Source organism: Fringilla coelebs, assembly GCF_963513975.1.
Source record: "Fringilla coelebs genome assembly, chromosome: 7".
NCBI classification, from domain to species: domain Eukaryota; kingdom Metazoa; phylum Chordata; class Aves; order Passeriformes; family Fringillidae; genus Fringilla; species Fringilla coelebs.
In genome coordinates, this window is record NC_140035.1 from 31247724 (window position 1) to 31536081 (window position 288358).

At 38.6% G+C, this 288358-nt stretch overlaps 1 protein-coding gene across 3 annotated transcripts; it reads right to left on the reverse strand.

Annotated features, from left to right (window-relative positions):
• Nucleotides 1-75599: 75599 nt before the first annotated feature.
• Nucleotides 75600-218162, reverse strand: GULP1 (GULP PTB domain containing engulfment adaptor 1). Of its 3 annotated transcripts, XM_084209279.1 has the most exons (13): nucleotides 218085-218162; nucleotides 198880-198933; nucleotides 149404-149492; nucleotides 138959-139020; nucleotides 116412-116483; nucleotides 107111-107209; nucleotides 104831-104968; nucleotides 103383-103499; nucleotides 102941-103033; nucleotides 93512-93736; nucleotides 90557-90695; nucleotides 83958-84052; nucleotides 75600-77630 (listed from the first exon to the last, which is right to left on the reverse strand). In XM_084209279.1, exons 3-13 carry the CDS (start codon nucleotides 149429-149431, stop codon nucleotides 77559-77561), a joined length of 1140 nt encoding a protein of 379 aa, XP_084065405.1. In that variant the 5' UTR covers nucleotides 149432-149492; nucleotides 198880-198933; nucleotides 218085-218162; the 3' UTR covers nucleotides 75600-77558. The 3 variants fall into 3 exon arrangements, with proteins under 3 accessions (XP_084065405.1, XP_084065407.1, XP_084065406.1); XM_084209281.1 differs by lacking the exon at nucleotides 93512-93736 and having other exon boundaries at nucleotides 90557-90620; XM_084209280.1 differs by lacking the exon at nucleotides 93512-93736.
• Nucleotides 218163-288358: the final 70196 nt, after the last annotated feature.

Sequence of the window (288358 nt, forward strand, 5' to 3'; positions counted from 1 at the left end):
CAGAATATGAGTCACTGGTGTCATACTGCTAAGAAAAGACAAGCATTAAACTTGCAGAGAAACAAAGGGCTAGGTTATAAATCACAGTGAAAGAATTATTTCACCTAAGCCAAAGAGCATTTGAATTCTCAGAACTGTATTTCAAGAAATTTGTGGATCATTTGGAAAAAGTCAAAAGGGAAATGGCATAAATTATATGAAATAAAATAAATTTTTAATCAATGACTGAAGAGAACAGGATAGAAATTTCATTTCACGCTTTACTCCATAACTTAGAAAATTACACTGAAGGAAATTGAGAGATTTAAAGGAGAGATTGATTTAAAAGGTAGAACATGTAGAAATGGTCTTCAAACACATGAAGATAAGTAGAATATATTCTTGATTCTCTATGGATAGAAAAGGCCTTAAGTGGAAAAAGGTGAGGGGGGGGGGGGAATGTGGACTAGACAATAGTTCCTGAAAATAAAGTCATGAAACAGATGGCCTTGAAAGATGATGCAGTGTTCAACAGCAGAAATCTTCTCAAAGAGACAAAGGAGAACAGTACCAAAACCCAGTTCTGTCCAGTATTACATAGATGTGTGTCATCTTAGCACGACTTCTAGAGTCCTTTTAACGCAAGGGATTTTATATCTCCAGGGCCTCATACCTCCTTGAAGTTTCTTTGCAACGCAGCTCCTCTATGTGCTGCCTGTCCCTGGTCCTTGCAGCAGTCATCTGACTCCTCTTCCTCACAGCCAACTCATCCATCTCTCTTCTCAGCGTGGCCAACAAATGCCATCTCTCTTCACAACTAGCCAGCAAACTGCAGCAGCTCTCCTCACAGCTAGCCAACCTGCTCTTTTGTAGCACTTGCCCTTATTGGATACAGGTATGGCTTGTTAAGAGCTGGGCCTGTTTCTAATCTTTAGTAATTGGCTCTGCAGCAACTCCTCAGGTGTGAGATTACCTGCTGCACTATTTTCTTACATTCCATCTCCCCACAGATGTGCTTTGGCTCAGCTAACTTAGGGGACTTGCATTTCTTTTCCTGGGACTCTGAGGTGGGTGTGTTCCTACCTAATTACACTTTATAAATTAGTTAAGCTGGATGAGAAAGTAAAGTTGTAATTAAAAAATAAGTACTTCAGAATAAAATTTAAATTTTCCTCTTAGATTTATTTAGCTACTAAAACAAAGCCAACCAAAATATCACAACAATGGCCAAACTTCAGTGTTCTAAAAGGCAGCAAACCTGCAAAGGTTTTCTTTTTCCCCTTGAGATGTATTAAAATATATATTGAGTGCTAACAAATAAGAAGATTCTGAAAGCATAACAGTAAATAAGGTACAATAAATTGCATTCACTCAACATACAGATAGACTTCTACTCTAACTACTTAGAGCTAGAGTCTTCCAACCATAAAGGGATCAGTCCTGCAGAGAATCAAAAGCTAAATATTTCCTGTAGTCTCTTCAGCTCTGTTTGGAACTAGCTCTGTTGTGAAGAAAGGCACTGGAAAAAAATCTGGTTTAGTGAGGACCAGGGAACCTCCTTCCTATTCTTGGCTCTTCTAGCCAGTTTTCCTAAATTGTGCTGAAAGCTAAAAATACCACACTGAAAACATTGAATGGCAAAATGAAATGAGGTGGTGAGATTTGGCTGTGCTGAGAAAGAGAATTACCTATCACCAAAGGAGTTTAAGTGGATTTCAGGAGAGCAGAGAGTCTCGTAGCACTCCAGCAAAACAGGCATCTTTTTAAAGTGTTGTGCAGCAAAAATACTGCTCTGGGATTAACCAAGGCTACAAGAAATTCCATGTGTTTTTAATAAGGAAATCTAGAATAAGAATCAGGCAGAATTTTAAGTTTTGAAGTTGTTAGGCCATTTCAAAATCATTAAATTATTGTTTCTAAACCAGCTATGGAGACTACTTAGCAATGACCTTTTTCTTTGATACCAGATGATGGTGTTTTCTTGTCTATTTTTAGGCTCACTAATATTTATCAGGCTCAGTTCTATTATAAATATGGCAATATATAATTTTATTATTAATGCCAATGATAAGGAGATAGGATTGCAAAAACCTGCGTCCAATAACTAGCTGGTCTGGTGTCAGTTTGGAAGTACAGGTCATAGAATTGCTACACTTGGAAAGGACCTCCAAAGTCATTGAGTGCAATTGTTAATTAAAACTGCCATGTTCATCACTAAACTGTGTCCCCAAAGGCCACATCTACATATTTTTTTGACACTTCCAGGTATGGTGACTACACTACTTCCCTGTGCAGGCTGCCCCAAGGCCTGACCACTCTTTCAGTGAAGGAATTTTTCCTTATATCCAATTTAAATGTCCCCTGGTGCAACCTAGGGCCATTCCCTCTTCTGCTGTTGCTTGTTACCTGGGAGAAGAGACCAACTCCCCCATTCTTACAACCTTGAACAACATAATATGAGTATGAGACATTGAGCTGCTGTTTTTTTCTTGAAAAAAAGAAGAAACAGAGATGCTCTTTGCTCAGGTTCCAGAAGAAAGTAGCAAAATTTTCACTCCACACACAATTAGAAAAGCGAAAAACATTTTGACTCCAAAAATGTGGATTTTTTAATATAACCAGTGCAAAGTGTGTAGAAATATTTCATGAAAGCCTATGTCTGACAAAACTAATTATCTGTATTTCCCTTCCTTCTATTACAGCCTATCAATCATTTTTACCCTGATGACAATGTTGAGAAAGAACCACTAGATTTTTGCAACACAAGTTGCACAAACATCCCATTGCAGGTGCAATCTTATGGGAGAGAGGTAAGGAAAGTCAATACCCCAAGACTGCAACTAATGTAAACCTCTGATGACTCAAATTACATTCTGGTATTTTATCTCCTTGTAGCAGAAAATTCTTAAGCCTGTAATGTTAACCTCCCAGTGCTGCAATTGGCCCAAGTTAAGTGGAGAATCAAATCCTTAACCTGACATCACAGAAAAACAAAAAATCTCAGGCTATTTTATTGTCAGCATTATGCAATGCTGTTCTTTCATTATCCTGGAAGAGCAAAATAGTTGATTTTATATGCCCTTCTAACTCTGCTGCGTGTGCTTTGGCTGCAGGAATAAACAAACTAGAAACATTCAAATTTTTGTTGCCATAAGTTTCAGAACAAATAATTTTTCTAACAGATAATTTAGCAGATTGCCACATCACAAGTGTGAGAGTGAAAGAAAATGCTACATTACCCTTGTAGTTGACATACCATGACACAAATGAAACTTTTTCCCCCATCATTTATTTTTCTACTGATGAATTGTTATGTAGACTATTTCATCTATATCCATATCCCCCTTGGAATCTAGTAGAGAATTTCTGTCTGGATTCAAATTAAGAAATATTTTCTTTTAATCATATGACTGCACAAGTGAAGTGTGATTTTCCCCTTTGGGGATATCCCCTTAGGTACAAAGGCTGACTTCATTTAGGAACGTTCCAGATATGCAACAGGATATATTACAGATTTGATTGGTTCTGCCCCCATATTTTGGTGTCTGATCATCTATTGATAAGCAAATGTCAATTCACAGTTGACTCTGAGTACATCCTTATTCACACCAGGATGAGTTGGTGTCAGCTGCACGATTTGAAGATGTTGTATTCTTGCACTTGATAGTTGCTACAAAGCCAACTTCAACATCATCTACAATTTTCACATATTCTCAAATATTTGTGATAAATAAGTCTCTGCCTTTAGACAAAGCATTAACATCTTCCTTCCTGATTGATTAAGCAAATTTCCTTGCTGTCACCCATCCCCAACAAGTCTCGAAACAAGTTGGGTTTGCAGTGTGGACTCAGCCCTCTATTTCCAGTCAAAAGTGTCAAATTGAGTGAGTCTGTCAATCAGACACTACTGAATGAACAGAGAGAATGGGCTGGGATAAAGCCAGAAAATATTTCTTTCATTGACATATGAAGTAATTAGCTTTTAATTGACGGAGAAATCCAATAATTTTTAAAGCCCTTTTAAATTTTCTATGCAAGGGTCCTATTCATTATTTTTTTCTCATTGCACGAAGGGATCAAAGCTTTTAACAAGTAATACAATAAGCATTGTGTTCACTGTTGCTAGCTTAAGGACTTATCTGACAATATAATGAAAAAAAAAAAAGAAAGAACCCACAAAGCTGCTATAGTAAGATAATTCAGAAAACTATTAGAAAATTAATAACCCAAGGGGAAGAGCCATACATGATTGATGGCAGTGTATTCTTCTGAAGAAACAGAAAGCTTGTTACTTTGCAGAGCTCACAGCCCTGAGTGCAAAGTTCATCAGTTTGCTTTTGACTTCATTCCCTCTACACTGATTCTCACTTATGACTGTCCCAGTGTTATGCTCAACAGATGAATAGTCACCCCTGTGCCAAAATATTCCACTGAGATTGCTCTCATGCACACACACTTCCAGAATGTCTCCATCTCACATGCAGTGCTCTGGTTCAAGCCACATCCTTCTGAGCATCAACAAAAAACAAAAACCTATAGAGAACACAGAGGTTTTTATAGGATTGCTGTATGGCCATAAGTAGGAAGAATAAATACAATTTAACAGCTACAGTTAATGCTTCTTCTGTAATATTGTGCAAAGGTTTGTTCATAGGGAAAACTTCCTAATGCCGTTCTTGATGGAAGACTGAGAAAGTTACAGAGTCCAGGCTATGTCAGAAACATCATGTTAAGGATTTGTGCATACAATTTGTACATTAAAGAAGTTTTTGGAAGGACTCTGAATTCCACCTCTGTCAAGCAGCAGAAGCCTAAAGGGAGAGTTGCTAGAGGAAGAAATGGTTTGTGCCTTTTAATTTCTGTGAAAGCTGTGATGCAGAATAGTGTCAGTTCATGGCAAAAGTGAAGATAGTGTCTCATTTTATCTCACCTGAACATACCCTGCTCCCCAAGGGAAAACCTCTTAATCCAGAATACGTGAACAGCAATTACACTGCCATGCATGAACAAATAGATATTTTTTTTTTCACATGAATAGATTAAAAATTAAGGAAAATTATAAAAAAAAGGAATATACCGTTACAAGAATCCCACTGTTCCAAGAAGATTATAAATTCCACCTTATAATTATCCTGGCAGACCAAAACTCATTGCAGCTATATTGGTACAAATATTTATAAAAGTGTCAAGATAATTTTGTTCAATGAAATGGTAGTACAATTACTTCATTTTTTCCCCCTCAAGTTATCCAAAACAAAACTATTCAATAAAAAAATAGGAATAAGACAGATTCCGGAGATAAAGAAAAAAAAATTAAAAAATAGGTGGCCTTGAATTGCTTGAGAGGAGAATAAATTAGATAACAAGGAATTTATTGATTTGCATTCAGTTATCTTAAACAGTATACTTGTAAAAGCAACTATTCAATATGTTTAAGCAAAGATAAAAGGAATATTAAAACTACAAGATGTTTGGAGATTTTTCTTCAGAAGTAAACTTGCCTCTTGACAAGGTAAAACAGAACATATTTAAGAAATGCAGCTCTTACCATTTGAGCTTTTCATGCTGCCTTCACTAAAATCACAGCAGAGCTGGATCTTTTCCTCTATAGCACAACTTAATTTTCAGGAGTGAGTTCCTACACCTTGAGCACTGATGAGTTTCATAAAGCAAACAATTTCAACTGTTTCTTAATTTCAACTCTTCATTAGAGCTATTACTCAGACCTTATTCAGCACCTTCAGCTTCTTGAAGCTGTGAGGACCAAGATGAACAATAACACTAACAGCCAGAACCCTACCTAAGTGCAGAAAATCCTGTAGCCTGCTTTCTGGAGATTTGCCTACCTAAAATCCATCAAGTGTCATACACTGAACCCAAAGTTACACAACAGGAGATGGCTTATTCTGGTGTCCCACCCATTTTGTACCTTGCCATAGCAAACCCCAGCAAGCCTACTCTGAATCAGACTGAAAAAGAAAGATAAAACACAAACCAAACCAAGAACTTCTAGCCAAGCTAAGTAGCTGGCTTGCCTACAAGGGCAGAATATCACCACTTTTTAGGAGCTTAATGACAGAAGAGTGAAGCTGCAGGGTTTAAACCTACAGAATCCAAAGGAAAGCATTAGCATTTAGGTGCTCATCTTCACCAAGGGTAAACTGGTGATGTTTCAAACATCTTTCAATCCAGACAGACATCCTTAAGCCCCAGATTTCAGCTCAGACTGGCCAGCCTCTTGCTGATGTAGACCAGCTCTCAGCCTAGCAGAAGCCTGGACAGCACGTCACCTCATGTGACTGCACAATGCAGACATTGCTTTGCATCACAGCTTCTCTCAGCAATTATCATCTCTACTGTCACACAGGTAAATTTCAACCAAGACCACAGCAAAAGTACATAGCAAGTTATGAAATTAATTACAAGAGAAACATTACCTCTAAGGGTGAGGAGCCTCCTGAAAACCAGGGCCAAAAGCAACAGATTCAGCCTGACTTCATGCTTCCTGACCCCCAGCCCTCTCTTCCTGGGATCAAAGCCCCAGTTCCTTCTCTTCCCTTGGCAGAGGGCCCTGATTGCTTGATAGATCCCAGCTGCTTTGATCTTACCTCTTAACTCCCTCCTCCCCAGTACTCCAGCAGTAATGAAGCAGCTGGGGATGGTTGTTACTCACAAATGTGATAAACCTGGCCCCAAGTATCCTTTCAACAAACAGAGGATAAGTAAACATCATAGCAAAAGAAGACAGGAAAACTTTCAGAACATTTTTGTGTAATTGGACCCCTCTAAGCTCTGAGGTGACAACATCTCTGAGAAGCAGCATTTTACATAAACATGGATAGAGGGAGCACATGTTGGCTCAATACAGCGGCCAGAAGTTTCTAGAGCAGCTATTTTCCCTAGTCCTCAGTGTTATTAATAATAGCAGAGATGGCTTGTCTAGCCCTCTATTTACTTCACTGCCCTTCCTCTGGCAGTTGTGGGAGAGACATAGAGAGAGGCAGGGGGAGGATTTTCTTGTTTCTGTTATCATGGCCTAATGGGTAGTTTGAGATTCACAGCAACATAAACAGGCAGAAAACCAAGAACAAATTACACATGCAAACTAACTTAGGCTCCAGAATTAAGAGTTGCTCAGGATGTGGCATATGGAGAGGCAGAACACAGTGCAAGTTACCTTCCAGCTGACTGGCAGACACCAGTGGATCATCTTTAGGGATGAATAAGTCTAGATCACATCTCCCATTTACTGCAGAACTCTATGTTATACTCTGCTACTGACTACAGTGGGGTTACACAGGGTTGAAAGACAGCGATTTGGGCACAAATGTGGTATTAATTACACCAGCTTTTGGAAGCTCTGGTCCTGCTACTGAAGAAGAATGATTTCCACAAGCCTCACTATTACATAAATCACTGAGTAGGTGCTTGGGGCTGGACAATCTGTGCAGAAGTACATGCTGGCTTTTCATCTCTCCAATTTTTCCTCTATGATACTTTTTTCCTTTAAAATTTGGAAGAATGGAAACTATTTTTGCAAATTCCTTTCCAAGTTAAAAGATTCAAGCATTCCATCATTTATTTTTTTACCATGAAATTTAATTTTCTTCTTAAAACCTGGATTAAAAGTGACAAGTATACTGAACTCATGGAAATCATACACTGTTGAGGAGATATTAAAAACCATATGTCATATTGCTTCTTAAATCCAGAATCCAAGTCATGGGAACCAGATCCTTGGTAAGACTTGAAATGCACACGACATATGCAGGGCTCAGTAGTAAGAAATATTTCCCATAGTCTGTTATGAGACTGGTATTGCACTTGTATCCTCCTGTGAGCTCTGAAATGGACTGCTCAGGACAATGAATTTATCAGACCTGCCTGTGCACAAAAGCTACAACATTTTTTCAAGTTTTCTTCAGTTACTTTGAGAGATCTTGGAATATCACGGGGATTTTGAAAGGACTAGAGGCCAGATTAGAAGTACCCATGGGAATGGGTGAAAAGATGCAGTTTGTGAAAATTGAACTCACCTTGAATTTTGTCATCATTTCTGGCATAAGAATCAGTGAATTCCATAAACACTGGTATTACCAGTCTGTACTTGCACAGAATAACTTCAATAATATCAGCAGAACTCTCAGTAGGACCAGGGATGATACAGCAGTACATGCACTCGCATTTCTTCCAAGTGTTTCTTTCTGGGGGCAGCTCCAGGGGAGTGAATATTTCAGTGTAAATGATAGTTATCAGGAAACAGCAAGATTTTACAGATGACAAATTTTGACTGTGACATCTCAAAGATCAGGTGCTTAGTAGCATAGTCCTAATGTTCCCTCAATAGATGACACATGAGCATTTGCACTTATGAAGAAAGAAGATTGGATAGATCAATTCTGCTCTTTAATATAATAAAATGTAGTTATGGACAGTTACCTTGCAGTAGGAAAACCTTAGAAATTCAGTGGACTACTATGAAACAATAATTTAATTCTCTTGTTAAGATGTTTCTATCTTAACAGTACTGGCTATTTCCTTAGAATGTCCTGATGTTGTTAACTATTATTGTATTTAGTATTGGACTAAAAATATTTTTTTTCCTCTTTCATTCGGATAGCAAGTTATTACAGGCATATGGAATCAAAAGTCTCGTTTCACCCTTACCCAAGGCCAGCAGGGTACCTTTATTTTCAAATAGGAATTGCAAATACATCGTCTGCCATCTTGGCCCACATACATGAGGGGCAACCAAGTTTCAGAGTGTGATTTATTCAAGCAAGCTCTTAAAACATTATATTGTTATGAACTTTTTGTTAGCTTACTGCAGTAAGCCTTGGTGTCAGCTGAAAAGTGATATCTGGAGGTTTCCTTTGAACACAAGGAAATCTGCATGCCAAGAAATTTATTTTCTACAGTATGAATTCTCAGAGAAAAAAAAGCTCTGCTATCACTGCAGAGTATAAACAAGTACAAGTAATAGGTGGAAAGAAAGACAACCAACTTACTATACGTGAAGTATTCTAAAATGACTTTCACACCTTACCAGAACAGAAGTCTGCTGCTTACAGGCAGTTCAACTCTTCCACACCCAAACCTGAGTAATGACTGCTGCAAAGCATGACCTCCCTGCAGCGAAGGGTCCTGCACAACTTGGGATTTGCTCCTCTATTGCACAGTAAGTGTTAAAGAATTCTGAAATGTAAATCAAGATTAACTAAGGCTTGTAAGAACAGGACTCACATCAGCATCCTGTCCATGCAGTTACTTAAAATCAACCACAGGAAGTACTAAATGGTTTAAATCCTACTCTTGTCACACTCTCACTAAAGATTCACAGATGAGTCCTATTGAGGGTGAGATCTCACAGGTATTATGTACAAAATGCTAGGAGAACTTGTCCCTCTCTCAAATTTAATTCTGCTTTTCCTCCTTACCAAATTAAATACAAAGCAAATGACTCATAAATATATGTGTTTCAGCAAAATATGGTACTGGCTGCTGCTGAGTCTTTGGGAGAAAACATTAAAATGGGTTGAGTGTTTTAAGGTCAAATCTGTTCTGTAATTTTTGAAATACAAAAAATGGACTTATATTTGCTTTTAAAACCTTAAGATTGACATGAATATGAAATAACATTGTAGCAGTGGAATTGTTTAAAAACACTCTTTATAATTGCAGTTGGATTTTTCATAAACAATTATAAGTGAAAATATATAATCACACTAGGAGGTAATTTATCATTTACCATAAAACCACAAATGACAACTCCCTATGTAGAATCTTCAGTCCACTGGATTACAGTTTAAAGCCTAAACAAAGAAAAGTTGCTAATTAATCAGGTATTTAAACAAGTTTGACTGGTTTTATATGGAGTAATCTGTATATTATTATAAAATTACTGCATATAACTTTGTAAGCCAAATGTAACAATTACAGATAAATCATAGAGTGCAGGGAGATGGCTAATATAGTAACTTCTTTTATATAAGACAATGCAGAATCTGTCCAAATATCATGTTACTGGAAAAGTGCACCAGGGCAAACCCTAGAGATGAAGTAATAGGGTAAGTGAGCCAAGGTTTCTCTTTCCTAGCCTGCTGTAAGTGATGTTTTTGTCACAGATGTACCTAATGACACACACTATTGGAGTGAGTGTGGAAAAATCTTCGCACAAGAAATGTTATACTTTTATTTTTCTTGCCAGGCAGAAATTGATTCCATACAGTGTTATGACAGATCCTGCGAATATTCTGTTCTGCACAGAACCATACTTTTGTGCCACAGATATTCTGTGTTCTAGTTTTGCTGGTTTTATTCAAAATTAAAACTACCCTTTGTTGCTTGAACTTTTATTAGAGACATAAAGTTTGTATGACTAAAGATGAAAGCTTAGCTTGTACCGCTATAAAAGCTTGAGAAAATCACTCAAAAGTAAAAAAGGAAAAATGCAACAAAATAACCAAACTTATTTCCCTTTCAGCAAATCTCTGGTTCAAAGAAGGGTTCAGCATAAGTGCATGTCAATTCTGTTTTAACACAAAGATATTGAAATCAGGGTCAAAGGCTTAGACCCTGATTTGGTTGGTTTGTGTTTGGGTTGGTTTGTGTTTGGGTTGGTTTTTAGTCACTAAACAGGGCTAAAAGGCCTCCTTGGCTTTCCTGTGTGCTCAAAGGGCACTGCAAAGCTCTGCTTTTCCCCTTCCCTTTGCCTCCAGGTCCCATATAATTGATTCTGACCAAGTGTTAGCAGTTACATCCAACTCCCAGAAGTTTTTCCTGAACTACGGTTATTCCTGGTGATTCATACGTCTGAGAATCTTTCTGAAAAATAAACTATTGGAACCTTAAAAATAATTAGCTTGGCTCTTCTAGCGCACAGGATCTTTTGAAGAGATTGCAGGGAAGGAAGAAATGTAAGAGAAGTGGAGGGCTGGCCCTTGTGCTTGTGGAATCCTGGCATTGGGAAAGCAGTTGTCTTTATCTGCTTCCACTGGGGACAGATGCAGAAAGCCAAGGGCAACTTACCTCCCAGATGCAGTGACTAATGGCATGTAAACATATCAAAGAGGTCTCCTCTTTTCCAGTTAAACAGAGTCCAACTGCATTTTTATTTCTTGAGAGTGAAGGGGAATTTTGAAATAAAACTAAAGGTACAGAAGGCTTGCACCCTTATCTAAACTGGTCAGTACCTTTCCAATAAATATTTTGAAGTAACTTTCCTTTGCCTCATAGGTATTCAGTGTCCTCCACACTGAGTAAGGTTTTAAGCAGGGCAATAATCAATAAAAATTCAAAATACCTGCTGCTAAGCTTGTTGCTGACTCATTCACAAAGGTTAGCAAGCTGTCTAATCTGTTCCTAGTTCTGTTTATTCACCTGGAAAATTTAGGAACAAGTCATATTTAGAGTTTATAAAGCACTCTGAACCACCCCCCACCCCCTCATATAATTACTTCCTCATTAAAAGCCTGTATGATTTGACTCTCTACACCACCAGTACCCATGTGTGTCCTCCTGACTCAAGGATGTCCTTCTAATCAAATATTAAAATTTCAGAAAGACTTACATAGTTTCTTTCCTGATCTCTTTTAGTTCTCTGATTTTTCTGGGATTTGGTATTCTCCATGCTATATTGTATGATGGCTTTAAAAACTGAAAGTAAAGCTGAGAACCAACATTTATTCCCTCAAATGCTGAAGTCTAAATATTGGGGTGTTCAGAGGATAAAAAGAGAATTTGCACTTGAGTCATGTGCATAGCAGAAATTTATCAAGTAGAGAAGAAATGTCTAAAAAAAAGCCCCCTGAGGAGGGGCTTGCTTTTCCAAGGAAGGAACTGGCAACTGATTTGAAGATTATTGACATGAATCAAGAGTTCTCAAATTTCAGGAGAAGTCAGATTTGGGAATAACAGGAAAAACTGAGTTTGGTGAGTCGTTTACCAAGAATAACTCATTTTCTTATCACCTGATACAAACTCTGTCCTCTTTCACAGCCTTGTAGGGTTCCCACTGGCTGGAATTGTGAGTCTGCTCTGTATAGGAGCCACTCCAACAGCCAAGTGTTTTCTCAATAACAGCTTTCAGCTCCTGCTTTTCCTGTAGCATGCACTGAAGGCAATGACTTCCCTGTTTCTTACAGTCATCAGAATTGTACACCCTGTCCTAGATTTGCATTATCCAGGCTTGTTCTCCCTGCTCCCTGGAAGTCTGAGCAAATCTGCTCTGAGAGCTCAGTATTTATGATTGAAGACAAAAGGAAATTAGATTAAAAAGTTTTGCCTTTCCCTAGTCAGCTGGAGAATATCTGAGTGCATTCAGATACACAAATGTATTAAAAAAGGACTAGCAACTACTTGTCTGCTTGCTTTGCCTCAATACTCCTGAGCCTTCTTTTGGCTGTGCTTGGGTTTCTTGAACTGTTTGTGCATACTCTGAACTGAGATTCCTTCTCTGTCTCTCTGACCGTTTGGGTCAGTGCTCTTCCGCTCTCCTGGCCACTTCATGCTCTCCCTCTGAGTCTTTATGTCCTAGCAATTAGACATTATGTCTTTGTTTCCCCACCAGGGAAATTCCATTGTTCCAACTCCTGGCTCTAGGGAGGATGGGGAAAGACTAAGATTTTCTCTCTTGTCTTGTTTTTTTCTGTTTTTTTCCCCCTTCTTTTTGTCTTAGGCACATTTATTCAGTGTTAGGAACTGACTGGTTCAGGGATGTGCCTGTAAATACTCTCCTGCTCCTTAACTCCTGAACACTTAGGGAATCTTCTGTATTATTTCTGTTTTGTTTCCATCTTAACAGAGAACTCAATTACAAACAGTAATAACTAAACTAAACCACTTCTCTCGCCCATGCAGTGAGTCACCAGGATTTTCCATAATATTAAGATGAATAAGCACATTTTTTTGGCTTTTAATACTCAACTATGCTTCACAGAAAAAGGGAGCTTTGACACTACTTCTGGACCTAGAATCTTCTCCCCCTGCAAGCTTTTTGCCCTGTGGATGATAAAGGGGTTATGCACTTTTCCATCAAACTGGATGTTGTACATCTTGGTCTTATGAGTCAACACAGCTTTTTAACTAAGCTGCCTTGTAAGCAAGATAGCATCTGCAAGATGAAAATGAGAAACAGCTGTAACAGAGGACTAAATAGAACCTTGTTGAGACACTGTGTGGAAATGCATATGGTGACCCAGGGATATTCCAAAAACTACACCAGCCTCCCAAAAATTGAAGGCCACTATCACTTTCATTAATTTTTATGCTGGTTTGAAGCAAAATGTGGTACATCATCAAATTGATCCATCCATAGGCTAGACAGAGCAGGCAGTGAGAGCTCACAGGGTTGTAGAAATACAGTTCTCTCTCTCTGGCAGGGCTTTACAGGGAGTTCAGTGTACTGTTTCATATCACTGGAAAAAATGACTAGTGGAAATGTAAAGCTTGCTTAAAAAAAGGTTTTCTCAGTATAACTGGAGAACTCAAATATATTTCTGCTTTTCATAATGTGGTATTTTCCCCAAACTGTGAGATGATTGTGCTTTGTACCTTAGTTCAAGCACTTTAAACGAATGCAATTTCTGTAACAATCAGAAAAAAAAGAATGGAATCCATCAATTTAACCACTTAAACCATATTTGAGAAGTTGTTATTATTTATACCAACATTCTGTAAAATAACAAGGAACCAGTGAAATTAAAATCCCAATGCAACATACTCTTTGCTATCAAGAGCAATGAGTGGGGTCATTGAGAGTGCAGCAGTCATGAGGGGAAACCTTGTCACTGGGATACAGAAACTGATATTTCATATGGGTTTGAGAGCCAGGCCTGCTCTTAAAGCATTTCAATTCTGAAAACAAGCTCAAGGAATTACCAAAGTCCAGAGGAGGGAGGCAGAGCCCCTGGCAGGACTAATCAGTGATGCTGCGTGATTTCTAAGGGATGGAATGACTGCAAGACACACTACAAATACCTAAAGACTGGTCTTTTCATCAATGTCACCCCAGAACGTGTTAATTTAAAAATGCATCCACCAGTAGGCCACTTAAGGTGACAGCACAAAGCTCCTGTTATTTTGTGCTCCTATTCTTGTGCTTTACATTTACGGTGGGTTAGTCTGGGGCACACCAAGGTTTCTGACTTAATATCATTTGTGCGCCTCATTGTTAAGACGCTGCTTCATTCCAGTTTCAGATAATGCATAAAGTTGTTAATGGGGGCACAATATTAGCTGCTTTTGTTTCTGAATTTTCACTCTTAACTGCACATACACATTCTACTTTAGTCCTATTTATTGGTGTTTCTCGTCCTTGTGATTTTTATGATCCAGACAATTTAGACTGAGAGCAGAATTTTAAAAAGGTACAACATGAAATAGATTGCAAAGTAATTTACTCTATAATGTATTCCATAGAGGTATATTGTGCCTATAATAAGCGTAGATAAATTAAATTTGATGTATCATGCTTAGCACAGAGGTAAGTGGGCATGTAATTAACTCATTTATTTCATGTCTCTTCATCTAGTAATACTGTAATTATTTTTCTTAGCAATCAAGTTATTACAGCACAATTTGATTTCAACCTAGTATATGATCTTCTGTACCAGATCTTGTGATTCTGTGAAGGCAAAGAAATTTCTCATACCTGACCACTTCAGTCCCCCCAATATCTGCCCCATTTCAGCAGGTGGAATAAAGCTGCCTGACACATCACTTGCAAAGTCAGACTGAGCAAAGCCCTGGAATGCGCAGATGCATGTTTAACCCTTTGCTAGTTAGAGGGTGTGGGTGTATGAGTTGATTTAAAAGAGCTGTGAATACCTTTTGGAAATCTATCCTTAAACTGAGAAAGCAAAAGAAACCTAGCACAAACTTTATTAGGTTTTGGTTTAAGCCTTTGCTCCATACCAAATCCTCTCCTGAGATTTCAGGTTTTCATCTGACAGGTAGAGTTGGTATTCTCCAAAGACATCTTGGAGATGTGCTGGATATTAAAATGGAACATAAAGCCAAACTACTGAAGCTTGCTGCAGTCTCATTGGATGTTTTGGCTGCATAGTTGTGTGACATAAAATGACAAGTGTGTCTTTAAGACCAGAGAGTCTTCAAGGTCATCTTGGCTGGATGCTTTTCTGTCCCCAAGGAATTTGGCAGATTGCAGAAAATCATGTCACATATGCTTCTCGACATGTAAATTGAGTACTTTCCCTTTAGAAATCTAAGCCATTGTGCCTGTGCAGTTAGGGAAAACCTACTATGTCCTCAGGAGCACAAAGTTCTGTGAAAGGACTCTTCCCTTACTGTGTGGCAGAGACCTTCAATCAAGAGGGACATAGCAGAAACATTTGATAAAACAGGACCAGTCAGTATCAATCTCACAAACACTTAAAATGCAAATAGCAAGATGACTGCGGCTCATTTGCATTGTTTGAGAGAACACATCTTACCCTGCAAATGCTCTCTTTCTGCCTTGCAAACAAATGTCAATGTTATTTCAGTTGCTACCTACACAAATCAGTTTATTTTACAAAGCAGTTGAAAAACTGGTGTGAAAACTAGTCTTTGTAATCAAGGATGTCATTTTCTCTTGTGTCTTTGCAAAATCATACCAAAAAAACCCCTAGGACCCCTGGTTTGTTTGTATGTAAAAAGATGCTGGTGATGTTTCCTGTTTTCCTGTTTCATATTCCATTCATATTCCATAACAGCTTCTCAAGACTCCTTTCTTTTACTGTAAAAATTATAAAGGCTGTCTTATTACAGTTTCAGAATCCCATTTCAAGAGGTTAGAAAACTCATAATTCATGTGGCTGGCAGCAGCCTAGTTCTCATCCTTATATTGCTATGCAAAACTTTGATTCATATGGCACAGTTCACCCCTCACCCTGTGGACTCTTGCATCATTCTGTGTTCTGTGAGATCCATAAGAAAAATCTTTATTTATTTGCACTTGCCTCACCCCTGGCAGCAGCTGTATGGAATCAAGTGAATGAAGTATAAGATTATCTATGTCCTGAAAAGAAACAAACCAGAAAGGATGATGTCAATCATGGCAACACAGTTGCACCCTAAAAAATAATATAAAACCCACTGACACTCAATGTACAGTGTATATGGCTGATCCTCTACTTATGCCAGGTGTCCAGTGAGGGCACGAGCATATCAGAGATTATTTAGTCTGGAAAAGACCTTTACGATCATTGAGCCCAAAATCAATCTGAAGAACTGCAGGAAAGCTACAGGAGACCCTTTTCATACTTTGAAAGTGCAAATCTATGCTTGGAAAAGAATCTCTGCACTACCTGAGACAATGAGCTGCTCTGATATTGCACTGTTTGGTTAATTTGTGGAAGTCTGGGTAATAATTCTGCATTCTACTGACTTCAAGGGAGGCAGTCCACAAATAAATTCATAATTCTGTATTTTAGGCAGCATCTAACAAGACCACAGTAATAACGATACAGGTCACCATAGGAAATTGCTTTTTAATGGGCAAGCTCAATCCTCCAGACAGAATGAAGTAGCAATCAAATATATGATTTTATAATGAAATGTATAAGCAAAAAGAGCTAAATGAGAGTTGGAAAGGCAACTTCTTCACCTCTGATTTAAATCCTTGACTTTCACAGCTTGCACAGTCATTCCAATATACTTTTAAAATTCAGTGTGTGATTTTAAAATTACTTTCTTTTCCTGATACATCATTATTCTCTTGTAAAGAATAGGTGTAGGTACAAAGGTAGATGGCAAAATCCAAAGAAACATTGTGATGCTCCTTCATTGTTCAACAAAATAATTGATTTGTTAAGCAGAAATTATTGTACTTTGTTCCTTTTAAATGTCATAGCCTCCTATCCCTTTAAATGTGACGTTTCAGCTAATTGCTCAGGAATATATATATAACATATATATTATATATATATAAAATAATGCTGCCTGCTTGAACAACACTCAATGTAGATTTAGAGCAGTACAAATTGATTCAGCAAATGAAGTCTTTTCCTGACAAAGATGATTCAGAAATGGGACTCACTGGCAATAGGACTGGAAATTCAGTCACAAGCTGGAAAATAGCTCTTGTCTCACTTTAAATATAGGTGTGAGCAGCTTAGCTGGCTGCTACATAGGACATTCCCTTTTCTCAAATACCATTTTACAGTTACAAATGTGATTTCTTGTTTAAATTAGGGAAGAAATACGACAGTGTAGCTGCCCAAAGTGCAACAATTAAAAACACCAAGGTATTTTACTAGAAAGATATTGTGAAAGTTTGCTTATCTCTTTAAGTCACATGCTTCCCTACATGAAAGCAGCAGGAAATATAGTCCATTAAGCTGTCCCCTGAGAGTTCTGACTACAGGCACAGTAGTAGAGAGAAAAGGCAGCATGCTTCATATACCTGCATAAGAGGAGCTGGCATTTCTCAGGCTGCCAAAAAGTCCCTGTGTGCCAGCAAACAGATGTGGCCAGATTTATGATGGAGAGTGTGCTAAAGTTAAGAGAGGGATGGAATAAATTACTCTGGTGTTCCGGCAACTGTGAAACAGCAAAAAGGTCGTGTTTAAGTCACATTTTTCTCCTGGTGCTGCTCCCAAAATGATACGCTCCATAAACACTTCATTATTAAACTGATGAGCCTATCATTAATTCTGTGGCAGCTCAAGTTCATGAATATGAACCTTTTCTGTATCCCAGACAGGTATTTATATATTTTGTATCATCCATAAAATGAGAGCTCTTTTTATGTCAAGAAAATTATTTTTACACCAAAACTGCTCTAGTTCCTCTCCACATCTCCCAGATTACAGATTAAGTTTATCCAGAGATTTAGTAATGTAAAAGACTTCAACAGCGACTTCTAATAAAAATGAACAAAGTATAAACCATTTCCTTTTTCTACATCTATCATAAGTTATTGACAATATTTACTACTTGGCCTACAAGTTTTATTTTCTTTTGAGTGAGATTAACCAATATTTCCTAAAATACCTCAGCCTGGAATACCACATAGAGGTTTTGGCTTTATAAGGCAACAATTAACAGTTAATTAAATCTTTAAGCCGATCCCATGTCCCTTCTTCCTCTTGAGAATATGAAAATTAAAGCATAATCTTTTTCTATGGATACCTTCAACTTCAGATGATTTACTTCTGGCATGTCTTCCTGCTTCAAGGGACTATGAGCTTTTGGAAAGGGAAATGAGATGTTTCTTGTGGAAAGCTTTATGCCATTATTTTTAGTCCTTGGAGATGAGTAAACAGATTTCCAACAATAAAACTCTTCTGTACCTTGTAATAAAAAAAGAAGAAAACGTATTCCTGGTTTCAGGAATTCTGCCCTCACAGTTTCACAGGAGAGAAGCACGATGTGGTACGGTACAGTGCTCATTCCCACCCTGTGTTTCTGGCTTCTGTGACATAAACCCTCTGTGCTCAGCACTCACCCATGTTAGAATTTGACCAATTGTTCAAGAATTATACTCATTTTGTTCCAGGGGACAGCACCAGTCATCTTGGTAGGCTGAGTACAGGTTTCTGAAAAATTCTGTGTATCCAGTTAAATGGATGTCCTGCTGGGTTTTTTACCTGGGAGAAGAAAACCAGCATCCAGGCATAAAGATTCTCTTCTATAGAATATGACATGCACATATAAAGGACAAAGGCCATTGCATTTCTTTAAATTTGATGGCGTGATCATTTCTCAGCCTCTAACTGGTTACCTAACTTTTTCTCTAAATGAACATTATCTTTTTGCTGGTTCTTTTAAGCTTGAATTCTACTCTGAAATATCCTGTAGTACAGTCTGATTTTTACTTTATTCACCATGTCTGAGTCAAGTTTCTGTTGTCTCACTCTAGGGTAAAAGAGAATGATAAATTCCCAAATTGTTAGTCACAAAATGAGCAGTCCAAAGACTTTTTATTGAGTCAAAAATTCAAATCTTGACATCAAAAATCCTGCAACTCTGCTGTCACCTACTTCTGCTACCAAACTACTTGTCTGAATGAGGGCAACTTTTCACTTTGGCCACAAGCTTTCAACTAAAACTGATCCATACAGCAGGATCTAATGTGGTCTGATTGTTCCACATCAGACCTATGTCTCTAATTCTATAATAGATCCCTTAATGACTTGTTCATTTATGTTGCAAAGCAGTTGTAAACCTTTTTGGTCTTCATTCTTATCTCACCTGCACACCTGCAACTGTTTTCTTTGAAACTGAGTAACATTATTGCTGAAATTTCTCTTTTCCTTCAGATGTATGAGTGTCAAAGTTTACAGCAAATAAAAAATCCTTGAGTTAGATAGTAATCACATGAGGAACACTGATGCCTTACTCAAATAAATAAAATATAATTTCTTCAGAGCAACTTGCATTGAACAGTCTTTGCCCTGCCTTGATTCTCTGAATTTGTTTCACACAGTAGGAGTTGTAGCCTCCAAACCACCCAAAATGCAAATTCTGTTACACTTGACTCCCCTTTCGTCTTGTACCTGATTGTAAGCTATTCAAACTCTAATCCAGATCTCCCCACTCTCCAACTCAATTTAACATACGTTATGCAAAATGCCTGCAAAAAGGATGTACAATTGTTCCAGTTTCTCTGCTTTGAATATGCATTTAAATGAACATATTCAAGTAAAGTGTTACTACTGCTGTCTGTCCAAATACGTGTGACAAACTCTCTATTTTTAAAATTACTTCATGACAGAAAAATCTTTGAATTCTTTCCAATTAGTTGAAGTCTTTGTCAATGCATGCCAGTTATTTGGCATAAATTAAATTTTGCCTCATTTCAGGTGAACAAGGCAGACTGTACTTCAGCAGCAGGGAACAAAGATTTCAAGGACAGGCTAAAGAACTGCTTCTAATTTGTAGGAAAAGGAGGGCTTTGTGAAAATTACTTTTGAGATACACTTGATAATGCATAAAATCCACAAGTTTTATTTTGTGTCAGCAAATTTTGACTGACATTTCAGAGCAAATATTTTGACATATTTTGACCTATTAACTCAGAACATTCTGATGCATTATGAAAAAAGAACATTTTCATTTGACTTTTTCAGAAAGCCTGAGCTATACTAACAATAAAAAAGTAAACATGACCCTTTTTTTCAGTTACTGAATGAAAAATGATATGTTAAATTAAAACTATCCATTGACATTCCTTGAAATGTTTACACTTTTTGTGTTCTCTAAAACATGGCATGCTGAAAAGCTGCCAGTTTAGTTAAACGTCACACACAGTTTAAATATTATCCAAGAAAAGTTTAAATTTAGGATTAGATGGGTAAATTTCTCTTATATTAGTGATTATGTATACACCAGGTCTTTAAGTATAAAAAAGCAAATAAAGTCTGATTAGTTTATTGTAGACCAATAGTATATAGATTCCAGTCATATCTTTTAAACTTCTTAGGCTTAAAGTACCCATTTAAAAACCTGAAAAATTTCACTAATTTTCATTCTTTGGGATTTTTTTCACATCTGAGGGTTTATACTAGCCTAATCCTAAAAATGCAGCTTAAAGTGATAAAAATTAGCTGCTAGTAAATGGAATGTTAACATTAAGGGTTTTATGCCAAATTTGACATCTAGACTTAAGTGGAAAATGTGCTGAACAAAATGCAGTGTGATTTAGGCTTCTGAAAATGTAGTGATTGAGATTTTCTTGAAGTCTACAAGAAATACCCAGATCTAGATACAAAAACTACAATCCATCCTGGGAGAAAAGGAAAAGGAACAAACCTGGTATTGACTTGAGCACATAGCTACTGTTACATCAGAAACCATTCAGGGGAAGAAAGATATTTACCAGTATTCTGTGGGAAGAAGAGACTTTTTCCCCTTAGACCAAAAACACGAACCACCTCACTTTGCTTTTGAAAGACTCTGCCTATAGGCCTGTGACACCCATTAGACTAATTTTAGTCAGCTGCAATTTGGATCTCTTCCCAGTTCTCTTTTGTGAGGAGTGCCCATCACACAGACTCCATATGGACCTCACTGAGTCAGGGTCTTTATGGGGGTGGGGAAAGGAGCAACGTTAAAATGTTATCTTGTCCACCTGATTATCTCTGTCCCCCAACTATAATGTAATTTAGACAGTTCAAAACCTGGGCCACATTCCAGCCTGTGCAAGAGGATTATAGTGCCACTCCAAACATCTGCAGTAGTGCAAAGGTTGAGTTCTCAGCATGTTCCTCCAGCCTTTATCCTTGGCTCCACTCTGTTGGTGGAGCCTAGAAGGGCTTCCCAAGGGAGCAGCCTGCAGCTGTCTTGCAGAGATCCTATGCCAAGGCAATTTTCCTTCCACAGGAAGCAGGCTTTCAGAATACCTTATACATCCTCAGCCCTCTACTCATTAGAAGGACACTGGAACAGACTTGGAAGTGTTTCTCAGCCACTCTAACTGCACTGTTTCCCTTAATACTGTACTAATGTACTGTGCTCACACATTAGCTCTGACTTGGAAGAGTGATTGATATTTATTGAATTGCTATTTCCTCTGCAGTTTTGTCTCTGAATGTCCTTTCCTGTCAGATTTGAAGGGATTATAGTCTTGAGTGTAGAGACTGAATATTATCCTGTATAAATGACTTCCAACATGCAGCACAACTATATATAACTACTAAATTACTGGAAAGTGCATGCTTTTTCTTAATTTCTGCTCTAACAATGGTTATGTACAGAATAGTCATCAAGAAAGAATGCAGTATAAATCACAGATTACTTGAACAACTTCCTTAATATTTTCTATTTCCTTTTCTGAGTTAAGACAAAAAACTGTAAAGAAAATCAATGATCAAGGGGCTTAAAAGTGTCGGTGATGTGCCTAGGCTAGAGTGTGAAGCTATGGGTGTACCCATAGCACTCAATGGAACATTGTACAGAGACCCCTGAACATGGTCCACCAAGCTGATGGGACATTTCATAACCTCACTGAAATATTAATGAACTTTCCAAGCAGAATATCTTCACAGGTGCATTTTTTTTTTTTAATAGACCAACTATTGTTCTTGGCCCTACAAAAAAACTGTGGAATGACTGGCTTGGCCTTATCTTCTCTTGCACTATTTCAATTCCTGTATTTTCCTGCTGCTGAGCCTAAGATCATTCCCTAGCTTCTTAAACTGCTACAGTCGAATCAAAGAGATTACAAAAAAGCATACATCATTAATACATAAGTAATTGAATATATTTAATGCTATTTAGGAAACAATAAAAGCAGGGGCACATTTTTATAAAGCAAAACAAAAAAATATCAAAGTACTTCTTCATGTGGTGACTAAGAGTGACTTACCTATTATGAATTCCTGTGAAAGAAGTATTGGAGATTGGGTTTCAGCCTGTTTCACCACAATAATAAATAAATCACCACCTTTTCACTGGTTCTCAAAGACTCCTGTTCTGGTGTACTTCAACTGAAAACGGAATAAAAAATTTCCTCCAAAATCAAGATTCCAGAATGTTTCTCCAGGGCCTTGAACTTCTTCAGAAAATGAGTCATCCACACGCTTTCTATCATACAGCAGTGTGAGAACACAGAACAAATGTCCGTGTTTCAAGAGAGCAGCAAGGTACCTGAACGTTCCCCAACCCGACCATGGCCCCGAAGCCAGGTGTTTCCACTTGTATCTGAGGCATGTGAGGCAAAGTCCACAAATTAATCTGACAAACTAGTAATGATCTTGTTCCATTTTAATCTAATGCTTATGAAAACCCTTCCCTTGTTCTAGTTTGGTATTAGTTTCAAGGAAAGATAATTTACTAGCTCTTCACTGTCTGAAATGAGTACACTTGTGAGGGCTTCTGCATATCCCACTAATGAGGGCTCAGTGACAGAAGCATTTCAGTGTATATACTTTGGAAAGTTTTTCTCTCTTCATGTTGATAATCTGAGCCAAATATCAAAAAGGTTGTTAGGGCTGATCTGTTTTTTCCCCTCCTTGCCACCATTGTGGGTGTTGCTAAAGAAAGCAAAAGCAAAATTCTGCTATGCAGTTTGTCCTGCACCTGTCTGCTTCCTATACTGTGTCCTTCCAAGGCAGGGAACACTATGAGTGCATAACTTTTGCTTTGAGTCCAGCAGGAGATGTCATGATGCAACTTTTCTGGGAATCTGTTCGGGGCAGACTGAACAAGCTGGGCTAAAACCTGTTTGGAAATATGTTTTTCCTGTCTTGAGAAAATGAACCCAGCAGCTTCCTCGCAAATGCTGCATTTGGAGGCTGGAACTATAAGTATTGAATGGTATTCAGTGTGTGTAGGAATATTTAGGCCTTCAGTGTATTTTTGGATATTGGTCCCTGGTAACAGGCTGGGAGCTCCCATGGATGCTGCCGGTTGCCAAGTTGTACTCTGCAATGGCACTAGGCTGTGATGGGTTTTGCATTACCCTTAAAAGCACTGCTGGAAGAGACACTACACTGCTGGCTAGCAGTGTGATTTCTGCAAACACTGATTCAGAAGTGGAGCAAGCCTCCAAACATGCCAGCACTCCCCCTTCCTCCCTGAACTCCTGTTCCATCTCCAGTAACAGGAGTATTGGAGTATACTCACTTCACAGGTCTGAATTTCTGCACACAATTTGTGCGCACCACTCATGGATGCCAAGAGATTCTAGGCACAATTTTTGTGCACCACTCATGGATGCCAAGAGATTCTAGGCACAGGGACATAATGCTGCTTTTACCCATTTCCAGGCCTCTTCTTTGTTTTACTCCATACAAACAAGCAAAAACGTGGTCACCCAATTTCAGGGAGGATGGCTCCTGTGCCTTTGATGGAATGCAATGCAGATAGAAGAAATTTCACGACAACCTTGAGAGGAGAGCAGGAGCCAGTGCTGTGCTCCAACACCACAGGGTGCTGTGGCTACCTGGGTTCTTCCCTGTGCCACCTTACTTCCTCTTACTCAGGACAGTGAAACTCTGAGTTCACAAGAAAACAAGAGGATCCTGTTGGGCTGCAAGCAACCCTTGCACCAGGCAGAAATAACAACAGAGCTGAAATTTAGAAGGTCATGAACAGAAGAACAGCATGAACAGAATACTCGAAGGCTTGGAAGTCTCACCTCCTTTCAGCAGCAGGGATGCACACCTGGGAAGGCAGCTCACCAGCAGCAGGAGCCACAGTGCCTCCAGCTGGAGCAATTTCTGCTGTCAAGCCAAGCAGTGTCAATTTTTCAAGGGACTATGGCTTTTTGAAAAGCAAATAAGGTTTTCCGTGTGGATAAAATGAATGCTGCAATTTCTAGTTTTTGGAGTTATGTGGATAGATTTCCAAACAATTAAACACTTCTGCATCCCGTGGTGAAAAAGGCTCCCTTTCAAAATGTGCTCTTGGTTTCAGGATTACTGAACTCAGTTTCACAGAAGAAAAGCATAATGTGGTACAGAACAGGGCTTCTTCTCACACAGTGTTTTCAATATTTTCACTGTGTTAGAACTTCCTTTCCTTTATCTGTATGAATTCAGAGACACACTTCAATCTCTATAGTTAACTTTGCATGTTTCCCAGCCATGAAGTTCAGCACAGTTGAAATGCTTAAAATCTTTAACTGACAGCTTGTGTGAAAGTTGTTCCTTACCTCTGTCTTAATTTTTGAGGAATTTGGGATTCCTTCTCCAATAATTAGTGACATCAAACAAGGAAGGGAATGAGAAATGAGTGAGAGAAAAACGTGTGTCTTCCGGGAAACATTCAGCATTTGAGACCAACACAGAAAGCTAAAACAAGCTCTGCAGATACTTGCACCAAAGCAGAGGTGTGGAGAAAGGCCACAATAAAGAATTTATTACCTTGGGCTTCCGCAGTACATTTTCCCGTACTACAGCAATTTTTTGTGGTGAAGAGGAAGACAAAGAAACAGGGCAGAGCTAAACACAAGACAATTTTTTATGATATAAAAGAAGAGTATAAAAATTTTCTGTTGACTGAACCTGAATCCAAAACTATCAGCCTTTCTCCTTTCTGGAAGCCATTTACTGTCATGTGAAGAAAAAGTGGAGGGACAGGAAGCAGAGTTATAATGATGTCCAAAGCCTGGCTCAAAGACCACTGCAGTAAACAGAAAGATGAAGTGCTGCTGCCTCAGCAGGTATCTACTCAAAACAGGATATGCAAATCCTCATAGTATTGAGTCAGATCCATGATGTAAGTCCAAACAAAAAATGCAGCTCAAAACCACATCTTCCAAACAATCACAAGAGCTAGATGTGTTATAAATGGTAAAGAGAAAATAGAAATTTATACAATCAAAAGGAGTGTTAGCGTCAATAATGTCTTAGTTTTAGCCTGACTAGTGGGAGCTGCATGAGGTCTAAACCCAAACAACATTTAGCATTTTTTTTCTATTCCAGGCTTAATTTAATATTATTTCTTTAAAGGAAGGAGAAAACAAGTTTCTTTTAATCACTGATCCTGTCTGCAATAGAAGGGTGCATATGCATTAATAAAGCCTGCACAATTATAACCCTATTTAGAAGTTTTATTAGGAATAAAAGTTTTAACAAGTTTTCTATCTGGGAATCCTAGAGCTCCTGGTCATCCTGAAGTTATGTGGCCCACATTCCTTCAGCTCAGCACAGCGAAAGCCTGTCGGCCCATTTTAGAAACGGTGCGGCAAATCCACTCTTCTCTTCTGTATTCAGAACAAAGTACACCACTGTTGCCTTTTTTACTATTATTTTTATTGTTCTGCACTGTATGAATGCCAGATATATATTGTCAGGAAGATTAATCTAACTGTACTTTGTTCATGTTATTATTCCTTCCTGTCGCTTTTGGACAGCTGGCAGACATGAGTAAGCAAATAATTCTGCTTATGGAAAAATTATTTTTATGGTTATTTATAACTTACAGTCTCCAATACAGGGAGTCAAGTATTCAAGATGTGGTAGCACAGTCTAACTGATCTGGTGTATGCTGTTCTGGGATGAACTCCTCATTTTTCCCTGTCTGTCCTGTCTCCTGTAGTGAAGAAGTCATTAAGATGGACTGAAAATGACTCAATACATGGGTGGGCTACATTGTGAATTTAGGAATTGAGTCCTGTTGAATTCTTGTCCTTTCTCTTATGAAATCTTCATTTATAAATGCAAGAACAGCATCAAAAGAAAGAAGAAAGAATTTCTCAAACCACTCCCAAAACTCAAGGCCTGACACTAAGCCTCCCTACTGGGTAATAGGAAGCATAATTTCAAATCCCCATATTGAGAGGAAAGCTTATAAATAGGTTCATAAGATAGTTTCAAGATGAGAGCAAACCTTTTTAGTTATTTAAACCAGATGAAATTCAAAGAATTTGCTCAACTGTAGCCTCATAATTCATGCCAGTTTTTCTTACCCACACAAACTAGAAAGGAGAAAGTGAATGCCAGTTATTTGTCACATGCCTTGGATATTATAGAACTTGCTTCCATGTAACTTCAGAGCTGGTCAGGATGCCTGTTTGCTCTGACAGGCCCGTGCTCTTTCTTTCAGCAGAGCTATTAGAAGAATCTTTTTGATTTTACCACCTATGCAAGCCTACCACAGATGTAAAACAACTGTACAAGAATATTTTTAGTGCTTTATTAGGCCCCCTGAGCCAAAAGGGTGTTCTTAATGTGAAACGGGAGGGTTCAACAAGAAAAGCCCCCTTGGAGGTCAGAAATGCGAATAGGAAAGGAGAATTGATGGGTGGGAGCACAGCCCAGGTCTGCAGTGCCACAGTGCATTTCATTTGAGTAATTGCTGAAAGCCGGGCAACATGGACTGAGGGAATAGCTATGGCATAACTTAACTGACTTCTGAATTCCATGAAAAATTTTAACTTGACTTGCATCCGTTTACTTGCTTAATTTTGGAATTTTGGGCCAAATCCAGCTGAGATCTTGGCACATCACGCTGCTGGGATATAATAAATAACAAGGATGCAAGTCCTGAGGAAAACCATTTCTCATCACACATACATATCTGCATATGCACAAAAGCAGAGCTGTGGGCCAAGCTTAAGGCGAAAGTACAACTATCTTTTACTTCCAAACTCCTGCTTCCTTCTTCACAAATTCAGAGAGCTCTGCTAAACTTTGAAACCTTTCTGTCAGGTTTTCCTTTTTTTCCCGAGTATTCTGAAGTTTCCTTTCTACTTTTGCTCAGATTTGACCCACACAGTACCATGGGGATGTTCAAAACAAAGCTCAAGAAAGAAGACATGTTATAAGACATTCTGGCTTTCAAAGAACTATATAGCTTAAAAGAATTTTAAAGATTCTGAACAGAGCATGACCCTATGTGTGCATGAAACTAGATGATTTGACACTGATAACCTGTGACTTTGCAAGTTCTAAGCATAACTCAAGCCATTAAGCAGTCCCATAAAGTGGTTAAATGTGGAAGATTGCTGTGAGTAATGCAGCATTGCAGAGTATAGTATTAAAAACAAAAAAGAAAAAAAAAAAAAGAAAGCCCCAAAAATTTTCCAGACCAAAAAAGGAATAGCATGAAAAGCGGCATGTTGTAGACAGTGGGCCATAAAGCTCTCATAAGTATTTGCATAAAGCAAATAGGAATGCAAATACAGTAAAATGGGAATTATTTCCCTTTGTGGAAGAGACAGGGCTATCTAGCCACATATAATTTGATACTGAAAACTTCAGTCAGCTCCAACACTATCCTCACTAGGAAGTAACAAGCCAGAGGGGCCTATAGAGATCAGCATGGCAAGTTTAGCATGTTAGAAAATACTCTTAGGAACTGTAACACAAACCTGCTAGAAAATCCTTAAAATCATCAGTCACTTTGTTAGAGGAAAAAAAAAAAACCCAGAAAGAAGTTGTAAAGCCTCCTCAGTGACTTGTAGCATGGGGCCTGATAACAAAGCATTGCATTCATGAAGATATACTGGTCTTTAAACACATGCCACAGATGTATTTCCACATTACACAGCTAAGTATCACTTCTTAATTTTAGGGTAAATAGGCATTTATTAGTTTCCTTTATGGGATTTTGATTGCCTCCACAGCCCATAATATTTATTCCTTCCAAACCAAAAGCATTTGATTTGCATTGCTCTCAAGGCCCTTGGGTCTTTTCTAGAGGAAACATCCCTTTGTATTTTGACTCATCTACAGATATTTGTTTTTTATTTTAGGGAAGAGGTTTTATTGGAGACATTGGAGATGGAAAGGACTTAATTAGTCACTTAGGACTGACTTAGTCACAGCCATAGTCTTTCAGTCCAGCCCATTATCAAGTGGCCTTGGTTCTTGCTCTATTTTCCCATATTGCTGTCTCCTGGCACTCCAAACAGGGAAGTTCCCCTGAGATTTACAACGGAGTCTCCTTTCTCAGCTTTTTCCTTCTCTCCTTTGTCATTGACCATTTGTCCTTTACTCTTGTGTGCATGGTTTCAGCTCCAAAAAAATGCTGTTTTAGGCATTCAGCTTCATTTCTTCTCTTTTGTTTATAGTGTGCCCCTTTCCTTGCGTGGACAGATCGCTGTTTGGGAAGTAACACTAAACAGCTCTGCCTGAGAGGCTCTGTAGTGCAATGAGGATACTTGTGTAGCCCCCTTTATTAGGGATTAGGCAAGACTGAGGCCTGCACTGCTGTATTTGAGATAAGTGGTTATAGCTGAATTGATTAGCTTTCTCTTCAATGCTCCACTGTTTTAACCAATCCCTGGTTTGTAAAATGTTTGGCATTACAAAGCCCCTTGCTCCTTGAGCAGAGAATAAAAATGGTATCTGTACTAAAGACAGCAGTTTCCACCTTTCCTTTCATTAGGGACCCTACACATGATATAATTTGGATTTCAGGCTGAATTGAGGGTAGATAATTGCTTTGTTTTTGTCTCATCGATTACTCCTTTTCCATCAAGTTTTCAAGTATGGTGTGTGTTCAATTTGTTCTTCCCTTTGCATGTATGTTTTAAAAATCCCTGCTATATTTTCTTTCCAAATGACATAATTACTTCATGATGTCTTTACTTCTCTCTTGTTATTTTTGCTGGAACCAGGGAAAATGTACTTAAACAGCTCTTTGGCAGACATATATATCATACTGACCCAATTTATAGCATCTGCCTTGCAACTTTGTGTACCATCATTTGCCAAACATTCTGTAACTGCAAAATAATAAGAAAATAATAGTGGAGTGTTCCTACCCTTTCATGCTCTCTGTTCTGCAGCCCACATGTCCCACAGAGCCTACATAATGAAATGTTTGCTAGGTTGTTGGGTCAGCACAGAGGAACAGAGTAAAAGACACGCTGGAAATACTCACTGAGATGGGCTCATGGCTCCCCAGGCCAAGGTTCCTGCTGTTAAACGTACTCTGCTGCCTCTGCTACTAAGAACAGCTAGAGAAGAGTGGCCATTAAAGCTGCAAAGCCTAGTGGCAGAACAGAATAACCTTCCAGAAAAGTAAAAACTGAAAGGGCAACAGAAAACATTTGTAAAAAAGGGTACCTAAACTATTTGGATTATGTTTAGCTTTGAGTTATGCATATGTTGCTTTTCTTTTGCATTTTAGCACACTCAAATTAGCCCTGGGATTTTTTTGGACTTCTAAAGCTGTATTTGTGAGCAGCAAGGGTCCAATTCAATTTGGTGCACTCGAATTACAATACAGATGGCACTTCTTCTAGCATCTTACTGTGCATTTTGGATTATTAAAATAAAAAAAGGGGAAAATATTAACTGAACTTTAAAATTACCCTTTTCTTTTTACCTCCAACTTTGGGAGGCTGATATTAAATGAATATGTGCATTTCTTTCTTACAGCTGTAGGTAGAATACTTCCGTTCATTCCTCTTCTACCTTCAATTTTATACTGAAAAATGCAGAAAAGAATTGAAGAATTACACCCCATTGGTTTCTGAGAACTCAATCCTTCATGTCAGCTGTTAGGTCTGTTTTGTGGATTTTTTTCTATAATTGCCTCCTCCTCAATAGTTTCTGTAACTTTTCCAGTACAAAACGTGTTATCCAGATTCTCAAGAACTTCTTCATTTCCCTAGACATTGTGCAGCATGGCTATTTTTGCTGGGGCATGTTAAAAATAATGGTCTATGTGGCCTCAGACAGGAATGACCTAGTTGAAGCCTCAAATTAATTCTTTGGAGGATATCACTTGTCCTTATTTTGAGTGATACACTCATTGCATAATTTATGAGAACCAGCAATCTTGAAGAAACAGAGCGATGCAAAAATGTGATAGGAAAATTCAATAGCAGGAAACATGTTTTCAGATGGACAAGCCATAGGGTGTGCAAGCCTAATCACACCCTGACTTTCTTGTTTACTATTGATCTGTGTTTCAGAAGGATGAATTGCAAGATGACAACCAAAGTACAGCATGAGCTTATAACCACGTAGGCATGAATGTTAGACCTACAGTTTTCATCAGGATATATCAGACTCCTTAGTGCCACAGCACATGTAACCAGGACACACAGAGTATCACCATACAGCTTCAGAAAGCTCCAACCCAAACAGAGTAGCACCTTACCTATTCAGAAGGCTTCAGGTGACTGCCCCAACAGAGTAACGCCATGGCACCTTAGAAGGCTGCAAGCATCTGCTCTTTCTTGCTCTCTAGCCCAACCTTTGATCCCCTCATGCTGATGCATTGCACCTGTGTGCCCTCTGTTCCCTTTGGTGGCTGGTCAGTGCCCCTGGGCACTCCATGGCTCGTTGCTGTCAGTGCTGCTCACCTGCTGCTCACAGCTGTGCCCAGTGGGGATGAGGCTGGGCCAGCCCCACTCCCAACCACCACAATCTGTGTGCCTACACAACAGGATTTTATTTAACAGAAATTGTTTTGCCATCCAAACTGTATCAAAATTCCACAGCACTTGTTTAGCAAGCAAAACAGTCATATAGGATGCAAAATACTTGTAAAATTCTAATGGTTTTGGTATTCTAAGTTAGCTGAGTCATAACAGGTGTGGAGAGGTCAGAGCCATTAGATAAAAATGAAATCATCAGGTTTCTCTTAATACACAGGAAAAAAAAAAAGGCATTTTAAGTCATGGACCTGGGCCTAAATAAATGTACCTTTCTCTTTCTGCATGACTTGGATTTGCAGGTGACACACTTGTAACAGAAGCCAAGAGTGGGTGGGAGAAGCTGGCATCTTGTAGCTCTCCCACATGGACTCTATATTATCTCTGTAACTATATTGTCCTCTCAGAATAGTCTGGCACCTCCCACAACCAGGAACTGTGAAGTGAAAAGGGGCATGCATAATCCATTTTATTATCAGCATATTTCCTCCCCCATTCTTCAGATTTTGTTTCCATGCACAGTCATGTCTTAGATGTCCCAGCCCTCCACTAGATCGACTGATTTTCATGGGTGTTGCCTTGTGTCTCCTCAGTCCCTGAAGCACTTTGAGTAGATCAAGAATGGGTGAGAAGATGTAAAAAACAAGTGTTTCCCAGTATAGATACCTGGTCATGGCCATTCAAAGATGCACCATCTGATAAATTCTGAAGAAATGGATTTCTCATTGTGTAACAATCAGAATAGGAGAACAGATTTCTCCAGGCCTAAGGTTCTGAAATATTTCAAAACCACTTTAATTCCATTACAGTAACTGAGCATTTGAATCTATTGCCTAAGTGAAACTATACTTCAAAAATCCCTGTGTACTAAGAGAAACATCACTGCTTGCTGAAGATGGATAAAATGGGCAGAATGTGTAACATCCATTTGATGTACAATGGATGTCAAACAGTTAAGAAGTAAAACAGTGGCTTTTTACTTATTCTGAATAGCTTTCTAAATTTACCCTGTGAAAATGCTTTGCCCTGACACTAGCACTTTGGAAAATGAACAGAACTCAAAAATTGACATGAATATATCCTACAGCATATATTAAAGAAAAAACAGTGAAAACTTCTGGGAAAAAGGAGTCATGTTCTGCCTTAGTTTTGGTTTGGAATTAATGAGCATCCACAACTATTTGTGCCTTTGCCTTTAGAACTGGAGACTGCTCACACTCACATTGCATTTATTTCTGCTGTACATCTGAGGGCTGGGAGGCTGAAAGGGCCCCTAACACATCTCCCTTCGTTCCAGAGTGCACTGCAGTTGTACTTAGAGTTGGTATCAGCCATGGAGCACTTAGACACTGCACAAACAGAAAGCACATTTTTGGATGCTTTTCTGTGAATACCTCACTGAGCTGTGAGAGTTTGTTTACAGAGTTGCTCAGCAGCTTCACTTTCCATTGACTTCAGTTGCTGGCTCCTCAGGTCCTCGGTTTACAAAGGGAGGAGAGATGGAAAAGAGAGTATGGACACTGTTACAAGAGCTATACTGTTAGAGTTTTGTAATATCTAGATCTATTCAGAACAGGTGTTTCAGTTAATTTCTAAATATTTCACTTAAAAAGATTGATCTGTTTACTTAGTAAAAGCAAAGAAAATTATGTCTTGGGATTTTTCAAAGCAGCAGAGCCAGTTCTGTGTCCAGCATCCACTGAAATTTATTGATATTTAAGTGTCTAATTTCCCTCAACTTTACTGAAAATCCAGCTTTGCGTGCAGCTATGGAAAAACTGAAGCATTTACTGATAGCTATGCCATCATCTAAAAACAACTTGCTTCTGCATTTTACTCTCAGCAACTTTTCCTTTTTTTACTATAGTGTCCTCAAAGTGATGAAAGATTTTATCTCTACATGACACGGAATGAAATGATAGTAACTCTGAGGTTACAGATGCTTAGGAGTACTCTGGACATCCTTAGGATTAGAAACTTGACAGTAGAAGTGAAGATTTATGCTGCAGGACAAGTACAAAAACCTGATCATTCCTGTACTTTGGGCATTTTTCAGATAGTTTTTAGGATGATTTTTAGACTGTGGAGGACTGCCTTGGGCATGTTCTTGTGGGAACCCCATGTATGTTTATTGGAGCAAATTTAACTTGAGAAACAAGATAACTCTGTTTATTGTGAGAAGGGATTATGGTGAGAACTCTTCTGCTGCTGCTAAATTATGTTGTTTCTCACTATCCCAATAATAGGAAGAGGAATAGGAAGAGGACATAAATCCAAACTTCTTTCTCAAAATTGCTTCCTGAGCCCATCATTCTTCTTATAGGGAAGCATGAGGGTTGTACCCCATCACACATATGGCACAGTAATTCTAATGCATCCACATGGAGAAACACAATACCCACACAGAGAACTTTAGTCTCAGGTTTACACTACAGAGTGTAAATCTGCCCCTATTGCTCTGACTTAATAGAGTGTATCTACTCTTATAACTCAAAAAAAATGTAATACTAATAGCCATAAATAATTATCTAATACCACAGAAATTTTCAAGATACTTCACATAAATGTGAAGATTTGTTATGTTTGAGTTGTATTGCTGCTTTGGGAAGGGAATATCACATATCCAAACCAGCAATATTCCTAGTGAAACAAACTTTCTTCTAGATTCACTAAAGAAATTATAATAGTTGGCTATGTGCATAAAATGGCAATTTTTGCAAGTCGTGTTTGACACAAATACACTTGGCCCTCTCAGCACTAGTTCTAAATCTGCATTTTCACTCAGACATTAGTCCATTGCCTAACCTTGGCGCCCATCCTCCCCTTTACTCCAGATGAGATAGACTCGAGATACCAGAGCAGTGTGACTCACAGAAACTCCTTCCCGCATGAAATCCCCAGTGCTGCTGCCTAGCATACAACATGGATTCAAAAGCCCTTCTAGGCCACTTGCCAGCACTACAGTTAGCCCTGAGCTTAAGATCTCTGGTCAGAGAGGAAAGCCAAGGAGCTATGACTAAGCCAGAGTTAGGAACATCTTTTTCTATCACCCACGTCTAACCCCATAGCACCAGCCCCTGCTGACACTGTCAACCCACACCCGTTAGCTCCTGGAAACTCATTAGCTACTACACTGTGTTGCTAATTGAAAAGTTAATTCTTAGTTCCCCCAACAAGTGAAATTGTGACCCCTAGTCGTTGTCCTGTATTTATCCATAAAGCAGTTACTCTGTCATGAGATCCAGGTTTGGCACTAGTTAACATCCATGTCCAGAGGCTTCACGAGTCTTTCACAATACTGGTTAGGTCCTTGCTGTCATGAGTCTTTAATCATAGCATTGCAGATAAACTAGAGAGACTGGATTCAGGCAAGAGGCCTGATTTATCCACGTGGACAGCTTTTCCCTTTCATGGACTTCTAGTTCTGCAGCATGTGACTTGTCTGAACACTAATTTCTATCCAGCAATATACTGATTTTCCTCTAATCTGAAATTCTTGGCAACTAAAAGAACCTAATTAGGGTGTTTCTGTTGGCATTTGTTCTTTTTCTGTGAGAGGGAAACATATTTCAGTTTTGTGTAGTTCGAGCTCCTTAAACACCGCCAGTTAAAATACAAATTTGAACCTAACTGATCATCCTCTCTGGGCAATGGAATTATTTCTAAGTCCAGCATTGTGACACAAAACTAGGCAAGCAGCTTCACATGGAGCTGCTCCTTGGCCCTTGTCTGCATTGAAGTTAACCCCATTGCTAATGTTAGCCTTAACCTTAATCATAGGTCAGCTACCACTAATCTCATTCTGAAAAAAAACCTAAAAAATCTATCTATATCTATTTCTATCTATCTTTCTATATCTATATCTAGTTTTGAGGCTCCTCTCAGTTCAAGCACTGTCCCTGACTTGATCACTAGCCCTAAACTGAAGCTTTATTTCACTAGTCCTCTAGAGGATATAAACTAGAACTAGCCCTACTGTTGCCAGTTTCTAAACTTATATAATTACCTCAGTTTATAATTTCCTGACATCTGAATCCAAAACCTCAGCAAAATCTCACCTACATTGATTGAACAATGTATGCTAAACATCTTTACTCCTGGCACCTCATTAAAGCAGCTGAATAAATTGACTCAAATTAAAAGAACTAAGTTTTGAAGAATCTGCCTTTCAGACTCAAAATCACAAACAAACTAAGCATAGGGAATGAAAGAGAACTTCCATTTATCTCACTTGTTTCCACCTCTGACAGAAGCTCACGGGTTGTGCAGCCTGCTGAGACCTCTGCATTGCTGAGCTGACAGGGCTCATTGCTCTGTGGGCTGAAAACCTCCACTGGAAGCCTCCAGATCTGCCTGGGAGCCTTACAAAGAATGAACCCTACCAGCTGGCTGGGGTCAAAGAAGTGACTACTTGGCAACCTAGCTTGCCAAGGTGACTTTCTGATTTCAGGTGATTCCTCATTGGGATTTTTTCTCTTACTGTTGGCAGTTTGAGTAGTGCTGATCAGACCAGCTGAGAGACACGTGGCTGTAAGGTTTTTTTTGTAAGATATCAATGCAACTCAGTTCTTTATACAAAGTAAAACTTCAAGTTGAAAAAAGTCAGGTGAATGATCAAACAGAAGGACCACAAAATATAATTATTACTCTTACAAGCACATGTCTTAGTCCTTTCCAGTGCCCTTTTGGATCTTTAACAGGAAGATTTTAGGCATGAAATCTTCTAGTCAGCGACAGTCACTAAAGTAGAATTAACTGCAGAAAAGTATACAAACCCCTTGAAGCGTAAGATCATTTGAGTTCAAGAAGGAAAAAAATAATTTAAATACAAACAGTCAAGCCAAGCCAATTTGAAATGTAGTGACAGGGAAGCAAAGCTTTATAGACTGGACTGCTGCATCTAGAGTAATGAGAGGCCCAGCAGAAAATACAACAGCGTTCTTAACCACTCCACTCCCCACAGTCCTAAGGGTCCATTCAGACATTGCAAGGTCCAGATGCATTTTGCTCTTTTTTACTCTAGAACATTTCTGGTGATCGACTACCTCATGAACAGCTGCACTGTAGTGGGAAACCTCAGAGCTGATGGCATTGCAGTCTGCAGGGATGGCAGAACAGAGAGGTCTAGACAGGAAAAGGATCAGTATCCAATTTGGTCAATAGATGGTCCTCTGATCCTTTCAGAGGTGGGATTGATGCTTTCTGCATCTGATGCCCAGTGTTTTCTGAGGTGTATCAGTTTTGGTAAGTTGATCATTAGTGCCATATTTCTTTTGCTGTAGTTCCTTTTCCTTCATTTGTAATTATTTCAGCCATTGGCTCACATGAGATTAGTCATTCCACAGAGCAAATGTTACACACGCCAGGTTCAGACTGTTCTAGTAAACCACAGGGAAATGGTTTATTGTGATAGAAATGCTAAGTTTACTTTGACCTGATGTCATTACTGAGTAATGCACAAGGACAAATTTCAGTACTATTCAAGAGTATCCAACAGAAAGGTGGTAGGCAGCAAAACCTGAAATTTAAGTAAGACTTGGTGGAGTTTTAGGTCATTATGGACAGCAAATCTATTTAATGGGGAATGTCCTTTTTGGTATGTCTTTCATCTTGGAAGCGGGAACGCTTCCCATTGAGATCAAAGAGAAAATGTTACTGGCACTCACGACACATAGCTAACATCATCAGACCTTCAGGGCTTAATTAAAAGAAGAATTTTGTCCACAAGAAAAGCCAGTAGTCATCCAAACCGTGGTGTGTTTCACAACTGGACTCTCTCAACAGATTCCCAGATACTGCTGAGATTAGTAGCCAAAGCCAAATGCAATGCTTAGATAAATACCAGATGCCAGGTGCTTGGTGTCTTTGGGCTTAATATTCCCTCATACAGGGCTGCTTTCCAGTTTGTGGTTTCTGCTGAAGAAGGTCTCATTTTGGCTTGCATTTGGCAATACACACATGTACTGCTCTTAATGAATAAATCCCATCTGGAAAACTGCCATCATAAAGCTCCAGTAAGAAGCCTCTCCCTTCAACTGTAAGAAAAATTGTAGGGTGGGACAGTACCTAGAGGGTGCCTATTAAACCAAACTCCAAGCACTGGTTTCCCTCATGCAATAGTCTGTTCACAGTAATTGTTGTGACAGACCCTTTAGACAGGGAAGGTTCATCTCTCAGTTGCAGTGGTGCAACTTATGTGTGTTCCAGTTTTAAGAGGCAAGAGATATGCAAGGTCTTATTGCTTGCTCAAGAATGCATTCAAAACTTTGCACCTTTCCAAATTCTGAGTCACTTCTGACTTATTCCAACATGTTATTAATCACCATTCTGTTAGTGAAGATCATGAAAGAGATTTTGCACATAATGAATTTTTCAAGAGAGATTATACAAAAGCACCTATAAATTAAGCAGATGGCAGAGCACAAGGCCTTGAGGGAAGAGATAACGTGGAAGACAGAAGAAGAAATAATTTAGAAAATATTAGAACAAATTGTTTCCAACTTCTTGAATTTCTTTTACCTTTGAAAAAGGAAACCTGGGCAAGGAGTTCTGTTAGAAAAAGCAGATATGACAGGCACAGATTAGGAGGAAGATGGAGAAGCAGTTACAGAAGAGCAATCAGGAAGGGAGGAAATCATTCTCCTGGAAGACAAAACTAGAGCGTGACAATTCACAGGATTAATAAAAGATAGGAAAGACAGAAAACAGTGAAAGGCAGAAATAAGCAATACTGACATATCCTGAAAATAAGAAATAACAAATTGGCAGAGAGCAAACCAAACTCAAAAAATAAGGATTCAATACAACTCTGCTTAGAAGATCTAAAAAGACCTTTACACTCTTAATGCTGCTCTTGGCCCCAGAGTTTCTGACTCCTGCTAGTACCAAAAGGAGTGGGAGGAAGAGGCATTTTACTGGCCCTTGGTCTGAAAGCCAGCCAGCAGCACTGCAGAACTTCTACTTTTTTTTTTTTTTAATTGCTTTTGCTAGTGATTACAAATATTTCTCATTACATGCTTTCTAGGAGGAAGCTTGGTGTAAATAGCCCATTTTTTTTTCTCTCTGTAAATTCTTCCTCTTACACTTCTTATGTTTTGGTTTTCCTTCCACTAAATATTCTCAAAATATTCTCGCTAATTCTGTCCACCTCTGAGGCACAAATTATTCCGTGTCAATAGACTGGACTTTTGTTGGGAATTTTGTATATAGCAAACATTTAAAAATATTAATGTATTGTTTAAATCACAAGCTTGTACATTCACTTACCCTTGTCATATCAAGACTAGATTCTTCACTGACTTCTATGGGTGGTTTTTGTCATTTGGTTTATCACAGAAGTCTCCAAGTGGCCAATCTGTTTCTTTAACTATTTCTTTTTTTACCAGAGGTAGAATATGTCCTTAGTCAGTTAACTTTCAGTCAAATTTTTCCTTCTTCCTGAGGATTTCTAATAAGTTTGTGAATCTCCAAAGTTCTACTAAAAACTTTTTGTGATTTTTATTCTTTTCAGTACTGTGTGACCTACCCATTTGAGGCCCAATGTGTAGCCAGAGAAAGAGTTTCTTTTTCAAACACATCTTGCCCTGAAACTTCAGGATAATTTTAGTTTTTTCCTATTTCTCATTTGCAACAACAATGGAGCTCAGCAGGTCTGTGGGAAACTGAAATAAACTGGGACAGAGGCCGAGATGGAAATATTTCAGCTGAAAATCTGTTCACAAAAATGAGGGATCGGTTGCAACCAAGTTGGAGAGAGAACACTTTGTTAGTTTGGTATGATACCTGATATTATAAAAATCACAGAGAAGCAGATGTTCCTTATCCAGGAGACTAGGTGCTGAGTTTTCTTGTTTCCAAAATAACCTTCCAAGACAGCACAAGGCATGGGGAAATATCAATTTCTTCTGTTTCTGGTAGAAGTTCTTCTGGCTATATGTGCTCCAATAAATGAACTTGGCCTGAGACTGTTTTTGGGTCTAAATGAACTGGGATGGCCTTTGTCAGTGCTGAACAACTGCTTTCAGTCCCCAAAAGAAGAGGTTCCAGGAGGCCTGCCTGGAGGGAATGGCCACCACAGTAATTTAACTCTCAAAACACCAAAAAGTGCCCAGGAATTGTTTGGGTACAGCACAGTTTGTGAAAGGATGAACTCATGCCAGGCAAAGCTCTCTTTACCAGCACAGATGTTCTCAGCCCAGTTCTCAGAAATGTTTCCAGGCACGCTTGGATTTGGTCATACAGACACAGCCTGAAGGTGTAATAGTGTTTCAGGGGGGCCCATGTGTTAGAGATGTGTTTTATGACCTCTGTGTAATGTGGATATTCTCTTACTGTTGTCTTGCAATCTCCACGGGAACAAATAAAGATATAAGGGTGTTATTCTGTCTTTGTGTAACACAAAGGCAGGGAACAAACAAACGTGGGGTGTTTGGGCTTTTAAATAAATCCCTAGTTTGCATGAAGCATGTTCTGACTAAGCCACACAATGGGCAAATTAGAAATCTGCAAATTAAAATATATGTGATTGATTGTGGTCATTAAACAGGTCTTTTCAATCAATCAAGTACTAGGACTGTTCCTGCTCACCTTCAAAGCAGTTGTGAAATTTATCATCTTAATACATGCAAAAGTTTCCTTTTGTGGATCCAGCAAATACTGCTAAGCCACCCACGCCACACACATGTTCACAGGCTCTATAAATTTTGAGATGGTGCAAGTTCAGATCCATTCCAATTGCCAGAAAAAAACACTAAAAAAAGATCAGCAAATACAAACCAGAACAGAACCCTAAATAAAATACTTCAGAAGGTTCCCTTATCCCATTGTATTCCAGTAAATTATGTGTACTTTCCTGTGTGTTTTGGCACAAGAAAAAAATACAAATCTGTCTCTTAATTATGCAAACACAAGGAATATGTGAGTCCTTGAAAACAAATCTCAATGAGCTGTGCTATGAAACTTTTTAAGAGATTTGTGTCACCCTGACACCCTGTCACTTCAAAGCAAGAACAAAATATTTCAGCACAGGAAAACTGGTTTGTTGAATTGGGCTTTACAAGTTATAACACAAGCAAAGTGCTGTACAGCATCTTTCAGGATTCACCTTGATTTTTTTTAGAAGTAGAAGCACTTCAGAGAAATGCTTTGGCAAAGCCTCCTTAGTGCAATCTGGAAATTTTCTGGTATGAATACAGACATACATACACACGATTTGTGCCTGAATGTGGGACCTGCAGGAAATGGCTGAAGAAGAAATAGGTCCTTACTTAGTGGATTGTTATACTTAAACTCATTAACAAGAAAAATTAAATTATTTCCTACCTTCATCCTGGTTCATTTGAATGTTCTGCTAAATGAAATTGTCAGAACAACAGGCTAATTTTTGAAAAACAGGCTGCAATCAGTCTGGCTGCCATTCAAATGTATATAATTGTTTCAGAATGAGCAAAGAGCACGACAAGGCCATGTGAGGCCAGCAAGAGGAGAGAAGGGAAAGTTTGGATTAGAGGTTTCCTGTATGGAAAACATCTGCACTGTAGCTGGAGAAGCTGCACTTTCACTGGAGCCTGGGTTAGAATTACAGGGCTGAGGCAGCACCCACTGCTCACCCAACCTGTGCAGGGTCTTTGGGTGATCCAGAGGCAAGAGCAAGCTCAGAAGCTTGTCCCCTTTTCCAAAGGCTGTTACTCTATTTAGTGGTGGTAACTCAAAGCAAACTTTTGAAACAATTGTGTTTTGTCATCCTATCAATTTCCCCCTGAAAATAAAATCCTGTAAATGATCCACTTTATATTTCATTCAGGACAGGTACTTGAGACCTGAAGGTCTGCATTTACACAAAATGTAATTATCAGCTGAAAAATGAATATTTTTTGCTACACATTGTAGCCAGTTCTAGTGATCTGGGGAGAATGGTGTAATGAAATTAATGTTTTTAAGAACTTCTCACTTGTCTCTCACCCAAAGCAGGTCATAAAAATCAACTCACCTAACTTGAACCAACAGCAACAGAGGCCACAAGAACCAAAGAAAGAGACATACAAATCCAACAACTTTCCAAATTTCTCTTGAGAAGGTGTTGACTTATTTTGAATTATCAGAGTCCTTAGATTTCCATTTCATTGAGTACGTATTTCTTTGCTGATATAAACACTGTTAGATAGTTTCTATCTCTCTATAAAAACACTTTTCACTCAAGTGCTCTCCCCTTTCACCCCAGCACGTCCTCCCCACTCCACACAGTCTATCAAAGTAACAGGAATAGAAGACAACTTGCTCAAAGTTATGCAGCACTTAATTTCTGGAAGACTGTCCCTCAATCCCATAATTAAGTAACAACAGGATAAACAAGATGGATAAATGCAAAATAAGATCTAATAAATGGCTTTTCAACATTGATAATAACTAAAATAGAATAAAAAATTAGAATAAAATCAGCTATAAGAGCTGGATTTTGTTTTTCACACATGTTCAGGTCCTTGGAGATTTTCCAACAGCATTTGTTATCTCCTAGAGCTGATAAAGATGCAGCAGGAATCATGGACTTGCCGCTAAGCTCGCTCAGAACAGGTTGCAAGCCAGAATGATCATGTTGTTCACTTTTGACCTTACCCTATGCATAGGCAGTGAATCCCACATAAATAGCAAGATGCATCCTCTCCAACAAATGGACCATCTGCATGTGAAGGAACTCCCCACGTGCAAAAGGATAAGGTCACACCCTGAAAAAGAGCGTTAAGAAGGAGCAGGAGAGGGACTGACCCTTCCTGCACTTCTCTCTTTCCAAGGCAGGCAGAGATGTGGCTAAGAGCAAGTGCCTATTGCCAGGGGGAATAACCACATGGTGAGGGGAAACTGAAGGAATTGAAACAAATTTCCCCCCAAAGCCATGAGGTCCCAGTGGAAGGAGCAGCTGTTTTCTCATGCCCAGGAAAGGTACCTGAGAGCCTCTCCACCCTTTTTCCCATTGTGGTCAAGTGAGGCAGAAGCCTGTTCTGAGCCAGCTCCTTGTGGCCTCGAGTGACCCTAGGAGGGGAAGCTGATGAGAAGGAGCCTAGCTAGACAGAGCTTGCCAGTGGGTGCAGCCATGGAGAAATTCCGTGTCTGACTGAGTCCTTGAGTGTCTGCCAGGGATCCGGCATGCCTGGACACTGCCTCAGGCACGTAGAGTGCTCAGAGCCTTCGGGTGGGGGCAAACAAGATTGATGCAGCAAAGGATGCTATAGCTTTTTGCATCCAACTTGGTTTGAGTCCTCTACATCCAGCTCGATTTGCATAGAACAAATATTCCTCTGAGAACACTGCTGAATTCTTTCTAGCTGAGACAAGCTATTTATATAAATTGTATTGTTCTGGCAAAATCCAGCTAATAAAACATATTTTATTCCCTTTATTGTATATGACAATTACATACTGCACAACTTCAGATTAGTAACAGGAATATAAAATCTAAGATTGATTTCTACTATAAGTCTTTATTGCCATTTGCCATTTTTGGGTCATCATTCTATAAAACTGATACACATGCTTTTAGGCTGGAAGCATTTTTGTTTATATGGCATTAATTGTTTTTCTGAATCATAAAATCCTGTGAGGAAACCTCAATTTCTGCTATAATTCTTTCCACTTTAAAAACCAGGTTATTGCCAATCACTCTGACTTTGGTGTGTGACTTTGGTATTGCCTTGTAGGATGAAATAATACCTTGTGTGTTTGGTACACAAACAATTCAGTTTAAAACACAGGACAGCATCCTATTCCCTAAACACTGAATTACTGGACACCAAACTGAAATCCTTTGACTTGAATTCTCTTTGCATTTGAGTTCAAATTTATCTCCTTAGGAAGACACAGTAACAAAGAATGGAAAAACAACATTGCATCTAATTTTAACTTAATTAAAAATCAATACACATTAGCCTGTATCTGGGATCTTAAGACCTTTCTTCATGTCTCCTATCACATTACTTCTACAAATCTGGAGACTTGATTGCTCTCCTTCTGCATGGATTATAACTCTTGTCTTGGAAAAAGCCTCAGGAGCAGAAGTAACAGCATTAGAGAGCTGCCTGCTGATTCAGTAAAACTTTTATTTGCCCTACAGCTCCTCCACAAGCAGCAAGTGTAACCATATGATTAATCTCTTCTTTTGGCAGTCTCAAAAATTGCAACCAAAAAGGAACAGAAAGTTCTTTGCTGCCCATGCTCTGCAACATGGAATGTCCCTACACAGATTTGATTTGCTCTGGCTCTTCTTGACCACATCTGTCCATCTTTGCTGTGGTGAAAAATGCGATCCTGGAGAAAACATATTGCTAAAACTGGAATAGGATATTGCATATGATATGTATGCTTCTGAACTTAATCATGGTGGGCTGTGAGCTTTAACTTCAGGACACTTAGAAAAGGCATTGTTTCCTTCATCAGACTGAGGAAGGCTTCAGAAATTAGAGTGGACAAATCTTCATAAAAGCATAGTCTTTCATTTACCTTCACTATAGAGAGATGCAAATATTCTTTGTTCCTTCCTCTGATGAAAGAGGGTGGACAGCTTCTTTTTTGAAGCTTCTTTTTTTACTGGCATCTCTTGTTTTCCAAGGCAGTTTCCCTGTCTATTTTGCATGGAAACACTTATTTTCTGCAGCTTGTTCTGTTTTGAATGGAAGACTGAAGTGGAATTATCTGTGATCAGCAGACAGAAGCAGGAAGACCTTTTCTGCTTTCTCATGATCCATCTTGTAAATCAGACCTGTTCATTAGACTTGCAGCCTAGGAGTGGGGAGACTGGAACTGAAGAAAATATGGATTAGGAGTTGAAAGAAAATATTGCACAATTTGATCTCAATTCTTAAAGAAGCAACATTCTTAAAACCCGATAACTGGGATGAAAAAACTTCTGCAGATTATTTCTTAGGTTTATTCCACAAAATCAGTCATTAAAATGTATTATTATCTTGGTGAGCCTTTGCTATCTGAAGAAAAGGGCAAGTTTTAAAATCAGGCAGGCAGAGTTATAAATAGCTGCGTAAGAAATGTAAGGTTTTGTAGTAGAAGTGCTCTAACTATACTGGCAGAGTGTATAAATCACTAGCAAGAACCTTCAGGGCTGGCAATTTGTCTGCATATGACTACATCACTTGCAGTTGTCCTTAAATAACAGCAGAGAAGGAGTACTGGGACACAAAACACACGGGCAATGCTTCCCACCTAACACTGCTCAGGAAAGTGATCTCAGCCTTCTTACAGTAAAGGTTTCAATGAAGCAAAGCAATTGGCTGCTCCTGTGCTGAGAGCAGACGGTGAGCAAAGAAAGGCAAATGCAACAAATCACAAGATGTTGAAATAACCTTTCCAACAGGGAAAGAATGTGACACAGAACAAGTTAAAATGAGTAAAAGTATCTGTTGGGTGCTCTTTCTCCGTAGCGGGCTGTGCAAGCTAAAAGGCTAAAAGCACCCTCAACTCAAAAATAGCTCTGGTTGTCAGCACGCCATGAAAGTGCAAAAGGCTGCACAGCCTGGAAAAGTCAAGCCATGTGTCCCACCTGAAGCCCAGCACAAGGCTCAGAGCCTCACAGCCCTAGATCAGCACATCCAACACTATGGCAGGATAACTGCCCCAGCTGAGAGCAGAAGCAGCACAGCTGGACTCCTGCAGGGCTGTGCCCAAGCCCTGCCCTCTGGCTGCCCGAGGACAGAGCTGTTCTTAGTCCTCCTGAGCTTTGTTTGCTTCTCTGGAACCCCCACATGGGTCACCGTGTTCTGACTGAAGATGCATCCCAACTCTCTGAAGACCTCTGGAAAATGCTCTCTGTTTAAACACGCTGAACATTATGGGCCAGGATGACTGTCACAGGATGATTGTTATGATCAAAGCACTTAGGAATGTTCTTCAGCATTCATTTGGGTTGACCTGAAAGCTTCTAAATCCTGTTATCACAGGAAGGTTTAGGAGGCAGGACATCATTATTACTGCAGGATTAGGCTCCTCTGTACTCTATTGCCTCACTTTCCTGGTTTGCATGTAGAACACGCCTCACATACCAAAACATATTGGTTTGTTTTGTTTTGGCTTTTTTTTAATGTAAAAGAGATAAGAATATTTATTAGAGTGTCATCTGTCTTTGTCTGGGTAGCACAGCCCAAAAGTGAAAGCAGAATATTTACACTGTATGTTTCACTATTTTTAGAAAATGGACTATTGGAATTCACATCCTCTGCAGACTGTTGCAGGGAAAGATACCATGAAGTCCAAAACAAAGTACTATTCATGGTAAAAAGGGCTATTTTGCTTGTGCTCAGAGCTTTTTTTTGTGTTTATAGGGATGGCTGGATCACATTAGTTACTTAATAATATAAAGCTGAATTGGAATTTAACATGTCTGGAGGGATTTCTGGTTTCCTTGAAGTGCCAAGCATATTCACTCTTTAAAACTGAAAAAAAGAAGAATGACATTCATGATCCTATTGGGATCTGCCTTATTCAACACAATTTTTCTGATGGCAATCCACCTCTTTAGCTTGAGTTACTCTGTTCTCTGTAGTGATGCCTCATGCTCACTTGTCACTTCAAAGAGTCTGAGCCATGTTTTAAGGTGTGGGAGAAGACAGGCGTCGTGCTCCTGTTTGGGAAGCGTGCCAGGGTGCAGGAGGTAGCCCTGTGGGCTGGCACAGCAGCTGCTGGATCTGCTGAACATCTTAATGGGATCTCTCTGCACTGGAAATATAGAGGCACATTATGGCTGTCCATCTGTCCATTCATGCATCTATCCATCCCTTCCATCCGTCCTGATACTTCTGCTGGGTGGGCGGATGGATGCAAAGCTTTTCCTGTGACCCAGCCACCCCATGGCTGTCACCCCTGCAGCAACACCAGAAGATGCTGCCTGTACTCTGTGACCATCTTCCACTGATTTGCTAATGTTAAAAAGGAAAAACTGTCCCTACCACACACACACACACACAAAAATTAAGCCCACATTATAAGTAAATGTGTAATCAGACCAGGGGAGACCCAAAAGCACAGCCCAGACTATCAGCTCTGTGACTGTTTCATTGATGGTTTCCAACAAATGCCTTTTTTTCCTACTGAGTGAGCTCTCTCATTAATTAGGAAAAGGTTAATAAAACTGGCATCATGATTGAACATATCTCAAAATAGCATGTGCTTGGTCAGTCACACGTTGTTTCAATAAATGAAAAAAAAAGTAATAAAGTCTGAAGCATTTCCTCTATAAACTACATTACATTATTTTAAGGCTGTATTTAAAGACCATAAATTAATCTGGAAATGGTGGTACACATGTAGGGTGCCATGGTTTTTCATTCATAGCCCATATGAGATAACAGAAAACAGGATAATAGAGTAGTTTTAAATATGTTCCAGTTGTGCATTCTCCACACATCTTTTGTGTTTTTGTTTTGTTAGCCTGATGTTTGTCCCCTGGGAAATCTGTTTTATTATATTAATCAGGGAATGGTTGTCTTAGTCAAACAGAGAGGTGTGGAATGGCTCTCTCCCATTTCTTTTTCAGTGGGGAGGAAAGGAAGCAAGCACACCCAAGTATGAAGTTTGTTTTCATTTCTTCTGACCCCTTTTCTGCTAGTTAACAGGTTTTGTTTTTATGTACGCATAAGGCAAGAGATAAGAAAGTTAAAGTCCTGAGCTTTTCAGCCCTTGGCTACAGAGAATTGGTGGAAAATATATTAAAGAAAAAGAAGCTTGGAGTTGCGGTATACGCAAATCCCATATGAGATATTTTTAGAATAGGGAAATAAATGAGGTACTAAGGGAAAAAAGGCACACTTGATAAGAAAACACAAATATTTAAATTTATGATCTTTCAATGCAGCATTCAAAAACTCTCTACCAGGAATGACAAAATCTGTGCCACATCATTCAAGTCATGACTAGAGTTGGTAATTAATTCACCTAAGAAAAAACTGTTCTTTGATTTTACTTTTAAAGAGTGCTGGGGACTGCACTTCAGACATGGACCATTTTACTGGATTAAATTAATTTATAAAATATGCCTTCATAGATAATTTTTTTCTTATTACATAATGGGAAATGATTTAGGAAATATTTATATGTTATTATGGCATTAACTGAGGTTCAAGCAAGGATTTTTGCAGACAGAAAATTTTACCTTTTTGTGCTTTAATGATGGCAGCCTGTTTAATGTGCAGAGACATTCTCAGTAAAGCTGAGACAAGAGAGGAGCAGCAAATGTCCAAACCAGAAGGATATTTTATGTGCTTTATCTATCATTGCAGTTCAAATGATAACTTCTTAACTTGGCAATTACTTTTCAGGTTTTTAAGCATGTACTTATTTTTGAACTCTTGTTAAAAGCCTGTTTCACCCTTGTTGATCTGGTTTTGCTCTTTAATCTTCCACCAAAGAAAGCACCCCAAACAATGAACGAACCCCAAAAATACTCTCAAATCTTATCTTTTTACTACAGATATCCTCTTGGAAAGTCATGACAGATTGTAGAACATAGTACTACTGTTTTGATTTATCAAGATTTATTATTCATCTCACAAAGATGTGAGCTAGATAAAATTGTTAAAAGGTAAAAGTGGACACTAGCTTTAACTCAGCTGAGAGAACAGGAAGAGAAGGCAAGATGTAATCCAAGTGCCTGGAATTCTCTTTAGGTACCATAATTGCTTCAAATAGTTGAACAACAGGTTTTAAAAGAAATCAATAGGACAATTTTTTGTATGGATATTATTGATCCCTGACATTAATCTCTGATTTGTAATATCTCTGTTCATTTTGGGAGGATTTTATAGACCAGAGAACCCAAATACCTACTTTGTGAAACAATTTTCTGCTGTGGTAGCAGAACAAATGACAGAGAGAGTGTTCCCTGATGTGTGGAAAGGTCACAGTGGGCAAAGAGGTCTCATCACCTACAGCTCCTACACTGAAGTGCTTTTTTCTTTAGAGTATTCAGTTTGCAGGTTTAACACTTATATCTGTCAACAAATCATGTCTCTGACACTACTAGCTAATGGAATTTGACTCTTGCTCAAAAAAATGCAGGGAAATGTAGGAAAAAATCGTGTTTTAATCAAATTAGGACTCACTAGCAACAGGGGGATGGCTAGAGAAATTAAAATTGCAAATAAAGTACCATTTAGAGAAGAGACTGTGAGAGTGATCTAACAAGCTACACATAAAAATGTAAGATTTTGGCCCTCCAAATGCTCTGGAAATAGGAAGATATGTTCTGTGCTGATTACAGCATTAAAGTTTACAGCATGATACTGATAAAACTATCAAAGGTTTACACCAGAAGTGGAATGAAGCAATTCTGCCCATTTAATTAGGCAAGCCAATTGCAATGAGTACTTGGGAAATGCCTGTTGGTGGCTGTGATGGATGTTCCTGCTGTGTGATGATATTCCTGGGATGAGGAGTTCACCAGCAGAAGCCACCCTGTGTTTTACGCCTAGCACTGCAGAGAGGAGGCTGTGTGAGAGGCATGGGGCAGCAGACAGCACATTTCTGTCCCAAAATCCAACAACAGCAACTGATACAACAGCCATTATATGTTTACATCCTTTTAGTGCTCTGCAGAGGGCAGAGGCCATTCCCATCCTAAACACTTTGCCATCTCTCCATGGCTCCTGCCTGTGTGTCCAGTGGATAACTTCCCCATTGCTCCTGGCAGTCTGGCACAGCGCTCTTTGCCAGGTGCTTCCACACCTGTGTGAGCCTTCATTGGCTGCTTCAAGTCAAGAAATTCAGGGTGATGAAACTGCCTTCCCTGTGGTCATCTCTTTAAGGAAAGCAAGGAACTCCCAGCTTTAGGACCTATTCAGTCATACAAGGCAACAGCATGTGCTGATCCATGCTTGTCTCTTTGGCTGCCAGGCAGCTCGATAGAAACACAACTGCTGCGAAAAATTCCAGGATCATGCCAAGTGTAGCTGTCCTTTGCACACCTTTGAGTGAGATACTACCCAAATGAATGATGGATCACCTTTCAGCTAGCAGCCTTGTTGTGCAGGGTGCTTGAGAGCTCAGATGAAGCACTGCTTTACCAAGGAGGCTCTTAAACCAGATTTGAAAAAGTCTAATGTTGCTATGTGTAGCAATTTAGAATTCAGTGGCTGTAATGGAAAAGCAGGACACAGAACAAGCTCAGGATCAGTGCAGTGATCAGCACACCCCATGAGATGGCTGAGACGACACATGAGGTTAAACCAGGCACTTTAAAACACCATCTCAAGCAGAAAATCCTGCACAAGTTTCATGGGTGAGAGCAGGACAGCTGACTGCCAAACAGGGGATCTGCGAACACAAGCAACTCTAGCGTGACTCAGACTGGCAGGCACAGTGCTGCAACCCAGAAAACTCAAGTGCCCCATGGAAAGAGCAGGTGAATAATCCACACTGTGTCTGTGGGCACCAGGAACAGATTCCCAGCCCTGGGGCACTGACAGGTCTGCGAGTCTAGGCTCCATCTCTCACACTGGCCAAAGTGCCATCTGCATGACCTGCATGTGCTTCCAGCCTTTAAGCGAGTTGTTCTTTTGAGCCTCACTTTTATAGCTCAGAAATATAAAATATCTGTCACACACAACCGAGTTAGAAGTAGCAGTAAGCCAAATTTCCTATAAACATGCCAGCTATTGTTCTTTTCTTATACTATTTTTCATTAGGGTTGGCAAAGATTATCTGGGGAACTGGATGACTTTATCACACATTATTTATCCCACACCCAGCACTCAGCAACATGCTCACTGTTGTGGTCAGTGAATCCATGTTCACCAATTCCCAGAAAGAAAACTCTCTCAGGTCAGCTTGTGATTCTCCCTGGAAAAAAATTGTCCATCAAGACCTGCTTCTCTCCTCAAAGCTCTTGACCAGCTATAAGCCATGTATTATTCCATAGCCATCCCAAGACACAGCTGTGTCAACAGATTCATCTTTCCTAATATCTTTTTCTGTCTTATTTTTGGATTTTGCTGCTGCATGTCACCAATCTGTGACAGGATTCAGTCTGAAATGGGGAAGGAAAAAATGCCCTGTCCTCTCACCACAGCATTTGAGCAGGTCCTACAAGCGCCCTCCATGGTCCAGATGTTACTTGTGTGTGATGTCTCTTCATCTCTTTTTTGAATGGAACAGTCTGGGGAGTCTTTTTGCACACACCAGTGTTTTGCAATGTGTTTAAAACACAAGTAATGCACAGAATTAAAGAAATGTTATTTTTCAGACCAAAGGCAAATAAATCCCGGTGTCCTGCTCTACCACTGGTGGCTTGATTATCCATTTTACATCTTTGCAGTTTGTCATTCACACTTTGCACTCTTAGCAAAACAAGAAAGTGGAGATGCACACGTGGACTTTGTCATGAATGGAACATGAATTTATAGATTTTTTCATCCCTACTGAAATCCCCTATACATAAAAAATAAAAACAGCTGAGGAGGATCCTGATTAAGAGGTTTTAGTTTATAGCCAAGACTTCTCTCAGCTCTAGGACAAGATTTAAACAAAAGAAGTATCTAATTGGCTTTTACTGCACTAGACTGCTTAAGTTTTATAAACAACAATAATCATCCCAGATGGTGGGTTTGGTTTTTTAGAGCTTTTTGGGGTTTTTTAGGTTTGGTTTTTTTTTGGTTTTTTTTTTTTTTCAAATTAAAGAATAAAGCTGAAGTATCCAGTTTGTTAGTAAAATTTTTAATAGAGTGTATTTTTATATCAATCAATTTCAACGCAATTCCTAAAAATGCAAATTAAATGAAGCACAAAAATGAGTGTAGATGAAAGAAAGATTGAATTCACTGTTCCAAGATGTTCTATAAAGTGGATCTGTACATACCCTGAGCTTTCAATATGAGTTCTTTTCTGTGAGGTAGTCTGGGGTGAATTGTGTCCCTTAAAGCAATTTTCATGGAACTTGCAATATATGCAGGATTCTGATGCAGATGAGGAGGATTTTCTGCTTTTCAGATGTCTGATTTGGTCTCATCAATCCAAGCTGACACAAAGTACCTCATCTTTCCCATTGCTGGGTCTGGCCTCTTACACAATCAGGACAATTATGGGGTTTGTTGGTTCAAATTCTTGCCTATTTTCCATAGGGTCTGACCGTCATCCATGAGACTGAGATGTTTAGGGAGGAATTCCAAAAGGAACTTGCATGTTTATGCATATCTACTCATAAAAAGCTTTAGTGGCCAGAAGAGTGTTTTCTATTTACTCCATTTGCCAGTTTTCTATGAAAGCCAAAAGGATCTGAAATTAAATGATCTGCATTCAATACAAGCCAATAATGTATCCAAGCACTGTTGGATGTTGAAGCAGAAAATAACAGCTTTGCTTGGTAATGATGTCTTTCAAAAAACAGACACCATATTTTACTTAGCTGCGGTTGACAGAAATAATTGCTGTCGTGGATATATGCAACCTCTCACAAATACATTTCTTTATGCTTTTATCAACCTTTGAGCAAAAGATTTTCCTGATCAACAGTGCTTATAGCTATAAGTTCTCATGTAACTTAAATTAAAGTTAATTGAAGGTTTAAAACAGTTTAGTTGAGTCTACGGACTTAAGACCATGGAGTAACTATATTTAGCACGAGGATAAAATCCACTGTCCCCTTTTGGTCACCCAAAACCAATCTACAAAATAGAAGTAGACCTTTTAAGATCCCTTACTCACATGAGTATCATGCATGCAAGTGGACAGGCCTTTTGTTTGTTTTAGTCTGCAGTGGAAACCACTGAAAACTTAACAATGTGCTTCCAAACTGATGCCTAGCCAAACCCATTTGCTGGTTTTTTACTAGCAAACGGTGCTGGAGTGAGGTGAGTCAGTAATAAAGCACTTAGCAGGAGAAAAAGCTGCAAGTGACTGCAGATCACAACGTGGGACACTACAGTTGAAGACAATAAACACTAGCCTATTTTAAAAGTCAGAACATGTCAATTAAAAAACCTTCTAGTTTTGTTAACAAAGGACTAAATTAAGCAGAAGGATTATTTCGGTTTACGGGTTAGCAAAAAAACTACAGGAAAGGAAACCAGAGCTCAAACACAACACACCTCAAGAATGAGATGCCACACCAGGTTATAAAGCACAGAGATGTTTTTGAATTACCCTCTCCGAGTGACTTTTCAAAGTATGTTCACCAGGTCTGCCAACCTTGCAACTATGCATGTGTTTGAGATGGCCATGAGAGCTAAGGCTAAACAAAAGCACTCAGAACGTACATCTCATGAGTATTTTCCAGAATGTACAGCTGAGAGGAAAATCAAACAGATAAATAAATAAATAAATATACAGCCCAAATAAAATTTCACTGAGAAATAAAATGGAACAGGCTTATTACACATACTTCATGATTTTTTTCCTTAAACAATTTTCTACAGGCCAACAAATTATAAACACGCAAATTCTCATACTATTATCAGTCTATTTCTTTAGAAACAATAGCCTAAATACCTGTGAAATGACTGTGTACATTTATAGATAGCATTCTTTGGCCACACCAGAAATTGTCTACAGACAATTTTGACATCTGCACTTGTGTCCAAAGCAGAGCCAAGGCCCTATTTGGGTTTTCCATCTGCAAGCATAGAAATAGTGCAGTGAGCAATCTTCAGTACAAATAATCTGACAAGATGATTATTACAAATTTGGCTCAGGTTTTTTTCCTCCATTTTTGACAAACTAGAGCTGGTGACCATCCCCTCAGAGATGCCCAATCCCCACTTGAAATGCAACCACAAACAAAGCCAGGTAGTGTTTAACTTTGTGAGTTGAAGATAAGGGTGCTTTATTTCTAGTGTTGAAGTATAGAAACAAGACAGCATACCAAAAATTATGGCAAGTTTTAAGAGCTTTATTCCTCATTCCTCCTCCCTTGCCTTGGGACCAATGTGAAGCTTACCCCACCTGCTGAGACATTTACCCCTTGGTTATCATGTGTAGTAAGGCTTATTCCCACTTCCCCACTGAGGAGTGTGGCACAGGCAGTGTTTAGTGTTCCCCTGGCTGCAAGTCATGACTTTTCTGTCTCATTCCTTGGCTTTGCATCTCCAAGAAGAGTCTGGCTCTGTCCTCCCTGTGACATTCACCCCAGGGAGCTGGAGGAAGCAAAGAGATGCTCTCAGCCTTCCACTCTCTGTGCTGAGCAAGCCCATCCCTCTCAGCCCCTCTGTATATGCACTGGTCCCATCAAAACCATCTGGGTGGAGCTCTGCTGGATCCCCACCACTTGTCAGCATCCCTCCTGTCCTGGCATGCCCCAAATGGGACACAATATTTATGATGTGACTCCACAAGTGCCACATGGAAAGGAGTAATGACTTCCCTCAACCAGCTGGATATGTCTAGACTCCAAATATTGTCTGTTTTAGACTCCTTGAGGATGTGGGACTCAGCCTGGGCTACAGTCCAGCCTCTGTGTTCTCAACTTTTCTTTCAGTGTCTCTTCCAGCATTTTGTAAAAAAAAAGAAGCTTCTCCTTATCTGCCTCCTGCCTTGGGGTTCCTGCATTTCTTTCCTTCCTCCAGCCTGACCTCTAGCCTATCCCTTCTGGAGTCACTCCCCAATGACAATAAGTTTCAGCTTTCATCTATCTGAGAGAGTCCCAGCCTCATCACATACTTTGTAGTCATGCTGTAATGCATGACTACAGAAACTGTAAATGCACATGCTTGCTTTATGGCCACATCACATCATTTCATGCTAAAGCATGGAAGAACTTTGTTCAGAACCCAGACATAATACAGGGGTTCCCAGTACAAAAAGCATGTTTGTCAACAGCTTCCACACAATCCCCTTGCATTAGAAACAGGAAATTTTGTGGTATCTCAACTATTGCCACATGGAAGACTTTTCTAAACTCTTAGTTCTTAGTAGTCTTGGGTATTTACCAAGTTGCTATATTCATCTTGGCTCCAAACCACAGAAAATTCCTTTGTCTGATATGTGTGTTTTTGTGTCAATGTGGAGGACCTTAGGAAAGAGTCAGGGGAAATAGGTACTCTGCTCATCTGTGGTGATATTGCTTCAGAAAACTCTCGCAACAGAAATGGATGAAAAGTGTTCATACATTACCTCACACAAAATACATCTCTGTGGCTCAGTAACTGAAGAAAAATGCCATCTTTTTGCAATGCATCCTTGCTATTGATACTGAGATCTGAACAAAATCTGTCCCCGCTTCACCAGCAAGTTGTTACTTTACTTGCTACAATGCACCTCCCCTAGATGCAGAAACACAGCTGTGCAGGATAATTGTGGTTTTCTTGTGAACCTTAATGTGACAAAAGCAATGCCTGTACACTTAGCCCTGAGCTGTGGACAGAAAGGCTGGCCCAGTACCTGGCAGACCTTCATTTTGTCCTGCATGGATTGAACGTGCTAATCATGGTTATGTAAACCTTACACCAGGTTTTGCAGGTTTTTTGGTACAATTCTGGCACTGTAAAATGCTGCTGATGTTACCTTAAGCCACCAGAGTTTTCACTTATTTAGAAAACAGACATGCTTATTTATAATGCTGTTGGGGTAAATTCCAATGCAGTCACGCTGGCTCCCTCCACAAGGTTTGCAATATTAAAGCTACCTTTGCCTATCAACTATCTCTGATACCTGTGCTCTGCTTTGAACACTGTGAACATCCCCTTGTACCACCTGCTTTCCTGCTGTGCAGAAACAGAGATGCTCCCTCTTTTTCAGTGTTTCCTGTTCCTGCATGGGCCATCACTTGGGCCCATGCAAATTGGAGCCGTGCGTTTGGAGCAGAGGCCGCTCGCTCGTACGCGGGTGTTTGAGAAGCGCCTCTCTGCTTCACGCCTCTCCTGTTGTTTTGTAAAAGCAGCTGGCCAGGGAGAGGGCCCAGGCACTTTGCTTCTCAGTAATGAAGCCCCAAGAGGTTACATGACTCACGCCCTCTGCGTTCCTGCAGATGCTTTCCATCAGCAGCCATCAGGCAGGGATGTGCCTCCAGGAAGGCTCCCAAGCAGATGCTCTGCACAGGCTGTTTCTGCTTCTCCAGCACGTCCTTGCCTAGGAGTGTGGGAGGGGGAAGGAGGGCAGGGAGAGGCAGCTAGAACTCACCAAAGCCCCAGCAAACTCCTGTAAATCAACAGGCTGCAGATCTCACAGGCAAAGCAGAGGAAATCACAGGATGGCTGGGAGGGATTGTAGGGCTGCTGGTTAGAATCACACTTCCAGGGAATTGTGGATTGTCATGAGAAAACTGCAGAATAGTGCAAGATTTCTTCATTGCATTAGTCAGAATGCCTGTTCTGCAAATTTTATTGTCCTTAATTCCAAATCGGATTTTGGCTCACTTAGAAACAGTCTCCACTCGCTACATATTTGAGGTATGAATACACACACACACATATATACATACACATACACATAAATATTTGTATGTATATACATATATGTCAAAATGTTTTTACAATATTTTTGTTTGAACTTGCTGCAAAATGAAGCTATAAAACATCAGAACTGCACCTCAAGCTGAATGTTTTGGAGCAACCTAAACAACACACGTGCACAAATTAATGCAAGCTGCAGCTCCTCCTAAGACAGTTTCTATTTCTATTTTTTAAAGCTAGCCTGCTTGTTTTGTTTAAGTTTCCAAAATTTGAGTATTTTTTAGCAGTTTTATTCAGAATATGATGCTTAATAGGAAAAAATAATCACTTTGCATTTGTTTACTCTTTTTACCATTACACTTTAGTCAAATCTTGCTAATTAAGTTTCAATAGCAGCTGCACTTTCAAAAAAGATGATACATGCTTTAAATACCAGTTGAAAGGAAATGAAAGTGTCAATATTACATTAGCTTTTATGCTTCCATCTATCAATATTAATTTGCTTCCTGTTTTAACTAAGATTTACAACTTAAGTGATACAACAGCAAATATTTACCAACACAAGTTTTTCCAGTAAGCAAGAACATTTGACTCAGTTTTCCTTTCCCCAAGGAGTTTTACTAGATGGTGCTTTTATGTTAGAACTGATAGCTCTAGCTTTAACCATCAGAAGGCAAAATCTACTGCATCTGAATATGAGTCCAAAAAGTCAATTGACAAAATCTCATTGGTATTGAATGATTTAGGATCAGCCTCATTCCCACCTTCCTGTAGACATTTGACAGCCTTAAATTTCATCAATATTGAGTAAGAATAGTTTCAAGATTTGTTTCCTTATGTGCTTTCCCTTCCCCCAGAGACTCAAGAACTGATTTAAGCCTGAACTATTTGAAAGCTCTTACTTGCTGCATTGATCTGCAGTTCCCCTATCTGCTTCATAAAGTAAATTAGAAACCTTCTCATATCTAACAAATTTATGGAAGGCCAGCTTACAGAAGGTTGCTATCTGCATGACACCACTGTCATAATCTGGTTTATTTGGCAGTGCTGGTCTGGACAAGGCCTGGATGAACTTGCCCTTTTTATGTAAAGCAATCTCTTTCTTCTAAGAGTTAAAGTTGAAAGACAGGTCAGTGTGGTCCAGACAATCTCTGTGTTATCCCATGTCGTTAATTATGCTTCATCCTTTATCTCCTGAGTGATACATTCATTAGGCCGAAGCTTAATGAGATATCTCAACTTTATTACTCTTTCCCAACTGTTCAGGGAAATTTATATTTGTAAGTTTAAAGCACTGCCAAATTGACAGTGATAGACAGTTTGGCATTAGGCACTTTTTTCCAAGATTTAGTCCAACACTGTCTTATTGAATACAGCTGCAGAACTCAGACCTTACAGATGGTCACCACAATTCTCAGAGACTAGAAAGCCAAGACATTGGTGCCAGCTTATGTAATGACCCTTAAAGTACTGACATGTACAAGAAAATCCACGTGTCTTTACTGGGCCTTTTTTCCTAAGCAGGCATGGTTGAAAGGGGGACTTTAGCTGGGTGATGCTCCCTGAGAGGTTGGTGTTACCCAGGATGGGTGGGAGGGTCTCACTCTGGTCCTGTGCCCGGGAAGGAACAACGCCAGACTGTTAATGACAGCTTCCCCATGGTGGTGGGAAAGAAGGACAGCAGACAATCGTTGCTGGATTAGTTTCTCTCCAGGACACATTGACCTTCTCATGGCAAATAGTGGTCATTTTTTTGCAGCTGAACACATAAACACTGTTTTAATTTTCTGTGGGCTGTTCTGCAGGGAAAGGAAAAAAAAAAACCAACCTCAAAAAAATCAAGTTGCAGCCAGTAAACGGGTTTTTTATTCCCCTACTCTTTCTGCATGCATGGCTTCTTAGGGCTCCTATTTTCATGGAAGACCCATCCATAGACAGTAATCATTTGTGAAAACAAGAGGGGCAGCTGTTCCAAGGTTTCTCATTTTCCTTCCCTGCAGTTTAGAATCCATCTTCCAGTCTTAGTGGTCCCACTCCTCACCCAGCCACTGACACCTTAACATGCAGCTGATCACCGAGTTTGATGTCACAAAGGGACAGTTCAAGAGTGGCACAGAAAATAAGAATTGGAAAGGCATAAACTTGCATTAAAATAAGCAGTGCTAGTTTTATACATAAATAAGGGTTGTTGAACTTCCTCCTGACAAAATGTGATGATCTAATTTTGTCTGATGCTTCTTTGAGGCGTCAGCACCTCCCTGAGAAGGAGGAGGAAACTGCACAGTATTTGTATGCAGATGATCCAGCAGGCAGTCTCCTACAACCTCCATGACACACTTTCTCTAGATTTTCACTAAGCAAATTAGTATGAGTGTAGATTTTATATCAATACGATAAAATAATATTCCTTTGTTTGCCCAGTTGCAGAGATCTTATTAAAAAAATTCTGAGAACCGAATTTCCTGATGTTCTTTGCATTAATTAGTTGTATGTGGTTTAAATATGATTGTGAAATAATATTTGGATTACTATTAAAATTCAATATTCTATTTAAATGACATTTTTATTCTATCATTAAAAATGATAGAATTAAAAATTACATGGTCTCACCCTAATCTAATCTGGTCTATTAACTGGAAAATATAGAATTATATCTCTATATATTTTTTTGAGAATAATATTTTGAGAGCAGGAAGCAGGATGGAGAGCTAGATACATATCTAGATTTTGTTCAAAACTCAGCTGAAAAAAATCAAACCATGCCAATTTAAATCAGCTGCAAATCTGGCTTCTGACTATGTTGTTTCCCATTTGGACAGAGGGATGTGCAGTGCATCAACTGGTCATATTTAAAAATGATCCAAGGTTTTCAGCCAGAGAAATCATTAAACTGTTTGATTTAGCACTGTGGGTGATCATACATTTTTTATTCCCAGAAAGAAAATAAGAAAATTGGTCTAAATGCTATATCCTTTTTGTCTGCCCTATTTAAAATAGGTTAGCAGCATCAAAAAGTCCCCCTTGAACTAAAAGTTGCTACCACGGTGCAAGGCTGAAGGCTTTGAGGAAATCACTAGTGCCTGGAGAGGTGGATAATGTTTGGAAGGTGAAGGAGGAAGGGGATATGACTATTTGGGACAGAGAGAGCCAGGCAAGGGCAGAGGAGTTCTAAGGAGCTCTAAAGGAGTTTTAAGGAGGTCTAAGGAATTCTGCAAGCTCTAAAAGAAATGAAGGAAGAAATTTGGTGGCAGGGACAGCACACTTTGCAGGTAGCTAAAAATTAGACCTTAAAAGAATGTGCATTCAAGAAGTTTGCCAGAAGAATGTGCATTCAAGGAGCTTGCTTTCTGTCCTCATTGCCCTTCCACTCATCACCACTGAGCTCTCTGCACCTGCAGCCCCTGGACAGGTGAAATAGTTCTGACACCATGGCTCAGTGCTGACCAAAGTATGCACGTTGCTTTGTTGCATTTTTTTAATATTTTGGTAAGTAATTATTTGAACTTCTTTTTCCTACCAACCTGCTAGATTGAAGGTAAAAATACTTAGAATTTACCTCATGCTACACAGAAAACTGTGAAGTTGTTCACTAAACTGCTGCCATCTGCCAAACACTCATTTAAATACACTGCATAGAGCAAAAGTGGATTTGATTAAACAAGGTCTTGAAAGTATATTCTTACTGTCTGAGATTAAGCCAAATACCTCTTTTCTTTTCTTTCCCCACCCCCAGCCTAAGCTTATCTGTACTTATTCCAAGGAATTGTACTGACATGGTCTCCTTTGAGATTTTTTTATAATCTTTGGCACAAGCAAAAAACTTAATAATTTCCTTGACGTTTGCTGTTTATTTAGGGCCATTGTAAGCCATCTATTATATATCCCAATCCTTAAATGACCCCTAAATGGCAATTTAATCACATTTTTCTCAGAATCAATACTGTTGTTGGAAAAAAATCCATCTAGGACTGCTAGGGACTAATATTGTAGTCTAATGACTATGACTACTCTCATAAATTCAATCCATTTTACTGTCTTGTCCTTCACAGGGGTTCCAGAAATTGCAGTTTGGAGTCTAGACTAGACAGGTTTATAGTTTTTGCATAAACTGGAGACATGTAGTTTCTCACTCCTCAAGTCAGTACATTTTTGCCACACACAAAGAAGAGCTTCAGCTATCAGATATCTCACATCCTTGTATTCAACTTGCAATTCCCACAACTGGGGCTAAAAAGCAAACTTTTTAGGAGGTTTTTTTTCTTTGTCAGATGCCCAAAGGTCACTTAGAGGCCCCAGTCCTGTTCCAGTGCTCAACCCCCCCCAGATCTGATGACTTTCTGATTCTTCTTGTCCCCTTAATGTCATTGTTCCCAGCATCACTGACATCACTCAGGGTTGCAATCCCCTGTTCAGTTTAAAATCGAGAATTGTTATTCCATTTTCTCCTGGAATAACAATTGCACCATGCTCTGGAGCTCATGTCCATGGACCCCTGCAGACAGCCTGGTCCCTCCAGAGGCGTGGAGCTTTGTGTAGCTTGCTGGGCACCACAGGGAAGCCTTGGAGCATGGGCTGAGCAGAGGGTGAGCCCACAGCTGGGACAGGGCAGCAGGCAGGATGCTGAGCCATGGCAAGGCCTTGATGTCCCCCAAGTGGGGACATCAAGAAACTTTCTCCACAAGGGAACTCTGTAAAGTCCCTTGCAATAGAAAGTTTCTTAACTGAGAGCAGGGAAATGGCACACATGCTCTCTTTCAAGGTCAAAGAGGGCTGGCAGAGGCTGTGTTCAGATCCTTTTATTTTTATCTATGTCTTTTGAATTTCCTCTGTTCCATATATGAGCTAGTTCCAGATATTATACAAACAAATCTGATTTTTTGTTTTTGTCTGTTTGCTTTGAACAAGGATGCAGACAGATCTCAAAATCTTGGCTGGCTTGGGATCCTGTCCTCCTTCCTAAACTAAAAGTCCTCCTGTCACGTGAGTGCCAATGCACTGATCTCTCTTCTGGCACTTCCAAACCACCATGTGCTTCCTCCAGAGGGTGACTGCTGTTCTGGTTTGTGTATGCTGTGACAAACATGACATGGGATGTGTTCTGTGTTGTGGCCTCAAACTTCTGCAACTGGACTGTTTTGGATTCTCTATCATCTCCTGGATGTGAGAAGATAATCTGCTTTCTACACGTTCATTCTGAACTGCACCGACTGGCCAAACTCTAATTATTTTATCAGGGTTTTGTTCTGGTCCTGCAGTAGTATCCAACAAAACTTTGTCCTAGATCCCAGTTCCTGTCTTTTATTAGTATTTCAGCACCCTCTTTCCACATGGCCTTTAGAGAACTTTGCATTTTTTAACTTTCTTCTTCTCTTCTCTTTTCCCTCCCCTGATCGACATCACTAATTTCTTGAACAACAGGCAGAAAACTGTTACTAAAAAAGAAAAATGGGCTTTGTTTATTTGTTTAGTAAGGAATTTTCTGGAAGAAGAGAATTGTTTCATAAGAAATTATCTCAATAACTTTCATGAAAAAAAATTTTAAGAGGCAAGAGAAATCTGGAAAATAAATTATTTAAATTGAACCATGAGATAAAAAAAAAGAGAAACCCTGACCCAGAAACTGCAGATTTTCTGCATAGCTGTCTAAAAATTCTCCAAGTATTCAGTCTGTAAATGGAGATCTGGATGAAGATGAAAGATTGTATAGGATGGCTATTGTTATCATATGTGGCAATCTCTGCAATGCTCTGGAGTTTTTTTACAACTGACTCTCTATGGGAACTTTCTGTGGTTTTATTAAAAGAATAATAAGGTTCAACAGAAATGTTATAAGAATCTAAAAAATTTAATTTAGATAATCCTAGAGGATTTAATTCTTGCATATTTTGACTGACATATTTGAATACACAATTATGCAGAGTTCCTGTTTTAGTTACAAGATACCTCATAAAATGGATACAGCATAAGAAGTACAGACTAGCTTCCTAGAAGCATGGAAATGTAAATATTCTTATGGCTATATTTACTGTCTCACTTGTGATTTTATATACTTACTGCACTTATTTACAGTGCTTAAGTTGAAAGCAGATGCAACTGTAAGACTGCAATCATTATATTTCCTTACCTTATTTTACATTATCTAGTTTTTGGTACTCTCTGGATGTTACTCATCACTGCACGTGTTTTCTGCTGGGGTTTCTCCCAGTGTGTGTTCTGTGGCTCACAGAGTCACTCACATGCAATATTACAGGAACAGCAACCTGAAAGAGGATTAATGGAACAGTTCAGGTGAAGTATTCTTATTCAAGCTAAGAGAGATGGAAAATAATGAAAGAACCTGAGCAAAATTATTACTTAATGGCTCTGCCAGGTACTGGTAGAACCACAGATGTGAGTGATATATTGATATAAGACAGTAGGACAGGTTCATTAGGGCAACAGTTTACACTGTGAGATTCACAGCATAGAGGGAAGACAGAATTCCTTGCAGCCTCTGATAATGATTACTTGAGAAAAGAAATTAGAAATTATTATGGGGGAGTTTTCTTCTACAGATCTCAAAATCAAGAAAACACTGGTGAAATATCCCCTAGCATAACTATTTTATCATTACACTTTTTATTTTTTAACTCCATGAGCTGTTCCCATTATTACTTCTTTTTAAATTTCTTGTTTAATAGCAAGGTAGTCTTAATTATCTTGTTTACAGTTCTAGTGAGAGATATAGATGAATGGCAGTGCTGGTTTTTCAATTACACTTCAGTAATTTGATTTGTGGCATAATACTCCATCTCTGCCTCACAACAATGAAGAAATCCACTATGTACCAAAATAGATGGAAAAAGACCCTTCCATCAGCAGGATTAAAAAATAAATAAGTAACTAATACCTCATTTGGTACCATCAGGAAAACCCAAGGCTTGGCACCATGACACCCAGCCAGGCTGGGTTTTAGAAGACTCCTTATTGCAGATGCCTTGTTTTCTGAAGCTTTCCCTCAAAATCAAAAATCAAAGTGTCCAGCTCTATCTACTTCCAGCTGTATTCTTTACCCAGGAACTCTGTTTTTATTTTTAGGGAAAGCATGATCAGATACAAATGAGTTGACATCACCTCCGGCAGGTTTAGGGGAGCCCACAAATCCTGAATCTTGAAAGCAACCCTCAAAGCTTTTGTACAAATCAAAGAATTCTGTTCAGGCTTCAATTCCCTCTGTCCAGGAGTAGAAGGAGTTGGCCCAAACACCTCATTTAAGCATTTCCTCAGAAGGGCCTGGCACGGGCTGTGTGCCTGCAGTCAGTGGGGGAGAAGAGGAGGGGGTGAAATCCCCAGCCCAGAGCACCCAGCAAAAGGCTGACTGCGGCAGGAGGATGCACAAGCCAGTCCTTGAGGCAGTCAGATGAAATTCAGGGGTCAGGCAAGGACTGAAAGGGTTCCAATGGCTCAATGTACCCACAAATGCTCAGGTTCTGCCCACAGACCTCTGAGTTGCACCTCTCTCTCTCCACTGCCCTACCTGAACTTACTTGCACAATCTGGTATTTTCCACTGAATTTCTGTGGAATTTGGATACTAAATCCCCACTGAGTCATGAGAAAGCCACTGGAAGAACACAGAAAAAAATAAATCTACACAGTAAGGATATCTGAGTGGGGTCACACCTTAAAGGAGTATTTTAATGCAGTATTGATGATGGTAAATTTTCAAAAGTCTCAGGTTTATAACATAAGGACTTTTCCAGACAGAAAATTTTCAGAGTGAGCCACACAATGGCACTTTTAAAGAATAAAAGCAGGAAGCTGCACTTTCTCTTAACAGATGGAAACAGCAGATGTGCCCAGATAATTTAATAATCTGTGACAATATTTGTTTTAGATCCAAAGCAGTCTGAGAAAAAACACATCAGATTTTCCCCAAGGAGATCAATAAAATAAAAATCAACTAACACCCAAATAGAAGAGGCTAATCAGCACATCACTACATTTTTTCATGTGGTAGTTTGGTGCAGTGTGACCTTGACACAGAGTGCTGCTGCAGCAAAGGAAACCCCACAACAAGGGACATCTGCATGTAATAGAAATCAAACTGACTGGTTAGCATGTCACCAGGCAATTCTTTAGAAAGATTAGACTGGGGGTCTGTAAATGTAATTGTAATTGCAGTTCTGCGATGTGCTTTACTGCAGAGATGTGCCACAGTGGGATAAAATGGGTAATCCGTCCAGATAAGCAGAAACAACTCACTGAAGATCCTGGGTCAGTTTAGGATTTTAGCAAGCAGAACTGATAATTGCTCCTTCTGCTCCTTTCCCTGCTGTTCACAACTGTGCAGCCTCTTACTGAGCCTGCAAGAGAGTTTCAGTGTCAAAATAAGCTGCAACCTACCTACACATTACAGGGATTTTAAAGTAGTAGGACAAAGTGGCCTACAGATATTTTAGTGTCTTGAAAAAGCCAGAAAGACATACTGGACTCTTCTGATAGCAGTACTTCTAACTAATTCTTGTTCAATCTGCAATAAAATAATGACAGGAAGCACAAGTAATTTAAAACAGCATAAAATCATAAGAGATCTTATTAGGAAACCTTTTTCTTTCATTTTTTTTTCTAACTCCAAAGGCTGTTGTCTTTAAGAGGGTTTAAATTTCCTCATTAAATAGCAAGTGGTTTGAATTATTCTGTTTACAGCTCTAGTGAGATCTATAGATTAGAGGCAATGCTGTTTTTCTCAGAGCTCTTCCTAGCTGTCTGCTCCAACTCTCATCTTTCTTCCTTTCTGTCCTCCCTTCCTGTAAAGGAAACATTCCTGCCCAACTCTTCTCCTTTCAGACTGCTTTACTCCTAATCCCAAGGGAAGATCCCTTCCTCATCTGTTAAAACAAAAAACCCTACCCAAATGCCAAATCAACCCAGCAACAAACCCCACCACTGCAGGTTTAGCTCACCTGGATGAGAAGGGACATTGCTGCTTCCCAGTATCCCCTGAGGCACTCAGCTCAGTCCTGCTGAGCCACAGGCTGTCACTGTCACTCCCCAGGGGACACACTCCATGCTGCCCTGCAGAGATCAGGAGCCAGAGAAGCTGATGTCTTTCCTCACCCCCTTGTGCCTCCCCTAAATTCCCCTGTGCCTTTGAGCACTGCTGCTGAGCACTTCTCCAGCACAAACACCCAGGTTTTCTCTCTTTGCCATGGCAGGTCCTGCAGGGCCCCCCAGCCTGCCTCAGCCTGGCAGTGCCACAGGGAGGTGGGTGAGACAAGGTTATTTCTGTTTGCAGCTTTTGGGAGGCAGAGTCTGGGGCACCTGTGTGGCTTGGAAGGGTTTCTGTGGCTCTGCTTTCACATGGAGGTATCTCAGCCCTCTTCAGCCTCCTGCTGCGTGCTTAGATAAGAGGGGACATCCCAAAAAAATAACAAATCACTGCTGTGGTGCCGTGGCTGTAGAGTGAGTGATGACCAGTTCAGTATGAGCTTCTTTTTCTGCCAAAAGCTGTTAAAAGAGTACAGAAACAGGACAGGCCTGATGTGACTCCCCTGGTGTGCCAAAAGCTTGGGCAGTGACTAAAATAATCTAGGATTTTGGTAAGTAAAATGAAGCAGATGCTTGTCAAGGTTTTCCTAGCAGAGCAGCCTGAGATTTGCAAACTGCATGTTCTGACTTAGATCAAAACCACAGAGCATGTTGGAGTTTAGCTTGGATTTGAGTTTTCCCAGAAACAACGGAAACTTGGTATCACTTCAGATCACAGATGAAACAAAGAAGTAAAATCTTCATTGCAGAGTTCAGTTTGTGGTCATGTCATGTGAAAGGAGGTCAGATTACCAGTGACCACACTGAAAGCTTTATTCATAGCTGAGTTCACATATCATGAGAAGTAAAAAAGCTCTCCAATATCTGACAAAAAAAAACATTGCAGCCTAGATGTATTAATGAAATTAACTTAGGTTAAAGTTTGCTAAGTAGATACATAAAGACAGCTAAAATATCAAATCAGAGCAAAGAAATTCAGATCAACAGAAAAACCACCAAGGAATGTTTCCAATGCTTTTGATGGTTTGGGTTTTTTTTTCTTTAAAATGCTGGCTGCAAATGACCCATATAATGTGGCTAGATAAAATGTATTGTTAAAGGATAAAATTAAAATTATCTTCATGTCATTAGATTATAAAAAAGCCTTCTGAGCAATTTTTTAAGTCTTTGTTCTGAGTATATTTGAAGAAAGAATAACATCTTAATCATGCAATTTTCCTATTTCCCTAAAACACCCCTTCCCCCCTTTTCTTGGCTCCATGACTCTGCCCTTTCAGTAGCAGCCCTGTGTGAAGGAGAAAGAACAACCTTAGTTAAGGAGGTCTAGGGCTTACAACACCTTACATTTAGAAGTTGGTTCTGGCAAATTTACCAGTCAGTCACACTGAGGAGAGTCCTCACTTTGCTGTGGCACACCCTGCTCAGCCACAGCACAGGCTGTTTGGAACACGAGACTCTAGGGATGATTTGAGTGAGAAAACTGGCAAATAACTCACAATTTGTCTAATAAAACCTAAATACTAGGATGTACATATCTGAAAACAGACTCAGGGAACAGAGAATGTATCCTGCACATAATTAGAGCTAGCTTTGCTGAACTCGTGTAATGCACTGACTTGCCTTCCAACAAAACCTTTTCAAAATATGGTGTTTATTTTGACACAATTGCTCTTTCACTGTAACTCCCTGATATATAATATTTGGTTTTGTTTCTATTTTGTAAGGCTATTTTGTTTCTGTCTTGTAAGGCTGCATTAGCCAGTTCAGAATAACAGCATATGTCACACATCTTTCACAACACGTTTCAACCTGTAGCAAGAACTTTGCATCCCTGATCCCTTTCTCTCACATCCCCCTTTGTTCTTCACTGAAAATGCTAGAGTAAGTAAAAATATTCCAATTTTCTCCTACTCTGCCCATATTCACAAAGCAAAGTTGGCATAAATTGTGTATCAAATGTATATAAGAAATGCATGTAAGTGTCTATGTATATAGACAATCAAGTCATGAGGATTTCTTAGCTGGTAGATTGCAGCATCACTGATGTGGCAGCAAGGAAGGCCACAGCTCTTACATCTATTTCTTGTGGTTACTCACTCTGCTACTGTGGGCTTTTCCAAAAGTTCTTTTTTTTTTGGGGGGGGGGGGGGGGTTGGTTTTTTAATTTGTTTTTTTTGTGGGTTTTTGTTTGTTTTTGTTTGTTGGTACATATATATCCTATATAAAAGGATATATTTAAACACATGCATATATAAATATTTGCATAATTAAAGGCAAGAGCTGGAGCTTACTGTGTTGATTAGCCAGTCTTGCCATATTAGAAAGGAAAAAGGCTCTTTTTCTTTTCCAAACTGCAGGTTGATTTCACATAGGCAGAGATAATGATATAATTATGAAATGTATACTTAGTTCTTGTTTTCCCTTTCTGAAAGAAAGAAAAAATAACTAAATTTCCTGGAGATGGGATTAGAAACATGTTTTGCTAATTATTTCAGGGAGGAGCTGGCTGCCAACCCTGGAGGAACAAAGTATTTACATTATCTGTCAAGTATCTAAGGGTACCTATGGGACAATTACAGGGAGAACCACTGTCACACTGAAATTTATTATATTCTGTCAATAAAGGTTAGTGTGAAACAATGCCAATTAAATAACAATCCATGAAAGTCACATAAAAACATACTGCCATTCACCACCATAAATCTGTGTCCCTCTGAGCAAAGGGTTCCTTGCAGATAAAATTTCCACAATTTGGATGCACTGACTAAGTGGAGAAGGAATGCTTTCCCCATGCATTGCCCTGGGCTCTAAACACATCAATCACTGGATATGAAATCAGGCAGCAAGAATTGGGAAAGCAGAGAGGATGGATGCCCCAGTGCCACAGAAGTCCAATATCCCTGTGCTGTGCACATATAACCTCACACAGAATTTGGTTCATTGCTTCTCTGGCAGCTGCTGAAAATGCTGACACAAGATGGAAAGTGATTGTTCAATGGAATTGCACAGCTTTCCCTCCTGCCTTACCCTGCTCTGTCCTCAGCTGCAAGTCTTTCCTGTGCCTCTCCCTTTTAATGACACTAACAGGCTGCTAATGTGTGAACTCATCATTTTTGTCCCCAGCCCAGCCTCCTCTCCAGCTCTCTATGCTTACACTGCCCAGCCACAGTGTCCAGACACCAGCTCCAGCCACAACTTCCTAAGGGAGCTGACAGAGCTGTTGGGACCTGACCTGGCCCAGCCCAAGGCCTGGCAGTCTGTGCATGGACAGGTGGCATCCTGTGGCACCCACTGCCCTCTTCTCCACTGAGACATCTCTGACTAAAGAGTGTTTTACCCTCAGCAGAGATCAGGAGAGCCCCTGACCACAATGGCAAAGACCCATGAAAAACTGCTTATACCTAATGCAGCTGAAGAGGAAAGAAGATTGTGCAAAGACCTGGACCACAAAAACCTTCTAAGAACTACTTGCACTGGATCCTGAGTGTCCTGAAGTTACCAGGAATTGAGACTGCTATGACAGAGCCCATATGAAAATTAATTCATCAATCAGTGCTGGAGGTAAAACTGTAAGCATCCAGTGCTTGGCTGGGTGGCCTTACCCTGAGTTAAGACAAAAATTTGGAGAAGGCACTGCTGTTGGTCATTTTTCTGGAATTCCTAGGACATGGCATAGGGGGCCTTCAGCAATCCACAGGAGGATCAAAGTATTAACAGGAATATTGGTCATGGAGAATTGTGTGGGTGGCAGAGTTGGGATGGTGGAGACAGCCAAGTCTGTGGGGCAGCAATTCCCTTTTCCATGTGCATTCAATTTGCCAGAGCCACAGACTGGTCCTGAGACAGCCCTGTGGGCAGCAGGAGTACATTTGGCTTGGCCTCAAGCAGCATCTCCTCAGCAAACGAACTGCTGAGGACCACGATGGCAGCCACACAAAGAAAGTCCTTCCAGACAGACTTTAATGGGAAGCTGGGACTGATTCAGCAGAAGCATCTAGTCTGTCTTTCATGAGGTTTAAATGATCATGCTTCAAACAAGTCCTACAGCAGTGCTGCTTGGAAGTCTGGTTTCCCTCTCAGCAGATGCTCCACAGGAACCAATTTAAGCTTGAGGGGAAAAAAACCCCAACTAAGGCCTATCAAATGAGATTCAGGACAGGATTTGTTTTCTGGAGCAGAACAGAAGTCCTGTGTAAACTGTTCAAGAGCCCAGATTAATGAATGGCTGTGGCTATGTAAACATAATTCTGGCATGGGCACGGAGACTGCTGGGGGAGGAAGAGGAGAGCTGAAAGAGAAGAGAGGAATCCAGAGCTGAAACACCAAAGGCTTGGTTAAGTTCAGAGTGGGGTACATACACCCCACCAGTTTATGCAAGGCACCGTAGCACATAAAGGTGTCAGAGTCCTTGAACAAGGCTGGAATTTCTGGGCTTCCTCCTCTTCTTTCCCAGAGCTGGACACCCATGTGCTGAGCACCAGAGGGTCAGCTGGACAGACAAATCCAGAGGTCACAGCCCCAGCTGCCCTCGAGGTGTGCACTGGTGTTCCAAAGCCCAGAGTGAACCCCCTCGACACTGGGGCCTGCTGGAATTTGGCTGCACAGCAGAGGGCCTTGACTGCCCTAATCCTGTTCTTCTGGCAGTTCAAAGGAATAACCATCACTGCAGCGGAACAACATAAAAAGATACAATTTATACATGGAATCTTATTTATGTCTAAATCTCAATATGAAGATAAAGGAATGGCCTGACATCCAGGGACACCAAGAGACTGAAAAAGATATGGAAGCATTTTCCTGTTTCTATCTTACCATACCTACAGTGGTAACAAAACCTGGGAAACATCTGATATAGCAGTGCAAGTGAAAGGTAAACAGCTTCCCCTAAGAAAATGGCTTTGGAAAAGCAGTTTGTAGAAGACAATCCCAGAGCAGCACACAAGAATTCTGGTAAGAACTTGTTTTTATAAAATAAAGGAATGGCACTGTTTACCTGCTTTCTAAATTTGGCAAGGTTTTTCTACCATGCACTTCTTATGTACCAATGGGACAAAAACTGAACACCAGAATGAAAACAATAGTCATTAGCTGGTTGGATAAAAAAAGGTAGACTGCAAGTCTGTACCAACATTTTCCTTTAACAAAAGAGTTTGAGGCATCACTACATCTTGAATTTTCCCTGCCTTTGGTCAGGTCCACAGGAACAAACTCCCCACAAACTCCTGCTGTGCTCTCCTGGAAGTGTTCTCAAGTGGTGCTTTCCAGGAGTATAACCTTGGATCAGCTCTAGTCAGAGCTCAAGTCGTGTGATGCTGTTGCATAAGGTGTGGGGAGGAAAAGCACAGCTCTAAGGAAACAGGGAGCTGTAGATCACAAACTAACCCAGCATTCCTGGAAAACAGCAGGCTTCTTAGGGCCAACCACAGGAGTTTTTTTCCAACTTTTCTTGGAGGCTTATTTGCCCTTTGAAACACCAACATGCAATCTGTGATTCCCAGGAAGAAGGCTGGATGTTAGGTTTTAAGAAAAAACAGTCTTGCCACTGTTTCTAAGCAGAAATGTTGAGATATGCACCTACTATGTATTTCACAGCCTTCCAGATAGCTCTCTAGGAAGACCTAAATTGTGGAAAAATGAAAATTAATTCATTAAACCAAAGCAATTATGAAAAAAATAAGTAGTATTCAAACAAATAGAAGCCAGAGTACTCTAGGGGCTTGCAAATAAGGGCTTGCATTTATAAAACACAGGGATGTTACATTTTTTATATGGTTCATTAAACTCTCTCCTGCTTATTGTTTTGCTGCTTTTTAATCAAATTTGGGGAGTCAGAATGTGTCCCTATTTAATCTACATTTTGCCAGAATGTACCTGAAGGTACCTTTTCCCATGGGTTTCCCCTCAGGCTGAGGAAAAGCAAGTTTAAAATGTTCTCTGTTTTGTAACAGCTGAGAGAGGAGCGAATGTCTGGAGCACATTCAATGTCTGTCTGCACCTATTTGCCTTGTGCTTGAACTCCTGATGGAGATTGACTTGACATTTCCACAAACTCTGTCAGCTCTGTTAATCTGTATTCCTGTTCAGCAGCTGCAGGGCTGAAGCATCTCCCCACTGAGCCCCCCAAACTGCCCCTCCTGACTCCAGAGGTACCTCTGAGCATCAGCCTCTGAAGGAAAGCTTGCAGAGCCCCTGTTGTGCTTGTGTGCAGCAATCTCATTCCAGTGTGGACAGATCAATGAGCAAATATCATTTCAAATATTGTAAACAGTTTGTCCACACATTTTTCTGAAAAATGAAAGCCATCTGCAGCACAGTAGTTTTAGACCCTTGATAGAGACTGCTCAGTAGCATTTAGCTATATGTTCACAGATGCTCTAAATGTCTTCTCAGAGCAGTTAACCATCATGTGAGTGTTTTCTGTGGGCTGTGGGGTCATGCAAACTCAGGATTTTCCTGCTTATAACCTAACACTAACTTTCTGATTTTATATCAGCTTTCTCACTGCTTCCCTGTATCTTTTCCCACCATATCAGTTTGCTTATGAGCACACACCAAGATTCAGGATGACCCCTGCACCAGAATAAAATATTGCTTAGAATATTGCGTGGGATTTTTTTCCCTTTGGCATTCAAACTTCTAGCCAGGGAGGTCTGTGAGAGACTGAATCAGTGGTCCTGAGAAAACAAATTGCTGTTTTCCTAAGTTTCAAGTAAATTCATTATGGTTCTATGACTCATGTGTCTTTAATGGCCTTACTGGTTTATTTATTAGAATGCCAAGAGGCAGTTTATCTTGTTTACTTAGCTCTCTAGTCACATGTTTCAGACTTAAATAAGATTCCATTATTTTAAAATACCTCCTTTTAAAAGGGCTATTAAATAGTGGAATCTTCTATGAGATTATATTACTCCAAATTTCATCCATCAAGCCTTTGCCATGTCACCACAACACACAACTGTGATGACACAGATCACAGCCTTGTTCAGTTTTTTTACATCAAATATTACACAATCTACAGGTTCTGTCAAAATACACACAGTGGGTGATAAAAATCCTTAACACCCTCAGGGACAGCTTTTAGTGCAGACTCACTAAAACCTCAGAGATGTGAAAACAGACAAGCAACTTGTAAAGTCAATATTAACACTTTTTATCAGGAGACAATCTGACTCAAAATCTGGAAACAGCATCAAGGATTTAAATGTTTTTGTTAATTTTTTTTTTTTTTTTTGCTTCTCAGCAGCAGTACAGCAGATCATCAGCTAAGCTACATAAATACAGCCTGACTCATGGGTGCAGCACAGCTGAGCCCAGTCAGACAAGCAATCCCACAGAGCATTCCATGCTCCTGTGCAATTTCTCACTCACTTACCTTGAAAACTTTTACCTTTATTGCCAAGTGTAGTTGCTTATTTTGCATGCCAGGTTTATCAACCACAAATGATATGTGATCACGTCACTATTTTACAGGGTTGAAGTATTTAAAAAATTTATTCTGGCTTTTTCATAGTATATAAGGTTGCAAAAACAGGGGAACCTCATTTCTGCATTGTTTGCACTGTAGGTACTTGAACCTGCCATTATGGGGGCTCTCTTCCACCACAAAAACAATAGCAAAGTATGGACTGGAGTGATAATGTTCTAACATACTCTAAATATTAATGAAGAGGAGAAAAAAATTCTCAGATTTCTAATCTACCCAGGACCTTCAAGTAAGTTTTGTTGCTTTTCCCCCCCAATGAACTCTAATTATCTTAAGAGCCCTATCCTATTGCAGCGCACAGAAGGATTTTCTGTCTTTTCTGTGTGAAGGATTGCTTTATTTGAAAACAATGACATTTCTTTAAAAAAAACCCAAAATACAACACACCAAAATATTTAAAATGCATAATAATTTTCCAAAGCCAACCAGTTTAGATGCCTAGAGAATTCATTCAGTTATTTTCAGTGAAACATGCTCAATATATTCCAATTCTAATATGGTGCAGAAGTTTCAAAAAGCATCTCGTTTTTAATGAATAAAATGCTTACAGAATACAATCATAAAAGAAATAAAACTTGCCACAATTTGAATGTCACACATGGTAAAACCAGAGGTAGCTTTTAGAAGTACTCACATTGAACAGAATTTCTGAGTTCCTTTTTGGTCAGAGAAGCTTGTGTGTAGCATGAAGCTGCAAAGGAAACTGAACCAATGAGAATTTGAAAGGGTCTATCCTAAGACTCCTCTTTTGGGAAAGTTCTTATAAAGAGATTAATTTATATAAAGTTTTATCAACAGGCATTTAGAAAATATGGATGACTGTCATGTCTTCCAATCAGCATTAGAACAAAGGCAATTAGCTAAAGAGCTTTTGTGATAGCTTAGTACAGCTTTCTTCTGGAAGCCTTTGTCAGATATGCAACTTAACCAGGTTTTTCATATGGTACAAACTACTAGAAATTTGGATGAATGCATGGAAACTGGAGCTTGCAGCAAGCAGCATCGTAGACAAGGCTCACTGTGTTTACCTACTCTGTGTGAGGCAATATTCCTTGCTTCTGGCACAGTGCAACAGCTCCAAGAGCACTTCTTGGGGGCTGCAGACATGGCAAATCTGCTTCTTGGCAGCCCTTGTGCATCCCTGAGATAGCAAAAAAAGTGATGGGGCAGAACGAGAGTTCTCGCATCAGTGAAGTTTCACAAAAAATGCAGTGTGACTGAACTGCTTAACGCAGGCACAAGATGATATTTTGTTCCCTTTTGATTTTCCTCTATACTTCCTTCCTAATCTGTTTCTGCTCCTTCTTAATCTCTATTGCAAGGCAAAAGCTCTGCTGAAATAAACAGTGGAAAATGTGAGGGGAAAAAAACAACCCAAACAAGAAAAAAAGAGTCTAAAGGATGAAATCTGCTGACTTTGGTTACCGTCATTTATATGAGACTTAAAATAAGTTCAGTCCATTCCAGAGTCCACTTTTGGAGACTTAACCTGCAGGCTTTATCTCCAACTATATAGAAATTCGATTCCTGGGAAATTTCTTAAATACAAAAGTTAAACTACAGATATAAATTACATATTTGGAAAGCTTTACCCCATCACACAGAGAGACTACATATTCACTCTATGAATCCCACTGTGTCTTGTACTTCCAGAAAGTACTTTGGTCTGATGAATAAATAAATTTCTTTTATCTGTGCACCACCACTGGATGCATGCTGAAGCATCCCAGGCACGCAGCATGTATTACAAATGTCAGGCTCTCCCTCAGACACTGCCTCACCCCTCACAAATAACTGAACAAACCCACAGAGTTGAAATCCTGCTCTCTATGTCATTTCTGACAACTGCTCACCAGCTTTTCACCAGCTCACTGCGCAACTCATGCCTCAGTCTCTCATTAAGAATTTGTCTAAAAAGAAAGGGGGGAAAAGCAGGCTAATGAAGTACCAAGGCTGCCTTTTAGCTGAAGCTCACCAAACACCTATCAGCAGGCATTTTCAGTTGCATTTTAAAACATATGGCCAGTTATTCTGAGGGGTTTGTTATTTGTGACTTCTGCATCCTCTAATTTTAAAAAGCAACAACAAAACCCCAAAGTGTGAAAACAATTAAACTGAGAACTTCCCTGCAATTCTCATCACACCTCCTCTCTTTAGAGGGTGTCCAAAGGGTGACAATCTGTAGTGCAGGTAGGGGCTCTGTGTGTTTAAGCAGAGGTTTCTCAGGCAGTGACAGTCTCCTCCTCTGCAGAAGAGACTCTCTTTGTGAAGCAGAGTTGCTCAGTGAGAATGAGACCATGCTTAGTTCCACAAATTGAAAATTAATCATCATAATGAAGTCTCAGATCCAGCCCCGTTCCTTGGCAGATTCAATCACCTCTGGGATTACATGACCACGCTTCTGCAAGTGTGAGAATTTCTCCTTTTCTTCCTCTCCATCTGTGAAGCCAGAATGGAATAGAATTCCTTTCACCACATGAAAGATTTGGTCTTTACCAAATTGAGCAATTTGATTAATTTTCTGTTTAGCACAAATCCCATCTGTCACAGAGAAGGGCAAGAGCCACTTACAGACTCGCTGAAAGTAAAGATGGGTTAGGTCCTGCAATGATGCTCAGTAATTTATCAAAGGTTAAAAAAAGAAAACACCAACTCACCATATTTCAGTTGTTTGACTTCAGAATTCTAACCTAAGCAGATCATTCACTCAGGTATACCATGATAGGCAGGTAGGAAGAAAAAAATAGTTCATTTCATAGAAAAACAAGGAATTTAAAACAAGGAATCCTGCTTCTAGGTATTAACATAGCTTGGTATGACAGGCCAGGAGAGTTGCTGGACATTCAGGTGTAGCCAAAATCTACTATTACATGTCTAGATGATAGAGCCACAGTTAGCATGGTCAGCAGAGTGATTACAGTTTATTTACAGAAGAAAAAAAGAGAAATGGAAGGAAAAGCATCCAAAAGAAAGAAACAAGTGTCAGCAAAACGGGCAACATGAAGCTGAATGAAATACATTTTATTTTTGTTGCAATTTAAAAGTTAAAAAGTCTTGTTCCTGACTCATTAGCACCATATTTCTAGCCTAGTAGATGGTGTTTCTCTGTCTCTCTGTAGCAAGACAACTTCCACAACCAACACTACTGTGAGCAGCAGCAGCATCCCCCTCCCTCTGCCCAGAGCAAGAGCAATGGCCTGGGCTCCTCTGGCTGCTCCCAGCCAGGTATTTCAGAGCAGCAGTGCAGATGTGGCACGAGGTGCTGCTGCTCTGCCTGGGAGAGAACCCTGACAGCAGCAGGAGGGAGGGACAGCTCGTGCTCACAGCTCACAGCAGATGATGACATGTGCTTCTTACCTGCCAGCACCCATTCCCATGGGTGTTCAAGCCCCATTCCAGCAAATCCAAGTGCTTAGATGGGTTTTGAGCATTAGCTTGAAGGGAAGTTTTACAAGGGAAACAATTACCAGATGGTTTCAGGTCACTTCTCTCAGAAGCACTGACACCATCTGCAGCAGCCTGTGCCATTAACACACCTGGGTTACAGAGATTGTTTTCTATGGCTCAGGAAAACTTCAATTATTATCCCTCCCTCCTTAAACAGTCAGTCAGCAGCAAGTATATTGAGCAGAGAAGTATGGGGGAAGAAAAGGGCAAAAAGAAAAGTTAATTAAATCCAGGAAACACTGCAGAGAGAGTTACTCCCTAACTGTCAGTATTATACAGCTGCATTTGGAACAAGATTTTTCTCTGCTGATTGCAGATTAGCCCAAACTGTAAAATAAAAGGGACTGGAGTCATTCTACCCTGTCTGAGAGCAGATCCTTTCCAAAGGTGACTTTTGACCCATTCCAGACTAAACCCTCTTTTGTGGCAGATCCAGCCCAATATTTAAGCACCAGCCCACCCTACCTTCCAGCTGGGCATTTTAGTGAATGAACACTGTGTTCTAGGAGGCAATTTATTTAAAAACATTTATTTTAGGCAAAATTAAACAGACATTTGAGATTACATAGAAATACAGTTTCCAATTGGATCACATAAAAATTAAAAATGCACTGTTGTGTTGATTTAAGTATTTTTATATGTATTGACCAGGTATATAAGATTTAACCATGCCATTTGCAGTCAACTATCATAAAAATCAGTAACGAAAAAGGTTTCTTAAAATGTGCAAATATTATCTTAGTGTTACCATTGATAATAAATGACCACTAAATAGATGCTTATTATGTAAAGCTTTTTAAAGTACAATAAAAATACAAATTCTATTTGTTAAAAAAGGCCATTGCTATGGCTACTAAACATCCTCATTATACAAATTCGAAAATACTATATGACAAACAAAATTATAAAGACTTCTCTTTATGAAACATATACTATTCTATTTGTTAGTGATTTCATATATTTTTAATATATATTTCTCTATAATACTCTATATGAATGATGAACTCAGAATGAAAGAGAGGAAGACAAATGTAATGTGGGATGTTAAGGCCCCAATTCAGCAAGGTACCTGAGGATGAGTCAAACCCAGCAAAGGAACAATCCCATTCTTTTAGAGGACTCCAAAGGTACATGCACAAGTACTTTGTTGAACAAGGCATAAAAATACTCATCATGAAATTGAAAAATGTGGTTTTGGTGTAAACTGTGACTGTTAAGGACAAAACTATAAGTGTCAGCAAAAAGCCTCTCATTAAAAAAAAAAAATCTGAAAATTTTGGGGCAGGGAGGTTTCCACATTTTTATGTTTTGAAGAGAAAATACTAGAGGTTGGAAAGTTTTTGAATTGAATTCCTGATAATAATTTTCTGAGATAGGTTTAAGATGGTGTTTTATTGCTTATGAGAAAGATTAATGAAGAGTATGCATAGACATGTCAGCATTCATCTCACCAGCAGCTGAGAGTTTTGGTGTGCAGGTATTTCTGTAACATGAACAACCAGTGGGTACAAAGGACTTATACTTGTTTCTCTGCAGAAATTAAGGACATGGAACAGTAAAGAAGAGAGTAAAGGAATTATACTCAACAGAGCCTGGCTGTAAACACTCAGGTGTTGAAAGTAATTACAGAACTGAGCCCAGTGCCTGCTTATACACAAAATTACCTAAGTTCCTAAGTAAATGCAGGACCATAATCTTCCTTTTAAGTTATGGCTAGCATGTAATGGATTTCAAGGTACATACTTTACAATTCAGCTATAAAATATCAAAACAAAGGGCAGTTGCTTTGCCATTCTGCAATGTAGCAGTTCTTCTAGGCTCATTAAGCACTAATTAGCAGACTAGCAACTTGTTAGTTTCTAATACATGAATGAAGGACCTAAAATCTGGATTGTATAAACCAATGACAACAGATATACAGGGTAGTAACCACACAGAGTGATGGAAATCAATCACACTGCATCCAGATTTACTTTTGAAGCATATAGTAATGGTTAGTATTTTATGCTTTTTTCACTGCAAATTGAAATTTTTCTAGCAGATATTAATAATTTTACTGCTTGAATATTAAATAATACCTTAAAAGCATAATTTCAAAATGCTGTCAGGTAAAGTATTATGCAGAATTCATGCCTGCACATTTGCAAAGAGAGACAGAGAGAGAGGCATGAGTGACCTTTCTGAAGAACTTCTCCAAGCTAAGAATCATAAAGCATAGTAAACTCGGGCCAAAATGTGACAGAAAGAAACACAACAGCATAATTTCATCCATAATTCATAAACAAATACAACTTTTTACATTTGTACAGGGAAAGACTGGAAATAAGTTTGAATTTTTACAGAAGCAAGCCTCACAAGAGTTTACATGTTGAAAAAAGCAATTTTTGGCACATGGATAGTATCTGTGAGTATGTGTTCAGAAATAAAAAAACCCACTGTGAAGGAAATTCACAATGACTTTCTTGGCATCAGCACCTGCTGTCTAGTGGGTCAAGACAAAATACTGTGCCTTCAAGAGTTAATCCCATTTTGAACCCCTCCTGCAATGAAACAAGACATCATTAGTAAAGAGCCAAGTGAGTTCTGGAGATTACATTCTCCTTGTAAAAACATTTAAATCCAAGTATATCTTTAGGCAGACAAACTGCAATGATACTTCAGCCTGAATTCACAAATATTTACATTATTTGTTCAGCCACTTTTTAGTAAGTCTTAGTGGTTAACTCATAAAAGATGCACACCATACAACAGCATAGCTACAGTATGTACATAAAGTGAAGAAAATACTATAGAATAAACAATACTGAATATTCTTGTACATAGGTCAATAGAAATCCAAACAAATTTGACTAGCACCACATTGTTCAAGAAGATTTATATTGAAAAATACAGGTATGACATGAACATTGTTACTGATACAAGGTGCCTCCTATGTTCTGTGCTGCTGTAAGAGCAGCCCAACAAAAAGTGCTGACTACCCCACCTCAGAGGGCTGCTCTGAATTGCTCCCAGTGCAGTTAAACTGACAGGGCTTCACTGCCCACTGCCATCTGAGCTTCATCAAGAAGGCAGATAAAATCATGCTTGCTCAACTGCAAATGAAAAAACTGTGCATTTTGAAGGCATGTAACTCAGTAAAATAAAACACAGTGGTATTTTGAAAATGCAGTGAGTTGCTTTAAAAGTTCAGACCAAAATTCCTGAGTTTGCTCACATTTGTTTTATTAATAGAAACACAAAAAAGATTATAAGCTGGATGCTACCACCTTCTCTATGGAGAAGAAATTTATTCTACAAGTACTTTTTATTTTGTATGCTTTCATAGATACTTAGCTTGCTAAAGGCACTTAGTTCACACCACTCCTAAAGTAACAACTGCCCTTTTAATACAAGAAAACCACTCTTATTTTCATTTCACTTTTTGCATTAAAAGAAGATGAATAGTTGTGGCTTGACCCTCAAAAGTCACCTTGGAGCCAAGAAAATTTCAGTCTGTAGGGTGAAAGTACTTTGAAGGTTTAAGAATTGGAAATGGGGCTCTGACTAGAAATGCCATGAGAACATCAACTCCAGCAGCAGCTGTCTCAGTGCTCTGTTCAGTGAGAGTGCTGATTGTGTGCTATGAAATCAATAACAGCTCCTTTCATCAAGAAAACATCTTGTAAACAAGATAAATCTTTTTGTAAAACCATCTGTGTGGGGATTAGGCACAAACCCAAGTCTTTTCCTCACATGCAGAGCAGTACCTCAAGACCATACCTTTTGGGTTTAGAAGATAAATCCCACGTCAAACCAGCTTAATTTCAAACAAATTCAAATCACAGGCTAACACTTGAAAAGTGTATGAATATCTAATAACCCTGCCAGCTACTGCTATCAGGAGACTAATGTGGAAAAACAGAACAAACCTCCTGGCAATAGCTACTAAATGGTCTGAGAATTTCCAAGTAAAAGCTCCATGTTCCTAAAGGCAGATCCATACCATGAGATGCTGAGCAAGTAGCAGCACTGTGGTGTTAACATTCCTCAAGTGTGCTACCCAGTTTGCTCTACCTGGGTGACACAGTGCTGCCAAGGCTCACTAGTGTATTTAAGATTTTTCCTTTTTTTTTTCCTCTGCATTTTCCAAAGGATTAAAAAGAAGAACATTCAATACAGAGGATATTTCAAGTGAACGGTAGCTGAAATTCCAAGGGAAACACATCCTGTTACAAACAGACAGTGTTCATTTTCCCAAAGGGTAGATTAATTGATGTAACTGCAGTCAGAGGAGGACTGCTTACCCAGGAGAATTCAGAGAATTAACCCTGGGGTTCTAATCTGTTACATTTTAAACCCTGCAGTTACAGTGTGCCTAGGATGTTCAACTTTTGAAGTATCTGAAGGCTGCTTCCAGTTCTGAGTTTGTAAAGGGATACAGCAACAAGGGATTGTTGTTGGTGCTTCACCCTGAGGTTGCTTGATGAGCTCCAACAACAGAACATCACCAACAACTGGTTTGGCAAAGATAGAGACCTTCATCTTGAGCCAGCAGAGCCTTCACTGAACATCCATCCCATTCCTTTCCTGCCCACTCTTATTTTTATCTTATTTTTACTGTAAAGCACAGTTTGCTTGTGTCTTCAGTGGCTTCACTTCCAATGCCCCTTTTCCAGCAAGAGAAGAGCAAATCAGATGATGCATTTTGGAAATACACTCATCTCACTGCTCTTATGCTGAGCATGTTAAGTTTTTTCCACACAAACTGATATTCTGTCACTTAGCACTTTGCTTCTGTTTGCTATGACTTGACTTAGAGCTATATCCACTTTCTTGAAGAACTATGCCTCCTTGGCCTTTCCTTCTGCAGCTTCACTCCATCTGCTTCCCCCCAGTGCTGTTCAGTCCTTCTCAAGCTGTGATATTTTGCATTTAGAACAATTACATTTCACATATTTGCAATGTGATCAATGCTAATCTGTTCAGAGATTGCTGCTCTTTATGGATCATAATGATTAAAAAAGCTTTTTAACTTTATTACCAAAATGAACTGTCTGGGCTGAAAGAAATCAGTGCTGTGGTTGCCAGGGGGTGTTCCTGAGAACAATGGCTCATTCACCTTCCTGTCTGTAACAGGGACATGGCATTTCCATGGTCACTTCTGAGCCACACCAAAGCCACGACCATCAGCGTCAGATTCTGCACTTCCAAGCAGCCTCAAACTTCCCTAACAACCACTAGGCCAAAAAGCCCAACAGTATAGAGAGGACATCAAAGCAATCCAGGTGGCTAGATGGGCATTCCTTTCATTGAAGGAATGTAAAAATCTGTATTTTTTTTTCTCTTGGGTATTTAAGTGGAGGACATGAAGTGAATTTTCAGGGAATGCTGAAAAAGGCCACCCCATGGCACTGACAAGGAGAGGGAATGAGAAGGGCTATGAAGTGTGCATCTATCCTGTGCCTTGTTTTTCTGTGTTTATGTCCTCTTCAAAGAGCTTTTTTACTTTAGAGTCATTTTAACACAAGGACTGAGCAGGTTAGCTGCCTACAAAGAAATGGCATTGTACTAAGGGATGTGACTGATGCCCTAAAGAGAGGAGCAAAGCTTGTTTCCACTCAAAACAGCTCAGAAACAATCCCTCTTCCAAAACCAGCCTTTTTTTGCAGTCAAGGATAAAAAGATGTGAGCTACTCTGGTTAAAACCGGTAAGCAGTACAAGACAAAGAACTTTTACTTTACCAGAAGATAAATTTGCCAGATTCAATCTTATGGCTCAGAGGTTCACTCACTTATCACTTCACAGTGACTTCTCTCAATGAGCTTAAGTCAGCACAAACCCAATGAAGCAATGACAAATTTACATATCTCTGAGAAAAGCATTTAGAGGGCTGAGCATAACTTATTTGAGATGGAAAGATGTCAAGTCTACTGACTGCTTCAGGGCATGCAGGGAGAATGGCTTGCAGCTCCTGGAAGCTCTGTGATATTAACTACCTTGAGATTTTAATAAATTATAGCAGCTGCTGATGGCGTGATTCATGATCCAGGGAAACTTCTCCTCACTGCAAGATTTCTGGGAAAGTAGACATTCATTTTATTAATGTCTGGACACAGTCAAAGCAAAGATGAAAATATGTTTCAGCATAAGGGTGCAGGGAAACAGGAGGTTGGACAGCCATCAGAGAGAGGCCTGAGCTATAAAAGTCACATCTCGGCAAATGTTTGAGTTTTAAGCTCTCCAAAAAGATCAACAGAGACTGGACTGAGGAATGGAATAGCAAGCTTAACTGTGAAATTTGGATCCTCACTGAAGTTCAAAAATAAGAGTGTTCCCCTAGAGGCCAGGGAACTTTATCTGATCTCATTAAGTTCAGAATGCAGGATGCAAAGGAAAAGCACCCACTACTCAAGGGCTTATTGTCCAGTGCCTCTTCTATGCTGGGCTCTCCTCTCCCACTTTGTTCCCAAAAGCACAAAGCCAGATCAGGGCAGTTTTCTGCACACGGGGTGTGTGCTGAGGCACCTCATGTGTTCCTCGTAAGAAACTCTAACAGAATCCATAATTATTGAAATCCAGGCTGTGCTTCCATAATGCAAAGATGACAGATTCATTCACTCTGCATTACAGAAAATAAGAGAGGCCCACACTTCTCATTGCTGGATTTCCAGACCATGTTATGTTCTGTGCCCTCACCTTCCTCAAAGGCTGTTGAGACTAGCACAGCTGCTTCTGCTCCTTGAAAAGTTTTAAATCACTATGTCCAAACAAAGGCTTGCTCTCAAACATGATTGTACTAACACAATCTCTGTACTAAAGGTTTTGGTTAAACCATTTCACTAGTGAATCTGATACTGACAACTGGAGATTTCACAAGTTCACAGGGAAAACAAAGGCTTAGTATTAGCACCTGCAAGACAGAGTAAAGAAAACAACCATCAGCTGTCCTAACTTAAAGGTTGTAAGCCCCTAAAAAACCAGCCCTGACTCAGAGTTCTATACACAAACATAAATGTTGAAATTTTTGTACATAAACAAATATACATAAAAATAGAAACACAAGACAAACACGTGCACATTTCAATTGTAAATGCTTTAAATACCATTATTAAAATATGATATACCAACCATCGCTGACGCTGTGCACCCAGGAAAGCACAAGAAGATAAAAGAAACATTAGGAAAAACATGTTGTGATCTGTATTTTGCACCAATCACACAGTAAAATAACTGTACACAGTCTTTGCTTTGGCTCAAGCTAGAATCTGGGGGTTTTTCATCCCCTTGCAGCCGTACATTTGTTCTCAGCTGGATGATAAATGTCAAGTTTTGTGCCTACATAAAGGCCCACTAAATAATTTTTAGCGAAGGGCTGATATGCTAGGTGGGAGTGCCTTTCTTCACAACAGGACACAGTAACACCCTAATGCTTGGGGGTTTTCTTATAGATTGGTTGTCTCCTTTTTTTAGATCAAGAGAGCACAAACAATGATGGGAGGTTTTCATTTCATGACTTCAAATATCTTTGATAAATACATTTACTATTCCATTCCCTGATGTTTCATGAGGTCACAGCACTCTGTAGTGTTATAGGCAAACAATCCCAAATATTGTCAAAACATTACCTGTATAGGAACTCCTAATATGTGACATTTAAATATTGACACACCATTATTAGCGGCAACCACAGTTGCTACAATTTATTTTTCCCTAAAACAATGGAAATGCTGGTAATATATCAATGGGAGGTGCTGTAAGATTTGGGGTTTGCGTTCAAGGCTTGGTAAAAACATTATGGCATTCACAAAACACCAGCATGTTGTTGGAATTGCAAAGAAGACAGTTTTGGCTTTTTGCTGCTCTTTGAAATTATATGGAGGACCAAGAAGCTAAATTTCTTACTTCACTGTGAGCAGAGTTTGTCAGTGGAACCATCCTGAACTGACAAAGAAAAGGAAATTCACTCAGGAAAATAAAATGGTATTTCCATCTTCTTTAAGCCATTTTAAAAATCCTCTGCTGCTCTCTAGGCAGGAGACAGGACCAGAAGGAGCCTGAAAGCAAATGCTCTTGGACTTTGTGTGCTCCTAAGAGACAAGAGGGCTGAAAACCCTGGGAACATGTTCTGCTTAGCAGCCAGGATCCTAGAAATTCAAGTTTCCATTATTTCCAGCCTCTTCTTTTGCTGGCAGGCTGCTTAAAAAATACTAGAGATAAGCTGGCAAAGAACTAGAAGTTTTGAAAGTCTGACTGCAGAGCATCATTTGTTCCAAAACTTGAGGACTTTCTCCTATAATTGTTTCACAATTGGGTCAATAACTGAATGGACAATGTTGAGTGTTTCAGAATCAACAAACATTTTCTGATAAAAACACAACAGTTCAGAATTCTTGAATCAATTCTCAGGAGTTTAATTGCTCCAGGGTGCCACAGAGCTGTTTTTAAAGGCAGCAAAAAGTTGCCACGGTCTCAGAAGCACCTGTCTGCCCAATGCTGAGAGAAAACAAAGTGATGCCATTGAGGAGGGTACATTGAGATGGTGGAGATTGCTGCAGCTGAAGATCAAGGGATCTGGAGGGCTCAGCTCTCTTTTTCAGCTCTCTCAGTCCCTTCCCAGGTAACAGCTCCCAAACCATTTTGGTTACACTGCTGAGAAAACCTTCATTAGTGTAGCTGACCGTATTGGTACTAGTGGGGCTCTTGAGGCAAACCCAAACTCCAGCTCCAGCTCAAAGACCAGGAGATAAACTTAGAGAAGGAATGGTCAGAACCAGGGGTTTGTCTGTGCATTAGTGTGTGCTTCATGGAACACATTTTCAGAATATGGCAAGCATGTATTTCAAGAATAGACACACAGCCATCAAAATCCAAGTAAGACAGTAGTTACCTGCATCTCATCTAGTTTGGACTGAATGTCTGGAGGGAAATCTCCTGCTCCACAGCTAAAAGGGTCAAAAGGTTCTGCTCCAAAAAGGTCTCTCTCTGCAATGACAGAAAAGTGAGTTACTGGGAGAACAGGTATGGGCAACAACAACAGCGCTCTGAAAAAGCCACCTTACATCTCCTGAGCTGAGCAACAGCACCACCAGATATGCCACTCTTTAACCACAACTTTTAACATCCCAGTGTGCAAGCCAGCTCTTGGGCAGTTTCCCAAACCTTAATACTCAAATATTTTTCCAAGAACACCACTGGACTTCTGTTTAAGCCTCTCTTTATCTTCCTTTAATGCTTGTGCCTTCTAGAGATCCGGTGAGAAGTTGCTGCTCTGGGAAGAGGGCGCCATGTACTGACGTGTGCTCCGCAGTCTGTGTGCAGGAGTTTTAAAAATGAAGAGGAAGCCACTAGACATGAGTTGCCAAATTTCATTTCTACATAATGTCAACCACAAATTACTAACCAATTAATCTTCGTGTCCCCCCCCCCTCCTCAGGTTAAGGATATTTTTGTGAGACAAACAAATATTCTTACTCAGGCAAGGCCTTCGTTTGACACAGTTCCTCAATGAACAACTAGCAGTAATTAAAACTAAGACTCATCAGATGCTGAAAATCTTGGAGAAGATCACATTAAGAAAAAGTAATTTTAAAAAACCCCAAAACCACAACAGGACCATGAATTGTCATGCTAAAATTCCACTAAATTTGGGTGCATAAATAGAATGATTGCAAATTTTCACTTTCTCAATACTAAAGTTTCTCACTTTTTCTTAACTGTAGTTTATTGGTCAAAGGGAGGGTGATGTTTCTTTTTTTTTGTCTGGGTAAGAAGAAACACCTCCAATACAACTGGGTTCTCTTCTCATATTAGACCAGTATAGTTCTTTATATTTGCCTGCTCAAATATTTTTTGGTTTTTCTATCTCTAGGCACATTTCCCATCTCACACTAGATTAAACTACAGTAGTTTAAAAAATTTTTCTCACCCAACCCAACCCCACTGACTGCAGAATTTACAGAACCAAGTTCCTACAGCCTTGTCACTGGTGGAGAGAAAACCAGAACCATGAGGAGATATGCTCTCTCCTAACTTTCAGGGCTGCTTAGCAAGAAAGATGAGAAGCATTCTACCTGTCTCAAAACAATTTTAGTTTTAGAGTGTGACAGTAAGGGCACACTGAGTGACTGGACAATTAAGCACAAAATTCACCCTTAACACCTGAGTGTCTCGGTGACAATTAACTGCTGGACCCACTCCCCCCATTGCAGTGTTCCTAGTCCTATTATGAGTGGGGTAGCACCTGCTTACAGCTGCACAGTTGGTTTGGTTTTGGCATCCTTAGAGGCAGAATTTTACACCTGTGTTCTCTGGGCTATTCAACAGTTGTTGTGCATATCAGTCTGTCAGGGCTTTGCCCTTATCAATTAGGTGTTATCAGGCTGCACAGCAGGCATTTGAAATTACTAGCACCTACCATCATTTGCTCCTATGATAAAGTACAGAAATTCCCATAATAAAGTACAGAAATTTGAGCAGAACTTGATTGATTACATATTTAAAAAACTGTGGCTAAGCAGCTACAAACTGTCACACGGGACCAGGAGATGGCCCAGATAAGAGAGCCTTATTCCAAGAGTCCACTAGAGCCAAGAAGAAATCCAGTCTTTCCTGGCAAAGGCAGACCACCTGCGTGCAAGAGAGACTTGAACTCAGATAATCTAATGTAAAAATTAGGTTCTCCCTCATCCTTTGCCTCTTTCACAGCCAAAATGGGTCTGCTCCAGTATAACCAGTGTCCTGAAATGCTCTGATGCTCCTAGCAAATAACCTTCAGATGTGTAGCAGCTTTGGCTGGCAATCTAACCTCTACTGGGCAAAAAAATGATTCTACTTTATAACCCTCAACAGTCTATGGTTCATTATGTAGGTCCATTTTCCTTCTTTTTACCTTTAAAAGGAGCTGACAGCTTTCTCTGTGGTCAGACAATTGAAAGCAGACAGTTCCAACACCAAGGCTTAGCAAACATTCTATTGAATGTATTTATGAAAAAACAGTGAAGGACAAAGCTCCTGCATATAATTTGTACTGAATAATGGCTTATGACTATTTTTAAAAGCGAGTATTTTAGTACACTATTATGGCTATTATCTCATTCATGCCTTATTATTGGGCTTTTATTAATGAAAACCCTTTTGAGCTCATTAGCAGGAGAAGAGCAGAAGTTTTAACTCCTTTAATGTCACTCCTTCCTTTAATGTGAAAGATTTCTGAATTTATACTGCATACAAAGCAGAATTTAAAACAAACAGAGTGTGACTTATTCCAAGTGACAGAGCCTAGTAAACCCTGCACAGAATCAAATTCAAAATAAAGAAGCATTACCTAGCTGGGTTTCTGAGGAAAGCTATTAACTGGGGAATTCTCTCTATCATAACTTGCTATCCATTCCAGCTGAAGAAGTTCACAGAACAAATGCTTTTCTGCATTTAAAGTTTGAGTGCTATAAGCGAGGCTGCACTGCTAAGAGTCAGGGAGGCACAAAGTTCCATGGAATACTTTCAGTAGCACTGTCAGCATTTGCCTTGAGAGCAAAAGCTGAAGAACATGTGTAAAATGGAGAAATGTGAAGATTTCATCCCTGCAGGGCTGGGATATTCCTTGGGATATCCATAGGCTTTTCCACCATTGTTCACTCCACTCATTATGGAGGGGAGGCTCCTTTTTAGCACAGATGGGATAAATTGGTAAATTTTTATTTCAGGCCAGAGTATTTGCATGAAAATTAGCTATACCAAGAATATCTTGCCTTGCATACTCCCTAAAATTACTGTAGCATAGACAAGCATTTCTTTCTCCAATAAACAGCAACCAGGAAGCCTTTGAAAATTATCCATTAAAACAGTACAAATAATTTCCTTTTCCTTTCTCATTCCTTTCTGGATGGAAATAAATTCCAGGCTGCAAAATTGACCCACAAATTCAAAAGCCATGAAATGTTGATGTTTTAGATCCTCAGCTAAAACCACAGGATAACATGAACAAGTACTAAATTCTGGGACCTGACATTCGGGAGAACAAACAAATACTGGAGAATAGCAACCTGCACTCTATGGTAAATTCAAAATTGGCAATTACTAAGCAAAAATACAAATATTTGGTTTTTCTGCTGCACTTGACATCCCAATCTCTACCTCAGCTCTCATCCAGGCACATGGCTATGCTGATATATGCTTTGCCCAGATGGAGCAGCTGTGATGACAAAAATGAATCACACTCAGAGACAAGCACCCGAAGAAATATTTGGAATAAACTGAGACAGGAAAATCCAGAAAGCCTATGATTTAGCTGCAGGCTACTTCATATTTTTTCTTTGGAAATTATTACAGCCATTATTCTGACAAAATGCTCTTAAATATCTGCAGAAAAAGAGCACCTCGGAGCAGATTTCTGCATCTGCCTGTTGTGACCTTGGTTTGTTCACGATGCATTTGTGGGAAATAAATATTGAACAACTCAATAGAGAATAATCCTCTACAGTTCTTTTCTGAGATATGAAACGAATGTTGTGCTAACAAGAAACATAAGTTAATTCCTCCTTTAATGAAATAAAATTAATGAACTAATTCTGACCATTCAGATAACTTATAAGAACACTTGCAACTCCTTCCTCCATGAGGAAGAAGCAGCATGCAATCTCTAGCATTCATTTTTGGTTGCATTTCACCATGTTGCATTTATTACCTAAAGAGTCAGCATGCATTTGACCAATCTGCAACCTCCTGCAAAAAAATGATGCCACTTTCTCCTTTAAATAGGTAAACCCCATTTGTTTACTATTGCTGATACAGTCAGTAGTGAGCAGACATTTACTGAGTAGTCCTGCTGGAACACTGCTGAATATGAACTCAAAATCTCAAAATTTAATTAATTTTTAAAAGCCTAAATGCTTTGGAAATATCTGTGTTTAAAAAAAAAAATAAAAAAGGTCACTGTTGCTCTACTCTAGTATTAAAAGCTGGGGTATCTTAAACTCCATGCTGTGAGCTCAGCAATGCCAGAGGTACCATTTATCACCCCACAACTGTTTTTCCTGTGAAATTATCAAGGGAAGAACTGGTAAGCAAACTTCTAACTCTGGGCATTTGTCTGTATGGGAAGCTGAACTGTCATCCTGGTGCCAGTAATCACCTATGGAACTATTCCTTGGAGGAATGCAAAGCGCTTGGTATTGCTGCAGGTTTCCTACAAGTGTCCATGCCTTTCTGGTGCACTGTTATTTTGGGCTGGTTTCTCAAACTGGCCAGTGGATGAATAAGATGAATTTTGGCTTTTAAAAGCACATTCTGCTCGAGCAGCACAAGTGCCCTCCCTGGGTAACAGGCCCCACTTAGGCAAAAGGAATAAAATGAGGTGCTATTAACAAACAGATGGCAAACCTTCATCTTTCTCCTTCTTTACTACTGAATGTGAGAAAGGTGAAAGTTACAAAATTATAAAATCCAACAAAATCACCTTTATTTTCACCAAATCAACTCTGCTTGAGTGCTGTGACAAAGAAAGTAGAGATAGGAAGCGGAAAAGATGATCTCAGAAAATGGAGACTCCAAACTTTGGCTCCTCTTGGTTGATAGCCCTCTGACTTGTACTGGAGAAAGAAATGCCAGCTTGCTGGAACTGGCAGCAGTGTCACCACAAAGCAATACATTATTGCACATTGTTACAGTAAGGGGACACTACACAGCCTGAACGAGCTTATGGGAGCTGAACTTTCTCATCTGGGACAGTAAAGCCCTTGTTTGATGATAAAATATTCCTCTCATGTTTCAATGACACTCTGAAACATGCCAAAAAGCATTAATAGCTGATGAAGACAGTAATTTTTAACACAGAGTACCATGACACAGACTGAAAGAGCAGGGATCAAAAGTATAAAGAGCATGATGGGCTTTGTAATCTCTCCCTGAAGTAGCATCTCTGAACTACATCATCTCAGCTGAAGGCAAAGCAATGAAGTACAGAAGCAGCAACTATAAACAATAGATATCACTGTTAATAAGCGACTCTTTTTTTTTTCCTTGTATTACAAAACCCACTGCCTAAATAATTACAAATCCCATAAAGCTGGAATTTTCAAGATCTCTCAAGACTGAGGGCCAACTCCCACAAGATTTCTATGGAACTGAGGCAAGACAATATGGAAAAAATAAAATCTTGACCTATAATTCAATTCAAGTTAAGTTGCCATTCTTGAAGCTGTATATGCACATTTAGATCTATTTCATGGCATTGCTTGTAGTTTCAGAGAAGCAATCTTTCAATTATTTTTTGCAAATCCATAAAATTCTCCTCAACAGAGCTGTTCTATTCTATTATTCTATTAGAAGATTCAAATATTCTTTTAAATTATATGAAAATAGTTAATACTGACTATATTTGATAGACATAAAATTCTGTTAGTATACCTTTTGAGAACCCCACAGAAATTCATTATTATTTTACAATATTCTCTTTAAAAAAACCCAGGCTCTTTATTGAATTAAGAGTCTGAACATTTGCTTTCTCTTTAGAAGGTGACAGACATTCTGAGCAATGGAACCAAACAGTGCTTCACATATTGGCTCAGGGAGGGAAGACACTCACTGACTCACTGAAGCTATAAAATGCATTTTTGTGCACAGCTCCCATTCACAGCTGAAAATTCTACATCCTAGAGGCACGCCCCAAAACAGCACAATCTCCCCTCAAATGTGTTCCATATGGTGGTGGGCAGTAACATTAATGTCCTTTATCCACTCTAAAACAGGCATCAGGAACAGAAGATACAAACACAGACCCATATTTCCACAACCCCTTACGTCACTTGTGCATGCCCCACTCTCCTCTCCTTCAAGGGATTTGCAAAGCTTTTAAAAAGACTTTCTGGACTCCAAAAAGATTTCCAGTGAAGTCAAGAACCTTACCCTAGATGCTTTCAAGCCTTTGCAAAATAAAATTGCTGTCGTTAATAACCTTTTGAAGACCTTTTAGGAGTGGCTGGAGATCTGAAGAGGTTCATCAACTATAGCTAAACAAAGCTGTGCACAATATGAAAAGCAGTGTTGAAAACAGCATTCCAAGTGTCCTTGAAGGGTTTCTTCAGCTCTCCCTTGAGCATCACCATCACCATACTTACTCCACCTGCTGCCTTCCCCAGAAATGCAGGCTCTAGGTGCTAGAACCGTGGCTTGACAAGGAAAGAACTAACAGGAAGTAAAAGTATTCCTTGAAGTACAGAAAAGAGACTGCAAAAGAAAAGCCAAGTTAAAATCCCCAACCCAACTCCTTCCAAGTGTATATGTCACAGTTTCACAGTAAGTTTGTTTATAATGCAACTTGGCAGCAACATCAAGGACTTTGGGAGGATGGTATAAAGATGAAACAGCATTAGTGAACATGATTTACAAAACTGCATTTGGCTTTTCATGCAAAAAGTACGTCAAACTTTAAAGATGCTTTATTAAAAAAATAATGTAAGCAAAAAGTAGGTCAGTTGTTACAAAACTTACTGATCTCTGTAGATCTACTGGGTACTGGAGGAGGCTGTGTGCCATTGCGAGTAGGTGTTGATGACTGAGGGGATATGGGAGAAAAGGGAACCATATCAAAGATGTCAGTGGAGGGTGATTTGGGTGTCACACTGCCTGCCTACAATAAGGACAATAAATATTAGGGCAATGTTTCACATGAAAAAGATCACAATACTGAATTCTTCAGCATGCAGATAAGAGTCACATTTTGAAAAGAAAAGTTAAAAACAACCATCAGCATGCAAACCCCAGCTCTTGACACCAAGCAAATGGCATTTGCAGTACAGACTGACACATGCTAACACTCCCCAGTACAAAAGCAGCATTGTAATTTTTCCATTTTGAGTTGAAAATGTATCCCAGTTACACCTGACAAAGCTGTGACAAGCAGCTCTCTGGCAAACATGTGAGCACAGACACCTTCACGAGACCCAGTCGAGGTAATAGGGAAACAACAGCGTGCTCTGCTCTGGAGAGCACAGAACCAAGTTCAAAGATACAATCCCAGTATTTTTGGTTTGCTAATTCTTCTTTACATGATCTCTTATTTGGCAGCTTAGAGAAAACGGTATGATGAAAACTTTAAATGTGTTTTTCCATAAGTAATAATCTAAACATGATATACTGGATATTAATATCTAAAATAAACCTGTAGTCCTCGAAGGTAAAACTGAAGAGACTTCATTCAAAAGGCATAGGAATTTGGAAGGGTTCAAAAAAATACTGGGCAAAAAAGAAACCCCAAACCCACCAATTACTATAGCTCTACAGCCATTTTTGGTTTTGAATGGTTCATTCCTCCTGCCACCAGTCCACTGCTTCAGGGCACAAGTGAGGCACAGGCAAGTTAAAATATACTGAACACTGAAGACAGAGGCTGAAATAGATTAAAACTGAGACTAACAAGCTGAAGGCAAAACTAGTTTGCATGTTCATGTTATTGCTGAGACAATACAGAAACTCCCACACCCTGTGTATTAGAAGGGCCAGCCAGGCACAGCAGAAGCCTGAAGCTTTGAAACAAGTTTGCACAAACTCTCCACGCAGAGATTTTGAAGCAGGACTTAAATTAGTCACATGGATCCTTTTATTCAGAATACACAAATATGATAACCTGGCAATCAGGCAGTCCTTAGCACTGCTTGTCCATGAGAGTCCCATGGATAAGCCCTTATTTTGGAACGCTGCTTTCCTCAGTGCCTGTGCTGCAGACCTGCAGCTGCCCTGGGATAGCTCACATCACAGATCCCTAAGCCAAGTCTACAGGTGGCCCTGAACCACACCTATTTCTCTCTGGAGGTTCTCTGCACTGGCTGCTGAGAAGGAATATTGATCCACAGCCTTCCTCTGAATGCACTGTCAAAAAAGGAACCACAGGGCTCTCAAGTCCTACATTTCCTATTTCTTAGAGTTTCTGTGATTCTTAGGAGTTTTGAATTAATATTTTAAATTTAGATTAATATATTAAAACTGGATTAAGAGAGATCTATAACTGTTCAATATCTAAAACAACCTGGGGTATTTCTTCACAGATATACAGATGTATAGCAAGAAAAAAAAAATCTACATTTAGCATGCTGCTTTTAATTTCTGCCTTTAAAAACAAAAATCTCAGTCATTGCTATTCCAAATCATGATCATAGGTGAACCAACTTCATAAAAAAACAGTTTTCAAGTTTTTAACACATCCAGAACTTTTACTGTCCTCAACTTGAATTACTATTGGAATTTCAAAGATCATGTGTTGTAAAAAGATTTCAGTGCAGAGTTTAGACACCACAGGCTCCTGTTGGTGTCCATGGACCTTGCACTAACCCTGCAGGGAAGCAGGATAATGCAAGTCTGGCAGACTGCTGGATGTCATCCGCTCCCACTCCAAGCAGAGCAATGGATGTGCTGGACCCAAAATAAACACAATAAAGAAGCACACTCCTTCCTTCATCCAAAATGGTTCTGATTATAGATGGGGTTTTGTCGGCATCAGGAAGGTGGGATCAGGTTTAGGGCATAAATAAATGCTTACATCAACCTCCATTTCCATCAACACCCATAGGCAACCCTGGAATGACTTGGAGATCATATGTGCTAATGGAGAATCTTATTATTTGCTAAATAGTTATGGCTATCTAGAAGACAGATAAACAGCCCTAACATTTAGTTAGAAATGTGCCTTTAAGGCAAAAAAAAAAAAGAAAACCCAAACTTTAGACTCATTTCCCATTTACATTCAATGTTGTTGAAGTCACTTACTGACCATTTTGATTCTACTGATATGGTTTAATTAAAACTGTAAGTGAATTAAGAAATGTGTATTTTGAATACATATGAGCACAAGAAGCATTTTTATTTAGTGAACACATGCAGAAAGCCAGGATGGTCGCTAAATAAAGCAAATATTACTTGCAAATGGAAGAAAAGTTGAGAGTATAAGCACATGAATATGAAAAAGGAGGCAATAAGCCCATTTCATATTTGTGAATAATTTTCAACCTTCATTTTGCACAGTTTTTATAAAGTATTCTAAATGTTATTTAATGGCTCATTGCTTTTCTATTAATTCCTGGGGGGAAGAAGACCCTGAAGTTAGACCTTTAGAATTGTTTTGAATTGCTATTCTTCATCTAAAAAGAATTTAACAAAAGATTGACAGATAAGAGAGATCATTAATTAATGGATAAATTAAAACATGTTGGAAAAGTAAGAATTTATGTTTTGGTGATGGGAAAGAAAAAGCTCTGTAGAATTAAGAGTAATTCTTCACAAATTCCATATTTTAAGAGTACCACTAGAGAACCTAAGCTTCATCTGGCCTATCCTTTAGCCACTGTACAAAATGCACATTTTTAATACAAGTTAATATACAACAGAGAACAAAAGAAAGCCCAAAATAAAAAAAAAACTAAAACTGAAAAAGCTTTTGCACAGCAAGATTACACGAGGTCTTGGGCAGCTGTATTCACTGGCAGGCTTTGGAAGACCACTTTTTGAAGGTGGTGGTATTAACAATCCAGGTGGTAGTCTAGAGTCAGGAGAACTCCTAGGAGTAAGCGTAATGGAAGAGATATCTAAACAAGGAGGTGAATCCTCATTGTTACACCAGAAAAAAGTAGAGGGTCTTTGAAACATATGTTCATCATTATCACACTTTATGTGCAGCAGCTGAAAAGGAATCACAGAAAGAGAAAACATTCTGAGGAACAGAACGTGGTAACGTCAGGGAAAGAAGAAAAAAAGAAACACATTTCATATTTCAAAAAAAACCTTGTCAGCAACTTGCTATTCAGTGCTATAGTTACAAGATACAGAACTTGAAAATAATTCAACAAAATATAAGTATATGCCACATTACGAGGTAACCCAGTACCAATTGGAGCAAAGACAGCTTGATCCTTGATCATCACCAAATAAAATGAAGTCAGGCATCTTTTCAATAGTGTGTGTGTGTGAGATGCTAACAAATGTCTAAATCCAACAAGGAATCAGCAATCTCTCACATCTGCACTTGTAAATTAGCAGGTAGGCACAAGTCTGGGGAGAAGAATTACTGCGCTGGTTAATGCACAGCTCAGACTTTAACTGACTGAGGAAAAATCTACCATTTATATCCCACCAATGCTGAAAGAACAGCTCATTACTGAACTGCAATCTTCAGAGGACAGATTAATCTTTGGATCTTAACAGAAGGGATTGCACACTTGTGCAGAAAGTTCTTCTTGGCCACAGCCAAGAGTTCCACATGGAGAAGGCAGGAACGGCACCTGGGCTGAAGGTGTCCTGCCTAAACCCTATACCCAGTCCTGCTTAAACCCCTGTGACTGATCCAGCTGAGGCAGTGGCAGATGAGTGCAGCAAGAATTCTGAACCTTGCTTTTGCTCCCCTTGTAGTGTTACACAATAGATATGTCATGATTATTTCATCAGGAGTTTGCATAACTCAGTAGAGCAGGATTCAATTATTTTAAACCAATTTTTTTTCAGTATTATGTAGAAAACAAAACATTTCCTATCCTTTTAAAATGAGTCTCAGCTTCTTTCTTTACAGATTAACCTGGCTAAGGGTACAGGTGACTAAATGTAGTAACAAATGCCATACTTGAGAATATCAAAACAACCCACAAAATTCCCTACTCAAAACTTGCAATTCAGCATTAAAGAATAAAAAAAATTATTTTCATCCCAACTTGAAAAATTTCCATACTGGAATTGTGAAATGGAGGGTTTGGAATGGTAATCAATAAAAAGAAATAAAAAAACCTAAAGGAGAGAATTTTGATTACTATTTCAAGAGTATTACGAGACTACAGGTAGAAGAGTTGCTGCGCTACTGTGCATTACTGCCATGGAATCCTTGCTGCTATACATAACTGTGGGAAAAAAACCCCAGTCCTCAGAATAATAAATGCTCAAAAAGACTAATCACAGTGTAATTAAGAAAGCCAAATACCCTCCTGAAATGCAAATACAGCAAAGGATAAGTAGTTTTCATAAGAAGACATGGCTGTCACATGAAAAAGTGACACAGAAAGCAGTAAAATGCACATAGGACACCAAGCAGCAAAGCCATGAGGATGATGAACATATATCAAATCCAGGCAATGGAAAAATTCAATAATAAACCAGAATATACAGCTCTGGTGTCGTGTCTCCTCAACTGGAGCAGTCACAGGTCTCATAGTGACACTCAGGACACCACACACCATGTGGGGTGGTGAGCTTCCTACCACAGTTTTGCAAATGCACCTGCTCAGGAAATGGATTTTCCCTGGGAATTCTTCCTTTGCAGAGCAGCACAGAACCCATCAGGTGCTGGGGGTGCTGCTCTGTGTCTCATGCCAGGGCCCAGAAGACCTGCAAGGCAGATGGGTTTTCTGCTCACAGCCCTCTGGAGCCAAGCAGCCCACACACACCACAGGGGCAGCAGGGAAGTGTATTCGACAATGGAAAACAGGGAATGTCACCAGATGCACAAAGCGCAGCAGGAGAAAGGCAGAGACCCTTATTCTAAAGAATACAACCTGAAAAGGGTGTAGCTTCTGAAAATTAGAATTATAAAGGAAGAAAATATAGTAAAAATAATTAAATTGTCATTTTATACAGCAACTGTGCTTTGTCTGAGGTTCCCACTCAGACCTGCAGTAACGGTGGCATTGATACAACATGTTCCAATTTGGGCCTCATTCCATTAACATAAGAAAACAACAAGAACTGCTACTTCATGAAAATATCATACTAGTTCAGTGGACTTGGTCTCTTTTATGGTTAGATATAACTATGTGCTAGCAAAGGATTCATTTCTGACTCATTCTACTGAGAAGGGTGCTGAAGATTAGCTCTTGTGCTGCATCATATCAGAAAATGTAACGTGATTAAGGTTTTATTAATCTGGAAATCACTTCAAAATTGTTTCTTTTTACCAGGTGTCTCTAGACACTGATTGCAATCTCTGTGTCACACCCACATAGTAATCAATTAAGTGGGAATTAGAAAAAAATTAGGAAATGGTTTTGTTCCTTAGAACATTCAAATTGGTAACATACAGAACCACCACAGCAGGAAACTGCAGCGATATATCAGGGAATAGTGAGCAACCTTGAATTGAAAATTATGCATTTAATCAAGAACCTGCTCATTTCCTGATATTTGGGACTAATAAGAACACTCACTAATCCATAACTTAGTAATTCATAAAATACAGTATAAGCATTAGCAGTTCCATTAATTAACTGCTACATCTTCAGTTCATTTAGTACTTCTTCAGTGACATGATATATGCCATAGGGAATTTCAAATCTATTTTCTTTAACATTATAAATGCAACAGAATTTTATACCCTCATGAAGAAGTGCTCAAACAACTGAACTCAGAATATTATAAATCTAACCAAGCTGAAGATAGGCAAAAAAAAACCCCAAAAAAACATGTGCATCTTCCCACTTGGCAATCTTGGTGGAACAGGAATCAAGTGATATGCATAAACACGTTCCAAAATGGTTTTTGAAATCTGCATACAGCTCCAACATCTATCTTGGGGTTTTCCCTTGAGTGTGGTAAAACTTTCCAACGATGGTCACAACAAAACCTTAGAGCAGAGGGCTGATCAATCAGTGTCTTTAATGCCCTGCTTAAGGCTGGAGGGGTTTTGCACCACCTCCATGTAGGAGTCTGCATTCCACACTGCATCTTTGGCAATATTTACGGTGCATGGAAGAACACTGATCCTTCTGGGGCTGCTTCTCCCAGCTGCTTTTCTTCCTGCTGCCCTCCAGCTCTGCTTCCCCCACATTTCAGTGCTCTCAGGGAGCCCTGGCAGCTTTGGTCAGCACTGGCAATGGGAACAGCAGCAAGTAAGACAGGATGTGAGCCAAATGTACCAGGGCTGTGCTGAGCTCTGGAGGCTGCAGTTACACACAGCAGCATCCAAAGCCTCCTGGGGACACAAACTGCAGCAGTGTCCCCACGGGCTAACAACGGGATGAGAATCCAATAGTCCTCACATAATCAAGACCAAATGCAAAAAAGATCAGTGATTAAAGCATTGCCAAGCCACTGAAACAGATGAGAAGTAAACAACAGATACACAAGTCACAGAAACTTGAGCAGTGCGTGCAAAGGAGCGAGACAAAGGAAATATTCCATGCCAACATTTCCCATGGCACATGGAAGTGCAGCTCCAGAGGCAAACTAAGGAAACTTAGTTTGGGATTGCATGTCCTCGACAGAGCCACTCAGAGCACCAAAAAAAGTGATAGTTCCTGTTGCATAACACCCCTGCATTGGCAAACACACTCATCTGAGGGACTAACTTCTCAAAGTTCTAGGAGGACTGCTCAAAACTGTCGACTCGAATGCAGAGAACATGATCACTAAGCACTTTATTATTTACTGAATGTGCTGAGCAAATGTAAATCTAATTAGCTACAATATCCTGAGAGAAAAAGAGTGAAGATTGATAATTTGATGTTCAACTTTCACAGTAAATTTTATGCAAAAGTATTTTATTATACAATCCAGTTTTCTCTCTTTCATTTCCAACTATGATCTCATTGTCTTAATGGCTTCTTTTATAGGTTCAGAAAGAAATTTTATTTTTCCCATAGAGTTTATGAACTGACAGAAAAAACACCTAAATTAGATTGATGTTGATTTGGCCATATGGCTAGATTTAGAGCAGCTACAGAAAAATTTTCCTAGTGACACTAACAAACAAGTAAGGAGACAATCCTGATGGCAATTGTATCCCTGAAAAGCAGAACTTGATTGCTGTCAATGCTTTTCAGCTATTTACACACTGCAAAAATGCAAAGGGTAGGTAATTGCATTATTCACACACATATTTTGCACCCGTTTCACTCTGTCAGTATTATTTTAAAATATGTCCTCAAATAAACCCTTAGTTGGCCTGCAAAAAGCCTGCAATCATCAGAAAAGCAGTTTCAAACTGAATTTCCCTTTGTACATCCCAATCAAGCCTTTAAGTTGCAATACTTATGAACTGGAGAGAGTTAAGTCATCCCCAAATTTTTAAATTACTACTACTTTAAATTTTAATATGGAAGGTTTTTTTTGCTTGTGTTTGGGTTTTGTTTCTGATTTTTTTTAAGAGCAACTGAGGACTCACAATAAACTCCCTAATACTCCAATTCACTGTTATAACCTAAAACATATTAATTAAAACAATTAGTGACAGATATTTCAGCTGGAAAAATGTTCTCTCTTATGAAATTATCAACTAAAAATAATTTTGATTCTGTGCTTAAAATGAAGCTTTAAGTTTACTTAAAGTAAAATGCACTGCTTGCATTTTCTTCTCCTAGTTAGACCACGTATGGATTTTTGGATAGGTCACCAATTTGTACACATTTTGATGTGAAGGATTAGCAGATTAAGGTGTTGTAGTATTATGTTTTGCAAAGAAAGTGTTCAACTCTATTACTCAAGAATTCAACATGTGAGCACAGGGCAAACTCCTTTTAGAGAATAAATCTGTCAGCAAAGCCACACATTGCAGTCTAGCCTGGCATATCACATTTTGTCATAATTTGTGAAACTACAAAGACAAGAAGTTTTAAAAATATTTTAGAAATAAAAGAGGACATGAATCTTAAATATTGATAGTATTAATTTGATCCTGAGCAAATGGTTTCACCTCATATTTAGCTACAAACCTATTTTCAGTGACAACAGGAAGATAGAAATTTGGTTTCAAAGGACAGCCTGGATGTATCTGTTTAGAACTGAAACATGTTGAAACAATTTTTGTGTTTTTTTTAATGTGCAGTAAACCAGATGCTTAAACCATACATGTATTAAATTATCCATCCACAGTTTAAAGATGCTCTCACACTCTATTTTCTTTTGAGACTGAAGTGAAAACAGGAAATGTAATCTGGTCCTGCTTGTGGGAAAATGATCTGTGAATCAGAAGACTGAGCTGTCAAAAAGAGCAGAATTGGTTTGCTTTTTAAAAAAAGAAACCAAAAAAAACCCCAAGTCACACAAATCAGTGATATAATAACAAAAAAACTGCTGCACTTCAAATTTCCTGAGGTGTTTTCTCCCTTCTTCATTTCATTAAAAACTAACAGGAAGACTAATGTGTCTAGAATGATTAATCAATGCACCTCAGAAGCAGGAATAAAGAAATTATAGACTGGCACTGCCTGCACATGGTACCATGGCTTCCCAGTGTCTGCCAGGTGGGAAAGCCATCCTGTCCTGGATCAGTATCTTACCACAGAAAGCATGACAGTGACATCATGTGCTGTCTGTCACAGCACTGTGTCACACTAGAGGTGCAATAAACTCCAAAATCCCCTAAGTCTCCTCTCCCATTGCCAGCCTGACTCTGTGCCTGCTCAGACCCCCTGGCTTCACTGGGATGGGCTCTAAGGGAGCAGAGGACACAGCCCAGAGTGATGTCCATGTTTCTGCTGCCCTGTTTGTGCCCTGCCAGCACAGGCCCCTGCAGCACCCCCTGCTCTGGGAAGGGGATCCTTGTTCAGTCCCATTGCTGGTGGGGCTGCTGTGGCCAGGCACTGACCAGCAAGGGCTCAGCCACCAGCCTGTGTGACAGGGGAGCCCCTGGAGCACATCTGCAAACCTTGGGAGAGCACAAGCAGCATGCAGACAATCAGACACAAAAAGGAAAGCACAAGCTGTGAAAATCCAAGGTACTGTTTAAGCACAAACAGAAGCAACTTTTAACTGTCTGTAGCTTGCTTCTGAAATTGAACATTTCTTTACAAACTGCTGTGATGACACTTAAAGGCATGTGCTCTTTTATCACATAAGGTGTCAAGGATCAAGGCTTTAATTTTCCTTTGACCACTGAACAATCCTTTCCCTAGACCTCAGCACCCAGAAGAGCTGGACTGCCAGATAAGGACCTCCAGCCATAAAAGATAAAAAAAAATAAATAAATCAAAATGCTTATTATGGCTAAGAAAAGCTTCAGAAAGCTGTTTATGGTACTGGCATCCCTGCATGATTCAACAGTGTGATATGAAAAATGCAAGAAAACTTAAAACTTCAAGTTTAATTAATCTGTTCTAAATCACAAGGACAATTATCTTACTTTCACAGCATGCAATACCAAGACTATCTGCAGTGAAGGAAGCTTTCCCCATCCACCCAAAAGTGCTTAGAAAGGGGCTCAAACAAGGTATTATTCCCATGTTGGATATTCAGCTTCATTTAAGCTATTTTAGTTCAGAAAATATCAGCAGATCTGAAAAGTTTACTCTGAAAATAATCACAATATAGATCTGTTACTTTAATTTTGAAGACAGAGCAGCAGCAGTACTAATATTTTTTGTTTAAATTCAGAAAAAAAATCACCATTTTTTTATTTTAAAACTGAAGTGACCTTTTAGATTACAGAAATTATGTGGAAATAGGGAGAAAGCAATTTTTGCACCACTTTTTTTCTGATAGGAATTGAGACTTTGCAGAATCATACTTGAAATTAAAGTTGATCTGAATGAAAAGGGTAAAAAATTAATTGCAAGCTACAACAGGGAATCAATTGTCTTATGAATTGTTTGTAATTTTGTTCCTTCATACATATTTGTTGCTCACAAAGTAAAAAAGGAGATAGATGTCACCACATTCACTGCTATTCCAGGCACATTGACTGATATTCCTTTTAACGGACTCAAACTTCCCTTAAAAATTAATATTTATATAAAATATAACAATTTTATCTTTAATAAATACTATATCTAATAAAATATATTAATTTAATATAATAATTTATATTAAATATAATAGTTTTCTGGTTTTCTCTGCACTGAAGTCACTTGACAACCTCATCATCCCATTCCTTCATTCATTCTCAGCCTAGCAGTTGCACTGCCATGGAGCTCCTCCTACACCAGCACACTGAGAGCTCTGATTGACCATCTCCACAAGACCTGCTTTAAAAGGACCTGCCTGAAAGCTGCCTCTTGGTGAGCTGCCAAAGTCTATAGGGCTTGGTGGGAACAGCTGTGGGCCTGGAGTTGAGAAAGACCTTTTCCTAAAAATGAGCTTGGTTTCGGTTGGTTGGTTTTGTCTTGTTTTAATTTTTGGCTGCACAGCTGATGGAAGAATCCTGTACAAGGAAAGGAGCTTCATCCAGACTCCTGCTTGAAGCAGCATCCAGTTTGCTGAGGCTGTTGAGGACCATGCTCAGGGAAGGCCCAGCATCTCCAAGAGTACAGAGAGCTCGAACCTCCTGGGCACCCTGTTCCAACACTCATCCATTTACAGAAATATTTCATGCCAGAATGGATGCAGATGTTGAAGAGGCTCTTGGGTGGCTCTTACTGCAATTGTAAACATTTGTGACATGAAATGTTTGGAGCTTTCATTTTAAAGATTAAGGAGTAAATAAAGCAATAAAATAAAAATGTAAATTAATAGCCAACAGTGATTATTGAAACGAATTAATTAATATCAATAATTATCTATAGTTGTGTTACAGCACAAGTGCTATTTAAGCAATATGCCTATTCACTGTACCAATAGTAATTGACAATAAAACACCCTCCAGGGAAAGAGTTTACAAGTGGCCATCAAATTAACAAATTTAGATCTTAACGCTTTAATATGGAATGCAACCATTGTCTTAAAAGACACCAAAAATCACAAACTACTGGATATTTTTTGGGCATTATTAATAATTTTCTTTCTCTTTTTGCTTAATGAAATGACAAAGTTATTTAAATGAAAGAAAATAATTGCTTGCAATGCATTTAAGAGCCTGATTTTTTGCATTGAAATATACATTTAGTTATTATATTCATAAATAAAAACAAACTGCCATCCCAATTGAGGAAAATAAAAGATTAAAGAATTGACTAACGTGATATTAAATTTAGCATTAAAATTAATTACCTATCACTGAATGCTTCATAAGTGAGAAGACATTCATAATTTAAAATGTTCACTGTGGTGGTTGCACAGTATTTATAATTTATGGTGCTTTCTCCTCTACGTAGATTTCAGTAAAATGAAATGGCAGTCCCTCATGGGAACCAGCATCTCATCAACATAAACAGCGTACAGACCCTACTGAGAAACTGTCAGCACCACTGCAAACAGGCTTTTACACTGCCCACATTTTTGAACATCTATTTAAGGGGAAATGGTGAACATTCAAGGCAGGAACAAGGCAGTCCAAAATGCACAGCTGAAAAGCAGCTCCCCTTGTAACATTTTGTCACACATACATTAAGAAATTGGATGTTGACAGCTGCCTAAAGCTGTACAGATGGAACACACTTGTGAGAAGGGGGAAGTCATTGGGATCAGTCTGCAGTGCAACCTGCATTGTTGGAGGCCCTGCCTAGGTGTCAGGAAGTGGCAGCCAGCAATTTAAACAAGCTTCTGATTATCTAGAGGAACTGCAGAGCTGGAATTTGCAGAGAGGAACCCACCCTTGCTCCTCTTTCCTTACCACCCAGCATTAGCTCCCAAGACCTAAGGACTCCTTGGCAGGCAGGTTGTCATCACAGGTGACCACGTGCTATTGTGACAAAGGTGGGAGGAGCTCCCAAGCAGCATTTAGGAACTGGATCCTTTCAGTGCAGAACAGTTTTTCACCCTCAGCTGGCACATTCAGCTCTCTACTCGAGGGTGCATTTATTGTCCTCAGGCAGCAACAAATAGGTATGGAAGAGCCACAACTGCAGAGACTGCAATTTGCACTTCTGCTGGCTTGTCCCTCTGTCACTGTTACTGACACTGCCCTTCAGCAGATGTGCTCCTTGGTCACTGCATGTTAATGGCAATCTCTGGGAACAGCAGGGATGCTCAGAATGATCATCAAGTGATTATAAATACAGAGTGACCCCAGACACAAGGGTTATGTCAGGTACTTACTGGAGATGCGTGCACTTGTGTTATTCTTAACTGGTTTTCCAAATCTTGGACTTTATTTTTCAGTTCTGCATTTTCAGTTTCTAATTCTTGAATCTACAAAGCAAGTGGTTATTCAACAGCTATTGGGATAGTCATGGACTTCAACAACAGCATCCACTGAACATAAGTTTCATCAGAGATCTGGTGATTTAGAATCAGGCTTTAACTCTTTATCTGACTATAAAACACTTTCAGTATCCTCCATATTTCAAACTTTCTTTTTCGTGTCCTTGGAGGACAGCAAAACATAAAATATTTTAAAAGAGCTTTTTTTTCAGTCTCTTTTTTACCTTAGCAATCTGAGAATAATGCTGGAAATTATGCTTCCATAAAAAGCAGCTAATACAAATACAACAGCATGTACTTTTATCTCTTAGAAAAAACAAAATAGTTCACAACTTACTCTTTTCTGTAAACCTGCAATTTGTTTCCTTGTTTCAACATCTTTTCCTCCGGATTCCAGAAATTTCCTGTAAGCTAAGTCAAATGCTTGACCAATTGTTAAAGTTATCTCTTCTGCCTTTACATAAAACATAAAACTGAAATTAGTAAATTAGGAATATTTGCTGGAGATGCTTTAATTTCAGATTATCACAAGATAATTTATACCATGTATCATATCCAAAGGCTTTGCCCCATCCACCATGGAGCCAACACTACAAAGGAGCATCACAAACACCGTTCAGCAAAATACCTTGGCAAAATGCTATGAAAGAATGTAAAAATACTTTGGATAAAGAAAGGAGACTCAGCAGTATAAATTATGCCTTCAATTTCTATAAGCACAGATACCATACTGTACAATGGCTTTTCCTGATGATTTCTGAAGCATTTACAGTCTGTTCAATCGTGAAATAAAGTCTTTTAGATTTAATGAAATAATGTTTTCATGCCAATGGATATTTTGACCCCTATTGATTTTAAATCTGGATTTCAACACTTATTTTTGTGAGTACTATAAAAGCTCACTCAGGGTACTGCAGACAAGTATTTAACTGCCCAATTATTTCCAACTACATATATCCAGAAAAAAAATCCGCAGATATTGCATTTGTATGTGCAAAGTATAATAATTTACTAGTTCTATGCTGATTCACATGCTATGCTATGATGTGTTTATACAGTCAGTGCAGAATATCTGTGTCAAAAATGATGGGGGTAAAATAAGCCTACAGGAAGCTGATGGAGGACACCAAGGTTTCAGAAACAAGTGATTCCAAAGCAGGACCAATAAAAGGTGAACATATGGATACACCATTTGCTTAGAACTTTAGCAGAGAGGGTAAATAAACTCTCAGACACCAGAGAATGTCAGTTCTTGGTGCAATAACTTGCCTGGGAGTGCTTTGTGGTGTTAAACTTGAGAGATGTGACAGGGAAAGGGGTGGACAAAGAAGGGAGAACCTTGCTGTGATAAAATAATAAAAAACCCCAAAAAACAAACAACATGCAAAACCCCCAACACTAAAACCAGAGACAGACACATCAGCAGAAAAGCCTGCAAGGGTATCTCAGCCCCAGAGCTGCAATAATCTTTGCAAACAGCTGTGCAAACATCTCAAGCCTGGTGGGAGGGAGCCTGTTCTCCAAGAGTATTGCAGATGCTTTCCCCAGGATGGGAGAATGCTGGGCAGCAAGAGAAATTATCCCAGAAAACTACCTCACATCACTGAAGAAAGGGACTCTTCCTTAATTTAATGCACCTAAATTGCAAGACACCATACTGGCATGAAAAACTGTGTCCCAGTTAAAAGGCAGGCTGTGTGTTGTTGACCATTCCCACCTCATTTCACGGCAGAGCCACCAGCAGCACAGTGCCCTCGAGCCCTGCAGAGCGTCCCGTGTACTTACACACTTTTCACTGTCAAACACATAGCACAGGTGCTTATTGGATTCTGAGTCTTTGCAGATGAAAGTAAATATTCTCTTGTCAGTTTTGTCATCAGCACAAAAAGATATCCTGTGGAGCTGACAGTTGTGCTGGACCTCCTGCAAACAGACAGAATGGTAACTTTAAAGAAATTCCAGCACTCGCTTAGGATAAAGATGCACAAAGAAAAGCTCTGGATTTCCTCATAAGAGCAGGCAAGCTGCAGTAATGTTTTTGAATGCCTCTTATTGCACATGAGAGGACCCAAAAATGGACTTAAAGCATAACAGAAGTTAGCAAACTCATCTAAAAACTGCTCCTGTTTTTACTGAATGTAAACAGGAAGTTTATTTGGACAGCATTTATCTGGAAGTGTTTATTTGGATAGTAATTTTTGTTCTAGAAAATTGGTTTTACTGTTGCTTTGCATCCCTCTGCAATTTATTTAGGGCCTGATTATGTAAAATAATCTGTTCTTTTTCCAGGTGCACAAGATCTTTAAATTTCATCATCTCCCAAGATTTGTTAAAATGGATTTACTGAAATGAGTCCTTTGCTACATTAAATATAGAAAACAGAAATAAAATGACTTTGCTAATCAAGTAAAGAGAAATAAATCTGACACACAAATACTTGTTTACTTGGGGTGCCATATAAGCAGCTTTTAAGCATTATTATTTGTACATTTCTGCTACTGTATTTAATTTTCCATTAAAAAGCAATTTCCAGCCATTTAAAAAGTTGCAATGGCACTGCTCTTCAGTTGCAAGAGCTTGACAAGACTGAAATAAACTATCTCAGCTAGTTTTTTTTTGTTGTTTTTCTTCAGCAAGTCTCTTCTTGGTATTTTATTTTATTTGGCTTATTACATGGGAAAGAAGTATTTGCTGTAAAGGAAAATATGTCTTTTAGATGTGAACTATTGTCTATTAAAAAATGTGCAGCACTGGGGTTCCCAGCTTGCTGTAAGCCCATAAGCAAGGCCATGCCCTCTTTGCAGACAACCCCATAGCCAAGAAATGCACCCTGTGGGCAATCTTTTCCCCTTGCCCCAAGTGAGTTCATTTTCTCAGTCTTTTCAGCTGTTCTGAGTATTCAATTTCTGCCGTGTCCCAAATCCCTCTCCTGTGGTAGCTCTTTAACACACAGAAATAATAACGTGTGCTTGCCCTGGCACTGTGAGGTTTACAGATCCATATAATTATTTCATATCATTTAAGGACAGAAGCACTTTTCTATAATCCTTTTTTTGAGTGCTAAGCATAGAATCAGGTCCTGATAGATGAGCTGGCCTCCTGTTCCTACTGCCATTAATAGCCACTATCTGACTAAAACCCAATATTCCTACTGAAGTGCTTTGTTTGAAAAACACACTGCAAAAAAGAGTTTAATTAGTGCTGATAACATGAAATTGAATTTCCTAAAGCATTTATAAACCGTGCAAAAAGAAGGAAAGCTCAATTGAAATTTACATGCAGCTACAAGAAACAAAGTGGGGGAGATAAAAAGACTGCTCACAGTTGATTACTACTTGAGTTGTAATAACAACATTACTAAGAGATCAGAATGTTCCTACTCCCCCAGGAACATATATCCCACAGATTTCTGCTAATCTCTGCAGGAGGGCTAAGATCTTTCAGCATTTCAAACTGTTATTTTAAAACAGTTTTTGCCAGGATTTGGGGTTTTCCTTATGCCCTACTGCATAAAGAAGATGCAAAAACTCCAATTAAATTTGACATAGATATTTCTTGTCCCCTCTGCTTATGTGGGAACTGTTGAGTTCTGGTTGTGTGAAGAGTCTGAAGCAAAAATGGGCTGCAAGCTTTGAACTACAGCTACCATTTGAGAAAAAGCATTGTCATGACCTGAAGGCAGCAAGTACTCCACAATTAAGAAGCAGGAACAAAAGAATCTTCCAAATTCAACATATATAGGAAAAGATTTTTATCATATGCACTGTCAACATTTATTTAGCTCATTGTTTTCATCTTCCTCAAAGCCTAGCAGTCCTGATGTGAAAGGATTAAAAAAATTGAATGCCACATTAGCTACAGTGTGCCTTCAGGACTATCATGTACCTTCCTGGGAAGATGTCACCCAGGTGTTGTAACAAAATATGCTATTTTAAAATATTTTTTCCATCAACAGAATGGCTTTTGTTATAATACTTAAAAAAATACTAAACAATGAAAACCTTAAAACGAGTGAAACAAATATTTACTAGTTTAGCATGAAAAAACCCCATGTAGCTTTCTTACCTTGGTTTTTGGATCTAGAATTTTTACACCATAGATTGAGATTTGTAACTCAACTTTGGGGGTCTTTTGGCCTTCAGATTTCTTGATATGTCTTGCAAACTGAAACACAAAAAGCACAACAGAAATCACATAAATAGAAAGTTTATTTGTTTTTATTGCTTCTCCTTTTCTCTCAACTCCCTCCACCTGAAGTTGCTTCCTTCCTTCCTCAATAAACTTCCCATAAACAACACCAACTATTCCAAGAGTCTCACTTGGGCACAGACCAGTGTTTCTAACTGCACACTACAGATTGTTCCTAAAATTCAGGGAGAATTATTTTAAAATTACTTAGCATGTTCCCCTGAAACTTTATGCATTTAATTGAAGATCTTGCATGCATCAAATACTTGTCACTCCCACACTTGTGCATAAAGGAGTATCTGGAAGTACCCTACAAGATATTCCATCAGTTGTTTTGAATGGGGTCAGTTTGAAAGCACTACAGTTGCCAATGCCTAAGAAGTACTTGGTCTATTTTATTCTCAGAATTTATCTGCCTGCAGCCCACTAGATGGTGGTTAGACAGCACTTTACATGACTGGGTTGGGTAATAATTCCTATCCAATACATCTTCCATCCTTTTCCATCTCCTTTTCAAGACTTACCTTTCACTCTTTCTCTCATGAACACTATCTATAAAATCAGCACAGTATCTCAAATTTGCCCCTGCATGACAATTAAGAAATGCCCTGAATTTGGGTATCTTTCTTAGCAAATATATGTGATTGCTCTGTATTTTTCTGTTACCAGAGCAAAATGTTGCCCTTTTACTCCCAAGTCTCCCAAGCCTGGAATGGCATTTTCAAATGCATAAATAAGGTGATAATCCACTAAAGGCCAGAAGTTGGAGTCTCTGCTTCAGAGCTCTATGTTTGAACACAATCATCTCCAACATTCCCATTCAAGAATGAACTGGGTGTGTAATCCCCACCAGTACAAATGCTCTGTGTCAGAAGCCAGTGTGGACAATGGCTTTCAGTGCCAGCAAGAATCCAGGGTGTCACCAAGGGTGCTGTCCTATCAGACCTGGAAGACACAAGCCTGAGCTGCCTTGTGATTATGAGGTGCTCGGCTGCAGCCAACTGACACCTCTCCCACTAATCCTGAAAAACTCTGATTGCAATTAATTATTTATTTAAGTGATAGTTCAGGGTTTGGATTTTTGCTCTGATCCTTTTCCAACTAGTACTTGGAAAATCTTCCCATAACACAAGTGCTTTATACAATATGACTGTTAATCTCTTTTATTTCATTTTGCTTACAGGCAGCTTCATTCATGGCAAATTATTAACTAGTTTGCAGAACCACCCTAAAAGCACAAAATGAACCTGTTTTTCCCTTCTTCTCAATTTGATTCCTCATTTTGAAGGCATACTTATTGGAGCTTTGATTAATTTATAATTGATCCTATGAACTTCACACAGTAACAGAACTTACCCAGACACTTCATTACTGATTAATGCACCCTAATAGCTGATAAGTATCACACACTTGGTAAAACAAACAGCACCCTCCCACCTCAAGAACCCCAAACAACTATCCCCCCATCTAAACCACTCTGTGCCATTCTCAAAACAAACTCTTAAATATAAATGACTATTTTGCATTTAAACATCTAGAAATGCTACAGTCACAGGCCAAGAATTTTATAAAATATAAAGTATTTTATATTTCATACAGGATGACTTACTTGTGAAAACCAATTAGTTGAGAGTCAAGAAAATATAAATTCTAGTTCTGCCTCTTCAGCATGATGTATTTGCCTCTTGCAACTCATCCTTTTCCCATCTGTGAATTTAGCTTCAAGCCCATGTCTTGCTAAATTAACTTTTAACACACATTAATCCCTGTATCTTTATTAAGGTGTACCATTCCATATGCATATTTTATTTTTTTAAAAGAAATTTTTTAGAGAATAAAATTTTAAAAATCATAACTGCTGATTTACAGCATTTTGATCTGTTGACTTTAAAGTATTAAAATTAACTACAGAGCAAAAATATGTTTTATTACATAAAAATCACTCATTAAACCACACAAAATCTGTCCTAAATTTTACACTGCAAATTTAGCCTTTAGTCTGTGCTTAAATAAGAAAAAGACAGGGCAACTATTGCTTTATTTGCACAGGTTTTTTCCCCCCTCCCCAAGATGAATATAAAATTTAAAGTGTCTTTATATAATTTTCAGATCATGGATTTATTCATTAGCTGCACCCACCAGCTTTCCTCTCTGATTTGTAATTTCCTGATGTCCCTTTAGTGGGTGGGACTTGGAGGACACGTGTGATTCCTTTTCTCAGTGTTCTGTACTTTGCCAGGTTAAATTGAATCACTACAAGATCCAAAGATCACCCAGAAAGTTTGGACATCTCAACTCCAATGCACTCGCTGATGCCCAGGAAGACACCCATGGAACAGACAACCCTGGGACTCAACTCATCCTGAAACAGCCTGGAACTCGAGCAAATCCTGACCTTTTGGAAATTTTGTCCCTATGCCAAGAAGCCATGCACGAGAATTTCTGTGCAGTAGTGAAGAGAAAGCATAAATACTGTTGGATTTTACCGCATTAAACTCATGGTATATATTGAGAATGATGATGGAATGTCTGATTTTCCAACAGCAATCATCTCAGAGTCTCAAACAACAGCTACAACATGAAAAAGTTGTCATTTTTAAAGAAAAGAAGTTTTAAAGAAAAAGGTTTTAAAGTAAGTGATGTGAATAGCTTGCACAAGTTTTAGAACAGCTGGCCAAAGCTTGCTCCAAGTAGTCAAGAAGACTTACAACACTGAGGAAGTTCCAGAAAGCAGTTCTGTGCCAATTCCAAAAAAAAAAGAGTGAACAAACTGACCCTACCACGTCTCCACTCTCAAGAAGCAGAAATCCAGTTCAAGAACTAGATAATTCAAGCGAGATGAAACTAATGATGAACAATATTTTACAAAAAATGCAGCTTGTCCAAGTAGACAAAGCATCTGCATTTTGCATGCCACTTGTATTTAAGAAAGTGGAGCAACAGAAAGAAAGTATGAGTTAAGTTAGTTACATTAGTCTCCAGATGTAGTTATAAACAGGAAATTGTCATTGGGAAGATATGTTTCTAATGTATTCCAGCAGGGTTTATTTCTTAAGCATGACATTATTGAACAATGACCAGAAGAAAAAAAATTTACTGATAAAATCTGCAAGCAGAAAAAATGAGAGGGGGAAAAAAAGGGGAGAAAACGAACTAATGATCTGAAATCTAAAATTGCTACAGAGGAAGCTTGCAGCCCACGAACACTGATGAAGGGGCAAATAACAGAGAGAAGCCTCATCAACCAGAACAGCACAGGCTGCCATCCCAACAGAGCCCCTTGTTTTCCTACAAACAGCCCTGCAAACCCCACACGTGGCAACAAACTCTGGTTCTTAGGAGACTACTCTGTGAGGATGGAAGAATGAAGTCTGATAACATTGCAGGACTTCCACTAACTGAGGACGTCCTCATGAAACCAAAACTGGGAAGGTGTTTCAAAGAGATCCTTAAGATGACAACAGTGGCTGCACTGCATCAGCTGCTCAAATGTTATCTGCTGAGGGTTTCAAATGCAGAAGGATATTGACAAAAGGGAGAAAAAATTCAGAAGATATTTAGCAAAGTTAGCAGAGGGCTGGAAAACCCACTTTAAGACGCTCCACAAAATCAATCCCAGGCCAATGGTGAAAGAAACCAAGCACAAGAGAACCCCCTCCATACAGACATCCAGACAAATGAACTTTCTTTAATCAAAGCTCATTTGGGTGCAGTGAACACACAAAGATTGATTCAGAAAATCTGTGGCAGTTCCTTTCTTAGCATTTTCCCTGCCACTGTCTTGTGCAGTAACAGCACACAGATACTGATCAGCAATTTCTTTTATAGTTGACATTCTCCAGAGTGCCACATTCAGCCACCTCCCAAACTTGTGCAGGGTTTGACCAGTACATCCCATCACCGACTCAGGTATCAGGAATTCTCTCTTTTATTTATTTCTAGTCATTCCTTCTACCTAAGGAGAACCCCAAGGGACCTCTGGACCTGGGAGATGTTCAAGCATTATATTTTCCTAACAGCACGCATTTGAAACCAAATAATATTTGTATCTCACACAGTAACAAGATTATTTAAGAGGGTAAAAATCTGAAGCCTCCCATTGGCATAAAAATGGAAAATTATATAAAATTATAATGAATCACAGCATGGCTTGGGAAGAGACATGATGGGCCAAATTCTTAAACTGTTTGTACATATAATGCTCTCAGGCACAAACCCCAGGTTTGGTCCAGCTCAGTGGGATGGGCTAGTTTATGTTCAGCTGCTTCAGAAATAACATTATATTGTCATGGCATTTTTAGGGGGAGGAACAGATACAAATAAACCTATTTTCTATGGTCTAACTTAGCTTTAAAAATAAAAAAAAAAAAAAGGAAGAAAGAAAACCCGTCCATATATTTTGCAATTTATCACAGCAGCAGGGGAAAATGCAGACTCTAAGAGTGTTAGTAAAATTAAATTTGATGTGCTTAGATATCAAGTCTTATCAAACCAAAACCAACAAAAATGCCATGAGGAAAAAAAATCATGTTTCAAGACAGCCAGGAACTGGAGCTAAAGAATTAATTGTTAAGACTAATTACCTCTATAGATCTATAAATCAATTTAAGCCATGCAATCAAAACTATGTGCTGCTCTTTAATATTTACACATCCCTGCACAATTCAAGACTTAATTAAAAAGAGTTGAGACATGAAAAGGGAGATGTTCCTGTGATTTGGGTGCTAATCTTCACCCAGGGAAGAGAAGTTCAACTCCTTCATTTAATGCAGGTGACCAGTGACAAATCAGACACTGCACCTCACACCTAAAACAAGCCCTGGCTTAGGGCAGGGTTGTTGGATAAGCTGGGAAACAGCTTTATAACCTGTCTTGGAAAAAATGCTTTTCCTCCTGTTTTTTATTACAACATTCATCATAAGAAAGCATGTCTGAATAAAACCCAACAGGACCCGTTTTTTTTTTGCAGTGCCTTCATTTCATCTAATTGGTCATGTTATGGTCCAAACTTCCATGAGCATGTGATGTGGGCATAATGAAATGATGACCTCTGAAAAACAGCTGTCAAGAGGAGGAAAAGGGTGAAATAAGCAAAATTCAGTCTCTCAAGAATCATCTTGGCAGGGAAAAAGCCATCCAGAAGTGTATGTGTATGGAACAGGCTGTATTAGATTTTGCAGACACACACTGGACTGAGAGGAGAGCTATCCATCTATAATCCACAGCGTAAAAGACAATACAGTGCAGTCTTTTATCCATCTCTCATTTTTTGTGCTTTGTTTTATTAAGGGGTGGACTGCTTTGTTGTTGCTGTTTTGAGATCTTTTGGTCATTTTGTCTGTGGCATGGAGTTTTAGGGGTCTGTTGAGTGGGTTTTTTTTTTTCTGTGGTTGATTTTTGATTTCCCCCCCCCCCCCCCCCCCAGTTTGGTTGGTTGGTTTTGGTTGATTTTTTTGGGGGGGTGGGAGGTAGAGGAAGGGGCAGGGTTTAATTTCAGGTTTTTTGAGAGGCAGGGTAAACAGGTATTTTCTTATTCAGCTCTTCTCATCTGACTTGCTTTGGTCTTCAAGATGTCCTTGACTGGTCCTGAACCACAAATTCTGCTTTCTGCAATACTTCAAAGAGAGCAGTCATGGCTGGAAGGCTTGGCTGCAAATCTCTTTATCCCAATATTAAAGGCTTCTCTGTACTCCACCCTCCTCCTCTGTCCTTTTAACAACAAATTAAACTGAGCTTTAACGTGGGAGGGAGCTCAGAACAATATCCACAGATGGTCCTTTAAGGGCAGCAGCAGGACAGCATCTCTGCATGTGTGGAAGTGTGTGAACCAGCACTCTTCACTCTGTGCATCCTTAGAGGTCAAGGACATGATGAAAAATATTTCAAGTCGTTTCAAAGTGATTCATTCTATTTGCATTTTGTCTGGTCATCTCCACTTACAGAAGAACAGTGGAAGAAAAAAAGGATAATTAATTGAAAGCTGGGTAAGCAAACAACCTTAAGTTTGGCCCTAACAAAACATGCCTTGGAAGACTGTAAAAGAATAAAAGAAACAGCCCAAAACTCAGGTGTTTATTCTGGTTTCTCCTTAACACCCCTCCATGCAGCTTTCTTACCACTGCTCTGTTTATGCTGCTTCTTCCATCTGTCCTGCTGCTCTTTCTACCTGCTTCCACCTCTGGCAACCCTTCCAACACTTCATAAGAAGGATCAAATTCATTCTTACAGTCTGATTGAGAAGTGATAAACTTCACCAATCAAGGGAAGTAATCATTCCATTTGCTAAAATAAAGTGTGAATTGACAATGAGTAGACATTTAAATAGCATAGGCATGTTTGGATACAGCATCTGGGTGCCATTGCTTTAGTTTTTGTTTCATTCTAGAAACCACTTTGACTGGAAAACTTGAAGGAAAACATGTTTTGTGACAAATTTTGATTATACTTCATCTTATCTTACAAATAAATAAACAAAGACATTATAAAACATTAGTGTTCGAGTTTCTTCTCTCTCCTGCAGTACAGTTCCAAGCACTTGGAAAACACAAGAGGAGATCCCACCTAGATAAAGCTACTGGAGAATCCTCTAGAAAAATTAAACATAGTTGCTTGGAAAAAAAAAAAATCTAATTGCAGCTGTCCCAAAAAATTTGTCAAGAAAATATAAAAGTTGTATTTAGGATAAAAGTACAATGAAGCATCAAGAAAAAGTTTGTCCAAGATACTTTATGTTTCTGTAGAACATCAGCTCCATCTGCTGGGAAAAATCAGTCTGTGGCATGGCAGCTGCAGTTTCTGTGCTGGGCAACCCAAGTTTTTTTGCTGAGTTAAGGGCTTTTAGATGATTTAGAGAAGTAAACAGTTGTATATCAAATCTTGACTCTGACAGTTTGGTGACATGAGGGCTTAAGAAAAATGCTTTCTGGTGGCTGCACTTCGTGGGCTGTATATCACTGGAGCATGTGACTTCAAAAGCTTATTAAAGTGATGCATGTCACTTGAAAAAATAGCTCTAAACATTAAGAAAGTGTTTTCTTCCAGCTATTCATTTCAATTAAAACCAAATTATGATTAATAACATTGCAATTAAAAGCAAGTCCAGATAATTTAAATATATAAATATGGCATAAGAAGCCATATGTCTTCTAAAAACTCTCCTACCCATAAACAATTTTATATATTTTATATCTCTTCAACATTTCTTTCAATACGACATTAGTTTTTCAAGCTGTTTTAATTGCTTAAAAATTTTTGATTAGCATTTTCTAAAAAAAAAAAACTACAGATGTGTGCTTAATAAAAATATCCAGTACCTCTAGGCTTCTCTTCAAAAGCTATAGATGAACAATGTAAGTCAGTCTTCAAATGAGTATCCAATTCATTAGGGATTGTTTCAAACATAAGTGTTTTCATTCTGCTCTCTGAATTCTGTTCCAAGATTTTTCGAGTCCTTGCTAAAGTCATGTTTATTTACTTTGGAGGGTCTCTAATAATCTTGTGATTATGTAAGACCACATGCAATACTCAATATCTAAGCTACAAATTTCCAAACTTGAAGAAAATAATGTAATTCTGGCAGCAGCTACTCCGACTTCTATCTCCAAGGTGGTTTATTTAGGGAAGGTGTGTAGAAAGTTAGAGCAGGTATCTACATGCTCCAGTGACACCATAAGCACACACACCACATTTCTGCCTTTGCCCACACTTCTCAGAGCAGTTATTTGAAATACTTTTGGGACCCTCTCTCAGAGGGGAAACAATTTCCATGTATGAAATCAGGGAATTCAACCCACCCAAAGCCTCCAGTGATCAGTGAGAGCCCAGGCCAGCCTGGGGTTCCAGCAGTGAGACAGAGACACTCAGCATTTTGTTTATCCAGGAGTCCAATAACACACCTTTGAAACAGAAGCAAAGCTGCTCCATAGCAAGATATCACTGTGACGGATTTCTGCACAGAACTGATTTTTCTGGGCGTATTGGAATTTTATAAAGACAAACTACACAAGGTGTACACAAACTCACTTTGTTTCCACTGATAGAATGCTGCAATGCTTTAAAAAGGGTCAAACTTATCCTAAAACTCTTGAAAACAACTGGAAATAATGACACTAACTATCTGCAGCACAATAAAGTCTTTTTGGCATAAAACACTCCAAGAATCAGCTAAATGAATCTTTAAAGGCAGCTGTACTATTTTGGTAGAGTGAAAAACAACAGGAAAGAATGTGTTTCAATACCTTAATAAGATTACTGATCCATCTTGTAAAGATGGCTTTCTCCAGGGAAAACTGAGCCTTAAAAGCTGAGCTACATGAGTAATCGCATGTTTCCTTTCTGCATTTCTTTAATATCATAATAACACAACCAATTTTTTCAGTATTGACTCCCCACGTTTCCTGCCCATTTCTAAGGAACCTGTTCAAATGAACAATGAAAAGCCTGCAAGAAAGTTATGAAAAATGCAATAGCAGGGAGAAAGATTTTTTACATCTAAGTAAACTGAAGGGCCAATAGCTCAGAGCAGCAAAGCATGAAGCAATTCCACAGGAACAAGGCAGTGGAGTGGACTGGAACAATCAGCATTCCCTGCCCCAGCTCACGGTGTCTGAAGAGCTCTGAGCAGTCAAGGCAAAGCCATGTTAACTGAAAACAACCCTCAGCAAGTCATTGCACTCGGATATTTTTAGTTGTCCACCAAGTCCCTTGGTGCCCAAGCACATGTAGCCAAGAGGAAATTGAAAAAGCCTGATTTTCTCAGCCATAGCTGGGGATGGCAGCTAAAACAAATTCTTGCTCCCTCACTTTGTATTAATGGAGCCCTAAACAAGCCCAAAGAAGAAGCATTAACCACTGAAGTACTAACTTGATTGACTTTATCAATATTTCTTTTCACATATTCTTATACATTCATATATATTTCTTTTCATGTTCTCTTCAATATTTTTATCAATATTAACTTTAGCAATATTTCTGAATTACTGTAAAATCTGTAGGACAACTAAATATTGTACACAGCAGAACACCTGACCATACAGACATAATAAGGAAGAACTTACACACTAGAGATTAGTAAAAGCAGCTACTTCTAGAGCCAGTGAATTCACCTAGAAAACCTATAGAGTGTCTTAGAAAAGAGGGTAAGAGTACATTCCATTTATGTATCATTAAAAATTCTTACCTTTAATTTTCTAACAGCATCTCTTACAACTTCTGTGCCTTTGGGCTGCTCCACTTCTGTACTGCCTAGAAACTGAAAAAATTGTAATTTGTGAGCAGTAAGTTATGCATTTAAAGGCCTAATCAACTTGAGTAACCTTATTTTCCAATTATTTTCAAGCAGCATTTTGGAAAGGCAATTGTGTCAGCAGTTGATAAATAAAAAACCTTCACACAGCTATTTCTAATCAAGAAAATAACAAGGATTACATTCTATACTAATATTAGCATTATCAAAATTGACTTTAAAAAACCATCCTATACAAATCTGTAAATTAGAAGTTCAAGTACCTTTTTCCACAGGGAAATTACCACTTTGGTAATAACTCTTTTTAGAAAATAATAAAAAAATGCACACAAAATACAGATGGAAGATACTTCCCATGAATCAACATGAGCTAATCATTTGGATTCTGTCACTGAAACAATCATACACAATGTAAGAAATTAAAGGAACTGATATTCCTCTCAGAGCTGCTTGGTATAGTAACATGGATTTACAGAAACTAGGCTCCAACTTATGTAAAACAAGATTCATATTCAAGTAGTTTCTATTACAATTCATATTTTTACCAAGTAAGGCTTTCATGAACACCAAACATATGTTTTCATATGTAAAACATAATATTGCATAAGGACCTTATTTCTCTATTTGTACACTGAAATGCTTTTGTTTTCTGTACAGTCCCACTCATCTTCTACTGTGCCGTTACAAAATATACGATAATCCTGCCTGAAGCCCATCTGTGTGATACACTAATTGATTTTCTGTTATCCAATTTTCACACTGAGGTACAGTTAAGTCACATCATGTACATGTATATGCTAAAATAACTCCAAGAAAAGACACCCCCCCCCCCCCGCTTTTTTCCTAAAGTACAGTTTTCTGTGTACCATGACACACAGAGGCATGTACAATTTTTAAGTCCTAGCCATTTTGAAAGGGATTTTAATTTGCCAAGATACAGATAACTTAAACAGAGTAACTCTGGAGTTTTAAGTTCTGTTAAACATGTTTAGTGCAGCCAGTGTGTTCAAGGTACTCCTGCAAAGAAACTGTGCAGCTCCACCAATAATGAACCCTCATTAGATATTTGCTACTGACTCTGAAATATGACATGCCACCTTGAAAACAACGGTGTAAATCAAAACCCCACACACATCTGCTGTCAATATTCTCTGTGATGACACTTCTCCAGCCAGGAAACCAAGGTTTGGGAAGAACAGAGGAGAAGGCTCTGCTATTGATTTGATGTCCTTCACACAACATCTCTGATGACTTTAGACTGAGGGGGTGATCTTGCCTGGAAAAGTGATGGCTGCACAAAATGCATGTTGAGAAGGAAGAATGATTCTTGGACATGATGGATACTGCACGTGGCAGAGACAGAAAGGGAAAGATGAGTGAATACGTGTGAGCAAAAAAACCCAAACCAGCAGGTAAGATCCAATGAGAGTCTAAGAGGAAGGTTGAAACACCAACATTACCAGATATCTGCACACAAGCAAACTTGTGGCAGAACACAAGAGGCAGAAGTTTAATTGCTGCAAGTTTGTGAGCACCTCAAGGTATGTGAAACACAGAGCAGGAATCCTGCAGAAACAGAGGAAACAAGAGTTGCAGGTGTGGACAAGGCTCAGTGAGCAGAGCAGAGGTCACAGCTGCCCATGGAGAAGCTGATAGAGATGCTTCATCCCTGGCTGTTTCCTAATCCTTGTGCTGTTTTCAAACTGGCAGCACCAGTACCAGTGTAAGCTGCCCAGTACTTCTCAATACAGATTCAGGGCCAGGACTCTGGTGGAACTGGGTCATGCACACAAAGAGATGCCCCAGGTTATGCTGCCTTGCCTGCAGCTGCTTCTCCAGAAGGGCACAGGGCTGCCCTACATTTTTTATTTACTTACTTCCATCCAGATGACCAAGCTCTGATAAAGCTAAAAAAGAATCAGTCATTTCCTCAGAACTCTCCCCTGCTAACAGTCCAAGAAGGATGAAGGTATCTTTGCTGTATTCAGTAAATCCCAGCAGCAGACCAATCTTTCCACAAACTGTACCTTCCACAAATACAGTTTTCCCAGAAGCTTGTACCTCATGCTAATTCACACTACTGCCTCAGAAAATCAAATTCCCCAGCCACAGCTGGGGAATCTGTTAAATGTCACTGAATTTTAAAGCTTATAGCAATGTTCCCCAAACCAGAAATTACCATTTATGATCATGGAGGGGAGGGAGAAGTAGATTTCTAAGCAGAAAGATAAATTGCTGAAAGCACTTTAAAAGACTGACAAAACCTGAAGAAAAACTCATTGTGTTTGCTCAGTAAGTTACAAAAGAAATAAACAACCAAGACTCAGAGAATATAGAAACACCATGAGCCTTATATCAGCATTTACAGAACATAACCCACTAGAATTCCATAAGTCATTCACTCTCTTCCAGATGAGTGTTGTTTTTGACATTAAGCATCGCCACTAAAATTTCAATTGCTCTCAGCAGTTTTGAGCTGGATGTGGAATTCAAGCTTGTGTTTAACAAACTATTAAGCATAGGAAAATAATTAAGACACATTTAATCCAGATACACAAAGAAGAATTGTAGCTTAAATGTTAAGACCAAGAAAAATTACAAGGCTATATTATGGATTGCACTGTTTGCATCTATTTCTAACTCTTTCAATAGCAACTGTACTTTTTGTTAATTCAGGTCTGTTAAAATTGCTTACATATTTCATGCTTGACTTCCCTTTTTAATTTCTTGGTAAGAGTAATAAAAGGAGAACCAGCAATTAAGGGGAGATATTCTGAATATTTGTATTAGTTGGACTGTTCTGTTTGGGGAGGAAAAATATAGACAGAATTTCAGACCAAGACAGGTTTGTAACAAAAGAATGACAACGCTATAAAGCCTTAACAAACAGCTCATGTTTTAATGGGAGGCTTTTTATTGCTTGCTTTTTTATATGCTCTGTACCTTTTCCATCTCATCTATCATCACTTTCTGTTTAATATGAGGTACCAATTACTGTGGTATTACTGATGATAGTTAAGCTAAGCAAACAGATGTATTTGCAAAGCTGGGGCTTCAGCTGCCAAGGTCACTGTGCAGTTTGTACAACCCCTGGCACAGCAGACACACTGCCACCAGGGTTTCTGGGAGAAGCCACCAACAACTAACTCACCACCCTCATGAAATGGGAAGGTGGCCATTTCATCATGGTCCTTTCAGCAGATTTTTTCTCACCAAATCTCACAAATATTTGTTGAATCAGGAAGTTGGTCTAGCTGTGGCATGAACAATACAATTATTCAGCTTGGGAGAGTTTCTGCAAGAAAAATTCCAAAACAAAAGGGGTAAATGTGAAACCTCCCTTTCCAAGCCCAGGCTCCTTTAGGGAACAGTGCTGATCCATAGCTTTAGATGGGAACTTGGCAAGTCAGTGCTTGTTTTCAGCATTTGAGGTTCCCTTCTGCAACTTGACTCATGCAGAACAACCAGCATATGAAACCTAAGTGGTTCCTGAGAGTCCAGCTAACACAACTCCCATACTTCACTGCAGAAGAGGGAAACAGAAAATAACAGCTTCCCTTTAGATCATTCACTATTAATCCTAAATGCAAACTAATAAACCCATTAAGTGCTTAAGTGTTCTTTACATAAGTAACTTGTTCAAATACATAATACAGCTGAAAAATGTTTACATATGACTGCTACATCCATTTACTGCCTGCAGCTAGCAAAAAGATTATTCCTGAGGTTGGTGTATTCCATGCATAATATGCCTACTCAAACAAACACAATACATAATTTAGACATGCCACGAGACTCAAATATTTGTGTTGTTTACTATAAAGTTCATCATGATCATACTGAATTTTTGTTGGATACTTAAATTTGGAAGAAGATGACATTTAATATTCTGTATAACATAAAGCAAGCTAAAGCAATTTTCTTTACCACATATTTTTCACTGCAGTCTGCCATTCTTCCAAACATATTCCCTACAAAACTGACGAGCAGTTATTTTCCTAATATATTACTCATTCTTATTTCACTTGCAGCTGTCTGCAATCAGGAATAACTCTTATGAGGCCAACAGATCCTATCAGTCAGGACCATTTAAGTGTTCCTTTAATGTACAGTGATGTTTGCCATGAAGAAAGTGAGCTGTTGGCCAGCCACATACAAGACAAACTCCTCAGATCAAACTGTTTCTACTCTAATACTAGCAGACAACCAGATGCGTTCACTCCACATGCAAAGATTTGCAGGATAAGGCAGCTGCAAAGAATTAACAGACTATTTCAGCATATTAAATCAACAGAGGTTTTATCACTGACAGCAACTGAGAGAAAATTCAGCCCTGTAATGGCCAGGAGGGCTGTCTTAGACAACCAGCTATCAGACAGACCCTTTGTGGGGAATATCTTTGTCAGAATGCAGGTGACATTTCCCTATGCATTAACATGAACAAGACATTTTTTGGTCCAATTCCACTGTGAAATTATTAAAATTGCATTTAGAGTTGTACTTTGAATGGAGAACCTATTAAAATAAAAGGTAAATAATCTTTTACTTTGCTGGCTCAATTAAAAGTCAATTCAAATGTAAGACAACTTCAGGCATCCAGAATCCCTTGCATTTCTGACAAGGCTGCTCTGATGTGCCCAGTAGGTCTCAGTAAGGCCAGGTGAATTGTTAAGGTTAGCAGTGCACTTTTCTTCCTTGACATTAGCAGGAAACTCTCCAGTAATTTTTCCCCTGGCAGTTTAGATTTTGACCCTCAACATTTCATTGGCTTTACATGTAAAGCACATCCAGGTGCTTTTCATCAAAGTTTGGGGCGGGGGGAAACTCTATACATGCTTAGGAAAAGTTAGTTTTACCAGACTAAAAAAATTAATAAACTTGACTCTTGATTAAGAAAGAGTTCTAGGTGGACTTCTGAATATTTATTGTAGACTTCCACTCTTCCAGTAGAGAGCAGTGTAGGATATTTTAATAATAAAACAACATCTGTTTTCCTTTGTCATCACATTTCAATCTTAAAAAAAAAATAAATCCAGTCTTTTACAGTGCCACAATTTTTTTTACTCTGAAATTCCTGAACATGGAAGTTTCTCTTTTATGCAGACTTAAATGCAATTATATGAAAACAGTACTTACCAAATTCATACAATAAAGAAAAGGAAAAAAACCCAATGCAAAATGACTGGATACCTGCTGCCAGCTTTTGACAAATTAGCTTCTTCTACCTCCTCAGTTCTACAGGGATGCTGATTTACTGATGAAAGGAAGACAAATGTATCCACATTGAGAGAACACCAGAACAACAGTGTATGAAACAAGAATGAAAGAGAAGTGGGACCAGTTTTGAACAAATGTCTAAGCTGTTAACCACTCCATAAGACCAGGCTTTTTGCTCAGCCTTACACTCGTGAGCCTTCTCCATCACTCAAACAGCAGAAGGACAACAGGGACCATAAAACAAACAAAACTTTGTTTGGGTTCCTCCTCTTTCCCCACCTGCAGCAGCTTCCTTGGCTCTCTACAAAGACATGTGTTTGCCAGAGCACATAAATGTTTGGATTTTTCCCCTTTGAAGAGCACTTTCCTAGCACCACCTTAAAAAGAACTCCCAGGCATAGGAGAAATCCAACTCACCACATGGGAGTACGAGGCAAAGTGGCATCAGACAGACATCAGCACATTCCCTGAATATCCCCTGCTTGTCTGACAGCTAATGTTCTGCACAAATGGTGGCCCTGACACAGGAAAGAAATTCGAACTATTTTTTGAGGGAGTGTTCAAGTACTACTGACAAAGAAGAAAGATGAATGCACAATTAAAAACATCAAAAAAAACCAAAGGTTATCTAATGGAAATGAAATATTACCAGGTATTTCATCCATCAATAGAAAATATTTACAGTAATTAAGATATGATGAAAGAAAAATCAATTTAATAAGTTATTGAATTATTTGGGGAGAAAAAAGAAAGTGTTACAGAAAGGATCATAAAATAATTAGGTTCAAAAAGCCCCACAGGCTTAATTTGTGCTTTCTTATATTCTCTACAACTGCAGTAATTAAGAGCTCTCCATCTTCAAATGTACAAGCAGTCATTTCAGTCTTTCAGTCTTGGTCTATTAATCAGTAATAAAGAACATTATTTTACAACTAAAGCTCAACATATCTTTGAGCACCTGACAGAGACAACAGACATTTCTCTGGAGTAGTGCACCTCACCTGGATGGCGGCTCCTGCCCAAATGTCTGGAAACAGGAATCCCTAGAAATATTCTGTCAAAGCTACCTGAGAAACTGAGGGCATGTGGCAACCCTAATCCTGCCTACACCTGTCTCCTAACCCATGTTCAGATTTGCTAAGAAGAGAAATTATTGAGCTGCTGACTGGAAGAAATCTGATATGTGGGCCAAGTCAGCTGATTCCAGCTTGGTGTAACCCTAAAGGCCAAAGAATGGGATAATTACACAAGGTCACATTCCTCCTCAAGCCCCACTGCAGCCAGAAGGGAAAGTAGCACTCAAAAAGAAAAATACCATAGGAATACATATGTTTGTATTACCAAAACCAGCTTGTTGTAAAGCAGAACTTCAGAAGACTTTAGGACACACTTGGTCAATGATCTTCTCCAGTGTGGTCACATACTAAGAGGGCTATCAACAAGGATAAAATAAAAAATCAAATCCAATTGCAACACAGCTGTCAAAGCTGTGCTCTGTATTAAAGCATCTAATTCTAAAGACAACAAGATGCTAATAGAGCTAGGACCAACACAAGGCAAATAAGAGCAGGCTGGAATACAGAAAGAGCAACACAAGGCAAATAGGAGCAGGCTGGAATACAGAAAGAGCAACACAAGGTAAATAAGAGCAGGCTGGAATACAGAAAGAGAGTAAAGGTAACACATGTATGTTGTCAACTGTCACTACAGAAAACACCAGTTGTACAAGAGAAACCAGCCAGCATTTCTTCAGCCCATCAATCTCCCAAACTGAACCATGCCCTGAAGAGCTGTCACACTGCACCTGAAGATCAGACAGGCACTGGGGGTGATGTACCCTGTTCTCCCATTGCACACACCTCCAGCAGCCACCCCATAGCTCCCCAGACTACAGATAGAGGCTGAGAGCAGCACAGCTGCCCCAGCCTGGCTCCCACCTCAGGCACTGAGAGCAGAGAATGTTTCCCTGGCTCAGCTCCACACACTCCTTAGCTGGAGCTGACTGTTCACTCCACTCTGAGTGAGGAGGCAGAACCAGGAGGGTAATAGGGATATTTTTTAGGGATAGTGCAGCTTGGAGGAAAAAAAGGACAGCAAACTCAAGCCACTTTTAGAAAATTCTTAAAAAACTCTGATGTATGGGAAAAGGGCTTAGAAAGGGAACACTTTGCCAGTGCCCAAATGGCAGCGATGCTAATACTAGTAGTGTATCATGCTGAAGGCCTGTTTTCCTTTTAATCCCAGGTGCACTTCCCATAACTGATAAATAAAGCCAAGGATAAGATTTGGCATGTAATAAACAAGGGCAGGAGAAAATGGCAGCGAGAGCAAATTCATCACTGGAGAACATAATTTCTCATCATAAATTCCCTGGCTGTGACTGGGTCACACAGGTTCTTTTGATAGCATTCTTTCCTCATGTGTATTGCAATGTTCTTCAGCTTTCACATCCAAGTACCCTGTGCTTTGAGGCTGGACAAAATGAAGGACTAAATTAAAGAATGATACAATTTCAAAATTCATCTATTACGCTTAAATTTGGACATATTCTGTGTTTCCAGTTTTGGGTTTTGACACATGTGAAAAGATTTTTTATTTTTTGTGGAGAAACTGTCATATCCTTTTACTGCAGCAGGAGATATCTGTGAATAACCCAAAGACACCATCCTCAAGTTCTTTGACATCCTACAGCTCTTTTACTTCAAACCACACACTATTGACACACCAAACAATGGCATCTCCTGCTCCTCTGCCACTACTCATCAACTCTGTAGGGCCTCCTGTAGCACAGCTGGATATGGCCTCAAAGTTTAAGGATAACCACCAGGAGAAAACCCATCCAATAAGCATAGTATTGACAAATGTGATCTAGCTCGACCCTACATGTGGCTTGAATTGCTTCTGACTTGTGCAGGAAATGACTGAGCTATCCAACCACAGATGCTCACTAACATCCTTGTCAGCTCCTGCAACCCCATGCTGTTACTTTCATATTATTTTAGATTCCATTTAGTTTGTGGCCTCCAAGAATTAAGAGCTGGTAGCTCTAAACTGCAGCCCATCTTTAGTTCTCCATTGCTGAACCAATGTTCAGTGAAGGTATGCACAAGAACCATTCTGTATCAAGATAGGAGAAACAGACCTAATTATCAAACCTGACACTTTCTTTAGAAAGGACAGTCAAATGTGAAAAGCCTCTGATACTAACTGAAGACACATCACACTACTTGAATGCCCCAATTTAGAAAATTTATATTTCTGACTGGATTGTTTCCAGTAAAAAAACAAAAATAAATTAATTTACCTTCACTGAAGAAAGCCACCTAAAAGTAATTTATATTCACTATTTTATACATCAAATTTTTGAGCTTCAGAAATAAACAATAACAGAGTGGACAGATTTTTCAGCTTTACATGTTCATAATTAGACAGACTTAGTTCTGCACCACAGCAACTCGATTTAATTCAAGCTTAATTTCTTCATGAAAATTGTAAAGTCAAAGTAGGCCCTTGAATGTACTAAAACACTGTTTTTCATCAAGTCATTGATATTTTCAAATATCTTAATGTAACAAATTTGACACCATTTGCTGCTTTTTTCTTTTTATTTCCATGAACCAGATAACAATGCAGTGATTTAATTTACCTTAACCATAAAAATGAAAAATGGCAACAACTCCTACATACTTTCTACAGATGTGAAATGCAGTGTTAGAAACTTCAGAGCACAGAGGCCACTTTGCCTCACTTCCCCCTTCACCTCTGCAGATGCCAGCCAGAACTCTGGCCGTTCAGCAGGAACTTCACTCAAAAAACACACACCTCTCCAGTAAAATGCTACAATTAAAGGTACCGCAAGACTAAGATCCCAAGTTGCATCACAGCAACTTCAACACCCAGCATAAGCCATTCAAAGCTGCTGTCCTGGTTTGACAGTTTAGCCCTGCTGAATTATCACCCTGGCTTTCATAACCCCACTGCTCCTCTGAATGCAGCACCTACTGGTTGGCTCTGTATTAACATCCTGAAACCATCTCTAATTTTTTACAAAATACAGCAAGCTGAAGCTTGAACTCTGTTAAGCTCCATCTATCCTGCTGACTTTTTTTCCTGATACAAATATTAGGTGTATCTCCCCAAAACAGAGTGGAAACTGAACTGAGACAAAAAGCCCTTATGAAGAACCAAGATATGCTGTCAAGTATTTGAAAACAAAGCTATCTTAATTCAGAAAACTGACAGAACCACTCTGCTCTACCAATAAAGTGAAGCTTTCTAAAACCAGGAGCATTTTGATGCACTCAGAACTTTGGGGTGCACCTCTGAGCCAGGGGAGCAAAGAGGCCATGGCACCACTGAGAGCAGCTACTCCTTCCAAGAGATGTTTCCCAGATGAGTTCATTGTCAGGAAGGGCTCTGAGCACAGGCTTCAGATTCTTTCTTTCATAACAACACGTACCAGACCAGCCAAGAGTTTCCATGTGCCCGTTCAAGGTGGGATTGTGCAATTCTGAGCATTCAGCTTGTAGCAACTGAAGCTGGACACAAAATTCATGCAGCCTTCCTCTGCTCAATAAATAAATTCTACAAGTTCTGGAAGAAATTGTGATGTGTTTATATAAATAGTACATCTATGTTAATAAATACAAATCAAAAACTATTGCAGTTATTCTTGCAGTAGCAGAAAACACTAACAATATCTTATAAAAGCAGAGATGAAATTCCACAGACATTTCCCATTTTGTGGTTAAAGTTTATTTTGATCTAATTTCTACCTCCCTTGTCCTTGACTAACGTAATACTGAACTTGTACTATCATGGCAATACAACTTTTGCCATAGCAACATGCAATGACATTATAAACACAGAAACAGGAATTCCCTGTGGGACAAAAAACAGAAGTCACAGTTAGGAACAAAATCCTCATTCCAACACAAATAGCCTCAGTAATAGGAACAAATAACTATTGTCCCTGACTCTCAGTTTATTAAAGACCTTTTCCAGTTTAATGTGAAATAAGAAATGGCCTATTTTAAGGACACTGCATTGCTTCTGAATCAGGACTTTTAATACTGCAAGGCTTTCTGCTCCATAATTAGAATAAATGACTCCTGATTTAATTCTTGATTCAGGGAATCGATGTGCTGTCAAACAGGGACAAGCAGCACACTAGAAAAGGACTATTCTGAAGAAAGAGCCATGAATGTGTGCAGCTAATGCTTTAGCAGCTTGGAAATATAATCTAAATTTTGGTAGGCTTCTCAAAGGAGCCAAAATTTTGGACAGCGCCTCAATTTCTTTTTTTTAAGCTATCATTACCAGAGAAGATAATCTTTAAAATCTAGTATCTTAACTTTGAGTGCAGTAAATAATTTATACATACATTCTGTGGGCAAGATAATAGACACCATGGGGCAGATACAGGTGCTGAGGAGTATTAAAGGACAGGAACATGAAGTGTGAAACTTTGTTGCTTTTTTATGTGTTGGCTGATTTTTTTCCCCTAAACTAGATTTCCTACACTGAGAAGGATTTAATTTGTAAAAAAATAATAAGCCTAATGTTTTATTAGTAATGTAACTTCAGTGGGAAAATATGTTGAGTCAGTATGTAAAATGTGATTCACAATCACAGGGCTAATCTACATGAATATGCTAAATTAAATACTATATTCACAGAAATTAATATCAGCGTTTTGATACAAGTGGAAAAGAAAATGTCTGTGTTCAACTAAAAAAGGATTTTATTTTTTCCTTTGCTCCTAGAAACTACTTCCTAAGCTCCATTTACTTCTTTAAATGTGTTGGTAATTTCATACGAATTACACATATAGACATCTGTCTCACCTGCTATATTCACAGAACACTCAAATTTTCAGAGAGTATTTGCCTGGGATAGCCAGGTGAAAATCAAATTAGTTACTTGTGGAAGGAACTAATTCTGAAGGAAGAAAAGGTCCATGCAGCAAATAATACACAGAGAACAAAGGAGATGCCCTTAAAACTGTAACATGATTGAAATTCTGACAAAATGTCTTTAAGTGGGCATCTTGGAAAAAAAGAAAAAGGACAGGGCAACCTGCACTGGTTCTGAGTGCTTTGACTATTTGGACTGAAAAGGGGCAATAGCAAGAAGACAGCACTGCTGGGAGGCAAACTGGAAAAGCAAATGAAGAGCAGGGTCTGGAGAGGAAATGTCTCTGCAACCACAGCAGCTCAACAGGGTTTTCATCTGCTATGGGTTCATTACTACAGCACAAGGTAAGCTGGTCAAGGATTTTTGGGAATTGCATTCAAAATTTTTATGGGAAAACAAACATGTTGGAAATCTTCCTTTCCAAGGCTGAGAATGTACCCTTAACATGCCTCTGCCTCATTGTCTGTGGAAGTGCTGCTGCAGAACACAAACCCTGCTCTAAATCCCTCTTCTTCAACTCCAGCACAGATTCTGGAAGCAAGTACAACTCAGGCAGTGGGCCTCAACAAGAAAAGCACTTCTTCCATTGGTTTAGATGTACTGGATCTTCCACTTTTCCTCTAGGGACTTGGAAGTGTCTTCTCTGTGACGATTTCTGTTTTATGAGCCTGTCTATATTGTCTCTCATTAATCTGTTTTTCAGAAGAAACTCCCTTCTTTACACATAATCTCTCATAAAAGACAGCTATAAAGCAGATGTGACCACCAAAATTCAACACCTGGCCTTCAGGCACTTGAATATTCATAACAGAGTTTTTTTCAAAATCTGGCTAGGATGAGAGTATTTTAAAAAATTATTTAGAACAGAAATAACTGTCTCTTTATGTTATCATTTAACAAATGTGAAGAGTACTACTAAAACACAGGTGATAGTCCTCCCGCTGAAAAGTACAAAATAGAAAGCTGAATTTTCTTATTAGACTATTTTAGCAAAATGCAAAACTATTTCAACCTTGCAACATTAGATATGAAAGGAAACCACCATTACCATGACTCCAGATCAACCAGCAGATGAGATTAACATCTTGGATGAAATTTCTAGGACAACATAACTGAGATGGAAAGTAATCTGAAAATTATTTTACAATGGCAATTAATCCAATAAAATATTGGTTTTCACTTTTTACTTAATAAAAAAAATATGTTTTCCAATAAAAGGCTTCAATCTGGTACTGAAGTGGTAAAATTAATCTAGACTAGATCATTATAGTGATACTCATATTCATTAGGTGAACATGGAATCAGAAAAGTCTGATCCTGTATTTAAAAAATCCTTCACATAAGGATTTGGAGTCTTCCCTAAATAGCAACCTAATCCTTTTTATTAAGAGAGCAGGTATTGAGAAGACATTTAATCTTGAGCTCAAGGCATGAAAGCAGAGTTCAAAATTTGGGGTCTGATTTGAGAACAGAGATTTGGGGCAGATATGTGGAAAACCTTCCGTATTACCTCTGTTCCTTATCTTTAAGCTGAGGATAATAAGTCACCCATTTCTTATCTGCATTATCATTTAATTATCCCAGCTGAGAAGAAAGCTCATGAGAGAAGTCCAAGGTCTTCTGCTGCCTACTTATTCTGAGCTTTGATCTATGACTATTTGCATCAGGGTAGCACCTACAGCCTCCCTCTCATTATTCTAGAGGCTGCACAAACATCAAAAAGATAGCCCTTAGCTTCAAAGAATTTATGATCTAATGAACTGTGATAAATTGCAGTAACCCTTGGAAATGCACAGCACAGTTTCAGTTAGTACCTCTGAGTGTTACTGATGAAAATCAATATAAAACATCGACCCTATTCTTCCTCATACACATCAAACAGCCAACACTAACACAAATAAAAAGCTATAACCAGCACAAAATTAACAAAGTGTTCTGTCACACAGCACACACTCAGAGTGCTTCAGCAGATTTCAAAGATAAAAAAAAAACAACTGAAGAGGTCCCACCTTTCCCCCTGCCTCTCTTCAAAACCCAAAATTTAACCCCTAAACCCATACCTAGTTTTAAAGATTTAAGATTATTCTGAATGTTAAGTATGCACATGCAATTTTGGGGAATGCTTTTCATTTTGAGAATGAGTTTGCCTTTGAGAGTTTCAGGTCCTCAATGCCTCATAAAATGAGGACATGGCCTCTAAACTCTGACTTAAGAAGACCTATAAATTCCTGATGGTAATGGATTTTTCCACAATAAACCCGTATTCATAAGTAAACTAGATTTCCCTCCCACTCAGTCTTTTAGTTCTAATTAACATGATTTGTTGAGTTACTTATCTGTCCTTGTAGTTTCTCCCTACTCAGAAGCATTGGGAGCTACAGCAACAGTACAAGACAGGGTTAAAGGACCTTTCTAGGTCATGCTTCAAGTTATCTTCCCCTTCAAGTGCAACCCTTGGTTCTACACATTTCAAAGATTTATTGGACATCCTTCTCTCTACATTTTCCCTATCTTCAGTAATACTACAGCAACATATTAAAAAGCAACTAGTAAAACAATAGGACCCACTCCATTTCGATTTTCCTTAAAGATTCAGAATGAAGAGAATATTAGTTATGAAAATACTAAAGAAAAAAAAATGTTGACACCAATGTAACCCATCATTTTTTTAGTGGCACATAATAATTCCTAGTGAAAATGCAAAACATTTCAAACAACACTTTACAAATAACTTAATGCAAATATTTCTCCTCTGCTATGTTCCAAACCAGAAATTACTAGTTCCTCTATTAAGTTACACCTAACATTCTCATATTCAAAGTTCAAAATGCTTGTTAAAACAGGCCAAGATTAGTTTTACCCTTTCTGAGCCAAAGTAACCTGAAGAAGGCATTTCTGAAATATTTATTGCAGTCCAGGATCCACAGCTGACTAACGTACATGACTATTTCATGAAAGTTAATAAAGTCAGGGACTGCAGCTGGTGGTTTGTCTAATGGTTTATAGAGGAAGAATCCTCATGGACATCAGCATATGTGAAACTTTTCCTGAATGGTGAACAGCCTAGCTGTTGGACAGACTCCTGTAGCATTGGCTCTGTTCTTAAAATTGTATCTCCTTGCAGAATTTTCTGTTAAAAATATTGTGCCGTTCTCTTATTTTCTATAAACCAGTTCTGTTTCAGCTTACAGAAAGGCTGAGATTAAATATGGGAGATAAGAAAGAGTAATTTCATTAAATCTGCAGGCCTGATTTAATTTAAAGCAAACCAATCTAGAAACAGCTGTGGGCCACCTAGCCCACAAGGACAATAATCCAGATGTTTGAACCCTACTAATTCCAGTGTCAGACATGCAACTCACTTGATACTTGACAGTGCAGAGGCTGAAAGGCCTTCTTCCAGAAACCTCACATTCCCACAGCTGCCAGCTCTCATGGAAATAGAGCTGCAGAGGGAATCCCAGAGGAGATGCTAATGAGCCTAATTGGCACTTCCAAGCAGACTTAGGGAGAGGCAAGGGAATAAATATGAGCAACAGAGAAAGAACAGAGAGGGATGTGGAGGGTTGAGTAAATCTTTGTTGACCCTAAGGTCCTTGCACACTCTTTCTTGCTTTGCTAATTCTGACTGGACAGACCTCTGTGCTTTATTCATTGGTTTTGAGCAGGCAGATCACTCACTGCTCCTTATTCAGTGAGTGCCTGCTCTTATCCAGGGCTGAGGAACTCATGACTGACTACCACAGACTTTAGAAGATTAATACTCAAATAATAATTTAGTCTTTCTCTGAAGAATAGGAAAATGACATTGTAGAAGCTGCTATGAAGCTTCTAATGATTTTATGATTTCTAATGATTTTTTGACTTTTGTCTCAATCTCATTGCTCACCTCTTTTGAGACAATACCAGGGAAGGCCAGAGATGCAACTGTTCACAACATGCTTTTAAACTCATAGTTAACATGATATCTTTACAAATATGCTTCAGATGCTGCGTTCAATACTAAACCACAGAATCAGTTCGGTTGAGAAGGGCCTCTAAGATCATGGGATGCAACTGTTAACCCAGCAGTACCATGTTCAATGCTAAACCATGTTCTGAGTGCTACATTCACATAGTTTTTGACCACTATCAGGGCTGGTGATTCCACCTCTTCCCTGGGCAGCCTGCTCCATGCCTGACTACCCTTTCAGTGAAGAAAGTTTCCCTCATAGCCAACCTAAACCTTCCCTGACACAACTTGAGGCAATTCTCCTTGTCCTGTAACTTGTTATCTTAGAGAAAACACCAACCCCCACTTGTCTACAACCTCTTTTTAAGTACATGCAGCGAGCAATAAGGTTTTCCTTCAACCTCATTTTGCCCATGGGGAAAAAAGCTGGGAAGCATCTGGTGCTCCCTCAGCAGCTTCTCATGGGATTTGCGCTCTAAATGCAATATTATGAAGAATTGCTGTTGAGAGTTGCTATTACTATTACAGAAAAATCTCCACGTGTCTTTTCTATAAAAACAAATACATTCTACTTTTAGAATTTCTTGGATTAACACTTAAACACATGGCTGTTCTTCATTCCAACAAACAGCGCTTCTACACCAAGAATCACAATTAAGAAAAATAATCTAATAATCATAATCTACATGAAGAATAATGAATTATACAACAAAAATAACCTAAAGAGTGTACCTAGCATAGGTTGGGTCTCAGGTGCTATGTTGTTCGCCAATGCTCTCTGTTAATCCCACCATCCACATAAATCTTCCATGCCAGAGAAATCCACACCACAGAATGCCCTGATGTGGATTTTCCGACTCAACCAAAACATTATACATACTCAGGAACCCCAAACTTGTAGTAAAAGGCTGAAAAAAGCTCTGAGTCAGAAAGAAGTTTATCACACACGTATAAACTATGTGCCACACAATCTGCATCATTCCCAAAAGCATTCCTGCCTCCCTGAACAGCTGCCTGAGCATCCAGCTACAGCTGGCAGAGATACAGAGGGGAGGGCGTGGAAGGGAAATGTGGCACAGGCAACATAGGAGGAATACAGATATCTTTTCTAGGCATGCAGGGGTGAATTTAGAAAAGCCAAACCTAAGCTGGGGTTGACAGCAGTGAGGAATGTGATAGAGAAGGTGATGGTCAGGAAAAATGGAGCTGCACTTGTTCAGCCTGAAGGGGATGAGCCTGGTGTACACACGTCGATGTGTATGCATGGCTGAGAGTCACAAGCTGAACAAAATCACAACTAGAAATGAGGCAAAAGAAGTCAGAATGGTAGGGAATATGTCCTGGAACTGGCTGCCAAGAGACTCTGAATCTCTGCCCTTAATGGCATTTAAAGCTCAGTTGCATAAGGCTCTGTTTTGTACCACCTGGCTTTGAAATAGTTTCTCAGATGGGAATCAGCTGGATCCTCTCCAGAGGTCCTTCCAAACTATATTACACTAGATTCTTCCACTTAGTTCCCAAAGCAAATCCTAATCCAAATGCAGGACAGCCAAGTTCAAGGATATATAGGGCATTCCCCCTTCCTAAAATTGAGGGTGTTTCAATGTCCAACAATGACCTAAATTTTTGCATGTTTGTATTTTCAATCCAGATTATAGTAGTTAGAAATTATATCAATGTGTGAAATAACCTATTTTAGAACTTTCTACCAAAAAAAAATTATCTCAAGCTCTTAAACTGTTTAAAAATGTTTTTTTCTCTGATGGGAGAGGTGCAAATTAGACTGTTTAAATCAGAGATGATGAAAAAGTGTAACTAAGCATCAAGCTTGCTAAATAAATGGATGTGATGGCAATTTATGTGAGAGAAGCAAACTTTCTGTATACAAAGGAAACCTAAAACTTGCTCAGGATAGGAAATACTTTAGGGCTGTGGTGGATCACACATCAGCTTCAATGTAGACAAAGGACTCTGTCTCCATCCTGTTTTAGACATTTTCAACATCCTACTGCATTACTGAGAGAGAGACTCCAATGACTTCTCAGATCCTATGCTGAATGCCATTAGTTGGTATGAAGGATTTGTGGTCCCTGCCAAGAAACTCCAGCCCCCATAACTTTCTTGTGCTGCATATATTTCGTAATTGTAACTGAAGATGTCACACAGGACTCAGAAATTTCAAGGAAAATGGAGTTTATGAAAAGCCCAAAGGATGACAAGCAGAACTTAAAGTAGATGGCAGCCTTGGAGAACAGATCAAAACCTACCGGTATGTCCTTCAGTAGGAGTTTATATTGACAAATATGACCAGTGGTTTTTTGTAATTTTTTTTTTTTGGTTTCTAACTGGAACCTACCATAAATATTTCACTGAAACACACAGGCCCTATTTTTTCCTTTTCCAGAAAAAGGAAAGTAATGAAACACCATCCATTATACTAAAGTGCCTTGCATTACTATACACAAATGGACTTTAAAGAAGAAACTGGAATTGCTCATAAATTTGATTATTTTCTTGAAGGAGACCCTCTTCTGGAGAGTAAGAGCAATCAAACCAAGTCTGTTGAGAGTATGTGTTGCAGAATTTAAATATTTTATATTTCATTTGCATGTTTATTCATCTTTGGTAAAATGAGCCCCAATTTAATAACTGTAATGCATCAGAAATAACCAAGAAGTTCAAATTTGCATTGCCTTGTAAAATTGCAATTTTTTGCTTTCCTATCTCATTTGGGTATTTTCAGAAAACTAATTTTTCTTGTGCTTAAACAGTAAATTAATTATGATCACATGCAAGACATTTTGGAGCTCTAATGAAAGTTAATTGGTATTAAGTCATTAATTCTAATTATAATAAATTTAAAGTAGTAAAACTCATTATTTCTCATAATTTCTCTTCCACTGCAGTAGTTTCTAATTTTCAACATTTTTGTGCTCTGTTTGAAATATCTTGCTATATCTAACTTCATCACATATCTTAAATAGTGTGCCTTGCAACTCTGCTGACTTAGGAAAGCTACATACAATTTGCCATTTGATATTTTTTCATTACTTTTAATGACACAGTCATGATCATTCTGCTGAAATGACTGGATGGAAAAAGAATTTCTATAGCAATAGCAAAAAAAAATTGTAGAAGTGCAGTTTATGCCATAAAAATGTGGCTTTGATAATACTGTACACTAATGATAGCAAAAAGCAAATATTCAAAAGATAGAAATGCACCTAGAGCCCTGCAACCATAGTGGCATCATCTGACCAAAATGCCTGCTCCACAAGAGTATTATTTGCCACTCAATGATAAAAAATACATGGAATAAGAAATAGCACATAGTTGAGAATCTAAATAAACTGTTTATTGTCTTACAGTGAGGACTAAGAGTTTCCAGGGCTGCCAAGGGAGGTCTTTTATTACAGACTCACAGAATCATTTGGGTTGGAAAAGACCTTCCAGATCATAAAGTGTGACCAACACTAAATTCCTTTTTTGAATTTTTCATTTAACTCTAAGCTTTCAAATTGAAACTGCTACATCAAGAATCAAATCTGCAGCTGACAATATAAAAACTCTGAGTGTGTGAAGCAAGCATTAGGCCAGTGAGCACTGGGGAGCTGTGACATCTCTTGGTGAAACACCCTCCCAAGGGTTTAATGTGCCATCACTTGCCATGGAAAAGAGCAGCACTTCTGCCTCATGCAAGGTCAGAGCCACTGACCCCTGCCTTGCCAGCAGCCAACATAAACACCAGGCTGGCAAAGCACAACCTCTCTCTGCATAAATAGAAAGCTGTGCATGTGGAAGTTTGTTATAAGCCAAAAAATAAGCAAGTGACTCTAAAGGGGATTACAGACACAATTACTACAGAGGGACAGAGCAAACATGGTTGGGGCAGGGTTTGATTGGCAGAAAGGCACCACTCCTGGGATGACAACCATCAGCCCTTTTTTAAAGGTTGCAGTCTTATTCCATTGTAAAGTCACACTTTGATCACTTTTGTTTTGCAGAAAGGAAGCTAGCCTCAAATCAAAAGAATTGCCTTAAGGGCAAAAGAGAGCTTGTTCTTTACAATACAGAAAAAGCCACAAATATCCCTTCTTAATTAAGGACCATTACAGAAAACATTAACACAAGAGAATTTTGGGGTTGCCTTAGAATTTTATATCTGGGTGATATTAAAACTGTCATGCCACCACACCAAAATGAGTCTATATTTGGTACTGTATTATAAAAATTCTAAATTATCTTTCTGGGGTGGGGGAAGTATGACCAATATGCTTTCATTTGTAGTGAGACAGTTAAAAAAAATATAGGACTACAAACTGATGTCAAAATTCTGGCTTCATTAAACAAAGGTCCCATATCCAGAGCATGCTGAAGTGTGAGGAATCTTATTATCAGTGCCTTCTAATAGACCAAGATAATAGGAAGATATGGAAAAAAAAAAACACTAAACAAGAAAAAACACTAAACAAACACAAAAAAAATACAGTAATGGAAAAAAAGCAAACAAAACAAAACTGAAGAAGGAAAATAAACACCCCTGTCCAATCTCCCCTACTCCCTGCAAATAAAAAACCCCAAAGCCCAAAGCCTCATTGGTTTACACCATGCAAAACCAGCTAATTTCAAAACAGCAAAATAGGAGTGGGTGTGTTGGAAAAGAGAAATTCAGGACACTTCTATATTTCAGGGCTTCCTAAGGAGACTCATGTTTCCTGGATTTTACTTGCAGAAGAAACAACTCAGCTCATGTTTTCTTGCAAAGAGGATTACGGCCATAAATCATCCTGAGGGTGCATGTTCCAAGAGATAACATGACATTACTAATTCTCTGTTAAAAAGGTCCTCTCTAAGTGGTACAGAAAAGAGGCCAGTTGTCAATATTGCAGGTTTCTTTTAATTTCCAGTTAACTTTGCTAGGATTTTTTTTTAATAACAGTCAACTTATGAACTGCATTTTATCAACAAAAGGTCTTAGGAATCAACAAAACCTCATCTTTCCGAGGAAGCTCTGCCCATGTTCTGATCATCTCAGATTAGTGTCAGAGAAGCTATTTTTGTGTCTTATAAAGAACAGAAACCACTTTTCCATCCACACTAATCTGCATCCAAAGAACTGTGGAGTGGAATACAGCTCACTTGCTCATGGACAAATAAGATCTCTGGTATTACTTTCCATCAAACTGATTTGATTTTCTGAACACATCATTCTTCACTCACATGAATACTTTTTAAAATAAACCAGATCAAGTGTTGTCTTTTCTTTCCAACAAACATGGAAGACACATGAACTGAATGTCAGAGAATTGGAACAATTTGGGCAAAAAATCAGTGAGTCTTATTCAATTCTTGTGTTATGAAGGTTTTCTGAAGCTTTTAATCATTATTTCACAACATAGTTACAAGTCATTAAATCAATGAGACATTTCACTTAAAACCCAAAATACTGCAAACCCCAAATAAGGCGCTGATATATACATACTTTGCTCTTAAAGTGAAAAAACCTGCAAAATTTAATGAGAATGATACTTGAGAACTGAGGTGGAAATATCATCTAGATTTATTATAGTTATGCCTGCATATGCCAGCTGAGTTCATAAAAGCTGTGTGAATTTATTTCAGGTGTCAATAAATAAACAGGGAAGGGAATCCCATACCCCTTACACTCCAGTCACAGAGCAGAGCAATTTTTTGCTTGCTTTGAATCAAATGACTGATGGTTCTAAGTAAGAATTTTCTACTGTGATCCAAATGAAAAATGGGTTAAATTTCTTAAAAAAAAAAAACAAAGCAAATAACAGAACCCAACATATATGGTATTAAAAATCTCAGTTTCCTACAAGTGTTCTGACAGACCTTAGGGGCCACCACAAAGGTGGAGGAGGTCCTGGAATAAACAACAAACAGGAGCAGAACTGGAAAGGACACTTAGGCACATATCAGTCTAAATAAGTGGAAAGACATTTTGGACCAAGAGTCTTCCTTTAGACTGGAATTCTCCATTCTTTTCTTCTGCTCCAGAAGTTGCTGATGCTGTTATTTCTACAGTGCCACCATCTTAGCATGATCTTTATTCTAATTCTTTTTCTGCACAGCTGCATTGACACCTACTCACCAGATCTGCTCTTAGGCAAGACAATGAAACATGAAAGCTGAAGGAGGTTTCTTTTTTCTCTCAAAGACCAGAAATGAACAGACACTATTCAGTGCTTTGAAAAAACTCATGGCTTCAGCTTGCTCTTAAATTAGATGGCACAGTCACCACAGCCAGTAATCCTCCCTCTGAAGAACTGTAATATAAAGCCAAGGTGTCTGGCAAGGCTATTCAGTTAAATGGTAACACATCCTTTGGACAGGAATTCAGTTGGAGAACTGAGAATAAAAACGCATCCAAAACCTGGCAACTATGGGAAAGAGACTCAACTTCCCATTACAAACTCTTGTTCACTCCATGGCAATGCTAAGCCAAAGAAAATTGCAAATACAAGAGCAGGGAACACTAATGTAAAAACCTGAGTCCTGGCCCATGAAACAAATATTTTTTAATATATATATATTTAAGAAAAAAATTTCATACTAGGAATTTTCACATTGGTTTTTTTTATTGGCTATTTTAAGAAATATTTTTATATTAAGAAATACCAATCATAAGAGAACGTCACCCAGAGCAGCCCACAACAGAATTTTATTGAATTATACTCTCAGTTTGAGCAAATAATTGCAGATTCCTCAGTTTACTCTGAGTTATGCTGATGGCTGCATATTCTCTCCTCATTTTAACATAATAATATATATTATTATAAATTTATTATAAATAACATAAATACCTTCTAAGCTGGTATTTAGGTAAGTATTTAGGAACCTTTAGGTTCTAAAGTATTTAGGTAAGATGCATTTCCTGTTGAGGGATATCATTAGACAAATTGAACCATTACTTATATAAACTTATCTCAGTGTAATTGGGATAAGAAAATTAAAGTAAGGTTTCTGGCAAAAGTGCCATTATTGTTCTACTACATTTCTTGAGTATTTGGCATTTCAATATATCCAGCAGAAAAGGTTGTTACTTGTTGCCTTTGATATTGTTCAAAATAAGTTTGTGCCATTAATTTTAATAATATTGTAAGCATGCAGCCTGATGTTAAATTCCTTTGCACTCAAAACCTCCATCCATTTACAAAAACATCATCAAGCAGAGAAGGAACAGTAATTTGATTTCTAGTGAACCATAGCTCAGAACAAGAATCAAACAGAACACGGGCAAAACAGACATTTACTAAGCTTATCTTTATTATTTCATCTGGCAAATCTGTCTCTGCAATCTTCAGGTTAAAAACAAGATAGAATGTGCTGCATTCTAAAGGTATGATGAGAAAATAACTTCATATTTTCTTACCTTTGCATTATAGGGAATATAATGCTTTGATAAGGCTTCAGGAGTGTGCATCCATGTTTTGTCTACAGAAAAGCAAAATAAAAGAAGCACTGAATAGGTTATTCAATGGTTAACTGTGGAAAAGTTCAACAATCATCCTCTTACTCAAGAAAAAATCTGTTTGAAGTAGTTAGAGGGGCTGGAGGGAAATATCTCACACCTTCCCAAACACTTAGAAAAAAGAACCTACTTCTTTCTGTTGGGCACATTTCGTATTTTAACCAACATGGTTTTCCATAAGAACTGCAACTCCTCCCCCCAAATGTATTAATTGGTCTGAGGTTGTTTGCTGGTTCTGTCTCAGATCAGGATTTTCCGTATCCTGCTGTTTAAAGCACTGACTGCATCTTGTGCATCTAATGATGCTTTTTTGATGAATTAGGTGCTTTTTCTGATAAACTATCAAGATATTAAAGGGACAAACAAAAAGTTGCAACGGACAGAAGAAAGCCCTAATCCTTTTAAAGGAAAAATTATCAACATCAGATTCATACGTTTTAGATCTGATTTATAAGTTCAGATCATCTTTAATTTTTCCATACATATGCTAAACAAATCTGTATATTTACCCTTTAACTTTCCCATCACAAAACTGTTATATTCTTATACTTGTCCTGCTGCATGGACATAATTCTGTAATTATTTGTCAAATACATCTTCTCCTCTTACTTCAATGGCCTTTTTGAATGTTCTACACAATTTAAGATGGAATTCCAAACATCAAGGAAAAGCTTCTTTTTATTACAAATCTTAGAAACAAATTTTCAAAATTTTCTCATGTGAGAGCATTTAAAAAAACAAAAATGTTCAAAAATACTAATTTTCATTACCATGCATTTGGGAGAATCTGTAAATCCAATTACTGTTTTATATAATGTATATTGAACATTTAGTAGTATTTTCTAACTTGAGACTATCCTGGTTTAAATGAACATGAATTAAAGTCATAGAACCAGAACTTTATTCAGTTAAGTAACAGGATAACAGCTTAAAGCAAAATTCTACCTTTGGATATTCACAATTCCATTTGCCTTTATGGGGAGTTGCAGTTACAGTAATTACCAACTTTTTTGTTAGTTACATGTAAGGACAAAATTCTGTTCACTTCAAACTGTTGAAGAGCAACAGCTGTGACATTGATTGACACTAAAGCAATAATTAAATAATTAAAAAATAAAGATTATGCAGGAGCAAGAAAATAGTTAAAAAACTTATTCACCAGTCATCACAGTAACAGGATCAGAACTACAAAGCTGGAAGAATTCTTTTTTCCCTTAGTAAATTTCATTCTAGATGGCAGCAATGTTCAGCTCCATTACTGAAGAGTGATATTATCACTTCTTAATTAAGGAAGAATGATTTGCCCATTCAGCAGCACCCAGGAGGATGATTAAAGTGGCTCTTCCTTTTAACTGGAGCTTGTGATTGGACTGCTAGAACCAAGAAATCATTTCCCAGAATATTTTAAGACCCGAAACCTGATCTCCTCTTTAGCATAATATCAAAGGCTGATGTTATCTGAAAGTGCAAAATAACCATCCCAGGCAATTTGTGAGTTAGGCCAGGTAGAATAAAAGCCTGTCAGGCCAGGAGATAAGCTGAAGGCCAGCCGAGCAGCTGGTCACCAGGCTTGCTGGCAAGGCCAGGCAAGGGGAGCTGGCACTCAGGACAGGACTGCTCACTGCCTGCTCTGTGAACACCTACACAGGGCCAATTTCAACTCCTGCAGGTGCAGCCACATTGCTAATACCAAGGGTTAATTTACCTAGATCCTTCACATTACTGCTTACTAGCTTCAATAGAGATAGTCATATTCATCCATTTATAAAGGAAAATGTAGTAAAAATAGAGCACTGAAGCTCTTAAGGAAATTGCAATAGTTCTCCACTCATTTTATGCCTAGTACCACCACAAATAAGTGACAGAGCTGTAGCTTCTAAAGCACTTTTACAAGCAGACAAGTGGCTAGACAGGTGCCATCAAAGCTATTCCTTGCAAATGTTTTTTACTCCCTTCACTCCATTAGGGTAAATTCAAACCTAAAAAAAAAAAAAAAGTTATTTAGTTTGGGAGTCAAGTGTGAAGTGCTGGTCTTAATTCAGCATCAGGTAATCTTTCAAATTTTATTATCACGTACAAAGCTTTACTTAAAATGTTACTGTGAAATCATCAAGTTGCCTCAACAGTAATGTGACAGAGATTCCAGCAAGGAGAAACATTGCTGGCCAAGTGTTGCTATAACTGTTGGTGCCCCTAACTGGGAGGAAGATCAGGAAATATGGACAGGTGCTCTCAGCTCAAAATGAAATCAGTAACTTAGTGAGGTACCAAAAAACACCTGGTTCCAGGAGTCTTGTGCTATTGGTTAAAATAGTCCAACATTCAGATGTAGATCCACAGACACTGTGACACTGCTACTGAAGATTTCCTCTGAAAATGGAAGTCCATTTCTTAGAGGCAAGTAATAATTAGAGTGGTGATGGTTTGGAAAGAGCTCTTAATGCTAAACTAAATCAATCCAAGGCAAAACTCAGGCTGATAGCAAAGATGTGCAAAAAATCATGCAAGCTATTATGAGGCAGTTTTTTTTCCAGCATCTCCTTCTGAATTGTAAGTTCTGATTATGGACTTACACTACCCTCAGCAGCTGAAATCAAGCTGCTTAGCTTGATTTCACAGCAGTTGAGAAAGACCCTATTTCAGACATTTTGCATGCAATAAAGCAGAAAAACATGAAAAAAGAAAACCTATAAAAGAAGTACTGGTCAAATATCTGATGTAGATATGGATTGTGGCTTGCATGATCTCTCACCTAATTTAATTTTTAGAGAGCTTTCACAGCTTAAAATTTAATTATTCATTCTGAAGCAACAAGCAAAATTTGAAACCCTACAATGAAAATCACAGTTCATATTATTATTTTAGTAGTTACACAGACACTTCCCTGCTAAATAAAACAAGAGGTCCTAAAGAAAGGACTGAAAGCCCAGATAAAATCAAACCTGACAACCTGCATCTAATGTTAACAATAATAGAAAGTGAAAGGACTCATGCTGTTACACTGGGTGAAAACCACAGTTATTTTAGATCTTGTCTGAAGTTCTTAATCCAGGCTGCCTTAGAGTTTACATTAAAGTTTAAAAAAGTGCTCAGTTGTTTTTTGAGAATTATGAGGCTTTGAGAATTACACATTTGAGCCAGAGTCCAATAGAACCTATGCTTAACTGAAGTATGAGAAATTCTGAGCAAGTGGTGGTTTTGCCACATTCCCTGGCACTGCATGGAACGAGAGGTATGAAACAGGGTCACCACTGTGGTTTAAAGAGTATGGGGTAAACCCCAGCCCTGGTTAACCAGGACTGGCAATCCTGTGTGCAGCCTCTCCTCAACACCTCAGCATGTGCACAGTGTGCTCAGTGTGTGGCACAGCGACAGAGAGCCCCAGAGCAGCAGCACTGTCCAGTTTTTAAGGGAATTTGACTTGGGTGAGAACTTGCAGGTTTTATTCCCTGCCAAAACTTACCAGTCTGCTAAGAGAAAACTGCATCGAGTTAACAGTGGGAGACTCAAGGGTCTGAGAGACTGAATTGCAAGGGTGGAGGTGGGAGCTGGGCACTTCCATGGGCTGAGGATTAATGCTGCTCAGAATTGAGCCTTTTCTCACCTGCCTGAACCATGCCAGTCCCTTACCATTAAAAGGAGGAGGGTGCTTTCCAAAGTGCATTTCACACCCGCTGGGTCCCGTGTATGTGAGCCAGGGCAGAGGGACAAAGGTGTGCTGACAAATCACACACCAAAGGCAATTGACTCAGGGACTTCATCAAGGGCCTTAAACTGTTGTGCTGCACTCAGGGGAGGTGGGCATCAGGTTAGATAACAGCACAGCGACCATTTATCTACCAAAAAGGAAACACTAGCAGTGCCAAGAAATTGTTCTCCCTTTGAGATTAATTTCTCTGCATGTTACTGCCCTAAGTGATTGTAGAATGACATTTTCACAGTGCAGCTGTAGTTAACTGCCTCCCTAAAGCCCACTGTCATTATTAATTCATTAAGATTAAGTAATATTTATTAATTAATGTTTCTAAAATGTTTATCAAAGCATATTAGACCTAGCAGCCATTCATTTAATGAACAGAGAAGGACTCTGATTTTGTCTTCTTTTTTAGTGCCATAGTGAAAACACAGTAATTTCTAAAAGGTAGAAAATAAAGCCTTTATTCTTTACTGGATTAGTATCTTTTCACATTGATGGATGCTTTTATTGTTAACAGATGAAATCTTGGAACTGTCTTTTCTTCCTGTTTTACAAAACTTGGTATGAGAAAAATATTTTTTGTGACAAGCAGCATAATAAGAATCTCTTGAAGAAGATATCCTAAGAGATCCGTAATACATCTAGGTATTACTGCCTCAGGAACAAACAGCTTACTTGCTTCAGTGTATGTACACAAGTGCTCTCTGTTTCATTATTCCTAGATTACCTATTCTTCTGTAAAGAAAGAATACCTTCACAACAGGACATGAAAGAACTGTCACCCTGTTAAATAATTTCCTTTATTCTGACTGCAGTAGAAACAGGCAGGTGCTCACAAAGCCTCCTTTTCCTGGTCAGACAGCAAGGTAGAATCTGACTTCTTGAGCACTGCAGGTAACAAATGAATGGATAGGCTGAGGCCTGAGACAATGCTTGGCACCAGAGTTTTCATCAGGATGTTATACCAAAATATCGCTAACAAACAAATCTACCCATATTATTGCACTGTTCAGCTGCAGCATTTCTTCTAGCCACTTCCAGAGCAATGACTGAGTAAAGTCTGGGTGTCTGATGCCTGTAATTTATTAAAGTTATTAACAGGCTACCAGGACTAAGAAAATGCAATTATGAGTCAGAGCCTTCCCTACAAACATATAGAGCAAAAATCCCATCAATACACACAGCTCAAAAATACCTTTGTTATTTCTTGTCCTCTTTTTTTTCCCCAAACATAAGACATGCTTTGGATGCATATTTAGTCTTTGCCAAGAAAAGAGCCATATCTCCCTAGAACAGAGTGAGCTTGGCAGAATTCTTTGCCTGTGTCCTTCTCCCCGAATATTTAGGACCTTGTAAATGGTTTTAAACAGCTGATTGCTATAATTGCAGAATGGTGTCTCAGAATGCTGGGTTGGCATAGCTGCAAAATGAAAACAAGCCTGGTATTTGCATTTGCCTCCAAAGTAACATCCACTGCATGGCCTACACATTTTATATTGCATATTGTTGAGATATGGATGCTGATGTATAAGTTCTGACAATAATGGAAAATAGGATGAAAATGTTAGTGCAACTGACCAGTGATTACCAAATCTTAGCTTTTGCACTTTTGGTTTGTTGATGTTAAGAACTTTTAACAAGCCCATATTTCTAAAGGGGAAAAAAGAAAAACAAATCTGAACTTTTTAGCTCATATGTCTTCTAGTTACAACAAAAGCTCCACTGTCTTTGATAAAAACTTCTATTTGAAGTCAAAAAGAGATTACTGGCATAACAGAATTTAAGTGATCACATTTTACAAGTTTGACTAAGATATATTTAGAGATCAAACCTCCAACTCCATATTTCCCTTTTGTAGTCTTGTTGTAGAAAAAGAGTTCAGTGAACTATTCCAGTATTGCTATAAATTAATTTGGAGGAGTATCAACTAAACTTGTAAAAAATGTTTAAATAGCAAGCTTTTGAAGAACTACTTGCCAGTAAAGAACATTATGTAAATAGGTCAAAACAAAGGAAAAGAGTCATAAATGGAAATCTCAATATGCAATTAAAATAGAATTTTAATTTTCTGATTCCAGAACACAGAAATAATGTGATATAAAAGTTTAAATGGAGCTTTCTTTAAAATTCAAACTGGAAGGAGAAGAAAGGAGTTTGAGCAATCAATGAGAGCAACTAAAATATGCACATCTATGGCTTCCTCTTGCTGATGTACCTAAGGTACATCCTTTTATGTCCCAGAAGGATTTAATTTCACAAAACAGTGTTTTCCTGAGTGATCTATTTTGGACGTTCTCTGCAATTTTCCAACATATTTATTAAAAAAAATCTTATGAAATCCAGCAGCTATTGTGATTCCTATCAAGGTCTGGTTGTTACAGCCCTAATTTATTTCACACAGGATAAGATACTTTGCCTTTAACTAGATACCCATCAAGTAATCTCACAATGTACCTGTGTAACCCAAGTATTTAGGCTGTGTTTAAATTGTTTAAATTTTGGTACGGTAGAAGTCAAAAAGCTTCAGACTCCCAGTATTTGTGCCTATGGCTCAGCAGCACACATGTCTTCTGGAAAGGAACTCCTGAGCTTTGGGAGAAGTAACAAAAGTTACTGCTGCAAATGTCACTGTTAACCTGCCCAGAATATTCCATACAGCAGGCAAGAGATAAGGTCAGCTCTGCAACACCTTCCTGAAGATAACACAGATACAATAAGCTACAGGAAATTATCTTCCTCTTCTTATGGGACCAGAAAGAAAGAAAAATCAGGCTCAGCTGTACAGAGCCAAGAATCCTTCAGAAAAGGCTTCCAGGGCACCCTCCTCATCTGTATCCCTCCTCTGAAGACATACAGTAACCGTTTTTTTCCTGAACAATTAGAGCTGAACCTTCTGCTTTCAGACTGTGATTATATTACATAAATATGTGTCCAGCTGCATACAAATGCTTACAAACAGACACAAAATGTCAGACTGAGCACAGCCCTGTGCCTCCAAGAGAAGACCACTGGGTCCTTGCCAAATGAAGGTGGAAACCCTGCAGGTCTCCTTGCTGCTGTGCTTGAATGGGTGCTGCCACAGCCTAAGAAGAGCAATAGTACAAACAATACTTCAAAAAACAGAGTCAAAAATCAATACAAAAAAGGGACTTGGCCACTGAATATTGGTTTTCCACGTGACCCCACGTTTAGAAAAGCAAGGAACAGTAATTGGAATAGATATGACTTCTTTGTGGAGGTGTTATAAAACTATTCAATGATTTTTGTGTCAAGCGCAGCTGAATACAGAAATATTTGTTATTCCAAAAAAGCACCCTCTTCTCCTCCCACCCTTCACTCCTGAAAAATATTTTGTTCAAGAAAATCCTACAAACATCCAGCAGCAGCTTTTTTGCAGTAGGGGCAGAAGAGGAGATTTAGACCTAGGTTTGGTTTGCTGAATTGTTGGGTTTTGGGTTTTTTTTTCCCTCTCCACCGTAAGGTGAATGCTTTTATGAAAGAACAAAGTGCAACCACAAGAATATCTGAAGATCACAGTGGGGGAGCCTGTGGCTTCTTACATTCCTTTAAAATGATGTGAGTATATCTTCTTTATGCTTTTTATCATTACTCCTAATGTGGAAGTCCAGCAAACAACAGGCCATTGGTTTAAATCACTGATGCGAAATAGGTTCTGACAGAAGGAGAGTATTTACTTTAGGACTATACTTATCCCATCACTCTTTGTCATTAAGAGATAAAATATAAAACAAAATATTTTTCATCTCTGGAATGCAGCATATGTTTATTATAAAAATAAAGATGGTATAATAGCCAGTCCATTCACATAAAAAGAGCATCCTATAACCTTTGATTGCAGTTTTTTAATATGTCAGCCTCTGCCTATTAAATGCACCTGTCTACACTGTCATAAATAGTACTCATAAAAAGCCATTTCACAGAAATATCATTGCTGAAACTTATGATTTTAAAACAGATCATTACTTCAATATATTCTATTTAGTATTATAAAGACCATCTACATCTCAGGAGCTGGTAATTGGCAGCAATTATCCACCTTATTAACTGCTATCATATGAAAAAAAACATCAGAAAATTTAGATTTCCACATACATTGAACTTCACGTGATAAGAAAATGAAGGCTGACATTCTTTATGGGATGAAGGAGGACCACTGGGGCAAAAGAAAAAAAGATAGGAACTATGGCATGAGCAACTACCTTCTCTATGTGCATCCTGATCATCATGAAGAACATTAGGGAACATTTATTCTGTACATCTGCCCAATTTAGATACAATCTCTGGCTATTATCCAAGAATCACCTACACCTGTTTAAAGCCCCCTCACAATCCTATGGATTTAAGGCTATTGTTTTTGTAGCTTCAACGTAACAGAGTACTGCAAAGCTGGAATTCATACAAACCCTACCAGCACAGCCAGCTGGAAACTGGTTTGGGTTTAGCAAGAACTGCTTGGGAAGACACAGCAGTCATACAGTTAATGCCTCAAAGTATCCACACTCTTGCGGACAGAAGAAACCCACAAATAACACATCAAGAAAAGGAAAAAAACTGTATCTGTGAGATCTGGGGTGAAAAATCAAATACTATATAGGAAGTTCAGCAATTGAAACTGTTTTTAAATGCAGCTATTATGCACGAACACTGATTGAGCCGAGTTCTTCTGAACTTCAATTTGCATTAAAAATATGTAATTTAAAATATGTAATTTTCACTTATTCTTGACAATTACTTAACTGAAGCTTGTTTTTATTTCCGAGGGTAAGAGAATGGAAATGTCACGAGTTTTACTATGAGTAAAATAAATGGATGACAGCATTGAATTCCTCTCCTCATCTGAATCATTATTAGGAATCCACACTAATGTTCTGAATCATTATTAGGAATCCACACTAATTACACTTCATTGTGCCTGACAGCTTTTATATGATACTTTTTTCGTGTTGGGATAAGAAAACAACACAAGAAATTAACTGAACAACAAAGGAAATGTCTTGGAATACAATGACATTCCAAAAATATAGATAAGGACTTAGTAAGAAATTAGTAAGAATTTTCCTATGAAGAAATGAAAACAGGGAGAAGTTAATTGAGACCCCTCAAATGATCCCAGGAAACTGAGGATACAACTTCACACCTAATTGTGAAGATAAGATGCAGAAACTGCCAAGGGCAATATGAAATAGTGACAGAGCATTTTAGCATTCTGGGTTCAAGTCCAAACTCTGAGAAAATATCTAGTAAAACACAACAGGTCTGTTTCTGAAACATGGCAGGCTGAGCTTCAAACATTATCAGAAGTCATTAGGGAAAAAAAGGAAAATAATCACATAGTCTCTAAACAAAACAATCGACAATCCCCAAGTTTCTTTCTCCATTGTGATAAGTCAATCCACAATTAAAGAATAATCAAATGGTTTCTCAAATGATCTGGAAGAAGCTTGGCAACACTATCAAGCACCTGAAATGTGTTATCTCTTGATAGCAATGTTACAATGAGCTACAAAAGAAAACAAATCAGTGCTTAAGGAGAGCACAGGGTATGGGTTTAAGCTTATTTCCTCCTGCTGTCAGGGTATTAAAAGCTCTTTTATCCTATTCTGCAGCCTTTGTAAGAGTCACTTCCTTTTGTAGTCATGTGCTGATATTCTGGACTGCTTCTCTTACCTTGATTCACCTGGCTTTAATAAACAAATGCACTGGACACACAAGGATGCAGTCATGCTGGCATTCCGTGTTGGCCTAAGTATGAAGGTTCCTTTTATTTCCAACTTTGATATTGACACCAAAGCAGAAATTCTTTCTATATAAACAAAATATTTACACTCAATACAACTGAGGTAACACCTAATTATTCATGCAAGGGCTTCATCTCAGTGTGTGCCACACTTAAGGACCTTTAGAAGAAAACAGGGGAAATAAAGAAATGAGACCTACAGAGTATTTTCTACCTTACAAACAAACAGGGGAAATAGCAACAAAGCTGTCAGTTAAAAAAGCTTCACCCCTAATGCTCCTTCTAAAGACTTATGTTTAATCATAAGCAGTTCATGAAAGAGACTAAGCAAGCCAGAGGAGCAACATATATAACTCTGAATATTTAGTACTTTGATATCCTTTTGGAAAGCATGCCATTTCAGATTGCTACAAATCCAGAACAGCTTCTTACAGCTAGAAATATCCTGCTACATGAGATATTTCAAGTATATTAAACACACTTTGAAAAAAAAATAGCTGCTCCAAGAATAAGAATCCAATGAATACATATATATATAAAGAAATGTCACTGATTCTTAGAAGTTCTAAAACCCTCAAGCACCTCCTTTGGTGTGTGCAAGCAAAAAAAGAAAACAGAATGTGTATTTTATGCTTATGTATTTATATGTGTGTGTGTAAACACATCCTGCAATAAAAAATACATGAAATTCAACTTCAGCCTTGGAATACAGAAAGCTCTGTAAGTACCAATCAAGAATGCTTTGCTCCATACTTCTTCTAGAAGGGCTGCTCATTTTTATCTAGATAATTCAGTGCAATGATTAAGTTTTTTCTTTGTATAATTCTTAATATTCCAAATAAGTTTTATAGGGCATTGATGTCTCCATTAAATATAAGCTAAATTACTTACCTTTCTTCCTGCTAAAAGCACGATTCATGTTGAAAAATCTACCCAGTCAGTAATGCTTCTGGGTTTGGTTTTTTCCTCCCCACTTTAACCTGCAGAACAACACACATAAGAAAACAGAAAATTCCATTATTATAGTTGAAATTCTATCTATCTTCATATTAAAGACACTGCAAATGACCTTAAGAATTCTGAAATAATGATGAGAAAGTGGGAATGTACTTTGCTGAGGAAGAAATTTCAGCATTGAGAAGATCTATGTTCAAAACATCCAGAGGTGCTTCATACAGAAAGACATTTTAAGGTTCTTTTAAGATGTTCTCCCAAAGATTTCAGAGGCACAGAGCAGGTGGCATGATACATATACATGAAGACAAATGCCACACACAAATAGGTTGGAAAGAAAGCTTTAAAATGAATGCTGGCTACAAGACTCCATAAAAAACACTCAGTCCACATTTGCACTGTCCTGTTTGGTGTCATTTATGCTGCCAGATTATTTCAAGCTAGGCTTTCTTCTTCACATGGATTTGATACTAGGGAAAAAAAATAAAAATCACAACATATAGACTCTTCTTCACTCAGGGACTCAAAACTGATAAAATTGCCTTCTATTAGTGCTCCCTTTTCCTCAGATTGTACAATAATTTCTGTATTTTTTTCCCTTAAAAGCATGGATCCATTCTTAAATTCTTATTTAATTTTTGATTCACGAAACTATTTTTGATTTTTATTATTTACCGACATAAAAACCCCAATAATATCCACTACATCCAAAGCTATTCAACACCATCCCATCTGCATGACAGAGCTTTTACTTTTACAAACACATGTAAAGATATTCCCATTACTACTTTTCATTCTGTTCAGATCTCCCAAGCAACAGTTTCACAGTGTCCCTTCTCCTTCTCTGCTCTCCAAGCAGTCAAAGGAAAAGAAAAAAAAAAAGGAGATGGTAAAAAAAGAAAATCATAACACTTTGCTATCCGAGGGTTTTTAAAATCAACTAGAACAGTTCTTTTGATTTGAACAAAAACAAAACTTAGGCCAGTATTTCAAATGTCAGCATTAAGATGACAAATTCATTTAGGATACTTTATGCATCCCATGAATGCTTCTTGTGATGCTTACCCCTCCTTTTCAAGTACGTTCAATACCAATTAAAACAATTATAAACAAATTTCCATGTAAATATTTGATTTTTTTTTCAGACTGGAACACATGGGAGATTACAGCTAGGAAAAAAACCAAAAAAAAACCCAACAAACCAAAACAGCAAAACCTCAGTTTTATTTTCCACTAATCACTGAAGCAGCAGGACTTCACACAGTCCTGTGAGAATGAAGGGGCAATTCTTCTTTAATTAAACTCACATAGCACCCTGGACATAAACCCAACCATTTGTTCCTTAAAGCACAGGTACCAGATCACAGTTTTATGGATTTTACTGAGTATTTAAGAAGGGAGGGCACGACAATCTGCACAGGCATGAGTTATCCAAGCAGTTTTCATGCCATGATCTTGATGCAAAGCCCAGACAGTGCATTTGGTGCCCAGCAGTTCAAACAGCAGGGCTGGGGAAGCCTCACCTCACCCCAGAGCCATCCCCCTGCCCTCACTGTCATCAGCACCACACAAAAGCTGGGGTACACAGCGGGCAGTGAAACCAAAAACCACCCATGAGGGTGTCCTAGAAATGGTTTTAGCAGCACCCCTGGAAAGGGCAATGGCATTACTGGGGGAATTCCAACCCACATCAGGGTCCCCAAAAGCTGAGAATGCACGAGTAGCTCCCCTGGCAGGGCAGGCAGTGTGGGGCTTTCACCAGCATAAGTGAGGACAATTAACTCAGTAGACAAAGTAACAAGGAAGAACATCAGAATTCCAGCTTTTGAAGCAAATACAAGTGTTTGGCTTACAGGCTCAACACAGGAACCCTATTAGATATGCTTAAGATGTATAAGCAGTAGCATAACTTTGTTCAGGATGTTCACCCTCACGAGTTACCACAGTCAGTTTTGAGTAGAAAAACTTCCTTTCCCCTCAAAGATACCTCTGGCAGTTGTCTTGCACAGCACGAGACCAAACACTAATTCTCCTCCCTGATGGGATCATAACATGCCCTTTTTCAGAACGCCTTTTTTTGTGTGCTCCTGTCTCATCCAAGAGACTGCTAAGAACATATATGAGATGATTACTGCATAGAGCATCTTCTAATTAGAAGCTCTGCAGGCACATCACAGGGCAGCTGGCCACATTTCTAGAGCTCACCATTCAAGTATTTTGTTTAAAACACAGTGCATGTTTCTTCCTCATGAGCAACGATATATTACCAGTGAAGTAACCAATGCTAACAAAAGCCAAAATGTATTGACTGCTTAGCTAAAAATGGCCAGTATTGCTGAAAGTATATTCATAATTTCATTTTCAACAAAACATCAGAACAAAACACAGATGTGGTTTAGGCAACAAACAATATCAAAGCACTTAATCAGTGTACTTCCATTTCACACAGAAAATGTTATTGGATAGGGAAACAGAATTAGCTACATGTAACTGCATTTACCATTCCCTCAAACTCTGATTCTAAACATCAGCAACAACCTCTCAGACGCTGAAAAAGCAGATGATTAAATGCTCCATAAAATTTTGCTATAAGCAAAAGACCAAGCCAAACACCACCAGGTTCATTTCAATCTCCTCAGTGGGGTTTGGGGCACAAGGGTTTTCAGTCAGAAAAGCAAAGTTATACTTAGACATATCCTGCAATATCTTTGCCCATGATATTCAATGACAAAGAAAAAAACTCTTAGGACCAAGCAAGCTGTTCTCTGGTAATGAAAGGTAAACCGGTTTTTTGGCAGAAAACAATTGAGTTTCTGACAAATCTCAGCATACCAAACCACTGGACCAGACCAGTCTGTTAAAAGCCTGTAAGGAGCTAAAAGGAAGGCAAATCAAAGAATCCCATTCTGGTGCAGGGAGCCCTGTGGACAAGGGGAGAGTCCTGCCTATAAACCACTTGACTTGCAAGGCTAAAGCAGTTGTAACAATCGAGGGATTAGGGAATAGGAATGTGGACCAAGCCATTCCATTACTCATCACTCAGGAAGACACACCTAGGTAAAGAATGTTTCTGCACCTTACACCAAAGAGTTATCTTCAGCTTTGTCCAGAAACCAAATCCTCCTGGGAAATGGAAAACCTGTACAGGATTCCACAAAGCAGTTAACTGAAAAATTGTGAAGAGTTCTTACAGGTACAAACTAGGGAAAATCTGGGTAATATCACGATATCTCCTTCAGGATGGAGATAAAAGAAACAAAAATAAAAAATTATTTTCTAAGTCTTCTCTCTTTTACTACAGTAAAATATTTCAATGACAGATAAAAACCCTGAGCAGGAGACATGACACCCACGGTCTGAACACCAGTATGGGCATATGTCCTGGGCAGGTGGGTGTTTAAGCTGTCATATCCAACTTTAAGCAGTCACAGAGAAAGCAAACAACCATCTCCTTTTTTCTTCACTGTCATTAACCCCTTGGTTTTCACCAAGGGGGGTCTTGTCACAGCAAGGAGGAAACTGCAGAACAGCAAGGGGAAACAAATGGCCTTGGTGTTGGCAGGCATTTGGACTGGGGAGTGCAAGGGTGGCAAGATTTGAAGCTGAGATTACTGAGTAATTACTTTTTAACTCTGACAGTCACGTTGGTGGCTGTCTCCTCTGCCTAATGCAGCAAAGGCAGTGAACAATGAAGTGGAGTGGCAGCCTTCCAGCTGCCAGCACAAGGGCTGCAGCCCTCCCTGCCTGCTGAAACAACACAACAACTTCCACACAGGCGCCTCCACACGCCTGCGGGCTCCTTCAGAAGGCTGGGGTTTGATGTGTTTTCTAAATTTAGAGCTGTCTCAGACAAGCCAAGAGAACACACTTAAGGAAGGGAAAAAACAAGCAGTGAATGTAACTCATCTCCTTTGTCTCTTATTTCCTTTTGGAAATATTCCTGAGGTCTTATTTGGGGTTTCCTCCCCAGTCAGTCCCTTTGAATGGCGTGGTCTATAACAATTACCTGGTCTTAGGTCTTGGATTTTATGCCTCTTTTTCATTCCACAAATAATTACAACAAAACCTCCCTAAAAAGTCCAACTTGCACCCATCCACTCCCTGTAATAAAGAACAGAATCCAAACTGTCCCTTCCCTCACACACACACATAGAGTTTCCCTACAAAGGCCAATTTAGTTTCAGAAGACATGAAGATTCAGACTCTTCCTCCTCCCAGATCCCAGCCTTTGAAGCACACTGGGTAACATTCCTTAAAGAATGAAGCACAAAATGTCTTAAAGCCTGTTTTGTAAGGGCTGCAGCACACAGGAATGTGTGATTCATTGACTTGAAATGAAACTTAGGCTTATAAAGTTATTTCTGAAGGAAAGATGAGAAACTGGACTATAATAACAGCTTTGTAAGTATTTTTCTGATTCAGACCAAAACTCCATGCAAATATTGCCCTAATATGACATGGGGCATTACAGAGAAAAAAAATTATGGTACTACAAGACTGCATTGAGTAATACACAAACCCAAGTAAACATCTTAATATCAGGAGGCACTTTCCCTTCCTTTTGTATGAAGGTAAGTAAAACATTAACTTGCCAAAACTTTTTTTCCTCTGAAACAGTAAAATCATCAAGAAATGACACATCAATGAACATATTTTGGTGCAGACCCAAACTTGCACTGTCATGCTAAGAGACCAGCAAGCACTTTCAATCTTTGTTATGAAAACCCATATGCCCTTTACATTTATAAGCAATAATAGAACAGTCTGTAGGGCTGTAAACCACAAGAGCATTTAAACAGATTTTAGAACTACAAAAACTAGCAGGAAAAATAACTTAAAAATGACACAGCTCCGTGGGTCTCACCAAAATTGAAAATCTTTCTGTCAAATAAAGTTCTTTGACTACACTTGTGCTTTACAATTCACAGAAGCACAAACTGAATATAAAGGAAAACATTCAGTCACCAGAAAACTACTGTCAAGCTTTTATTCATCACCACATTTTCAAAGACATTCATTAGCCAGAGCCAAGTAGCAGCCATACATTCCTCCCAAAGGTGAACCTGCTGAAACACAAAATTACTTCCTGCAGTTTTTCAGCTTTGCAGAGGATAGGGCAGGGCAGACTGGAAAAGTGCTGGTCTTCTATCTATAATTCCCATCTTCCAACCACCAAAGCAGGCCCTGCTGTTGAGATGAAAGAATTCTCCATGGGACAGAGCCCAAAGAGCTCTGCTGGCCCTTGAGCCTGCAGGGTGTGAGTGAAGTGCCCAGAGGTGTCACTGGGGCTCACCTGGTGTGCGTGAAGACACAAATGATCTGGACAAACACCAAAACAGCTGGAAGCCACAGCCCTAGAAAAGAGCTCACCTTCCAACATACTGATTTTCCTTCAGTGAATGGAATGGGCAGGAACACCCCAATCTGAAGACTGAAGACCTTCCTGTGGTCTGACTGAGATCACCCTGCTCTCCCCAAGCTCCTAAAACCACCAGGAAGGTACAAGAGTCACACATGCCCTATATTTTTCTTCTCCTCTCTCAAGCAGTACAAGTCTAGTACTGCTGTGGCAAGTGCTTTCCAGCCCACAGCAAGGAGTCTTTCAGACTACAGGTAAAGCATTTCTCATACAGTAGATCTGCCAAAAAGTATTTGCAGAAACCAAGGACAAGGAGACAGTACTGTTTTGCTATAAATATCAATATCAAAGAGAGGCCAGGAAGCAGAAAATCTATATGAAACTCATGCATTTCATAGCAGTTTTCACAAAACTTTTCTAGGTGATTTTTTACTCCTCCATTTCCTAAAATAATCTGTTCCTTTCAATGGGGGGAAAAAAAAATAAAGAGGAGTAAACAGGTGACAAGGGGAAATCACTCAGACAGCTGACAGCTAGAACAATTCCTTAGGCAAGGTTATCACTAACTTTTGTTTATCACTAACTTTTATAGCAAGAAGAAATATCAACATCAATAAGTCTAACAAGAATAAACTTCAGTATTGAAATAGAACTATGAAGAAAATATGTTTATAATTGTTGCGAGCACCAATAAATCCTCAGACAAGTTGATAATGGAATGACCTTTAAAAACCCTAGACAAATAGAAAATGTATTTGTTCCACAAAAATAGCTCTCTAAATGTCTTTTAAAGCATTAGGAACAATGTAATTTTAAAAAATATTGCACTTCTCAGCATATTTACTGGTAAACAATTTTTTTTTATTGTGCTTAATTATGCCAATACATATTAGTGGATTACATGACTCATTGAACAAACTGAAGTTTATACTGTCCAAACAAAAAGAGTCATTGCAAACACAAGAGCATCCTCTTCTGCAGAAACTAGTTCTATTATTTCTATTTTCCATTATTTGGTTCATTATGACAAAATAACCATAACAAGATATAAGAGAGGAGCTTCCTTTTTCCTGCAGTCCACAAGCACCAGTGAGTCAAATGTGAAGGGTTTCAGGCTTGTCAGCCTAATTCTTACTCCAGGGTAGAAGAACTTACAAATGTCAGATGCTCAGAGCCAGTAGAAAGGCTTTATGTGTGTTCTCCCCCAAAGAGCTCAGACACTTTCATCTGCTCCCAAAGGACAGACAGATGGCAAACATCTTGCAGACAAGAGTATTCTGTATTTCACATCCCATTAGCCATTTGATCAGCTAGATGGAATCAGAACAAGATTTCTGCCTGTCCCACTACTTTCAGGTGGATGACTGAGCACCTGGGGAGCTTTGTGAGTGCTCTGTTTTTAACAGCAACAGAGTTCATCACTGGGGTCTACCGCAGACAGGTAAACACAGAACAGCTCTTAAAAATAATCCAGTTCTGGTGGAAGGGATTACTGGACACCTGAGATTTTGATGCACAGGAGGAGTAATTTTTCAGAATTTCACACACAGTCCTGGCTTGAATAGATAGAGCCAAAAAAAGGTATTTCTTGACACAGAGAATGGTTACTTCCATGCTGGCATCACTGTCTTTTCTCCTCTGCAAGAGCTGATTGCTCTACAGCAACCTGGAGAAGCTACTTATTTAGTTGCTGGCAGATGATTTTCAAACCCTCCCTTTAAGGAGGGAATGTATTTGAAACTTTCAGGTCTCAAAACAGCAGCAAATTTTTGTTAACCTTCTGAGTTTTTTCCAGTTACATTTACTGCATTCATTGCATTTTTGTAATCACATTGTAAAAAGTGCTGCTGACAGAAAAGGCAGAGACCAAAAGACTCATTCGGTATTCTGAAAGTAAATCTCCAAACAAAGCACACCAATTTCAGAAATAGGTTTAGATCCACTTAGAGTAAAAACTCATCATATTTAGCAGATCTGTAATAGAGGCAGAAGATTTTAACAAAAGACATCATTTTTCTCCTCTACCAAAGTATACTTGGCCAATCCTGAAAAGTGCATCAGACATACCATTGTGCACATATGCTCAACAGGTCCCAGAAGACCACTTCATGTGCTTCCCTCAATGTGCATTAACCTTAATTGAAGTTCAAAAGCTGATTACTGATGTTCCAAAGATGATTAAGATGAAGAGAAAGCCCCAGATGTCTGTTTAGACAAAAGCAACCAAGAAAAATCTGGGTAGGTACCAGGGAACAACCTGCAAGAGAAGAATGAGCAGAGATGTGCCTTCATCTCTCCATACATGCTCCTGTATTTTTGTTACTCCTGTACAGCACACACTAGATATTTTCTTTGCTACAGTCCTCTCAAAAAGCTCATTCCAATTTATTATAAATGCAAAATGAAAAATATAGTCACCTTTTTCTCAAGGGATCTGAAGTATGACATTCCAAATGGTTTCTCCTAAGTCTCTGAAATCAGTTTGGGTTTTTTCTTCTAGCAGAAGGTTTTGGCTTTTGTTTTTATTCAGGTATGTTTCTTAAAGTAAAAGATCAATACAAAATTAGCAGAGATCATCCTCTTATTGAAATGAGGAATACAATATGTCATCATTATTTAAATCTAATTTATCTGCAGGACTTGAAATCCATACTTTAATTTGGGGTCCCTGGTCCCACAGCTATCCCTCAAAGGAGAACCAGAACCCTAAGCATTCAGACTTCTATGCAGGCTATATATGCTGGCTTTCTTGTCCTTTACAGTCCAGTTTCTACCAGCATTTAGCTACAAGGCTAAAGGTTATATAATAAAAAAAAAAGCACTATCACAACATATTCTAATAATTTAGTTTCTCATCATCAATTTATGAACATATTACATACTTCTGAAACAATGACATTCACTTAACAAGAGTTTAAGAAGTGTCAGTCACTTCACAAAGAATTTCAATCCGTGATACTGAACACAATCCCTTACTATTAAAATCAATAGATTTCGCATTAATATTAATGCATTCAGATTCCTCACTTTAACTGGCTAGCCTCAAGGACAGTATTAAGTTTTATTTATACAGATCAGATGGGTTTTATTAAGTGATTTCAACTTTTCAAAATTGAGAAAAGTTGGCAATATCTCCTTTCTCACTTGCACTAAATGAATCTCAGAGGGAGTATCTTGAAAAACAGGACTATTATATTTGTTTTTAGGATGTATCACATTACATTCCTTTAGGTTATCTGAATATAGTCTGAAAAGTCCAGCCATTTTGCTAAGGTGGTGGTATGAAGTTTAACGCAAAGATATGCAAGTGACACCAAAGCATGGGAACCAAAATCAGATTTATGACAAATTAATCTCCTCACCTCCATCTTTCACATCCAGTGTATATTCAATTAGTTCATAACAGTGTCTGTTCAGGAGAAACATTCAGCTTTTGCACACTATTACAGTCATTACTAATCTTATTTTAAGATTTTGGCAAGTGATCCATCCTAGTGTAATTTGGTGGAGAGTACTGAAATCCAGACTAATACATAGGAGTTTCTAAGCTAGCAAGTGATAGGTGTATCTTCTGTTGCAGCTGGGACAAGGAGAATGTGTAAGTTTTTAAAAACATGAGAGACCATCAGGTTTAGACTGAAACCTGATCACATCACACACAGAATGGTACTGGCTGCTGGGGACTGGGACAGTTCCAGTCCCTGCTCCAATTAACATCCATGTGGTTGAAACGTGCTGCAAGTCATGTTCACAGTTTGTTCAGCTTCACGTGGCTTAAAACCCTCAGTGAGGCAACTTCAATATTTGGTAATGAAAGACTGCCTTGTCCCACCCTTCACAAGCATATTAAACCACTACACACAGCAGCTCTGTCCCCAGGCAGGCAGCAGTCTGGGCTGAACCTCCAGCACCAGAGGAGAGAAAGAAATAGAGAATCATCCTCCTAAGTGTTGGGAGGTAATTTAAGCACCTGCTAACATCACATTCTGTGGCAGAGTCCATAAGTTAATGACAGGATGTAAAAGAGGGATGTGAAAAGTAGGTACTAACACCTGTTATGTTTTCAAAGAAAGAAATTTTTAAGTTACCCTCGTGAAACCTGGGGGAAGTGGGAGCACAGGCAGAAAAGGGAAAAAAAGCCCCAAAGCAACCCAAAACAAAATTAGAAAACACCAAATCTCAAAGTTTGGAAGCACAATGTTTAAAAAACCGGAAATGGACCCTTGCCAGAGTTTCATACTGAATACCTTAAATGCCTGTGCCAGGCATTTCATTTCCCTTTTTTTTTTTTTTTTTTTTTACAGCTCTGAGATACCAAGTCTGGTCTATGGCTCTGGGTACAGTGACTAGATTTGCAAACACTGAAGCAAAACTATGATAGTTCTGCAGCAGGTCAGTCCCCTAACAAACTTAAGCTTCACTACCAAGGCTCCAAGAACTCACTGTACGAATTCACGGTGTATCAATGCCTTTTGAGTGAGATTCTCAAACCTGTTTGTGCAGGTGAAGACTGCAGGCTAACTGAACTTAAATTCTGTTCACAGATCTTTAACATCTGTCCCTACCAGCTGGCACAAGGCACCTGAGCGCCCAGGGCTGCCTGATTTCCTTGGGAAGCACAGCTCAGGGCTAACAGCTGTGCTCCCGCATTTACAGCACAGCTCCACTGGCTCCTTCATGATACCCCAGTAACACACAGCCAGACAGAATCTTCTCCCACACAGTTATCATCTCTCTGTTCGAGGGGGAAACCACAGATCCCAAAGCGCACTCATGCACTCAAGAAAATGCTTTTTTCAAAAGCCAAACCTAGGAATCAACTGATGAAACAAAAGCAGCACCATCATCATGAAACTTCAGCCTGAATGCCAAAATTACACCAAACCACATGCCCATCCCTCCCCTACTCCTTCCCCAACAACATTCTGAATTCAGCATTGCTGAATTTACAAATCACAAGTAACTGTTCAGATTGTTCAAGTTGTTTCCAGGACAATCACATGCAAGTACTACTAGTAGTAACCAAAGAAAATACAATTACTTGATGTTTTGGATTCATATACAAACACAACTTCACAGACACTGTGTCAATACTGCTTTTCCAAAAGCCTCTAATGTTGTTTTACAGTCAAATAATGACAATTCAAGAGAGCCAGCTGTGCATTTCTACTGGTATTTATGTATTTCACAGTTCATTTCAAAAGAAATAGCTAGGAGTACTGGAAAAAACTAAGCTCGTGTGAAATTACCATCCTAAACAATCTTGCTTCTATTGCAGTTGCAATTTATTTTTTTTTTTTTGTAAAAAATGAGCAGAAAGATAATAATTGAGAAATGCAGAAACATATGAGGATTTCTTAAACAGGGAATAGTCATTACAGGCCAGTGTTATAAATATTCTGCTCAAACCCATCAAATCTTTACCTATAGTTTTCCACACTTATCTAAAACCCATTGTATTTAATAGAAAATAGAAAAAGAAAACTCAAGCAAAGCTCCTTCTCCTCTGGAAATTGCTTTACTACATAGGCACATACATAGATGTGCACTCTCCTCTGTCTCCTGCAGGTGGACAAAAAGGACTGCTACTGAATTCTTACGTCTTGGACTGCTTTTAAAACAAAAAAAGGAGACAGCCAAAGAACAACAGCATTGAGATCACCTGAGAAAAACATTCTTTCTGAAGATAGAGACCTCAGTGTAAATGCCAATGTAAACTACAACACAAATTTCTATATATAAAGAAAAAAAACATGAAGAAATATGGGGGGGAAGATTAAAATAAAAGTGACTAATTAGCAGTTTCCTTGCAAACTGAAAGCAGAAAGCATTATTTAAGCTAGAGAAAATTACATGTGAAAATTCATGCCTCGATAAAGTGAAAAGAATCGGAAGGGGGAGCAATGCTGGAAGCTGGGAGTACTGGAGCCTTAAGGTACTACAGGGTATTTGTGGATGGAAATTCCCCATCTCTCTGCCAAACCTCCACTCCTTTTACTTCACTTTGTTTACGACTCTGACATGCTATGCCTTCCTTGACAGAAATAGGTATTCCATCTTTCAAATGGTCTTAGCTGACCATCCAAGCTGAAATTAATCTGTTTGATATTGAGGGCAGCTCAAATTCCCTGCTGTTGCTCTATGAACAGGGTATAGTTCACTCATGCAAGGTCCTGGACAAATGATACTCTTATTTTTCATCTAAGAAATTTAAAACCAAGAGTTTTTCCTCCAAAAGCCTGAAATAAAAGGAGGAGCAATTCACCACCATAACTTTAAATCTGCTCAACTACCTGCTTTAAGAAACAAGCATATATTTACTATTTCACTTTCTTCACCTATTTGTGGCTATTGTGCAACTTTGGATTAATTGTGGTTTTATCATTATGTTATGATATTAAGTCACTATCTTGCCTGCCACTGAATCATTTAAAATATGAGCAAGATAAAGATCTTGCAGACTGGTCTGAATATGTGATACAAGTAGAGGCTTGCTCTGTTACAAAGCTTCCTGGCAAAAGGATGGCACCTTTGAAAGTTGTCTTTTATGCTTTTTTGGCTAAGGTAAAAGGGAGCAAACACATGGAAAAATCTAGTAAAAGTTAGCTGGGTATCCTCTCTTAGGTTACTCTTCATGAGATACACAGTTCTGCCCGGAATTCTCATTCACATAGCACCTTCAACTTTATCTCACAGCTCACATCAAATAGGGGGGATTTTGGGGTCTTTTTTGTACACAGCTGTATTCCAGCACTACATCCAAGGTTTCCAGCACTGAATATTCATTCACATGAAAACAAATCTTTGCTTTGCTCAGGGTCATGAGCAACCTCACTTGTGACATTTACATCTATTGATCTGCCTGTTTCGTGAGTACTCCTTACAATACGCTGATCAAAATCATAAATTAATATTTCATTGCATTAGAAGATCTGTGCTTTTCATCTCCAAGTCAAAACGATTTTTTTTTTTTTTTTAGCTCATACAAAGAAGCACCCTTTGATACTTGTTTTTACTTCTCTGTATTATGATAGTTTCAAACTGATACATTTTCAAGGCTCAAAAAGACAGTATCCAAATCCTACAGAATTTCCTTGGTGATAAAGGGAAAATTGCTGGCAAACACTGCTACCTCCCCTTGTTGAAAAAGTCAATTTTGAGAACTATCTTTATTCAACAGACTGCTAGCCAGAGATCTGTGCATCCTTCACCAGCAAGATTTAATAAGCTGCATTTCTGCTGTTGAAAAGATACCTACCCAGAAGCATCCAAATATGAGCACAAAGGATGACCATGAGTGCAGTCCAAGGTGTTTAACAAAACAGCCTGGTGTTATTGGCAAAGAAAAAGTCAGTCTTATAATGTTATCAGTCAGGGATATTTTTACAAGCAATGAGATCCACTCTCCAAAGCAAAGAAATAAAAATTATAGACTTGCCTTTAAATTGCCACTTTGACTCAAGGTTAACATTCCATGTTTTATCTTGTACTTGTCAGTAAGCCATTATCACTGCAATTAAGATGGTTTATCTGATTAACAGAAATTCTCTAAACTGCAGTAAATCATTTCTGTAGGGTGAATAGCAATTGACTTACTAGAAAATCACCTGGCTTAGCTATCAGTTCTTAAATACCCATAGAGCTGCCATTATCACAGTATTTGACACTTGGTTCAATAGCATAATACAGGCTTGCCACCTCCATAGCTCACTTTCATTTTAGAGATGGGAGGGTAGAGACACAGACTGATGTTCAGAAGACATTTCTGACACTGTTTAGCACTCAAGGATAAAACACTGGAGAGACCAGATTTACCAGCACGTAGAAAAATGCAGAATTGGGAAGAACTGGGAAGCCAACAGCTGGAAACACACTCTATGCTTTGAGTGAACACCCACAAAGTAGAACAATCAAGAGATGCAGAAGAATATTCAGAGGCATGTTTTAATTTTTAAGTCCTCAGAAGAAGGGAAGAATAAATAGAGTTTTAGGACTGGCAGTTTTAGATGAACACTTGCTCAGGGATCTGTAGGAAAGTTGTGTGAATGGCAATTCAAACACACAGTGCCTTAGTGAGAGAAAATTGCAAAAGCATCGAGCCATGGCAGTTATTTAAAGGTGACAGAGAACTCTGTCACAGAACAGCCACCCCTCGGGCTGTCACCTCACCCGAGCTGCTGACACTGCTGCCAGAGCTGCAGGAGCACTCTGCCACAAATGCTTTTTAAAGGGTCTTGCATATAATTGGCCACTACAGCAGAGCAAGCACAGGATAATGGATGTGCCAGAGAGTTACTGCCAGAGCAGTAAGTCTGCAAAAAGCATTAAATCCACCCAGGAAAATAAAACCTGCTCAAAATGCAAGGGATGCAGACAGAATGAGGAAGAGAACCTGTGACAGATTCCCTACTTGCCACCACAGAGCCAGGAACCTCACAGCAGAAATTAAAAACTTAATTTTAAATACTGTAAATTTTCATGTTCCTGATTTTTTTTTCTTTTTCTTTTTTTTTTTCTTTTCAAAATGCTTTTAGTATCGGTGTGACAAAGTTCAGACAGACAGTTCAATATTTTTTTCAAAAAAATATCCTGGTGTAAAAAACAGTAACACAGCAAGTCTTGATTTTCTATTATTCTGCATCATTGAAACATGACTTACTTGGGTATTCAGGTCCGATATCCTTTAATTTAGGGATTTTTTTAACACACCAAAACCTGTCAAAGCAGATTTTGGGTTAAATTTAGAAATATTAAACTTATATTTATTTAGAATTCTCCTTTGGTAGGGTTATCCATCTTCATCTCAAATCCCATAGTATGCAAAATATAGATGTTTTAAAGAGTACCTATGTTTAGAGAGGCAATTAAGTAAATTTTTATTCATTGCTAAACCATGTATCAAGTTTGTGAGTTTTCAAAGTAGTGACTTACTCTCAAAACACCCACACATTAGCTCACACTGTTTTTCAAACATTTGTAAGGTCAGCTGGCCTGTGTACTTCCATTCCAGGAGCAGGTGAAAGTGTGCCAAGTATCAAAAAAGCTAATAGAAATCAGAAAATAAGGTTACAGAACCATAGAAACATCAGTTCCTACAGATCTAGGCCCTATATGCTTTGAGGAGCTCCAGTCCTTCCACTCCTGCAGTACAACACTGTAAAGCTGAGTATGAAGCAACAACTTCCTACAGAAAAGAATCACCCAAAGCAGGGCAAGGGCACTTTACTGCTGCAATACTTAATGGTAACCTTTTTTTAAATTTAGTTAGGATTACTTCTGTCTGTAAAAGAATAAAATAGCCTCAAAACCTGGATTGACATAATAAACAAATGAGTAATTTTTCAGTTCTGGGAGTAAATTACATGCAGTGATTTATAAATACAAAATCAAATACATAAACTATGGGAGAATAAATAAAAGACTAATTAGAAGACAGTATCTTCAGTCTTAACAAGAATATTATGTGTTTTCATACCAAAAAGATATGAAATGTAATTATTTCCTTCTCTCAAGAGCAGCAAATAAAAGAATGCAGTTCATCTTTTTCTCCAGGAGGACAGGAAAAAATACAGCCCTTTCCATGCTTGTTAGGAATGTTAACTGTGGTGAGAGAGATCTTAAAAGTAAAGTAATTTATAAATGAAAATACCATGTGGCAACAGGTTGCATTTGAAAGTTGAGAATTAATTTCTCAATTTCACGTATCATTTAACCAGTGTCAGACAAAAAAATTTAAAAATTACCTTATTTATAATATCTGCAGTGCACAGCCACTGAGCTGCTGACCACAGGTGGATTGGCTTGGCCATGACTCAGAAATATGGAAGAGAGTTGCAGATTGAGGGTTAGGTAGAGGGCAGCTGTGAAACTCCTCTGTCTACACCTCTACTACAAACACTACAGAGCTGTCTCACAAACCCGTGTGAGGTGGCCTCTCCTACTTTGATTGGTCTGTTTACTCCTGGAGAAAGTGCAGCTCTATAAATGCAGGAAGCACAAGCCACTCTGTATTTCTAATGAGCGAAGAATGAAACAAGTGGTTTGGAGGAGCAGTACCAAGGGCAGAATGGAATGAACACAAACAAGCAGGGAACAGGCACACGATGGGATTTCCTCCAAACACCCTGCAAACAACATCTGTGGTTTGAGGAGGGCAACTGGGAAGAAAGACAAACACAGGAACAAAATCCATCAGATTTTTGTTTGCTTTTTTAGTCACTGATTACCTGATTCAGACTATTGACAACCTTTTTTGGCAACCACTTCAGACACACTTATCTCCACCTGGAAATGGACATAGCTGGGACATCATTTCATTCCTTGGGACCTGCATAACATCAGCTGGGCTACTCCACTTGATTACAGCAAATTGTAAAGATGCAGCAGGGCATCCACAAGCTTTATCAACTGCAGCATGGAGATTCCCTGCTGCTGACACTTCTGAATGCCAGAGCACATCTAGATATTGATGAAGCCCTTTCTTCCATAGGTTATTTAAGTTAAAAGGGATAAAGCAGCTAGAATTGCATCTCAAATGTACCTTAAATTAAAGGGTGTACTTATATTTTGACCTTACATATTATGCCAAAAGGCACTGCAATGCACACAGTTATTTTAATAATACACCAGAACGTTGGAGATAAAAATGTTTTAAAATGATATAACTGCTCAACTTTAAGAGATGCTAAAGCCTAATGCTGAGCAAAAAATAAGCATAATGCCGCCTAGATGCAGGTTTAAAAAAAGATAATTGCCTATAAAGAAGAAATTAATTAGAGATGTGGCAGAATCTTCACCCCCTGCAAACTTTCAGAAGTTTAATGGCCCTGTGAAAAGGAGTGACTCTCCCAAATGGCAGGATGCCTGTAGGAAAGGTGACTGCAAGAAGCTCAAGGTAAAGCACTGAAGCAGACCTGGAAGACATTTCACATCCTGAATCATTTGGCTGCAGCCTTGCCTGGCTCCTTGCCCACACCACAGGCAATAAAGGAACCAATACAAAGCAGTGCTAAAACCAGTCTGGCAGTTGGGGCGGCAGAGATCCAGCAGCAGACAGACAGCAGGGATGGGGGTGGCTCAGCACACACAGCAAAGCAGAGACAAGGAGCTTTACACAAGCACATCATGGTGAACAGTAGGGAGCACACAGATCTTTATGGGCATGCTGAAACTCCAGTCCCCTATAAGCAGAATTCATTTTTGAATCACAAAAATCAAACAGACACAAAAAGAACAGAAACCAAAATCCAGTCATGCAAACACCTTGCAGTTAAGGCTGGATTTCACTACTGTTTTTGTAGGCTTAAACATCTATAGGAAAGATTTTCAGAATCCAGACTGTGTAAATAACTCTGCCCACCTACCTGAACACCATCTTTATATATCTTGCTCATACTTAGAACACCATTCACATTCCCTACACAAATTTTTTTAAATGCTTTAAGGAAAAAATATCTTCTGAATGTACATACTTACTAGTTTTAGATGCTTAATATTGCCTATTAAAACATACCACTTAATGTTTTTCCTGAGTTGGAAGAGACTCACAGGGATCATTTAGTCCAACTTCTGGCCCTGCATGATACAGCCCCAAGAATTTCCCTGTGTGTCTGAGATAATTGTCCAAAACCACTTGAAGCCAGGCTTGGTGCTGTTTCCTGGTGAGCCGGTTCCAGTTCCCAACCACCCTCTGGGAAAAAACCATATTCAACCATGACCCATCATTTTAGTTAACAGTTTTGACTCAATCACATTAAAGTCCAGCTACTTAAAAAAACCCAACAATCTAGATGGAAGCTTCTGTTTCTTTAAAACTTTTCTAATGCACTTAGTCACCACCGCACAGTCTGAAAAGCATTTTGCAGCAACACAGGCATTCAAACACTGTAGATGTGATATTACTCTATCATTAGTCCCAGGAATAGTTTTGCATTTGATTTATCACACTCTTGGAGCAGTTGTGCTCCTCACTGCCTTCTGTCCAAACATTTGCTCCTACTTGTACTGCCCTTCTGCACTGGCGAAAACAGTTCCTGTAAGGAAACTGTGTAGGAAAAAAAGCAAAAAGCTCTGCAAAAAACTGTGTTGAAGTTTTCTCCAATCACACACTACAAAAAGTAAGTTCTGACAATAAACAGAAAGCAGAAGAGCAGCAGGACTGTCTCTGCCACCTTCCACCCTGCTGTGTGCTGTGGTACTGAACTGGAAATCCCAGCCTCTGTGTACATCAGAAATCTTTCAGGAAATAATGATCTCTTCTTAGGTGCAGTGAGAGTCACACTTCAGCCCAAAGACAGGTTATGCCAAAATAGTCAGAAAAGACATGAATTCAACTCATTTATGCTCAATTTGCTGCCTCTAGAGGCATTGTGAGACATCAGCTCTGCTTGACAAAGCCATTTAGATGCTATAGGAGAGACAAGTTCCCTCTATCTTAAAAATTGTTTAAAGTAACTGAAGGCAGCTCTGCACTGAACTTACACAAAATGTAGAACACCAGTAAATGCAAAATTCAGAGTTCATTAGCTTAATCTAATCAGATGAAGACATTTTATTCTGCCCATTATTATTGGAATAGGCATTAAAACAAATCCAAATACAGAATCCGGGCAAACAAATATGGCAACTCTGATGAAACAAAGCTTTCCCAATGAAACGTTAAATGGCAGTTTTGCTCTAAGGGAAACTGCTTTCTTAATCTTCCTTGAGATTTTAACTTCACTTGCCTGCTGAAAAAGGAACACAAGGGGCATTCCATGTCCCACTGGCCTCTCCTGCAGGTCTCTAAAGAGTGCTTAACACCAACAGTAATTTATGGCATTACACTCTTGGACTACAAGTACCTCAAATTCCACTTCAGGGTATTAGGCCAACTGCTGTTTAAATTATGTGTAAACTAGCTGAATCATGACCCTCCACTGGAAAAGTCTGCCTTATAGATCATGTCCTTAGGGAGTTGAATGCTGTAATGACAACTTACCACTGAGCTAATCAAGGATCAGAAAACAAAGTTACAATTAACTAAAGCAGAGGCGCTGCAAAAACAAATCAATAGTGCTACCCAGCTGAACCAGGTCATGCATGCCAGAACCTCCTACTCTTTGCCACAGCAGTATATGACTGCTAGAATAAAAATAAACTCTAACCCTCTGCAAAATCACTGAGTTATTGAAAGATGTCTTTTTACTCTACTACAGTGAAGTCAGAACTTGTTTGCTATTTTGGAGTTTTTAGATTCTGTCACTGGTCAGCACCTGATTTTGAAAATGTCAGCGATTAACCCTGGCCGTAAAGGTTTCTGTAGTGTTGGTCTGTGCATTTTTATGTAATTTCTGCTCTCACTTTACAATGATGTATGCTTCATTCACTCAATAAATGATGGACACCAGAAGTACGTACACCTTTAAAAGGCCAAGGACTCTCTTTTTTAAATAAAGCCTTTATTAATAACATCAGATTTACCTTTAAAATCCAGAATTCCACACACTACATAAGCCTGCTGCAAATCAGCAAAAGAATTTGTATCTAAGAATATTATACAAATCTGTTTCAAATAGGTCTATTTTTATGAAATGATTCTGTGTTGTGGACTGGTAACAAGTCTAATCAACAACAGTTTCTGTAAATGGGTCTGGCTTTGCCCCTCACTGTGGAAAGAGAGACCCATCTGGAAGTCCTGAGTGCAGAGCTAGAAGTTGAATCCAGAACATCCATGGGAGAGATTTGGAATTGCTGTTGTCAGAAAAAATGAACAACCAAGTCATAAACAAACTGACTTCCTGAAAACCAGCAGTAGCTGAAGCCATTCTACAAGACAATGCCACAGCAATAATCCAAAATCCAAGGAACTTTTACTTGGAATACAGTATTTGCATACCCCCCCCAGACCATGGTGCTGCAAGGAGCTCAGCAAGGAGCTGCACCAGAGTGATGTGTGTGGAGGAGCAGTGAAGTCAGGGGAGTGCTGTGCAGAGGCTGTGACATCCCTGCCAGAGCCATCCTGGGGTCCTGTCAAACACAACCTTTGGGAAAGCCAGCAGCATTCCCAGACAGCCTCAGCCAACTTGAGCTCTATGCTTTGAGAGGTACTTCAATGGATTTGGGGATTTATAATCAAGTGAATCACTTGCTCTAGAGCACATTGCAGCAACTGAAATAAACCAGCCAAGAGAAAGTTTTTGTTAACCACTAGATTGCTAAACAAATGCTTTTGCTTATCCTTGCTAAAGATAAAAAAAAAATTGATACATTGTTTTAGCTCGCCTTCCTTTCACAAAGCTAAACAAACATTCAGTTTTCCAGAGGCTCCTAGTTCCCCACCCACACTTAGAAATCATTTAAAGCATTTAATGTTTTTTACTGTTTTATAAACTCTTATACACCATAGCACTGCAGAACCCCAAATTTTGCCCTTTTTTCCCCTAGTAAATCAATGGAAATTCACAGCTACTGCCTTTCCTTTATCTAGGCAAGCCTTTCTCTCTAGACTACAGAGAAGTGAAGCAGAGAGACTGCAGCTCCAGTGCAGTCAAAGCCTTGAGTTATCAGCTGTGGACAAGGGAGGGGTGTAAAAAAGGGGAAAAAAAGAGGAAAAGCCAGTTTGTAAGTGTCATGCCTGTGAGCATTATCCTCTCATTCAGCAGCAGGGCTACTGGAACACAGATACTTGGGCTGAGAGAGCTTTGGGTTAGAAACTCGGTTTTGACATACACTCAGTGGGTGTTGTGTCAGGGGTGCTGTTTAATAGGGGAAACAAATGAGCATCTCTCTAAACCCCAACTCTAACCCCCACTCCTCTGACTTTTTTACAAGCATTTTATATGGAAAAGAAAACAAAAAATCCAACTGGAGTCATTCACTTCAGTATTAGAAACCTTCCTCTACTCAACCACAAAGAAAATCAAAATATTTGCTTAATCCTTTTCTGCAAAACACTGCACAGCAACAATTTCACCAGCTCACCATTCTGCATTCCAATTTCTTGCCAAGGTACAGAGCAGACACTAATTCTCATGTGGAGTAGATCACTCATTTGCCAACATTTTTGAACCTTTGTAACTGCTGCTTTATAGTTTCTGATGTAGCAGAATAAAAAGAAGCAATGACAGATATAAGTTCTGAACTAGAGTATTATCAAAGCACAGTAATTGTTATCTCATTTTAAGAAATGTAATGCCAACAGCTCAATGGAAATATATTTCATGTAATTTAATACAGTTCTGCTGGAGAAGTGTAAATCAAACTAAAATGCTGTGAGCAATAGAACTGTATTTCCATATAGGAATTATGATACATATATTTCAACATAATTTCCTCCTCCACATCTGCCCTACACCAACAAAATAACCATTTAACAGAGCAGTAGCTTGACCACTTTTAAAATAAATTCCACTAAATATGTGTGCATGAGACATGCAGAATAAGACAAGAACTCCTGGTCCTTTAAGGAAAAACTGATTGGCAATTTCATAACTATAAAAGTGAAAAAATTAAAAAGAGCACTGCACTCCCACAGCTTGTAGGAAATGTGTCTGTATAAATGGTACCATATCTTGTTTCAGCATAAGGAAGTTCAATCCCCTGTAGTGCAGAACTGAGGATTTGAAAATATGCCCTTTACTGAATGTTTGAATAAGCCATCCCAGTTTGAATCTTGATATTTTTGTTGATTCAATCTGAGCTATTTAGTTATACTATTTCCTTCAATCTTCTTGGATCTCCTAACTTCCAAGTATCGAGACATCAAGACCTAGAATTTTACCTTATCATCAAGGGAATATTATTTCCCTGATCCATTAAAGGAATAAATTACTTTACATCCTCTATATACTCCTTTCATTGATTTATCTTTTGTTGCTATGAATTCCTGCTACTTTTACTTCGTTTCTTTTTTCTCTACTTCATTGTACTTCCCCTGACATGGCTGCTTTTTCCCCATTCACTTTAAGGAAAACACCAGGAACTTATATTATGCAGTCCTTCATCACCCTGTACCATTTTCTCTATTAATTGCTACAGGGGTTTTTTTCATTAGTTCTCAGCTGAGTTTCACCAAAATCAATCCAATTAATTATGTTTTCCCTTTTTCCTATATCATTAGTCAAGATGGCAAGTAAAGCCAGGTGACACCAATGCCTCTAGCACATTATTTAACAATTTCCTAAAGTTTGATATACCTTTTTCCTTTTTTTTGCAGTCAGTTGTTATGAAGAAGTTCTTGCATTCAAGAATTTCAAAACAGGTTTTTAACCACAAATTGGAGAAGCGTAAATCAAAGGCTTTTCAGCTACAGCACAGAGCCTGCCAATAATAATTACAACCTGATACCTACTCAGTGCAATGAATGAACAGGTGATAAAATCTGCAAGCACCCAATTCCTTATCAAACATGCAATTCTTACCATTACATCACCTTTTCATCTTCATAGAAACACAAGAAGAAACAGTAAAAAACAAATTACAAACTTGATATTACATCATAGTAAATTCCATATTGAAATAAAATGGTATAAAACTCAGTGAATTTTATTTTATTTTTGTGATCGTTAAGACTTGATAATCACACATACATTTGATATCTATGAAAGGGAAATTCTGGTTTTCATTGTGGTCTCAATTCACTAAAAGTAAAGATCATAGTAAACTTTAACCTCCAAAGTCCCATGATCAAATATTACTCAAATATAGACCTACACTCTCACCTAAAGTTTACCTGAGGCAAAGGCACTTTTTTTGATTCAAGAAGCAGAAGAGCATTGGAGGCAAAAAGGCTTCAGGACATTGCACCAGGTGTTTATTATTCTGTTTATGCTACCAGGCAAAGAAGTCAGAGCTACCAAGCACAATTTACTACCTTTGAATCCTAATATCCCAAATGATTTCACCTAGCAAGTTGCTGATAGTCTCAGTAATCCAGGCACTTGCCTCACCAACCCAGTGGTCAAGACACCAAATGTCTAACTAATGATACAGGTTAGTATTAGAACACAAACCAAGTGCTGAAACATCAGAAAGCTTCCCCAGCAGACTGTACACTGCCCCACAAGGTTGTAATTTCAGTGCCTTGTTACTCTGCCAAACAAAACATGTGTCAGTTTTAGTAATTATCCAATGCATCACGCTCACTGGTTTCACTTGCTTCTATCATGCCTTCATTGGAATACCCAGATCATAAATGCTGAAGGACATCTGCCTAAGAGAATGTGTTCTGGAGCTACAAGATGTTTTTCCCCTTCATCTGATGTGAGGTGTGTCCTGTATCATTTCATCCTCATAACAGTACTGAACTCAGCACACCAATGCTGCACTCACACTCTGATACTCAACCACTCAATTTTTTCTACTAAAAAAAGCGCAAAAGGCAGAGGAGTGGCAATTTCAGCTTTTTCACGAACGTATTTTTGTTTCTAAGCTACAACTGTGCTTATTAAGAGTTTTATATTCCAGGCAGAAGATAAACCCATTAACTATTCCACATATAATGACTGTGACCCTACTTTGCAACTGAGCACCTCCTGTTCCCCTGAAGACAGCAGAAGCTCCAAATTCTCAGCCTCCCCCTCTGCAAATTTAGATTTTAAAGACAGCATCCACTCTAACATTTTCTTGTCACCCAACACAGGATCTGACCCAGAAGACAAGATTGAAACACATATTTTAGTGTCATTCACACCTAGATTGACACCTCACTCATGAGAGTCAAACACTGTTTAATAAATGAAAAGTGTAGCCACTTTTACTTGGCTCTCCCAGGTTTTTTTGTAACAATATGGTAACAGCATCCCAACTGTGCTTTTCATATTAAAGCAGAACAAGAGAAAAGGTCATAGAACATTCTGAAAGGCAACACTCATTAATGCAGCGTTCAAGGTTAGATCAAAGGGAGCAGTGGAACTGGGATTACACTGACTCAAATGGCTCCACTCCTTTTTTTGCTTATTTGCTGTTCACCCCATAGTGCCTGAAGCTGTTGGCACAGCTGCCTGCCAGCAAAATTTATTTAGAAACCCCTTCAATATTGCACTGTTCACAGTCACTGTAACCAATATTTCAGGAATTATATTTACAGAGCATCTGTCAGCAAAAGGACTTGGATGTGCAGCAGAAAGTTACAGCAATTCACTCTTTACATTCAAAGCACAGACATTGCAGAAACCACACACAGAGAGGTTCTTCAACTGAATTATCAGAGAAAGACATGGAAGCACCTTGGCTGTGTTTTGTTCTCATACAGTTGCCAAAAATCTGTCTTTATCAAAGCCAGTACTTTCTCACTTATACACATCCAAAATAATCCTGCACAGGTTCAGTAATACCAACAATCACAAAACAGCATGTAAGAAACTCAGCTTTCAGAATACATTTCAAATTGTAAAAGTCTCAGGATACAGTATAACTTCTTCCTAAATACCAAGTTTTTCTTCTTCCTTAAAGAGAGGGAGGATCCTTCTTTATAATTATAGCTTAGTAGAAGTTATGCCAGTTTTAGAAGACAACAAACTGCATTTACTGAAGGCTATAAAATCTGTGAGGTACAGTATGCTTGACACCATCTCAGAAAAAATGTTCCAAATAATTTCAACTTGTCTTTTTGAAAACTCCAGATAAATAACCACACTTGTCCTAGTGGACTTAGAGAGCACATCTGGGGTATATACACTTACCTTGGACTATGCCATTTAAAAAAAAATTAATTCCAAACCTTAAATCCACAGAAAAGTTTCCACAGTCCCCCACAGCCACAGCTAAGCAAGCAGTCTTTCCAAATTTTTTTACCCCATCTCTATCTTCTGCAGCTCATAGATGAATTCCCTATTGAAATCTTACAGAATTTCAATGTGATTAATAATCTCCTCTTTGTTCTGCAAAGTATTTAACCTTCTCCTTTTGCAAGATCATAAGAATAATTGTTATACATGCTCTGGTTGAACAGACCTGAGAGACCCTGCTTTTCTACAGATGAGAATAAGTCCTGTATGTCTCAGGAACGTGGTATCTATGTATTTCACGATACAACTGGATTTACTTACATACTCACAGAGTAATGCTGACAACACAGTTTCAAAATAAAACCAATTGTATCTGTGGTGTTATGTGAAATAATCCTGGAAAATTGATAAAGTTAATACATAAAGGTCTAAAGTAAATTCTACAGTGGGTGATAGAAGAGAGAAAGCAAGGCTGTACTCAAAGGAATTAAACCACCCTGCAATATAAATGTTAGAGTATTCCCATAAAACAATGAGCTCTAGCAGATTATGGAAGGAAGCAACCCCAGAACATCAATTAGATTTCAGAAACTCTAAGTTCAAAAGAAGTCTCATGACAAGTCTGAGGGTCGCCTAAACCACCTGTTGCCTACACAGGCTATAAATACTGTATGCAACATGGTGGTAAGAGCTTTCAATGAAATAAAAGGGAATAAACCAACTGGTAAAAAAAAAAATGTAAATCCACTAAGTCAAACTATTTTCTTAAGGTCAATTCAGGGAGCAGGAAGTTAAAGTGCTTCTCAAGGGAAACCAGCTATGACTTTCTGCAGTTCAAAACCACGTTGTCCTCTATAAAAAGAAAAGACTAAGGGGGAAAGAAAATAAAGTTCCCAAATTAGACATAGTAATTTCTCACACTTTAGGTAATAAAGTATCTGCAAAGCTGAGACTAAAGATGCAGTCACTCTTACACAGGAAAGAAGCATCCAAGTAGAATATCACTTAATTCTTCTGCATGAGGGACATTTCTGCCAGGGATATTCTGAAGGTCTCTTGGACTAGAGAAACAAGCAATATCCCAGGATGCTATCACTCCATTTTATTCCTACAGTTCCAGGCATTTTGGTTTGTTTCCCCAGGTATTCAGGCAGTGCATAACCACTGGCAGGTCAGCAGCTGAGGGACTCCAGAGATCATTCCTTTGTACTCCCCTACTGACACTGGGAAGGAGCACAGGGCACTTCAGTCAGCTTGCAGAAGTCACTGGCTAATGTGAATTATTCTGCTCAGCACAGACAGGCCAGTTCTTGTGACTCACTGATGAGCCTCCACTGGTGAGACCAGGTTTGAGTTCACTGACACAATCAACAAAACACTCAGTGAACCCATCTTATTTTCAGACAATACCTTTCGTATCTTCTATTTCTTGGTAACATTACATTTTTTTTATCTGCTCGTTCCACTCTTATTCTCACTCAAAAACAACCACATAGACAAATTACATGCTGCAAGAATGCTGGGCAACAGAATTTTTCATAAAACCATGAAAGAAAAAGCATAAAATGCAGATTTGAGAGTTAAGATAAAGTACTACACTTCTTATTTGACCATTACATGTCATCTATGCCTGAGACATGAAGAATAGAGGGGGTAGGAGCATATCAAGCTTCATAAATAAGCAAAACACTCTAAGAAATATTGGAAAGAGACTCAAAGGAATTTTCAGCTAGTGGTGGTTGGCATTTAATTGAAGAGTGCAAGTTAAATAGGGAAACTGACAGAAATTGGATTATGTTCAGCAGTATGATATACCAGTACTATGTACAAATACAAATTTTTCATTACTATACCTCATTTATTAATCTTCTCAAAATATGTTTACAAGGAATTGAATCAAACCACTTGTCAAACAAGAACTCCATAGAGCTCTGCCAGGACAGCCAACACACAGCTCCTGGCTTTACAATGGACAGCAAGCCTGGAGCTCATTATCTAAAAAGATCACACAAGTTCTCCCTCCACAGCCAGTCTTTGCACACCTACAGAGCCCTCATTCTCATGTAAGCCAATACGCAGATATACTTCTGCTGGAGATATTAGTTTACAAACAAAGGCAAAAGCTTGTCTCGGTGCATTTTAATGGGCATTACAAAAGATGCCACTAAAGCAAGAAAAATTCCCTGACCAGCCAGTATTTATATGCTGCTAGACAACAGCAGGATGAGAAATCTTAACATGTCTATGGAATCAGTAAAAAAACCAAAACAAAATCTTGGACTGTTGGAACATTTTAATCCATGAGGAGGTTTTAAAAAAGCTTTTTTGATCTATGCCCACCCACATGCCAGCTCCAAAACATCTATGAGATGAAATCATTTCAAGCAGATCATGACAGCCTTGTGAGATTGAAAGACAGTGATAAATCTGCACCAATACATCACTCTAAAAAAAAAAAATGCATAAGGCAGTGAATTACTTTCCCTTATGTCTTTAGAAATGGAGTATGTGCACATGCAAGCACACATTCCTGTGTGTGTATACATGCAGAGCGCACCAATACACAATTTCTCTGCATTGTGTACTTCAGTCTGGGTCTTAGCAGTACTGTATCCAGGAGAGCACAATAGCAGGCAAGCAATCTTTCCTTCAGCTAGTCTATTGCCTGACTCCAAGCTGCAGAGGGACTGAGAAGGGGAACAATGCAAGGCTCAGAAACAGTTGTTACACAGTCAAGAAACACAAACTTCTCAATTTAGAAGCCGGGATTCAGAACTCCTTCCTCTCTACAATTTATAATGTAATTATAGTATTGCTTGCAGCTCCAAATGACTCATGCAGGACCATTTTGGAAAAATACCTCTGTCTCCCAGAGCAGCTTTTCCCTCTAACACAGTGTTGCGCACTGTGCTGAATTTATTCGCACAGGGCGCCTCCTCACTGTAAGAAAAGGTTTATGTTGTGACCCTGGGCACTGCAGGATTTACCATTTGGAAAGGATGGTTTCCTCATACAGCTGCTGTAGCCTGGCAAGCTCCTAGCACAGCCTGCATTCCCCTGAAATGCTCCTCATGGATATGGACTGCAGAATTCATGCAGGCAGCTGAAGTCAGCCCAGAATGTGCCACACTCATGGTGCAAACAGCAGTCCCTGCAGCAGGGAGCACCAGTGGGGCCATGAGGACACGCTGCAAATCCATCCCTCTGACCAGGAAATGTGGTGTAGGGATAGGAAAGTCACACAAGTGTCAAACCAGGAATCAAACATTTCAGAGGAGCTGTTACACATTTAATGGGAACTTTCATGAAATATCACTAACAAATTTCATTTGGAGATGAAAATCACAAAAGAGCCCCAAACAACACTCTAGTTGTACTGAGAGATTTCTGTGCGTACTCCAGACGTTATTTGCTACATCAGTAAGTAAAGAAGACAGTGATTATAAACATTGTCTGAAGACACATGTGGAACTAGAAATGGAGCTAGTGGAGACAGGGAAGGTGAAGGATAGACACAAGTAATGCAATGCAGGAAGTGTGTGGGGAGGGAACCTCATGTACCTGACCTTAGTAAATTGATTCCCTCATACTCCAGCATTGGGAAACATTATTTTATATTTCAAAAAGGATAATTTTGTGCTTAGTATCTTAACTAAACAAAGCTGAAAGTTAAGAGCATTAAGAGGAACATCCATAAATTACCAGCTTGCCAAACTGACACGCAAATAGAAATACAAGGCTGTGGTTAGACTCAACTACTCAACTCTCACACAAATTATTCACTCCCTCACGGTTTTCAGGCTTTACTGAAGCCCAAATCACTGTAAACAAATTAAGACTGTTTTAAAATAGCCAACACAAGCCTCCATGCTAACTTCTTTTTTGATTGGATTTCCAAATATCTGCACATTGGAGGCAATCTTATGTCCAATCTCAGAGTCCCCCTGCCTAAAAACATATTTCAAGGCATCACACAGACTACACCTCAATGTTTCAGGAAGCAGAAACTTTATTCTATGGCTTACAACAGTTTGATTATTTAAAACCTTTGAAAAGCTGGGGGAGTGATTGACCCCTACTCCTCACCCCCAGAGGAACAGCCACATGACTATATTTAAGCAGCTGGACACACCAATTTTTCAGTGCAGGTTCTCTAAATGTAGTAGTCCATGAAACCAAAACTGGAATTCAAGCCTCTCTTTGTAACCCTGCCACCTGCTTGCCTTAAGTTGATTTAAGGAAGCATAGCCTTTTTTCCTCCTGTTTAGATGGCAATTTTGATTGAAACATTCTGACAGGTTACTAATTTGGGGCCAGCTTTAAAGAAAAGCATTGTTTTTATCCGGTGATAAAAGTTTGGTTATGTTTGTGATTTATAAGAAATTACTTTAAAAAGGCCAGGTTGCAGATGACAGTCTGCCTACACACTACAGCCCACAGCTGCATAAAACAGAGTAATTGCACCATCGCAGCCTTTGAAACATGATTAATGATGATTTCATCTTTCCACAAATGGGTATAGAAAAAAACCCAGAACCGTTATGCCTGGAAAATAAATTTGCCAACAAAAATATTGTAGCCTAAGTCATTTTCTAAATGGACATGTTACTTCCCAGTAATAAAATATATTTTTTCTGTATCCAGACAGAAAGTAGTAAGCAAATGCATTTAACATCAAAATATAATTTTAACTCTTCAGTCCTGTGTTTACTTAGGAGCAGAACTCAAACAATTTGAAGTTTTCCAATCAGTAAATAATAGATTGAGATCTCTCAATCGTACATAACTCAACCCCAGCTAACTGATATCTCTTATCACAACATTGATAGTGAACACATTGATACAGAGTGGCATTTGAAGCAGCTGATAGTGTCATCACCTCATATGAGAAAATTCACTCAGTACAGAAATCATCCCAAGGATAAAATTTATCTCTAATGATGCATTAGATGCTGCTACTTTAATTGGTGCTGCTATCAAACTCATGAATAAAAGTGATGTCAACACTCAGTAATAGTCATGATTATTGATCAAAAATGCCTTATTAAAACTGGAGAATTCTGCACATTTACACCCAACCAACTGCAAAGGATTGGCAGGGTTCAGAGATGAGTCCCTGCCATCTGTGCATGAATATGTATCAAGGGTTCATTTGATTAGTAACAAACAACTTACAGTCATTACAACAACCATAAAGTGCACCATGTAAAGAAGGACTAAGGGAGTTATTTCAGCCTACAGGATTCCTCTATGAGAGACAGGGACACCTTCAGAACATGCACAGACACTCCAGCAGCATATCATTTCTAATCAAGCCTTGGAACAAATAAAAATCAAATCAGGATGGACAGGCTGAGACAAGCCGTTGCCAACATGACAGACTAACAATAGTGCGTGTCTGAAGGTAGAAAAACCATCCAAAGTTATAATCTGATATACTTTCCTTCCCTAAAATCTGAATTTACATGATGCAAACTGGAGAATGATTTTCTCAGTAATTTGAGATGATATAGTGAATGCTGGTGCCACGTACTCCTCACGGAAAGCCTTCACCTGAGCTTTCAGACTGTCTCACATTAAAGTTCCTCCCACAGCCAAGTCTTTGCTGGGCTGTAACACTGCACCTCTTTAGGTTCTTCTGAAACACCAGGTTTATTGCTATTTCACTATACTTGAAAACACTGTTAGCTATATTACTTTTGCCATCCCCTCCTGTAAAGGTCTAAAACACACCTCTGCACTGCTCTTCAGTCACAGCCTTAATTTCCCTGTGGATCCTGGTACAGTGGACAGCATCTAAATTCTCAACCTCTATTAAATTGTTCTATGTTATGATCATGTAATACAAAATTGAATGGTAAGAGAAGGAAAAAAATATTCCACAAGTAAATAAGTGGAATCACAAAGAAAACAAAACTCAAGTAAACAGCGACAAAAGCATCAGGTGTTTAATAAATAATAAATTACTCTGGAAAAACAGTGGTATTTTCTCTACAATGATCTAGCTTTTAAAGACCCTCAGTTGCTCCTCTCTTGGCTCTACTTCATCCACAGGACACAATAGTATTACATATCCTTGACTCTGTCCTCACTGCCCTTAGTTACAAGGCATGGTGCACCCAACCAAGAGCAGGACATGAACCACAACTGCCCTTGCAGATGGAAGCAACGCAAGGAATGAGGGTCATGGGCTTCACTTCAAATCTCAGTTTTGCCAATACCACAAAAGCATCACATAGCAAACTTGATCCCCATCTTAAGAGAGATGCTTTGGTCAAGGCATGAATATGTAAGACTTGAGAAGCACCACCCAGCCTCATCCTGGGTAGTTCACCTTGTTTTTCAGTAATAACCCAGGAAAGAAGAGAACAAAAGTGCAAAACTACAAGTTTCACAGCACAATGCATGGAACACTGGAGCTGAAACCTTTCTGGCATCCATAGCAACTTCTCAAGCTGCCCTGGCCACAGAGAAATTCTCTTTGAAGAAAAACCCTAACTGCCTTTAGACACAGGTGGTAAATAACAGCTACTTGACAAACAAGCCAAACACCTTCTGTTTCAACTAAGAATCAGCATTCATTTGAATGTGATAATATGATAGACAAGGTTATGTACAGAAATTGAAGTTTCTGTCTTGAGATATGTTTTAAATGTCAACAAGTATTGAGGAACAGGCAAGTGAGGCACTACAAAAAAAACAGACTGCCAAACTACAAACCGACAATTAATGATCAATCACTAAGATAAAGTATATGGCAATAATGCGTGCTTCACTGCATATTTTAAACTAAAATAGAGGTATCTCATAGATACTTAAACTCTTTTTCAAAGAATGTGGAACAATTCTTTTTAGAAGTATTTTGGATGGGTTTCTCAACCATACCATCTGATAGAGATTTTTAACAAGTGTAATATATTTAAGGTGGGTAAGTTCAATTTTCATCTGAAGTTTTAAAAGCTCTCTAGGATTTTTATTTGCCAAATACATTCCACCACAAGAGCTGCAATCAGTGACCTAAAAGCCAGATATTCTCCAACTTTGTTTTGCAAATCACATTACATAAAGTAAAGATAAGCCTAAGTCATAGTGAGAAAATATATTAGATGGATAAAAAACTTTTAGATAAGAGGCTCAAAAATTATCCCTGAACCAAATCTATTAATAGGATTAAATTTAAACGTCTCCCACAAACAAAAATTTAAAGCAAAGCCAAGTCTAGATGCTACACACAAGAAGCTCTGTATAACATTTTTTTCACCACTGCACACATTTAATAAAGATGCCTTGAGCAACCTGTGTGCAGATAGTCGGCTATGCAGACTAAAGGACAGTTTCCCTAGATGCCAAGTATCACTCTTCCCCAAGAGCTCCAAGTAACTCCCCTATTTCCCCAAGCAACCCCATGAGTTCTGGTGAAGGAAGAGGCATCCTGTAGTGCTCATGTCTATCTGGGAAGCTGTTTTCAGATTCCACAATTAGAAGATTATGTAGAGTACAGAAAAATGCCTCTCTCCTCCTCTTTAACTCCACTGCAGCAATGACCTCTAAGAAAGCAGCATGGTTCCCCTGCTGCCACAGCTGCATTTCACATGGACATTCTCTGGTTTTGAGTAAACCCACACACACCAAAATGAGCCATCCCCTGTCAGGCACAGGGAGTACACTTTATCTTACTCCAGTTCCAAATGAATACGTAATATATCATGTTGAAAAGCCAGTATTTGGCTTTGCTACAATTTAGATGCAGTGACCCCTGCAATGGCTGAACAGGCCAAGGTCATTCAGCACTGTAAATGCATTCAGTCTCACCTAGAAGCTCCTAGAAGCAGCGCACTAAGTTAATAAGGAGAGAAAATGTACACATTAAACATCTTCCTTCAACACTAAAGTTTGTTTTGATCTTTTAAAATGGATGAAAATTATCTTCACAGAAATTAAGAGTTCTTATTGTTTATATTCCTCAGTAAATTTAACTTCCTCAAATATCATCCTGATTCTAGAGCTCATTTTGCAGCCAGTAACTGATCTCCTACTCAAAACCATTTACTTTTACTTTTTATTTGCCCTTTACTTTCCCCTCCTTTGTTTTCTTGGTTAAAATCTGTCTGTTGAGAAAGCAGCAATCAGCTTGTACTGACTGATGATGGGAAATCAATACACACAACAATCCACAATTTCTGGAGGGGACCTTGCATTACCTGCTCTTCACCAGACGGCCATTGCTGCCTTTGGAGGACATATTATTCCAGTTAAACACCACTATGGTGGAGTTCTGGTGAGGTCATGCTTGGCAAACACTTAACTAAATTAGGGAATATTACTTCTAAATGCAGTCCAAACACAATTCTGTTATTAAAAAAGGTCCAAATGTTGTACTGGCTCTTTAAAGAGACAAGCAGATTCAAACCTGCATTGCCACTCCATAGCCTTCTGTGGAGTAACATTAATAATAGTTTCAGCCCATCAACTTTTTGCCAGATTAGGGTTTGAATCAATCCCTCCTTCCCCAATGCGATTAAAAATTTATCATGCATTCTTTTTTGGTAAATTTTTTGATTAAACCTTTTCCACCTAGCAAAAAGAGTCAAAGGACACCCCTTTTCATGCACATGTTACAGGAATCTCTACTTCAAACACAGGTTCAACCTTGTAACCATTCACTTTCCCATAAATATTACAGAGGAGTAAAAACCTGCTGTACTCATTTGGACAGTTCTATTTTGCTTTTCTTAAGTCTGTTGCTAGATATTGTGCCATATTCTTTAAGATGTACACTGCTTTTTTCTTTCCTAGAGGCAAAATGTATTACCACACACCAAAAAAAGAAAAGGAAAAAGGCATAACAATAACTCAGGTAATATTACAAAACTGTAGCCTTGCTAACATTTCCTAAATTTCAGTAAGACAAAATATTGAATTCACTTTCACAAAGACTGGTATTTCGTTTTAACAATGGGCAACCCTCTTGCACACACATAATGAGCAAAAGCACAACTGCCAAGTGGGAAAATCCCATCTTGAGTTCTGAAGCTTCTCAAAAGCAAGTGTACACCAAAAAATATGCTCCAAACCAGGAGCAGATGGAGCTCCTTTACTATTCAGACATTAGTTTGAATCCACAAGGTCCATGTGTTCCAACCCTACCACTCCAAGAGTTCCCACAGGGAGGGCTGGTGAGGTGATCGTCATACAGGCACTACAACCAAACAGTGAAGCCCTCTACAAGCCCAGCTCCAAGGGGTTCGTTTCCAAGGAAACAAACTCCAGACCCAACACAAGACCCCTCTAATATGCCTGCAAAAATTCCACATGATCTGTTTTATCTTTGGCTGTAAGCAGTTCTGCAGGAAATAACCACATAAAAAAAAAAATAAAACCAAACCAAAACCAAAAACCCCCACCAAATCTCTGTATCTTTCCAGTTCAGATTACAAGCAACCTAAACCTCTAGTGGACAGAACAAACCTTTACCTGTTCAAAACAGCCAGAAATAAAACCCTAATTCATTCTTGTCATAGAGAGGAAAAACACTGATAGCATTTTTAAATATGTTGTGATTGCATGTATTCAAATAGTCCGACAGCAAACAGATGTTTCTCCACAGAAGCCTGGACTGCAAGTGCATGAAAAACCAAAAAATGCTGAAAGAATGCAGCTGACCTTTTCTTAGGGCACAGTAATGACCATACAGTCACAGCCAAGAGAAATGTAGCCCAACTGCAAAAACATTAAGATATGTACACTTGGGGAAAAACCAGGATACGAGATACTTAGTAAAGACTAGCAAAATATGGAATCAGCATTTTATAACAGTGAAGTCTTTGATGAAGAAAATTTCAGAGCCTCATAGTACATTTTTCACTTGTTTTACTTACTTTACTGGCTATTAAGTCACACTTCCCACAGTAGGGGAGAGCATAGGCCAGCAGAGACAGAACTGCAAAAACTACAAAAGCCATACCTAAACGTCCATGAGACCAGTATGGGACCCTAAATAAAGCTCCCCTGCCCTCATTTCACCAGGCTACATTCTATAGTAAAACACTAATGTAGTTTTTAAAATTTAAAAGCAGAAACACCCACACCTAAGCCTGTTACAACCAAGATAACTTCCTACAGAGCTCCTAACACAGAACCAGCCCTAAGCAAGGCTGTTGGGTGAACAAAGGAAAGACTCTGATGTGCCACAGCAAGGTGGAACGAGACATGAAAACCTCTCACCAGCTCATCAAAGCCTCTGCAGGTTATCAGCTTCCCTAAGCGAGAAATGCCCTGGATGTCATCTGAAATCATTAAAAAACACGGGTTTTAAGCTCCCCTGACAGGTAACTGGGGCATGGGAGGAAGATGAGAGAAGCCCTTCCCTCTAGCCAATTATAATCTGAATCCTGCCTCTGATGCACTGCAGCCCAAGATAGAGTATTTTCCCTACTAACAACTCTCAAAGTGATTGACATACGCATATCGATAATAATTTTTCATTTGAAAACCACTTTTCATTTGGTATGTCTATAGGATGAAATTATCACAGCTTTACCAATTAGTGGCCACATATCAAAATGAGTTTTCTGTAACCAGACTTGTAAACAGAACAGACTCCCAAGGATACCCTTGTGTAACAAATCTATACCACTACCACAAAAAAAATCACAATAAAATAGGTTATTTGTCGTGCATGAAAACATAAACAAAACTAAACAGATTTACAGCAAGAAACATGGACTTTGAGATCCAGTGAAATCCCAAGGAGATGTAAGAACTGCTTCTGTGAACATTCAATTTCCATAAGTGATACCAGTTAGATCAAGCATTGACTTGTATCGTGCTGGAAAAGCTGGAATTACAGCATAAAGCTGTTCTGCATGGCAAGCTTCTGAAGGCAATCTTCCTGTATTATACATGAAGTTCTCTTTCAGTACAGCCATTCTGAGCAGGGTTTTGAAGATCAAGGGGGTTTTAAGCTAGCTCCTTTCTCCTACTGCCAATGTGATCCAGCTGCTGCTCCCTTCCCATGGCTGCTACAGCAACTGTGAAAAATAGATGTGGCAATAACACAAACTCCTTAACTATTTTTTTTTGCTTTCTGTCTCAACAACTGCCAGGAGTGCAACATCTAATCTTGGCATTTACAATAAATTCTTTTCCAAGCTTCCCTTTTTGGTAAGGTATTTGCTATCTAAGGCTTCTAGATATCCCTGCTCACATATCAAGAAACTTCTAAAACTGCTGCAAGTCCATTTCTCTTCTCCATTATTTCTGCAAAAATCTCCGTGCAGAAAAACTCACATTTCGGAGTTTTTCCTGGAGCACGTATACTTCCTCTTTTTAGAGTGACAGAATTTTTGGATCATCATTTGAAGGATAATTGAATTGACTGAAAAGGATAAGCCAAGTACTAGATAAATCAAATTAATTCCAATATTCCAAAAGTTAAGTCTGGTATGACCCTCTCAATTGTGTATCAGCAAGTCCTCTGATTTCAGACAGGTCCGGTTCAAATTTACACTTACATAAAATATGGGACACTGATAGGTATCAAAATGATTTCTAGCAACCATTTGTTCAAAACTCCCAAAAAATTTCTAAGTTAATTCTAAGATGTTGCATGCTTTCCCCTGCATTCTCCTACGAAGACATGGTATGGATTTTACAAATCAAGTACAAACTGTTCATTTTTCATGGTGCATAGAATTGGAAAAAAATATATGACTGCTTTGATTTTTAATTAAAAGCTGAACAGCCACTACAATACCTCTGTTCTCTCACAATTCAGCTATTCACTAGACTTCCTACCCAATGGAATTACATTCAATTTGCATTATCGTGCTCAATTTCCTTTAGCAAAGTTCCTACATGGCCTGTCATTTCTCTGGAAGCAACACACCATTTAACTATGTGTGTAACTAGCAGAACTTCAGAGCTGCTTCCCCTGTTCTACATCAATAATTTAACAGGAACAAAAAAAAGTCATATTATGCCTTGGAATAAAAATGCAATTTTTTTTCCACCCCTAAAGTTAGAACTATACAACATACAGCTACAGCTAGGACCAGCTACTAACCAATTATTTCAATTGGTGTGCTGGAATGTTGAACAGATGTCCACTAACCCCTTAAGCAATTAAAATCCACATGCCTAATCAAAGAGTACTGATGTATGGCAACAGTATCAATACCATTACAATACCAATTCCCCCTATGTATTCAATACATTTGCACACAGACTTTCTAGCTTGGACACTGATAAAAGCTCATGGTTTTGCATGTTCCAAATTTTCAAGCATTCAAAAAGTGTCTGAACAAACTTGTAGGGGTAAAATATCCATCCAGTTCCCTTAAACACAAAATAAATCTTTAATCCAAGTTGTCCTTAACTTGCACATCACTAAGAAAGTAACTGTGTGCTATTTCATTCTTACTTTCTCCAATAAAGAATAAAGGAGAAAATGAGTCCACACACAGGACAGCACAAAGAGTACTGATGTAATTCCACACAACTATTAAAATTTCTAACTCTTGACATGGGTACATTCCACAGCAACAACAGATTTTGTAGTCCAAGTCCACCAGCACTTGAGTCCACTGCTCCTATTTAACTGCTGTGTGATGCTCTCCTAGAACTCCAAGCTGGCCTAGAGCTGAATTTGTCCTACAACAAGTTACCAAAATAATCCAGGGGTTGCTAACCCAAAAATCTAAGTTTTATCAAAGCATGTGTTATTACAAGTCAGCTGAGAAAAGAGAATCCACTGTGAGTGGACCAAAAAAAGACAGCCTTTTTCTGCCCACTGGTTCCCTGCCAGTGAATCCTTTTGGGCACAGCAGGTTTGTCACTCTGTAGATTAATTTAGCTGCTTCTCTTCCTTATGGAGTCTCTGGGGCTCTTCTCTTCACTGCTCCTTCATCACTTCATGGGAGCTGTGCCTTTCTGCAGCACTTGCCAGGAGTCCTGCTGTCTCTGGGAACTCGTCTCAAAAGGAAAATTCCTGTGCCCCAAAGAAAGGAGCTGCTGCCCATCTCCCATTTAGCACCTGTGATCCACACTCTTTTGACAAGGATTGCAGGCATGCAAGAAAGTGAAATGGAAAGAAAGTAGTCTGTCAAGTCACAGCCAACATGCCAGCCTGCTCAGTTCTGCTGTTAAATCTCAACTATAGGAATTTATACACTACCTCTGATACTACATCAAAATCCACACAGTGGGGAATGAAATGAACCACTACACAAAAAACTGGTTAAGATTTCTATCCCCTCCATCTCCTAGGTCCTTTTAAAAGATCATAGCTGAGCTGTCAACCTTACAATAATGAGAAAAATCCACAATATGAAGAATTCAATGCTACAGAGAGTTATACTAGAAGTCCAACTCAATGCATTGGTGAAGGCAAAAATATATTTCTGAGCACAGCCTGGAGCCATAAATAATAAATAGTTAAGCTATCAGTAAGTTAAAGGCCAAATCCTGTTTCTAATATGGCTTATTGCAACAAGAAAAAGGACAAACTGCATGCATACCTGTCACAAGCCTAAGAAATGGCTCTTTTCTTAAACACTACCACAGGAAGTTAGTGAGCTTTGAATAATGTGAAAAAATCAAGAAGCACAAATAAAAGAAAAGCTGCCTATTAAAGACATTTCCTAGAAGGAAGAAGGTTCTGCAATAAGACCAGTTAGTGTTCTGGGAGTTTCTCTCTTAAACCCTTAGATCAACATCACACTTGAGAAAAAAAGCAGTAAGTGAAGGAGACTGTTCCAGATGGAAAAGGCAACAACACATCAGAATGCTAAGCTAGGAAGGCAGAGCATTTCTAAATTTCATGACCAAAATTACCTGCTGCACCTGTCACAGGCCATTAAATTTCATCTAGGAAGGATTTCCACCTTTGGAAAGCTATAGCAAAAATTTACATTTTCAATTTCAACGCCTCAATGGATGGCTACAATGTTTTCCCAAATGGTAGCTTGTCCAAAAGATGAATCATCTTCATTGTCAAAAACATATGCCTCACCTCCAAAGCCAGTTATTAAGCATCTGTTTTAGTGATTGATACTTGCTATGTGTCTCCCTGCAAAAGAACACAAGCATCACTACCTGCTCTTTTCCTATATAGTAAAGACATTTGTAATTGCTCTTTTTGAAAAGCATTAGGCTTCTGATTGTCAAACTTCTGCACATTTTTATGGCTCTTTTCTACAGTCATACAACTGCATGTTCTCAAGAACTTTGCAAGGAGGCATCACAGTCATGACTGTATTTTTAAATTCCAACTTCATTAAGATGGACATAAAGCAAAAATCACCTATTTCATTTCCATTTCACCTCATTTTCTCTCCCATCCTTCCCCATCTCTTGCTAACACAGAACAATGATGCATCTCCAGCTGAGACTCACCGGTGTCACAAAGGGCAGTCTCCTTACAGATCTATTATTCCATCAGTGACTGAAAAGACCACAAAACTGTAGTTCAGAGAGACACCAACATACCCAGACACATCAGAGTATCTCACATTCATTTATATGGGCCTGAAAAAGCCCCAAATCTTCTGGAGGGCAGCAAACCACACAACTGCTCACAACCACAGGTTAAGAAATAGCTGACCTGAGACTTCTGGGACAGGAAGAGCTATCTTCTGCAGGTCATCACAGTCAGGGGTAAATCTGCTGGAACTCACCTGTTTCATTTAACGCCTCTTACTTAATGTTGAGAGAAACAGAAGCTGCATTTTGAGAGAAACAAGCTGTGCATTAAATATAAGTCAAATTCCTTGGCTTCCAACATTGTCAAATATGCCATAATATACTCTCAGACACAAAGTGGTTGCCGCATATTTCTGCTTAGCAGAAAATCTTCATTCCTTTATATCAGAAAACCACTTCCACTTCTCTGGTTAAAAAACAAGAGAAACATTTTGGAATACATACTTCCTTTTTTTTTTATTTTGCCAGGACACAAAGATCTTGCAACTAAACAGTGTGAAACATGCCACCTAGGAAGCTACAAATAAAATTTTTTTAATGGAAGCAGCTGCCAAGATTCATCCACCTGGATGATGCTGGACCCTATTAAACTTCATTCAAGCGAGTCACAGAAGATCATGTATCTTTTATCAAAACCAAACCACACTTACTGTGACTGCAGCCTTCAGGCTGCTAGTTTCTTTGAACAGCAGGGGCAGTGCTAATCCTAGTGAGCCATGGAAGTGCACTCCTGTAGCAGCACTGCTTTGCTTCTCCTCTCCTTCCACTATTCTCAGTTCTTTCTCAGAACATCTTGAAAGAGATAAAAGCTCCTTGCATTAGAAGAACAATGTTTCTCAGTATGTAGAAGTCTCAGAAGAGTATTTCCATGGCTGTTATTAAAGTCTTAGTGTACATCAAGGGGAAGAACAACTGATGAGCCTGAAGAATTGTGATACAGGGCTCTTAAAATAAACTTTTTGTCACATGGAGCTGTTCCACCTTGTATTGACACCCTGTAAATTTTCAGCTCTAACTTGGCCTCTAGCAACTCTAAGCACACAAGAAAACCTTTTGACTAAACCTTTAATCAGTAAAGAAATTCAAGAAGAGACAAACTGGATTAGCAGTCTATTTTTTTTTATTACCACCATGTTTCATAATACATGGAGATTTTATGATGCTGAGTACACATCCTTGAGAAAGAAAGGAATTGTTTTATATGTGTCCTCTTAATTGCCTCTAACAGGAGTATTTCCCAATACAGCAGCATGGGAATTCTAAGTGCATGTTGGGCAAGCCCTTTTTTTACACTTAAGTTCTTGACAAACCATGCCTAAAAACTTTGTATAATAAGGTACTCCTGAAATTTTAATTCTGTCTTCTCTTTACCACAGTAAAAAGAAAAAGCTCATCCTTTATTTTCTTAAGTTTGATGATCACCAGCAGCTGTGAAAAGGAAGACAAGAAGTTTGGGAGAATCAGATGCCAAATTTATATGACCTTAAATACTGCAGTTACAGCAACACTTATTTAGCAATGACTCTGATAATAGAAGATCAAGATTTGTTCATGCTCCTGCTAACATTCCTACTACTACATGAGGAGAGATCTATGATAAGAAGCAGAAATAAAGCACTAAGTGGTGTCTCCTCCAGTTGAGGCCAAACCCCAGAAAATCCGTCAGCAACACAATATAGACACTAAGTTCGCATGGTCATTTGGAAGATAGGTATTTTTTCAGCTTCTCCTGAGTATTCTCTATTCACTTGGAAGGAGAACCAAACGAGCTACCCTTTTTAAATGCCATCCTTACCAAAGCTGTTTGAGGCATCACTGTGGGTGGGTGATCAGGGTCCAGGCTGTGCAGCAGCAGTCTCTCGTTACCTTGTCTTGCCCAAATTTACACCTTGGCTACCCAGGATACATTTGAACCATGTCAGAGATGAACTTTTTCTTTTTTTTCCCCCCACAGAAGTAGAAAGAAAGTGGTATTCCTGTTAAGAAAAATTCTGGACAAAGCACTATTGTGCTTTTCTGTTACATGTCAGTATGTTTTTTGCCAGACTCTTGCACAGCAAGACAAGTGTCCCTCTTGCACAAGAGGCAAGGGACAACCAATCACTCCCTCTTTGTAAGCAAGGCAACTTTTTAAAGTCTCAGAAATTTGTTAAAAGCCATCCTATTCTTTCCTCATAACTCTCCAGGAAGATTCACAATGAAGACTGGTTAAAAAAAAAAAATCGGCTCTTTACCATGAAAAACCCTCATAGAACTTGAAGGAAAAGCAGCTTGGGGCTGTCACATTCTGAACGCAGACACACAGTCATATCCAGGAAAAATGCCAGCCATACCAAGACACCACAGAAAATGACTAAGGAGTATTTCCAAACAATATTCATTGCAATTTCCAAACAATTCATGCTTCTTACTTGAGTCAGATCTTAATATCAGAAACAACAGAAACATCTGCAGAAAGTATCAGGTACAAATAAAGGCAAAAAAAGTTATTTTCCTAATCCTTAGCAAATTTTTGGCTAAGTCATTACTTGGCAGATATTAGTAGACAGCATTCCCTCAGTTTATAAAAACAAGGAAGTATTGGTAAACCAAAGCACACTAAGCAATGGTATGGCAATGCCATGTGCACTATAAAACTACATGTCTTATGCCACTCCATTGCTTCATTGGGTAACAAAATGTTAACTGCTTGATCAAAAAATATATCACAATGCTAGCGCAAAGTCAGTCTGGAGCATCAATCTACCAAGAGGTATAGTTATGAAAATGCTGTAGGAACATTCCATATTCCTCTTTCCATGCACGGGGTTTGTTACTTTAAAAATCAGAAAGAAATTCTAAAGAGCCTTGTATACTTAAATCAAGCAGGAACTGCACATTCCATCATCCATCTGTTGCTCTAGCTCTTGCTCTAAAATGTAATAGTACAACTATGTCTTTCTTTCACACACAGAAAGAAAAAACAAAGATTTTGTCAAAGGTCCACCCTAAACTGGATGGGTAAATTTTAGCTGAAGCATCACACTGAACATTTTAGATTTCTACTGTTAAATATTAAGAGAGAACTCAATATTTTGCACATAAAACACTAGTATATTCATTGTTTCTACATGGATCTGACATCCATTTTGCAAGCTATCTACTGTTTGTCCCACAATTTATTTCCCATAAATCAAAAGTTCAGAGTTGATAACCTCCCACCACAGGCACAAAATGTATTTCATACCCACATTCTCTTTCTGATCTCCCCAAAAAGATTGCTTATTTAGTTACTTGAAATTTTCTAATGCATCCTTTTGTTCAAGAAATTTCTAATGTTAACAACCACCGAGGCCCCAGTAAATAAGGTTGCAAGTTCCTGATTAGGAATACACAGTTTTAGCATTATTTCAATTAAATCACACCAGCATATTCCATCATTAACTGCATGTTCTGACAAACTGCACAAGCAACACCTTACACTGTATGTGGCACCACATTAAACTGGCCCTTTGAGCCGAAGTGATGCAAACCACTGCTCTCCTAAGTCTGCTGATCACAACTATTTGAGAAGGGAGAAATGCCTTCTGGATGCCAACAGCCTAGTGTTACACAGGATTTTATCAGACCACAATTATAAGAGGATACAAACACCTTGCAACAGGGTTTTAGCTGCTCTCATAACATCGAGATGAGAGCAACAATAGAAGCAGGAATGCATTTGCAAATTCAGAATAAGATCTAAACAAACCCTGCTCCCCAGGACCACAGAAGTATTTAACTCCTAAACTCTATACTTTATAAAGTAGAACAAGGAATTTGAAGCACCCTGTTCTGATGTACAACAAATTAAGAACCTTAGTCAGTTACATTGAATTCAAACTGCAAGGGAAGTCTGTTCTGCAACTCACCTTTCTGGCTGGTCTGGAAGTGTAAACGAGGTTCCTACTCCACCTGAACACTTTATTAAGCCACTGCTCAGCTGAAACATTCTTGGGAAAACTGCACAGAGTACACATGTGTATCAAGATATGAATATGTTTATTGTGGAAAATATTTTTCAAATACTGGATAATAAAACTTTTATTACAATAAAGATGAAAACTTTGCATTTATAATTACTGTGTCAATACATTCCTTTAAAACAGAACTCCAGCTTTGTGATTAACAAATCAATTCAAGCATCACAGATGATAATTGGTAAACACAAGGGGTTTCAGACACACTAAAAGTACTTATTGTCAAGATGCTGCTGTTTAATGAATACAATCTCACAAAATGTATTTGTGAACTCTCGATTTTAAATAATACACAATTTGGTTGTAGAGAGAGCAATTCTCAAAACTTAACCCTTTAAACAGAAGTAAGTACAGCACTTTACAAGCTGTTCAAATATTAGAACTGCCTGTATTCACAGAGCAACACATACTGAGTCTCAAAGGCCTATCTCCTAGGAGAAAAATCCCCATTTTACAATGGTTTAGGACTTTGTTGTACATGTAGATACTTTATGACTATTAGACTTTCCATATAAAAATTCTGTCATTCATCTTCTCAAAATCCATCATCAGACAAAAGCAGCTGTTCAAAGTTCAGGTCTCTTCAAGAAACAGCTTTAAAACCTGCAGGGTTCAACTCAGTATTTGGGTATTTCCCAGGAAGCATTTCCTCCAGCAGTAGTCCAGACAGCATTCTTCTTTTACCAAATCAGCAGTAAATATGATAACAAAAGCTCTACAGGAGCTATGGATGTTGCATATCAAATTAGACAAGTGTCTTTTCCAACTGTTATGCTCTGTGAATATACCTTCACTCCACTATGGATTTTCTTCTCAAATCTCCCCCCAACAGCTCCCTGACCATTTCTTTGGGAGCAACACATGATTCCCAGGTAGCTGTCAATTCGCTCCACAGAAAAGTGAGGGGCCAATATTTTAACAACTACTCAGCTGAAATGTTTTTTTTTTATCCTATATTCTTAACCTGCTGCACGTGTAGCAGTTATATAGAAATAATTTTTTAGATATTAGAGAAATGTACTATTTTTGAGTATGAAAACGTATTTCCTTATTAACTGTGTTTTCTGTAAGATATTTCTGAACTAAGAAACAGATGATCATCTAATATTAGAAAAATATTAGAATTACTAAATGTTAAAATCCACAAAAAAACCCACTAAACCCCACACACTAAAGAACTAAAAGCAAATCACTTGCTGCTTGTCAGGCATAACCTGCCAAGCTATTAGCTCTCATTTTGAAGGCTCGAATTTGCTCAATGGCTGACCTGCACATTGCAGAGCCTTAGCATGAGAAATGGCTTTTAGGCTCAGCTGCTTTCTAAGTGCCATCCATCATCAGGAAAAAGAGATTATTCCCTTTACAGTCAGCTACTTTGCCAAATTCTTCTGGCTCTGTTCCATCAGTCACACCCACGGCACCCTGGGGAAAAGCAAACCCTAGCTGTGTATCACTCTGCTCCTGCTGAAGTGCAGAATGAACAGCAATTAGCATTTGATACCATTTAAGAGGAAAGTGAGGTGAGAAGACAGCTCTATCATTTACCAGCCCCACTCCCTGCACCAGCCAGCAGCTCACAGGGGCACAGAGAGGCAGGCTGGGAACTTAAAGTGGAGGGGGGCAGAGCTGGAATATCCCATGGTTTGCATGACAGAACTATAAACAAACCCACATGCAGCAAGGGGCCCTTTGGAAGCCCTTCTAAAAATACATGTACACACACATTGTCACAATGCAAAACACCAGAAGGGTTATTACTTGCTGAACCAGAAGATGGTCCAGGAAGGCTGTCTCGCTTTCCAGTAAGGCTTCCTCCCCACACTTGGTTTATACTGAAGAATTATAAACAAGATTCCCTTTCAAATCAAAACATCCGCTCTTTCATTCACAGCACAATGAATACACTGCAGGACAGATTTATCTGCAATGGTAAAACAACCCCCAAATGCCTCCAAAGGTGGCCTTGGCCTGCCTGTTATGCCCTAAAGACTCTGCAAAAGGGTGTGCCAGGTTAAACCTTCACCCACAGTGTCCTGTGAGCACAGCTCACTGCAGAGCTACAAAACCACCAACACAGCAGGTTTCTGCAGTCAACAGGCATTAAAACAGATGGGTTCTAGTTCCTTCCCCTCCAAGAAAAGGGGAGTACAAGAAAAGTCATGACTGTCACCCCATTGTTCAAATCCAGATCCAAAACTGGACTTTAAGAACAGCCTTTGCCTTCCCTAACTGTACACATAAGAGGCTAAGGAGGAAGATTACAGCCACCACTTCTCTGTTCATGGTCTGTGCACAAAAGAGTGCAGTCACCTTCTGTGGAAAGGCACAGCCAGCTGGGCTCAGTTCTTCTCTCTTTCTCTTTAAATTCCAACTTCACTCATGTAGCCACCAGCATGCAAACAGTTTCACAGTAAGTTAAGGATGACCAGATCCCTTTGGGTCTCTTTGCACTTTCACTGCAATCTGTCTGAGTAACACAGACCATTAACCTGCTTAGTGAAAACCCAGCAGGAGAAACTTGAAAATATTATCCATTAACTGAGCAATCTTTCAAAATGGTCTACCACTGGAAACACAAATCTGAACTTGTGTTCCTCCTTTAAAAAATATATGCCCGAACCACATTCCAAAGACATTTCCAACTTAAAACGTTACTACTCTTTACCACCACATTCAAACCTACTGTACCAGCAGAAAATAGAAGTCATGAGTTCAAAAGATTCTCAAAACCCTGACACAACATGCTTTGAAACTAAAGCTGCTGCTAAAGATACAATGTCCTCTACCTCACAGAGAAATAGCAAAAAGCAACTGAAGCAGCATTCCAGGTTTGGGTTTTGTGAGGGAGGAAGAGATGGCACTTAATCCTTCCTAATACCCAAAGCAAGGTGTTTTCAGCACCAAATTTCTTATCTGAAAGTCAGACAGTGGACAAGAAATCAGCTTGAAAAAAAAGTCATACATCCTAGCATGGCCATCAGCCTCCCCTGCTCACTGGTCAATGAGAGGGAACACCCCATGCTCCACCAGCCCTACACCAGCTGCAGCAGCAGCCCCTGCCAAGGCTGGGCTTGCACTTGCAGGAGGAGCTCAAGGCACTGAAGGATTCCTGTGCAGCTGCTCTGAGAGAACCTCTCTCCAAGCAGCAGGTGCAATCAGCACCAAAAAGCCGCAGCCAGGGCAAGCAGGCAGCATTGGACTGGCCCTTTCTCACTAGAGTCCCCAGATGTGACCCCAAACCCTCACCTTGCCTACAACTAGGGCCACTTTGTGACCAACAATGTCCTCTTCTCCACTGCACAAAGGGTGGTAGCTCCACACCACTAAATCCTGGATTCCTTCATTCCAATCCTTTCTTCAAATGAAAAGTTCAGCAGCACCCTGACAAAGAAGGCTTTTTTTGCCCAGTGACTTCCTGACACGTGTGTGGCTCCATCAGCAGTGCCTTTGTGTCTTCCCTCCTTTAACCAGGGTGAAAAATTGATCAGGACACCACAAAGAGCTTTCCCCTCCCCACAACAGGTGGATGCCTTGTGCACCTTGTGAATCTTGACTCAAGTTAGAATGAGGAAAATGACTCAACCTCTTCCTTAATCCCAGAGAAACTGCCTCCCTGGTAGCTGTGCTGCAGTTACTGGCAATTCCTAGGTAGTAAAGAGGAAGTAAACAAGCTGAGGGGAAGCAAAGGGCTGGAAATCTCAAATGTAATAAAGGAGGGGACGTTGCCTGGTTGTTGCTAACTAGGAACCAAAGCTCAATCCAGCCACTTTTGACATTTTTTTTCTACCAAGATAACCTATTTCATTTAGAGAAAACTAGCTGCCTTTGAATTGATGACAAACTGCAAAAAGAAAGTTATGTTAAATTAACAAGTTATCGCAGAGAGAGTGCATTAACATTTTTGACAGAAATCCCTATACTCAAACCCTTCCCCAAGCTGAGCAGACTCCATGTTAATTTAATTGCTCTCAAGTAATTAAATTCCACATTAAGTGGGGCTAATCTATGCTGTTTCAGCCTAATTACTATCTCAGTTCCAAGAGTTGGTGGCTTTTCTTCCCCAAAAGAGATTAAAATGGAATTTATTCTTTAACATTTTAAGTCTCCAGTTGTCTGTCAGGTCTACTGAATGAAGCCTTGTAGCACAGTAATATGGACACAGCAGAAAATTCAAGGCTAAGTCAGTCTTGCTCTGCCTGCATTTATTCTGCATTTTGTTTGTTATGCTAATTGAGGCTGTTAGCTAATGACTTCAGCACACTGTTAGTAATTTGTGGTTTTCCTTTGTGAAAACTAAACTAAATTGCCTCTAAATCTAAAGGAAGGACATCCATACATGACACTGAAAGGAACATTTAAGTTCTAAACAAGTTTATCAACACATCCTCCTTGTGCCAAGGAATACTGCCTACTCCAAACTTTAGTACAATTCAAAAATCATCAGGAGCTGGCATTCTTGTAGCTAGTCAGAGGTTTGCCAGCTTGTCCTTAAAGATGCTTTAGTACACCTAGACATGTAAAAGGATGAACATAACTCATGCAAAACTACATCTGTTACAGTGAAGGTTTGTCTTACGGTGAGAACATCTGGATGTGTAGAAGGGACTGGAAACTTCCTTTTTCATTCCATACAGGCTACACTGTGTTTTCTCTCACTTAAGATCAATCTAAGCACCATTTTATAAAAGAAAAAATAAAAATCACAGAGCTTGCCTTTTTATAAACTTAAGTAACGGATTTTCCCCTTTTCAATTTCGACCTAATAAGCATCCAGTATTACTGTGCAAATTAATAGAAAAGACAGATGGGAAGTGGGGAAGACAACAAAGCCTTGCATTAATCCCACAGGTGGGGTTAAAGATACCAAGACAGAGCTGGAGCTCTGATTAATGCCACTTACGGTATATTTGCCTACCCCTATGGAACCATAAGATCACATCAGCAGCCCAGGCTTTGTTCAAGAAATAAATAAATAAACCAACAATTCACAAGGCAGTTTTTCATTAGATATTTGGCATGCTAGTAAGAGTAATCAGGGAATATAGATATAAACAACAGCTTTCTATTCATTCTGTCCCAATAAATAGGACTCTGGAAGACTGCTCACTGTAACTAAATGTATCTAACAATTTTCCCAGCACAAGTACTAAAATTTGAGGCTTTATTCTTAAGCAGAAAGGCAAAAGCCAGAAAAAAAGGCAAGTAAGTGAAGCTTACACAGACTCTTACACAAAGAGTGACTGTCCCATGTGACAAGCACCAGCAGAAAGAGCCCATTTATATTTCTCTGTCTCCAACAATCATAGCTAAAGTGTATCTTTAGGAGCCTGATCTGAAGTTCAGAAGACTTTCAATATACTGCTGATTGTGCAGAACTCAAATTTCTGGGTTCTTTATCATGTCTCCCTATTTTTGCCATAGACCAACATAATCTGATGACTAGGAACAACAGGGCAAGGACTGGAGACACAGAGAATTCTGCCTTGAAACACCACCTCTTTACAGACAAGGTTTACCTATGCTAAAAACAAGCCCCAAAAAAGGGGGAAAAAAAACACACTAAAGCCCCAAATTAATTCAAAACAACTTGAAAAACTCCAGCAACCTCTTTCCATAAGACTTTCATTGAGCTAAGAGCCCAAAGTTCATATTTAGAATATCAGACCATCTAGCTATTTCTGATTTCTCAGAAATATTTTGATCAAGAAACTTCAGCTGTGATGCTTTATAGGTGCCAGAAAATCATCACTTGTTACACAGTGTAACTCCCCACTCTGAGAGCACAGCCCATGCTGTTTACCTCTGCTCATGACAGCCTATTTGAGTACATTGTCCTCTTGCCCCACACTCCTTTATTTAATCACAGCCTTGGATCAAAAATGCAATTATATTCTTCTAATAAACCATACAGATTTAAATTCTGCTTCTTCTTGAGAGAAAATAATTTAAAAGGTTTGTAAGGAAGACAGGTAATAAAAGTATCACAGTTTTATGGCAAGTCTTGCTACAACTTCATCAGGAACAAATGCTTACCTAGCTACTTGCGTAACTTCAGCACAAAAACCTGTCTGTGAAGATCTAGAAGGAATTCCCCCTTCCCAGCTGCCCAGAACAGAGCCTGCAATTTATACCAGTAACCAAAATCCTACTGCAAATCCTAACCACAGTCCTACTAATTTCAAAATCCATCTGACCTGGCCAGTGACACTGGCTCCTTGAACCAGAATTCAACAACTTGAAAGGAAATGAAATCAACAGAACAAATGCAACAGAAGGTCACAAGTGTCATTTTAAAATTACTACACTTCCCCAAGAAACTGACCCAGTAAAAAAGCAGATTTGTGTTCTCTCAAACCAGTGATAAGAACCTCAGTCTGAAGACACATGACCCAAAGCACTGACAACTACATCTGCATGCTCTGTGATCTAACCCAGTCTGGCACCAAAATAAAAGTAAAGCAACAGATAAAATAATCAGCCTGTGAAAGTGAGATAAATAATGGTCAAAAAAGGGCACATCAAGGAACTATGAATTAGTAATAAAAGTTGACATAGATATGTGCTGGATAGAAAGATTTTAACTGCACTCATGCAGGATAAGGATTAGCTATCACCATTCCGCAATTATTATGGTTTTATGTGCCCTGCAGTGACAACAGAAGCATTCAGATAGCAAAAGGACCATGGGTGTTTACAGATTTCCCCCTGTGTAAACAACACACTAAAACCTCCTATTGGAATATTTCTGTTTCAACAACAAATAGAAATTTATTCAAATCAGATCACCAACATGAGGGATTAGCTGTTCGTGTTAGTAAGCACATTTATGTGATCAAATATAGATATACAGAAAAGGTTATTACTGAACCTGATCTAGTGGTTCCTTCCTCTCCACGTGTCTTGCATCTCACCTTGAAGGTATCTGTCAGAAAGTTCAGAAATCACAATCATTAGATTAAACTCTCAGTAACTCGTAAAATGATTTTTAAATCTTCAATCCATACTTGCCTATATTGTTGAAAATTTGGACATCAAGTTTACCTGGCTTAATAATTTGTCAAATATGAACCAAGAGATGATTTGAGGTACAGTTGAACCTTTTTAAACACACAAGAAAAATTTGCCAGTGCCAAGGACTAATTAACTCCCAAGGGTTGAACACATGTAACAATTCTGGGGACATGTGTTCTCTGGGACACATATCCACTACAATTGTGCCTCAAATTTCCAAGGCTCCTGTGAGATCTTATAACAAATCACTTAAGTGCCTTATTTGGGCAATTGTACCATGTCTAGTACAGAGGCTTTGTGTGTAAAACCAGCACAAAGTGTTGAATACTCTCATCAAATGCACTTTTTTCCAAATATTACACCTTAAAATGGAAGTTTTCATAAGCAGATATATTTCCTCTGAAGTTATCAAGTGTGGAGAAATAAAACAGAAAAGACAATTTTCAGTGGCCCGAAGAGGTCCATGTTAAAAAAAAAAGTATCAACATTGCCCAGAGAAATTAAAAGCTTTCCAGTGCAAAAAGTGACGTGTTCACCACAGCACTGTGGGCACAGAAAGGCTCAGCAGTCCTTGCTCTATGGGTTTATGTGCCTGGGATAAGGTCTACAGGTCATTTTTCACTCTTGTCACAGGAATTTGTTCTCTGCCACCTGAACTCAACATCCAGAGAAGTCCTTGCTCTTTTTCACCACTAGGAAAAGTCAGTATTTCTGGGATCCAGCCAGCAAAGCCATGCAAAGGCATAACAGTGACAGTTAATTACTTTCTAATCATGCTTTTGTTTCAGGATGAATGCCACCAGAAATACTTCATTTATTCTTTTGATATTAGACATTCATTGTTACAATTACAGAATTTAATGTCAGCAATTCCAGAGGACTGTTTCTAACTGACAAATACTTGGAAAAAAAGCTCATTTTTGTGTCTGCAGCTTGAAGAGATCATTCCACAAACCCCATGCTGTTCAGAGCTGATGTGCAACTGAGAAAGTACGGAATTTGAGAGAAGCCATATGGCAAAAGTTATATATTTTGGTGTCCAAATACCCATCACAGCTGAATTCAAACTTATCACATTCTTCACACTTTTGAGACATGAGATCCAGAGACTGGTCAGAAGTGTGCAACTTTTTCACCAGTTTTTATGGACAAGGGTCAATGAATTATCTTTCTTGACAGGAATGTGACATTTCAAAGTTTCCTCTCACCACAGAGCTCTCTGTAATTTCAGAGCAAACAAAGAGACTATATTTCCTTTATACACATAGGCAATCAAAAAACATTCCAAATAATTTCAGAATTAATACGACAAGCTTTATGTAAGCATCAGCATAATTTTATTTCCCAGCTCACTTATGCTTAAAGAGTTCTAATACTTGAATATGCTCAGTATGAAATGTTAAACATTTACATCCCAGCTGACAATGACCTTGTGTTAAATTATAAGGGAAAAACAGAATAGTTGATGTTTCCACAAGCATGGACTAGAACTGGATATGCTAGCAAAAACAAGTGGATGGATCATTACTGGGCCATAATTAATGACCACTGCCATACACTGGGCCTCCAAACACTGCCTGTCATCAATATCTATTAGCAGAAGGCTGCAATATAAACATTTATAAAGCAGACACGATACACCAGCTGAACCACTAATGCATGTAATTGCTAGCACAGAGCCATATGCTGAAAATTCATCTCTCTTTACATTTAACTTTTACAACCCAGGCAAATCAGACAACTGTCTAGCCCACAGTCTTCCAAAATTGCTTACTGAATAGAGAACTGTAATCAGCTGCCAGTTCAATTGTTTTTACAACATTCTACATAAAACAAATGACGTCTGTTGCCCCGACTTGTGAAAGAGCTCCAATAAATGCCAATTATAAGAGCAATTAGGGGATCAAATCTGACATCACAGGTTCGTCTATAAGATATTAGCTCAATGACTTTTTTATAAGCTAATTAGTCATGGACTCTGAACAAGAAACAGATGATCCAAAAACAATGATTCTGCAAAAGTGTGTGTTGTCAAACCCCATGAGGGCAATAACCCCAGCTTTCCAATAAGAATTATATCTGTGACTGTCAATTCCTTCAACATTAACAATAACAATCTAAATTATTAACAAGAACACATGAAGTATTCCAAGCATGATCAGCTTCTGTAAATCTCCTAAAAAAAATCCTAGATTTACCAATATTTCCTTTGTCAGAAGCCAGGCTGTTACTCAAATATGAGATAAATCTGCAGGGATTGCACAACAGGAAGAAAGGATTTTTCCCATAATATAGTGAACTTGCCTCTTCCTAAAGAAACAGAGGGCATAGCAGGAAGAAAATTCCTGTCACAAAAAGGCAAGCCTGGCCACCAGCACAACCCAGGAGAAGAAAAGTAGTTTGATTTTCTGAAAGCTGAAGTCCTCTGTTGTAAAATGTCAAAATGTTGTCTATATGATCATAATTGAGATTCCCTTACATGTAACCATAATGACAGTATGTGATTATGTGTAGGCTATTATCTTGTTCAGTACACAAAACAGATGCAGGTCACCAAATGAACATCTTGTCTGATGGTCCTTTGAAAAGCCTGGTGCATTATTTGCCACAAACCTCTCAAAGTGCAGCCTGAAGCCAGAGGACACCCACAAGAGACAGCTCTCTGGCAGCTCTCACCAGAGCACTTCATGGTCCACAAACTTGAGTGTGTTTCAAAAACAGTGTTGTCTTATTTTACATTCAGCCAGTGTGGCAATCCAACATAAGAGAATTGAGGTTCCCAATCTGAAATGATCAAGCATTTTGCTGTCTCCTCTACTGAGAGGCTTAAACTCAGCTACATTCAAACTGATTTGCTGCAGGTGCAGTAAAACCTGGCAGAAACTACAGAAACAACCTGCCAAGGAAACATGTGCAAGTCCTCAGGTGTTATTTCCTAAAGAGCTATAAAATGTGGAGTGTTTTATGATCAAAGCAGGCTGCCCTTGATTTCAGGTATGAGAGTCAGCACTTGTTCAAATCACAGCCAAGAGCTAGGGGAGGGTAGTCCTAACATCAGCAAAAAAAGCTTCCTACAGCACCTTGACCACTATTAGGAAAAACAGGGTGGGGTTGGGAATCACATTCCACAGAATTTTATTTGACTAGTTAAGTTCCATTTCAGGGTCTGGAGAGGGCAATAAGTTTTCAAGGAAGAAATTTTGTCTCTCTATCCTATGTAAGGACAGATAGACAGAATTTGAGTTCATGTGTGGGAACACACTGACTTACACATGTACACATCTTTTTGGAAGAAATTGCCACCCCACAGAGATTCCACATCAAACCTTTAGGCTATTCTTCACACACGGGCAACCCAAAGCAAACCAGTCAACACAGACAGAAGTTTTATATCAAGCCACATCTTTCCTCAACCTAACATACAGGCATAACCCTTTTTCCTCATTAAAATTACAACCCAGCTGATATGAAAATTAACCTAAAGGCCTCTCTGAACATGCTTCTCCAAATCCTCATTACTAAGTTACTCCAGATATCTTACAACACATCAAATAGGCAATGACACAAGTGGTAGAAAATCTAATAAAACTCTAGCAGTAACAACAACTGTCAAGAAGCTACAAAAAGATTCTGACCACGTTCATGTACTAAGAACGGATGTACAGACAGCCAGACATGGCGCCAAGAAATTCAGAAATACACAAGGAATAAGCAGAGGCAGCAGTGTATGGGCACAGCATGGAAACTAGATATTTCCATGGGTTGCCTTTCAACACCCCATTTCAACACTGATGCCATGAGACCCACATGACTTCTGAAACCTCACACTGTTTAGAGCCATGCCTCCAACACCCTCACGCTCCTGAATTGCCTTAGGGGTGAAGCATGCTGACATGGCTCTGGAGTTAAATACACAACATTTCTGGAGTGGAGCTGTTCCTGGTTTGCTTAAACCACTAGCTGATGTGTTCAGTTCTGTCTGCACCCTGGAGTGCAAGTTCATAACCACAGGTATGGGACTGGACATTTTTTCTTCATTTCGGAGACTCTTCACAGAGTCCCAAAAGTTGTCATTACATACATATTTATTTTTCCCCACTTCTTTATTCCTGTTAAGGAGTATGTTGGTAACCATATGATACAGCTGCATTGAGTGTCAGGGTTCAAGAAACAGAACTAAACATAAGCACATAAAAAGAAGCACCACGTGCACTACTGAAAAATGCAATTTCAGCAGAAGACTTTCATAGAGTGTAACTATATATTCTCCTACAACCAATTCAAGAAACAATAAAAAAACTGAAATAACATTGGCTTTACTACTTCACACATCAAAATCTTCATTAGACACACCCCATGCACAGCCATCCACATTTACAAAACTACCAACTACTCAGATTTATCTTAACAAAAGGAGCTCTTTAAATGAATCACAATCACCTCAAAAATTGTTAGTCTGCTAACTGAAGCTGGACATAGTGACATACTTGCTAGGCATCATGGAATGATATCTGTTACACCTGGAACAAATAGAATAGGACTGAAAATTCTGGATTTATAAAAACCAAGGTTTCTTTTTAGGGACTGAATGTTTTTTACAGAAGCCTACAAATACAAGTAAAACAGACTTCTTATTATAACTAAGTAATATTTTTTAAAGTAACCAGGATCTAGATGATCAAGTATTCAGACAATAAAAAGTAGAAATATTGGAATGTAAGTAAGAATAGACATTTTACATAATTTTTTGACTGTAATATACAGTTCAGCTAGGGAGACAGAGAAGTTATCTAGAGCCCAAACACTATATTGTGAGCTCATGTAGAATATACTATGCAGAAAGACTTAAGAATATTTTCTGTTTTCAAGCAATAAATATAAATTCAAGCTGTGTCAACAATATAACCAATGGACTAAACAAAGATAGGGGCATGAAGCTTAAAGAAAAACCTTTACTTCTCTGCCACAAATGTCCCAGTTTGCATCATAAAAACATCTAATTTGTTCACGTGTGCAGTTTGGGCCAGCAGCTGTCTTTTAATCCTTGTTTCACCACAAAGAAATCTTCCATCATATTCTTTGCATTTTCAGTCCAAAGTGCTGTACAATCCCATATAGTCTCCTTTCACAGATATCAGCACATTCAATGTGCATTTTTGGACTGGAAAAGAAGCAGGGCACTGATGACAATATTATTTCAAAGTCCAGGACATCAGGGTTAATGTATTTCATTCACTCATATTGCAGATAAAACAAAGACTAACAAACTAAAAACCTCCCCCACAACTATGATTATTGCTATGACAGAAGTGACAGAAGTTTTTTTTCAGTTGGATGGTTGTTTCCTTGTTTCTACTTGAAAAATGGATAAAAACATATTTTGAGCATACAGACCCTAATAGTTACCATAAATCTCCAGAAAGACTTGCTGAAACTTGAGAAATTATCACCTCACATCTTAGTGTCCTGCTTGGTCTTTAGATCAGCAGTGTATTTCAGCTAAAATTATACACAGCGTTTTCTTCAGCACATTTGTTTTTCTCATCACAAAAGAGAACAATAATAGGAAAAGCCTCCTTTGTAAAACATATTAAGCATAAAAAAAAAAATTTAAAAAAAATCACAAGAGGCTAAAAATGTCCCATACATGATATCATCACAATGTAGCAGATGAAAGGAAAACCATTTTGAACAGGACTCATCTTTTCATCCAGAGGAGAACACCAGCTCATATTTAAACTCAGGAGGTCTTGGTACATCTCTATCAACTATCATGTACATCAGAAATGGAAATCTGAGTTTGTGGAGAACCACAAAGTGGTCAGAGGAAAAGAGTGAAACATCATAGGGATGGAAATGGCATCCTCATTGTTTGAGTCACACCTATTCCTTGTTTTCTGCTGAGCAATTCCAGATGGCAATCAGGCACAAAGAACAAATGTGGATATATTCTTTCAGACTTCCAATTCTTGCTTTCATCAATTAGGTTATCACTAACTTCTATGAATTAATTGGCAGATGCAGAGGGACATGCACATTCAGTTGCAAAAATGTGGTGGAGAATTAGAGGTATAAAAGGAATAATGGAGAATATAAAGAAAAAAAAGCAGCTAAACAGCTAACTGAAAAACACGTGAAAGCAAAATTTAATGTTGTAAAATTTTATCCAATTGGAATGAATCATAAGAAGAAAAAAAATCCTTGCAAGCATAGACAACATGAACAAAAATCAAAGAAAAAGCAGCAGAATTACTGCATAGAAAAGATACCAATCAAACAAGCACAGCTGATGAAGCAACCCAGTGAACAACAAGATCCTAAAATTCTTTCATGTAATAAGAGTAACCTTCAAAGCCTCAAGATGGACATTACTACATAGCTGCTTGCAAGGGGAGAATAGACTGAGGCAGTGCACAAGATTTCCTCCTTTAGTTTTTGCTTTCATTTCAGAGCACCAAAGCGTGCCAAGCCATAAAACCCCCCAAAAATAAATACAAAAAAAACCCCAAACCCTGGCAAGTCTGAATCTTGTGCAGTTAGAGGAAGAGGTAATTTAGAACATTGCTGAACCAAGAACATTGAAATGACATCTGAACACAACACGACTATGCAGTTTTAAAGCTGTCCAGATTTCTGAAGGAATATTTGTAAGACGAAAAATTGGCTGCAGCTCCTGGGAGCATATGGAATGCATAGAGGCCACCTACAGCAAACTGAGAATTCCACAGAAAAACAGGTAAGCTATTTGATTGATAGCCCACTGCCAAGAAATCTGGAACACTGAAGAGACATGGGAAAACCAAGGAAATTTATGTATACTGTACATATATTGGCTGTAACATGCCAATTCTGCTGAAGCACAACTGAGTAAAAGACTGTCTACTGAAAAAACAGACTGAAGAGGGCTAAAGCGAAAGTTTCAAGAAAACAATGTGCTAAAATGTGATAAAAATAGAAGATAAATAACAGAAGACTGAACTGCATGAGTACAATAAAGAATTCACAATAAAATTCACAATGTTGTGCACCTATACAGCCACTCCAAAACAAAGTGCTGGAGAGGTTGCATCCATTATGATAGAGCTTAATGGACTAATTTTCATGACCAAGAAAAAAACCCAACTTTTTATCAGAGGCTACGTAATGGCCACTAAAACTCAGCACATTTGAGCGATGAGCAAGAACTCACTGTTTCAACCACATTGTACTCCAGTCAGCTGCATGTCTCCTACAGGGACAGCGACATCCATCTCTTTTCTAACAATTCATCAGATTTTGTGAAATGCATGAAAATTTTATTGGAGGACTCCACCAAGCTCCAAAATCACTGCCAGGGAGAGAGGCAAAAGGAAAAATGGGACTACCCTGCTGCAGTCCAATTCCACTAGAGACTAGCTCAACAAAAACCAGTTTAAAAGGTCTGCCTTCTTTTTCAAGATCAGTCCCTTGAACACCTGAATCCTCCTCTCCCAGCACCAGCAACACTGAAAAAAGAAGATCTGCCAAAAGGCAATTAAGTTCTGGCAGGTTGTTCCATGCTATGATAAACCTTACAGAAGTGGAAATTCAAAGGCAAAATTCTGTCTTTAGCAATATCATATTTTAAATGGGGGTGAGCAGGGGACAACAGCCACTGGATAAGATAGAGCCAGCACATTGTTCGCTGCAACTTCTGTTTCTTTTCTGTTATTAGTTAATAGATAAACTGAGCTCTGGTGCATTCAAAAGTCAATACATTCCTCAATTTTAAAGAGAGGTGAGAACCAAGAAAAAAGCTTTTCTGTTTGTTTTGTTCTGATTGAACTCAGCAGGAAAACAAAAGAAACCTTCCTAATACACACATGTAGGAACCTGAATTCAAGACAAAGCTAAATAAACTGGATATAGTAACAACAAGGTTTCTACTTTTCTGCACTACAGTACTGTTCATCCTCATTTATTGAAGTGGGGTGCCTTGAAGGGCACAAAAGTGAAGACCAGATAGAGACTATGTCCATGTGGATAAATCTGTTCTGGGCATGTCAGCAAGAGCCACACTGCAAGCACTGAGGAAACCAGTGTATGACAAACCAGTGCCTGGGTTTTATGTCTATTAGGAAAAGCATCTGTATTGCATTTTACTCTGTTGCTCCACAGTCAGACTGAACATGTCTAAATTAACTTATTCCTCCCACTTCCCAGTTCTTGGTCATACTTGATTCAGTTCCCATAGCAAAAATACCTGAGCCAGTACCCAAAGAAAGGTGCACCAGACAGTAAAAGGATACCAGCATATGGAGAAGTGCTTCAACTACCATCTCAGGAGCATCATTTCACTCTAAATTACCTCCACAACTGCAGGGTGAGCATCTTGACACCCTGAGAAGTCACACAGACACGAGCATGGTTCCTGCATGCACACAAAACAGAACTAATGACCCTAAAATTACCATCATTCACAAAACCATTCTTCACATTCCAGCTCTCACACTAGCCAGTTCTTTGCCATGTATACGAGTTTTCCTAATATCCACATGCCAGGGCAGACTCAAATAATTGACACATTTCCAGATAAGCGACAAGATAGGAGCCAGCAGAAAACACTCTCCCCGCCCTCCACACTTCCACAGCGTCAGAGGTTCAGAGTTATTGAGTTGCTTTCTCCAGACATGCTACAAATGTATTTGAGCTGCAACATCTTTTTGAGGATTTTACCGTGTAAATGTTCCCAGGTATATTGTGAAACACAAATTTCAGAAATCTGTCAAGATACATCAAGATTCCGCCAAGTTTGTCAGTGAAGAAGAGATACACTTGATTCTACCTTAGACAAATACAATTCTACCTTAGACAAACACTGCCTGGGACTTATATTTGTGTCACGTTTTCCAAATAGCAGCTGAAATAATACACAATTGAAAACTGCTGTCTGGGGGGAAAAGAAGTATTTAGACCATAAACAAACAGGATCAAATTACCCAGAAGTACACATGCCTTGCAGCAAGCACAAGAAACACAACAGCAAATAACACACATAAATATTCTTCAAAAGCATCTGGCAAAATTCACCATAATGAATTCAAAATATTCAAGCAATTATTTCCAGCCAACCACTTATTTCCTTCAGAACTGAGATCCTTAGCATTTTATTATTTTCTTTACTGTCAAGGCATATTTCTTCAGTAGTTTGACTTTTTTTTTCTCCCCTGCCATTTGGCTAAGCAACTAAGTAACTTATTCAGTAACTTCCAGACGACCTAGCAAAGGAAATTGATTTGGATTAAATAGCAACAGATTATTGTAGTGGTTAAGCAGTCACGGGTATGCCAGCAACATAACACATCTCAAATATATTCCACTAATCCTATCAAGCATGCTTTTACTTATCTTTCACTAAACATCTATTTTATGGTCCATTTCTTCATACCTTCTAATCATGGCTCAGTTTCAATGTCAAAAAACCTGAAATCCCAAACTGAAAAGCACACAGAATCACAACAAAGATAATTTTCCAAGTAAGAGGTACATAAGGGACTGTTGTGGAATTACTAGTGTTTACAACTATAAGCAAATTTACTGCTTTCCATCCTTTACAGGACAGATTTGTTACAGCTGAAAGCTTTCCCTTCAGGGCTTTTAGAGAAGCACATATATCCCACAGATATGCCATAACCCATAAAGTCATCTCAGTAAGGCACAACACAACTGTTCTCCTGGGGTTTTCTGAGAGTACAAGGGCAAGAAGAGGAAAGGGACATGGAAAAAGGAAGGAAAAGGTGTGAATGCAGGAGAGGGAAACTATACCTCTAATTTAGAGCTGAAAGGACTTAAACTCATCTAAACCAGAAGTCTTTTCCATTCCCCACCTTTTGCTTGCTCAGATTTTGTTTATTTTTCTGACTCATTACTCAAAAATTTCCTAGATCCTAATCAAGTCTAACAATGCTTCAGAGGAAATACAACTCCAAAATGGGAAGGGGGAGAAAGTCTTATTTAGGAATTCTTCATAAGCCATTAAGTTATAAAAACGCAGGATATCCTCCAGGAATGGTAAGAAAAATGCTAAATAATAAAGTACAATATCCTTAAGTCATCAAAACATGTCTTGGCTCTGAATTCTGGATGTCAAGAGCTTAGATGGTGACTGTTCATTCTTATATTGCACTTCTGTTTGAAGTACCCCAGATTCTTCCAGGAGTGGAGTTTGAAATAAATTTAAGACTCAAGCCAAAAGTATCACATATGAGGAAATCCGGAAACATATCAGTGGATCAGTGGCCAGCAAAGATATCTGGACACACAAAGTATATGAATCACACAAAGTCTCCCCCAAAAGCCTCTGTTGTGACAGAGCCTCCAGAAGAAGCATCTTTCTACTTCATTTTAAATGATCACCTAGGCTGATACCAGGCTACACATGATGCACTTCATCAAAAACCTCATCCATGAGAACTTGAAAATTATGCACTTTACCCACACAATACCACATCTCATTTTTATTAGCTCTACATAATTTTTTTATCTGGCTTCAAATAAAATACATGAGCAAATGATGTTGCATCTATTTTTATAGTGATTACATTTCTTCCTATCTATGGAGATTTAAAAATAAAGACTATGTTGGGTTTTTTTATAATATTTGAGAAGTTAAAAGACAAAACAGACTAACATGAGCATAAAATTCAGATAAAGATATTTTATAAATGCATTCTAGTTCAAAAAAATAACATTTGCTCCTAATATATCCTTTTTCCTATTAGATTCAGCCTAAGTCTAAGACTGCAAACTTTTCACTAAAGAATGTCAGTCTTTTATGGGTCTGAGGCTGGGTTTAGAATTCATGGTGCAAATGGTACATTTTGAAAACAGAAGACTGAAAGCCATCAGTTTTACAGGAAACAAGGTAAGTATGTATATTAGCATGCACATGCTAGGCTTGCCATCTAATACTAAATGCCCATGTAAAATAATCTTATTTCTTAATAACCTATTTTAATTAGCTACATGAAACAGAGTGCCATGACATCATATTATTGCTAAGTAGTCACACCCTCTCCTTCTCCTCCTCAAAAAACCCAACATAAGAAGCAAAAATCTAAGCAGAGTGACAACTTTACATCTACTGCTGCGGATAATAACCAGCATTTCCACTTTTGTGCAAGACTGGAGAAATAAACACCATCCAGAACACCAGGCATTAAAGCAGTTCCTCAGAAGTACAGCACACTATCCGTGACACAAATCCTCCTTCCCCGCAGCAGCACTGTCACTTGTGCAGTTAAATAATTTTTGCCTTGTCAATCAGTACCAAAGCCAAGCAAACACCTGCTTGTTTCTAAGAGAAATAATCAGCAGTGCTGTCAAGTGCACTTCAGTTTCCTGACAGATCACTGCAACACCCATGTAGGCTCTGCTTGCTCGGAGTTTTCCACACTGGCAGATTTGCAGTGGCCACCAGCTATCTCATGCCACCCCAGTCAAAACCAGTAAAAAAAGAGCCACATATCTGTACTGACAGCTGGGGGTATCACCCATGCAAGCACATCAGTCAGTGTGGCATGGCTGAAAGGCCAGATAATGATTTGCATTCAGGAATTACTCTTCATATCAGAGAAAATGACGAATACAAAACCAGTCTAACAGCTTAATAGCCACATTCAATATCCTCAGCCATAAAACACAGGGATTGGAACCAAGATCTCCGGGACATGTACTTAATTTTGAAAGAGAAAACAATAAACAGCTCGTATGGTCTTTCAGATTATCACATTTGCTGCTAATGGCAGAGTGCTTGTGACAAACACATGGGATTGCCAGTCAGTATGACCAGGTTAAATCACAACTTGTAGATTCCTCTGTCTTTTTAGGGCACAAGCAATAGGCCCTGAGAGAAATTCACCTGGGAACTAAAGTTCCCAAGTGCCCTCTCCAAAACTGGCTGGTTTCTTAGGTACAATTTAAAATCTGTGGGGACTAAACCAGAAACAGAGCTCCCCTCACAGAATGTGATGGGAGGAAAGATGGAGAATCATTTTTACAAGCTGGAATGCTTCTAGGTGAGTTCTTTTGGCCTTCAAAGAAACCTAATATGCTTTTAAAAGAATAAAAAGTAGAATTAGCAGTGGAGAGCCTCACTGAAGTAGGACCACAAGCAATTTAACAAGAATTTTAACCACTAGCACACTAACAGTTTTAAATGGCTGTGTAAGAAAACGTTACTTTACATTGCCCTTTCCCAGCCCTGGGCATTGGCCCCTCTCTTACCTTACCGCCCCTCAAAGACAAAACCAACCCCTCACCAAGAAAAACCAGCTACAAACTCTGATTTACAAGAAAATGTATGAAGCACTGTACATAGCTACACATGAGCTGTTTCATCCAGTCAGGTGAAACCTGGAAAGTCTCTTTCAAGAATATTAGCATTACACACACTGACGTACCTGTTCAGCAGTGTTGACATACTGCATTTCACACCATAAAACACAGCAAAAGCAAACAATTAAGTGCAATTACTATATGACACAGAAAGATTAAGGAATTAGTAACAGCTCCAGCTGCACAACTTGTTGGAAAGGTATTTCTTCCATCCTAAGCCCATTTGCACAACATGATAAATTGAATATTAATGCAACATGTAACTCACAAAATTAGTAATGCAATTTTTAGGCTGCTTGAATCAAGAAAAAGACTGTCCTTATCTCAGACATTAAAGACCTTGGTGTTTACAAATCCACAGTAGGCTGTACTTCAGAGCATACACATGTGAAACAGATTAAGAGGCACCACAGTGGGGGTTAATGTCTCAGACTTTCTGCTGGCTACATCATCAGTTTCCCGCTGCTATTTTCTATCCCAAGTAAAGATTCAGCATCATTTACCATGTACACTTCACCTCTCACTTTTGCTTTAACAAGTCCCCACACATTAATCTTAACTACAGTTCTCTAAAGTGGGTATGACTCGGGCATATGATACCCTGCAACATGAAATCACCCTTTAGCTTTGATCCCAAGTGTCCCCTGCTTTGGAAATGATGGTTCTGCCACTTTATCAATCAGGAAGCAGAAAAAAAGAGAAAAGCTATCAGCTGCAATTTTCAGCAGTGGGGCAAGCCTCACAAGAAACTTTTTCTTGAAAACCCAAGTCCTAAAATTTGGAGTTTGTGTGAAAAATAAATTGTTTTCAATACAAAATAAAGTTCATGTCTACATACCTGTGTAAAGAAAAAGCTTTAAAGAAGGAAAACAATACTAAATGTTCACCAGAAGCCTGTAGTATTTGAAATCTCATTATTTTTAAGATTTTGGTTTTTTTAGGGAACCTGACTCATGATCCTTGAATGCACTCAGCTGCCAACACAGCGTGTAGGAAGAAGGCATAAGAGACTGCACATATCTGCACAGCAAGGCATTTGGAAAGATGGCCTGGACAAACATTAAAAAAATAGGTTTGAGGACACAAACTTTCTTAAACAACTCCTAATGTAACTGGCATGCAAAGATGATTGCTGTTCCAAACAACATTTTGAGATGTGACTGCAGGAAAAATAAGCTATTTTACTGGGAACAGTCCTTTATCTAGGCTCATTACCTCACTTCAGTGATATGTTCCAGAAGATTTCACAACAGATTAAGAAAAAATGCTGCTGTTTCAAGCGACACCTTCTTTAAAAGATGTGCAAACACAGACACACACCCTAAAAAAAAGCGGCCAATCTGACAAAAGAGAAAATAAATTAATTAATATCAGGAGTACCTTCGTGTGCAGGAAAACCAATAATTACACTCTAGCAGATATAAATTGCCAGCACTAGCACAGAAGAGACTTGCCAAAGCTGAGCAGACCTAGTCTGCAGCTGGGAAGAAACCAGCACTCCCCTGGGACCACTGCCACAAGGAGAGTTGCAAGACAGGGGAGAATGGGCAACCACCTCCCTTCCCTTCCACAGCAGGAGCAACCTCATCCCAGCTTTTCGACTAGTGGAAAACAATTTTGATTTTGCCTAGACTGCTGAGATCTCTCAAAAAGCTTTTAAGGGCTACAGGGATTTAGAGTAGATCACCTGGAAAGTTTCAGCACAATGTTTAAGTGCCTAATGTCCCACTCTGCCTAGAAGGAACTGAAGATAGGACATCTGCATGTAAAAGAAGAAAGATGGAAACAGAAGAGAATATTAAATGTCACAACAGGTACTAGGTCAGAATCCTGATTTGCACAGTGTGGTACTGCTTTTGGTCAGAATTTTCCCCATTAAAACTAAGGGGATGGAGAGAGCAGAGGAAGAATTGAAAAAAGAAATCACATTAAAGATCTTAAAATATTCCAGAGAACTCAACAGTCCTCAAGAAACAATTCCATTCTATCTGAAAATAAGGAGGAATTTACATGCAGTTTTACAGCTTTCATGTTATTTTGGGAATTATGAGAAGATGGAAGATCTTTTCCCAAGTACTGAAATATCCATATACCCTTCTCCACAAAGCACTAAAGAAAGCTAGAAACAGCCATCACACACTTTTGAGTGGCAAGAGATTTGCCTTATAATTTCCAAATTTTTCAACATAGAAATGTTATTTACTTGCATTGCTCAGGATACAGCACAGGAATAACCAGAATTTCCACAGATTATAGTTCTAATTTCTGGTGACAAAAAAAAAACCCACTTTAACTCTGTCAATAGCGCCAGCTGCGGTCTCCAGCCAGCGCATTATTAAGAGAATTGTTTACCAATTTACACTGAGCGCACCATTGCAAGGCAAGGGTGTTGATCAGGTATTGCAGACAGAAAGCACAGAAAAACATTTGGCTGCACAGATGTTGCTGAATCTTTATAATTCCAAGTGATATAGTAAATGGAGAAAACACAGCTCAGATCTCAGAATAAAACTAGAATATGCAAGCCTAGGGTGCAACATAAAACAAATGCAGTAGTAACCAAGTGATTATATACTAATAAGATGAATATGTCACACTCTGGAATTAAAATGACAGAATTTTTTAATGGCTGCCCTTCAAAACAGAAAAAAATATTGCAGAAGTTAAAGAAATCCAGTGCCTTAATCTAAGAGGCTTTCCATTGCTTTTTCCAAAATTATCAAGCAGTCTGTGTGAAACTGTAGGTGTTACAGCCTGAGTTCTGCTTCTGGCTTCAGTGAAAACTACTTAGATGGCTGTCAGAAACCCAGGTGTTGTCTGATCTACAAATGTTTGTTTCCTTCAAGCTACAAAATTCTATGTCTTGGCTGATATGTAATTACACATCAGAAACGTAAGTCACTCCAGCCTGATAAAACAATCATATTTCCATTTGGAGCGCCCTCTTAGCTGGTGATAAAAACATCTGCTTAAACTGACAGAGGAGAGGAGGAATGGAAGTGGAAATGCTTTCCTGGGAATTCATGATGTGTTTTCAGCTGGATAAATTCTCTGTTGGGATCCTGGATAAAATCTGTGGTAACATCACTTTGGACTTGTGATGTTCAGCTCAGTGTAACAAACGTTCTCTGAAACCATACAGCCAGGGGGTCCTTAAGGGAGGACTGTCTGCTTATTATGTGCCGTGGAGCTGCAGCCTTGGCTAGAAATGCATTTTAAGTGCATTAAAATGCTTAAGAAAAAACATCTGTAAGACTTAAGAGCTACTACTGACCATCCCCAGAGTCTTTGTAGTGCCCCTGGGCAAACAGAGTGGCACAGGCAAGGTCCACAACTACATATCTGAGACTGAAAGGGTGGGCAGTGATGACACTACTGTCCTCAGGGAACACAACACAAAATAAAGATAATTGAGTAAGCCTACCTCCTTCTTCCTCCCAGCCCTAACCAGCACGGGCTGTGACTGTAAACCCAGATCAAGGTTACACGTTCAGTGGCAGTAGTTCACCGGCCCACAACAGCAAAGCCATAGAACAATTTGATTAAGCATTTAAGTCACAGGGAATGTTCAGGGGAGCACTGGCAGTGTGGTAGCAAAGCTATCTGCATGAACAAAGCCGACATTCTGATCTCAGGGATTCGGGAGATACTAGGAAGGAAAGTACTTCCAAAGATATTGATAGATATGCATGCATAGTTACATTCTGCAGGTAAGAGAACCAAAAAGGACATTGTTAGACAGCTATGCAGAGGCCCTGTTCTAATAGGGCCAGTATTGTTTGCTCTTTTCTGGATTACAGCCTGAGTCTCTAAAGGAGCTTATCCTTCAAAAATCAGATTACAGTAAGGCAAAAAAGGCGACGGGGAAACTGTTTATTTCTTCCCAATTAGCATATTCTTGTGCAACAACTCTATGAAGTCATGAACTAATGATTTTTTTGCCCTGTCTCAAGAGCTGATGTACTTGGAACACAGACTCAACTTCTGCCATACATTCCACCATTAATAATAACTGAAAAGTCTGAGGGTCCTGCAGTTCTTCTGAACAGAACCTGGTAGACTTTTCAGGACTCAGTGTTCTATTTGTTCTCTTGAAAAAAAAAAAAAAGACGGAATTAGAATCCTGACACAAGCCATCCTAGGTATGACCAAAATTTAGTGATATAGTAGTTTCCCCCTCTGTTCTCTTTCTAGCTATATGTTCTCCAGTTCAAGCTGAAGCTGCCCTTTAATTAATTCAGCTGGTAGTTCTAATTATGTTCCTATGACATGTTCAAGCAGTACACTCTTGAAGGATTATCTCAAGAGGAAAAACTAATTCCATAATTGTAATACAAATTCCAGTTTATTGTATTAGACCTCTCAAGTGCTTCATGCAAGTCCCCTGACTGTGACCTTTAGAGCATCCAGCAATATTTACAAACATTGTACATTACAAACAATGTTTACAAACTGCTACTGCACTATGAAATTTAACTTAGTCTACATGCAATAGACAAGCAAATTAAAATGAGCTTGTAAAGGAAATTCTGAAATGGCACATCAGGTGAGTGTTTTGCAGAACAGTAGATGCACGATCTTTGTACTCTAGAAAAACCCTCAAAAAGGTTACAAAGTTACCTCCCAAAACTAAGGAGACAGTACAAACCAGTAGTTTGTAGAACATTCCCTCTTGTTTTCCACTTCTGTTAACTACATCCTCCTAGCTGGTCCTCCAGTAGCAGGAGATTTCCTATGAGATTTAAAATGCTTTACACAGAACGTTGTATCACAGTTCACTGTTGCAATAACTTTAATTTCTGTACTCATCGCTCACAAGACACACCCAACACGTCATCCTAACTTCTCAGGCAACCAGAGTTCTATTTGCTTCTGCTTCTTTCCAGCCCCCTTTCATTGATATTCCTCCCACTGTAGCTCTGCTGAAAGTATAAACCAAAGTTCTCCCTTGCATATTTCAGCACTGTGCCATAACACCAGGCTTTTAATCCCTAAACAACTCTTTATCCAAGCCATTTGTGTAAACATACGCCTTTAATAATATCTATAAGCACTGATGCATTCATACACTTAAAATGCATTCCAGAAAAGTGTATGTATAGCCAATAATCATGAAATAATTCCCCCCATTCTGTTGTTTCTTTCTCCAAGTTCACATAGATAATCTCCAAATATTTGAAGCTCTACCTGACATACTACTGCATGACAAATCAAACAAGTAAGTCTACAACTGGGGCAATACTTACTGTTCATTCTGAAATGACCATAAAAATAGAGGCTTGACCTTCAAAAATATGTTATTTTCCTTTCTGGTGAATTGTTTTGTCTTATTTTGATTAACACCCTAAGCAGCTCTGAAGTACTGCTTATCCCTACAACAACTGAAAGGTATCACTCGTGTTACATGTTCATCTAACATACAGAGGAAGAAAATCATGGAAAATAAGTTCTAAAAGGAGAAGTATTCACACAACACACAAATACAGATGCTTATTTATACTGAATAAACGAAATATATTGCTGTAATATTTTACATTAATCTCTGCACATTCAAAGCACTTCCATAGTCACCTTCATGTATGCATTGTTTTCCAGTTTATTGGGGGGGGGTAGCATCTTTTTATTTGTGGTAACTTCTTTCCATAAAGATGATGTTTTAAGAACTTGCAACTGCAATGGAACTGTAGGAACTGGAAAGTTTAAAAGTTGCATGCTATTTAAATTAGAAATCTAATAAGTGTCTCAAGTTCAAAAAAAGACCACAGAAATCTATTTCTTCAGAAGGGAGCCAATTCCTTTGTATGAAGAATACAATTAACCTTTACGGGTCTTTGATTGACTCTCGGTGCTCCCTAATAAATGAGAAGGACAGCGAAATTAAATGAACAAAATACTTTTACACGTTCCTCTAATTGTCATACAACTTTTAGACCCTCTCAAACTGAGAGTTTCTCCCTGAATCTCCCCTCCGACTCCAAGGCAGAGTTGCAGCCCTTGCTCAGACTTCTCTGTATTCGCATGATGATCGAGCAAACTCCTCCAGCACTCCACCCTCCCAATACACGCGGAGTTAAAATTATCTCGGTGGTTTGGTTACGAGCCGAAGATCCTCCCTTGTACAACAACTGAGCGCTCAGCAGCCCCAGCGGCGAGCTCGGCTGCCGCCCAGCACCGCCGGACTGCCACGGCAGAGCCTCACGAGGAAAACAAAACCTCCTCTCGGATAAAGGCTTTACTGTACTTACAACGGGCAAAAACCCCAACCCCGAATGAAAGGCAGCTCATTATTCTCAGCTACTTGAAATTCTCCAAGCCCTGTCCGTGTGTCCGAGACCCCCGGGTCCGTGCGGGTGCCGGGCCGGGAGCAGCCGCTGCCGGCGACCCCGGAGCAGGGAGCGCGGACCCCGCGGCAGCGGCACGGCCACGCAGGTGAGGCGGGACCCGCGGGAGCGAGGAGCTGCCCCGGCGCCAGCCCCGCTCCGCTCGCCCCGCGAACGAGCCGCGGCACCCGCCCCTGCCAAGTTCCGCGCCGACGGCAGAGCGGGGCGGCGGAGCCCGGGGCAGCGCTGCCGCGGCGATCAACAGGCGCTCAGACCCCCGTGCCCCCCTCCGTATCCCGGTGCCTGCCGGCCGCCCCTCGGCACCGCGGGGCGGTGGCTGCCCCGGCGCGGGGCCCCGCGGTGCCGCCGGGCGCGGAGTGCCGCGTACCTGCCGGGGATGGAGCAGCCCGTCCCGCCGCCTCTCCGCGCCGCTCCCGGCGCCCGCTCCGGCCACGGCCGCCCCGAAAGTTTCCTGACGTCAGCGCGGGCGGGCGCGGACCCCGCCTGCTGCCGGGCTCGCCGCCGCCGGGCCGGGCCGCCGCCGCTGCTCCCGGGCTCCCCCTGCCTCCCGCCGGCACCGCCAGGGCTGGGCAGCACGGCAACAGCGAGCAGGCGTGAAGAGTAGGCGGCAGTTGAGAAAGTGAGCAACGCAATTTGGTAACTCTACGCTCGTAAAGGAAGCATCTCCTAAAGAAAAGATATAGACGCACTCGCACTGGTCTCGGTTAGAGCTGCAATCAATTTCGTTGGGTACAGATATGCAGCATCGCACTTTGGAGAACGTCCGCATCACACGCTCCCCATTAAAATGTGCTTCAGAAACACCAGGACGGTGTAACACCATATATTTTTATGACAGTCATGGTATGTGCAAGTTGGGGACAAAGCATTTCCTGCTGAAAGGCAAGGAATTCATGTCTGCCATTATTTCTTTTATTCCTGGTGGGCTTCCACCAATAATAGGGCGTGTAGTGTCTGTGGAAAGGCAGGAAACTCATCTATTATTCCTCCCTGATTGTTTTTTCTTAACAGCACATGAAAGATGCCTTTCATTTTGCATTAATCACTAGACAAACCTCGAGAATGGCTATTTAGAGAGCAGAACAAAACATGTCACTGAAATCAAAGCAAAGGCGTTTTGTCTGCAGCAGGTGTATTCTTGTTTTAAAGACAAGATGGAAAACAGTTCAGGGTTGCCATTTATGGTCCAGAGTGGAAAGTTTCATGACAGAAAAAAACACATGAAAAGTAGAAGTCAGGAGCAGGCAGCTTTTTAAATCAGTAAGCTCTAGATAATGACATGCATAAATATGAAATATGCAAAAATTTAATTAGTGTGGCTGCCTTTTCCATTAAAATAAAAACCAAAACCAATCAAACTCCAAAATAGGTACAAAACCCAGGTAAATTAGTAACTTTTCTGCTCTAGACATAAGAAAATGACTGAAATTTTCCATCAGTTTAGTTTCTCAAGTAAAGAAAACAAATACAAACCCTCCACATTGTTTCAGAGTTATTTGTAAACTTTACTAGGGAGCTAACAAGCTAAATTCCAAAACATGAATATAAAATGAATTCTGAGAAAGAAGGAAAATGGAAAACACTTGGGGAAATTGTATGAACTTTAAATTCTAAATAACATCAAATCCAGGAATTGTTCTCAGCTACTGTTTTCATATACTAAACCTTCAATACTTTAGGTCGGGAAAAAGAAAAAAACCCAAACGAGAAAAAAAATACCCCTACTAAACCTGTCTACAGCAACATTAAGACAGTTGAAGGAGAATCTGAGCAAACCACATTTCATTCACAGATAATTCATGAGTCGCCATCAGAAAAAAACTTTTTGACTTTTGTTGTTACTGTCAGCTATTCCCTTACACCTTTCTGCAGCATCTGGTTGGAGCTGACAACTGCATTGCATGCATCTCCTCAGCCACTTGTCCCTGTCAAAAACAGTGACAGGCAGGATGGGAAGAGAGATAACCTAGGAATTGTATGAAATCATTGAAGGAAAGTTGAAGTCAGCTGCTATCCAGAACGTTATTTATTTGGAGGTTCTCAAAGATACAGACACAAATTCATCTAGCACACATTTCAAACATCGTGATATAACAATTTAGGCTTCAACTGCTTGTTTTTCATGTTTGTGTTGATGGTTTTTAAAGGAACAAGGCAGTTCATGCAGTGCTTCCTTAGGCAAAACTGCAGTTCATCTCAGTGTCAGGAAGCATCTTTATCTATTTGGCATTCCACAACACACATCTAAAGTTGGTCTGTGGTTCAAATGATAAACAAGTGCTCAGCCTTGTTCAGTAAGTGTACCAGTTTTAGTTTGATTAGACAAGCTCAGCTGTCATCTGCAAAGCAGAGCACACTCTAGACAAAGAGAAAACATTCTGGCTATTGAAATAAATGCTATGAATTTTTCAAAGGTGATGCAGAAAGCAAGAAGAATTAGGGACACTTGAAAATTTTTTCTGGTACCATAGCAGATTTTACACCAGAGGAAGCTAAAAATAAGTTATTATGCAGGAATGGGGTTTCTCTACATATTCTGAAGTAATATATGCTTGATGAAGTCAGGGTATATTTTTTCTAAAATCAAGTTATATGATTTTAAATGCAATAAAACTACATGTTTAGAATATATTAGTCAGGAAAGGACATTTTTCAAAATCCCGTCTGCATGCAAAATTTTTTTCTTAAAGAAAGTGAGACATTTTATAACACAAGAGAAAAATACTCAGGACATAGGGAGCTTTCTAGTTCTTCTGTGATATATATTTGACATAATCTGTACTGAAATGCCTAAATAAAAGGAACATAGAGCAAATCGATTTTCAACTTAAATTTGCTGCATAGTATTTGAAGAAAAAAGAAGAAAATGTGACATCTTTCTTCTATGATTGGGTTTTTTTCCCATCAACAGCAGTAACCTCGGGGTGGAATGAGGACATTATTTGAGAGGAAAAGTAGAGGAAAAAATATTTGAACTCTCTCAATACCTATTCCTCTTAGTTTTTAATTGGTGTGGTCCATAAAGCAAAATGACTGAGAGCAAAAAGAACCAAATCCTGCCTTGCTCAGTAGTCTAGATCTCCCACAATCCAAGAGGACAAATTCAGGTCATTACCAAGACTATCATACTTGCTGTAGAGAAGTTGAGCAAAGGACTGGGCACACAAGAAATGAAAAGAGAATACTTGGAGAAAAAAAACTCTTTCAGAAACACATAGAACAGTTTTGGTTGGAAAGGACCCTAAAGATCATCCAGTTCCTATCCTCTGCCATTAGCAGAGACCTTTCAGTAGGCCAGAGTGCTCAAAACCCCATCCAGACCAGCCCTGAACACTTCCAGGGCTGCAATGCCTACAGCTTCCCTGGGCAATCCATTCCAGTGTCTCAAAAGCCTCAGAATTTCCTCCTAGTATCTAATCAACACCTGCCCCTTTCAGCTGGGAGCCCTCTGTCCTATCACTGTGTGCCCTTATGAAATGTCCGTGTCCATTTCAGGCTTGCACCCTGGCTCCTACATGAATCGTCTGGTTTTGTTATTCTTCTGAGACTGTAAACATCAGTCATGTAAACAGGCGGTGACGACTGGGTGGAGGTCAGAGAGGATGAACTAAAGCAAGACAATCAGAAGCCTTTTAGACCTCTAGCTATGCCAATATCAAAGGAAAAGCACCTATCTCTAGCCACAGCACATGCTGCAGTTGAGACAGCCACAATACACAGAGTACCACAGCACAATTTCAGAAAGCTTTGACCCAAACAGAGTAACATCCTACCACTTCAGAAGGCTGCAAGCATCTGCCCTTCTTGCTGTTTAGCCCAGCCTTTTATCCCCCTCTTGTTGATGCAGTGCACCTGTGTGCCCTCTGTTCCCTTTGGTGGCTGGTCAGTGCCCCTAGGCACTCCATGGCTCGTTGCTGTCAGTGCTGCTCACCTGCTGCTCACAGCTGTGCCCAGTGGGGATGAGGCTGGGCCAGCCCCACTCCCAACCACCACAAACTGTGTGCCTATAACCACTTGGACTGATTTGCCAGAAAATAGTTACTAGAGAAGACAGAGATTAAAGAATTGCTCCAATTACAGAACCTGAGAAGTTTCCGCACCCTTCTGGGTCCCATCTCATGTCTCATAGACCAAAAGCTACATAACATTACTCTACAAGGATGTGAAACAAGAAAGCAAAACAACTCCTGTTCAGTCCTTCTTATGAAGAAACAATGCCGGAGAAGCAATTCCCCATTTTCTATTTAACTTCTAGCTCCTTTAATGTTGTTATGGTAGTACAATGTACATCCCCATTTAAAATTTTCCTCACCTTGACAAAAGAACTGTAAATGCCACATTGCAAACAGATATCACAACATTCATCTTAATGACCTTAGACTATAACAACAACAACAGGAAGCCTCTATTTCAGCAAAGAGAAGGACATCATTAGCAGCATGATCATTTTGGGCATCACAGATGGCAAAGGCCAGAAGGACCTGAGTAGCCTGCCAATTATTTGCCCTATCTATAGACTTAACCAAGCACATAACAAGGCTACTGTTGGTCAGCTCATCAGAGCAGATGCTCATCTCTTTAAGGCAGCTGTGTAGCATCATAGTACCTGAACTTTCACTTTGATTTGGCAGAATAAAAACCTCTTTTGGGAGAGGATTTATGACAGAGGCTTATCTAAATTAGAAGGTATAATACAGACACAGTTAGGAAAGAGGGAAAACATTAGTAGATGTCCATTCTAGCTTTATTAACTGGGAATGTAATCATGTTTCCAAGATGTGAAGAGTTATTCACTCAAAACCACACTATTGTGTTCCTCTTATGTTGCCATTTATTAAAAGACTCTTGCCAGATATTTGATAGTTTTTCTGCTTGTTATGCTGTTACTCTTTTTTCCCATTTTGTAAAACTTTAAGAGCAGAAAGAGCTATTAAATTACTTTGATTTGGTAGATGCCATAGGCTATACAATTTTAACCAGATGTCTTAAGTATCGAGTTGTTGGAGCCCATTCAGGGCCTGAGGAAACCAGTAGTAAATGGATGAGAAAAACAAGCTGCTGACAATGCTCAAGTGCAGGTGGTGGTGACTGATTTACTGTTGCTCATTACAAACCTGAGCTGGTTATCGCTGTATAATAAAAAGATATATAAAGAAGGTCCTTTATGTCATAGCTACTAGAGTTTTCATTCCAAAGGCTGTCAGACTCTGTATCCCTGAAGCTTTTTCTAGGAGTATGTGACATTAAAACTATTATAGTCACCCCTACAAAATATTTCTAAAATAGAAAAGCAGTATTCTATGTAGAATTTCTAGTCACAGACTAATGCTGGTTATAAACCTCCTATCCAAAAACTAAGAGAAACAAAGGGGCACTTCATTCTAAAGTTTTGAGGAAAGAAAGAAGCAATAGAAAATTTTCATTAAAAACAAAAGGGTAATGTATAGTATTCCTTGCACAGAACAAGAGTACAAAACACTTCGTTGGTTTTTTAGGTTTTTTTTCTGAGCCAATTATCCTTTGAATTGTGGTAGAACATCTACTTCTGAAAATGCCTGAATGGTCTAAATTGCTTAGTCTATGACAAAAACCTAGAACACTAAGAAGGCCTAAGAAACTAACTGTGCCACTGGCTTATTACAGAAAGAATCAAAGAATCTCTACACTGCACATGGACCAAAGTTTTTTAAAATATTTATGGTATTTGAAAAGAATTGCAACAAAAATTTACTCAATGGTGTGTAAGCCAAAGAAAAATTTCAAGTTAGCTCCCACAAAACTCACAAGGATTTTTCCTGTGGAATTCAAAGAGAGCAGTATATTAAAAAACCTATTTTTACAAGAGTAAAACCTTGAAATAGAAAGCCTTTGCTTTCAGACTTTCTAATTGGCAGAATGTTGGAAGGACATCTGGAAGAGTTTCTAAGCCCCTGACATAAACACTATAGCATCTTTCAACAGGTAAATTGGAAAGTGAAATCTTCAAGGTTTAGCAAAATAGCCTAGGCAAGGCCTCACAAAACATAAGCATTATTTGAGACTTTTAATCAAGACCAAATCAATATTTTGTATAGTTGTTTCATAATCCAAACATCCCTTTCTTTTCCTTGTATAATACTTCATTTACTGAACACTTCTGTATTGAAGACTGGATGTAGATGTATATGAAGTTAAAGCTGAGTTTACTCATTCACATTAGATAAAAATCACAGCCTTGGTGATAGACAATAGAAATGCTGCATTCATTTAATATGCACATTAAAAACTCAACACTGCAAAAAGAAATAAAGCCCTGATACACACCACATTTTGTGATCTGTAGGAAAAAGAACAAACATCCAATTAGAACGACCTTGCAGCTGAAAGTTTGGAGTGTAATGAATTATTAGCATTATTTGTGAGCCGCAGAAATGAACCTGCTTCTTTTGTAGTCAGCTGTACCATCATTTTTTAGCCCACTGCTCTCATCATTGGTCATAAATACTAGCCAAAATCACGACATTTCTTGCTTACTTTTTTTCCCCACAGAAAACATGTTTTTCACAGAAGTTTAGCACTGTAAATAATTTGAAGTATGCTCTCTGTTTGGAATATATCTGTCTAGAAAGAGAGAGTGCCATTAGACTCTCTCAGTGACGGTGCCATCTAAGAATCCTTAGTAAATTTCAGACAATGAATTTGTGTTTTTAGGTAAAACAACATGAAGAAACATCACTTTGGAGTTTGGGACTGCTAACTGCCAGATTTTGGTATAGACTTCCCAGCATAAACAGGTGCCTTCTAGCAAGGAGAGCAGAACACCAAACCTTTTACTGAAAAGCAACCCCCTGAGCTAGCATCCCCAAATAGAGACTTGGAACAGACTTGCTCAGATATTTGAATCAACCTCCAGGTTTCCCTCTAGGCTTCTTAGCTGTTCTTCTTGAGTTACAGGAGTGAGAAATGAACAACAGAATTATTCCTTTGTTTGTAACTAATACATGTGATTTATGAACACATTCATAAGTCTTCATTGTTTTCACCAGACACAAATTCACACATTTCCATACCTATCAGACCATGAAAGCTTTGTGTTGTTCTTTGCCACCCATTTCAGACCCATATATTCTTTCCATTTTCTTGGTAAGTATCTCACATCATTTTTCCTGGGTTTGTCCTTTAATAGTAATTCTTCTTTTTTATGCTTTAAATGAAAAGCAGCTGAGCTTGTTGGCAGGTTATAAATGGACTTTTATGTTGCAGGCAAAATTCAGCTCTTGTCTAAAGGGTAATAGTGCATTCTATAAAACAGAGTAACAGGTGTGAAGAACTTGTGCAATCCAGAGAACACTACAACATACCTGCAAATCCATCTCTGACTGGTACTGAGCTGAACTCTGTTATTTGTTTTGGAATTGTTACTCTGACAGAGCTACACTATTGTCTTTCATGCCCCTGCCTTCAGGAACAGACAAGGCAATCCCTTGTCAGTACCATCCACATACCACAAGTGGAGGTTAAAAACTGCCTTCCCTTCACAGGGCAGTTAGCATTTTAGTTCAAGCTTTGCTGATGATAATGGTCTTCAGATGCTTTTCATTAAAAAAAAAAGATAAGTTAAAGGAGTAAACATTTCCCAGAATTTGGGCCATATGTGAGACTATATTTGAAAGAGCTATTGCTTAAAACTAATCTGAAACTGCTCAGGCAAAAGCATAGCTGAGCTTTCAAAAGAAATGCCAAGGAGGGTATATTTAAGTTTATATTACACAGAGTGCAGTATTTTCTGGTAAAGTTCAGAAATTGCTCTTGATGAAGCAATCACATTTTAATGCTGTGATAAAAACTCATTCAAGATGAACCCAACTTCCATCCAGAATTCCTACATCCCCCAAGTGACTATTTAACATTCAGCACATCTCAGAGTGGAGTCTAAGCATCCCTTTGAAAGCAATAACTGTTCTCATTTGTAAAGGTTTATGTTATTATTGTATTACTTTCAAAAAAGTCATGGGTGCCTATCTGTTGAATAAAGAGCAAACAGTCACAGAACTATGGCAGTACAACCTGTGGCTGGGCAAAACAGAGCTGTCTGTTACAACCATTCAAAAGGAAAGAAGGGTGTGCTGTTCTGGGTGCTGGACCTTTTATCCTCCCTTCACCTAAGGGCACAAAGGGAAAAAACCTGTCTTTGATTTTATAATGACATCAGTAATCAGTCATTAGCCTTCTGCAATGACAAGGTATTTTTCCAGTCACCCACTTCTTGCTAGGTAAAGCATAGGGAATAAATTAATTTTTGCACGCTAATGGTTCCTGCTATCAGCTCCGCAATTGATCCTTAGAGCTGGGTAACAAGCATGTGCTTTCACACTCCCACACAGGTGGGTGGAATGGCTCTCTGCTGTTCACTGCTCATTTCAATACTTGCCTCTGGGTAGCCAATCCCACCCATGTCAATAAGCAAGTAAACAACATATTTGTTCCACCAAGCCAAAGATAGACTCAGTGACAAAAGTAGGAATAAAGTTCCTAAAGAAAACATCAAAACAGTAAAATACCCATCAATCTCCCTTCCTGTCTTTCACTCAACTTTTCTAAAGAACGTCTTTGCTGTAGAAACAAAGCAGACAATTCAGCACGATATTTTATCTTCCTTTGATCTCTTTTTGGAACCTTTCAACTTTTGATATTTAAGAAAAAAACAATGTACCCATACGGCAAGTAATTTTAGATTAGTATATGACCAATATTAGCAACACAAAGCAACAGTGCCCCTGAAAAGCCTCCTACCATCCCACTACAATCTCTTCTCTACCTTAACAAAGCTAAAGGATGTCTGCTAGGACCATACAATCCTGTTCACCAATGTCATCAGACAAAATAAGCTTCCCCAAAAGTGTCTTTGCTCTAACTTCCTCTAATCATTTGTCTCTCTGCTTCTGCCTCTAACTTAAAATAATTCCAAATAATTTCTGTTGTGGCAATACCTCTAAGTTTTTTTTTTTCTTCTCATATCCAGTGCCAGATATTCTTGCTTCAGTTTGTTTCTGGTCACAAGTTGTTTTTCTCTTACTTATTTTCTTTTTATTCTTCTATTAGAAACCATTAAAAACTGGCCTTGGGTTAGTGCTTTCTGTTATCTTGTTTGCTTGGGAATCCCCCCATCTTGTGTTCACACAGCATGACACAACCCAACTTCTCAGCACAGGACACTGACTAGACCTGAGCTCTGTGAGGAGATCTCAGCATGGTCATATGACAATAAGTAATCAGACCAACAGCTGACTGTTCCCCAGAACCTCTTTATTCCAAGCAGAGACACATGCACCTGCTTCTGTTTGCTGGAGAAGCCTAAAACATGCTCAACATCATTTAAGGGTCAACAAGAAGAGCACAACTTGTTCTGAAGTTAAACTTGCCCGCTCGCTCCTGCCATTTTACACAGAATCAAATTCCTGCTGAGTTTCAGCCTCAAGCAGCTTCTGCTATCAGACCTCCTTGTGTTCTCTGCTAAAAGCACGAAACACTGATCAGGTTTGCTTTTCTATGTGTCTGAAGGGCACAAGATTCCAGGGGAGTTTTACATTGAATATTAGTAAAATGTTCTTCCCCCAGAGGGTGGTTGGGCCCTGGACAGTTTCTCCAGGGAAGTGGTCACAGCTCCACACCTGACAGAGCTCCAGAAACTTTTGGGCAATGCCCTCAGGTAAATGTTGGCATTCTTGGGGTTTCCTGTGCAGAGACAGAAGCTGGACTTTGGTGATCCTTGTGTGCTTATTTGAAACTAGGATATTCTCTGATTCTGCAATTCCAAGATGGAGGCCTTTTTTTAAAATTTAAACCACAACAGAAGAGAACTGCAACCACTTGGCAACCAACATACCAAGAAGTAAACATATAGCACAGATTAAATGTTGCTATGAGATGAATGCCAAGTTCATGATTTCAGCAAACATCTGCCTTTAATCTATATTGCTCATTAGCTGGAAGTATCGCATGCTTGGGATTAGTTATTGTAAATAATACTGAAACACATTCAACATGGATAAATTTTCCCTCTATTAATGTGAGAACCACAAGGAAACAAAAACCAGAAAAACTCCCCATTAAAAGCTGCTTGGCTGAAATTTAAGATATGCACAAAGGATCAAAGAAAACTGTGCAATTCCTAGGATGATTCCTGATTGCTAAAAGCATTTTATAGGATGACTGCTTTTCACCCTTAAAAGCCTTCTTTCTCACCTTTTGTTCTGCTGAGCTGCTTGTGTGGCCTCTTTACAAGTTTAGATACACATTTTGTATGTTTAAAGGAGCACCTTAGAAGTACAAGGGTTCATTTTTTCTTTTTCAACTTGCTTATTTGAGAGCAGGGTCTTAAAAATGACTGATTAGGACAGCTAGAGAGAGAAAACTGCAACTGGGAGAGACAAGAAACAGATTAAGATTTCAGGAGCTGTTTAAATCAGCTGTAGGTTGACAGAAGTCATATGTTGCAATGACACTGTACAGTGGGATATTTATTTACCTCTTCCATGTAAAGCAAATTACTCCAGTTTTAGCTTTGCCCTTGATCTGATATCACCCTTTGTTTAAACAGATGCCTAAGGAATGCAGGGTTGGCTTCTCTACATGAAATGCAAATGAACAAATTTCTTGGTATTAGCTGCAAAGTCAATGATAAAAGTTATCTATTCAAATGAAGGGGACAAGGTGTTTAATGTTATTATTTTTAGGTTTAAAACCGTAAATGCAGCTATGAACAGCTCACTTTCTACCACTTTCTGCCTTTGTTCTTTTCAAACAAAAATCTTTTCTAATCATTAATATGACATTTCGGAGGATTTAATTAGTTCTTTTCTTCTTAGAAATACTGTTTCTCAGTGTACACCCACGTCAGTCATACTTATGTTAGAGAACTCATAGCATATAAATTATATATTTAAAGCAAATTTTGACATTCTTTATTATCTTATTGGAAATCTAGCAAGCATACACTCAGTTCAAAAGAATGATTCAGCATCTCCAAAGAGATAAAGTTTCAAAAGAAAGTTTTGGGACTTTAATAATAAATCTCTTTTTCATATTAAATGCAAATTAACATAAGAACTAATAGGATTTTTGTATATAACTTCACAGTTCTCTAGAAGTAGAGCAAGAGTTAACTAGCCAGATTAATCCAAGAGTTAACTCATGTAGGTATTTGGGATTTTTAAACACGAACTGAAACTGCAGAAATACATCCAGAACTGAGGAAGCAATAAGCAAAAAAGCAACACAAATCAAAATCCTTGCTTTTGCTGAAATTGGAGCAGAAATATCCTTTTCTTTTAGCCACTTGCTGCCATGTCTGGCTGCACTCTTGAAGCCTAAAATCTGGTTATGCCATATGCCAGTAAATGGGGTAAAGGAAGCCTCTTGCACAGCTGACAGCAAAAGACTAAAATAGCACTGCCAGCAATAAATGGAGTCTAGCAAACACACATCCACAAGCTTAGGGTGGATAGAAAGGAATTTTATGAAAGTATAAACACATAAAAATAGAGAGTAGAGGGGGCTCTGAAAAGAGTTAGGAAAGGAAGAGGAAACAAGGACAATGGATGTAACAGATGACCCAAAGGGAAGAGACAATAAAGAAGACTGGATTTACAAGGACACTTTACCTACGGTTTATGCACTGACTGTTTGCTATCAGAGTTTGCCAGAGGAAAGATCTCAACTTCAGCAGCAAAATAAGTTGATGTTCCCTTCCCTGACAATTGTTAATCCACCTCATTAAAAAGAGCATTGTATTTGAGATGAGGGTATCAGCCTACCTTTCCGATTTTCCTTGTACTAATCTTGCCTTTTATGCAATACCCAGCCCTGTCCTAAGCCAAATTCTAGAATGGAGTAGTGAAGACTACTTAACATCTACCTCGCAATTTCATTACTGTTTTCCACTCTTGTTTCTCATACATTATGTAGTACAAGTTCTTGAAATCACAAACCTAAAATATAATAAAGGAGAGGAAGAGAAGAAACATTGTAGCTTAGTGGGATTTTCATAACAAAAAATCATAGCAGTGTTTGTGAACCTGAATTTAGGAACTAACATCACATATCACTGCATCTGTCTCTTCATCATGGATCTTGCACACTACACAATGCCAAAGAAGGTGCAATTGTTCAAAGATTATGCATTTAAAATGCACATTCATAAAGGCACAGCTATTTTTGCCATCTTATTGCAGTTTTATTGTTTTGGGGACATCTTCAGTGTCAGCACAACTGGGAGGGTTCTTGTACCATTTTATTAAAAAGGATTGTTGATGAGTGTCCCCTTTTTGAAATCAGCACCAGCTGGACTTAATGTCCTACTTGCAATGCATAAAGACTATGTGTTCAGCATTTGACTAGAAGAACACAGAGGTTCTGTTGTCTATTTATTTTTATGTGGCAAAGAGAAAAATACATTATAAAAACAATAATGGGGGGAAAGAGAACATGAGAAACAGAGCAGCTTTAAAGTTTCAAGTTTGAACAAAGTAACATCAATAGCAGTCAAAAATACTGCTTAAATCTGTGTATTCATTTCCAAAAAAAACTTCACATTTAACTGAAGTATAGCAAAACAGACACAAAGTGTCCAGAATCACAAGTTTAAACAGCTGTTTTCAGAAAGAGGAGATTTACTTTGCTGCAAAAATATTTTTGTTCGAGAAAAAGAAAAATTCCAGAATAAAAAAGACCACAGTTGCAAGTCAGCAGTTTAAGTTACAATTACTTTGATGCCCTTGGTTAGGAAACAGGAATAAAAATATTTAGAAGGAAATAAGTAGCTTGTATTGATACCCATGGATGGATAAGACCTTTCCAAACTACCTTGTTCTATCAAAGCAGAGCCAATCTTTCAGCCAGCTCTATTGAAGGAACATAAAAGGAACAAAAGCAGGACCATTCTGCTTAAAGCCCCAAAATCTCAGATTTGTGTTAGAAACAGGAGCCTGAAAGAAAAAATCTATTCCATCCCCAAACTGTAAAGCGTGCATCTAGAACAGAAAATGAGATAGATATCTCTAAATTATTTTATGAAAAAAAATCATGATTGTTTTATTTTTCCTTTTATGTCTTGGCTTGCATTAAACCAACAGAGCTAGCAATATGTTATCTTCTATGCAAGGATACTCCTGATCAGGAAAACTTCCAATGGCATTATTTTCTCCTTCTTTAATTCCTAATACATACACAATCATAGGAAAGGGAGTATGAAATTTTATAGAAGAAAAAAACCCCCAGCTTTCATATAATTAAAATTATTTGAAGTGTTTGTAAGGGGATAGGCTCAGTTGCATTGGGTTTTAAACTGAACTAGCTGTTCAACACCAATTTCTTCTAAGAGCTGGGAGAGTTCAGTGCTATAGAAAGCTGACCTTTCAGACCAAATCTGATTTAAGAATACAGGTTGCAATAAATTGGCTAATATTATTCTATCATGTTATGTTAGGAATTTGTTATTAGCTAGGACAAAGTGTACTCCTGGATGTGTATTTTCACCACAACTGAGTTTGATTTTGTGTTCTGCAACAAATTTTAGATGAGACTCTCATCCAGAGCAAGGTCCAATTGTGGGGCAGCAGAACAAGTGGGAGAAAAACCCTCAGGAAAATAAAATGTGAGCAGACTGAGGAATGAAATTCTTTGGGTCTTCAGTTGTACGTACTGAAAGCACTACAGATTAGATAAGGACAAGCTAGCTAAAAACATCTGGCAATTCTTTCTGAATATGTGTATGATTGTCTGAGGGAAAATTACCCTGCAACTTTTTTGCATTTCATTTAAGATTACAGCTAAAAGAGTCCAGTGATATTTCAGATAAGGTAAAACAACCCAGATGCATTGGTGGAATACAATGATCCATTTTACTTTTTAATAAAATCTGATGATCAATACATGCTATATGCCAAAAGGGGGGTTTGGCATTTAAAAAACCATCAGAAAGCAGCATTCAAAAATTGTATAAATTATTTCCAGTTCAAATACTGCAAAATTATGTTAATGCATAAGAACTTTGGCCCTTAATTTTGTTGGTAGCAGCACTGAATACTAAAATTAATATTTTAAAGATACTGATTGGACTCCATTGCTCATTCTAGATGTGTCTGCAGACTGAAAACAAAACATCCCTGCTCTTCCCAGTCCTACAGAAGGTAAAGAATATAAACAACATTTAAAAAACATTTAAGACTAAAAATAAGCTCAAGTAAACACTGCAGACTGTTTACAGACAGATTCAACTATTTCCTAGTGAAGCAATTTTTTGTGAAAATAAAAAAATCTCATCATAAAGAAATATTAATGCAGTATTTGCACAACACAGTTGATCATTTTGTGATATTTTATTACTAAAGGTTCCTTAAACTGCACTTTTCCCTTGACATGATTGTATTTGAGTGGCTTGACTATTAAAGCAGATAAATTACATTACAAAATGGAAATCAGGCAAAAACGTGCTTTAAGGCTGGTGCTGGGCAAAACATGTCCTCAGAAAAACGTCTCTCCCTCTTGGGAACAGGAGCAAATCAGTGCCTTTACTCGTAGTGCAAAACTCCTTAAAATACATCAAAAGCCCGAAGCACAGATGAGGTTGTGACCCTTTTCATTACATGATTGCAGAACAGACTGGATATTCCTTGCAAGCCAATTGCACCATGTATAAACTCTAATTTGAATTACACTTCCACCACTGTGAAACTGATTAAAGTCACATTTAGCTTGAACAGAGCTGTGTGCTGCGATTTTACACACACGCTGCATTTTCTAGGAGGAATTTCTTAGATGTCTTCCAGTGTTCCCCAAATTCTATGCAACTAAAAGTCTGTGCATTAATTTTAGATCATTGTTGCACTGGCTGCAAAACAGGTCTTAATATTTTATCATTTGAATTATTCACTTCCTAGTGTCCTAGTCTTAAAATAGATTACTTCTCTCCTATGGCTTGAATTACATTCACCAGTCACAGTATTTGCACAGCTTTCAAACATCAAGAAATGGGGAATGGGAGGGAAAGTTTGCACATTCCAATATTCAGCAAAAAGATTGAGTATCTTTGAGAAATGCAGAATTGCACACTACTATTGCCATGGAAAAATATGTCCCACATTAATCTTAGTGTGATGATGCCCAACAAGTCTGATAATTTCTAATAACTTCTTTGATCAACATTTGTCAACCAAATCAACTCCAAAAAGTCAAAGTCTTACAGCAAGTCACTTCCCAAACGTACACAGAAAATGCTATCAGGAGTTAAAATACTGACTCCTTTCTTATCTGAACCCTTTCCAAGCCCATGTAGCATATTTTGAAGTCAGGGGCAGTTGTTAGAGCACTTCCACTACAGGAAATCCTCAGAGAAAGTCAAGTATAGTGAGGTTCAGCTGAACTCCAGCAGGATAATGGGGCGCTACAAAGCGAGCAGAAAATAAGCAAATTGGATTATGTGCTCAGTGAACCTGCCTGTAGATACACTCACAGCCTTCCCTGAGCTGTTTAGGAGCTTTGCCTGCTATAGGCTCATCATTCTCTTTTGTGTTGGCAATCTCCCTCAGCCTGCAAGAGGCTAGTTGCTCTGGATAACCACTTGCTTAAATGAAACACAAATTCACATGTTTGTTCAAGGAGCAACCATTCAGCTGCTAATCAAAGATTAAAAGTTGCTTACCTCTCTCTGGGAGTGGGCCCAATACTTCCATTACAAATTCACAGCAAAGAAGCCTCAGGGGTTTTCAAAGTAATTGCTGAGTTACTTTTGTACCTGGCTGTGCATTAAGCTCATTATCCTCTTAGGGGTAGTTTTAGGCACAAGACACCACAACAAGAGAGTCCTCCTGCCTCTTTATCTCCCCTCATCTCTAATTTGATGATAGTAAAATAACCCCCATCAATCAGGCATGATACAGCAGTAAGTAACTGGTGTTTGGCTAATATGATTTTTCTACATCACTAAGTCCTAAATGGGGAGAAAAATCTTCTGCCAGCCCACAAGTGGAGAAAACATAATCTGGTAGTTCAACACATGGACTGATCCTACGCATTTTAAAACAATTTATCAATTGATGTATGTTGTGCTGCCAGGGAGTAATCTAAATTATCTTTGTTTTTCATGGTTGGAACTGTCACTTATAATAATGCATCTTGTTATTACAAGCAAGATTTGGAGCCAGGAAAATTATTTTTCCTCCTCAAATATATCACAATCCATGGAACATAGTTAGAAATAAGTATTAACAAAGACCCCTTTTTCAGCCCTTGTCTTTCCAGTGTAGCTCCTTGCTTCCAGCTTTTTTTTTTTTTGAGCTGCAGCAAACACCAGCTAAGGGCCCTCAGGCTGATCCTGTTTTTTAGAGCCCTGCCCAGCAGCTGATCCTCTGCCTGAGCTGCAGCTCACCCGTCCAACCCTGCTTTCACCTTTCTACCCCAAGAGTGTTCAGGGCCTCTCCCCTAACACACTTCACACCTCTCCTGTCCCAGGGATTCACCTGCTACCTCTCTGAGAGCACACACAGCTATTATTTCATCTGTCACACCAGTGTAAAACCAACTGTAAGAGATGGTTTTGGGGGGACAGGGGTGCTACAGGAAGATTATGGTTGCTACTGCCAGCACTACAAAAATTATCAAGCATTGTAACCTCTTGCTGATTAAACTTTGAAAAGTAAATGTGTGGTGTCATTTGGCAAAGAACAAGCATTGAAATCTTAATCTACAGTCATATTGTGATGCCTGAACAAACCGAAAATGGGGTAACAGAATCCAGGTAGGGCTTGCCTGACAGACTATGCAATTCCTGAATTCCTTGCTGCACAACCCACAGGGAAATTGGACAGGTACTGCAGGCTCAAAGTAGAAAGACACGGCATTCTCAGAAAGAGTCTCCCACAAAAAAGTCACATCATCAGAGCAGATTTTATCATTGCACCAAATACTTCATTTGTCACAGCCACAGTTCCTTTACTGTCTTTAACCAGGCCTTACAACTCCACTTTAATTTTTACACTCCTGAAAAGAGAAGGTCCTTAAAGTTAAGCAAAAAAGGTAAGACCAAATTTCTTAGCTCAAAACCAAACTGAAAACCAAAAAAACAAAATACCCATATACAAAAACATAAGTGCTATTTTCTTTTAACAAACCCTTTGAAAAAAAATAATTTCCTGTAACCAGCTAATTTTCATAGGAAATCAATATTTGAAGGCAGAGCTGTGACTAATAATGCACCAGCCATTTTCTGTTTATCACTACTTGATAAAACTTAACTATTTAGCTTATTTCTAGCCTAAAAGGCTTCCCTCATGTATCACCAAAAACATTTTTAACATGAAGAGTCCACAGTCAATAATCAACAGCTCATTGTGGCTTCCCTGCTCCACCTGAGAGGTTGGATAGACATGACATGCTTGCAGCTTAAACAAACAAAAGCATCAAAGAACTAGTCTGATTTCTAATGTCAGAGGCACACAGGAATACCTCAGAATGCAAAGTTCTAGTCAAAATAACCCATAGCTCCCCTCCTATCACTGAGCACTCAGAAGAGTACTGAAGCTTCTAGAGGTGTGAACTTCTTGCAGAGAAATTAACTTGATCAAGTAGCTGTGTGGAAAGAAGGCAATAACCACGTATTTGAGATCCAAGCTGGGACAAGTTGTCAGTTTTTCCTTCGTTTCCTTGAGAGGCAATTAGATAAGAACTATATGTATCAAAGTCTTTATTTTAACTTATCCCGCAATGAATGCAAGCTCTGGTATGTATCAGATAAGGCTATTTTAACTTCAACACTTTACATGGCATAAGAACACATTTCAATGTCTTTAAAGGAAGTATAAGCAATGAGTCCCCATGCTCCTCACCAGCCTAGAAAAGCGTTTTGTTCAGTCCTTCGAAGGAAGGTAAACACTGCTTGTCCAGTCTTCTCAGGGGCACACTCCCTTGTGCCCAACAACCCATAATAGAAAACTGTAAAACTTATCCTCCATAAATTACACTTAACTTCACTACAAGTATTACTGTCTCTTCTGATCCATACTAAATTACTTTTCTACCCCCTCCAGAAGATACTTAAAGTCTTACCTTTTGCAGACTAGATTTCCCAATGGAAAGCTGCCGTGACCTCTGGTGTTACCTGTGGACTTGATCTGGGGAAAATAACCTGCTAGTGGAAAGGCAATAATTGCTTTTTCCACCTGGCTTGTGGAGCCTTTAGATATTGGGTCAAAAATGCTGCTCTCCACACGTATTTAGTTAGAAAAAACCATGAAATACTGTTTATACATAAGCGGGCAGTACGAGTGGGACCGTTCCCTCAGGAAGGCCAAGGTGACCTCTGAGGGCGGCTAAGCACGGGCGGCCGCCTCACCCACCATGGTCATCCCCACAGTGGGTAACACAGAAAATCAGACCTCACCAGGACTAAAACACAGTGCCAAGGCCACCAGCCAAGCAGGAACACCACCAGGAGCACAGCTCAATCCCTCAGGAGCAGAAGGGCTACAAGCCCAGTCTGGGTTTAAATGGAGCCTGCCCGCCAAAGGCCTCAGGTGAGGCCGCGGAAGGGCCCAGGTGCGGCCCCTCAGGGCCCTCAACGCACTCAGGCCTTCGGAATTCTTCCTCGAACCCCTGCTCCCAGGTGCTGTGTGTTTGTTCTATTGCTTTGATGATGGGACCTTCTTGTGGGTGACTCTTTCTGAGAGTGCTGTGTCTTTCTACCTGTCCCATTCCCCTGCAGGCTGTGCAGCAGGGAATTCAGGAATTGTGTCTGTCAGGCAAACCCTACCTGGATTCTGTTACCCTATTTTCAGTTCGGTCAGGCATCCCAATATGAAAGTGGATTAAGATTTCAATGCTGTTTCTCTGCCCAATGACACCACACTTGTGCCTAGGAGCACTTTGCTTAATGGTGCAGGTGCTGCTGCATCCCTTCATTGTGGGCACAGTTGAGTCCTTGCAGGGACAGGTGGCTTTAGAAAGGGGTGGGTTTTTTTCCTACAAGCTGCCTTGTTGTTGTGGGCACAGTTTGGGGTGATTGGCAGTGGGGCTGTGTTTCAGTTTGGGGTGATTGGCAGTGGGGCTGTGTTTCAGGCACAGTTTGGGGTGGTTGGCAGTGGGGCTGTGTTTCAGGCACACTTTGGGGTGATTGGCAGTGGGGCTGTGTTTCAGGCACACTTTGGGGTGATTGGCAGTGGGGCTGTGTTTCAGTTTGGGGTGATTGGCAGTGGGGCTGTGTTTCAGGCACAGTTTGGGGTGGTTGGCAGTGGGGCTGTGTTTCAGGCACACTTTGGGGTGATTGGCAGTGGGGCTGTGTTTCAGTTTGGGGTGATTGGCAGTGGGGCTGTGTTTCAGGCACACTTTGGGGTGATTGGCAGTGGGGCTGTGGCTGATCCTCATCCCTAATGAGCTCCAGCTGGGAGAAGCAGGTGAGGAGCATTGAAGGTAACGAGACACGGGGCACTGACCAACCAGCAAAGGGAACAGAGGGCACACAGGTGCACTGCATCAACAGGAGAGGGCACACAGGTGCACTGCATCCACAGGAGGGGATAAAAGGTTGGCTTAAATAGCAAGAAAGAGCAGATGCTTGCAGTCTTCTGATGTGGTAAGCTGGTACTCCGTATGACTGGATGCTTGAAGCCTTCTGAAGAGGTAAGGTGTTGCTCTGTATGGCTGAATTTCTCAAATTATATGCTAATCCTTAGTTTATTGTGGCTGTCTCAACTGTAATATATGCTGCGACATGTTATTTTCTCTTTCTTCAAATGTGTTTTTGTTATGTATTTTATCATTATAAAACTGTTTTCGGTATATCAGTCCATAGTTCTGTAGGTATGTGAAATATGCTTGTAAAAGTATAATTTTCAGTTTGTTTTTGCAGGGTCTTAAGTACCTGCAGTTGCTTCCATCTGAGGTACTACCTTAGTTTGCCTAGTAAGAGTAAGTTTCCTGATATTGAACGCATTTTGTGGCAACTGAAATACACCAGCTTTATAGGTTTTCTAGATTTTGAAGGAGTTAAGGTTGACATTTGTAATTTGAGTTCATTTTCAGTTTAAGTAAAGTAATGCTTTTTTGGAATGAGAGGGAGGTTTTCTGGGTTTTGTTTTGCCTTTTTTGTCCTTGTGTTTTTTGTTTTTTTTTTTTTTTGTGCTGTTGGTTGGTTTGTTTGTAGGGTGTTCTGGGTTTTTTTGGTGTGTGTGGTTTTTTTTTGTTTGTTTGTTTGTTTTTTAAGTTCTTCCTTATTTTTTATTTCCCTAGATGATTTTGGTCATTGGAATGTGTTGTTTCACTTCTGATGAGGCTGCTGCTATCATTAGGAAGCTGACAGTTGATTATAATAAAAACAAACAGAAGGAACTTTTCTCTATGTCATAAAATAGTCACCAAAATTCACCAGCAGATTATGTGTAATACTATATATATGGTCTTTGAAATAAGATGCTTATGTTACTTTTGTAGCTAGACTATCTCATTAAAGCATGTCTGCTAGATTCACCTGCTCTTTTAAGCAAGAAGTATGTTCTTTTTCTTTGATGGCTTTGAAAACTGAATTATCAAAAAGTGTTGAAGCAGTGACAAAGGCTGATGCTTTTGTGCCTGTAGGAGTAAAGTCACATGGAGATCTCATGTTTAATTCCTGATTAAGGTTCAGAGATAGATTTGAGACATGTAAAAAAAGCTTTGAACTGGGCTCAGAGGCAAGCAAATGTTTTTTTAGGCTATATCCAAGTAAGAACACAACAGTATGGTTTAGCTCTGGCACTTTTATGCTGACTGCTGGGAGCCATAACCACACCAGTGACCACAGAGTTTGAGCTGGATTAGCAGCTAAAATACTCAGCAGGTGATTCACTGGATCTATGCAGCTGATGCTTGATTCTTTCAGCAATATCTAGAGGTTTACTGCTGTTTGAATATTAGTGTAAATGTGCTGTAGTTACACTTTATTGGGCTGTGCAGACACATCTCTTTAGAGGGGCATGTTCTCTCAGAGCAGCAGGAAAAGGCAGATGCTCCTGTTGTGCTGATGAGAGATAGAGTATTGTTACAAACCTGCCTGACATGGCTTTGTGTTTTGGTTTTGTCAAATTGGCCTTGAGTTAAAGGCCTCAGAGTCCTATTGGGAAAGGATGGGGCATGTGTAAGCATATTTCAAAGCCCCCTGTCAGAAGTCCTGCAGCCTTGTATTTCAGGTGATTTGCACAAGCCTAAACTCAATTGTGTTCTGAACAGACACAAAGACAGCTTGGTTCCTCTCAAACTCTCAGCTTAAGCTGCATAGTGTTTGCTTTGAGCAGTTCTCCGATTTCTCTGACTAAACCTGGATTTATCAAATCCAGTGGGAGATATCAGTGCAGAAGGTATAAAATATGCCACCGGCTCTGACAAATCACTCCCAGTTTATGCCCTGAGGAGTTTGTCAAAATTCCTTGGAGGAAGCCTTTCAATTTACAATGTTTCAATGTACTTCTATTCTTGCCAGCCAGAGAAAATGTGGTGATAGCTACAGTAAAAGTAATTAGTTCCTTCAGGTAAGACATCATCTAGCTGTGCCAAAAATGTGCAGGTTAGCTAATTATTCTTAGCTGCAAGGAATCACATCAACTTCAACTAAGAGGGATGGAGGGTGTGGTCGTGGTTTGAAGGTCCTGGGTATAGTAATAATATGCTGGAATAGTTTATGAAAGGTTGAGGTGATGCTGTTACAACCTTGGGAAATAGTGGAGAAAAGGAGGGGGAATTTGTACTTTATAAAAATGGTGAATATTTTATTCTGCCTGTTCTGTTATTAATGGGAAGGCTGCATGTCCTGATTATACTGCTATCATTTCTTTTGTCTTTGACAAGAAAGAAAATGCAATGTTTCTTATAATTAAAGATTTTGATCAGGAAACCAAATGTTCCTTGGTGTTGTATGACATAAGTAAATAACAGAATGAAGTTGTAATTGTGAACAGCTCCCTTCTAAAGAGGCAAAAGGTGCAGGAAAATATGTGACTTTACTAGTATTTATTTAATTGCTAGATTTATGGCAGACTTTTAGACATTTTAAGACACATTGTGCTACGTACATAATTGTTCTTACTGTCTAAATATCATAAAAGTATATGGTGCAGGAAGGGTTTTACCTGGGGTAGTGATTCTGCAACTTAATTAGCCTTACCCAAACACAAGTAGAATATTCATTAGTCTTTCCATGTCTTTCTGTATGAACTGCATGTTCTTTTCCATAAAAATCCCCTACATACCCATGTAAAGTATTATTACTTATTAAAAAGGTAAAATAGACCTATAGGGTGCACTTTTTAATTCATTATTACAGTACAATTAAAGATTTAGTCAGGAACTCACACGAACAAAAAAGTCTGCCTACTGTTAAGTATCTAAAATGTCAGAAACTAGATGTATAAACTGGTGGAATTGCTTTGTCTTTTAAGATGTGTGCAGATAAGTCCCAGTGAGCAGCCTCATGTGTTGATATGCTTCATTTAGGATTTTTAAAAGTAATTGAGGATTCTCCAGCCTTACCATGTCAAAGCTTGCTGGTATATCTTGGTTATTTATCTCTGAACTAAGATTACTTAAACTTTACTGCTCTTGGATTATAAATGAGAATACTAGAAACGCTAGAAAGTCATGGCTGTTGCAATAAATAATTTCATTTGACTCTTTTTAGGTTAAACTGCTAGCCTTGTAGCTAGAGAAAAGTCAAATAATTAGAAAATAAAAAACCCCAACCATATTTGTTTTCCATGGTGACAGTTAAAATTCTCAGTGGGAGATCACATTTCCTTGCTGTTACACTTTTCAAAGGAACCAGACTAGATTAGTGCCCTTTGCCAATCATTCTTAGTCTGCTTCTTCTTATTGCAAAGTCTCGCCTCAAGAATTTGTGATTGTAAAATTGGTCTATTTCCATTATTACTGTTCTCTGGGTTGCTGCTAATGCTGCTGACCCAACACATTTTTTGAATTACTACATTATCTATAATAATCCTTCCTCTTATAACTTATGAGTAATACATTATGGTTTTAGCTGTCAGTTTCATCTGTTTGTACCTTTAAACTTCCTCTTCCCAAGAAATTCTGCTTGTTAATTATTTATATGTACATATAACTTTCATACAGTAGCTGTGGAGCGCTGAGTTATCAGCCTTGATGGGGACAGACGTGGTGCTCTGAGGATGTCTGCAGGGAAGAGGAGGGTTTGAGTGATTAGCTGCCCTCTTTGGCTTCCTATGAAGCAGCTGTGAATTTTCAAATTTCTGTGGACCATACTGTGGTAGCTGCTGATTTGTGCATTAAGGACAAACATTTAAGGTAGGGAAAGAAAGGATGATATTAGATTTTAATGCATTTTTGTGATTTCTAAGCTTTTTTTTGTTTTAACTTCTATACTTTCAGACTTAGTTTTGAGTCCCATTTCTATGCCCCTTATTTTAAAATACTGTTAAATAATTGGGAGACTTGAGTATTGTTAGTAATTTACTTATAGATTTTGCTTATAAGTATCCTGGAGCAAACTGAGTTGCAAAAGGAATAAATTGTACAAGAAGAAAATCATAATTTCAATCTGTTCTGAATCACTTGGGTGATGTGTGGTGTTTTCATTTCTGTTTCATCTTACAATGGAGTCATTAGTGAAGGCTGCCCTGGCTGAAGAAATGCAGCCAAAATAGGGCATGAAGGCCAAGACAGTACTGTGAAGCACTTTTTAAATGCAAAAACCAGCAATACAGAGTAATATAAAGAGTAAAGCTTGTACTGGTCTTGTTTTCTCTGAATTATTTTGTGTTATATTTTCCTATTGCTTTCAGAGGTAATTGTTTATGTACATCTGAATTGTACTTGAGATGTAAAATGCTGTAACCTAGGCATCTGTATAGATGTTTCTAGGATCTAGGCCTGGCTTTTGACAAGAAAGCAGCATACAAATTAATAAAGGAAGGAATTCCAGCTGTGAAATGTGAAAAATGAAATATTTGCAGACAAGTGTTTTTAAGGGTTATAAAATATATAAATGAAAGATGTCTGTGATGGGGAGTCTTGGATCTCAAATGACCCATTTATCCCCACCTTAATGAATTATGTAAATTAGAAAAAGGGATTCAGCAATGTATCTCAACTGGTAAAACTGAGTAAAATCAGAGCTGCTGCCCTTACCCAGGGTTTGGTAGTTAAGAATCAGCAATAAAGAAAATAACCACAACTCTGAGACAAAGAGGACTGATGGAAGACTGGGTGTAACTGCACTGAACCATAGCTGAGAGTTTTATACAATATCATACAACAGACTCATCTGTGGGGTTAATCAGCATGCACAGGGGACAATGAATAAAGTATTAATGAGAACACCAAAGACAAATGATACTTTTGTGACGTGTAAACAATTTGAGAGGGATATTAAACTTGTGATAATTCTAATCAGTGGTACTGCTGATGAAAACATCTGTAACGATATCTTAGCGCACTGATTGCTTAGGGGCTTCTCATTGGAATTGCACTATTAACAGCACTTATCTGTGGGATAATTATTTTTTTTATTAATAGTCTTGCACATGAATATATGTTTGATCATGGGGAAGGGATTGTCATTCCTGTTTAATTTTGGTTCAGGACAGAAGAGTACATCTGTATCCTATTTCTCTTCATGGTGTGTTCTGTTCAGGGTGAGTGTGTTTCTTATTGCTGTAAAAAATCTGTAAGTAATTATGTTGCAAAATATCTTGTTTCAGTAAAGATTTGTTTAGACCTTTTTGGTAGTATCTCAATGTGAAAATCTAGTAATATTTTTTCAACATATAAATTCTTTCAGTGAAGGTTAAACTGGGGAGAGAGGCGGTCAGAAGTGCAGCTTACTAGAGTGTCAAAAGTAGTCACGATTGCTTATTGATGGTGTTAAAATTAAGAGAAGAATAATGAATTGAGGAAATGTGTTTTCAGGTGTTCATGGTTGTGTGCCTTCTTACAGTAGCTCAGACCAAGAAGGAGAATTAGGTATTTTCAGGTAGAAATTCAGGCCCCCTTTGAGGTGAGACACTCAGGATGTGTTTGGCTTTTATTGGGTGCTGCATGTTTTGCAGGGAAATGTAACCTAAAACACAAGTTAGAAACACGTCCCTTTTAGTGAACAGTTCATGTATGCTGCTAGTCCAGAGGCAGCATCACCAACATGTAAGGGTTTGGAGATCGCTTAATGCTCTATTTTTCCAAATGGAAGTCAAAATGAATTATGATGAGCCTCTGGTCTAATGTCCATGTTTCATGGGTGCAGTGCATGCAGATAATTTTTTCCTCTGAGGTAACACAATGAAAATTATGGCTGAGTACTTAATAAAGAAGAATTTGGAAGATTCAAAGCCATATGTCTAGATCTAAAAAAAGGCCTTAGCAATGGAAAGGCTACAGTCATGGGAGGGGTAGGTGCTGCAGCTGTGTTATGGAACATTTAATAATGTCTGGAAGCAAAGCAGAACTAAATTTTGTTCAAATTAAATTTCCATGTTCGTAATGTTTGTCTTAGACAAAGTCTGTTTTGTTATGGCTAGAAATCTGCTAAGGCTCTTTCCAGAGTGGTATGGATGGTAAGAAGGAACACACCAAAGGATTAACTCTTTATCTTGTTGAATAATTTGAGGTGGTTCAAAAAAAGGTGTGATCAGTAGCAGAGATAAAATTTCTGACACATTCGTATAGGACAGGTAAGGGAATGGTGGTAGTTGGATGACAAAATTAGAGCCACTGACTATTATGTATATGGTTTATATGAAGAAAATAGTTCATCAGTAACCCTGTTATGCAGTAAATCAAACATTCCTTTCTTGGCTTTTTGTGTGTTCCTTGCTTCCCTGAAATTGCTTTGCTAGAAGGTGTTCTAATTAAAGCAGTTGCGATTGCTTTTGTAGTGAATACTGAATGATTACTGAAGGATAAAGGTTTAGGGGTATGAACCTGAGAAGGGGGTGTGTATATGGCTGCTATTACTCAATGTTGCCATGTTCTAATTTGGGGAGGGGCACGGGTAGGGAAGGAGCTGCAAGCAGAAGAGTTTGGTCCTTGCTTCAGCAGAATTACTGAGTTAAATTAAAAAATTCATATCCTGGAAGACTAGGTATTGTCTTGCTAGTAATTTATCCGCAAAGGAAACAGAATTTACAGCTAGAGATTTGTTTGAATGGCCTCAGAGCCTGTGTTTGTTGACACTTATTTCTGTGTGGCTGAAGCAAGATGTACCTTTTTAGTTGTGCTCACTGGAGACAGCTGAGTTTATTGTCATGTAAAGGCTGAGTGCCATACCAGCGCTGCAGGGACAACAGATCTGTCTTTCTTACCTGTCATGTGAAGCAGGGTCTGTATTGGCAAGAGCGAAGCCTCTAAAACTCAGGAGCTGAGCACACTGAAAGTGAGCCAAGTTTGTTCATTAGAACCTCAGGACAGGCAGGTGGGGAGCAGGGGCTGTCCTCTTACAGAGCAAAAGGGAACTGCTGAGAATGGAAAGTAAAATACTATGAGCATGAAGGCTGTTGGGTAAAAATTTGTAATCTGAACAGTCTTGAACAGAAGACCCTTGTTTTGTGGACAGCGGGCCAAAAAATTAAGCCATGAAAAAATTTCAGCTTGGAAGCTGGTGACAGAACAGTCCTTGCACATCAAGCTACAGAAATAGCACGAAAGGGCTTACAAGCTGTTAGAGTAGCTCTGTGTTGGTGTTATGCTGAGCTTTAAAAACAAATCTGCTTAATGCTTGTTTTGCTTCAACTGGAATTGGAGGAAAGACCTGTGGAGCAGGGTCTGTGTGACTCACAGAGCTTTCAGCTGGAAATTTAGTCACAATAAATTAATTACACAAGTAAGTGTGGTGTTAACTTCTGTAACTTGTGCTAGCTGGCAACAAAGGTTCAGTGCTTTCAATAAAGCCAAGGATTATTATGCAAGGTGAAAGCTCTGAGTCTGGAAGAAAGCTACTAGTAAGGTCTGTCTGAAAGCTTAATCACCAGATTTTATATATAACCACATGCTTCAAAATTATTTCAGTGGACTGCCTGGTCAGTTTTGAAGAAATATCTTCTTGGAGAACTGCATATTAAGGGATGTCTTAATCTTTTAGTCAAATTATGAGTAGAGCAGATGAGCAAAAGTGTTCTTTTGAACTTTTGCATTAATTATTGTGCTGAATGATAGATAAGATATTCACTAGAGGATGTAGACTCCTGCCAGTTCCAGGTTTGTGTAATGGAAACTTAATGACAGAGAATTGGGTTTTAAGTAATACGCATTAAGGTCATTAACTTCTCTGGGCACACACAAAAATGTCATCAGACATATCCTTGCCTCCAAATTCCAGGCTGCAAGCCTAGAAGCTATTTATCCCTCTATTCTGCCCCAAAATGTAGAAACAAGCTTACATTTTGTGTGCTGTTAATGCAGAAATGAGATGAAATGTAGCTGTTTGTCCAGTTAGATGATGCTGGTTGAAGACTGTTAGGAGTAGTGCCACTGAAGTGCTGAATGTGAGGGACTGTGGTGTACCAAGATTCAGACAAAGCAATCATTCCTGTGGGCTTGATTAAGTGCATAAAGGATCTGAGTGCTTCATAAGTGGCATGATTCTACTCAAAATGGGTGCAGACAACAATTACTTGTCATCTGGCTTTTAAAAGTAAGTTTGTACTTACTGAACTGTACTTTGCAGACAGAGGCATAGACAGAACAAAGAACAGGGAAAAAATGAAATGTGGTGCTGGGAACTGTTAAATGAGCTCCAAAGTGAATGCTAACAGGTTCTGTTATTTTGAGAGACTAACCAAATTATGTAGACACTAACATCAGGCATGATTCTATTGTAAATGTGTATGTTAAGCTTCAGGAATACTCAGAAATCAGTTTAGTCTGAAACTAATTCCATATCTTCCAAAGTATTTCTGCCCAATTTCCATGGATTTTTTCCAGAAGAAGAATGGAATATAAACTAGATATGTATTCTTGTTATTTCAATACACTTGGAGGTTTTTTTCCTTCTTATACCCACTGCTTTGTCCTAGAAATTGGATCTTGATAGCAGAGTAAAATGAAATCTAAAATAATGCCTAATTTGATATGGACTGCCACTGTGTTTATAAGTTCAGAGATGTCTACAAGATTTCAGTGAGCCCTAAGTTTACCTGCTTGATAGTTCTAAGGTTAGTATTGGGATAAATTCCTTTCCCAAGGCCTTGTTTCTTCCTTTTCAACATTAAAACTTTTCTTTCATCTTATGCTTGAACTGGGAATCAGAGTAATGTGGTTTTGCCTGTTCCTTGCCTCTGGGCTTGCTGGATAGAACAATCCAGATCAGGGTGAATTGCACCCTGGAGTTGGTCCATCAAGAGTTAAGAGCTCTCTGGGAACTTCAGGATAGGAGTAAGCAAAAACAATGTCTCTTTCTGCCCTCCAAGGGGGAGGGAAACTTTCTGGCATATAGGTTTTCTCTCTGCACCAGACTTGGCACATCATTTATTTGCCCTCAGTTGATGTTTGAAAGGTTTCCTTTGCAGAATGGGTCTGGAAGGCTTTCTTCCCTTCAAAGCTTAGACTTTGTAAATGCTAATGATTCTTATGTGAGAGAAGGGGTTGCTGTGTCCTGCTCCTTCTCCTTCCCAATGTGCCAGTGAGAAAGTAAGCCACTTAGTGTTCTTTGAGTTTGCTTCCTGAAGATTTGATTGATAAGGATTTTCCAATCTTAACTCATTTGATTAGCTGCAGTAAGTTCAGCTCTTCATTCTTTTCCTTTCCTTGAGCAGTCACAAAGGAATACCAGCTGTGTTGTGGGAAAAGTACACTTTTTCTTTAAAAAAAGCCCTACAGAACAAAGCTACCTTGTAATGTGATTAGAGAAACTCATTCTTAGCTCATTTATTGCACCAAGTGACATGAATGGTTCACCAAAGATTTGTGCATGGTCAAGATGAATATCATGTACTTAGTGTTTGAAAATGTGCAGAAGAACCAAAAGTCTACAGAGATCCTGAAAATTCAGGAAAATAATGGCTTTTGGAATTAAATGCATCTGAAAAATATTCTATTGGAATGATAGTGTTGGGATGGTTTATTACATAGCTGTAGTTGATAGCTTACATTTTTAGAGTTCAGACAGTACTTTTGCTAAAGGAAAAAATTGATTTTATTCTTTTTATTTTCCATCCAATGTAAAAAGTTAGAGGCTTCCAGACTATTGCATAGGATATGATAAAGCAGATTGAAAAGCCTTACTTTCTCAAAAAATACCACAGGCTAAAACTAGAAGTTATTACTAATGCTTTGAAGCTGAATCTCAGTGCTTTGCTCTGAATGGTGTAAGAAACAATACCATGGAAAAATATTGAAAGTAATGGGTGAAAAGTCATTAAAAATGTCCAAATAAAGAATTTGGGTTCAGCAAATATGAGTTTGTAAGTCCCATGTGGCCTGGGTGCTAGGTGAGCATCTGAAATGGTGAGAACCTTGAGGCACTTCCAAAGAAATGCTCTGGCAGTGCGTTGGGCATAGGGAGGCTCTGTTGGGGAGTTTGGAGAAAGGGATTTAAAACCCTCTGAGTGTGTATTTAATCTTGTCCTTTTTAACAGAAACCAAATTGATGCAGAATAGCAGTATGTAGGTCAGTATTAATTCCAGGTCAGCCCTCTGGAATTGGTGTTTTAGTTGGTCAGGTTAAGAGTGCAATGGGAGCCAATGTTTAACATCTTGGAAAGTGAGACAACACTATAAGCAGTGGATGTTTCCTCCCTCTTAAAAGGGGATAAAGCAAGGTTTGCCAGTAGAGTGTATTTCCCATAGAGATAAAGAACCCTATAGTAGACACAGAGACAGAGATTTAGTGAAACTTAATAGGATCTGAACTTGGCTAAGTTTGTTTGATTTCATGTTTCCTCAAACTGAATTATGAGCTAATGGCACAGGCTGTATTAGGATGTTGTTTTACTGGATTGGTCTCTCCATTGCACAGTTGGTAAAATGCAAAGTGATCATGCAGAATCCTCTATTTTCAATTCCATACTTAGAGCCAGCACTCAAAATGTAGTAATTTTGTTCACTGTGAAATGAGAGGGTGTTTTTATGATCCAGTGCAAACATCTAGTATAATAATTTCAATTCTACCTTCAAGTTCATTTGTGTCTTTAAAGGAAGCTTTGGCTCAGGTTTTGGACAACCAGTCCTGCCAGTAGGTTTGCTAACATATTTAAGAAAATTATGTCAAGAGCTGTGAGAAATTCATGCCACACTTACACAAGATGTGTTAGCATAAGTGAAGTAGAATTTGCTAGTAATAAATAGCTTGAATAAACCCATTTATTTACAGTATGTTTATGAACTTGTTTCACACTGTTTACTCTTCCAAGAAGTGGAATATTAACTCAATTAAGCCTTACCAGAAGTAGATGATATAAATTCAAAACAGACAAAGCACCAAATTTGTGGTGAAGTTTATTGTTATAGATTCAAAATAAACTTACAGCAACAATGCAGTGAATCAGTGAACACTTGCCAGTTCTTTCCTGCCTGAAAATTGGAAAGCAAAAATCTCACCTGATAGGGAGCAATTTTTTTATTAATACTGAAATGTTACAGAATCTCTGGAACTAAGTTTTGCAAAAGTAGCAGCAGCTATCTGTGAGCACTCAAAGCAAGTATCAGTCTTGGACCTGGAATGTGGGGCTGTTGATTCTGAGTCCCGAGAGGTTTGTTCCATTCTTAATTCCTTATCTACAGCATATCTAAAGAATAGGTCTACTTTAGAAAATAGCATTTGTGTAGGGGGGACTGTGGTTTTTTAAAATTCTGCAGTGGTAAATGGAAGAACAGGGGTATGCATGTTTTTTCTTTTCTGATGTAGAAAATATTCTGTCTAAACACTTATTTGCTCAGTCTCCTACTTTCATCTCATGCCATCTCTCCAGGTTGTGATACTCATAAAAGTAGGAAAACCATATTTAATCTGTAGAACAGGGAACAGAGCATGATAAGCAAAAATAGTCTACTCATTGACTGAGATTAGCTTTTGATTGCTTAATGTGTGTTTTAGTTCTTTATTTTGCAATTCAGAAGGAACGTGGAACATTCTTGTGATATCAGTGAAAATATAAGTTCTTTATTGTAGATACAAAATTCTATATTGTAGATATAGATATTGTGATATCTTGAACTTCTCAAAGGTACTCGTTTTAGAAGACTTACTGTTAATTTTCTTTCCCCAAAATCAAGAGAACAGTTTTAAACATAAAACTTGAACCCTTTCAGCAGTAGCTTTTTTATCTTTACTTTCAATCAATGTTCATAATCAGGTCTGACTATTGGGTGACTTCCCGAGTGAACGAATTTGGGTTGGGTTTAGATTTAATAAATAATTTTGCTTCTGCAGAATGACCCATTACTGTCTGAATCCAAGTGTGGATTGCCTTGTTATTTCAATATGTGTTTTAGGAATCACCTAGACTGCTTTAAAAGGAATGCCAGTCTTGAGGCAGAGAGATTGCTTTGGAGGAAGGCTTGGCTCTTGTATAGATTCCAACAGGTAGCTAAGCTTCTCTGATCCTGATTCCTGCCTGCACAGAGATGATAATTCTTCCTTTCCTCCCTGCCTGCAGTCAGCTCTTTGAAGAAAAGAACGAGAGCATTATCTGAAGGGAGTAGAGTGGAAGAAAAGAGTTTATAATACAGATGCTACAAAAATTTAGTGTGTGGTGTACTTGTACATAGTAATAAGTTGTAATAAGTTGATGTGCAAGAGGAAGCCTTGCAACATGAAAGAAAAGTAATACTATGCATTCTCTTAGTCCCAAACTCATTTTATAGCTGTGCTCTGGAGGCTTACCTTATAAAGAGCACATTTTGCAACAGGTTAATTATTTAAATATTATGTAGAAAATTATTATCTAAGACTTAAGGCTGTGCAATAAAGTATTGCAGGTTGCTTAAAAATCAGTCAAATCTTCAATTGAGATTTATAGCTTCTTAAATAACTTGTTCAAATCTCATTAAGATGAACAAGAAGTACAAAAGAGGCACTCTTGGGGGAAAAAAATGAACATGATTTTAAGGGAATATATTGAGTGAAAATGGCCTTCTAGCTTTAAACCTAGAGGCTAGAGAGTCTGAAATTGCTTTTCAGTGTAAATAACTCTCATAAATGAAATTAAAATTTTTATTAAGATTCATGCCATGGTCATCCTGGTGAAAACAGGATTACGCTTATGGTATAAATAAGAAAATGACTTTACAGTGTGTATGGGGAAAAGTGTTTCAATTTGGAGAGCTGTCTTTGGGCATCAGATGCTGGCCCACATTTCTGGCAGGTAACATTTGCTGTAGTTATGATCTGTTGCTTGTTGAGGGTGGAGGAGTGACTTCAGCCAGGCACAAAGCACAAGTGAGGTTTAAAAAGTTTTCAAAAGAGAAGCAGAAAGGTTACCTTTTTTCACACCTTTCCCTTCCTCCCTTGCATTGTTCAACAGATGGAATAACTGCCTCAAGTAAAACAGCAAAAGACCAAATGCTGTAACAAACCCCTTGTCATCAGTGATGATTAATTATTTCTGTTGTTAAATATACCCTGTAAAACACATTGCTTGATTTCCTAAAACCTGTAGTGTCTTAAAGATAGCTACATGTGCAGTATCTTTACTTCTTTAGCAAGAAAAGACCTCATGGAAATAACTCTTCTCCTGCTGCTGGAGGGAGCAGGGAGCCTGCTTGCTTGTTCCATGGATTAACCCAGTTCTAGAGGGACTTGGACTCTGCTGGATGGTTTTGTTCTAGCCCCTGATTTAATGGCTTGATCCATAAAAGAGCTTTTAGATGTTTCATGGTTCTGTGTGTCACATTACCTATTCAATCTTCAGCTGCTGTGGTGGTATCAAAATTTCAGCTTAGAATTTTTAATTTGTTTGTGGGGGGGGTTGGGGATTTTTGTCTTACAGGAATACTTGAAAACTCAGAATCTAATCTTTTATATAAGTAATGCACTGTCCTTACAAATTCCTTATCTCTCTTTTAAAACTTGAGCTAAAAATAATCCTTTTCTTCTTTTCTAGATTGCTTCTGATTAGAAGTTATCAAACACTGCTCATTTTGAGCTTGTGGCTTCCTAAGTTATCACAATAACTGACTTTGAATGCATCATAATGCTTATAAAGAATTCTCTGAGAAGTAATTTCTGTTTAATTGTAGATTCTTTGCAATCATGATTGATTTAGAGTTCCTTACTGGAATGAGAAAGACAATGAATTTGACCCCCAATTTCCTGTTTGGTTGGCGTCATGCTGTTCAAGAATAAAATGCTTATCATTTAATCAGAGTGGCTTCATGAACTTAGCTGTTTAGTGATATTGCAAAAGCTGTCTTAAATGGTGTTGCAAATTCTCCTTCAGATGTGTTCTTTCCAAATTCAATAATTAAAATGTAAATTATGTACCTTTATTGAACAGAAACCTGCTGCCTTCTTTAATGACAATTTGTTTGTGTTGTGGAATCACACCTTTAACAAAATATCATCTCAGTCTGACTGCAGATCAAAAGTAACCTTGTAATCAAGAATTCTCAGAAGATGCAATTTAGTCATTAAATCTGTGCTCTGTGGCAGGTCACCAGTGGGTAATGTCCCCTAGCTCAATGAAATATTAAATCAGTAGCTGAACTTTTGACCCATCTTTGCAATTAAGTATACTAAGAACCTTTTACAATGAACTTCTGGTGTAGGCATGCTGCTTGTTTTCTTTCTACAGCAGACATTGTGTGCGGGAGTTATTTCCTTTTTTTTTTTTTAAGTGGAGTGCATGTCAGTTCAAATTTTATTTCTTCAGAAACATAATTTGTTATATGGGCTGGACTCTGAGTAACAATGGAGTGACCAGAACTCTAAAAACCTCTTAATGTTTTAGATGAAAAATTGCAAAATGCTCTCTGTCCTAACAAACAGATTATTTCTAGGTCCCTGCTCATTGCCAAGTCCAAACTAATGGTAAGGGAAAGGAATTTTCTGAAAATCTTGTGGATCTCTCCCAGCTCAGGATCTTAAAAATAAACCCCCAATATTAGGATTATAATTGTATCACTTTTCCAGGCTACTAAGATTTGAAGTTGTTGTGCACATGGGTAGAATAGGCTCAAAATGCTATTACAGCAGTCTTTCAGTGAGGTTTTTTTTTTGTGTTTAGGCACTTCAAAATTGGTTTCCAGAGAACCCTTTGGAAATGAAATTACTTTCTTGCTTCATACTGTGTATCCTGCTGTGGTGCTGATAGTTGCAGTCAAGCACCGTGATTTTAAATATCATGGATCATTGAAACATAACTTTTTCTCATTTGAATTATATATTATAAACATATTATATTGATGGTAGCCCACTTCTCAGGTTGGTTATGATATTTATTCATGAGACAGGAGCAGTAAAGGCTGTGTTGTTGGTCACAAGTAATGCACTGTTGGTAATGCAACAGCTCTGCTTTCAGCAACTGAGTACCAAGCTTGCTAGAGGACTTGCTAGAGTAATTAAAAATTGGGGGGGAGGAAGTGTCAAAACTTTTGACTGTTTGGCTTTGTTTAGTGTAAAGTGATATTGATGCATTTCAGTTGGTCTTAGTGCATGTGCATCTTGGATACTAGAGGCAAACTTGGGAAAAGAATTCTCATTTAACCTTTTTTGATGTACAATTTTCATTATTTATAAGGAAGACTAGGAAATCTAAGCATTCAGTGTTTGGTTTCAGCTGAAACATGCTTTGAGGATACTAGTTTGTATTCACAAAGGAAATTTTTTGTGTGCATCACAGAGAAAGTTTATTTTAGTCTGCCCTTGACAAATTAATGTTTGTTTTAAAGGAAAGATTTTTGCAGGAAGTTTGTGGCTCTACAAATGATGAGTCTGGAAACAAATGAAACCTCTCTAGACTTGAGGCCTTATTGGTTTTTTACTGACTCAAAGAGGGGGGGGGGAAATGTCTAGGAAACATAGCTTTTCCTTGGCTTTGAAAGAGGCTAAATAATCATCTAGCATTATGAGTAACTCAAAAGCTGTTCAGTAGTTTCACATTACATTTTAAACAGAGGTTGATGCTAGGAATTTCAAAAACTACGTGAATCATTTACTGCCTTAATTTTTTTTCTCAAAAATTTTAAGCCCTGAATTTTAGTTCATTATTTAATAATATAAACTTTCAGATTTATAGAACTTCTAACTTTCATCCCTTGGTAATCTAGTGGCCACAAAAGGATCTTTGGTTATGCTTAATTTAGGACTTCACTTGATGTATGCAAAGCTTAAAATTAAATTCAAGAAAACTATTCCTTTCAAGTAAAATAATGGCATTTTTGGCTGGTTTTAGGGACTTATTCTTGCTCCTACTACAGCTTTGATATATGTATATATATATAGATATTTCATGCATATGATGTAACATCTTGTGTGTATTATATATACTTACTTTGGTTTAGGACTTATACAAATAATGCAAAGAAAAAAGCTGTGTACCTGGTTTCCAGTAATGTAATCTGTATTAGAATTTTTTCATGACTTTCCAAAATTTAGTTAGTGACTACAGTATTTCTGGGTATAGTGATGGCAAAACATGATTAATTATGCATTTTTATCCTGATGTGGGTAGGATATGTATTAAATCAGAACAGATATTCAGTAAAACACTTGAAAGGAACAAAGGAAATATTATCTGTCTAAATCTGGTGAGGTTTTTTGTATTTTTTGGTGAATTTGGGTTTTTTTTGGTGTTTGTTCTTTGTCCCTTTTCTTTAAAATGTCCCATTTGGACAACAGTGAGTATTTCAAGTTATGTGTTCAAAGTCTTGTATGCAAGTCTATGCCTTTGGGGTAATGAGCAAGGCATGACTAATTTCTAGCAATTTGGTCTCTGGACCATGTCCTGGAGGGCCAAAATAGTCAGATGAAAATGTTGATTTTAATCAGCCTCTCCATTGCCTGATGTCTCAATTACAGCAAGTCTTAGCTTAGCACTCTGACTCCTGTCAGACTTCATCTGTATTATTTCTGTAAGCCTGCCAACAATTTCCAATTCTGCTCACTCTTAAAAACTTCAACCCACAAAAGCATGGCCCCAAACCTATGCATGCCTTGCTGCAAAGAACTAATTACAGCTGACTCTGTTCATTGATGTTCAGTGTGATTGGGCATGAGAAATAGCCTCTGTGGGCATCACTGAGGTCTGTACATGTGGGCATGCTGAAATTGGGTGACTTCTGTCACTCTGCATGTATCACATGTTGTACTACTTCCTCAAATTAGATTCAGTGTCTGTGGAGCAGAAGTGTGAAACTAGCTTAATTTGAGTTTTGGATTTTTGGTTTTGTTTTTTTCTTTAAATTTAATACCTATTTAAAATGTTACACTGAATTTTAAAATACATTGCCTGTAGAGAGTTAGAAACTCCATTGTGGACAGTTTCCTGGAATTTTCTGGATTGCAAGCCCTTGTGTGTTGTCAGACTTCTCTGGAACTACATCTTGTCAGGGGGAAAGATTACACTGTGGATTGAACTGTGAAGGGATTTCCAGATGATTTAGCTAGAAGCTCTGGGCTTTTCAGCTCCATGCAGGAGGTCTGTGTGCAAAGGAGAGGAAAAAAATTGTCATTCTTGATAAGGTTTGACAAAGCTGCTCTGAAGCATTAGTTCAGAGCTTGATGCCATATACATCCAAATCTATCCCCAAGTGTGTCCTCTGAAATAGCACCAAAATGATGGGTGGGGCTGTCCAACATGCAGTTTTAAAGAAACCACTTCTTAAGAAGTGTTCTTTCATACACCAGTGCTGGGTTAACACTGTATGAAAGCTGTAAAAGGTATGTGAGAAACCAAAGTAAAATAGCATCACAGAAATACCAATGGTGCAGCAAACACATCATACCCCTTGACTGAGTGAGCTCAGTCAGCTATTGTTCATTATTTACTGATAATTCCAGTTGCTATGATGTCTGAAGGAACAGGCTGCAAAGTGTATCACTTAGGTGGGAATAGTGGCAGAACTTCTGGAAGAGAGATAAAACCTCTGAAGTAATTGAGACTCAGATTTTTTCCTATCTGTGTATGTGATAATAAGCTACAGCTCATTGCTCAGTATTTTTTTTTGTTCCAGCTTCAAGTATTCTATATCATTGCATGTTGTTAGTTTTCCTCTTAAATATTTTTTTGTAGTTCTATATATATATATAGATGAACACAGATAATTTGTATTCTGTTTTTTTAATCTTGTTATCTTGTGTGTGTATTAACAAGGTAATATTCAGTTGTCCTTTAATTTAGTCTGACTTGTTTGGCTCTGTTCCTTCAGAAGTGCATTGCCTGATATTGCATTCAAATGTGAGACTGATGGATGATTTTGGTGCCAGGCAGCTTGTAGGCTATGGTCAGCAATCTCTTGGTTACTATACCCCCTTCTGGATAGTCAGTATACGGGGTGACAATAATCAAGTGGAGTGGCCAGAATGAGATGACAATAGTGTGACTATAGAGGGTCCTCATGTTGTGATATCTCTTGGAACTGATAGCTGGATGAAAATTCTGCAACTGTTTGTCATGTTTGCAGACTGTCCTGTGGTGACTGCTTTAATTCGTAACTTTACCAGAGTTCTCCTGTCTTTAAGTATACGTCTAAACTAATTTTCCAGCTCCAGCTTGTACTTTTATGCTCTGGATTTCAGATTTAGAGGTTTTAAGTGTCTGTAATGATTTGCTTTCTAATGTCAGTGTCTATGTAAAGTGTCTATGATTATTTATGTTTTTAAAATTATTCAATAGCCCCCTAACATATATTTAGACTGTACTTCAGAGTACACTGACATTTTTATATCTCTGCATTTAATCTAAACAGATGCTTTCTTTGTTAGTACTTGAGGTTGTAAAGAAAATGCAAGTTGACAAGTAGGAGTAGAGCTTATTCTTTTGCACTGTCAGTCTGCCTGCAGACCTAGGGATGGTACATGGACCAGAAGACACGGACTTACTGAGGTGCTTCTGAGATTGCTCCCTGGTTATGCATGACTGAAAGGATTCCCACCCACCTGTTAATGATATTTAACATCTCCAGATAATCCTTCACCATTGTTGTGATGCAGGGAGCAGTCTTATGGGAGGAAATACAAAAATCAAAGCTTTGGGGGCATGTGGTGCATCTTCCTGAGCAACTTTTTTCCATGTGTTCTTTGCTGTCCCTTTGGTTTTTGCCATTTTTCTCTCGCTTTCTCCCAATATTTTAACCTCCTCACTGAATACAGGAATGGAAGCTTTATCCTTCTCAGAGGAGAAAGTGAGCTATTGAGTCATTAAGAAAAAAATGGGCTTTTTTGCCAGACTTCAGGTGCAGTTATTTCCCACAGATTGCTCCCAAAATAAATTGTTCTTAATGCTGGCAGACAGATTTCTTTCTGAATCATCCAAAAGAAATCTTATATCTGGAATTATTTTTTCTGCTTCCTAGGTCTTTATTCTCTCATCCCCTGCCAGTAAAAACATTTGGGATAATGATTATTGTGATAATGTCATACATACTTTAGTAGGCCTATGCTCTCATTTTCTTTCAGGATGGAGAAGGAAAAGCCAAAGAAATGAGCTTTCCCCCGATGAGTTTTCTTTTGTGTTGCTGTTCTGTATATCGGCTCTACTTGATACCTCACTCTAGCATTGAATTTTGTCCCATGTCAATGGGGTGTTGTACACTCTGCCAGTTCAGATAATTGATCCAGGTCTGTCAAGGAGTATTCTCTTCATATACTTTGCTTAAATGCTGCACTGACAGAATAAACTTCTTTTGGCTTTGGAAAATTTAGTAGCAGTCTTCAAGCTGAAAGTCACCGTGTGGTTTAGTATTTTTGTGGAGCAGAGTATTTAGGACATTAATTTTCTACCATATACCATACTACTGTTCTTATGTGCAAAATTTATTTCTGCTAGTAGAAGTATTTTCTTTAGTTCCCCCCACCCCCCAAAAAAAAAAAAATTATGAAAGATTGTGTTAAGTGGTTTTGAAGACATTCATCCCATGAATAAAGCTTGGCTTGGTCAAAGTTTCACCAGAAGTTGAAACCTTGCAAAAGATGCATGAGGATGCAATGAGGTCTGAATACCAAGTGTTTTTGTAAGAGAGGGTTTCAGGGTAGTAGGAGGCTGGTACACAATTATTTAATGAGTTCTGTTTTGATGCCCTCATTGCTGTGGTCGAATAACTAGCACTTCTCTCTTCAGCACTTTCATAATTTTACATTGAAACAGTGGATGCATCCTGAACTTTTTTTATGAATAAAACAGTATTGCAAAAATAAAAAGAAATGTGTAAAATGTGGGCCAAGATTTTAGCATGACAATTAAACCTGCTGCACCTACATTTAGAAAAAAAATCCACAAAACATTGTGGCTTAGCCTTTTTGTCTCTGCACTTGCCACATGCAACAGATTATTTCCAGTCTTGCCTGAAACATTTTGAGATTGCTTTATTTGTTAAAAAACTGGCAATGTGCTAAAGCAGTTCTTTCTGTTAAGTGTGCCATTAATTACTACCTTACATTAATTAAAGTAAATGCAATCATGAGGGCAAGCTGGCAGTGTTAAAGTTAATGATCCAAGACATTATTACTTAGCACAACTTCAAAGTTCATTCAAGCGATTTGAAACGGTAGGAATTAGATTGAGCTATGTGGTCATAAAATTCTAAAAGCCATGATTTTAGCCTTTGTGTGAAACTCATGATGGATTTCATGTTAGCTTGAATAAATTAAGGGCAGAGATAATTGCCCAATACTGGTCTTTTTGCAAAAACTTTAATTTGAAAAAATGTACCTGCTCAGACTTTACCTAAGCAAAGTTTGCGTGCTGTTAAAGGCAAATGCACTGAAGTACCCATTGTGTTAAATCCTGCACCACCTTTAGGAAGCCACTGTCCTCACCTGAGATGTCAACAGCAAATTTAATATAAGACAAAATATGTGAGCTAATATCAAAAAGAGGAGAGAGAAGTAATAAAGCTGTGGTTGTACATGGTATAGGCCTGAATTAAAGCTTATTTGAAATAATGTGTTCTAAATCTTCATTTACTTCAGGCACTCCTCTCAGTTTTACCAGTCTGAGCTCCACTTTGAATCACATTTGAATTCACATTTTCTAGTCTGCTTCACAATTTCTTGCAGATGACTTTAGATTTTTAGAATATGACTCTTTGAAACAGTGGAGTGATGCAATGGAGACTGCAGAATCTCTCTGGCTCATTTATGATCATGCTTTGTGATTCAAGTGGCTATTCACTGATATCCTATTCAGGTGGGGTTTTTTGGGCTACTTAGAAGGATTTTGGTCTTTAAACTATTCTTGATGCATTTGCATTAAAGATAAAGGTGTAATTAAAAGGAGACCTATTAAAGAATTTAACTGCCTCTTCAGAAGCTTCTGTTTGTTTTGGGTACTATGGCCCTTAAATTTGAAATTACCAGCATAAACAAGACAATACTGACTGAAATCATAATGATGCCTCAGGTTTTAGCTTTTCTATTTTTCAGTTTCTGTGCTGCTTTAGTGTGTATTTCTGAGCTTCATATTAGGGGATGGTGAGCTTTCTGTGCAGAGTAGGGAGACAAAACAATTCCTTCTCTAGCTGGGGACCAAGGACAAATGATCCAAAATTCAGGCCCAAGAGCATAAACAATGTGGGCTGAAAAGAGAAAAACAAGAAGGATGGGACTTCATCACCTAAAGCTGTAATTGGACAATTAACTCCAATATGCAAATGGAGCAGAACTTATAAAAGTGAGAGTCCCTGTGACTGGTCAGGCTTTTTTGTGACCATTTTGGGTTCACCTTAGGTGCAGCCCTGGCTGGGCTCTTCTGTTGCCCAAGGTGCATCCATTGAGGCCTTTTAATAAATCCCTCCTTTATTCTTCCGCACAGTCTAGCCTCTGTTCTAAGCCAGCCTTCACAAGGCATCAATAACAGCAAGAAATTCTAACAAATTCATCACTTATAGAGGTATGCAAACAAAATACAGTTGGTGTGACTAGAACAGGCTGGTTAAATCGGGATGTCTGTGTGGTGTTCCTCTAGTTGTGGGTGAATACAGTCAGTGTCCTGAGCTGCTGAGGTCCTGCTCACTTTGGTGTCCCAGCTCACTTTTCTCAGTGTATCTGATCTTTGTTAGTAAAGTAATCTTGAAAAAAAATCTATGCTTCTACCTTCTGCAATCAATGTTTAAATGACATCATTGAGGGAGATAAAAAGGCTTATGCTGGCAGAGGTGTGTAAGGATTAACTTTCATTGCTCTAATGTTTTACAAATTCTTTTATTAAGGAGAAAAATGCTCAAAATTAGTTTCTATTTATGGAGGAAGGAATGGGGAATTGAACTACTAGATGGTAAGAATTCCTATGCTTATGCTAACATTTAAATCTTGGCTCAAAACTCCTAATCTGAGTCTGATTTCCCTTGTCCTTAATAAATTATTAAGGATTAAAAGGAGAACCAACAATTCCTATGGATAGGAAGTGAGCAGAACCTTATATCTGATGTTTTCAGGACAAGCCATTGCTGTCCCAACCCTAGAAAATATTAGACACTACGCCCTTTCCTGTAAGAGCAGCGCACTTACACCCATAATCTCCCCTGTGTTGTAGGAACACGACAGCACCTGTGGTGAGCATTCTGAATAATTATAATGCAATCTTCTGTGGTAGTTGGTACTGGAAAATAACTTTGGAGGGGGAAAAAATTGCCCTCTTCTACAAAATTATTGCTAGCTATCTTTTTCATGACTATTCTGAGTATGTTTGCAGTGTTGCTACAAGATTTGCCTGGGCTTTTATTGTGTCTTCTGTAGGCTGTAATTCTTTTTCAAGGCTGCTTTCTTCCAAGGATCTTTTACTTTCAAGCTGTCTATCTTGGCTTAAACATTTTTTTTAAGGTTCAAATATCTATCAGAGAGCAGAATAACTCAATGTGACACATTTGCCCAAAGCACTCAGCAAGGAATCCTGTGAATGATTATACATGTCTTGCAACTTGTTCAGGAAGCAATGAGGGAAATAAGTGAATCCTTGCTGAGGACACATTGCTCAGACTTCCTGCCAGCAAATGAAAAATGTGACGTATGCAGCACATAGAGCAATACTGAAATGACAGCCACCTGATGAGCTGCAGTGTGGTAAATAGCTGCCCCACTAGAGATGCTGGAGGGGGGAGGCACCAAGAATGCCAAAATATACTTATTTACAGCAAGAGTGGGCAGTGGAGAGAGAAATGGTGAGAAGAAATGAGGCTGTGTTGTCAGAGCATGAAGTGGGCAAAGCTTTGGTGGTCCTTGGCCTGTATTTCTATGCAACTCAACGCTGCAGTAAAACACTTGTGCTCTTTAGGGGCCTAAATATAGACATGTTCATAGTGAGATGGATTTCACAGGGCACTGCAGATGTCTAAACAAAGCATCTGGGAGGCTGAAGCTATTCTAAAGGGGTTTGTTCTTTTTCTGGTAAATGCACAAAGGAAGGAACGTGAAGAACCAGAACTTTGCTCTGATAAATGTGCCAATAAAGAAAGGATTTTCACTGCTACTCTGTGGATCAAAAGACATTTTCTTCAAGTTCAGAAATTTCTGTCATGCTGTGGGAAGGGATGAATGCCAGGGGGTGTTCTTACATTTCTATTTTCCCTGATATATTTCCCAGAAAATAGAAAAATGTGACCAATACAGTCTTGCTATTTGAGTTTAAAAAAACCCCAAAAACTCAAATCCCCAAAATATTATGAAATAGCTCAAATATAATGATGTATTAATGTGATAGCCCCATTTGGTTTTGGTACTTGACAGTCTTACAGACACAAGATGCATTTTTTTCAGCAATAATAATGGGCCTCTGATTTTTGGGTGGAGTTAAGTGTCTCCTCAGAAGCAATGCTGATAATCTAGTACAACAAGCGTTGAAATCTGTGCCTGTTATATGTAGTTTTGTGCTGAAGCCTCACTGGTTAATACTAAACATCTCAGAAAGTAAACAGAATTTTAGAAATACCACCTCTATTTACTGTGGCTGTGTGCTGATTTGAGTGCAGTGGTAATAGGGGTGCAGCTGTGTTTGTAGCACAAACTGCCCCAATGAGAAACAGAAATCTTCTGGGTCTATTTCTGCTTCACATGTTCCAGCCATAGCTACACAGCTGCTCACTCTACATGGCTGAAGGACTTGCTGTGATACTCTAAATACAGCCTGCAGGAATTAGGGAGTTGTAGGTTTGGGGTTTGTTTTTCTTCTAAATCTTGTCATTTGTTTATTTTACTTTGTAGTATGTGTGTGTCTGTAACATGGAAATAGATGACTGCTATCCAAAAAGGAAGGTGTCAAACACTTGGCTTTGTGTTTAAGTTATCTGAGGCATGTCTCCTATTTCTGTTTATGCTTTTCCAGTCGTAGAAATTCCAGAGTTAGTAGGTTTTATGAGAGTTGTGTGCAATTTGTTTCAAGCAATGTGGTTAATTGAAATGTCTGGGGACATCAAATCATTTTGTGCAGAAAGTGGTGTCATTTCTTGGTAATATATATAAGTGAAGTTGTTTAGTTCTACTTTTAGTTCTACTTTTTCAATGAATTTCTAATTTCCTCCTTTCTACACTGAGAACCTGTCTCTCTTTCCTACCCTGCATTTGAATTCTTAATGTTCAAGGCAAATTTCCTCTGGACAGAAGTGCTGATAAAACAGTGTAAAAAAAACCCCAAAAAACAAAACACCAAAACAAAACCACAAACACCCCCGCCCCCCCAAAAAAATAAACAAACCACCAAAACAAAACAAGAAGCCAGAAATCCAAGTAATAGACAGCTTACAACCTGCCCATGTCAAGAAACCTTAGAGAAGACAATAATGTTATGGTGGTGCTTTAACGACAAGAAAAAACAAAACACATCAAACTAAAAGAAAAACAAAACAAAATCTGCCAAAATCCAAACAAAACCTAACAGAAGATGTTGGAATACTTCATTTCTCTGTTAGACATTACACTGTTATTTTACAATTTAAATCTGGTTTATGTATGTTGCCATATTTACAAACTTTTCAATGGAGAATACTGAACTTTTTTTTTTTTACCTGTTTGAGGGATAATGGTGTCAGTAAACTGCCAGTTTTCAAAGCTAACTGTCCTGGCCTCAGGTATTTAAACAGATGCCTTAGAGATACTGTCTCAGTTTAGAATGTAAGGACAGCCTGTATTTGAGACTGAACAGTCAGTGATGCTGGTTGAAGATATACAGCTAATTTGCATTGACATTCAGGACTGTCTTGGTGCCCAAATCTGCATCTATTCACATGAATCCCCTACAGACTGAAATACTAAGGTAGCATGGCAGGAAATTACTTTGTGCATAAATATTTTATCTTGAACATTTTAACAGCTTTGTTCTTATGACCATATTACTCATGACTTTTACACTAACAGAAGAGTAGGAAGACTTATGCTTCAAGTTAAGCCTGTGTAATGTGGAATTTTTGTTGTGTGTATTTGCTAAGAAAGAAAATGTGCTTCACTTCTCTTGCTTCCCTCTATGAACTAATATGTATTAAAATATAGGATTATGCTGGGGTCTTCTGTGTGTGAAGAGCACCATAATCCCCATGCAAAACACCTTTTTAATGTGTTACAAGTTTTAATAGGAGTGCCAGAGCTCTAAAGATAATTAACCAAGTATTTGGGAGTTATAGACCTCTTAGGTTCAATATAGAAAGGTATATAATTCAAATCATTCACTGTTCAATTATTAAAGGAGGCAAACGGTACTGACTAGAGTTTGGTATGATGTCTCTTCTAAATTGCTGAGGCATTCCTTAACCAAGTAAAAGAATAAATTATATTAATTGTTCATCTGTTGATTTCTTGAATTGAAAAAACAGGGAAATTCATTATTGTTCTAATTAATGTTGGCCTTTTTAACACAACTAGGATAACATCACATAGGAGATATAGATCTAGTTGACAATAACACTGTTAACCCTTGGTCCTAATTTTCATAAATTTCTCATCACTTTCTATGTTTCCTGATCCTTTCTGAGTAGGGGAGCATTCTTTTTCAAAGGAACTGAGTAAGTTTGTGCTCTGTCACAAAGTTTGACAGTAAATTTGGAAATAGTCCTTGTTATTGGGACATGAATTCAAGTGATGCTTAAGTTAGTTTTGTCAATAATGAAGCTGTGTAAACTCTCAGAAGATCTCCAAGTGCAGGAATTATTTTTGTGTTCATAGAAGGGAAGATATCCAAAACTAGCCCTATTTAATCAGTGCTTTCAAGGCTATGTGTGAGTGAACCTGATTCTTGATTCTCTGGAGTTTTATCCAGAGCCTTTTTGGGGAATTAACTATAACTCCACCAGTAGGTTGCACCCTGTCTTTTTTTAAGACTGCAGGTGGGTTTAAAGTGATAGCTCTTGTCTTCACATCTTAACATATATTTGAAGATGAAAGAGTTGACTTGTGAAATCCTTGTTACAAATTTAGAAGGATGTTGAGAATTAAATGGATTATGATACTGTATTAATATTTATAAGCAGTTTTAGAAGTTAAATCTTCAGTTGTGTAGGAGGCTTTTCTACAACATGGTATGTCATGTTTAAATATATAGGTTTTCATATCAAGAAACCTGTTCTGTTGGGTTTTTTTATCCTCGCGGTGGTTTGATCTTTAACAGATCAGAATAACGCTAGTATCTTTATGGGCTTTGATATCAGCTTAATTATCAGATTTTAGTATGCAACCTACTCCTTTAATTAGCTAAGCATACAGAAAAAGAAAAGTTTGAGCTCTGTTTTGTGTTCTGCTGCCCTAGAAAATGGGCTGTAGTGGTTGGCTGGGCGAGGTAGGTTTTCTGCTCCTTTTCAAAAAAGTTGGCTGGAGGAGCCAAGTTCACTCTTTGAGAAATCTACTTGAATGACTTTATTCTTGTAAGGCATGCAGTATTTCCAGTTTAAGCATAGGTGAAGGTCTGCTGAATTATGCTGCCCTTGCTCCATGTAGCCCTATATTATGACTTCTAAGGGAGTGCTAAGGTAATTTATGAAGAACTTAGGAACTGAGTTGAATCACTCCCTGTGTGCTTTTATTGAATAGCCTATGGCATTCTTTTCACTGGAACTCTACAGAATAATTTTCAGTGCTTTTTCAACTCTTCAGATTTTCCTGTTTTCTGTTCCATGGGCATTTAATGTCCTCTAATTGACTCTGAAAAAAATCACAAGTTCTTTCCTATTTTGAAACACTTTTATCTGTAACTTTAGCTTATCTATGTGTTCATAATCTTCAGAGGAAAGAGTTCCTGAATTGCTTCTTATGGAATGACTTAGTCGAAATTTGTAATTAAATTCTTAATTCCCTTGAGAATAATGTCAAGAAAAGATGAGTTGCTGTGTCTTCAGGTCGAGTGTGCAATCCAAACTCTATGTAACTTCACTTTATTTCATTACTGCAGCTATACACTGCAGATATCTGTGCAGGAACAGAAAACCCTCTCTGGGAGGAGTTGATAGCTTTAGTCTGACCCATACTGTCTTTTCTCTCTGAAGTACTGCTTGAAGGTCACTGTGAGGTAGTCAATAATTAATATCAGCTGTGTGCCAGAAACTAGACCTGATTACCCTTGATGTGCCTTCTACATCAATGTTCCTGATTCCCAGGATATGCTCCCATGTGGATCTTGGAGAGCAGGGGGGGAGGGAAGGAGCTGTTCTCTGACTGCTTTTTACTCATTTTATTTCTGAGAATTTCTAGAATCTAGCACTGGCAGCCCTGTGTTGAAATTATGCTGCCTGAGACTAGAAAGGAAGCAATCAAAGCCTCCACCTCAGATTTTTGGACTATTGCTCTTTCTCAGTCTCTCTCCAAACATTCTTGTCAATCCTATACAGCCAATCTGAAGATTAACTCCCATGAAAGTGCAAATTAAACTTAGTCCCAAAATTTTCAGTATTTCTGGAGATATCCAGTAAGAACAACCACCAAGATTTGAAGTACTTCAAATAAAAGTGTGTGTGGGAAACTACAAAGGAATATGAAACTCTATTGACACACTATTTCATTAAACTAGAAAATTGAGGGGGGAATTAGATATTATACAGACTATAAGTAATGACTTCAAGTCTAAAACATTTCTAGTAACCTTTCCCTGCTACTTCACAACTGTATACTCACATTTTAGCTCACAACATTTGCATTCAATTCCTGCCTTACTTGGAAATAAAGCAAACCACCTCCTCAGAATTTTTGAAAGAAAACAATTGGTTTTCTCATGAATCTGAAGTCTCTGTCAATATTGCTGCTGCATGCACTTTAGGATTTTCAGATTACCTTGCAGAAGGTAGCAAGTGACAGACAAGCAGGAAGTTCCTAAGTATCCATGCTGTGCCACTAATTTTTCATACTTGCACCTGCATGGTTTTGTACAATGTCCACATCAAATATGTGACTTTAAAACGTTAATAGGTATTGTGTGTAAAAGCCTAATCAATCTAATAAATGTTGACTACAAATTGGATTAAATATTCTGCACTTGGATTCTTGGACAATTGCCACTAATTTCCTTTGGTAGAGAATGTCACAGGTCTCTCTCTCTATTTCTACTCCCACTCACACATTTTCATTCTCTACAGTTGAGAGCAATATGAATTAGTACACATGAAAAAAAAACACTGAAAAACATTTTTTAATGCTTTTCTGGTTATCCTGTATTCCTGTACTTCTAAGCTCTTTAATTCAACAGGGGAGGGGGTTTCAAAGCATGTTTTTTCATGTCATCCCTAGCTTTTATACTCCTTTGTGTGACTGTTGGAGTCTGAATTAAGATTTTTCATATGCAATATGGTAACAGAAAAATTCGCAGTCAAATATTTTTAAGCTTATTGCTCATTTCTCCAGAGCCTACATCTGAATGCAATGCCACATAAATTTCAGAATCCTGGCTTGGCTGCTTGAAAGATGGAAGAATGTTGGGAAGATTTAATAACCAATTTCTCATGTTGGGTTTTTTTTAAGCATCGTGTGGACTGCCAATACCCATGTTTCTCTTACTTTCTGGTTGAGTACCTTCATCAACAGACACCAGTGGAAGCCTCGTTGCTCACTATTACCTTCTGCTGCTACATTTCTGCTCTGTGTTCCAAGGTGTCCTAGGTTGCCATTGAGTCTACTTCACTGACACCTCCTGAAGTGAGCACCTAACTCCTGACATTGCAAGCAGCCTTCTGGAATGCTTCTGAGTGGTGGCTGCACAGATGTTTGATCTTGAGTTCAAATTTGAACCACCTCTATAATTCAGGCTACAAGAGTGCCACTTCTCAGCTATAGCTGTAGCCATCCCTCTGAATCTAGCTTCTTCTTGCTCTGAGATTTGATAGAAAACAATACTGAAGATTTTGTTTAAGTTTCTGCAATATTTACAATGACTGCACATTAGAGAAAAGCTTAGGTCTCTCATTGTGAGATTTCTGGGGTGATATTCAGCCTTACTGGCTCAAATCTTGCATGCCTGCTCAATGTTAGCACTGCCTTGAAAAGTGGCTGCATGAATCAGTAGAGAGCTGAGTGATTATTTTCCCTCCTGAAGTGTCACATTGAGTGTTACTGTTCAGCAGCATGCTTTACCTTACTGCAGGTTTATACATTTAAAGAGAAACTTGTCAACATGATCTATGTTGTGTAGGCATCACACCAAGGGCAGGTGGCTGCTGTATGAGAAGCACTGACCACTCTAATTCAGCAAGCCAACACTAGCCAAAATACCTTCTGGATTAAATGGTGTGTTCTCCTAATTTCTTCTTCCTCAATAGTAAAGTGACTAAATTCATAAAATAGTAACAAATTTAATTTAGGGGCTAGTATATTTGTGTAAAATACAAATCAAAAACCTATTTATCTGAAGCTAAAATAGAAAACAGCTGACTTCTTTGAGGCAAAAGCCCCTCCTTTTCAGGTAAACCAAACTTTTCTTCTTGGATTTCCTGCTGTTATTTACTATCTGGGCTTGGAAAGTGAATCTTTAAAAAATGTGAATCATAGGAATTGTTCTGACATGGGACTCTTGCTTTGTTTCTTTCCTTCCCTCCCATGTTCACTATGTTATTGATTCTGACCAAGAGTAACTTTTTCCTGAGTGAAGATTAAAAACCTGAAGCAAAACTTAAATTTCCAGAAAAGTAAACTACATACCAGTTTTTCTCTTAAGTATAGTTTTGATCCATAATTTATATCTGCACACAAAACTGGAACACTGTCTATTGCCCACTTCTAAAGTTTTTTAATTGGTTCTTGGTGTCTTGAAAACTATCAACTGCAGCTCTAAAAAAAAAAAAAGGCATTTGTAGGAGAGGGTACTTAAAGGAAAAGGTGGTACTTTGTTCATATTTAGTATTGGAAGTAGTGAGGTTTTTGCTACTTCCCACCAGGGTAATTTTTTCATCATGTTATTTTTTCATTTTCCCCCTGAATTTTATATTTTATATTTATTTTCTTGTTAACCTTTCCTCCAAGAAATTCACAAAGGCTTACACCTGTGATCTTTCCTGTTATACCTCTGTGCTACTTTGTTCAATACTTTACAGTGCCTCTCCAAAAGTACTGAATAAACTTCGGAGCTGGAATATGTACTTGAAGATTTTATTTGCTGTTAAATGCTTTCTGAAATCTTTTAAAATAGTGCTGTAGTGAGAATCAGTGTGATGCAGCAATATAAGCATCCTCAGTTAAAGAAAATTCAAGTATTATTTTCAGAGTCTAATTCTTTTACAGAGTTCTGTATTATGATGTCCTCATAAAGCAATGAACACGTAACCCAATGTGTCTCTATTGGACACTGAAGGTTTTCTGATGAGTCAGTTTAAATACCAGCTATTCACAAATATGGGATATTGCTTGGCAATGAGTTCAAAGCACTATAGATTCATTAGTTTGTCAATTCTAAAATAGATTCTTCTGCTGTGAATTAACTTAAAAATGCTTGGATTCTTAATGTTCTGAGATTATAGATCAGGCTGAAGAAGAAACTCATTCCTTCTCCTACAGGTAAGAGATGTTAAGCACCTCACAAATAACAAAGTTTACTTGAGGCACTCCAGAACTCGTGGCATTAACCCTAAACCCCCCATTTGATGTACATCATAGTATACTCTTCCAATAACTGATAATATTTCATGCATTGCTTAAACATCCTATGTCTTACTGCTGGTTACACACTGTCAATCTGTCTCCAAACTGTAATTCCTGCCATTGTCATGTTATTTTTGTGTAATTCAAACAACCAGCTTCGTGCATGTAGGAAAACCTGATTTATTCACAACTGGGGAGGCTTTAACAGAACAGGCAGTTTTTGTGCCACTTGGGGGTTTGGTACCTTGGGGTATTGTGTCAATTAGAATGGAAAAAAGTAATAGAAAAAGAGTTTGAAAATGTGTTGTAACTGCTTTGTCTGTTCTACTTAAGCTTTCTCTGGGAAGCATTAAATTGAGTTACCAGGCTGCCTGTACAGTCACATTGCACTAATGTGGCTCTTGCATGCAATCTCTCCACTTCATTAATAGCTCCCTACCAATTTTGCAGCCTGTGAGCCATGAGCAGCTGTACACTGCTGATGTTCAACAAACTCAGTGTATGAATACTTTAAACTAATTTGGCACACTTGTGAACAATTTAAATAAGTGCTATTAAATAAACTACTAGAATGACTCTGTTTAGAGTTTAACAATACCTTTCTTACTGTAGTGCAATGACATTTTTGGAGTACTAGAACAATTTCTCTACAGCATGTTATTTTTTTCAGCTTAATATTTGTCATGCAAAGCGTACACAGCCTGAGTTGTTCACATCAAAAACCTCCTCTGAGGCTGACTTTAGGGTTTATTAAATAAATAAAAGTTGGTGTTTGTGTAATAAAAGAAAATTTAGAAAAAGACCTGTTGGCTTCCTGCTCTAAGATGTAGCTCCTCTTGCCAAAATTTTCCAGACTCAGGTAATTTTTCTCTGCATTATTCTGATTTCTGATTGACTTCAGGGCTTGCACACCAGACCAACATACTCAGAGAACTGAGATCCAGCAGTGCTTTCTAAAGCTGCCTATTGCTTAACATCCTGCATAGTAAGTCCTTCAGTAAGAACACTTCCAAAAGGTGTTTGTACTTAAAAATGTCCTCACAGGATTGGGAATTGCCTGTCTGTCCAGAAGCTTTGCCAGCAGCCAATATCTTAAAAATATGAAAAGGTTATAAAATATTACTGAAATTTGCTGAAAGGGTCTTACTCATCCATTAGGCATGTTAAGGAAAAGAATGGATTTCATTTCTCAAGCACACAAATTATAGCAGAGTAATGCTAGTGCTGAGACCTGCACTAATTGAAGAAACTAGGTTATCTTGGTGCCTTCATAACCTTGATGGTGCAGGGTAATTCAAATGTCTTTGGAAGGTTTTTAGGAGAAAAGGGTACATTGCTGCTGGTGGCTGGCAGAAGGTATGTGTCAAAGCTTAGAATAACCTCTCATCTTTTCTGTTTGTAGCTGATTTATTTATACTTTGTAATATTTACTACTAATTTAAAAAGTTGAGTTTTAATTGTGTGCTTGCACATTTCATGGTTTTTTTCCTCCTTTAAAAATGTGTTTGTTCTGTATGTGAAGCAGCCTTCTTATTTTCTGACTAGCCATACATGACAGCAGTTTCCCATCTGTGGGATGCCCTGGGGAGGGGCTGCCCAAATTCAGGTCCCTGGGTAAGGCCATGGCTGCTTGGCAGCAGCTCTGCTGGCTGAACTGGGGCACTCCAGGGTCAAGTACTGAAGCACCAACCACTCCTTTGCCATGCTGGCATGGGACAGGTAGGGAAAGGTGGAAGGCTGGCACAGGGACGAGCAGATCCAAGAAGGGCTTGCTGTGCTGTGCAGCAGAAAGGGAACCCCCCACATGTGTGAGCTCCCTGCTCCTCCCAGCAGCACAGCATGCTGGCACCTGCTTAAATAATGCATCTGTCCTCTTGCTGGGGCAGCCCATGAGCATTTGTGACTGGATTGAAACTGAAAAAGGAGAAAGAATGGCATAGGTTTGCATTCCCTCAGTCCCAAATCCTCCATCATTGGCAGAGAAAACAATTAGTTCATGTTTTCCCTCTAAATTATTTGATTGATTATCTACTCTGTCAGGAATTGTTTTTTTCCTCTAAGCTCTACTTGCTTTCCTCTCCTCTTTTTCTTTCTGTTTTCCTCCTCCCCCCAGAAATAGCAAACAATAATCCTTTTTCCCACAACATTGCTTTTGTGACCATGGTGAAAATGAGAAGTAACTTCCTGGCTACAGTAAGGCTGACCCCTATTTACAGGATTTTCAGGTTGAGAACTACAGAGTGAGGTAATTTGAGGATTAAATGTAGGAAGAGCCTGCTATGAAGTAAACACCATGCAAGGTGGCACTAAGAGTGAAACATGGCATAGATTTACTGGGGACTGAAATTGTTCTGGTGTATCTTTGCAACTGGATGCCAGAGGAGGCTGCTTTTCATGTCCAGTCTATTTCACAGATGGCAGTGTGCTACTTCTCTTCCATAAAGGACTTATGTGAGCTCACTTGTGCCTTATCTAGCAAAACTAAGTAAAACATTTATGCTACTACAAGAATGTTCTGGCAGGAAAACATGAGCACAAACAAGGTACATTTTTTCCATTTTAAATCCTGGATATTTTGTGAAGTATTAAGTGGAGCTTTCAGAAGCAGCTTGGATAGGAACAGCTAGCCTCTTGCCATTTTTAGCACTTATTTAGATATATTTTACCAGAGTTCAAGCCCTTATTACTCATATGTCAGTCCATTCTGTCTTAACTAGGAGATAAGTAAAAGTGCTTTATAGGGCGCTGATATTTGAACAGCTTTTCTCTGTTCAAGTCTTCATAATAACATCAGCTAATACTGACCCTCAGCTTTGGTTTCTCTTCAGGGGCTGATTATTATGACAATTCTCTGAATGAATTTATCCCTGATTAAATAAATTATGTTTTGCTTCAAGACTTCATGGCCATAAATTTCTGTGATCACAGTTAAAATGGCCCAAGCCCTGATTTATCTGTCAGGCATTTTATAAGTGAGTTAAATTTTTGGCACTCTATTACATCCCAAATTGCAGTCACTGCCTACACTGACATTACAGCAAGAGTTACAGCAGCTTTTCTGCTTACTGTTTTATTCCATTTAGCAGTAGAGAGACATCAATGTTGACAAATGTCAGAAATTTTCAATACTTATAATAAAAATTAAAATAAAGTTCTAAGGGTGTTTTTCTGGCAGGAAATCATGCTTTATGAATGAAAAAAAAATTGATGATGGAGTTGAAAGTCATCATAGAAAAAATAAAGATTTTTCAATAGAATCATATGCAAAATTATAATTTTCCCCTGCTGAGCATTTAATAGATTATGGGGTTATTATGTATCACTTGGTAGTTTGGGCAAGTTTTCTTGGGTATATTTTCAAAGAGATTTCTTTTTCTAGAAAGTTACTTGAGGCTGATTGTAACTTTACAGATGTGACAAGAACAGCTTTAACAGGTTTAGGGATACTTTAAGGAATTTTGGGTGGTTGCTTTGCCCAGCTGAATGAAGGCTCTAGTTGGCATTGGCCCCTTGTAAAATGCACACACAACCCAGCACTCATTTAATTTTTGAAGGTACTTCTCTCTGATTACAGTGAATTATATGTCCTTAATAACTATTTGTTCATATTAATGTTGTTAATATTATTAACTACTTTTTAATATTAATTAATATTGTTTCAAATGTAGGGGCATTTGGTGTCTATCTCTGTTCCTGGTCATGCCTCTTGACTGAGTGTGTGCATTGCTGGGTACCTGTGCTGCTGTGTTTGCTGCTATAAAATCCCAACAAGGGCAATCTAAACAGTCTAAGAGCACTGTCCCTTTTTATGACTAAATTGTTTTTTTCTTTTGTATCTCACCAGAAATTGGGCTGCCTTTTTTTTTTCCTTCTAGAAATAAATTTTCTTATTTTGATGCTTTACTGTGCAGTCCTGTACACAGCCTCCCAACTGCTGTCCCTAGATTCTGATGTGATTTAACTTAATCCACAGAGACTTTAAGATTAATGGGCCTATAAATCCTGATTTATTTGATGTTTTAAGCATATGCTTAATTATTAATGGTGTTCTAACTATATTTGAGGAATCAAGGGTGATGTTCAGATAAGGATGTGGTTACTTGAAGAATGTACAGAAAATTGGTAAGAATGTAGATATAATTTTTCTTAAAGGGCATGAATGAAAGTAGAGCCAAGATGTGGAAAAAGCTCCTAAGTTGATAAACTATCTTTAAATGTGTCCTCTACAGCAGAGGAGTGGTGGGTTTCTTTGCTTGATTTCCCCACCCCTCACATCCCTCCCCCAATTACTTTTCTCAAATTTTGACGCAATTTCTTATTCTTTGTAATGAGTAAATGGAAGTTTCTCTTGCTAAAACGACTTCATTTAAATTTTTGTTTAGCTGCAAAGTCTGTGCTCATTTTCTGTGGAAATAGTGGAATCTTTCCTGAACCTCATTGAACTGAAATGCTTGGAATTGCAATAATTATGCAATTAAAAAAGAATGGCAGTTCTGTAGAAGTCATTGATTCCTGCAGGCTTTTAAAAAAACAAACCCTATTAAATGTACCTGTCACATCTTTCTGTGAGGAACAGCAGAAGGTATTTTTGTAAGTTGACAAATCTGTTTTTAACAAGTTGGACAAAATCTTTCAGACTCATCTCTTTAATTTGTATCTTTAAATAGTACCCAAGAAAGTACTCTCATTGTCAAGAGAGCATATTTTTTTATTTATTATTTTGCTCTTTTAATATATACTTGTATTTAAGCTGATTAGTAAAAATTCAGCATAAACATGTAATAAATCAGTATAAATAGAAATAATTCTGAATTTTTGGGTTCCAATTGATGGTAGCTGAAGATATGATATTTTATCTACATTTATTGTTGAAAATAAATGGTGTTTCATCTAATAAATGCCAAAAAAAAATCTTGTCATTGAATTAGCATAATGAAATATTGTTTAAAAAAAAGACAGTAATGTAAAGTTTAAAGCTGCTAGAGGTTTTTTTATTGGAGTTTTGTGCACCTTAACCTCTCAGTACCAGGATTCTACTTTAGGCTGCTACTTCCCTGTGACAACTTTAAAGCCAGTTTCCCAGTCCTATTTTGTCAGATCTTTGACTGGTTTTTGGTGTTCTTGTACTTCTGTGGTTTTTCCTTTCTTTTTCTTGTGCTGCTTTGTGGAGTACTCAAATTCTTCACAATATTGACCTTCAAAATCCTTCTTAGGACTTGATCCTCTTGTGGTGCCTAGAGATACTGTGTAATGTTATGCATGTTAACATAATCCAGCAAATTTGGGAATTTTTAACTGTTATGGGCTCATTGAGAATGTTACAAGTCCCTTAACCTTTGTGAATTCTGAAGAACTAATTCTATCAGATTTGAAACCAAACAACAGAAAAATCAAAATTTGTGCTGACAATCAAGTTGTTCTGATGACAGGAGTTTGCCTTTTGACCAGCAAATATACAGCTCTAAGTATGAGATGTAAATTTGATGGGGGGAAAAATAATTTTAAAAAGCTGTCAACATTACTTTTGTGGCTACTGTGAACAATTTAACTCAGGGACCTTTGCCTTCTTCCCTGTTAGTATTGATCATGTAAAATACTAGTGTCACAAAGTGCTCCTGTGTGCTGAAGAGATGAGTGTACAGATTTTACAGCTTTAGCACTGGCACAATCCTTGCTTAAGAACCTTTGTTAGGAATGGAAAAGCTGTACACCTGTCTCTGAGTTTCTGAGTGGGTGACTTAAGCTAATTCCCCTGGAACAGTTTTATGTGCCATATGGGGCTTGGGTTATTTTTAGGTAATTGCAATTGAAAGGAATTAAGCAGTTGCCTAAAGAATAGGAACTTTTCTTTGCAGGTCTATATGACTTTTATTTCTGGGTTTTTTTTGCTTTTATTTTAGGAAATGACAGTAGTTAGAGTCAAGTCCACCTCCTTTCACCTATGGCTACTAATGTGTGTAAGATCAGAGGAAGTGGGTTTAATTGGAAAATACTTGCATACTGCTAACTGTGCTACAAATGACAGCAGAAAGTTCATGCTAGGAATAGTTTTGTGCTGTAGATAAAAGGAATTACTGATTGCTAGATAAGCAGATAACAATGAACACTGGTTCAGACACATAATGCCTAATCTTCTGTCATGCTGGCAATGTTCAGACCAACTACTGCTTTGCTTAACAAAGCGTAGGTTTACAGCAGAAGATATTCCAAATGAGGAATGTGACAGCTACTGTGGGGGAAGAAAAGGCTATTTTTCTCTTTAGATTATCTTTTTAGCTGATTAAATAAACCTCTGATCTCTAGTTTGATATTTAAATTTTTTGAAGTTTGTGGAAGTATTCACCACCTGATGTACCCACATAAACACAATATTTCTTTAATGCTGCTGCCCACTGTGGCAATCATAGTTTAGAGGAATAACAACACAGAGCTTGCTCTCTCCTATTAGCTCTTAAATAATTAACCTCAGAATTGTGTTCACTTAAGAATCACAGGAAAATGCCCTAAAATGTAGTGCATTTCAGAGCACTGTCTCCATCAGTCATGGCTGTGTCTATAAAATCAGAGAGACAGCACTGATAGGAGTTGGTCACAGTGTCACCTGACTGGGGTTACAGTCCCCAGAGCCATTGAGGGGAATTATCCCAGTAGGGAATGTTCATTTGTGCCTAGATGGTATCAGCCTCCACAGCCATGCTGTAGCTCCCCTCTGAGCTGCAGGGACACAACAGCAAGCAGCCAGCTTTCCTCTAAGCCATCTCCCAGTGAGACAAAAGAGTGACAGGGGCTGGTGCTGGGCAGATGGTAATTACTTCTATCTACAGGGGTCTCTGCTCTTCCAGTAAACACTGAGCATCCATGGATTCTGGGAGACTTCTTAAGCTAGAAACCTATTTCACTGAATGTACTACCAGTCTGTTTATCTCTTGGTTTCAATATACTTGTTGCATGGATAATCATCAAATAGTCTCCTAAAGTATTTGAAAATTTGCCTGGAGCAGCTTCAGATCTTATCATGTCTCTAATGATTGCATTTTATTGGAGGCTTTGGGGACAGCCAGATAAGGGAAGCTTATGAATGTGAATTTCCATGGTATCACAGTACAAAAAAACCCCCATAACACAGAAAAAATGGAGTGAACACTTTAACTCTAGTTTAACAACTCTGTGGGGTTTTCTTTTGTTTAATTTGTACAGGGTTTCATATGGCTGCTAACCTTTAGGACCTGTGAATTTTAGCATTATTGCTGTCTAATACTAACCATTTGCTGCTTGTGGCAAAAATTGTAGCTAAGTTTGCCTGCTTAAATCACTGCTTACAGTAGTAGCATTGAATATATAACAAAGCCATATTAAATACAAGACATATACTTGTAAAACATCCTAGTGAAGACTAAAAGTCTTACTACCTGCAAGGTAAAAAAATTATATTACCAATTCAAAATTTTCACCTCAGCATGTTTTACTCTAATACAAACCCATTAAAGTATTGAACCCAATGAGATCACTGCTGGTCTAAATATACTTTGAGTTAATCCTTATTCATTTCAGTGTAACTATATATTTTATCTAGTACCTATTTAACTGAAAGTAATTTTCCTTTTCTTCCTAATATTATTGAAAAGTCTTTTTGAAGTATGATTCCATTTTAAGAAGCAAATTTCAAGGTTAATGTTAATAGAGGATGTGAAAGCAAGCTGTCAGGTGTGTTCAGTGGTATAGAGAGTGCTGATGTTCTCTGTGTATGGGGCAAATGCACCTCAAGTCTCACCAAAATGAGTAAATCCTTAAGCCAACATGCTATCTGCCTGTGAATTTAACATAAGAGAATTATTTGTCATTATTTTTTTTACTTTTATTGTGTGTTGCTCAGCAATTAAAATGTGCTGTTGAAAATAGAAGAATCTTGCTGACTCCACAGCAACTTTTTTCCATGTTTCCCATTGTCCCAAGAGTGGGTCATAGCTGAAATTGTATCTATAGTTCTGAAGCAAGCAGTTCAGCCAATTAAATCTCAGTAGAAACCTAAAAAATTTGCACTGGTCTTCTAGATTTTCTCATTGGTTATTATAATAAAAGTGTATTTGGGCAAAAAAGTCTTTGTAAGTCCTATGACACGAAGTTAGCAGGAAGACTATTTGGACTATTTGTATGATATGTAAACCATGAGAAAGCTCTAAAAGCTCTAGAAAGGGCAGGCCTCTAAATCAGGTTTGAGCAGGATGATTTTCATTTCTTTCCTTGCAACTTCCTTGGGCTTTTTCACACTTATTGTCCTGTTTTAGAGATTAAAGTCATGGCCTCTGATTTCAGGATTAAAAAAAACCAAACAAACTGAACACTTAAATAAATCCTTAGAATAAGCTCTTAGTGCTGCAACTAAAGTTTTAGCCGTCTGATGTTCTGATTTAGTCAGAATTTAGCAGACAGCATTGACATCTTTGCTTTGTGCACAGGGTGTTGTGTGAGTTGTTTTGGGGTTAAGCTGAAGTTCATGGCCAGCCTTGTTTCACACTCTGCTTCAGAACGTCAGCAAAAACCAACTTTAGCCAGATGTGATTTAGACCCTTGTCACCTTTATGGGCAATGTCGTGTTGTAAGAATTGAGGTCTTTAGAAAGCACAGAGCAGAGGTAAGCTAAGGGGTTATTTTTGTTGTAGGTTTGGTGTTTTTCTTGCTCAGCTGAAAGGAGATGCAGTTTCAAAGTACAGTCTTAGGTTTTGGAGAAGCTGACTGAACATAGGTCATCTATTGTTTGAATTTAAAAATGGGACTGCATTCTTAGTACCACCAAATGGTGTATGGCTGCAAAACATAATGTTTTTATTATTGATGAGGCCTGCCTTCAGCCCTGAGGGGGTTTTGTAGTGCTGGTGAATAGCCCTGGAACTGCAGTGCTCATCCTGGGAAGCAGGGGTAGGGAATAAAGCAGGCAGGCTCTGTGCCACACAACTCTTGTGCTTGGAATAATGGGATGGAAATTCCTGCAGTATCTTGGATATGTCCCTGTGACAAGGACTGCATATGTATCTTTGAGCTGCTTTGGAGGCATTATGCATGTCTGGTGGAACTCCTTTGTCTGAGGGTGTACTGAAGAAAATAATATCTGAAGATAGTGGAAAGATGAATTGATTGCTAGGTACTGCTGTTTAGAGAGAGAAATAGTATAATTTCATTTATTTTTCCATTTGTATTTGACAATTATAGCCCTGGTGTTACTTCAGATTGCTGCTTATTCTTTCTTTCTTAGTTATCTGATAAGGACACTTAAAACTTGGAATCCCCTATGACTTTTGTGTGGATATTGATATGGAAGTAATTAAACTGCACTTATGAGTGCTCTTGACCTTCATGTGCTCATAAAACTCTGCAAATGTTAGGTGGAAAAAGGAATATAGCTACTGTGTTAATTTCTGCAGTTTGTAGGAATCGAATGGCTTAATAGAAGTTATTCTTCGTTTTTGCTCTATGGAAAGATTCAATCTAACAGACATCCTGTCAGGATGCCCACTGGAAAAGATAAAATTTGTGAGAATGTTGAAGCTCTTGGAGAGACCAGGCCCTTTTCTGCCTGGTCTTCTCTTCTCACAAGCATTTCCAGGAACTGGGTAGTGATGGCTGCATAACACTGATCTATCCCTCTTAGCCAGAGATCACTATATATTAAATACTTTTTCTGACCTGGTGACCTGCCAAGCATCTGTGCTTTCTTCACTATTAATAGAATTAGTCAGTGAGATAGGTGTTGAGATTTTATTTTTTCTTTTTCCTTCAATATGGGAGACCAATAAAAATAACAAGTTCTTATTTTGGTCTTAAATTGTACATCAGGATTGCATTTTTAAATGCTACTTTTAAAAGTCAGCTTGTTGGGCAGTTAACTTAAAGAACAGAAAGATGCTTCAGCAAAGATGTCTGTTGTGAAATCTGGAAGAATTTAGATGTCTCTTTCTAGCATTCAATTTTTTGTTTTGACAAATTTGGTAGTGTGTAAACAATAAGCTTTAATTTTTTTAAAAATTTCATTTATGGTTACATGGTGTTTTCTTTGTCCTAACCCATTTCTGCTATTGATCAGAAATGTGAACTGTCGCAAATATTGTGTCAGTTTGTATAATCAATAAATAAAAAAAAATTATTTAGGACTAGATTTATATTGTGTAATAAAAAGGACATTGAAAGAGTTGCAGGGGTTTAAAAAAGGCAAATAAGAGTCTCAGCTGGAGTGGTTGAAACAGGAATGGTTTCTGACACCTTGCAGGGAAGTGCCATTGTAATAGCTACTCCTCAGGTATAGAGGGGGGCAGTTAGAGACATGGGGGTGGAAACCTCCACAACTATTTGTACACTGATTGAACTAAAGAACAAACCATTATCCAGCAAGCCTCTTTCCATATGAGGCTTTGTAGGGAACTCTGCAGTTCTGATTTAACTTCCCCAAAGCAAAGGCATTTGCTAATTCTGCTTACCTCCATGCCTATTTTATTTCAAGGAGAGTCTCTCAAAGATTTTCTCACAGCTGCTCTTAAAGGAAACAGAGTACCATTTATGTTTTTTGTATTGAGAAGCAAATAGTTGTGATGCACACATGGTTCAACATGTGAGTCATTTCTCAGGGAAAGTGCATCTTTCCCAGATCTAGGACTTGAGTCTTCTGTAAATAACCAAAGCAGTTTTATGGAAATGTTTTCATCATTGATGTTTGGCGTTCTTCATAAATGTTTCACACAGGAATGTGTTATTTATGTTTGAGGTTTTGGTTTATACTTTGGCCTAAGAACAGGGATTTCCATTTCCTATATCATATTCATTTCCCTGAATTTGCATTTGTCCATTTACAATATATTAATAAGGATGCTTGAGGCTCTTGTGTGGATGAATCTAGCAGAAAAAGGAAGGCAGAGAAATTGTAGACATATCTGTCAGGATGGTTAAATCACAAATACTGGCTGTAGCAGTATTATGCAGAGTGGTTGATCCTCTGAGATATAATCAGCAAATTTCACTAAGATTGATTTTCTGAGCAAAAATTGCCTTATGTAAGATCAATGGCCTTAAGTCTGGTTAGCAGTAAATATCATATATATGAATATTAGTTATGACTGCTTGGTGAAAGCTAGTTAGACTGGTGGATTCCTAACAGAAAAATGTATGTCAGTCCAAAACCACAAGAGCAATTGGAAAAGAAATACCATGTCCTTGATTGTTTTGATGTTGATAATACCCTCTGCACATTTGGTCAGCACAGGATGTAATTCTGCTTCAGTGAAGGGTGGTCTGGTCTGTGTACATATTTCTGTTTTGGTTTTTCTCTCTTTGATGTACAATTCCTTATTCCATGTTCAGTTCATTCTTTATGCAGCAATTCATCCTTTAAGGTGACCAATGTGAGGGCCTGTGGGATGAAATGAAAGGGAAGCATGGTGTTATGAAGATGTCTATATCTTTGACTTATATTTGTTGGGCTCCAAGGATATCTAGTAGTTTTTGCTAAAGAAACATCCTTGATTGATGCTGCTGGAGGCTCTTCCAGTGTAGCCTTTGCTAGGTTACAAATACAGGCTGTGAAGTGTAGACTTCATAATGTGTAGGTGAGGATGTCTTGAAGTCAAAAAAGCAGATTAACACATATTGTCTCTTTATGCATTTATTTTTAAAACTGCCCATACCTTAGTGGACAAATATTTTTATACAAAAACTGATATTCACCCTACACCTTTACTTTTAATATTTTTCTAGTTTCCCTTTTCCTTCTCTCCTCAGTCTGTGTGTGATCATTGCTGCTGACTGCTGAACTACAACATCTCTGTGATGGATGAACTAAAGGAACCTAACCTGATGTTTGGGTTGCTGACTGTATTAGGAAGACTTTAGCAAAAACTCCAAACCCCAAAAGTTCTATTGCATTATGTTATCGAGCTGCCCCTTTATAGCTGTTCCCCTTCTGGGTATCAAATGACTTTTGGGCAGTGTTTTTGAAAGTTTCTCCTGTTTTAGCTTTCTGATGCCTTTTCCCACAGACTTGACCCAGCTGTTTGAAGTATTTGGTGATGTTGGACTGCTGTTCTGCAGGCACAATAACAGTAGGCCTACAACAACTGTATTTTCAGGCACTGGTATGAAATAAAAGCAGCTGGCCTGCTAGCCCAGTCTTAGCAAAGGAATTTGAATGCCTCATGACAGTGACTGATGCAATTTTGCAATCCTAGTTCATTTTTGAACAAAATAGTAAATAAAAATAACTGCCAGGACAATGCTGGGTTCTTGAAATCCTGGCTAAGAAATTTTGGAGAATAGAGAGGATTCCTCTAGCTTAAAACCTATACACTATTTATTGAAAACATGCTCTCTTGAAAATGTTTGGGAAACCTTAACTTGATATGTGGGAATACTGTGAAACTTGTGTAAATTTTTTTCAGCACGAAATGGGAAGCCTTTTAATTTATGACTTGTAAACCCTCTGTGGCAATGACACTAGAGTCTGTAGTTTGACGCTGGGATCAAACTGAAGAAAGGAAGAGCAGATGTTAATGCACCAAAAAATTAATTCCCTGTGATTCCCTGAGTGGTTTACAAGCAGCACACGGTTTAAAGATGAAGCTGAGGAAGATGAAGTATCATAGGAATGACTTGGCTGTCACTTTGAAAGAAATTTATAAATGCATGAAAGAGAGGGGGGTGTTTCTGTTTGTTCTTGAGCACATTTCCCTGTAGGAAGACATGTCAGATGCTATGGAAATAAAAATCAGCTTCTTTGGCATGTTGTACTTTGATTGCTCTGTCATGGGCAGTGATCTCTGAATTGATCTGATGTCCTGCCACACTTCATGCCCTTTGCCTTAGTGCAGCATTAATAACAGTTGTGATTAGTGGAAATATTACTTAAAATATTTTTAATCTCAGCAAGTAAGAAATAATGTTTCATCAGAGCAGAGGTGTTGTTAGTTAGTGCTGTTAGTGCAAACTCACACAGTGTGAACATGCTAATCTGAGCATTAGGGAACTTCTGTCTCATCATATTGTATGTGTCTATGCCATGTGTTTTTATTGTGAGGTATAAAAAAATCACACTTGCTCTGTCTTAACTTCTGTGCATAGCTGAACTTGTACGTCTGTCTCTCAAATTTTCTTTAATGAGTAGAAGTACGTTCAATTTCACATTTCCCAACGTCTACTCCATGTAAAAAAATGAATTAGAAACATCATTAAATTAAAAAACAGATTAAAATATTTACATTTTAGTGTCTGCAATGATTTCAGGAGGTTTTAATTGATTAGTTTTGTTTCTTTTACTGCTTTCACATAAATGAGCTAAGCTTATTGTTCCAGGACTATGCTCCTGTGTGATGTGTTCTGTAGCGCTGTGGAATGTTTGCCTGCCTTCATATCACTGTCTTTACTTAAAATGCTTTTTCTGCTTATAAAAAAATACAATAGAAGGCTTTCTTTTACCAAACATGCTTAGAAGTTCTGGGAGAACCATACTTGAAAGACAGAATTAATTTGGAAAAGTTATTTTCCAATTGGTGGTGAAGCCTGACACTAAACATTGTGTATGAGCTATGTGGGTATTGGAACACAGACTGCACTACACAAAGTGTTGGCAGATGCTGCTTTCATAGTATTTGGTGGTGTTCCTTAAACACAAAATGCACTGCCTGCCAATTCTTTGGAGCAGACTGAATGTTTATTGCAAAATTGCCTAGGTTATCTCATGGGACAACTGGAATCTGGCTTTCTGAGGAGTAAGGGGAATGCAACTTCAAGTTCTTATATGAAGAGCTAATTTCATGTGATTTTGCCATTATGGCAAGAGTGCAACTCAGTTGGAAACAGTCTGTGTAACACCCGGTCTCTTGGAAGCTCTCCCATCTTTGGGGAGCAAAGGCGTGTTTAATTTCATGGAAGAAAATCCCCTTTTCGTTCTCCCATCTCTTGAACTTAAGAAGGCACTTAACATTTTTTTCTGCAGAGATTTTTTATATCAATGACTGGTTTGTTCAAAAGATGCAAAAAAAAACTTCCTAATGATGATTACTTCAGGATGTAGCTTGTAAAGTAAGAATGGATCACTCATTTCCTCTCCTTGGAATGCTGTTTAGTCTCCAGTGGGTTCTGGGTTTATTGCAGGCCATTTTCTTTGCAGATAAAGTTATTCCCAAGGCTGTTAAGAACCATAACTTATATTAGCTATGTTTCTTCCTTTCTTTTGGGAAGAAGGTTGAGTTAGAGGCTCAGCAGCTAGAAAAATACTCCAACACTCCAGCTTCTTTTATTTCTTAATTTAAGAAAATCTTGTAGGATTTTGAAGAAAGGGAACTTTGTATCTTCCATTCTTTATAACAACAGGGATTGGGATTTCCTTCCCCTGCAGCAGAGCCTCCCTCCTGTCACTTGTAGCAGGCTGCAGTCCCCATGCAGGTCCTTGCTGTAGCCATCAGATTTTGGCTGGTCAGCTGAAGGCACCACTTTAGCTGTAGCAGTGCTGGGTAGGATGAAGAGATGCCAATGAAGCTGCCAAAGATAAGTTTGAGGTGTTTGACAAAATAACAGGGATTTTAAGGACAAGTGTCGCAGAACACATAAGCTTTTAGTTTAATTAAGTTATTTGGAAAATAATTTTCATTTTCTGACATGGATACTGGGAAGGGGCAACACAACAGGTGTGTTTGATTTCTAGTTTTGCTCTTCCCTAGAGACTCTATCTTTCTTTCTGGATCTTTTTCTTAGCCACACGCTGCTTAATTCGTTCTCTCTGTAAATGTTCAAATTTTGTGAGAATGTTGCTGTGGTCCTAGTTGGGACACACCCTCCTCTTTTCTGAGGTCAGACCATGCCAAAATTAGTTCTGAGTCTAGGAACAAGTCAAATAGAAGCCTCCAGAAGGTAGATTTGGGATGTAGTGGCATCTAGTGAAAAAAGGAGTGTTTTGGGGCTTGTATATATTGCTGAACTTAGCAGTAATTTTTCTCTTTATTTTAACTTTTTTGGCAAAATTTCTTGGCTTTTCTAAAGCCATGACTTCTCTTAGGAGCTGTTCTCTAGTTTTTCAGACAAAACCAGAAGGATCTGGGGGGAAGGATTTGGGGGCAATGGAGAAGAGGGGAGAGTAAAATGGGAACAGAATCTTAGCATACTGCATTCTGTACTAATGTACCTTGTTCTGGGATGGTGAAGTTGTATCTTTGATTTGCTTTCTCAAAGCTGTAAAAAGTATTGTATGGGAGCTTGGCAAAAATTACTTAGCATTGCTATATTGTGAAACTGAATTATTCGCTTAGTTGGAGTTGACTTAGAAATTATAAAAAGATACTAAGAAATAGCATAGATAAAAAATAGATGCCCTGATCCCTTTCACTTCTTTTCCTGAACATAGTTCAAAGAAAATCAGCTACAGTCTTTTCAGGTACTTGTCAGGTACCTGCATACTTGTTTTCTCTGCTAATAGGTAAGAGTTACATTGCCAGTAGCAGACAACAAATGCTGAGTGATGCAGGGAGTATCAGCATCAAGAAATATCCAACACTGCCTTCTCAGAACTTGTAAAATCTATCCAATTTTCCATTTTGCATGCAATTTTCCAGTCTTTCAATGATGTTTTATGTTGCAGATCTCTTTATAAAAATTTAAGTCTGACATTTACACTGAATTGAGGTATTTGACAGAGGTTTTCTTTTGCATCATTTTGTTAAAAGCCACAAACATATTCAACTGTTAAATCTAAGCTGATGCTTAAACATTTTTGATCATCTTCTGCAAGGCAAAACATATGTTATAATCTCAAACTAGAATTTCTTTGGGTTTCTCTTTAATACTATTTCTTGAGTCAGGCTATGCCTCCATTTTGCAGGTATAAATCAGAATAGTTAATGGAAGAGAATGGGAGACAGGGCCTCTAATCCCCGGTCTGTCAGTTCTGGCTTTAGGCAAGTCACTTAAATTGTGTCTCAGACTCCCATAAAATGGGATAACATGTCTCTGGCTCATCAGGGTATTGTATGAATCGATTCACACTTGTAAGATTTTGCAAATGCTTCATGTTGCTGCATTTCACTCAACCTCCTGCTGCACTCCCCACCCCCTGCTGATTTCTGGTTTTGCACTGGTCAAAAGAGACATGATGAAGAGAAAGAAGTAATTCTAGTTAATATTCAGCAAGATCAGAGTAAAAATGAATATAAACCTAAAGATGCCACGTAGAGCAATATTTTCACAGGAATACAAATCCACAAGTCAATAGAACTGCCCAGGCTCATTTTTATCTCTATTGTCCCTTGTCAGGAATCTGATAGGGAAAGGAGATGTGTGCTGGAATTTAGCAGACACTGTGGAAGGTGTGAGAGCAGCAGGCTCCCTATGCCCTGTGCTGTGCCAATTGCATAACACTCATATAATTTTTTTAGCCAGTGGATGCTGTGGCTCCTACAGGGTAATTTTATCCCTGTTCTGGAATATGTTCTCTGCTATAGGAGTTGTTTACACACAACCCTGTCTGCACTACTGAAAGTGCAGTGTGCTGTAGACACAATGCAGGATATCTGCTGGCAAGTTGCATTGGCAGGCTTTGAATGATGCCACAGCACTTCCACTGCATTTTTCTTAAATTTAAATTGTCTGGCCTTTTGTTTACCTGTCTGGAACTCAGCACAAATTCTAGATGGGTTGGGAAGGACTCATGAGCCATTTAATTACTTTTTATGAGCCAGACTAATGATAAGCACAGGCTGGACCATCCTATGTAGGCAACTATGGTTGCAGATGTAATTGGAGCCAAACCCTGTTATCCCTCTAGTGTAGATGGAGCAAATGCCATCAGAACATCCCAAATACTAATCAGGCAAAATAGCACTTCTGTAGGGAAATTGTCTATATCAGAAATTCTGATGAAGTCAAAACCTGCTGAGCAGTATATGTGATTTGAATTGAACAGGTGCAGCTTCGTCAGTAAAACTTGGAAATGGAGACCAAGACAGAGCCTTAATCTGACTATTAGTTTTCAGAAAATACTCCCTGTGTGTGTATTTTAAATGCTAATTTTAATCATTGTAAGAGACATCTAAACTTGTCATGGAACTGCAGTTCTCTTGAGAGCAATAGGATTTACAGTGTAGCCTGTTGTCTGATGAGCCTTCTCAGCAGCCATGTGAGAGAGTGTTGTATTTTGGACGCTTGTCACTTTGAAAATGTTTCCAGCTGAATTTAAATTTAAATTCCAGCTGAATGTTTCTCTGAATTTAAAATACTAAACACTGTACATTTGAGTATTTGGGCGTTTGCTGTGAGAGCCTTGTTTGCTTGTGGTACTCTATGTTCAGAGCACTAAAGCAACTCCTGGTCAGATAAAAATAGGAAAACCTGGGAGGGGGAATAAGAAAGGAGTGTACAGAAAGAACAGAACATTTGTGTGCCATTATACCATGTGGGGACACAGCAGTGTACTACAGGAGAGCAGCAAATAGCATTGTTTGCTGTGACATGTGGGAAGGAAGCTTTCCCTTTATGTGCCATCACTTTTATCTGCCTGTAATAGCTGTCTGCATGGATTTATTAATCTTATTAATCACCTTAGAAAATATCACTCTGATCAGATTTTTTTTTCTTAATTCTCAAGCAGGGAAATTGTAAGAGTGCCCAGAAATAAAATATACAAAGTGGTGCTGTCTATTCTTTCTTCCAATCCACAAAATGTTTCTTAAATTAGCATTACACAATAATATCAGCATCTATAGTTGTGGTCAAATTAATTCTGACCAAACCCCTGTAGGCCATGGTAGCAGTATTCTTATGCTATAGAAATGATACAGTTCAGAGCTCAAAAGCCTCCCAGAGGTGGTACTGTGTTCTCAGCTCTTTGAATAAAGATCTGACAACACTGTGGTTTTTCAGGAAAGGGCTGTAGGGTTTAATTACCCAACAATCTTCTGGAGATCTGCTCAGGAAAAGCTGATTTGAAAATGTTTGTTAGGAGCTGAAAAACAAAAAGATGAAAAAGTGAGAAAAGCTGAATAAATTCAGGAAGGATAGAATGATTGCAAATGAAGACCTGTTTAAAAATTTAAAAGTCCTCTGTGGTTGAAGAAACTCTGGAGATAATATAATTCAATGGAACAAGAAAGCATCATGAAATTGTGCCAACACCTTTGATTAGTTGTGAGATGAGTGTCTCTTCAGAGGGAAATCAGATAAAATTTGAATAGTAGTAGTGTCTTTAATGAGCCATTTTGACTAGTCTTTGTTTTGAACTTGGATTTCTATTTATGTGCAAAAACATTGTATTAGCAGAAAAAGGCATTGAAAGCAAAAATATTGTCATTGTAAAAATGAAATGTGTCTTTCACAACTTTTGATTATGTGTGGCTATTTAAAATTGAATCAAAATTAATATTAAAGAAGTGAAGAGAAACCATAAATCAGAATGACAAATAAATATGACAAGAGTCCTGCTGGGTCTATTTTGTTCAATATCCTTTCTCTGACAAGGGCCAGCAACAGATGTTTGGAGAAGAGGCAGGAGGAGAAAAGCACAGAGTAATTCCTAGTCTTTTAGAGGGAACATTGGCAGATTCCAGAGATTTGTGATTCAGGAACTTCCTGCTGTAGAGTAAATCACTGCTTTCTAAGAGAGTAATAACTAGATGCTGTGGAATCTGAGTTTGTAAATTACTGTAAATTGGTTCAGATGGGTTTTGTTGGATCAATTCCTGCATAGTGCACAGGCATGTGTGTGAATTAACCTTTCTATTTGCAAAATGGCACACTCTAAGAGAAGAACAGGAGAGAGAGAATTTTAATTGCTTTTTTGTCCCCAGAAGTAAGACTTTCAAAATTCCTTGAGACAACAGTGTTCCTTACAGGAATGAGTAATAACTTACTGGATGAATAAAACCTGTATTTACTGCTTAAAAATTTGTCTGATTGACTTGAGTCAATGTAGACTCTTTGAAAACTTGGTGTAGATTAGCCAAATGATCAGCAAATACTAAATATTCAAATTAAGAGCATTATAAACTTGTTGTGGGAAATTATCCAGAAGTAAAACAATGGAGGGGAAGCTTGAACACAATTAAAAAGTAGTGGAGGCCAAGAGGTTTTCTTCATTCAAAAACATTCCTGAGTCAACATTTTATTACTTTTTCCATATCTTTTTGCTGTGCAGAGTGTGCTTGGGAAGTTGAGTTGTGTGGGGGATATTGTGATACCACATGATGGTTAGTATAGCTGTCCTATTAGTTAGGTCTTAGACTTGAAACCGTTCTCATTTTAAGTAGCACAAAGAAATAGCATAAAATTTATAAAAAGAAATAGTTCCAAATATTGATTTTGTAGTTCCATATAACAATTGTCTGAAAAAGAGATACTATATGTATATTTGCATATTATGTGGAAAAGTTACCCATTGGAGCAGCAATAATTTTATTGATTTTTGTAACACACAGCTTCTGAGTATATTTTTCTAGCTCTAAGACTGTATTTCTTATAAGGAAGCCAAGGATTGTAATCAGCCCTAAGGATAGTTACTAACACTAGTACACATCGTTTCTTTATTTATTTGCTGTGGTTGCCTATGCCTTGATATTTTGCATGCCAGACTGTTGCTCTGCACTCTTGGATGTGTGTGAAAGAGGGGAGTACGTGCTGAGTACATTTCTTAATAATTCTGAATAATTGGTGCTCATTTATTAAGCAGGCGCTGCTGCAATTGATGCCCAAGGGATGAGGAATGGGCTTCGTGGGTGATGGGTGAATGCTTAGCGCTGTGAAATGAAAATGTTTAATTCATGTCTATTACTTTTCCATTTACTTACAGAAGAAGCAGTGTAAAATAGAGCTGAAAAGTTACTCAGTTTGGATTGCCTATGAGCAGATTTATTCCAGGATTAATTACCTCAATTGCCTGCAGTTTTCCCTTCCCAATTTTATTGACACTGACTGGAGAATACTGTCACTTGCTTTCAGTTATACACAGGAGTTAATCAGCACAAGTGCTCTTAACATCAGGTACAGTGTCTCAGTGTAGGATACGTGATTATTCACTTTGATAGGATGTTCATCTTCTCATCTTTGCCCCTTCCAAAAATAGTATACGGGAGGAAGCACTTTAACTTTTCAGTGAGATGTTTGCTGTGTTTTTTTCCTTTTCCTGTTCTAGTTTTGTCTGTCTGTCTCAGGTTCCAGGCCATTTTCTAGGTACTTTTTTTTTAATGCTACAATCCAGGAAATTTGGATAACTTTTTTTACAGTCAAAATTTTATCCCTTTGTCTTTTGGGCTCTGTGTTCCATGACAGAGGACAAAGTATTTTGCAAGTTTCCTTTCTATTATCAATTAAAAAAAAAAAAAAAACAGGGTAATTTGACTTTATCACTCTGATATTGATTATTCCATGAGCTTTAATGACATACTTAGTAATACACTATGTGCTCTAAAATACTGAACAGATGTCAAGAGTATAAAATGAAACTGATTCTAATTAGTTACTCAGCTTTT

Excerpts from the sequence above, each read along its gene's own strand:
- GULP1 (XM_084209279.1), bottom strand. The coding sequence starts at position 149,431 with ATGAATCGTGCTTTTAGCAGGAAGAAAG. Across the intron at positions 116,484-138,958 it reads ATATTCCCTATAATGCAAAG|TTTCTAGGCAGTACAGAAGT; the intron begins GTAAGAAAATAT and ends CAATTTTTTCAG. Across the intron at positions 90,696-93,511 it reads ACAGCTGCCCAAGACCTCGT|GCAGGCAGTGTGACACCCAA; the intron begins GTAATCTTGCTG and ends TCCTTATTGTAG.